The 244,340-nt window shown below is 41.2% G+C and overlaps 11 protein-coding genes and 1 non-coding gene across 30 annotated transcripts; 9 read left to right on the forward strand and 3 right to left on the reverse strand.

Annotated features, from left to right (window-relative positions):
- The first annotated feature begins 5,596 nt into the window (after positions 1 to 5,596).
- kcnn1a (potassium intermediate/small conductance calcium-activated channel, subfamily N, member 1a) lies at positions 5,597 to 55,386 on the forward strand. 4 transcript variants are annotated; one of them, XM_034138184.1, is made up of 10 exons: positions 5,597 to 6,889; positions 31,097 to 31,570; positions 35,015 to 35,110; positions 35,901 to 36,319; positions 46,321 to 46,462; positions 47,036 to 47,146; positions 47,897 to 48,024; positions 48,504 to 48,512; positions 50,799 to 50,868; positions 53,984 to 55,386. In XM_034138184.1, exons 1-10 carry the CDS (start codon positions 5,597 to 5,599, stop codon positions 54,287 to 54,289), a joined length of 3,048 nt encoding a protein of 1,015 aa, XP_033994075.1. In that variant the 3' UTR covers positions 54,290 to 55,386. The 4 variants fall into 4 exon arrangements, with proteins under 4 accessions (XP_033994075.1, XP_033994077.1, XP_033994076.1 ...); XM_034138186.1 differs by having other exon boundaries at positions 5,901 to 6,889; positions 50,808 to 50,868; XM_034138185.1 differs by lacking the exon at positions 48,504 to 48,512 and having other exon boundaries at positions 5,901 to 6,889.
- Positions 55,387 to 63,742: 8,356 nt separating this feature from the next.
- ocel1 (occludin/ELL domain containing 1) lies at positions 63,743 to 71,488 on the forward strand. The gene is made up of 6 exons (XM_034137760.1): positions 63,743 to 63,859; positions 64,850 to 66,061; positions 69,372 to 69,568; positions 69,699 to 69,870; positions 70,024 to 70,074; positions 70,392 to 71,488. Exons 2-6 carry the CDS (start codon positions 64,925 to 64,927, stop codon positions 70,506 to 70,508), a joined length of 1,674 nt encoding a protein of 557 aa, XP_033993651.1. The 5' UTR covers positions 63,743 to 63,859; positions 64,850 to 64,924; the 3' UTR covers positions 70,509 to 71,488.
- Positions 71,489 to 72,251: 763 nt separating this feature from the next.
- On the forward strand, positions 72,252 to 83,621 carry zgc:154006 (uncharacterized protein LOC563016 homolog). 2 transcript variants are annotated; one of them, XM_034137761.1, is made up of 9 exons: positions 72,252 to 72,371; positions 73,563 to 74,139; positions 74,911 to 75,114; positions 75,642 to 75,803; positions 79,041 to 79,195; positions 79,633 to 79,893; positions 80,557 to 80,728; positions 80,939 to 80,980; positions 83,173 to 83,621. In XM_034137761.1, the coding sequence occupies exons 2-9, from the start codon at positions 73,591 to 73,593 to the stop codon at positions 83,272 to 83,274; spliced, it is 1,647 nt and encodes a 548-aa protein (XP_033993652.1). In that variant the 5' UTR covers positions 72,252 to 72,371; positions 73,563 to 73,590; the 3' UTR covers positions 83,275 to 83,621. The 2 variants fall into 2 exon arrangements, with proteins under 2 accessions (XP_033993652.1, XP_033993653.1); XM_034137762.1 differs by lacking the exon at positions 72,252 to 72,371 and adding an exon at positions 73,273 to 73,362.
- A 257-nt stretch (positions 83,622 to 83,878) lies between these two features.
- nr2f6a (nuclear receptor subfamily 2, group F, member 6a) lies at positions 83,879 to 94,399 on the reverse strand. 5 transcript variants are annotated; one of them, XM_034137766.1, is made up of 6 exons: positions 94,135 to 94,399; positions 92,794 to 93,546; positions 90,977 to 91,071; positions 89,279 to 89,613; positions 88,846 to 89,092; positions 83,879 to 86,247 (listed from the first exon to the last, which is right to left on the reverse strand). In XM_034137766.1, exons 2-6 carry the CDS (start codon positions 93,060 to 93,062, stop codon positions 85,973 to 85,975), a joined length of 1,221 nt encoding a protein of 406 aa, XP_033993657.1. In that variant the 5' UTR covers positions 93,063 to 93,546; positions 94,135 to 94,399; the 3' UTR covers positions 83,879 to 85,972. The 5 variants fall into 5 exon arrangements, with proteins under 5 accessions (XP_033993657.1, XP_033993655.1, XP_033993659.1 ...); XM_034137764.1 differs by having other exon boundaries at positions 94,098 to 94,173; XM_034137768.1 differs by lacking the exon at positions 94,135 to 94,399 and adding an exon at positions 93,893 to 93,988 and having other exon boundaries at positions 89,279 to 89,610.
- Positions 94,400 to 106,345: 11,946 nt separating this feature from the next.
- Positions 106,346 to 111,649, forward strand: plvapa (plasmalemma vesicle associated protein a). 2 transcript variants are annotated; one of them, XM_034137986.1, is made up of 6 exons: positions 106,346 to 107,011; positions 108,083 to 108,134; positions 108,235 to 108,953; positions 109,857 to 110,733; positions 111,126 to 111,180; positions 111,325 to 111,649. In XM_034137986.1, exons 1-6 carry the CDS (start codon positions 106,616 to 106,618, stop codon positions 111,356 to 111,358), a joined length of 2,133 nt encoding a protein of 710 aa, XP_033993877.1. In that variant the 5' UTR covers positions 106,346 to 106,615; the 3' UTR covers positions 111,359 to 111,649. The 2 variants fall into 2 exon arrangements, with proteins under 2 accessions (XP_033993877.1, XP_033993878.1); XM_034137987.1 differs by having other exon boundaries at positions 108,238 to 108,953.
- An 8,521-nt stretch (positions 111,650 to 120,170) lies between these two features.
- ano8a (anoctamin 8a) lies at positions 120,171 to 141,711 on the forward strand. 2 transcript variants are annotated; one of them, XM_034137223.1, is made up of 18 exons: positions 120,171 to 120,484; positions 122,917 to 123,027; positions 124,317 to 124,449; positions 125,144 to 125,282; positions 125,888 to 125,984; positions 126,111 to 126,227; positions 126,401 to 126,528; positions 126,838 to 126,999; positions 129,648 to 129,800; positions 130,080 to 130,206; positions 130,412 to 130,467; positions 130,558 to 130,632; positions 132,779 to 133,276; positions 138,451 to 138,591; positions 138,696 to 138,887; positions 138,978 to 139,109; positions 139,879 to 139,989; positions 140,417 to 141,711. In XM_034137223.1, exons 1-18 carry the CDS (start codon positions 120,304 to 120,306, stop codon positions 141,059 to 141,061), a joined length of 3,198 nt encoding a protein of 1,065 aa, XP_033993114.1. In that variant the 5' UTR covers positions 120,171 to 120,303; the 3' UTR covers positions 141,062 to 141,711. The 2 variants fall into 2 exon arrangements, with proteins under 2 accessions (XP_033993114.1, XP_033993113.1); XM_034137222.1 differs by having other exon boundaries at positions 120,175 to 120,484; positions 140,414 to 141,711.
- On the forward strand, positions 128,943 to 129,015 carry trnak-cuu. Its single transcript has one exon. It is a non-coding gene; the product is annotated as a tRNA-Lys (tRNA).
- A 323-nt stretch (positions 141,712 to 142,034) lies between the features above and the next one.
- On the reverse strand, positions 142,035 to 145,225 carry LOC117488375 (DET1- and DDB1-associated protein 1-like). 2 transcript variants are annotated; one of them, XM_034137225.1, is made up of 5 exons: positions 144,913 to 145,225; positions 144,573 to 144,653; positions 144,377 to 144,428; positions 144,042 to 144,103; positions 142,035 to 143,907 (listed from the first exon to the last, which is right to left on the reverse strand). In XM_034137225.1, exons 1-5 carry the CDS (start codon positions 144,919 to 144,921, stop codon positions 143,803 to 143,805), a joined length of 309 nt encoding a protein of 102 aa, XP_033993116.1. In that variant the 5' UTR covers positions 144,922 to 145,225; the 3' UTR covers positions 142,035 to 143,802. The 2 variants fall into 2 exon arrangements, with proteins under 2 accessions (XP_033993116.1, XP_033993115.1); XM_034137224.1 differs by having other exon boundaries at positions 144,877 to 145,225.
- Positions 145,226 to 146,115: 890 nt separating this feature from the next.
- Positions 146,116 to 147,467, reverse strand: mrpl34 (mitochondrial ribosomal protein L34). The gene is made up of 2 exons (XM_034137226.1): positions 147,333 to 147,467; positions 146,116 to 146,811 (listed from the first exon to the last, which is right to left on the reverse strand). Exons 1-2 carry the CDS (start codon positions 147,386 to 147,388, stop codon positions 146,493 to 146,495), a joined length of 375 nt encoding a protein of 124 aa, XP_033993117.1. The 5' UTR covers positions 147,389 to 147,467; the 3' UTR covers positions 146,116 to 146,492.
- Positions 147,468 to 147,525: 58 nt separating this feature from the next.
- Positions 147,526 to 155,537, forward strand: abhd8a (abhydrolase domain containing 8a). Its single transcript, XM_034137227.1, has 6 exons — positions 147,526 to 147,683; positions 149,340 to 149,404; positions 151,859 to 152,688; positions 152,772 to 152,942; positions 153,057 to 153,273; positions 153,398 to 155,537. The coding sequence occupies exons 3-6, from the start codon at positions 151,868 to 151,870 to the stop codon at positions 153,596 to 153,598; spliced, it is 1,410 nt and encodes a 469-aa protein (XP_033993118.1). The 5' UTR covers positions 147,526 to 147,683; positions 149,340 to 149,404; positions 151,859 to 151,867; the 3' UTR covers positions 153,599 to 155,537.
- Positions 155,538 to 156,281: 744 nt separating this feature from the next.
- kdm4ab (lysine (K)-specific demethylase 4A, genome duplicate b) lies at positions 156,282 to 179,726 on the forward strand. 2 transcript variants are annotated; one of them, XM_034137737.1, is made up of 23 exons: positions 156,282 to 156,436; positions 158,114 to 158,275; positions 159,669 to 159,844; positions 160,008 to 160,122; positions 160,313 to 160,506; positions 163,278 to 163,327; positions 163,428 to 163,531; positions 163,633 to 163,770; positions 163,903 to 164,120; positions 165,768 to 165,934; positions 166,050 to 166,693; positions 167,177 to 167,284; positions 167,464 to 167,551; positions 167,747 to 167,922; positions 168,404 to 168,617; positions 169,056 to 169,135; positions 170,953 to 171,008; positions 172,799 to 172,907; positions 174,703 to 174,894; positions 176,373 to 176,543; positions 176,664 to 176,783; positions 177,967 to 178,059; positions 178,170 to 179,726. In XM_034137737.1, exons 2-23 carry the CDS (start codon positions 158,135 to 158,137, stop codon positions 178,305 to 178,307), a joined length of 3,492 nt encoding a protein of 1,163 aa, XP_033993628.1. In that variant the 5' UTR covers positions 156,282 to 156,436; positions 158,114 to 158,134; the 3' UTR covers positions 178,308 to 179,726. The 2 variants fall into 2 exon arrangements, with proteins under 2 accessions (XP_033993628.1, XP_033993629.1); XM_034137738.1 differs by having other exon boundaries at positions 167,467 to 167,551.
- Positions 179,727 to 183,627: 3,901 nt separating this feature from the next.
- st3gal3b (ST3 beta-galactoside alpha-2,3-sialyltransferase 3b) lies at positions 183,628 to 239,987 on the forward strand. 7 transcript variants are annotated; one of them, XM_034137246.1, is made up of 14 exons: positions 183,628 to 183,743; positions 187,197 to 187,330; positions 196,250 to 196,396; positions 204,389 to 204,451; positions 204,923 to 204,964; positions 206,298 to 206,340; positions 207,853 to 207,945; positions 214,474 to 214,568; positions 219,773 to 219,836; positions 219,934 to 220,029; positions 221,570 to 221,756; positions 231,857 to 232,003; positions 233,559 to 233,705; positions 236,661 to 239,987. In XM_034137246.1, exons 3-14 carry the CDS (start codon positions 196,279 to 196,281, stop codon positions 236,748 to 236,750), a joined length of 1,185 nt encoding a protein of 394 aa, XP_033993137.1. In that variant the 5' UTR covers positions 183,628 to 183,743; positions 187,197 to 187,330; positions 196,250 to 196,278; the 3' UTR covers positions 236,751 to 239,987. The 7 variants fall into 7 exon arrangements, with proteins under 7 accessions (XP_033993137.1, XP_033993134.1, XP_033993133.1 ...); XM_034137243.1 differs by lacking the exons at positions 183,628 to 183,743; positions 187,197 to 187,330 and adding exons at positions 193,207 to 193,380; positions 193,529 to 193,664; XM_034137242.1 differs by lacking the exons at positions 183,628 to 183,743; positions 187,197 to 187,330 and adding an exon at positions 193,207 to 193,664.
- The last annotated feature ends 4,353 nt before the right edge of the window (positions 239,988 to 244,340 follow it).

Genomic DNA, 244,340 nt, shown 5'->3' on the forward strand with positions numbered 1-244,340 from the left:
TAATTACGTTTCGCGACTGACCGTACGGTAAATCACCAGGAGTATACGGTCTATGACTATTTCGTGTGTGAATGCAGACATTGTCCAGCTATGAGGAACATGTATGTAAGGCGATCTGCTAATATTGGAGTTGATATATGGAAACGCTAGCAACTTAGTTAGCACAGTTAGCACTGGCTTAGCAGTCCGAAACATGTTTACACATTTAAACAGTCGTGGTAGATACCTTGTTTGATAAATACACAAATAACAATGCAAACTTACAGGTTGTGTACCCGAATCTTCCCCTGCTCCAAACGGTCCAAACAAGCTGTGCATATCCGGCCTCAAACTGGGCAATGTTTTGGAAGCTTTCGTCTGTGAAATGCCGGTTCTTCGAACCTCTGGAGGAACAGTGTTAAAAAGAAATTTCAACCACTGACTTCGTCGTGGTTCTACCGTCGGTAGGACAAACAGCTCAGATTTCTCCTCACATTTCAGGAAACAGGTCCTTGGCAGTGGCATGACTGGATCGATTGTGAACTGAACCAGAGCTTCCAACAGTAAATGTTAGGCTGGCAGAGGGTGCGGCCAGCGCCGCTGGGTGTGGCCATAGCTCTTCGGGATTGGTCCATTTCGTTCCGGGTACCGCATGACATCAGGCCGTACCCGGAACTAAATGGAAGACTCAAATGGGCAGTGACGTATCTCCAACGAGGCGTTTTGGGGAGAGTTTTACTCGCTACAGGGTGTACTTTGAGGGTTTTGACTCTGCAGACCGTTTACATGCATAAAAACCTTCATAACACACAAGGGGACGGGTAATAACCGGAAAAGCATGACATGGGAGCTTTAATGTTCCAAACTCATATTGGTTTCTCATACAGCATCTCTGTATGTGTATTCACACTCTGTCCTAAACGGCTTGTTGGAGCTCCTGCCCCCCCCCCCCCCCCCCCCCTCCCTATGAGCCCACTGTGCTCTGATTGGTCAGCTCGCCCACTCTGTTCTGAGTCCACCACCATTACAGCGGAACATCAGTGATTATGTGTTACAATGGCGTTTGTTAGCAACCAGAAAATGACACCAGTAATGACAAACAGATGAGAATGCTGCGTGGGGTCTGGGTGCCGTGTTGGCGGGACGTTGCGGGGATCGCTGCTCCGCACTTTGAGGCTCGAGGATCGGACAGTGTGAGCTGGATTACTGGTGTCGTTTCCTGGTTGCTGCGTTGGGTCTGCGAGACAGCGAGACACTGCGGAACTCAGCCTAAGCACACACATAAACTCACAGCCAGGCTGTTCGTCACACAGATCACCACACACTCACAGCCTGAGAAAAGATAAGGCTGAGTGCCGGCGAAACTCTGCGGAGTAGCGCGGCTGAGAAAAGATAAGGCTGAGTGAGTGTGTGTGAGGAGCTCCACCAATTGGTCCATTTGGTCGTCGTTACGTCACTGTGACCAGGAAGAAAACAATGGAAAAAGAAAAATCTCCAACGAGGCGTTGTGGGGCAGCATAAACAGGTCTTTTCTGTGTTAGAGTTTTACTCGCTACAGGGTGTACTTTGAGGGTTTGTGACTTTGCAGACCGTTTACATGCATAAAAAGCTACATAACGGGGACGGGTAATAACCGGAAAAGCATGACATGGGACCTTTAAAACCCAATATACAGTCTAGATGCCTAATACAATGACATTTCACTGAGGCAAACCCAAGTATCTGTATTAATAGTGATTATAAAAGCACATGTGACTTATCGTTGAGCGTACTGTAAGATAATGGGCTAATCTTTGTACCTGTGCGTGTAATTATTTTTGGTTCACTTCACAGTGCAAAACATTTTCTACCTGCCTCTTCTTTTCAATTGAACTCTTTTGATCTATTCTGTGTTGGCGCACCTGCTCTTTTTAGATATATCTCTCCCACTCGGTCCGGTTTCTTTCTCTTACACACACACACACACACACACACACACACACACACACACACACACACACACACACACACACACACACACATACACACACAGCACACACTATCAGTTTCTCTCTCTCCTACTCTCACGAACACACACATACTTACACATCTCTCTGCTTCGCTGTGGTTGGTTTTCTCTTTCTCTGTAATTACAGGCTTCTTATCTACTTCCTATGTTATGTGCTGCAGCCAGTGGCCTCCTCCATGTTTCCTCCTCTACCATTTTAGTGTCACAGATCTTCCGCTGCTTCTCCCTAAAGGAGCCAACAAGGCAGAGACGCCCGATATGCTTTGACATGGCCGAGTTTGACAGCTTCGTGGTACAAATCCAAGTGGCACTAAATCGTAATGGCAGCTTTTGCTAGAAAGAAGCTGTTGAAATGAAATATTGCAGCGTCGTTAGGGTTGTGAGGGGGGAAGCAGGCGCAAATAAATTGTGGGCACTGCTGTTCAAAGCCCGTTGGTGAATGAGTGTGTGTCCAGGAGTTGTAAAGTTTGATTTAATTATTCATGTGGAAGCAGTAACATTGCTTCCCAAACCAGCAAATGAAACTCCATCTTGCCAAGGAACTCACACAGGTCACAGCGACCAATTACTTAATGAAAATGATCAGGTTTCCAATGCAGCCCTGGGCAGAGCGCGCTCCAAATTCCCGCAGTACTTCACGCAGCTATAAAAACAGAGACGTACCTCAGCTTTCTTCCAGTGGTTATAGGCAAAGTGTGCCACCGCTGCAGTCTTGAGGCTCATCAAAACTCCAAATGGCTGAAACAGCTTTAAGGAAAGGATAATTACTTATTAAGAATGGCTAATGTATGATGTAAAAGTTGGCTCCCTCTTCTGTCTATTTGGCTCAACCTCAACTTCTCTCTCTTGCACTAAAATGGTCTGTTTCTGTTGTTTTAGCTCAAATGTTCAATTACTTATGCAATGGAGCGTGACAGAAACAAAGACATCAAAGTTTATCCTACTACAATAAACTAATGTCTAGGTGCACATTATTGTAATCATTATGTTTTATCCATACTGGCTGTAAAGGGACCAGCACTGTAAGACAATGTCTATAGAAACAAATGCTGACTAATCATGAACCTTAGAAGATTTTCGTTGAATGAATATAGATATCGTTTTGAAAGCTCCCACATTAGAAGTTGCACAGTCTAAGCTCAACACTATGGAGCAAACCCCCCTCAGTTCAGATCGGATCAGCTGAGTCTGCAATTCTGTGTTTTAAGGATGGTCAAAAAGTTCACTTACTGACAGAGAGATAGAAAACCACCATGACCTGACAGGTCTGATTTTTAAAGTTCAGCTGAAGCAACACAATTTGAGCAGCTTCAGCACTCCGAGTCTGACTAAATTATGAAGGTTTTTTCTACATTTTTACTTATAGCCTTTTTGTAGTAACTGTTTCTAGCACTTAACTGAATTCAAACTTCCAAACCAAAGGCGTGCTCAGACCTTTCTTGTAAATAACTAATGCATCTAGAAAAAGCAATACAAAAATAATCAACACTAGAAATCGTTGTTTTATGACCAAAACGACCAAATACTTGACTTGTCGACGAAGAGGGTCCTCATTTTTAATTATTTGTTTTTCGTATCAACAAGGAAACATTGTCGAGGGAAACCTAAAGGCAGGATGTGGATTTTCATCCTCCACATGGCCAGAATTGTTACTACGCAAGGAAAAGTACTTGAAGTGGTTACCGGTTATAAATACCTTGGTATCTGGCTTGATGATTGTGTCTCTTTTAAACCTCAGCTCAATAATCTGCTTAGAAAGCTAAGGGTGAAGCTAGGTTTCTTTTTCAGAAACAAGTCCTGTTTCTCGCTTGAGGCCAGGAAAAGGCTAGTCTCTGTGACCTTTTTATCTGTGCTGGACTATGGTGATTTGATATATATATGAATGCACCTGATCAAGTTAGATACCGCCTATCACAGTGCGCTGAGATTTGTTACAAACTGTAAAGCACTTACTCATCACTGTACCCTGTATAGGGCAAGTCTGCCTTCACTTGTTTGGAGACTCAGTCATTGGTACATGGCTGAGTACATGGTTCATATATAAAGCCATGTTGGGTAAACTACCACCTTATATCTGCTCACTGATATCACAGAGAGTCGCAAGTAGCTATTGCCTAAGATCCCAGGATGTGTTTTTATTACATGTATCAAGTGCTAGGACTGTTTTAGGCACTAAAGATTTTATGTGCGCAGCTCCTCTAGCTTGGAACACTCTGCAAAACATTTTTAAAATGAGCATTTTGGTTCCCCTGCATCATTTTAAAGCACAGCTGGATGAAATGATATGTGATACTCCTGGTACCTGTCATTGTGAATAAGTTTGTAAATTGTTCCCCTGTCATTATGTTGTATGTGTCCTTTTGTTTTCTGTTGTATTTCTGTTACATGTGCAACCAATGTGCGGCAGGTCTCCCTTGTAAAAGAGATCGTTGATCTCAATGGGATTTTTACCTGGATAAATAAAGGCTACAAACAAGTATCGACAGAAGGAATATAGCCACCAATTACTTGTTCAATTATGGGCATTTTTGTATTGTTTTGTTATAAAAAGAGACTTGAAAAAAACACTAGATGTATCCTTTAATCCAAATTCTATGTTATAACATTTCTAATTTCAGCTGAGATGAATTTCTGGCCGATGTGTGCTGGACATCTGTCCATCCTCTGGCTACTTGACTCAACGACAGAAGCTATTTTAGTGATGCTCGTCCTAAATCCTTCAGCACCACGGACAGCAGCGTCTGCGCCTCTCTCTCCCTCTCTCTCTCCCTGTCTCTCTCTCTGTCTCCATCTAGCCGGCTTCCTCTCCGCTGTGACAGTGAAGCCCTCACCATGTTATTCTGAGAGCATGCAACAGCAGCGGCTCGCACACAGCATGCTGCAGGCTCTGAATGCAGAATATATATTCATATTTCTGCCTGGTATTACAAAACCAGTCATATTTCGCTAAATTATAAAAAAGAAAACATACACACTGCAGTGCTCAGGCTGTAACATGAGGTAATCGTAACAGTTTGATGCGTGTCTGTGGGCCAACAAGTGGAAATGAGTTTCAGTTGGAGACACCAAGAGTGGGTTTATTGTCTCGCATGATTTTTGCAAAAACACTTAATGCACATTACACTACAAGGGAATCACTTGTGGAGCTAATCATAAAGCAAAGTGTTCAGGGTTTATCTAAGATGAGAAAAATGTTTGACAGGCCTGTGGATCTGCTTGGGTGACGTAGCAGCAAAAATAATTTCTTATAATGCAGGGTGGTTATGGCAACATTGACAAAGTCGATCTATTGGTTCCACAGGATTACAATGATCGAACATGTGAGTGAGATTTAAACACCTTTCTACATCTCAATAATCCCATTCTTGTAATATCCTTACAGCCTTAAGGAGTGATCGATCCGCTGCAACCTGTGCGCATAGCAAGCAATGGACCGATATTCAGGCGAAGGCGGTGTTTTGGCTGTACGGTGACGTTTTAAGGCAGGTCCTGGTCAAACCTACCAATGATACAAGTCTGTTCTATTCTGCTGGGACTGATCGCAATGAACTGGTGTCGGAGCTCTGCACGGCAAAGGAGCAACCACAGCGAGACGCGGCGATCAAGGGGATGCGGCATCGGTACGCGGGAGCTGTCCATCAGCACCAAATCCCCGACGAAAAGCAAGCAAGCAACAAGCCGAGCCCAGACCCACTCGCTCCTGTTTTCAACCTGCCGCCCCCGCCCTCTTCTCACCACCGAGATCGTACTTCGACCACCGCCGTTCATCGCCAGAGCCTCCAGGAGCTCCCCTGTCTGAGCCAGCCCTCCGGGAGACCTGTGCACAGCGGCGACCCTCTACCTCTGACGAGCTACGACACCGCCCAGCGACCTTCACACCGAACCATTGAACCCAGCACCGGGCAGCCGGCGCACCTGCAGCAGGATCCCTGGGCCCCGGCCGGCTCTGAGCAGCAGCAGCCGCCGCCGCAGTCGGAGAAGCAGCCTGTTTTTCCCAGCTGCCACTGCAGTTTTTCCGAGCAGGAGGCGAGCCTTTCACAAAATCATCACCATCCAGCCGATCCTCTCCCACCGCAGCCCTCCCCACCTTTTCCGCCGCCTAAACTACCACCGCCACCTAAACTACCACCGCCACCAACGTCGTCGTCCTCCTCCTTTTCCCGGGAATCTAAAAGGGGGGATCGTATCCAAAGGAGTGCCAATAATTACCAACAGGCAAGCATCGTGGAACGCTGCAGGGGAGGAGGAGGAGCAGGAGGGCACCGAGACCACAGGCAGTTGTTGCAGCAACAGCAGCAGCAGCAGCAACAGTATCAACAGCACAGTCATTTAAGACTCCAACAGAGGGACCCCTCCCCTGAAGGAAGCCGTGCAAACTCGCAGAAAGGGCGCTCTTTAAATGTATGTGAGTCAACCGAGGCTAACAAGAGAGCATTCGAGTCTCAGACTCCGGACCTGCAGCAGCAACAGATCCCACAATTACGAGCGCAGCAACAGCTACTGGTGGGGAGCAGCTTGCCTATCAACTACTGCGCCAGCGGCTCAGGAGAGCTATGTAGGACTCACCAGGCTCCACTGCTGCAACAGCAAGAGCAGCAAGAGCAGCAGCAGCAGCAGCAGCAGCGGCAGCAAGGCGCACTGGGGCTCTGTCCCCAGCGTCCGCAGCACTGTGAACAAGACCGCAATAAGTCTGGGAGGATCACCGCGCCAGGCGACCAGGCGCAGCTTCACAGCCGCGACTCCCGCGTCACCCCCCCGGTAACACAACAGGCGTACGCGGGGAACTCGTCTGCGACTGGCAGCAACAGCAGCAAAGACAGCCCCAACTACGGCTCGAGCTATCACCTGTGGCCCGAGAGTCCGCATAAAGGAGAGGAGCGGATCAGCATCGACCTCCATAAGGTAGGTTTTTTTCACATTAATCTCCATTCATATCGGAGCTTATTATCCTCTTATGACAAAAACAAACTGGCCTTAACGTGTTCACTCAATGACCACGCCTGTCATATGATTTTGTTACAGAACATTCGCCAATGTGTACGGTGTGCACGCGCATGTGTATGTATGTACGGGAGGGGGGGCTGGGGGGTGGAAGGCATTTGAATCGTCATTCAGTGTTAGGTAGCTTTTCCAAAACCCACCGATGTTAACTACCGCACATGTAACCTTATACGTGATGCATATCTTATCTAACCTGGTATTTGTTTCATTTGGTCACACAAGCACGCGCTTGCAAACGGCATCGCGAACGCACAAACACGCGCACACACACCTGTTCCATGTTGCAGTGTTGTTTTGGGTAACCCACTGTAAAATAATGATGCTCCCAAGCAGCTGAATTAGAAACAAAGCGTGTGTTGTTTCCACAGAACCGAGGGGTTTCTGAGCAGGGGCATTTCAGGATTCTGACTTCCAGACACAGCGTTAGCTTTATATCATGTAGGCCTGTATCTGTCAGCAGCTCCTAGCAAGGCAGTGTTTAACATACTAAAAAAAAACACTTTCAATAAAGGTGTATGAGATGTATGTAACAGGTCAACACTATAATATGTACAGTAAAATAAATAATTAAAGTTAAGGCATCAACCTTAAAGGATTTAGAGCATCAGGCTAAACAAATGACGGCAAGAAAATCAAGAGTAAAAACATGTCAAATAATAATAAAACAGACGATTATTGGAAGATAAAACCTGGTAAAAACAAGTTTAAATGTTCCTGCAGTAATAGGTTAGATGAAACTGCAGTAACAAGTGGGAATCTGGGGATCAGTCTGTATGATTGACAAAAAAAAGAATACTAAGAGTTTAAAGTATTATGATTCAATTTAAGTAAAATCTATGTCTAGTTATCATGTAGATTATCTGGCAGTACAAAGGTTGCTATCCATTAATCCTCACTGTGACATGCAGAAAACTCAAATGAAAAATCATTCTCATCTACATTTTTCAATATGTTGTCGATAAATACATGCGTTGAATGTCCTCTCTGGCTGCTACGTGTTTTGGCCCTTGCAGAGAGCAATATAAAAAAAGTCCAACTGGAAGACGTTGAAGTAAATTGTTTTTTATTCTAGCTGCTAAAAAATTTGCTACGTTGTTTTCTACATACGACCAAGTTGTCTTCCCTGAAAAATCTGGTTGACCAAACATGGTTAATAATTGATCAGACCAACAGACATATGGACATTTTAGCAGACTTGATTGTGAAAGATATCGTACGAGTGCCAGATTCGTCCCCACCGTTGTATAGTTTGTCCTCCCCCAGCATTTCCTCAAGGTGCAGGTGATGTGGAGTTTTTATATCGCAGGATAGGAAAGGGAAAGCAACGGGTGGCCCTGATGAGGGTGTATCATCTAAATAACAACACCACCCTCCTTCTTAAAATGCTGCTGTTGTTTTCAGGGGCTTAGCTGGCTCCAGTAGCAAAAGGTGGTACATTGAACCACCTTGACATGACTGTTCTTACCTCAATTTTGGAGCTTCAGCAGAATGCTGAAATGACTGAAGAGAAAGTAAACTTTTTTTCTTGAAGTTGCAACCAACCTTTTTCCAAGTGAAAATCACAGGGTGTTTTCCTGATAGGGAAGCAAAACCCAATAAATGAAATGGTGAATTATGAATAGTGCAACATGTTTTCCTAATGGTAAGAAAACGGGAACCAGTTTGTGTTTTAACATCATATAAGAACTATGCATGCCAAAGCTTCATTTTGATAATCTGCTCTGCACTGCATTGTTGAGGCCATCATTTGAATAATGTTTTGACATCATTATACCAAATACTGGCGTATAAAGCCCATATTGTACTAATTATAGAGTAAAACATCAGTAAAAAGAGTCTTTGGTAAGTGGTATAATAGACCCAGTGAAAACTCATTACTGTTTAAAACAGCTGGGATTTTAACAAGCTGCAGGGCCGTTATGTCTCTTAAATCCATTCTGATTATAATACTGGGAGATTTATTTTGTCTTTTCTAAACTGATCCTGTCTGTGTCTGATAGCCTTGGCCACAAAAAAGTAAAAACATGGTCAGTATGCAGCAGGATAGGATATCATGAGTTATAGCTAATAGATGATAAAAATCAAACTGCTGTTATAGCAAAAGTGTTTCAATTATCTTTTCTGTTTGCTGCTTTCCAGCACGTAATTCCCTCTGTAAACAAGACATTTATTTATTACACAACTATTACATAATCCAATTTCCACTGCAAATCAGAAAAATCTTAGAAGTACTCCCAGGACAGACTCTTAAGTATCAAACCTTTTTCCCTCGCTCAGATCTGACCATGCCAAGTATTTTGATATGGCCAGACACTCTTATCTATTCACGGATATTCGTGGGATCGTGGTTACATCTTATTGACTCGCCCACAATGAGACAGCCCGTGCCCCCGTCCCCATTTGAAATCCCTTAAACAAAACACTTGTGACCGAACAAGCCCGATAAAGTGTATACGATTACAGTATCCCGCAGCACACCCTGAAACTGGACACCCAGCCCACTGAACCGACGGCAGGTAGTACGATATTGTGTCCTGCCTCAATAACATCGTGCTTTGAAAGGTGCATTGCTGCTTCTTTTGTGATAGGCTGTGTAAGTACTCTAATGCCTTCCACTTACTGCTATGGTGATATCTCCTGCAGTGACAGTGTTGTACATAAACACAGGATGTGGATTTTCTTTCGTTTAACAAGGCGGAATTTAGAGGATAGGCGGATGTCTCCTCTAGCGGATGCTTGTGATTAACCACTTAACAGGTGGTCAGATTTAGTGCCGTTTAAGGCCCAAAATAAAGCGGTTTTCCTGAAAATAATTCAAATGCCTGCAAATATTGAAAGGACAGAAAATCCACTATTAAAAAGGAATTGCATGCCCTTCTGTTGCTTGCTTGTATTTTGTATCATGTGTTTATATTTATGTAGCTTATTCAACAATCAGAATAACGTTAATTTACCAAATAGGATTGTCCTTACAAATAATTCTGCCTTGGCGTTTGTTTGAATAAATAAACATATTAGAAGGACATAAAACATGCAAGGGAAGAACTAGGTCATATATAAAATAAAGGAAATATGTGCAGTAGGGGGTTTCAGGGGGGGCATTTGTTTGAGACTGGGCATGGGGAATCCTTCCTGGTACGTTTTCCGTGGCTTAATGGACCCATATTGTAGTGCTGCAGCTAACAACTCATATCATTATCAATTTTTCTGTTGATTATTTGTAACTACTAAAATAAATCTACCTTCAATATATGCTGGTTCATTTCTCTATCGATGGATTAATAATTTTGGTTTGTTCATTGTAAATAATATCTGTTAATTTTCCAAAGCCAAATTAGATTTTCCTCAAATAGCTATTTGTATTTCTTCAACAGTTAGAGAGCCAAAGATAATGGACAAATTGTACATGTACGACAAGTAAAAACAAGAAATTCTCACAAACTGTGTATCTCTGCTGCATGGTCACCATTTACTTATTGTCATGCAAGTCCCATCTATCGTTACATATCAAATGAAGAAAATCAGATCATGGGTCAAAAGAAGAAAAAACATTCATAGCCTGGCGCCGTCTCTCTCCTCTCCTGTCACATCACCCGTGTGTGTGTGTGTGTGTGTTGTGTGTGTGTGTGTGTTGTGTTGTGTTGTGTGTGTGTGTGTGTGTGTGTGTGTGTGTGTGTGTGTGTGTGTGTGTGTGTGTGTGTGTGTGTGTGTGTGTGTGTGTGTGTGTGTGTGTGTGTGTGGTGTGTGTGTGTGTGTGTGTGTGTGTGTGTGTGTGTGTGTGTGTGTGTGTGTGTGTGTGTGTGTGTGTGTGTGTGTGTGTGTGTGTGTGTGTGTGTGTGTGTGGCGAGGGCCAGCCAGCCAACCTTTCTGCAGAACATAAGGTTGTATGTCTCACTGCAGAATGGCTGCTCAAAAGAGGAGGAAAGCTTTTACTGTAAAGCTTTTTGTGTGGATCCTGCTAAACGTCAGTCCAACACGTGTATAATCAGGCTATATGATCTGGGAAAGGTCAACAGAGGGTGCATCAAAGTGGCACTTTCAGCCAACTTAGTGTCACTTTGACGCTGTCTGGAGGATTTACTGGGGTCATGTTTACTGGTGGTTGTGTGTAGAGCTTTGGAAAGTGGAAAGGGAATGGTTTGGTTGTTTGGCAAGTATTTTCTGTAAAGAAGGAAAACATGTTCTGTTTTTTCTCCATTAAAGTGTCAGTATTTCCAGTTTTTGCTTCTCACTGTTCAGATTTTCCAATAACTAAGACCATTTATTTCAAGTAAATACCAGAAGACTTATGTGTTTTTCCCTCTCGTCTAAATTAAGGAAAACGCTGAGGTAATTGTGCTGCCGGCCCTCTTTAAAAAAAGCAGTTAATCTTATCAGCGGTGTGTTTATGTTGGCTTCGCAATTACGCTGATGTAAAGCTGAACGCTCGGGCCTCTGAACAATTGATGTCGACAGATCTGCTTTCAGCCTTGTGATTTACCAGCGAGCTTATGCCAGAAGAACCATTATGTTGATTTAAACTTTCTATCGGTCATTTCTCCGCTGTTGTTACAGGGCCCTGAGTTTGTTTTTCTCTCATTAGTGTTCCATGTTTCCACTGCTTGTCTGTGTTCGAGTCTGAGAGGGCAGCCAACACCTTGAAAGTAAACACACCTCACTGAACAATTAAATGTCAAACAAGGGGCAGATCCTAGATCACATCCTCTGTATATGACGAAGGAGCGGCACTGCTGTAGATCCCTGATAACGCTCAGCATTGTGCGAGGAGAGGTAGGTGTGAGCCGTAGGAGCCTCTTAGTTTCGGCTGCAGCTGGCAACACACAGGCTGTAAGTATGAACATGAAGCTCTTTTAATAATTGATCGCTGTTTTCCCTATTTTTTTTGTCCGCTGCGTTTAAGTGCTACGCTGCGCTCCTGCTCTGAAATAGATTTGTGTTACCATGTGTGTTGCTATGGAGAGATCAGCCTGGTATTGTTGTAGCCGTCTCTCTCGCGGGGGTATTGAGTTTGGTCAAGGAATCATGTGCAGAACAAGATTCATCTTTTCGGATTCACGTTTCATTACACACTTGCTTTTAAGAACGCGCAAATAGAGACCTATGTCCACGACACACACACACACAGGACCCACATACACACAGATATTACTGTAAGTGGTGTTAAAAAAGTGCCCCACTTGCTCTAGTTCATTCGCTTTGAGTGAACCTGCACAAGAGGTGTATTGAATTGCTTGCAGTCCAGTGGAATACAAAGAGTGGAAAGAAAGCGTGTTGGGGGTTTCCTCGGTCGCCGTGAGCCTCGCTGCTTACTGACTCCGCGGGTAGAGTCGCAGCATGGCAGATGTTTGCGCTCTGCCAGCAGTCAATGCAATTTGTAACCTGACTGTTCAACCCCTCGTGATGTTTCCCTTTTCTAATGTGTGTTGTAACTCACAATTTCTTCTTTTTTTTTTTTGCTACTCCATAGCAAGCCAAGTCTCCAACACGATTCTTTGCTTAATAAATGACCGCAGTTCATTTATATGGTAATTCCTGTGAGACGCCAGCCAAGGGATGCCAGGCATATAATGTATCACCTCAATGCTATGCTTTATGGCTAATTAGGTTATTGATCTGAGGCTGTTCCTGCAGTTAGGGGCATGATCACAACACAAAAGACTATGAGAGTGTGAGTAATGCAGCTGTAAGCAGATATTTGTCATTAATTACAATGCTGGACCGACGTGTGCGTGTGTGTGTGTGTGTGTGTGTGTGTGTGTGTGTGTGTGTGTGTGTGTGTGTGTGTGTGTGTGTGTGTGTGTGTGTGTGTGTGTGTGTGTGTGTGTGTGTGTGTGTGTGTGTGTGTGTGTGTGTGTGTGTGTGTGTGTGTGTGTGTGTGTGTGTGTGTGTGTGTGTGTGTGTGTGTGTGTGTGTGTGTGTGTGTGTGTGTGTGTGTGTGTGTGTGTGTGTGTGTGTGGTGTGTGTGTGTGTGTGTGTGTGTGTGTGTGTGTGTGTGTGTCATCCATGCACATATCTTATGATATTGCCGACGTGCGAGCTCATTGAGTCATTTCAATATTGCCTGTTGGCTGTTTTCAAATGTTTGTTAAACACTGTGTTTGGTGGGAGTGCAGAGTGCAGAAACGAGATGTGAGAGATGTGTGATTTCATCATACTTTGCTCACACAATCCACTAACGCTCCGCTTGCAGCCTCCCCTTTAACAATGCATGTTCAGAACGCTGCTCCTGCCATTGTAAAGCACCATGTATACATAGTGTATGGTTTCCTTTGGCGGCAGGCGGGCCTACGAATACATGTGTGTGTATTTGTGTTGAGCTCCCTGCTGTGCCTGTGCGCTCTCAGTTTGTACTCCCCTCCTCCTTCTCATCAGGTCTTTATGCCCTCAGGTCAGAGTTTGACTGCTGATCCCCTGAGCTGCAGTACTACTTAATTTACAGCACATGATACACAACCGTTCCCCTGTAAAACTCAATCACAGCCTCCTCTGGCCACTGATAAATATTCATTGAGGAACAAAAAGCCTCAGCTGATCCGCATCTACTCAGACTTACTCTGCCTTTAGCTGTTTATAGAAAAAATGTGAACACAATTTGTTACCTTTATACAAACAAAACACACTGCTTAGGGAATTCAACCTCCAATCAGTGTGTGTGTACTACAAGTGTGTTTTAAATACTGTGTGCATATGTGTGTGCTTTGCTGTCAGCAGCCTTAGTGGCTCTTCTTCAGCACACGAGCTTCACAAATAGAAACAGAAGACAAGTTGAATGAAGCAGCTTTCCCTCAGCTTTCTCAATCCCCCTCCCCTCCTCCATCGTTACCTCAAATCACCTAGCTTGTGAATATAAAACAGCCATTATGGATGTACAGCAACTGTTGAGGGTTTTCTGAGGTTGACTACTAGATGTGGGCTGCAGTAAAACATCTGTTCCATGGGACATATTTCTGCTACTTGTATGTTTTGTGCCCGTGGTTGTTTGTAAAGGAGCGAATAAGTTAAAGGGTAGCTTTTAGTATATCAGTATCATGTGGATGCCACATTCTTCAGATGGTAAAGGTCACATTTACTCTATTGCAGCTTCTAGTCATGTGGAAGAGCTTCTCCTTCAGGAATCCTCCGCTGTATCTCTGCTGTTAGAGTCACACCGCCGGGGCTCCATGCTTCATTATGCATCTGCAGTCGTGTTGACAAAGCGGGTGAACGCACCATACTGTACAAAGAAAAAGGTGTGAACATGTGTTTGCAGTCCGTTAGAAAAACATTGATTTTTGCAACAATATTTGAATGGTTATTGTATTGTTGGTTTTCAGTGTTAACTGATGCTGAGAAATGTATCACCTCCCTGCCTCACTCTCCCTCTGTTTTCCTCCGGGTTGTTAGCTGTTTCTATGGTGTTGGCCTTCCTGCGTGCTGAAGTTCCTATACAGCTGCTCGAGCCTCCATTATCGGCCTCCCTTCGACTGTTAACCCCTTAATGGGCCATCGGTCTGCACACTTCCTGTTTTTGTCACTGCCATTTTCTCTTGAACCCTTTCACCAACAAAGCCGGCTTCCATCTATTGCCTTCTCTTTCTTTGAGAGTCCATTCTCGTTCCCCAGCCACCTCTTCTTCTTCTCTTTCTCTGTCAGACTGCAGAAGAAGAAAAAAGCCTTTTAAAAATAGAATCAATTTACACTAAAGGGCCCAACGGGCATTCGAAAAACTGCTGCACTTAATTTCATAACCAACAAAAAATCACAGCTGGAGGCTGTTAGCACATTCCCGGGGAACTTTTATCATGTGAGACGTTAGAGAGTAGCATGTGAGAAAGATAGCTTTGTCTGTAGTACAGTACCGGGTGGGGTCTGGTTATGATGTTCCTCTTTATAAAAACACAATTATCTGTGCTGCAGCATAATACAGTAAATAAATCTGTGTGTATGTGGTCTACATTTGCGTCTGAGGGTGAATACAAATGTGCCGCTTTTCCAACCGGCCTGTGTCTCGGTTCAGCGGAGAAAAGGGGGGTTCAGAGCCAGATAAGGATATTCAATTAGCCGCTTCTATGGAAGACGGCTGCACCAGTCAGAGCACGCTGCAGCCGGGTGACATACGGTAAGGGTTCTCTGTTGGTGTGGGGAAGCAATGAAACCTGATATCTTCTCATTTCATCTCGTCACTGTTTCAGTAATTTTCCCATTGGAATGTCAAACATATACCGTCTGCTTCGTGAGATATCGGTTTCTTCCTGTTTTCTCAACGGGAAAGTCTCATCTTTGAAATAAAAATGGGAGATAACTAGAATACGGGGAATAAAACAGAATGGTTTTTCAGATTAACACGGTTTTGAGATTTCTTCCATTGGCGTTTATTGTCACTGAATGCTGCACATTTGCAAGGAAAAACCTATTTATGTTATTCAATGGTATTTAACATTTATATATTCTCTCTGAGGATTCAATTTGAGGCATAAAGGCAAAAAAAAAGAGTAAGAATTCTCCATCACTCTCATGTCCTCTCGCTTCTCCTGTTGGCTCGTGTCCTCCTCACGTCATAAATCTCAAACAGGACGTTTCCAGGCAACTCTCCAGTCAATCTTTACCGAGTTTGTTGCGCTATTGATCTGTCCTGTGCTATAGGTTGGCCTGGCTTCTCTCTCCTCTATTGATGTTTTTGCCTCGGGGAAAGAAAGAAAGTGCCTCGGCCAGAATTTACAGAGGGCTCGTTTTCCAATGACTTACAATCACCTCACAATGGAAACACAACTTGTCAGGCTGTGGCATTGATACATTGATACTGTTATTGGATCCCACAATAGTGAGTGCCGTTTGATGAGAGGTTAAAATCGTGGGACAGTGGAGTTGGTTATGGGGCACTTAAGGGTGATAATCCCTGTGAGGAATATATGTCCCTGTGGTCCTGTTGGGATGTCAAATAGCCGCCAAGGGACCAGTCACCTAATGAAGATGGTTTAGTCCTCTGTGTCCACTGAGCTATATTTCGTGTGTGTGTGTGTGTGTGTGTGTGTGTGTGTGTGTGTGTGTGTGTGTGTGTGTGTGTGTGTGTGTGTGTGTGTGTGTGTGTGTGTGTGTGTGTGTGGTGTGTGTGTGTGTGTGTGTGTGTGTGTGTGTGTGTGTGTGTGTGTGTGTGTGTGTGTGTGTGTGTGTGTGTGTGTGTGTGTGTGTGTGTGTGTGTGTGTGTGTGTGTTTCCTAACCGCCTGCATTATTGGTCGTTTCGATAAGTGGGGAGAAGTAGTGAGAGGCCATTTAGGGCGTAAATCATAGTTCTTCTCCCACAAAATCATAATGTTACATAATGCTTGACTTTCCTTAACACCACTTTGCCCTTTTTCACTTGCAATCACTATGTTCTGTAATACACAACTACACTCACACTCGTTATAGACTTATACCATAATAGTATGAGAGGATAACTGCATAATGTGAATGACGATGGACGGCTTCAGTGACATTTATGTCTTTTACAGTCACCATTATTTCTCTCTCAATCTCTTAATAGCTTATCCTTCTCACACACAGTCATCATAATAGCCCATCCATACACTACTAAGTTCCATCCTCTGTCCATCTCATTAAACTGTTGCTACCTTTGTTAAAATGTGTAAAATGAACAAGCCGTGCTGAATGGAGATTAATTCATTTGGAATTTGACACTGTTTATGGAAAAGGTTTGAATGTAAGGCAGCCTGATAAAGATGCAACTATGTTAAATTAGGTGCAATAGATCAACCAATCTGAATTCACCCATTAATAACCATTCAAATAACACTGAACTGCCATTTCTTGTGACTAATGGCGCGTTTCCACTACAGCGCGGAGCACGGTTTAAGAGGGCTGTGACGTCAGCGGCCCGTCTTTGGTTGCGTTTCCACTTGGCCTAGTACCGGCCGGCGGGTCCTAATTCACAGTTTTTCTGGCCTCATAAAATCGCGGGTCTAGGGCCAGAGACAACGAGGCTGAGTCGGGCTGAGTATGCTAAACTAGAGAGAGCATCGCTGGCAAGGGGGCTACAACTACAACAAGATGGACATATTTGACCGTGATTTAATTGTAATACACGTTTCAAAATGATGCCGAACAACATACTGATACCGGTTAGTAAAAACCATGAATTAATGCTTTGTCAAGTCTGCAGACAGACGGCAGGCGAAAAACCTTTTAAAATGCGTGTGTTCTAAATGGAGATTGGCTAAGCTAACGCAGTATATGCCCCGACCGTCCACACTCACAACAACGGCCTATACAGACATAAATAAAGCAGCGACTGTATTCACCATGACACAGACAGTCTGTGGTTTGTACTTTTGTCTAGTTTCTGAACATATATGAGGAGCTGTGAGCTCTGAGTGCTAACAGCTAACGGCTGTGTTGTTTTTCTGGGGTTCTCTGAAGATCACGTCACGGCTCCGCCTACACTGCGTTACTATAGATACTACCCCAGTTCCTAAACTGTAATGGAAATGCGCCATAAAGTGAGCCAGTCCTAACGAGGCCCAGCCATACCGAGCGGGGCCGAGCGAGGCCGTGTAGTGGAAACGCGCCATTAATGACACAAGTATTAGCTCTTGTAATTTTAACTATACATTTTGAAATGGTGGAAGCTCGAATATGTTGAATATATGTTTGGGGCGCATTGCGGTCTGTTTGCTTTTTGATATTTCTTTAAGTCTTTGGAATAAAACAGATTCTAATTTCTTGATTTTTAATGTGTGCAAAACAAAAACAAATTTCATAAGCTTTTCACCCTATGCCGCCTTAAAAATAAGTATTCCCTACTTCCTCTTTTGCTAGCAGGTTGACAGTCTGCTCTAATTATGAAATATGTACCGATCTATGAATAAAATAATAAAGTTGAGTTGACATCATTTTTTTTTAAACGAGCCTGGTTATTCCTTGTTTCTGCAACTTCTGATTTAATTCAGTAAAGAAAATTACCAAATGTAATTCAGTCAACAAATTACCAAATTTGTAAACAGATCAATTACATTTCCACCAAATTGTATTCACTAGATAATTCTTGTAATTCTTGTCTTATAACCAACCATTAAGGATGCAATGACATATGTGAGAGAGAAAGATGAATTTTGCACTAAAATGGAATGTTAAAAACCCATTTCAGTGGTTGAAAGGGATTTATGGCCCCTTCTTACTCCGTTTTATGTGAGAATTTTTCAAGGACTGGGTCTGCGTCTTTTTGAGGGGGTTATCTGCACAAACTCGGCATCAAGCAATCATGCGTAATGGGAGCAATATAGGGCAATACTGTTGATTAGCTCAAATAAAGAGGACGCTTTGGAGAGCTGATTAGGGAAACGTTCCATTTCCATGGACAATGTCAAACCTTTATAGAAGCATTTACACATCAACATCAACACTGAGAACATGTGATGTGAGACTTTATATAGTGCTGTCACCCATCTATCTAAAAGTAAAGTGCATATACTCACCAGCCTTTTGTTCTTTAGATTTAAAAGAGTTGCCATTTTCTCATGTTTTTATCATATTCTGTAATCAAATATACATAAGAGCTATACAATCAAGCATAATACAAAATATAAATTCAGCATAGTAAAGCAAAGATTTCAGTAATCCAAAGGTAACTCATAATTGTGGGAATCCACTAAACAGACTGCAAAGAGTTTTTGATGAAACCAATTATAATACATTTAGATAAATTATAACATGAGTTGTTTTCCTAGTACTTAATTGTTTTGCTTAACATCTAGACACTGATCATGTTCACACACCTGAGTTGTGTCTGAAATGCTCTCTCATGCAAACAGGCTGCCGTCTCTTCAGCTGTTGTGCCATTTATGAGCGGTTTTTACCACTTATGAGTGCAAACAAACTTCCTGGGTCAAACGTCTTTCTGTAGGAAACCATCATTGCATCAGTGACATTTACTAGTTTCCAAGATATGCTGCATTAGTGAGAGCTGTGTCTGCCATATATTTGCTCATTTTATCACCACATTTTAATAATATTGTTGCAGCTTGGTGGTAACATATTAATGCCGGTCCATTTTTGTGAAGTTTGCCTTTGGTGGAGGAATTTATTAGTGTTCTTTCTGATTATAAGTCATTCAAAGTCAGATACTCTGAGCTGCCGTCCACAGTCCATGCCACATAAGGGTTATAAACTGGAGGTAAAATGTATTAAGTAAGTGAGTGAGTTGTAGGTTAGAACTTTTTTAGCACCATAGTTATTTTTTTTCACATTTGAAAAACTCTTACCATCTACCAAATGCAAAATGAGCTGTTAGCTGTTCATCTTTGCATTGTATCACTGGATTATTTTACAAATAAAAACCTTAATGACATGATGTGATTATGTTCTGGAGTAAACATCTGTGTCTTTTCTTAGCATAGCCATGTGCTGTGAACACTGGAAAAAAGGATATCCTTAAAGTGTTATTCAGGATAAATCTTTAAATATTTTTATAGTATTTGAGTGTGTTCAAATGCGGCTGAGGTATGACCTTGATAAAGAGGAGCTCTCAAAGCTGCCTCCCCTTAAACAGGACATCCTCAACTATATAATTGAGTATTTGTCAAATGGTTCAGTTATATTCGTGTATTTTAGATGGTTGGTTACCAGGATCAGTTCAACGATTGTGGCCCCGATCTACAAATCAGTCTTCTAACAACCTGCCTCCTTTTAATTTGCTGAAAATTAAAATCGTTGCTAATGAGGCAGTGGGTGTCCCACAGGGAAAGTAACCCCCCCATCAGTTCTAACCCCAATCTACCCAGGACCTAGTTTGAGACGCACACTCACACAGGTTCACATGGAGTAACCTTGTCGGGTCCTAATTATAAAAGCATTGTGTCTCTGTTGAACACAGCGCCTTATTAGTCCTAACAGTAACACATTCCCACAGGCATGTACCTATGTCCCTTTTCTCCATGGAGGCTTTTACTTGTTTTTGCCTAATTTTTGGTTGTTATTCTCCAAGCATAAAAGGGAGAAAGTGAGGGAGGCCAAGCTCTGCTAGAGGCTAATAAATACATCTGTTATCAAGCTACCATCATTGTGTGTGTGCAGTGAAATCAGCAGGCGGTGATGGTTACAAAGAATTAAAAAATGTCCTTTGATATTAAGAAGGCCTAAAGAAGCCACCCTGCATGCTTCATGCATTATTTTCTTATTTTCAAAGTAAATGTTCTTTCATAGTCTAATGTGAGTAATATTGTTCTCACTTTCTCTCATGCTTGTATATTCGTACCATTTCAAATTACACAAAAAAACAAGCTAATTATGGCCACATCATGTTTCCGATGACTCACAGTTGCCAAGGATGCTATCACTGAACTAACAGTAAAATAATCTCATCTTGTTTCTGTTGAGACTTAGTGTTATTGTTATATATTTTCTAGTCTAGTTATTTGCCTCAGTAAAGGTTATAGCATCCTTGAGGCGACTGCAGTTCTGAGCTTTTTTTAATGTTTATTGTATCGCCCGAATCTATTGTGTATAGATTTGTATTGTTGCCTTTTATCTCTTGCTGCGTTGGGTCTTCCCTCTGGGGATTCCACTATAGCCACTGATAGTAACGGACGCTACATTAAAGACCCTTCCTCTTGCAACAAATCCTCCTCACACTTCAATTCAAATTCTTTCTTGACCATCCTAATACAATGAATCATAAGTTCAATACACAATGTTACATGTGTTTTCAGGTTTATCCTATCAAAACACTTGGTTAAGCTTAGGGAAAGATGGATATTATTATTGGGCATCAAGTTAGTATTACAAAAAACGTCTGGAAACAAGTGCAGGCCAGATACCACATTATTAATACAATTACTGTTCCTTCAACCAAAGTTCAGTTGCAGCATCAATCCAGAAAATTATTTTATTTATTATAATACTGTCGCTCAAAGTACACCCTGGAGCGAGTAAAACTCTAACACAAAACGCCTCGTTGGAGATTTCTCATTTTCCATTATTTACTTCCTGGGTATCGTGACGTAGGGATGGCCAGTAGCCACGCCCAGAGCTATGACGCGATACGGTCATGCGGTACCCGGAACCAAATGGACCAATCCGTGGAGCCGGTACGTTACGTCCGCGGAGCCGTTACGTTAAGCCCCCGCTGATTGGTCCAAATTGACCAATCCACGGACTTCCTCACACACACACACTCAGTGCAGGCAGCTCTGCTGATTTCTCCTCCCTGGCTGCAGGCTGATAACAGACAGTTGGGATCGTGGCGAAATTCTCTCTGCAGACCCATTCTCACAGCGTTTATCAACCTTTTTCTTTCTCAATATCAAGCCACACTTATTGTTTTTACTTCGGCTGTGACTTTGTGTGTGCTCAGGATGAGTTTGGCTGTGTTTCGCTGTCGCTAAACAAGGAAACCACACCTCCACGGAGCTCAGCGCGATTCACAACGTCCCGACCAAGCGGCAAACTCTGGGGAAGAGCCGGGACGCCAATACGGAAGTGCCACAAACTGCAGTTCATATATTGGCCGATAGGCGATGACTGCAGAAAGGAGCAATTTCCATAGACCCCCATGTTAAAATGCCCAATTTTACAGCAGAAAAAAACATGTTTCTAGCCCTGGATGCAATAAATATTATTATGGATATAGTTAGATTCCACCTTCATGATTATGAATCTGTGAGTGAATTGTTTTCTAACGCGACCCTTTTATTTATATTAGGTCTTAACGTTTTTGCATAAATTAGGGCGTGGCCACTTTGATGGACAGGTACGTGCCTCACTGTCAGCTAACAGCAACTTGTCCACTCTGCTAGGCTACAACGTTAGTTAGTTGTAGTTACTGTACTTGACCCTTTAGCCGTGTTCGTGGTGATTGTGCCTTTTAGGGAATGTTGTTACAAATACCAGACAATTAAAATGTTGTGCTGTGCGGTTGAATGTACTAACAGAACTTCCAAGAAGTCTAAAATGATAATATTATACATGTTAACCCAGGTGTTTGTGTGCTTGTTAGCTTAGCTTGTTATGTAGCTTATTAGCCAGCTAAGGACGTAACCCTTTATACATGTATATATATATATATATATACAGTTTAGTTTATGATTCAGCCTTGGGTAAGAGTTTTATAGTATATGGCTATGACGCCCATAATGCTAAACGGGAGCAAATGTTAAAAGGGGACCCAATTATCCCAGTGGTGGCCGCCGGAGCTAACGGAGCCGCAGGGGGCTAGCTCCAGCCGGCGTCCAGCTCCAGCCGGCATCCCGGAGCCCCCTGCGGCTCCGTTAGCTCCGGGCGGTGGAGTCCGGCGTTATAACTGGAGATCAAGGAATGCAGCGAAACGCGGACTTGGTTCGCCTGCAGCCCGCTGTAGTATTAGCTAAATAAATCATGTTGAACAAGGCTTATTAAGCTGAACATCGCCACAATTGTTCTGCTATGTATCGGTACTTCTTTCATTTTATTAACGTGATGACAAGCATTAAGAATAACAAAAAATAGCTAATTATCTTGCAGATTGTCTCGTTTGATTATGAATGTAACGTTTATATAGGGGAACTACACTGTTTTATCAAAACAAGTGCCACGCAGTAACTTGGTATGCATGTATTTCATGTTAGCTTAGCTTCTTAGCCTGAGCTAGCTCTGTTTACTTCCAGTTCGGAGGCAGCAGGTCCCGCCTCGGCTTCGCCTCTTTGCCCTTATTTGGAGCAGGCTGGAGCAGGCGGGAGTTATGTCGCGTTTCCACTACACGGCCTCGCTCGGCCCCGCTCGGTATGGCTGGGCCTCGTTAGGACTGGCTCACTTTATGGCGCATTTCCATTACAGTTTAGGAACTGGGGCAGTATCTATAGTAACGCAGTGTAGGCGGAGCCGTGACGTGATCTTCAGAGGACCCCAGAAAAACAACACAGCCGTTAGCTGTTAGCACTCAGAGCTCACAGCTCCTCATATATGTTCAGAAACTAGACAAAAGTTAAACAAGTACAAACCACAGACTGCCTGTGTCATGGTGAATACAGTCGCTGCTTTATTTATGTCTGTATAGGCCGTTGTTGTGAGTGTGGACGGTTGGAGCATATACTGCGTTAGCTTAGCCAATCTCCATTTAGAAAACAAGCATTTTAAAAGGTTTTTCCCCTGCCGTCTGTCTGCAGACTTGACAAAGCATTAATTCATGGTTTTTACTAACCGGTATCAGTATGTTGTTACTTCGGCATCATTTTGAAACGTGTATTACAATTAAATCACGGTCAAATATGTCCATCTTGTTGTAGTTGTTGCCCCCTTGCCAGCGACGCTCTCTCTAGTTTAGCATACTCAGCCCGACTCAGCCTCGTTGTCTCTGGCCCTAGACCCACGATTTTATGAGGCCAGAAAAACTGTGAATTAGGACCCGCCGGCCGGTACTAGGCCAAGTGGAAACGCAACCAAAGACGGGCCGCTGACGTCACAGCCCTCTTAAACCGGGCTGCGGGCTGTAGTGGAAACGCGCCATTAGACTCTGACGTCACTGTCGAGCCGTTAGTGGCCGACTCCGCCTACTAAGGGCTTCTCGGCAACTCTGCAGAATCCTATGGGTGACGTCACGGACACTACGTCCATTTATATATACAGTCTATGGTCCCGACCAATCAGAGCACACTGTGCTCACAGGGAGGGTGGGGGCTGGAGCTATTGGAGCTACAACGAGCCGTTAAAGGCAGAGAGTGAAATTCAGTGAATACACGTCGTTTACAGAGATGCTGTATGAGAAACCAATGTGAGTTTGGAAAATTGCACAATATAAGTCTATTCTAGTAGACCTCAACAATGGAATTATGATCAGTGGAAATGGCCATGACATGGGACCTTTAAGTAAACAGCTTTGCCTTGCACAATTTTCCCATTGTATTGGATCTCAAATGTCTTCCATTCCTTCCCCTATAGTTTGTTGTCGTGATTATACGTTCAGCAGGGCTTGCCATGAGCAAAAAGAGCAACTAGCCTTGCGTACTGATAGAAACCGGGTGTACAATGTGTCTGAGGGACAGTAAATTCAGTGAAATTCCTGCTGGAGTCCAATACTTAGCTGGTTGGTCTTGTATATTGGGAATCTTGAATTTAAAGACATTGTCAAATATTTCGTTATGAGCAGTATTTTGAATGTCATATAGAATGTGAGAGCAATACTGTAACTCTCATCCCAAATTATAGACAAGAACAAACCTCATGTCATGCTATCAGTATTAAATTAACCTAAAGTTGAAGTATTGGGTGTTGGTGGCTGCTTTTAGATCTACAATATTCTTGTATACACTGAAAGTATTGATGTGACCTTATTGATTTGATAAGCCTTAAGTGATCGCATTGGTCTGTCGCTCTGATGTTACACACTGAACATGAACAATATGCATGATCATACATGAGTAGACGTGGGACTGGAAATGAATAAATGTATGAGTGAAAAACACACTTGGCAACGTGCTTTTCATTATGCTTAAACACACGTCCAGTCTCTCGGTGTACATCTAGCAGTTGTCCACACGCTTGTACCTTTCATGTGAAGTCAGCATGAGAATATTCTGTGAAAACTCTTTGAACGTCGGCCGCCTCTTCAATATCTGGGACTGTCGTGTCTTCCTGAAACACCTACAATAGCTCCGACTTATCCTGCCGAAGAGCAGGAGCAGCCATTATTTAACAACATACATCCCTACAGAGATATGAGGACATGAAGTATAGCGTGATAAGACCCTTTCTACTACTGCAAGGAAATAGCATTTCTACTTAGACACTGATAAAGATGACACGTTTTAATTCATTGCGTTATCCCCGAGACATATGTACGTATGCTTTTCACTTTTGAGCCTAAGTTTGCCCTCACAAGATCACATTAAATATATATTGTTTAGTTTCATCACCGCAGCACACAGAGAGCTGCGACGGAGGATTTTCCTGCGCTGAGTAATGATCCACATGCTGGTCAGGAAAGGACGGAGGAGCCCTGCTTCCTGCTGGCCTGTCAGAGAAATGTGACAGCGTCTAGTGTGCAGGGACAAACTGAAGCTCTCAATCACTCGGGGGGGCTGGCAGAGACACACACAGGGAGCTGTCTTCTCTCTTTCATTTATCTCTTTCTCCCTCACCCTCGCCATCTTTCATGTTTCCTCAATTTCTGCCTTATTTCGTCTCTTCCTCGTTCTCTTTCGTGTTCCTCCTTTCATGTCAGCCTTGTCAGGATCCATACGCCGTTCGCAGATTTTACACACTTGCATACACGTGGATCTTCTCAAATAATTCCTCCCTTCTGCTCCTTTCGTTGCTGCACACTGTCTGCGTCAATATCCGACCTAATCCGGTGCCTGGCTGAGGCTCGGATTGTTCAACTAGCACACATGTGCACACCCACCCACCCACGTACACATAATTAAACAGACTGTTACCCAAATCTAAAAAAAAACATGCGGAATTGAAGGGATTTTTTTACAATTTCAAAATGCAGTGCCATTTTTAGCGTATATATTCCTTAAACACTGCAGCAGAGATGCCCCACATGCCACTAAAGAATGAGGATTTTTCTATTAGATTTGAGCCGGCTGGAGAGAGGGACAGAGAGAGGGAGAGGAGCGAGGCAGAGAGTTGCCTTCATTTAAACTGTTCTGCACTGAGGCTTTTCAATTTGATTATGAGGCTCCATTTCATAGAGCCGGGATGCTGCGTGCCATTCAGAATGAAATTGAGCTGTCGGTCGGCTGGACAAGAAGCCTCCCCGCGTCTCCTCTGCGGGGACATCGGGGGACGACAAGGGCACCGCCGGCCCGCCGTGCCCTTTAGCCGCACAGTTTAGCTGGGTTGCAGGCGGAATGGGGGAAAAGTGACGGAGCTCGGATAGCTGGATAAGTGGGCGACGGTATGGAATTGATTGAGGGTGCTTTGAGGTTTTGGAACGTGATGTGACGACTCCTGCTGCAAAGTGTGTGAAGGACTCTTTAGTCTTACCGAGGAAGACGTCAGCCGTACATCTTACTCCCACAATGTGCCTGTGCAGATACTCTCTCTCATAGTTGCCTCATTTGAAGCTCCTAATATCTCCCTGATGTGAAGAAAAGCAGACTGAGTGTTCATACAGACAGACAGATGGGATGGCCGCCCATATTTGGGTCAGATCTGACCTGGTTCAGTGACTGATGATCACCAGAGACAGGTAACCAAAGCTGAGGATGTAACAGCAGCCCTGCTCTCTTGGTGTCCATCATCAATCCTGTTCATTTACGTTATTGAAGCAACACTTCCTGGGACGTTCTCCTTTTACGCCCCAGGCGCCTGACTGTCACCACATGGCCTTTTTACTCTGATCTATCGTCATGTAATTGGTCGGCAATGTGTTGAAAGGGAGATGAATTATCTTTGTGAAAAGGTCTCTGTTTAATTTTCAGAGGCTTTTCTGTGTCCCCAGGGTTTTATGTTCCCTAGCTCAATAACTTCTTTCCCCGTTTTTTAAGACTTGTTGCCATTGCCCTACTCTAACTTTTAAGCTGAGCTTCGAAAACCCAAAACTTTTCAGAATAACTTAACATGCTTTTTATACATTTTTGGGATGTATCAAGCACTTTAATCATGTGTGTTCAGTTCAGTGGCGTAACTATCTGCGGTGCAGCCGGTGCAACACACCGGGGCCCAGAGCCGGCCAGGGGCCCATGCTAAAAAAAAAAATATATATATATATATATATATATATATATATTAGGGCTGTCAGTCGATTAAAATAGTTAATCGCGATTAATCGCAAATTAATCGCATCTGTTCTAAATGTACCTTAGAGGGATATTTTTCCAGTTTTTAATACTCTTATCAACATATGAGTGGACAAATATGCTTTATATGTTTGTTTATTATCATTTGAACAATGACAAATATTCTCATGAATATTAAACACAACAACCTCTGAACATTACAAATATTCGCCTCAATTCAACCTGTGTGTGTGTGTGTGTGTGTGTGTGTGTGTGTGTGTGTGTGTGTGTGTGTGTGTGTGTGTGTGTGTGTGTGTGTGTGTGTGTGTGTGTGTGTGTGTGTGTGTGTGTGTGTGTGTGTGTGTGTGTGTGTGTGTGTGTGTGTGTGTGTGTGTGTGTGTGTGTGTGTGTGTGTGTGTGTGTGTGTGTGTGTGTGTGTGTGTGTGGTGTGTGTGTGTGTGTGTGTGTGTGTGTGTGTGTGTGTGTGTGTGTGTGTGTGTGTGTGTGTGTGTTGTGATGGATCGTTGGAGCTATGTGCAGCTCAAGGCATATATGCTCGAACGGGAGCTGCCTGGACGCTGCAATCATGTTGCGCGCACTATCCGTGGTGAGTGTGCTGACTTTTCGTACAATGTCCCACTGTCTGGCTACCTGCATAAAGTCAAGTGCTCGGCGCAGTTGTCGGCGAAATGTCGCTCCTCTGTTTTCATTGAAACAGCTCCTTATATCCGTTAGCGCAGCTAGCTAGCACCAGATGCTAACAACAACACGTAAGGTGTGCCTCGCTCGAGTCGCGCCACACATACACCCTCCCGGTCCTCCCGATGGCCAGTCCGGGCCTGCCGGTGAGCGTGGAAGTGTGGTCTGCCACAAGCGGGCGGCAGGAGCGGGGCTGTCAGCATCAGCTTGTAGATGGTATTTTAAACTCGATGCGCTCTGAAACTACGGGGCGGCCGAGGACAAAAAATACACATGCGTTAATCGCGTTAAAATAATTAGTGGCGTTAATTTTTTTTTGCGTTAACGCGTTATTAACGCAAAGTAATTTGTAATTTGTCTGTCCAATGGCCTTGCTCCCTTTCATGTCATGTGATACCTTGCGTGACGAGCGAAACCGTTTAATCAACCTGTACTGTACTGTAGCTAGCAGCAGCAAGTTCGGCAGCATTATAAAAAATGTAATAGCTTGCATTTATAATGTACAGCAAACCAAAGCACAAGAGCGGCGCTCAAAAGAGAAAGAACAAGGAGATGTAACAGCTAAACTGACTAAATTAGACCGTTTTCTTTGTCATACATCGTCCTCGAAATCGAGCGCTAACGTTAGCAATGTTGACGTGCAGCCAGAGCCGGAGGCTAACGATAGCTCACCTGCCTCACCACCATCATTGCCATCTAGCTCCACAAGTGAAGCTGTATCCGTTCTTCTCCAGCCAGCCAGGAGGAGAGGCTGGATTTGGCTGTGCCCGGTGGTGGTCCAACAGTTCCCCCAAGGGCCCCAACCGATAGGGGACTCTATGGTGCTATTGAGACACCCGACGCCAAGATCAAAAGCTATATTATAGCAACCGGTCCATGTAGGCCTACCGGCCCATTCCCCAGAGACAAACGTCAAGGAAACAGGTGTAATCCTCCTGGTTTGAGGCCAGGGCAGGCTGTATAGCCTATACATGTGGCGCTTCTGAGTGGTTGTGTATGTCCATGCGTGTGTGAGCGCATCAGCGTGCGCTTATGTTTGGGGCGATGGGGGGCCCCCAAAACAATATTTGCACCGGGGCCAATCACAACCTTGTTAGGCCACTGGTTCAGTTTGAAATTCCAAAGCAAAATCAATGACAGCCAATCCAGGGAATGGTGTGTTTGTCCATTCTAGGGAGGAAGGATACTCATCTAAGAGTTGATCATTTATTGTACAGTCATCCTTACTCACAGTTCAGCTTTGCTCTATAAATCCACACCTTGAACCAATATGAACAAACGATGCTCTTTGACTGGCTGGTGTCTCATAAACTGTGCTGGTACTTTTTAATCAAAGGGGTGGTGGTTGTAAGATACTGAATCATAATACTCCATTATTGTGTTAGGACAAGATAAACAGTCAAATAATAATAATGTCCTATAAATTCACAAAAGTAGTGTTTTCTACAAACACGAACAACCTTTGTTTGAAAGAGTTGTCTTGGATTGTTTTCTTAAATATCATAGTCCAGCATCCGAATTTCCATATCAAACATCTCAGAGCCACTCGGAAAGTTTGACTGAGTCTAAAAATACTCTGAGCTCAGAACAGGAGCTTCAGAGTGATCTACTTCCTACACAAAAGCAGGAAATTCTCTTTTGACAATGAATGACATTATGTTGTGACACTCAAAACCAAGAGAAAAATGATGTTTTGTACTTGCTCAGTTTAAGTAAGACTGGAGATGAAACGCATTCAAAAGACTGGCAGGCAGATCCTCTGTAGAGCTTGATGCAAGAAAAAAAGAAAGCTATTTATGAACTGGTGAGGACCTATAAATATTTAACAAAACGTATTAAAATAGCCTGTGAAAATGACCTCTACTGTTTGATGGCTTACACCAGTTAGGTTCAATCCACAAATGTTCCTATATTAGATTGAGTTGGCATAGTTTTGTGCTTTCCTGATTCTGATAAAAACCCAGGGTAGCTTTGTGTGTCAGTGACATTATTAAATAAGTAGGGATTTGTATCCTTGATGCTGCATTCAATTGCAAAATACAAGGCATCACATTTTACTAAATGAAAAAAATCAGACCTTTAATCCACTTTACGTCTTTAGGACCTTGCTTTTAATTCAATTTGATTTAATTTAATCGTGCGTCAAATTCAGCATTGCCTGCTCTATTTGTATCCTTAAATACACCACAGCTGCTCGACCACTATTGCCATATCAGCATCAATCTATTTCTACAGTATTTCCTGTCATTCAAACCTAAAGTTCACTTACTGCGCAGTCTTCAAAAGTGTAGAGGGGTCCTAATGGCAAAGATTAAAAAGCCATTTAATACAGAAAAGGGGATTAGGAACACTATGGGCTGCACTAATCCTTAACCTTTAGTCCTGTTCTCATGGAGCCACAATATGCGCAAGACAATAGCATCACAGGACTGGAGTTAGTACATTTCCATTAGGGCCGCCCTTCTTTATTCCCATCAGCACATTTAAAGGCATTAGGCATGCTTTGTCAAGGCTAATAGAAAGGGCCAGCAGTGCTATCACACACCCCCGACTTGTTTCGGAAAAAGCACTGTTCCATGTGAAGTTTTCATAACCCATTATGATAATCTGCCCGAGTCTCTGAAGGGCAGGGGATAGACAGGCGGATAGATGCTTCTGGGGTGACTGCTCTACAGCCTCTGCATGGATTGAACATTTTTAGCCTGCGTAACTGGGACAGAAACTCCCTCCTATCTCCCTGAAAGAACAGACACGATAGACGACTCAATGCAAGACGAGAGGAGTGTGGGCCGGGGAAACAGGAACATTTTGTGCAGGTGATAAAGAAGTTACATAGGTTTCTAAACAGTATTTCTCTCCTTTCTCGCTAAAGGAAGAATACATTTTATGCACAATATTCTATTTATTGGTTGAACAAATGTGCGAATATACGTGACTCTTATTCTTAACTTGCCCCTGAGTTAGCCTTAACCTCCGCACACACTTTGTACAGTACACTAAGTGAGTTTCAGAGGAAATGGGTTTCCTTGTTTGCCTTTTAAAAAAGTGGGAATGTCACACTTGGTCCCTTGTACGCCTGATTTGAGAAGGACCACATTTCTTCGTTCTCTTTTGGGCATCCCGCTTCTACTCTCTGCATCGAGCAGAGTCTTTCTCTGATAGGAAACAGGGTCACGCCGAGCATTAATCATTGATATCTAAATTTGTGCAGCGCAAAGATTCAATTTTCTGCACTTTGTAAGGTCCACTATTGGTTATATGGTTTTATTTATACATCATAGTCCATTCATTATTGATTTGTTTTTGAGACATCCAATTTTGATGCCATTTTCTTGAAGGAAAGGCCGGAACATAGTTTCAATCAAAGAGAGTTTTCAACTGTTATAGTTGAACTGTTAAGTGGGATTCTTGTTTTTTTCAAGACGGGCTTACTGTAAACTGTAAATGTTATCAGCTCTCAGTATATGTTTCTCAAGAAAGAAGAGTGGGTTATTTCAGTATATTTTGGTCCGTACTGTATGTTGTGGCCGCATGTCCTGCTGAGCACTAAATCTGTCTGCTTTTATAACCAAAATTGTTTTGCAAGATCCTTCCCTCAGTGTGCCCTCTCCATGATGTAACTCCCACATCAATGCTCTATTTAAAGTCTGAACCTGTGTGTCTCTTAAACCACCTTCAGTTTTTACACCTTTTCTGTTGTGATAGTATTGTATTTACCTCTCTTCTTCCTGTTCACAGGCCACTACTGAGCAGAAGAAGCTGAGCCATGCTGGATCCAAGCCCTCCCTCTCAGAGAGCAGCGGCCGACTCCCTCAGATAGCCATGAACACCTGCAAGTACAATGGCGGAGTGGTGAGACCACTAGTGGGCAGCCTGGCGTCCTCGTCGCGCCGCAACCTCGCGGAGCTCGACTCGGAGACGCAGCCCTTGCAGACACTGCACAGCTCTGGCCTGGAGGTGGTGGTGTCCAAGGGCAACGGCGGCGAAGACCCCAGCAAGGCGTCCAACGAGAGCCTGGTCAGGGAGGGCAGCGTGCGCGCCGGATGCAGGGCAACACAGAAGAAGAACAGGGACATCGGATACAGGCTCGGACACCGGAGGGCGCTGTTTGAGAAGCGGAAGCGGCTCAGCGACTACGCACTCATCTTCGGGATGTTTGGGATTGTCGTCATGGTGACGGAGACGGAGCTGTCATGGGGGGTTTACACTAAGGTAGGTCGTGCGTGCGTGTGATGAATGAGTGGGAGCTTTGTGTGGTGTCACTGCTATTGTTGATTTTGGATTTGTGTGGGGTTGGCAGCTGTCACATTCATGAAGAGTGATTATTAGCACAGACACTGACAAGCAATGTCTAACAAAGGTGATGGAGTATCTGTCAAATTCAAATCAAAAGGAGTGTCATGTGATCGATGACTAACAGCCTATTGATTGGATAGAATCTATTTTTTCTAAATCTAATTTTAAAGTAATTTCTCTGCTTTTTTCCAACTTTTTTTCTCATATATCCACTTTTTCATTATTGGTATCAGATCTCAGTCTAGCCAAAGGATTTGTTTCAATACTGGTGCCTTTGTGGCTCTCTGTGGTTCCCTGTGAAGGCAGCATCTGCAAATCATGAGCTCTCAGCAGGAGAGGGAGATGGAAAGGGGGATAGCTGAGGAAAGGGGATGAAGAGGAGATAGATGTATGGGGGTTTCTGCGCAGACATAAGAGATAAAGACAATTCAAGATAAAAAGAAAGGTCAATAGGGAAACAATGGGAAACAATTCCAACAGCATGTTTTTACTTTTATCAGATCAGAGTGTAGAGGACGCTGCACACGATAGTAACATGTGACTCTTGAAGAAGCAGGGCATTGTGGGGTCAGGGTCGCTGTGACCTGGTCACCACCACTTGACCTGCTGTTGTCCTTCTGTATCAGCCAATCACGTTGCTGCGTCAGGGTATTTTAGGAAGAATACCGTTCTCTCAGTGCACTCAGCTTCTACTACAATATTTACAAGGCTGTTTACTGACGAGCTGACTTATAGTGCAGAGCGATGCAGGTTAAGGTAGGTCACAGGACACAGGTCTTTGATCGCAGGGAAAAATAAAACCTTGGTAACATAACATCTGTATGCAAGTTAAAAAGGAACAGAACAACATCACTTCATAGGTGGTATTCCATGTTTTGAACCCATTTACTACAAATTGTGCATCTCTTAGACATTACTGATTACTTGGTGTCCAAATCCTACAAGAACAACATCACAACAGTCTTATAGTATGATAAAGTTGTTTATTTACACCTTCAAAGTTAGCATTTATTCTGAGACATTTTGTTGGTAACCTGACAAATATAAATCCAATACTTACCTCTGCCAAGAGGTTGTGTTTTCAGTTTAGTTTGTTTATCAGAAGAAATACAGGTCCTATTTTCTTGAATTTTGGTGGAAATGTTTAGCGCAGAGAATGAATTGGGCAAATATTATTATTCTTCACTTTCATTCACATTTTAAGGACATTTTAGGACTGTGTTGTCCCAGTTGTCTTGTTTTATCTCTGTTTCAGTCTTCACCAACTAGTGAGGAATATGTGTAGGTCTTTAGCTTGCTATATGCTATTCTATATTCAAACGTGAATGGCTAACCTTGTCTGTGCGCTGGCTGGATGCTAACTATGTTCTTTGTCTGATTGGTATTTGTATCTGTTTACCTTCTACTACTATTCATTAACTCGGTTCTAGATAGGTAACGTGTGTGGTGTGTGTGGTGTGTGTGTGTGTGTGTGTGTGTGTGTGTGTGTGTGTGTGTGTGTGTGTGTGTGTGTGTGTGTGTGTGTGTGTGTGTGTGTGTGTGTGTGTGTGTGTGTGTGTGTGTGTGTGTGTGTGTGTGTGTGTGTGTGTGTGTGTGTGTGTGTGTGTGTGTGTGTGTGTGTGTGTGTGTGTGTGTGTGTGTGTGTGTGTGTGTGTGTGTGTGTGTGTGTGTGTGTGTGTGCGTGCATATGTGTGTGTGTGCGTGTGTGTGTGTGTGTGTACGTGCATATGTGTGTGTGTCGGTAGGAACTAGTAAGAGACTGTGGTAATCTATAAGATGATTAATGGGGTCTTAAGGAAGTCAATGGGTCTGTCTATGACTATTACTGAGTGGGGTTCAGTCCATCCATCAAGATGAGCGCAGCTGAAATGGACGTGACCTCCCACCTCTGAGTGGTACAGTCGATGCCCCTCCAACACACACACACACACACACACACACACACACACACACACACACACATAAGACCGTTGGATGGTCCTTATTCCGTCTTACGCCACATCATGCAGACACCTGAGGCTCAGCTGAGGCTTTCTGGGACCAGAAGGAGGGTAAGAGGCAGGGAGCACTGGGACTGGAAAGTCCTTGAACCTCTGGCAGGTGGATTCATTGTTTTACTCAATGTTATTTCACCAGGGACCTCTCAAAACAACGTCTTGAGAACATGTCGGCCACCTGAGGGCCAAAGCAATCTAGTTGATAGCTAAAAATACATTCTGTAATATGGACCACCGAAGGATAGAGTAATGTTGAGCAGCTCTCACTTTCATCACACTGACGATTATGAAGGATATTTCCACTTGTTGTTCTTGTCATTTGTCGTCGCCGTTGTTATTATAATAACAGCCCTACAACCGTTAGCCTTCTGCAGGCCGCATTTTTATACCCTTGCTGTTAAATTGATTTATCAAATGGCATTTTACCAACATGGGGAGGACTTGAGTGGTGCAGGTTCTCATTTCCTAGATCTATGGCCCCTGTGTCCACACAAACACAACACAGCAGCGCTAGTCTCCAGCTGGCCTATTTATCACCAGCATCGCTCTCTGTGGTTCCCCCCCTGCTAATGCTAGCCTTGCCTTTTCTGCACCTACCATTTAGTGGAAAGTCCCCCTCTAAGTGCTGGGCTTTGATTAATTGGTAGTTTAGATGGTGGGGAACAGCATCCATAGATAATATCAGGCTGCACCTACACCTGCAGCTGCGTTGTTAAGCAACACCCTGTTTGTGTGTAAAACCCATTATCTGCTCTGTTACACGTCTGGGCTAATAAGCACTGTGTGTGTGTGTGTGTGTGTGTGTGTGTGTGTGTGTGTGTGTGTGTGTGTGTGTGTGTGTGTGTGTGTGTGTGTGTGTGTGTGGTGTGTGTGTGGTGTGTGTGTGTGTGTGTGTGTGGTGTGTGTGTGTGTGTGTGTGTGTGTGTGTGTGGTGTGTGTGTGTGTGTGTGTGTGTGTGTGTGTGTGTGTGTGTGTGTGTGGTGTGTGTGTGTGTGTGTGTGTGTGTGTGTGTGTGTGTGTGTGGTGTGTGTGTGTGTGGTGTGTGTGTGTGTGTGTGTGTGGTGTGTGTGTGTGTGTGTGTGTGTGTGTGTGTGCACTTTCATGGACTTACGTGCATGTGTTTATTTGGACATGTATGCTACTCATAAAAGCCAACATAAAAATTATGAATGATTAAATGCACTCTCTCTACTACTTCATTAGCTAAGTAGTATCATACAACATAATAGTCATTGGTTTATGAATTGATAATCTATTGATAATCTTGTTATGTATATCTTATGTAAGATCTGGTTGTATGTGTTTATTGTGTTCACTTAACAATGTCTGAAATCTTTTTTCTTTTCTTCTTCTCTCACCACAGGAATCTTCATACTCATTTGCACTGAAATGCCTTATCAGCCTTTCCACTGTTATATTGCTTGGTCTTATAATAATGTACCATGCCCGGGAAATCCAGGTGAGTCTAAATTAATAACAACGTTTTTGTTATTATTTGTATTCTTCTAATGATACCAGCAGCTTTTGGTATCAGTTTTGGGAAGATAATGTTCATGAAGCTTTCGTATTTGGCAATTGGGCCCTGGTAAAAATATTGAAATACAATTTTTACTATGCTTAAAATAAATTATATGAAATGGTATAATTTATGAGTTAGTTATTAAAATACAAAGAATGATACACAGAAGAAATGTACACACATGAAAGTATTTGGTTGAACAGAATAAGAATCACAACATTTGTGGTATTTTGTTCAACAATAAAAAAATAGATAAACTGTTATACATAGCTACTAAATAAATACATCTGTAGACCACTTTTAATTTGTACATGAAGTTCTCTTTTGCAGATTTCTATTGCATTTGTTTTATTATTATTGTGCTGCTTGATCTGAGCGGCATCAGTCTTCTGATCTGAGTTAAATAAGATATACAAATCTTGGTTGCCACTTTTTATGGCTATAGCAATACACTGAATGCTAAATGTCTACATGTCTTCTCCTTCATGTTATACATATTTTTACTCTAATTTAAGCATGACTTCTTCATATCTTGACTAGAATTTCAAATGAAATCTGTGGGTTTGATTTGAATAATGTGTCTCACAATCTAAGTTTGAAATGATAAACACTTTCAAGGTGTGGGGGTTGAAAGGGATGAAAAATGCTGAAAATGCCTCAAACACCCAACTGAGTATTGCAAGTAGAGATTTAAAACAAGTCTTTGATGTTTGTCTGTTTTTCTGTAAAGCTGTTTATGGTCGACAATGGTGCGGACGATTGGAGGATAGCCATGACGTATGAGCGGATATTCTTCATCGTGCTGGAGCTGCTGGTGTGTGCCATCCATCCCATCCCGGGCCATTACGTCTTCACCTGGAAGGCGCGGCTGGCCTTCACCTACACGCCGTCGGAGGCCGATGCTGACGTGGACATCATCCTCTCCATCCCCATGTTCCTGAGACTCTACCTGATAGGCAGGGTCATGTTGCTCCACAGCAAACTGTTCACGGACGCTTCGTCTCGCAGCATCGGCGCTCTCAACAAGATCAACTTCAACACACGCTTCGTCATGAAGACCCTCATGACCATCTGTCCGGGAACTGTTCTGCTGGTGTTCAGTATATCCTCCTGGATCATTGCGGCATGGACTGTGCGCGTCTGTGAGAGGTAAACACAGAGTTGTGAATAATGGATGTTGCTGGGGACAGATTGAAAAACAAAATGGCTGATGCTCATTCACGCGTGGTGGATTACTAGACCCCTTTCCTTCTTCACTTTCCTATCTGATCTTTCCTAGGTTTCTCAGTGTTGCGTTGTTTTCAGTCACTCAGCTGCACCGGTAGAAAGAATTAAGGGGAATAATCGGAATAATTGACATATAAATATTGTACTCATGAAGCCGTAATACATACTACTCCATTACTGTTTAAAAACACACAACATACGTTTTATTAGCTCAGCAATTGCTCCACGACTCCCCACGCTATAGCTATTTTAGATGGCTTGTCCATAATTCATGAGCGTCTAATTGTTTGTTTGCTGAATGGTTTGTTTTGGTAATGCAGAGCAGCCCCCAGGATCCCCCAACCCGTTTTTCTCCCCAAAACTGCGCATCGTGCTTCGTCTCCAGGGGACAGCAGCGATTCTCAGTGAAAGTGAAAGAGGCAGGGAGAACTGAAAGGCTTTTTTTGTTTTCTTTCTCATTTTGCATTTGCATAGGGAAATGAGACATTAATGCCAGCTTTGATGTTTCAAAGTCATTTGTGCGTAGTTGGAGTGGAAGGGGGACTTAAGTAGGGAGGGTGGAGCGTGGAAGATCTATAGCAACAGTTCCTGTCAGGCCTAATATGAAACTGCACATGTGCTGCAGTGTAAACATCAGGCATCCTCCTGCAGCCCTCCTCGTCTGCTCTTACTAAGTACCCCCTCCCCTTCCTCTACCTCTCCCTCTCCTTTTAACTCCCTGCCGTGTTAACACCTGTCACTAACCCCCCCCCCCCCTCGCACGCCAAACCCTGGATCCTCTCGGACCCTCAGCACCTCCGGCTGTTAGTCTGTGGGTTTAAAGCTTGCAGTGAAAAGAGCAGCTGACCTTTGACCCCTGCTCCTCTGGAACACAGTGAGGTGGAACTGGCATCACCTCAACATAATGTTGGCACACGTTCAAATATCACACTGTCCAGTTTTGTCCTATTAGCCATGTCTCTTTACAGTCCAGCTCAGCAGGCTACTCTACTCTTTGTTACCCAGCCTCGAAGATAAACAGAAGTTTGATATTTAAGGGGAAGATGCTTATTAGCATTCCTATAGAAAGTAACACAAGAAGATGGATGCCACTCTTATGTACCTATGGTTAATGTAGCTTGAAACAGCCGCTTAGCTTAGCACAGAGACGTGAAACCAGCCGAAACCTGAGAAAGTTACTGATCCCAGCCTTTAAATGGTTTGGTAAAAGCAAATAACGCTATAAATAAAGTGGAAATTGGTGAGTTTGAAAAATATTTTGTTAGCCAGACTTGCTGTTTCCATTCTTTAAGCTAAGCCAAAGTTAGCCCTACAACTGTTTCCCCAAATGTTTAACTATTCTAAAAATGTAATAGCAAAAGTCTTTGCTAAACATTGAGTATGTATCTAATTAAGACAGGTATTCCATATGAAATATTTGGTAAATAACAACAAGAAGTAATCCAGAGCCTTACATAAGGCATTTGGAAACCTGGACCTAACCTGTCTTTTAAATACAAAACGCATAATCTTTTTCTTCAGACGTGTTCTGTGACACATGAGCAGTGCATGCCGTCAACCCTTTGCTTTTTATTTCAGAATAACGTGTGGTCAGATGGGTGGATTTGTGTGTAACTGCGGATGGGTGCGAGCATGCATATGTAGGTGTGTGTGGTGCATGTGTGTGTGTTTGTATAATGTGTTGTTGTACTTTCTATTTCCCCACTATGCTGCTCCATAGGGATACCATGCGAGTCCTCGTTCTTTAGCCATGGAACAAAAACCACGAATCGTTTTGCACCGAGCTGGCGCCACTGCTGCCCTGAGTGGGGTTGGAGGGTGGGGGGGGGGGGTAGTGGGATGAAGGGGCAGCCCCTCTAAAACAATTAACCGATGATCCTTTCCAAACTCAGTATGGCAAAGGAGGATTAGGCAGACCCTCTAGTTGGCATGAAAGTGGCACCATCCTTCTGCTAAGGAAACAAGCTTTTAATGGAGTAGAGACCTACGGTGTGAGCAGCACTTTGAAACAAGTGTCTCTTTGCTAACGTGGGATAGGCCGGCAGGAGGAGGAGGAGGAGGAGGAGGAGGAGGAGGAAATTCGTGCTAAAATGGAGCAGCTCCTTCAAGTCACCTTCATGACTCTGCCAGAGGGCAATTTGTCTCTCACATTTATTCTCCTTATGCAATTGTTATAGATCCGTATTTCAAAAAAGTCTTTTTTAGCCGCGACTCCAAAGATTTGTCGAGGAGCAAAAGCCTTTCTGTTCTTTGTGTTCACACATTACCATCCCATTATGTGTCTCCCTTCACAAAGTAATTGAAGAGTGTTCTAATGGTTTTTCCACAGACTTCTGTTGCTTCTGCCCTAGAGATTTTGCTCTAACGGCGAGGACATCTGTCTCCTGTAGCCAAAGAGAATGGGAATATATAGGGAGAGGACAAATATCAAGTCATTTCGTATATTAGGTATTGTCATTTTTGGCTCTTACTATCTATAACAGCCTTATTCTCACCTGCAGCTATATTCCACTAGTGTTACACAGTTCAGAGCTAGGCTAGGCATTGGTTTCTATAGTAAATATAGACCTTGTAGGAGGGGTGTGTTCTGTGGTGAATGCAGTGACTCCAGATTTAGTTTACACCCGTTAAAACCAAATGTCCTCATCCCCCTTCGTCCCTTCCTCTGGTGAACATTGAAACAGCATGAACGTTTTTTAATGTTTACTTATCAATCCCATCATATCAACTAAAAAGTGGAGGGCAAAAAAAAAGAAGAGGCGCTTGTTTCCCAAAGTGCTGTGTGTGACTTTTGTATCTTCTGTTAAATGCGCAGTTACAGTGTCACACATTGACCACGCTCCTGAGCCAATCACAAGGCAGTACAGTGTGATATTGAACAAGCACGGAGTCTATCTGGAAAATGCCTGGATGGAGGGAATGAAAGACACACAAGCAGGGGCACAGAGAGGTGGAGGCAGGGTGGAGTTTGGAGGGATGCTAATGTTACAGTAGATGGATTTATCGCTGGTCACTGGCTCACTTTCCGTTCTTTTCTTGATACAGCCCATCTTCAGATCTAACCTACCTCAACTAAGCTCCTTAACTAAGCTCTTTTGGCTTCTCCCTTGCTACCATAAGGCTCCCTCCCTCTCTCTAACTCCTGACTGATCCTTTGCAGAACTCCTACTGTACCCATCTAACGTAGCATGCTTTGCAATTTTTGCTAATCTCTCCCTACTACTGATTCCCCCATCTCTTTGCCTTCCCTTATCCATAACAAGCGGGCCTAATCCAGCCAGAACTCAGTTACACACTTGCATGCCTGCCATGCCTGCCTCCCCGGTCTAATGCTCCTTTTTTTCTCTAATTCTCTTCCTCTCCTATTCTAACTCTGTTATCTGAAACAAAACTCCATTTGGAGGTCTTGTGAGACTGCTGTTTCTCACCTCACTTTCTCGGGTGAGGACCCCTAGGCAAGCTGTCTGAAAGTTTAGCTGACTTTCCCTCAGAGCGCAGCACTGGATTATCAGGCTTGAGTTACTGGTCAGCTACACCCCGGGTTTGACATCCTGAGTGTGTCATCGCTTAGCCACAAGATACAAACTCCGGCAGCCAAGAACACACAGTCCGAAATGTCTAACCAGAGAAACGCACACCGCTGCAACTTGAACTTTGTCACGCCAACCACAGCTTTACATAAAATATTCAGGCCGATTTTGCATCTTTACAGTTTCCAGGCTACAAGTGCAACCACACTGACCCACATTTTAGAATAACATGCTGTCCATTTTAGTGTGTGTATTAATTATTAAGAATGCATGGCAAAAACAATTCCTCATTATTCAAACTATATCAACCTTGTAATGTATATTTTATTTAAAGCATTTTGTCCACAAACGCTGGTATTGATCTGAGAGAGAGCAGAGAACAAACTGTCCAAAACGACTCTCAATACAGTGGACCCCAAGGATCACAGAGGGAACGCTCTGTACAGTTTGCCGTGAATTTTCAATCCCAAGTGTCTAAGTACCTCTCCTACACATTTTCTAGATTATGTTTAAAATGAAATCTCTTCCACAAAGTCGGATGGATTTTATGCAAATTGTTTGCAACCTCAAGGACAGGTGGATTCTCTATGGTTTGATGATTTGATCTGATAATTTGTTTTAAACTATGCACGCTCAGCAGGCATAGTATGGATTGCAGCCTATGGCAAAGTCATATACAAAGCCTGCAAAGCATGTCTGCATAACAGAGAATGTGGAAGTTATAATCACCTGAGATACGATCTGACCACGAACCGAGGCGGTGCTGTTCTTTGTTCAGAGACAGCTGGTAGTAGCTTAAAGTTAAAGGACCCTCAGAGTCAGATGTTGCTTATATATAATTTAAAAAATGCAGAAGTAGTCTTTTTGCTTAGTGTCAGTAATGCATAGTCTCAAGGTACCCCCTTACCTCAATTAAAATGTATTATCTGTTTATATTAATATATATAAGATTTATTAAGGGGTTTTAAAGAAAAATGATGGTCTAAGTGGACATAAAACCCTGATATTTAGAAAATTACTTTTGCCAAATATATGTATTTCGGGTAATGGTAGTTGAGCTATTTCAAGCAACTAGTTGTTACCTTTAAATTGTTGCTCTGACATTGTGAAACGTTGTGTCGTTTCCTGTATATCTTTCCAACAAAATTTGAGCATAAATATAAGATAACATCTTTAGATACAGTTCTAGTTATTATAAGGTACATAGCACTCATCAATACCTATTCTCTCATCTCTACTAGGACATGTTTTGTGAGTTATAGAACACGTTTCTCTTAGGGATAGGCAAACATCTAGAAATGAAACTACTATTTCATATACAAAAATAACAACTTTTTCTGTGGCGCCTGAATGCGTGCATAGTCAATCTCTTGCGATCAATGAGCAAGTGCTACCTTTATGCAAAACTGGGTGTTGTGGGCAGAAGCTCAGCAGATCAGGTATTTTGCTGAACGCATTGGGAGGACTGGAACATGAAAGAAAACGCTGAGCTGTATTTCAGTGGAGGTGGAGTGGTGGTTTCAAAGCTCACCGTGTCCCCTGAAGGTTGCATACACAGTTTGCAGCAAAGTCAACTTAAACACTAGGAGCAAAGTTCCTTTTTTATAAAGATTACAGGAGGACTGCTAAGAACTTATTTACATGGACTGGGATACCAGAACTCTGAGTTTTTTCAGATGTGTCTCCAGCCTAATGAAACATCTGTAATAGGACACTCCCTATCTTGTTACTTTAGAGACACACGCCACCTTCCAGCCCTGAAAACGTTGAGATTAAGGGATTGTGAACGGAGCTTCCCATCTAGTGGCCCTTAAGGTTAAGATGGACCGAAAAGGCCTGACTTGTGCTCAGCTTAGTAGAGAAAGTTTACAAGGTTAGTAACTCATGACTGTTTCAACGGGTTATGTTACCCGTCTTTTACTCTTCCAAGGTGTTTTTTGTGTTGGGTTTGTTTGTTTGTCATCAAGATAACGGAGAAACTACTGACCCGGTTTTCATGAAACTTTGGTGGAATGGGTGTAGCATGGGCCAAGAAAGACACATTTTTCCTTGATGGACTACATTGTTTTAGTTTATAAAAGGATGACTTGCAGGAAATCTCACTAGTTATATCGCTGTATCAGACTCTCACAATGTTATTATCCAGCATCTTTCAAATGGATGAGATTCACAAACTCATATACTTGATCATTTCTGGCAACGGACGCCTGAAGCCTGCAAGTCAGCTAATCCAAGCAGGTCTTTACTTTTGGGTTCACAATTTAATTGGTTGACAGCAATACATTATGTATAATTTATTATTAGAGTGCTATGGTATTGCTGTTGGTGCAACAAAATCATTTCATTCCCCGCGACTAATATACGGCACAAAGGCTAATCAAGTCTATCTTAATCATAAGCTATGTAACACTTGTGTTTCTATTGGCTAGCACTCCAAACCTTTGTATATGATAGGCTAAGGGGTGGGACATCTCTAAGTGGTTGACCAATCACAACAGAGCCGGCCAGCTAACCAATCAGAGCAGACTGGGCTCTGGTTTCAGACAGAGGGTGAAAAGAGGTGCTGCAGCACAGGCAGTATGAGAAAATAAATAACTTCTTGCACATTACGGCATGGAAACATGTCATAGTTCATGCACAAAATACAAATATGAAACCTGAAATTGAGCAGAATAGGACCACTTTCAGATTCTTTCACTGTACACTTTACAGCCAACACCGGAAGAGTTCAAATGTGTGTAAAACTTGGAGTACTTCGGCACAGTGGTGCTTTGAGCTAAATGCTAAAGACTGCATGCTAACAGTGACAATGTTAATGCTGATGTTTGGCAGGGTTAACGTTAACCATGTTGACCCTCTTAGTTTAGCATGCTGACATTTTCTAATGAGCAGTAAAGACAGCTGAGGCTGATTGGGACTGTCCTTGGTTTTGTGGATATTAAGTCGTAAACCCAAAGTGATTTGACTGGAAAAAAAGTTACCAAGTTATAACAATTCATTGTATGAAGGACATGAATTTCTGATCTGAATTTCATGGCAATCACTCCAACAGTTGCCCAAGCATTTTAATTAAAAGCATAGTGGCACTAAAGGAAAAGTTGGATGATCACCAAAGTTATTAAGATAAATTCTCTGGGGACCAGGAACGTCTGCACGTCTGTGAATCCCTCCAAGAAATTGTATTTTAGAAGATACACAGACAGACATTGCCATCAGAACTTATTGTGCTAAAATGCCAAACTTTTTGTATCTTAAGTGTTCTGCAGTTTACGCATTAACAACAATATATTTAGGTGAAACTTCTTTTGACTTAGCTTAGTTTTACTAAGTTGCGCTGCTACTTTCTTTTTACTTCGAAGCTTTAAAATGCACATATCATAAAATCACGAGTTTGATTTTGCTGCTGCTTGCTTGTTTTTTACTTGCTTTGCATATTGGCTGCGCTGTAAAAGCACTGTTAGGTTTGCAGTTTTTTTAATTAGATCATCATCACTTTAAGTATAATGTGTTCATGTTTACTGCAACTAACACGCTCCCCGAGGAGCATCCCAACACATTTGTCCCCGAATAATCTCAGCCAGTGTTCAAATTCATTTATTTCAACAAGACTTGCACTCATTGAAGTGCAAGTCTTGTTGCTGCAGCACCCCCATCTGCGAGGCTCCACCAGCACCCCCCAGCACGTCACAGTTTCGCAGCTGCAGAGTGTGTGTGTGTGTGAGGAGCTCCACGGATTGGTCCATTTGGGTATGGGCACGTCACTGTACCCAGGAAGAAAACTATGGAAAAAGAGAAATCTCCAACGAGGCGTTCTGGGGCAGCATAGACAGTCTTTTCTGTGTTAGAGTTTTATTCGCTACAGGGTGTACTTTGAGGGTTTGTGACTCTGCAGACCGTTTACATGCAGAAAAAGCTTCATAACACACAAGGGGACGGGTAATAACCGGAAAATCATGACATGGGACCTTTAATATATACTATATTTAGGGTCGATATGTGTTGACAATACTTTAAAATAGCAGATCACTGTGACCGGATATAGTTTTTCGTTTAGTGAACGTGTGTCTCTTCCTTGGAGGAGCAGCATCGCCCGGACTCCGCGGCTCCTCCGTGCAGAGAATCTGCAGCAGTGTGTGTCAGCGACGTGCAGTCAGGGGAGGGTCGGGACTTATCCCGGTGGGCTCACAGAACGGCCTGGTTCGCTGACGTCCGACACCCCCCCCCCCCCCCCTCCCGTCGCACCTTCAAACAGAGCCCCCCCCCACATATCAAATCCCAATTTAACCCCTCGTTGGTATTTCTCCTAACAGATGTGCCAGCTCTTCTCCATGCTATTCCAAAACTTGACACGGTATATTGAGAGCCTTAAAACGCTATCGATCAGCTCCCCATTCAGCCTCTGTCTCTATTCCCTTACGGCTGTTTCTGAGACGAGAATGATTGAGATATGCTCGTTGGAAACGTTTTTCCACCATTAGAAAAACAGATTATTAAACAGTCTAAATCTAAAATGTTTTATTATACAAAAAACAACCTTCTGCTTTTTTGCACTATAATGCATTGTTAACTACTACATGTATATTGCACATTCCTTGCTTGCCTCTAAGACATCACTCACTCTCGGCTCCCCTTGATGACAAGATGAATGAAATTAACATACTAGTCACTTGCAATTACAATATTTAGCTAGCTGATCAAGCTTAGCCCCCTGGCAGCTATCAAAGGGCAGCTGGCGAAGTGTTGGGATGCAGGTAAAAGAGACAGGGGTGTCAAATTCAATGAGCTTCTTCCCTTGTTACTCATCCGATCCTACCCCACTGTTTACAAATGAGCCCCCGTTCACAAAGCAGTACAACCCCCCTCCACCTGGTGATACTGCAGTATTTGTCAGAGGTTGTTTTTCCATCTCTAAATGGACCCTATGTTTTTCCCACTGCTCCCCTGCTCTCAATATACTGGTTTTGAAGCATGCAGGATGCAGACATCTTTTTTATTCCTGCATGGTTTTGCACAGACTGCTTCTCTGCATGTCATTTAGGGAGCTTGAATCCCACAGACCGCACACTTTTTGTCATTTTGAAGGGGGGGAAAGGTGCTCACAGCTTCTTCTTTTTCTCCTGACTTTGAGCATGAAGAGACACCTGTGATAGAGGGTGTTTAAAAACCTGCAGAAGGCATGATTAGTTTGATATGTGATAACAATAGGATGTCTTGGAGGAGAAAGAGGATCGGGCAGTTGCCTTCGTTTGGAAAAGAAAACTTAAGGGACTCATCGAAAAGTGCTCCAATCTCTAATTAGAGCGGATTGTTCTGGCCATTTTGAGTCCACATGCTGAGACACCGCTGGATAGTTCGATGTTAGCAATTCACGATTGGCTCGGTCAGAATACCCTTTAGAAAAGCTTCTACAAAAAAGGGGGGGGGGGGGGGGGGGGGGGGAGGGAATGAGGCAGATGGACTTTTGTCTTGTTGCAAAAGGTATGGGAATGTCATCATCAATCCGGCTTTGTACAGTGTGTGTTTTTTTACAGACATATCTTTGCTTATGCACTGTGGGCCTTTGGACTGACAATTCAAGCATCGCTGTCAGCTATTTTCAGCAAACAACATGTTTGAAGTGATGATTTGCGTTGCCAAACCTTTTTTTTCAGGCAGCGTAAACTCTACGGAGGAAGAGCTGCAGCAAACCGTGACCAATAAGCCAATTATTGGTTTGATTTAATGCAGCTGAATGTGCATTTTTGGTTGCTCTGACATTACATTTGTTGAGTTGTCTAATTCAAATCCAGTTTGACCTGCGGCGCTCTTTATCCAGTCACTCACAGCGACATGGCCCGTCTGTTTGTCATTTGAAACATGTTGTCTAAAATGGTCATTTCTATGCAAATGTACGACAAGAGTAAGTGATTTGGCCTCAAACTCATTATTGAATGCACCTTCATATCATTCCTCTCAGCAAATGGTTATTCTTTTCAAATTGACAGACACTGAACATGAAACATGCTCAGTGATGTTGCTCTCTCAAAAACATCGACAATTTTTCTTTTGTTTGCCCAAAATGTCAGTTAAAGTTTCTTACGCATCAAACATCTTTCTCTTTTTAAGTTTCTCAATTACTCAAAGAAGAATAGAAACATCCTGCAAATCCATTGGATCTCATTTCTTTTTTTTAAATCTCAGAATGGACTTTTCTTTTAGACTCTAGGCTTTACAAAACAGGTGTAACACCTTGCACCATGATTTTTTTCCTCTTCTTCCTCAATCTTCACCCCCTCCACCACCTGTTTGGTTCACACAGCACCACATTATTCTCCAGCATGCTCACGTTCAAGAAACTGTGTGCGGTTTTACTCACTTTTTGTATCCCGCTTCTGCTTATCTTCATCCCTTCAGGTATCATGACAAACAGGAAGTGACCAGTAACTTCCTGGGAGCCATGTGGCTCATCTCGATTACCTTCCTCTCCATCGGCTACGGTGACATGGTACCACACACGTACTGTGGGAAAGGCGTGTGTCTGCTTACAGGGATTATGGTGGGTTCCTCTCTTCTTCACACAGATACATATCTAACACTCTCACAGGAACATTTGAAAACTAACCGCAAGCTGCACTCTGAACATACTGCACAAGCAACCTAACTAAATAAGTTGACTTTTGTAGAAATTCAAATATTGAGTTGAGTGGATAAATATTTGAAGATCAAATATGATTGATGAGTTTGCAGTAGCTTGAGTCCTTTACAATCTATTAAATCACCTGCGTACTTGCCTTTATTACAAAGTCCAGTTCTTTTTCGTATATATATAGGTATATTTCGTCCTGCTGAATACCATACATTTCTGTCCAAAGAAAAAGTGCCCAAAAAGTTGTTTATATAAAAAAAAATCTCAGTTTCACTGTTCTTTAATCTAGTGTTTCAATAGAGTTTTAGGGGCATTACCAAATGTAACTTCATGGTTAAATACGTTTAATGACTTAAACTGTTTTGTAATGTTACTTTACTGGTCCTTTCTGTTCTTTATCAATGTAGTGAAGTTTCATTTTAAAAAGCTCACAAACAAAATGTTGTTGTTGCTGTGTTTGTTTGTCCGTGTGTTTGTGAACAGGGAGCTGGTTGCACTGCACTGGTGGTTGCCGTGGTAGCCAGGAAGCTGGAGCTGACCAAGGCTGAGAAACACGTCCACAACTTCATGATGGACACACAACTCTGCAAACGAGTGAGTCACTGCATGCCACCGCATTCTAGTTATTTTGATTAAATATCAAGGGTTTCTTCCCATTTCATTTAGGACTGTCATTTGAATGTTGACTACAGCGAGACTAAAATTAGATCTGCAGGCATGTATATTTAGATCCACACCCCAGACGCAGAGTTCTGCAGTAGTAACGTTTTCTAAACCCTATTCAGAAGTCAAATGATAAACACTGTCGAAATACAAAAGAAAATAACTGATTCTGAAGGTTAGAACAAGACAAGTAAGTAGCAAAAATAAAAAATGTTGTCTCTCTTATTCTGCTAATTATCCTATGACTTTTTATATTTATAGATCCCTTTAGGGTTCTGACTCCCAGTTGACACTTTGTCCTCATGATACTATCTGAACAATCTCCTGTGTTGATACTAATCTGAATGTTGTAAGTAGTCAAAAATGTAAAGTTCCTCTCAGTAACATCAACTGACTCTTTGTCACATTTTTAAACATCAAATCCCTCCTGAATAGTAGCATTTTAAAAAGCCTTTTGTTGTTATTTACCTTGTGGTTTTATGTTGATGTTTCTTCTCCTAGCTTTGTAATCCTTGTAACTCTGGTTGATTTGTTATAAATACATAGCTTGTAACTCAGGTTTTAGAAATAAAGTAAATGTAACTTCTTGCTACTATTTATCACGTATGCCTGAGTTTCAAATCTGAATTTGTAGACTTGAAGCTACTGTACATTGTATGTCTTTCTCACGTTGCTCCTCAGGTAAAGAACACAGCTGCCAATGTACTCAGGGAAACATGGCTCATCTACAAACACACTAAGTTGGTCAAGAAGATAGATCATGCCAAGGTGCGGAAACACCAGCGCAAGTTTCTCCAAGCCATTCACCAGTAAGTCCTGCTCTGAATTTGCTTTGTGTAATCTAATGTGTCGTAAAAATGTTTGACAGAAATATGATGATTTTTTTCCCCAAGAGCAACCGAGGGGAATCACTCAGCATGCCCAAAGGACGACAGTATTTCAGTGAAAATTGTTCTTAAGATGTGATTTGTGGAACATAACATTTACACTGTATTATTAATAGTTGTGTTGCTTATAAACTTGTGAGATTAGTCATAGCTGATAACATTTCTAGTGTACAATTCCCTTTGATTGTGTTGCTCACACACATGTTAACTCATACACACAAGTCCACACACTGCAATCTAGTGTAATGGTCCTTCCTATCCCCCTCCCTGTCTCCCTCTCCCTCCAACCCCCTTTTACCCTGTGCTTACAGTGAGAAGTGTAATGGTTTCACTCGTTTCGTGAATGTCGTGGGGTTAAACTCTGTACTGTGTTCTGTCTTTGTTTTGCTCTATCACTGCAGAGCTCAGAAGTAAGTTGAGTCTTCTATGTATCCTCCTCCTACTGTTTCCTCAACATCCTCCTCCTCTCTCCATGTTTGCGTTTGACATGCATGAAGAAAAGCATTTGCTACCAAAAAAAATAGAAAAATAGTTTTAGTTTTTTTCTTTACTTCAGTGTTCCATCTACTTCCCTCTCCCTCCCATCTTCCCTTTTGAATGGAATGTAAAAAAAAAAGCATCAACATTTTGCCACCGATGTCGATAGTGGAGGATTGTGTGGAGAGAACGTGTGAAAGAAAGAAACATCTTGCACAGAATGAGCTTGGAGCTTTGTTGGTCAGCGGTTCATAATCATCTACGGTGTACTGTACTATGTTGCCCATGATTAATATAGCTGCTCTGGAGGCTATATTAACCTGCATCAACAGAACTCATCCTACACAACTGATGTCTTTGTGATGAACACACACACTGACAAAATCACACCCTGTCATATAACATCCTTTTGATTAGGTTTTTATGTTTGCTGATTTAATAATATCAAAGAGGTTTGTGTGCATTTAAATGGTCTGCAAAGGCTAAAATCCCAAACTTCTCTGTAGAGGGAGTCTCCCACGCACACGCCCTGCCTGAAACGCCTTGATTGGATTCCTTTGTCTACTTCCTGGACATAGTGACATCACTACGTAACACTTGCACTCCTATTGGCTAGGGCTAAAGGGGTGGGACATCTCTAAGCTAGCCAGACTGGGCTCTAGTTTCAGACAGAGGGTGAAAATAGGCGCTGCAGCACAGGCAGTATGAGAAAAATAAAGACCTTTTTGAACATTTAAGCATGTAAACAAGTCGCAGTAGAGGCACTAAATACAAAAATGAGAATTAGCATAATAGGGCCCCTTTAACTTTGGCTTTCATTTCTTATTTGTCATAAAATGCCATGGCTCTTAAGACAGTGATGATACAGCACAAAAAGACAAGGCACATCACGTAGGTTGTGGTTTTCTGGAATCAAATTGTACTCTTTATGCATTACACGATGATAAGTAGTGCTTTTAGCTTGTAGCCCCTATTCTTCGACATCCATAAGGGAAAACAAAGCGGAGCAAACAGACTCACACCAGCTGAAACGGCTTCCCACAGAGATGGAGCCGCGAGCGAGCAGTCTCACTCTGCTCTGATATACTGATTTGCACATGAATAAATGCCCTTGAATGTCATCCTGTCTCGTAATTTGCCGAACAGGGAAATTCGTCCTCACTCACGTCCAAATGATGACTGTGTGATGCCACCGCTAACAATGACACATTATCCGCATCAGCGCTAACAGTTCTTACGGGGCCTTAATGTATTTGATTAGAGATAAAGAGGCACAATGTAGAAGGCATCGCAAAACATGTCCGATGTATCATTGCACAAGTTATTTGAAATGTCCATGTTGCGGTACGTTTGGCAGTGTCATTAGACAGTTTTATTTTTGGCAAGCTCCATCTTTTATGTGTGGCATCGACACAAATACACACATCAACCCATGAACACACACACACCGAAAGACTGGCATTTCATTGTGCACAAAGTCACTCACAGTCACTGCCTGCTTACTGAATGACCAGTGTGTATATATGAAGTCCTACCACCGAGCTGTGTGTAGCACTGACAAGGGGCATGTCATCTTTTTCCTTTTTCAATGTCTTACTTTTGGGTTGAAAAGATGAGAATGTTTTGATTTCAAACTGATTTGGGGATTTTCTTGTATGGAAGCATATTGCATTTTTGCAACAAAAAAAAAGAATAACAACCCATCATGTTCTGATTTTAAATTAATGGGTTTTTTCCCCTCTTATTGACAATAACAAGATCATCTCTCAATATTTCGATGTTTAAGATAAAAATGTGCGACTTGAAGCATTGTTAAACAGATGAACATGGTGGTCTTTATTTTTTTTAATCAAATCAGTGTAGTATGCTTCCGCAATTTTGCATGTTTTGGTTGGTATTGCATTGACCAAGACCAGGAATGCTTGTGTATACATATACATATCTTTATATATGTATGAATACAGTGAAGTACATATATTTAAGATGCATGCAGGCAGTCCTCTCTATTTTCAATGTCATCACCCAGAGAGCACACTGATAAAAACTGTGTTCCTCCTCCTCCTTCCTCTTTCCCTCATCCCCCCCAAACAATCTGTCTCTCTCTACTATCTATTCCCTTATTCCCCCACCACTCCTTTCTTTGCCTCCACCTCTTTCTCCTTTCTCCACCTCCTTCTTTCCCTCTTCCTCCTGTTCCCACCTCCCTTTGCCTTTACAAGACTGCGCAGTGTGAAGATGGAGCAACGGAAACTCAATGATCAGGCCAACACCTTGGTGGACCTCGCAAAGGTAAGTCTGCCTTCGGATGTAACTTTTTAAAGTGGCAAGAATCCATATTTTTACATAGACAAGTAATCACATGACTACTTTTATACAAAAAGAGTGTGTTTAACCAACTGTACAATCTTCCCTGCACTAAATGGCATGCCCCCAGTTTAGAGAAGTTATAGCATTGAAGCTCGGCAGTGTTCTGGAGCAGCAGCACCACATATGTTAGCCACCTAAAAGAAAGGCCCACCTTAAAATCAGTTTAAGTGTGCGCTTCATTTGATCTGTTTAGCTGTCTGACATGGAGCTCAGTGAATGGAGGTCGAGTCAGCAGTAAAACAGCAACTTGGGTGTACTGCAACTTTAAATAACTGTTTTCGTCAATGGAGTTTGGTGGCTTCAACTAAAGCAGGGGTGGGGAACCTCCCCCGGAAGACCATTTGGTACGGCCCTTGAGGTAATTTATAAACACACGCAAAAAATTAAAAATTAAAGAAATCTAGACCGCAAAAGATTTAGACAAGCGAGTGCCTGTTTTTCCTGGCCACAGTCAGTGTCCTTGAACACAACACGAGCCCAAACATGTCATCACGTGGTATATGTCTGGTCTGACAGGGGTGCAGTTCTGACGGAGAGCACCAGAACGCGGCTCCGGCACTTCAACAATTGCAGTACCCATAAGGAGCCGTACACATGCCGCAGTTTTTGCGTGGCAGTGTTGTTGTAAGCCCAGTGGCGATCTGTTCATCTGTCATACTGATCATACAGTCAATAACTTTGTTGTTATTAGCATCTGGTTAGCTAGCTATGCTAACGAATATAAGAAGCTTTTTCTACAACCAGTGAGGTAAAGGCACATCTTTATATGATCATTATAGTTCTAAAAAAATAAGAGAATAAAGTAAACGGGTATAAAATACTATATGACAGTAAAAAAAAGTTGTTATTAATAAAACAAGAATAAAGTTTGAAAGGGGAGTGATTTGTAAAATATCCATAAAGAAAAAGAAAATCTGTTTATAGTTCTGTTTCATATGGATGTTGAGAGATGTATCCATAGATCCCTGCCCGGACCCCCCTAGAGGAGGTTAGGTCCCCCCCCCACTTAAATCATGTCCACGTGGATAGGATACTAAATACATTTGCACACATCTTGTGTCCATATCTTTCTGATTTGGTGGTCATGCCACAACCGTGCACGTGCGAGTCATGGTAAGATATCTGGATTTAGAGGTTGCTTTTTCTTTGCACAGCATGAAAGAAAGGCAAAATGAATGGGCTGTGATTTTAGTATTTTTAAGCAGAGGTCAATAATTTGTACGGTCCTCGGAGGATGTTGAAAAAATTGAAATGGCCCTTGAGAGGAAAAAGGTTCCCCACCCCTGAACTAGAGCATAGCTTCATTTCCTGTGTTAAGTATTACTGTATACAACCCCAAACATCTGAACTATCCTTTTAATAATAAAGAGCTTTAAAATCACTGGAGACAATAATGAAAAGAAAATCCAGAAGTATAAAGAAAGGTTTCTCTCTTTTGACAAATATCCAAGTATTTGTCAGATAACTGAACACAAACTCAACACAGATAAGATTCCTGTTGCCGAAACATCTATCTTCTGGCTGTTTGAGGAGTTTGAGAATCCAGATCCTAGCCCAACACTGTGATCACTATGTGTCTGTCGGAGGGTGAATGCAGCGAGGTAGCTTCTGTTTTGCTGTAGAGGCGTCAGCTGACCCACCAGAGCAGAGAGGGGGTTCAAAGGGAGGTGCCTGACCGCAGCCTCATTTGATGTGGATGGCATTTGCAGTGTGTATTTTAAAAGGTTCTAAGGCCAACTCCTTTAATGTGTGTTGACTTGCCCTTACTCTGGTCGATGGTCAGATCCATCTCTGCTCACCCTACAGTAGTTTAACGGCTCAATGACTCTTTGTTAAGCTCTATGGTGAAGTAACCCTTTTATTTCTGGCTTAAACACAAGTCGGGAATCATTTACTAATGATTGTAAGAGGCCTTCACACTCTTAACTGGGGACCATTACATTGTATGACATATGGTAATTACTTTGTCATAAATAATACACATTTATAAGCTTTATATACATTTTATATCATACAATATTGGCATAGTCTGAGTAGAATAATAACATGCAGATAGCAAATACATTAACCGACGTGGGCCCTGATGCGTCCACTGTGGAACAATAAGTTCCTAAATAATAGAGACTCTTTTCATTATATGAATGATTTGTGTCAAGTGCATACATAAAGCATTTAAGACCTTCTCCGGTTATAAATGGATTGGAGAAGCTGGTAGGGAAACGGTGGGAAGATAAAATCAATGCTGACTTGCTGAAAGTATACAGCTACCCCTTCACCCTGCTTCCTGTCATTATTCCCTCCTCTTCAGACTGAGTAAGTCAGATTTAGACTGGCTACTTGGGTTATTTAAGACGTGAAGATTTTCCCCAGCCAATGTGCACATACTGCACATCCTGTTAAGCCCATTTTCCAATGGACAAAATACCCAGTATCACCCGCTAACATCTGGCTTTTGTCTACCGTGGGAAAGGTTACAATCAGCAATTATTACCGGCTCAGCAGTCGTCAAAGGTATTCGTCGGCTCCCCTTCCAGTTGCAGTGACGAAAACATTACAAACAAACAAGATTTATAGAATTATTATAATTTGTTGAACATACAATTAGTATAATTTCCTTAAAGCCACCAGACTCCATTGAGAAACAGTTGATTAATTTGCTGCATAATATTATAAACACCTCATACAAACCTGGCATAAAACAAAAAACTCTGGGTTAAGAGTTTAAAGAGACCCTAACCTAGAGCTATTTACTAACATGCTTCAAGTGGAGGCTGTCACATCCCTAATTCAGAACTTGACACGGCTGAACTTACAAAAGGAAGACCTACTTCTTTACTGGCAATGAGGCAAGAGTCCATGGATTCTTTTATCAGGTTTTTTGTGCTTAAAAAGGAAAAGGGGTATAAATAAAATTGGTTGCATCTTTACTTGTGTTTATTAAGTTATCCTCCTCTAACCCCCCCGGCCCTCCTCTTCTTCCCTCTGTCTTCCTGTTCCTGCACCTCCCCAAACACATTTACTCTCTCTCCTTCATTAGACCCAGAATGTGATGTATGACCTGGTGTCAGAGCTGCAGGAGCGCAGTGAGGAGCTGGACAAGCGCATCGGCACGTTGGAGGACAAGCTGGACTCGGTGACGGGCAGCCTGCAGGCTCTGCCCTGCCTCATCTCCCAAGCCATAACCCAGCAGCAGCAGGAATTCCTGGACGGCTTTGTTCACCGCTTTCGGCCCGCCTCACTAGCCTCTGAGCGCTCTGAACGCTCTGAGCGGTCGTGGACTTCCACCGCCCGCAGGCGGCGCTCTCCCTCCACAGCACCACACACATCCTCTGATAGCGGATAACCTTGACCAACCCGACGGGCCTCACCTTTCCCAAACCATCTCGCCACCTCACTCCTATCCAAAGCTGCCCATGTAACCGCTGGCGAGTCCACGTCTGGACTGATAATGAACCCATATCTTGACCTCTGACCTGATCCTTGCCCTTATTCTCTCCCTCCCATCCATCTTCTCTCCCCTTCCCCCCCACATCACATCCAAATACCAATTCCTCTGTGACTGGGCGACTCAGCACAGGACAGGATCAGAGCTACTCCAAAAGAATAAAGAAAAAGCAAACAAAGACTTCAATCGAGAAAAAACACAAATGCATAAAAAAAAAGAAAAAGAGAAAGGGAAAAAAATGAAAAATGACTGAAAAACCGAGATAAAGTAGAGATATGGTTTATGTTTTAGCCATTGTATGGCTGTTCAAGTTAGCTTTTTTGTAAAAGCCCTTGTATAGTTAAAAAATGAATGAGTTCAGGGTCGCTGGGGTGAGAGCTGGCTATCACACCGGAGAGTCCTTAACCACGAGGGGGGAAGTTGGTCTGTGGAGACGAGAGCCTCGGCTCACCTGCTGGCCCTCTGAGGCCATGGAGGACATCCGTCCACCCATCCGTCCGTCTATCTGTTTGTCCTGTGACAAACCATTGGATTTCCCTTTCAAAAGACTAGTGTCATGGATTCTTTCCCATATGTAGGGTGAAAGCTTTAGATAAGGCTTCGAAAGCTCTGGCTTCAGGTCAGTGTTTGAAAATGCACTTAAGGGGGAGGGGAAACTGTCACACAAACAAAGAGCAAAGGGGATGCATATGGCATTACTACTGGGTAGGAAAATGTACACAGTTGCCAACTTCAAGGTTTCAGCTTCCTTGTTCTTACCAAGGGAAAATGAGAGCGACTATCTTTTTTAGTTACATATTGACATGTGATTTTTCAGTGCCTGAATGTATAAATAGTAGAGGGTTATTTAATTACTAATTTCAGAGCTTTTTTACGATGTTAACAGTCTGAATACAGCATTGCATTCCTTTTTCAGATACATTCCTCCAAAAATTTAAAGAAAATGTCTTAATGTAATGCATAACATTGCCTCCATTACACAGCAACTCTAAATGTTTTGAATTTTTTTATTTCTATTTCTACTAACACCGTGGGTTAAGAAAAAGTTCAGAGACTAAAGCAAAAGGGAGACAGTCTGAGAGAATATTTGTGAGTCAGAGTTCACTTTTAGCTCAATGCTGCACACTAATACAACGATGAAATATGTAGTAGTCTACCTTTCTCACCACCCCTAATTAGAGCGTCCTGTGGTCTTCAGATGATGGCATGGCTTGAGGTCTGCCGGTATGTGCGGCCACACAGGCTCACATCACTGGTCTGCATGGGTATGTGCAACAATGGCAGTGGAGCACATTCTTCCTCGGATGGCTTGATGATTTTATTTAGACTTTTATTACGTTTAATTTAGTTTGGGTTGCCTTTCTTTCCTTTCTTTTACAAAACATGTTTTACTAGGATACCTAGGGTTTTTAGAGTTGCAGAACCTAGAGAGTTGCAGTAATGTGATTCTGTAATGCATTCCCTGTTGAAAATATGAGGTGAAGAATTCATCGCTATTATAAAAGGATACAAATAAAAGTGCTGAAGAAACTTGGATGAAAGGGTCCCTCTGCAAACTTAAAAGAATAGTTTTGGGAAATACATTTATTCATTTTCTAGCCAAGTGTTTGATGCAAAGATTGATACAACAGTGTAAATATGAAGCTACTGATAGAAGCTGGTTAGCTTAGCTTAGCTAAACTGAGCTTGTGGTCAAGACTAGAAACAAGGAGAACAGTATTCCTAGCTCTTTATAAATTAAAACAATGTTCATTGGTTGTTTAATCCCTACAGAAAACTGAAATGAAATGGTCACTTCCTGGAGTTTCTGCTGGTTGCCTTGGCTACTGCGTGTTCTCAACATGTTCGTACTTCGGTTTTTGTACGGATTAAACAAACATGAAATGTTAATAAGTGATTTTCAGGAGCTTGTAAGTTTATTGTAATACCCTTATACAGAAGCATCTGTTTTTATACTTTTGCCATTTTACTAAAATGAGCTAGCGACTTCTGTTGGTAGCTTCTTATTTACCGAAAGAGTGCTGTCAATCTTTTCATCTAACTCAATGAGCAATCAAGTGAATTAGCTTATTTTCCAACTATTCCTCTAACATTACAGTATTAGGCCACTGTGGTGTCTTTTTAAAAGACATTATTACACATTGACTAGGATAGAGGATACGATTAAAACATTTTAAATTTGAGAGGCATGGTGAATGATTAATCTTAGTTATACATTACTTTTTGATGATAAATATTTAGGATGTTTTAAGCAATTTTTTCCAGAGAACATATAAAAGGCAGATCAGGAAGTCAGCGGGTTAGTGGGCTAGCATGCTGTCCTAAAGTAGTTTGAATGGTAGATAACTTGCATACGTAAAAGGATGTTGGAGCTAAAACAGAGTCTTTATGACCCCTTAAAGGTAGGGTAGGTAAGTTTGAGAAACCGGCTCGAGATACACTTTTCGTTATATTCCACGGAATGCTCTTAACATCCCGATAGCAATGAATATCTTAAGTGCTTTGACAAAAAATCCATAAAAAAATGTCATCTGTGGAAGACGTAATACTGTAAAAAGTACGACCAATCATTTTAGCCGGCCCGGCTAAAATAACTGGATGGCCTACCTGCCTGTCAGCCTTCCATCTGTGCACACACTTATCTCGTGCCCTCATTGGTCATGTGCGCGTTCGTGTGTGTTGGAGGAGGGGCTCTATAAGGAAGTGGGAGATTTTCTCCGGTTGTGTATTTTCAAATTCTAGCGATCTCGAGCCGGTTTCTCAAACTTACCTACCCTACCTTTAAGCTAATAGACAAATAGGATCATATTTTTCGCTGGATCTTAACTATTTCCAAGATGCTACGATTTGAATTGGGGCAATGTCTAACCCGTGAGCGAGGTCATTCTCCCACAGGCTCTGGACAGGCCGAAGAGCACTTCATTTAAGAACACATTCAGGTTGCTACGAGTGGATCTTAATCAAGCATGACTATTAGCTTTTTTCCTTTCAACTTGAGTTGATGAAGCATGACTCTTTACTGCCCCCACCTCCAGCCACTTCTCTTACAGTGCTACACTCCATCCTCCCAATATAGAAGGATCTTTTATGCCATAGCAGTCTCTGTTTCGATCATGGACTGTTTCAGTCAGTGTCATCCATTGAGTCAGGACGGCTAACGTAAGACTGTCTGCTTGATTTTGACCTTACCTGCCTTTTATGTATCACAGGTCTCCACCTTATCATTGCATTGAATATTTAGCCTTGCGTTTGTCGTCTGTCATCATTAACAACTTCAGCCCCCCAAACACAAATAGGCTTCCCAAATGACCTTTTAGAGGTTTGAATGAAAAAAACAAAAACAGGAAGAAGCAGGGGAACCCTCAGGTCATGTTTCATGTTGCACTCAGTGTGTAATATTCAGTTACACCAGAAAGGATCGCAGATGCTGGAGTGTCATCCCCAGAGACGTAACAGTACTGGTGTTAAGGAGTTCATCCTTCATCAGCCGGGGCGAGAGTAGCTGGGGGAAAAAATGGGAAAGATGAGAACAGTAGCTCATTTACTGACAGACGTTCGTTTGGCCCGGGGGGGTTTGAGGGGGTTTGTGAAGAGCAAGAGTGGGTGTCCTGTAAATATGACCTCATTGTAGATGTCGAACAAACGGGCCGAATGGTGAGCCGCAGGGGTGAAGGTAGCCGGGAGCCCACACAGCAGGTTGCAAATATGCAGTAGAATAAACATCTAGAAAGGAAATGACATATTATAAAAATATTTTATTTTATTAATTTCACCTTTTTTTTCTGCTAATGGAGGTACAATCAGGTTCTGTTTTTTAACCCTGTTGTAGAAGTTGGTTTTCTTCTGCACTCCTTATCCTGTCACCAACTAAGTCCTGCCAAAACACCATTCCAATATCTAATAGTGACCCAATTTTTCTCCACTAGGAAATAAAAAATGCACAGTATTTTGTAGTAAAGTGAGGGACATTCATGATGTTATTCTGATGATGGTAGATGAGTCAAAGTGATAAACGCATCCCAGAGTCTTTTTAATTATCCTGAAAAGTAGGCTTTTCTCGTAGAGCAGGAATCAAAACACACTTCTACTGAACAAAAACCCCAAAAAGTGAAGAAATGTAACCCAATCATTGTTCTGTGTACACTGCCACATGATGCATAATGTACGTAGTAGCACTGGAATAAATCAACTTTTAATGGATGGCAAATGGGTTTAACATGTTCTCTGTATACTGTTCGCTGTTCCTTCATTTTGCAGGTGAACTTTTGTCCTAGCAAGGAGAGACACCAAGGTCAAATCATTAAAGACTTTCTTCAGCTATGACCTCACTCTCTTCTCCTTTTTGGCAGAGCTAGTATACTTGCATGACCTCCAATCTGAAACTTTTTATACAAAGAAAAGGGAAACAGCTAATCGTTACAGTGAAAGGTGAGTTGGCACATGTGTTGACAGATACAGACATCACATGTCTGTTCCTGGAAAACTGTGAGTCAGGGACATCCTAAAACATGATTACAGGAGGATGTATTGACATAAACATAAACATTGCTCCAGAGGACACACAGCTGCTGAGGCGCTGTTCCAAGGTGAACTATGAGCTGTACATAACACACACGCATGCACATACACACAAAGCCATTCATTTTCAAATAACAAGCTACTATTCATGTCCACATGCACAAACAAGGCTCAGCCTGGTTAATTACAGCCAAATCAGGAGGGACTTGGCAGCAGACCGATATCCCGCAAGAGTGGCAGAGTCAGTCACCCTGCAGTTGTTGCTATACAACCCCAAACACATGCAGCATTGGAAACACAGCTCCTCTGCTCCTCATCCCTCCCACATGAATACCACATCATTAAATATAGTGTTGTTATCCCTTTAATTTATGGTAATGTGTGATTTCAAACATGCACTCTTAGATCAGAATATAGTTTCACAGTGCAAAGTTATACATTGGTAAATTAAGGCCATTTTAGCCATAGATACCCAGCCTGGCCTAAGCAGGTGCTTTCCAGTATTTCCCTCAGTAATATTTCTGTATCTTAATTAGCCCAGTAAATCCATCCAGCTACTGCTCACTCTTGTGTAAAAGGCAAGAAAAGAGACATCAAATTACCACAGATCCACCCTAGAGGGTACTTACGATGGGTCAATGGTGAAGCAAGACGAGAAGGTTGACTGAAGATGACCCTCGGACCGGGAATGGGTGGAGGGGAGGGAATCGACTTGCAGGGTGTTTAGGATCATACCAGAGTGTGAAAAGATCCTTCGGGGATAGCTTGCGGCCGGCAGAGGAAGTAATAATGAATTGATTGCAGGCCCTATTGTTCTCCCCGTCTGCCCTGGAAGCTAATGGCTAGCAGCTGCATTATTCGTAATGCCCTCCCTATCACTTTCAGCTAACGTGGTTTGGCAAACACTTTGGTATTTCAGAGAGAATAGCAGTATTGATCTTGGTTTTTGGCACTTTTTAATGCACAATGCTGTAGTGGTTGAAAGTGGGTGTGAAGGGCTTTTTATTCCAATGAATGTTTTTTTGAGTGTTGTTTATTCAGCATCAATCATTTCTCTCTTTCTATCTGCTATCTTGTTGCTGGTTTCTCTCTAAAGGCAGAATGAACTGATACAAATGAGCTTGTCTGTCGGAGGCTGCCGGAGCTTCCCTGCCTCATTTACCTCTGAAGGAAGAAAAGAGCCTTTTTTCCTGAGCTCTCAAGCCATGTGTCAGGACTTCATGCATGAAAGTGCCAGTGGCGTTTTTATATGTACAAAAGTGGAGGGGCACGAACAACTTAGATGTGTATATATAAGCTTCTGGTGCTTTTTTAAACACGTAAACAAATAGCTGTAGGCTATCCATGGTTCCGATAGAGAGAGAGGGGGGATGGGGGGGGTATAAGGAAAACACAGACACTCATCACCGAGGTCACAATATCAATCTATCCAGCAGAGCAATAGCCTATAGGCAAAACACAGAAGATCAACAAAAGATATGACATAAAATGAACTTACCAAAGCTGAAGTAGATGGTCAACTTCATTCCTTTTCTTTCCGTTTTACTGATTTGAATCGCTATACGCTGCTCTCTCTCGTCTCCTCTTCACAAACAACTACTATTTTCGCGGCACACGTACTTACAGCCAATCAGCTCTCTGAATTATGAGATGACGTTTGGTAGGTATGTCAGCACAGTGCCCCTATGGTGATTAATTTTTTGCCGCACACATTGAATAGAAAAATACTCTGAGCATGCGCAGTGTAGTTTTTACAGCACCCATTCACTTAGACAGTGGGTGTTTCTCAATCGCGAGTAAAGCTGCTTCAGAGCCACTATTTCAAGCATACTACGTCATCGAGTGCCGCCAAAGTGCTGTTCCAATCTCCAGTATACTTGGAAATCTACCGAGCCCGGCGTACTCCGTTTGGAGAAATATCGAGTCTGCACATGAGTAGACTTCGCGGTCTTAAAATCCCCACAATGCTTTGCGCACGGACCAATTTCCCCAAGTCTGTGGCGGAAGATGTAAGAGGCGGAAAACGAAGTGTGGAACACGCTAGCAAGTGTGCAGGTGTGCGTCATATGAGAGGCCCCGCCTTACATCTTCCGCCACAGATTTGGGGAAATTGGTCCGTGCGCAAAGCATTGTGGGGATTTTAAGACCGCGGAGTCTACTCATGTGCAGCCTCGATATTTCTCCAAACGGAGTACGGCGGGCTCGGTAGATTTCCAAGTATGCTGGAGATTGGAACAGTACTTCGGCGGCACTCGATGACGTAGTATGCTTGAAATAGTGGCTCTGAAGCAGCTTTACTCACGATTGAGAAACACCCAGAGAGAGAGAGGGGCTAGATCGGGGCTTGACCCACGTCGCTCAAAACGGCTCAATAGGCACACTGTAGACACTAATTAGAAGAACACAGACTAAAACAGCAATGTACAGACAAATCAGATGATTAAACATGATCTTAAAATATATTTTAAGATGTATTTTTTTTGCATTTATTTGCATTTTTTTTAACTTATTATTTGAATTACTTTCTGCTGACACTAGGTGTCCCTAATGACCACATGCACATGTATGTTTCTACAGTGCGAGTGTGTGCACGTGTACACTGAGATACACACACATAATGTATACATGCAGCTTCCCATTTGTCCTCATCTTGACAGAATCATTTAAACCAAGGCTAGAAACTGAGATCCATGATCACATCACTCACAAGAACTGTTTTATCAGAGATAAAGATTAACTTTCTCCATATAGGCACCTATACTTACATCCATCACTACTGCCTCATGTGTAAATGCTTAATCACACAGTGGATCACCATTTAATGACGCACTAAAAGTCAGGCTATTGATCGATACCTTTGACCCTTTAAGCAATATAAGATTGCAAAATGCATGTAGGTCAAATGAAAATTATGTTTATTTTTATAGCACATTTCAAATACCAAAGCACTTCAATTGATTTACATAAGGCAATGAAAGGCCTGTAAAAAATACAGTCAGTTGCCCCACATGCAAACAAAGGAAATGTAGGACAAAGTGCTGTTAATAGATAATCAATCAAATCAGCGCGCTAGAAGCGCTTCACTGAATTATTCCTGTATTGTAAAACAATCTGAAAAGCAACATAAAATCCCCTCTTCAATTATTGATACTTGAGCTAGCTGTACCATTTAAGAGAAAATATACGTTATTGGATTTATTTTGCCTTTAAGCAGAGCCAGACTAGCTGTTTCCCTGTTTCCAGTCGCTAAACTAAGCTAAGCTAAAGTATCAGCAAGAAAATAAATAATCATATTTCCTGAAATCTCAAGCAATTCCTTTGACATTTGCATTACTCACTAAGTATTTCTATCACTAATGCTTTTGATAACAATTCTACAAATATCTGTTGAGGGGAAATAAGCGATAAGGGAGAGACATTCATTATTTTAGCTATTACACATATTATGCTTCACAGGACAGCACGACTGTGTCCTTTTAGTAACTATTTTACAAGTTAAGTTTGTGTGCTTTATATACATGAATGTGGCATTGTTCTGAATATTATTTGCAGCTGGATTGGCACCTGCCGGCAGTAGAGGACGAGCGCGGCAACAACAGATGAGGAAGCTCCAGGCCAAGGCACTCACTGGAGAAGTGGGTTGCATTAGCTGTATACTGTACTACTGGCTGTGAGTACTGCAGGGTGTGTGTGTGTGTGTGTGTGTGTGTGTGTGTGTGTGTGTGTGTGTGTGTGTGTGGGTGTGTGGGTGTGTGGGTGTGGGTGGGGGGTCACTACAGATGTCCTTGCCTTGAGCTTTCTCTACATGAAAATGTGCGCTGCTGGGGAGGAATTGCTACAGTAGCACCAAGTGATGTCACATTACACAGCGAGTCACACACAAAGGGTTAAATCTTAATGAGGAGAGGACATGTAGTCATTGCTAAAGGCGAGGTTCTTGTAATAATGAACACTGGTTATTTTTTAAATAACAACCTGCACTTTGCCACTTGCAACCATTAAAATAGCTCAATATCAGGGTGGATTTAATTAATTGAACCCTCTATTTATTGTAATCTTCAGAAGACACTAGAGAAACAAGGTCAAAAGGTACAGTATGGATTGTGATGTTTACAGGGGGCTAGGAAACATGCAGCAGAGCAAAGGTGGCTTAAGTGGGAAAGAGAGAATGAGAAAACTCAGTGAGGGAGAGAGAGGAAGCATCTAAGTGAGAAGCACAGGATCCTGCTGCCCTCTAGTGCCAAACCCTCCAGTTCCCTCTGTGGCAACAACGCAATATGATACAGTTGAGCAGAGAATTAAATATTCATTAAATGTGAGAATGATAAAGCAGTATTTCACAGATCTTATGAGATGTAATTGATATCACAGAGCTGACATCAAACTTGTCTCTAAAAATAAATGTAATCTTGTGGACAAGCCACAGTTTCTGATCATTTAAGTGATAATACTTTAGGGTTTAGCAGTATTAATGAGTGGACTATGAACTTTTCTAACATTTACTTATCAATGAAGAGCTTATTTTTTCATTTAGAGGCAGCCTTAATGGCTGTCCAGGCCTTTTTTAATGACCTGTTGTGGGTTTCATGCATAATAACTCACCTCCTCCTCTCCTCAGTTTTATTAATGTCAAAAAAACTCTCTCTGTTTCTCTCTCCCACATATTAACCCAGTGGTGCCAGTGAGCACCAGCACACGGGCAGTTCAGGGTTAATGTTTAAGCTTTTACTCCCCCTCAGTTCACAACACACACACATTGACCAATCAGCCTGCCTGTGTGTTACTGCACGTCCAACACCAGGAGTGAGTCACCTGAGAGTGAAGAGGGTGATCTGAGAGGGCCTGCTGGACACACCGGCCATTTTACAGAAGGTATCAGTTCCTGTTCCCTCACAAACAGAAGCTCAAAGTCCACCTGCATGATCAGAGAAACAAACTTGGGTCAAAACGGTAAGAGAACTATCTGCTTTTCAATCTTTCTTATTGTCTTAAAAACAAACATGCTCTGTTAGGAATGTGTTCCCACTTTGTGACAGTTTCATGACTATGGCTGTATTAAGACCTCCTGCAGCAGCACGCTGTGAGTCACAGCTCAGCTTAAACTCCTGTGTTATTAGCCGAGCCTGAGATGTACTGTAGTAAAGTTGCAGATTCTCTCTCAGTTGTTCTGGAGCAGAGCCAGGCATACCTTCATACCAACCCAAACTATTTGATCTCTGTGTTTAGAGGACTATGCCAGAGTTTTGGCAATGTTTTGGTGTGCCATAAATCACAAAACATATAAGGTAACCAGCATGTGATTAAGTCTTACTGACATCACACGTCTACTGACAAAGGAAAGCAAATAAACAAGGTTATCAACTTAAAAGCAGATTTATGAGGAAGGACCAAAGCTTTACTGTTTTTGTCTTGCTCTCAGCGATGTCATCAGCTTTGTATCCAAAAGCATCAGGCTGCTGTTTATAGTGAACACACTGTTAAAAACAACAAAGAATCATGGATTCTAGCTGCTAAGAAACAAAAGGCAGACACAGTTAGGAGTTGTATAAAACACAAACAAAAAAAGTGATAAAAGCAGGGTGAATGTTGGAATGTTATTATAATGGTGGAATGAACAAGAAACAAATGCTAACAATTGAAAACAATTAAACATTGTAAGGAAGGTCTTTTCCTATATCTTCTTAAATTAGGATTTAAAAAATCATCTCTTTATTTTATTAAACTGAAATTGATATAAAGTTGAAAGTTCATACATCCTCTTTCACATTCACAGTCATTTTGCTTTGTTTCCAATGATAGACAATGAAGTAGTTAAAATCATAACATGAGAGCTACTGAGGCTCTGATGTGTTAATAATACACCTTACAGCGTATAATTATATACGTATGCTTTCATGCCTATTATACACAACTAATAACTCATCTTTTTACCCCCCACAGTTTCTCCCTCTTCATGCCTGATAAGGATTTCGTGATTACTTCTTTCTCAATGAATCAACACAGTCAGCCTGCAGCATGAAGAACTGGAGCAGGAAATTCAAGAGACAGGAGCCTGACAGTGTGGTCGGCTCCTCCTCAAGCAAGAGGAACTCCATTAGTGATCCACCGGTGCCTGTGTGGGTGACTCACACACCCACACCAGATAATATCACAGAGGATGGCGACAATAACTCCACAGGCCGCACATCCAGCACTGCACCGTATGCAGAGAAGGGGGAAGCAAAAGGGAGCATGAAGGAAAGGCTGAGATCCCTCATCCCTCAGTCATGGGGGGGCATCATGCATACATGGGCAAAGGAAGGGGACAGTTTTAATGACTCTGAAGCCAGCAGCAACAGGATCCAGATCCTTCCTAATGGCACCAGAGTGAGCCCTCCTGTGAGTCCCCTGCTGGAGCACAGGAAGTGGGGTGATTCACTTCCCACCTCCAGCTGTAACTCCCAGAAGCCTTTGCTGAGGGAAAGCCCTTCTGATGATCTGTTCGATCTGAACCCACGAGAGGAATCCCTCCTCACGAGTATCCACCCTGCAGAGTACTACGCTGAGAAGCTGGAGGTCTACAACCAGAAGTACTCTTATTTGAAATCCTGGCCAGGGTTGCTCAGACTTCTTTCCGGAATTCAGCTCCTTTTTGGGGGCATGGTCTTGGCCTGCGTCATTGGTTACATCCAGAAAGACAGTGAGTGGTCCAACAGCTACGGACTCTATAACGGTGCTTATAACAACGGGCTAGGCATGTCTGGGTACAGCTACAGAGGCCCCATGACGCCCTTTATACTGGCAGTAGCTGGAATCTCCTGGATTATAACCTTCATTCTCTTAGTGATGGGAATGACGATGTATTACCGCACCATCCTCCTCGACGCCCCCTGGTGGCCTCTGACGGAGGGCCTAATTAACGTGGCACTGTTCCTGCTCTACATGGCGACGGGGATCGTCTACCTAAATGACTTGAACCGCGGAGGGCTATGCCACACGACGATAGGCGTTAACCCCATCATGGCCAGTCTGTGTCGGGTGGAAGGGGGCCAGATGGCGGGAACAGCTTTCATCTTCATCAACATGGCCTTGTATCTGGCTAGCTTCCTTGTGTGTCTGAAGATGTGGAGACATGAGGCCGCTCGTAGGGAGAGGGAATACTTTGAAAAAAAGGTACTTGTCATAAATTCTGAGAGTTTAGATTAAAGAAAAGATCATTGCATCTAAAGGCTGGGCATCACTCTCTTTTTTGTCATTTATTGCGCTTATTTAAAATAAAACATGACAAATACCCTGTTTATTGTTGACAACAGTAATGGATACTATTTACTCATGGCAAATGAGCCCACAACAGCCCTAAAACCACAGCGGCAAATCAAATCCAATAAAATATAAAGTCATTCAAGATAATCTACAGTGAGCCATGCCAATTTGTGGTTATTGATTTGTCAGCCTTTTCCAATGGCAGTCAGCCAGGATTTGTCTAAAAGCTGTAAACTGTGTTTTCCCTCAATTCATTGAACAAGCAGTTCTCTTTGTGTAAATGTGCCAGATATAGAAAATGTAACAGTGAAGTAGACATTCCTGTTCTACTTGTTCTCTCTCTGTTAATTTGTCTGATGTTTTTTGCGATGAATATAAAATGACAAGCAAACACAATTAAGAAGGATCAATGGCGGTATTGTATAGATATTGAATTATGAAAAACAAAGTTGCTTTGGCCTGTATTTTTGTAGAACCAACAGGAGAAGATTCTTTTTAAATAAACAGCACAAAATATACACATATATACTGCTCTGATAAAATAACTGAAGATAGAAAATAATATAGCAACAACAGCATTACTACGTGAAGCCCATGTTATGTAGCATGTTAGCAAGACCAGTCCATGGTCATCCTAGCAGCTCTGTGAGGCTGTATGCCAACCGTATGCACACTGTGGTTTGAGCTCAAAGCTAACATCATTATGCTAACGTGCTCACAAAGACAATGCTGACATGTAAAGTTTATAAGTTACAGTTTACCATGTTTACCATCTTTGCGTATTACGCTGTTGAGATTTTTCAGTCTGGTCCAACAGATTAACCGACTATGCTTTATTGGAGAAGCTAGAATCTTTTAGCACAAATAGCTAATGTTGAATGTGACTGGAAGCTGATCCTATTTAATTTGTACTAAATTCCCATTTACCATTTCCGTGCGCAAAAAATACAATATTTTTTTGCATTAGACTAGACCAGTGGTTCTCAAACTTTTTCTGTTGGAGAAAAAAAAAAGTCGGGCCCCCCCAACACAAATAGTCACGTAATGGGCCAAGTTAACATTAATAAAATACATCAATATGAACGTGAGCATTCCTTTCAAAAAAAATTAAAAATCACTTTGCTAGAACAGTGATAACTAGAGAATGCAATTCCTGAAGAAATTGCTAGTGGGAATGCTTTATGCTGAAAAGCTGACGCTAAACTGCTATGCTGAAATGTAATGTGTAAGAAGAAAGTGAAGAATTTAGATTGAAATGATACATGAACACTGGGGGCTTGAATGTGTGATGAGTGAAGAAAAGAAAGTAAAAAGGCTTGGAAAAGCAGCAGAATATTTGAACTGCAACCTTTTGAACTAACTTGATGGCGAATGATCTGTCGCCATGGCAACGGCATTTGATGACACCCCATAATACGCTTAGATGCGTTGATGGCTGCATCGTTACCAAACCTGTGAAGTTTTGGGCCGTTTGAAGCATTTTCACTGAAGTTATGAGAAAACCGTGTTTCATGGCGAGCATTGTGTTGCTATGGCAATGGCATTTGAAGAAATCTCAAAACTGTCTCGTAGATGTCTTCACGGCTGGACTGTTAGCACACATGTGAATTTTGAGCACTTTTTGAACATTTTCATAGGTGTTAAAGGGACATCGTGTTTCATGGCGAGGCATATGGTGAGATTTCAAATTTGGCGTAGAGCTGTTGAGGCATGGACCGGTGATATACAAGTGAAGATTGGGGGACGATTGGACCGTGTCCATTGGACTTACAGCGACATCGTGTTTCATGGCGAGTGGGCTGTCGCCATGGCAACGGCATTTGATGACACCCCATAATACGCTTAGATGCGTTGATGGCTGCATCGTTACCAAACCTGTGAAGTTTTGGGCCGTTTGAAGCATTTTCACTGAAGTTATGAGAAAACCGTGTTTCATGGCGAGCATTGTGTTGCCATGGCAACGGCATTTGAAGAAATCTCAAAACTGTCTCGTAGATGTCTTCACAGCTGAGATTTATTTTGGGGGTGCTGTGGGGTAGCTTGACGTTTCATAGAGGGTGCTCTGTGCCGGTCGCTACAGTGGAATTTTCTACTGCAACAATCCCCACGCAAATACACAATGTACCCGCGACTGTTACAATGAAGGCTCGATAATCAGCTCACGGCAGGTGTAAGCAGGGGTAAAGTGGTATTTTTTATAGGTGTGTGGATCTCACATTGGAGGGTCCGGGGGCATGCTCCCCCTGGAAGATTTGTGTTAAAAGCATCAATCTGGTGTACTTTGAGAGCAAAATGAAGAGATCTATGGATACATCTCTCAACACCCATTTGAAACAGAACTGTAAACAGATTTAGTTTTTCTTTATGGATATTTTACAAATCACTCCCCTTTATTCTTTTTTTAATGTCATATAGTATTTCATACCTGTTTTTCATTTATTCTCTTATTTTTTTAACTATAATGATCATATAAACGTGTGCCTCGGAAATAATTGTTTACATTAATCGTGACCAAACCGTTTGAGACCCACTGAGATAACTTAGACTAAAGTTAACTATCTAAACACTCAGAGAGTCCTTTAGCTCACTGAGCCTCTCAGTCTGACAGGAGAGGGCTCTCCTCCACCTTGTTGTTGAAAAAGCTCCTCATATCCATTAGCGTAGCTTGCTAGCACCAGAAGCTAACAACAACGATCTCCGGTACCGGTGCGCTCTCTCTCTCTCTCTCTCTCTCTCGCACACAAAATGGCTCGTTCCACACACAAACAGAGCCGAGCTTGAATGAAACACAGAGACCCAGACGTACTTGTACTGTACTGTATCATATTATTTTCGAGTCAATAATTTTCCAAATTATGATTTTTTCTTTCTTTTCTTTTTTTTTCATAACCATTTTTCCTCCTGGTCTCTCGCGCCCCCCCTGTCATGCCTCTGCGCCCCCCACTTTGAGAAACACTGGACTAGACTAGTCTTTTGTTTTGTTTATTAATATTCTTTTTAGTATGTCAATCAACACAGACTAGCTCGCTCGTTACTGTTTGCTAATAGACTCGAGTTTTCCAGCATTACAGCCACCACCTATTGGTGAGAAACGGCATGGTTAGCTACTATATTTGCATTTGCTCTGTGCATTACAGGCCTGCACAGAGTGGTTTATGACTTATTACATCCTTTATTTTGTATTTTTGTTTCAATTATCCTCTGTCTTTCTTACCTTTAGCCCAAGGAGGAGTTTCACCAGTCCATCCCACTAACACCTCAAAAAACAAAGCACATTTCATTCAAGGATGAAACGGATAAGTCTGTGAGTACAGGTTATACCAACCAAAAAGCGCTCCATAAGAACCCAGTCAGTGTGAACAGAGCCACAGCGTCTGAATACACTCCCAAAGTCCACATCATCGCAGACTATATCATGTGAGTGAACATTTAAGCTATGCATGTTATAGAGTTGTATAAATAATGTACTCAAGATTTCTTTCTATCTATTAGTCATTTATACTTCCTACTGTTCAATGTAATTGAATGTCTTTCTTCTTTCCTATAGAAAGTATCCAGAGATCAGCTGTGTGGAAGAAAGGGAAAAGTACAAAGCGGTTTTCAATGACCAGTATCAGGAATACAAGGACCTTCACAGAGACATCAGCACCACCGTCCAGAAGTTCAGAGAGCTGGACGCCACCATGGCACGACTTCCCAGAGAGGGAAAAAGCCAAGAGGTGAGCGACCTTTACTAAACCATTTCCATAAATAATATAAACCATTCCTTTAATTTAATTTGAGGTAAAAGTGTCCTAATAAGACCTCCTTATAGTACAGACATGTTTCCACATGGTTTGATGCAAACCATTTTTTTCAATTTTTTTTTATAGGATAAGCAGAGGATTCAAACTATTTTGAGGAAGTATCAGCAGAAAAAGAGCGTAAGTTAAATATTGATTTTCCCCTAATGTTCTTCCATCTGTTCACTCTAAAACATTTGAAAATGTATTTGGCAATCTCACATTTAACCCCAACATGTGTTCAAATTGTATCAATAGTGTAAACACCCAGCTATTATCTCCTTTTCTTCATTAAAGCTTTCAACTTATGGAAATAATATTGCTTGTACCGTAAAACTGAAAACGCTTCATTTAACGCAGCTTTTACAGAATAATTCAGGCAAGACTAAAGTTAGAAAAGAAAAAACTATGGCTCCAGCCATTAATCAATTAATTATTTGATGTGTGTGTTTTCACAGGACCCTGGCTTCCTGGAGAAAAAGGAACGCAGCGAATATTTAAAAGCTAAATTAAGTTACATTAAAAACAGAATCCGCACTTTTGATGAACAGGCCATGGAAAATGAATGGGACTGAAGAAGAACAGAGAGAAATGTCTTAAGCACCCAATGAGCAGACAAAACAAATAACCTTTTAGTCAGTGATTCATTGTCTCTTTTTTACGTTTTCTCATATGTTGATTGCATTGAATATATTTATTGCATTAACAAGAAGTTAGAGGTTAACATGAAACCTGTTTTTTTTTAACACCAGAGCTAATACACTATAAGGGCTGAATGGTACACTCCTTTTGTATTGTGTTCGTACATGTAAATTCAGTGTTTTAACCAGCACTAAATATCTTGTAAAGTTTGTATCATAAAGGTTGGATTTTTGTAATTTACATGTACTGTATGCTGTTTTTTATTTGCACAATCATTTTATATGTTGTGCCCTGTGTTGACAGTTGGTTTAACTTACGACCTATGTTGGCTTCTTTGTTTTGCTCCTTAGGTGTGTTAGGTAATACATGATTTGTATTGTCCTTCAGCTTTTTAATTTCTCTATGTTTATAAAACAAAAATAAATCTAGGTTCAGAATTAAGTTGGGAGCTCGGTAAACAGACTTTACAAATATTTGTTTAGCCTCTATTAGCCTGGTACCTTTCTAACTTGAAAACACCAAAAGGTAATTTTGGTAATATGAAACATCTAAGATGCATTTAAGTAATTTGAGTCAACCTCTGGATGTTAATTTTAGACAGATATTTAGCATCTGACTGGCTATATATCTAGTTTATATATTTAAAACAGATGTTTTAAACATACAAGGGACACATACCAGGACATTTTAAATTAATCTTCTATTTATGTGAAGATATAATAATCTACTCTTTTTTCAACTGCAATTACTGTAGGCCAGACTCCCACATTATATGACTATATTTCCTGTGTCCTTGTTGCTAATTTCTGCATTATCATTAATGCTGTGCACTGATTGTTTTCTAGTCATGAATACAGTGACAGTGACTGCAGTGTCTATCAATAAAACATTATCAAAGTGTTTTCTCCTCTTCTCTGCTGTATTGTGTGGACAGTGATATTCGGATGTTTTTTGAACGGCAGCATTAAGGTCAATAATGTTTGCTGCAGGCTGCTGTTGTTAAGCGGTTTGGACACAGGTAAAATGTTTAATCTCCCAGAAAACAAACAGCAAGTTCGTGACAGCGGTTAAATGGTTTAACCAAGCAACATATTGGACAGTGTATCTCCACAAAACTATACTTAAACTGTCTGAAACGGTCTGACCAAAAATATATCTTTTTATATATTTGTAATATATTTTGACTCAAAAAAATTAACTAGATATTTTTGTTTCTTGAACAATTATAAACGAATAACCATTATATTCAAATAGTAATGCAGTAATTTGCTGTTGATCCACAAATCAATTAGCTGCCTTTAATGTAGGTACAATGGACAAATGGCTACCTACAGAAGAACAATGCAACTTTAAAAATAATGAATGATACAGGCATTATTATTATTATTATTATTATTATTATTATTAATACAATGATGGAGCTAGAAGTCATATTTACTGTAATTAAAATATTCAAATTATTTTTTTACTTGACCAGGCCTCTGAGTGCTACTTCTCATGCAGTCTTTAATGTTTAATGTCAGGGAGCTGCAGCCTACAGGACCTGTGAGAGGACACGTGGCTCCGGCGGGACAGCAGTGGGGGATCTGTCCTACTGGTGAGACACAGCCGCTCCGCAGGTTTCGTTTACGGGCTATTTGTTAAGTGAAAGTATCCTTCAAGGGAAATGACTCGGTTTATGATCGTCGGTGAAGTATAAAGAGGACAGTGTGCGGTTCGAGAGGAGACTCATGAATGACGCGAGATCATAGGAGCAGGACCTGTGCGAAGTTGAGGAACGTTTCCATAGTGCCCGGGTAAGTGGTTTACTCTTTGTGACTGATCATTTCAGTGTTAAAGTTGCTACAAAGTCTATTTCCTTTCAAAGTGATCAATTTGTTGTCCTGCTGAATGTAAGAACATGTCTAGGCTTTGATAATGGACGTTTAAAGCCTTTGGATATTAAGCTAGACCTTACACTTGGAAGAAAGTGGACATCAGCTATATATTTCACCTCAGTTTATTTTAATGTATTTATCTAGTTCATATCATCACGAATTAAGAGCAGAGGGAGACAAATTAAAGAAATAAAGTTAGAAGTATTTTTTTAAAGCTTTTCTTACTATCTGAGGGCAAAATGGAAGTATGGTAATATTAATCATATAATGATTTACCCAAACACCCAAACACGTCTACCACAGTGGTTGGTCCTATTTTGTATCTCCCCTTGTCTCTCAGTAAGCAGGTGCACTCAGGTGACATGCCTCCTCTTATCTGCTGTCAGTCTGAATTATTGAAGCCTGTTGGGTTGAGTTCCTCTGGAGTGATGAAGCGTGGGTCAGCGTTATCCGAGAGGGGGTTCAGGGATGGGCTGAGGTGATTGAAGGGCAGAGAGGTGCATGCTGGGCCTTAAGAAGTGCTTTAAAAGCTTACTCACAACAAAAACGGCTGAAAGGATTGAGGAACAGGCATTTGAAATATTTAGTTTTATGCATTTACATTCTTTTTTAAAGGGATAGTTCACCCGTTTCTTTGTGAGAGTGTTACAAAATATTGGCCTTCTCTCTATTTAATTGATCAAACTATTATTTTTCTACTGAAACATTTATAATAGATGCTACATGGAAATCTTAACAACAACCATCATTTTAAGATGATAAATTCAAGTTGTTGGCGCTTTGAGCACCACAAGCCGACAACCATCTATCTTATTTATTCCAGAGAACTGGCAGACATCTCTACATCTGATATCTACAACACTTTGGCAAATCACACCAGAAAAGTATAGATTGATACATAGCGCTACAGGTAAGGGGGAACATTTTAGTTTTGGGGTGAACTGTCCCTTTAATAGTCAATTTTCTAATCAAGGCACACATGTTAGAATTCATGTTAAAACTACAAATCTTCTCTTAAATGCATTACTATGTCGTGCTAAAACACATTTAAGCAAGTAATGTGATAAAAAGAAATTGCCCTCATTATTACATATTTTTCCTCTCTTCCAGGTGAAATTGCAGTAATATCCTCGAAAGCATGTATGAGCCTCGGTACTACGATAGCCCCCCTGTGTACAGCCCGCCTTACAGCACTAACTCCCACAGCTTCTACCCCCCACGGAGCGTCCACTCCCCGCAGAGCCAGTATGTCCCCTACACCAACAACGTCCCCCCGGACTCCCACTACATGGAGGAGAAGCCTCAGCACTTCTATCGCTGGTTTTCTCCTCCTGGCTTCGTCAAATCCTTCCAAGGAGCAACGGTCCTCATGTGCTTCCTCATCTTCGCCTGCGTGGCCTCCACCTTAGTGTGGGACATGAATGGATTTGGGTACGGGGGCTACGGTGTCGGGGCTGCAGGGGGTGGTGCAGGGATGGAGTCTGGATATTATGGAGGCAGCTACGGCTACGGGGGCTCCTACATGACGCCACAGTCTGCCAAGGCGGCGATGATCTCCATGGCGGCCATTAACTTCCTGGTCTCACTGGGCTTCCTGGTGGCCAGTTTCTCACGGTCACAGATCATGAGGGGGTGCAGGTTCTACCTCACCATGTTCATCTGTGATATCATCTTAGCTGTCCTTCAAGTGAGTCTCACCAAATATGTAATGTGTCAATTACATTACTAGCAGTGAAGGAACAGCCACAGTTGTCTATTACACATCCAGCAGATACAAAGAAGCATTAGAGTTGAAGCTGAACATCTAATATTTCCTCTCCTTTTAGCTCTGTTTTGGTCTCCACCAGCCCCTGAGTAAAATATCTGTTTATATATATATACTTTAGCTGCCAAATACTCCACTCTGTTCATCAGCAAGTTGTTAAGTCAACTTTATTGCCAATCTTTCAGTTTGTGTGTACAGACAGAGAGATCGAAATACAGTTTCCCACAATCCTGAGGAATAAAAAATAAAAATATGCATACAAATATGTATATAGATATATATATACACAATCAACAGACACATTTATACATATGCACACATTAAAGACATAAATAAAAGCACAACAATTAATATATACAAAATAACAGTCACTATGTCTATCATCTGTTAAATACCGAGCAGAAAGTGTACAGTGTGTTTATTATAGGCAAACTGCAACTTGCTGTCTATAAAATAAATGTGATGAAAACGGTGAGAATGTACCAAAACAAGATTATTTGCAGGCCAGAAAATCTAAACAATAAACTTAAAGGTATCAAAAATCTCTCTGGAGCTGAGGAGGGTTACATTATAGGACTACAGGGAATACATCACATGAAGGAAGTCATAATAGCATGGGAGATCATTCAAATATAATATAGGATATATTTAAATGATTACTGTGAATAAACATGCCTTTCTTTTGTCTTTTAGGGCATCATTGACATCATCTTTGTGATCGGGGTGAACCCGATGTCTCAAAGCTCACAGAGCATGCTCTATAATCCCATGCTGATGATGTGCCAGAGCATCCAGGGCAGTCCCAGCCTCAGCGGCAGCATCGGGGCCGGGTTTCCAGGCGGTTTCCCCATGTACAACCAATACCTGTACCACTACTGCTTCATGGACCCCGAGGAGGTTGGTTAGTGTTAGAAAAATATCACTCGTTACCGGCTTGAGCTTCAATAATCAGGATCCTGTATTTATTATCCTTGCAAGAATGGAAGTAGTCATCACATACAGAGCTGCATGGGACAAATACTTCCCAGAACAGTGTCCTTCACATGCTTTATATACAAGACAGGGTGTTATTCAGTCACAAGATACATGTATACCGGTTCAAAGCAGTATTCTATGCTTAGTTCAGATTAGCTAAGGCCCACGTAAGCAATAAACATGACAGTCATATGTCTATCTCCATAGAGGCTGAATCAACATGTTAATCGTTGTCACAAAGCTATCATATGCCTAAAACAGTCCTGACGCTCTTCTAGGTAATCATACATCCGGTTACGTACACAGCTACGTAGGGCCTTTGTTATCATGTGCTACTCTGATATTGGAAGAGTACATTCAGTATTTTCTCAACAGTTAGATTATTATTTACTATTCTACTGACATCTATTGTATTGTATCCTGATCTATGATTTACTTTCTTTCCTCAGGCGGTGGCGTTTGTGCTGGGTCTGATGGTGGTGTTGGCCCTGTCCCTGTCGGCTTACTACGCCTACAAGACCCGCAGCAAGATCTGGCACCACGGCAAAGCTAACATCTACTGGGACGCGCCGAGGGTCAGGTCTTCAGAGGGCCAGGATGTACAGGACTGGGTGAGATGCTTTATGATTTATAGCTTCATGATACTTATACAGAGGATGAATGAGGATTGTGTTTGTGTAAATGAGCGAGTTAGAATGAAATGATCTACAAAAGACTTGTGGTTTGGGTTTATTTCAATGTTTTCCCCAGGCAAATCACATCAACAAATGCGCTTACAATCTCATGTTTGCTCTTCTCAAGTTTCCAGTACCAATATATACACATCGTCAAGTCTCTTGGTTTTTGTGGCAATTTAGTTTCACAAACTCACATTAACCTGCTGCTGTTGACTCAGAGACCGCTGCCCTTTATCTGCGGCACTCCCAGGTTTCACCCTGACTGATCATTAACCAGCCTAGTGATAACAGCAGCACAGGAATCATATAAACATGAGCATTAAGCAACATTATATGATTTTCTGTATAAGGAAATGCTGCCTACAGTATAGGTCCGAAGACTATTCCTAGCTGAAACCAGGTTTTAAGTTTCAGGTTGTTTGAGCTCGGTTTATCACATACTTTTATTGCACAAAGTCATGATCACACCTTTTCTTTATGGGTGGCCTTGAAACAAGTCAGAGAACATAAATAAATGACTCACTGTGTTCTTCAGTCAATCTATAAAATACTATGAAAGATTGAATGATGATCAAAGCAGCTAAAATACATTTAAGCTGGCAAATATTTGCTTATAAAAATCTATTTTCTTTAAAACATTGCCATGCAGACACGATTCTTTATATAATTAACCATTGGGAAAATACATTATTCACCTTACCCTTCCTTAATCATTGATAATTATTATGCAGTACACACAACACTTTCAAATAAATCTATGTTTTAGTGTATTCAACATTCAGACCAACCAAAGGACCCAAAAGACTTGCAGCGATTTGGCAGTTTACTTTTATTTTTGCCTGTGGTGATGATGTGGGTTAGTTAAGCTTTTTTGTATGCGCTATATACAGATTTTAAACCACAGTTTATGTCTTTATCATGTTGAAACAACATTAATGGGATTATGTTACATAAAAAAAATCATTCATGACTCACAAATCATTATGTAAAATAAGGCAACACAACATTTAAAAGTACAAACGCACACATTGAGTCAGAGCGTAGAGAAACAGAAGGACTCTTCTCACTATTACACTGACGTCACTAGTCAGTGTTCAAATATGTATATCGACCCATATATTTGACTTTTCTTCAGTTAAAAATAGCAGTTTGCAAAGTTTCTTTGAACTATACTTTCACAGACAGTGAAACCGTTGTGATGCTGTCCTTTTTCTCGATGTGTAAAGCAGAAATAACCGACTACCGCTCAGAGCCCCCCCGCTGGCTGAGAGCCGCTGTCCCAGTGCATCAGTGCATTCAGCAGGTTTTTACACTGCTGTGGAGCCCTGTCAATGCGGTGCTGTTTGTGATTCACAGTGGTAGCCTCATGTGGTGTTTAGCAGTAATTAATATACTACAGCCGCAGTGTTCTATGACTGTATCATGTCCTACTTGACTCATTATGGAAGAGAAGGAAAGCACTCAATCAGTTTAGCAGCGAGGCCCTGGCCTACATACTGCCTATCACTGCAAAGGATGGAGTGAGTCACTTCGTGGAGATGCACTCTTCTATTGCACTGAAGATGCTTGCCTTGCAGGGAGGCATATATAATGTATGTGACATGTATAATGTATAAAACGGGTTGTGTTGCCTCAGTGTTGCTGTGTGAATCCCTACAGTGTGTGGTGGCGCTAAATGATTCAGTATGAGATGGGACTGCTGCACTCCTGGCTAAGAAGTCATTTCCATGTGCTTACTGACACATTTCTATCGAGCATAGCTGGAAAAGAGTGGCAATTAAGTTAAAAGTTTGTAGGGTTACTTCATTAAAAGCGAACGACCCGCACTTAAGTTGAAAGGAGAAGAGAACTGTCATGATTAGATAATTATAGCATGATCAAATGTGTGTGGCTTAGCTGTCTTAAGTTAGTATTTGTACAAAAAGAAAAACATAAAAATAATGAAATTATCAAAAAGGTATTCTACATAAAAAAAATGTCAGAAACTCCATCAATCAGACTTCATTTGTATAGCACTCTGATAGAAAGTACTTAAAAAAATAAATAAAACCAACCCCTCAACACAAAGTCACAAATGACTTTGTTATAGTTGATAACTGATTCATCTTTGTTTATGTAAAAATACCATAGCGCAAACAATACGCTTTAAATGAGGAATTTTTGCTTTTTTAATGTAAATCTGAAACCTTTTGGATATTCAAAACAATTTTAAAACCTCAATTTGTGGTCTGGAGCTGAAACAATCAATCAATAATTGGTTGATTAACTAAAACTAAATTGTGATAGGCATTTTTCAAAATATATTAAGATTATATAGAAATGTAAAGAACTGTAAGTGATCAATCCAGAATGCGAACATCAGATTAATCTGTGCTGAAAATAATCATCAAATATATTTTGGAGACACAGAATATGTCCATATTTAGACTACCTGATTTCCTTGTTGCAGTTCTTTGGACTTCACCACATTAACTTTCTTCTGCATTATATCACATTCCCTGCAACTTTCTGGGACTTTCTTTCTACTTATGATCATCCTCTGACATTCATGAGATCTGTTTCACAGGCTGCTTTTTCAAGACATTCGCATCAGCTCACTGGAGCTGATCTAGGTCAAAGACTAGGAGTCATTAATGATGCATCATACAGTACAACAGTGGATTACAAGAGGAATAATGCAGTTGTTGTGTTTGGTATTCTCTGGTATTATATTCTTTGGTATTGTTTTAGGTAATGCTTTTCCTACCTACTACTGTGGCTGTAAAGGGTTTTACCATTGCTGTGTTTTTACCTGATGATTCAGAAAGATGGAGCAGCAGACATGTTTCTTCCACTGATTTAATTCCTGTCTCAACCTTTCTCAGAGTGACACTATGTGTGCTTCAAGGATGTGGGTGCGTGTCCTTGTATTTATCTGGCGACATGCTTGTATGTCTCGCAGCGACAGCCTCTCTCGTCAAGTTTTCTCTGCCTATGTGAAAGATTTAGAGCAGAAAAGGTTCTTATTTTCCAGCATAAAGAATGCATCTACCTCTTCCTGTGGACTTTCTCATTTGTATCATAATTCTAAATTTGGCATTTTGTGTCAAAATACAAAATAAAGTATATTCTGTCGTACAGAGTCAATCTGCACTGTAGCCAGACATTTAATGTTTCCTAATGTCATCCTAGGTGAACCATGTTGGAGAGGTACGCAGCACCCAGCAGGCACCAACTGTTGTTTTGTCAGAGAGAGCAGCACCTGACCTGAGGGCGGGGAACAGCGTGGTCTCCTATGGCAACGGGACAGTCAGCATCCACAGTGAGGGAAATTATAACCACAATAGGTGAGTGATGCCCGGACACCACAGTGTGATCTGTTTCAACCCTGAAGCTTCAAATGCACAGTTATAAGTGTTAAATATCTTTGTAGACAGTAATTTGGTCAAGTGAGAAACATCACAAACTGCATTATGCACAAACAGAGTAGCCATATTATGAGTTCTTTATTGTTCTATCCATGCACGTGAAATTAATAAATTATTATCATGGCTAACTGTTTGGCTAAATTCAAGATCAAGGTCAAATGTATTTATAGCGCAAATAAACAAAACAGGATTGTGCTGTCAGTGCTTTAGAAACAACCATAATTATACAAGAAAGATTATCACAAGACATACGTACTACTCAAATACATTCATTACACTGTGCACAAACACACATGTGACATTAGAGACAGAATACGCAATCAGTCATCTGATATCTGTGTCTTGCTTTTCTATAGTTACTCTGCTGACAACAGTAATGGTCGGGGTGTGGAGCCACTGTACCAGAACAGCAAGGTCACAGTCTGCTCCAGCAGCTCCTCAGAGGAGACGGACAGCCTCAGGAAACCTCCTCCTTATCACGTGGAGGAGAAGCAGAAGAAAGAACGGCAGCCCAGACCTGCTGCTCGGGAGACGGTGGAGTCCACGTATGAAACTGGTTACACAACCGGAGACACGGGCAATGAGCTGGACCGGCACCACACAGATTACCTCCACAGGTGGGCCACTGCAGCTGCCAGATAATAATGCTGTCCTTGGGTTTTTAATATTTAGGCAGAATTGTATAACAGATGCTATGCACTGAGGGCTCAACGTTTTTTTTTAAATCATTTAATTATGCAAAAACCAATTAATAAAGCATTGAAATATAAATATTGAAAACAAAGTAGAAGAGTTATATACTCTCTGCATGTTCATTCGGATGCTTTTTCTTAAATAATAAGTAACAATATTATATTTATAATGTATTTGTTGTCAGCCAGGACAGGCTGAATTTAAAGGTGTTGAGTATCAGCATAAATGTTGGCTGTTGGCATCTTGAAGCAAGAAAACTCAGTTTCAGATTTAGACACCTTTACCCAAATTAAAGTTTTTAAGATCAATCTGAGAAGAACCTTTACTTTCCTCTGGCTTTGCCTCTTTCTAATTAATACCACTATTAATGAATGGAGACAATTTGCACTGCCCTGAAATAGTATTCATTATTTCAGAAGAAAAGGCTGTGATACTATAAAAACTGGCCAGCATCTCTGTTGTCTACTGTTATTCTTATTCAAATACTGTACCAAAAAAACCCCACTGCATACTTGTGTTGCCACTGTCTCAATAATAGTTTTTATTTAATCATCTTGTCAAGACTTACTGTTAATTTCCCACTCCAGACTTTACCCAGAGATTACTTCAGATGAGCAGCGCAGGCAGTACAAGACGGAGTTTGAATCAGACCTGGCCCGCTATAAGAGCCTCTGTGCAGAAATGGATGACGTTAGTGACGAGATGCACAAGCTGAGCCGAGAGCTGGACATCCTGGAAGAGGACTCCATGAAGTACCAGGTACAGAAAATCAGGAGTGAGGAGTCAAACATTCAGGGCAGACTGCCAGGAGAATGTACAGTCATAGCCATCCTCTAACTGCTAAGATCATGCTCAGTAACGCAAAGCAGTGAAGCTGAAGCAAGATTTAGCTTTTGTGCTAACATTTTAAGATTCTCTTATATTGTTAATGTTATAGAGTCAACACAAAATGTGTTTTTCCATTTTCAGGGTGTGGCAGATGAGTATAACAGACTCAAAGACCTCAAAAAGGTGAGTGTAATTAAAACTGTCGTCATATCATGATGAGTCATTAGTTCAATAGTTTGGCATTTTGGAAATTGTTTATTTGTTTTACTGCAGAAAGTTAGATGAGAAGACAAATGCCTCTCGTAACAGTTTATATAAAGCATCAGCATCACGTTATCTTAGCTTAGCATAAAGACTGAATGCAGGGGGAAACAGCTAGCGTAACACACCTTTGAATCTCAGCTGTTACCAGGGGCGGATCTAGACAAATATTCATGGGGTGGCAAGAGGGTGGCAGGAGATTTTGAGGGGTGGCATCCCCTGGCAGAAGTATATGCTGATTTAATCGCAGTCATATCAATCAATGTTAACTTGGAAAGCCACAATATTTATATTTTAACTCAATAACATCAGGATACATTATTGTGGCACATCAGTAAAGCCTTACATATAAATATATAAGGTGGCAGACATAATTTAATGAATTTTAACTGAACAATAACTGAATGAGTTTGTTTCCCTCTTAGACCAGCAGGGGTACCAAATCTATGCAGACTGCTGCAATAAGTACATTAATTAACCGTCTCATCGGTGTTTGTCTGAATGAATATGATAATATTAACAATCATATCATTCCTATCAGCTGTCAATCACTCTTATGATTCACATATTCATTTATTATTGAATAAACTATATTTTTTGGAGGAGTTAATGATGAATGTTCCTCAAGATGCTTGCTCACCCTCCTTCAAATTTGAAAGACAAGTAATTATATCATGTATCAAAATTCAAAAGATTCAAAGGAACAGTTCAGCGCCCCACGACTTTACTGCAAACAGTTACAACCTTGACTTTACATCAGAAAGAACAAACATTAAAGAAGTGACTAACTGCATCAGTTAGAGTTAAAAAACGTGTATTCAGCTAAAACATATACATCGCTGAAGTTATTATCCAGTGGAAAGTCCTTACCTACTGGCCTAGTTAAATCAAAGTGGTTACTTTTTTTTGGCTGGGCAGTGTAGTTTTACACACCGTCTTATTTGACTTTCCCAGGACTTAAAACTGTTTTTTGGGGGCAGACCCCCACAAAGAAAAAGAAAAATACACACATACAAGGTCATCATCTTAACAGTTTTTTATGCTCATCGAGTCATCCAACAGAGCATCAAGTTGGCATGCCTATTACAGCTGAATGCGGCGATTACCATTTTGTTCAGCAAAACGCCTCACAAACTTATTAAGATCAACAGCTTTAGTGCGTTTTGATTCAATGCTGAGTACAGACAAACTTGACAGTCTCTTCTCTGTCATTGTAGACCGCAAATACCTCATTCCTTCTGTCTACTTGAGTCCGAATGCTTCTCGTTACTTTTGCGCCGTCCCGTTCAAATGAAATCGCCGCCAATCATATTTCCAAGCTCGCGCCAGGGCCGGGGGAGGGGTTACAAGACTCGCATCTTGTGCTGCATTCACTTGCACTCGGACATTAGAGATTTTCTCTCATAAAGGTCCGATGAGCCACAACTTTTCTTTCAAAACAAAGATGCCTACTGGGGTGGCAGCTGGGGTGGCAGTTGCCACCCCAGCTGCCACCCCAGTAGATCCGCCCCTGGCTGTTACCTTCAACCTCACCAAGTTTAAGAGCCAGCAAAATGACATGTACAAATCTTTCAAAGGAATAAGTCTAGTTTGGCGCATAACCAAATGTAGAACTTCAATTTCCTAGCCTATTTATTCTGTCTGCCCTACTGTTTCAACTAATTGTAATTTCTGGTACCTTGTCTATATCAATTGTCTGAATTAATGTTGAAAAATACTTCAAGTTAAGTTGACAAGCTGTCGGCTGTAGACTTATATTTAAAGTTACGATCTTTAACATTTACAATTTATTCTCTTGCGCACTAAAGGTTGATTGCAGATGTGTTTTTTTTTTATTTCACTTCCCAAATGTAGCCACTTGTTTTTCCTGGTAATGTCGCCACAAACTTATTTGGACCATTATATAGATCGGTGAAATATAGGCTTAATCATAACTTCTACCTAATTTGGCGATAGTGATAGACTCATTTAAATTACATTTATTTTCAGATAAGTACTTTATTACACACAAAGAAAGTGAATAAGGATATTTACCTTCTGCTGGTATTGCTACTAATACCAATGATTATGTTCATTGTTTAATATCCGCTTGCTTTTATTTCTCTATCTTTCAGACTTCAGACTATAAAGCGAAGAAGAGGCAGTGCAAAGAACTTCGGCAGAAACTTTTCCACATCAAACGTCTGGTGAAAGTCTTTGACCAAGGTCTGTGTTAGTGTGATGTAACATTCTGTCCGACAGCCGAGGATGAACACTGACACGCTGTGACCTGGCTGCAGAAACTAGGATTGTATCCTCCATTTTCCCTCCAGTTCTACTGCTTTGCTATTTGAATATCAACAGTTCAGCTCAACATGGCTGTGCTTGCAGCCACTGAACCTCAAGTGTTTTTGACCCCAATGTTTACAACTACTGTGTGGCTTTGGCAGCTGTCAGAGTGGATTACTGTCAGGGTAGAGCTACTGGTAGACTTTCCTCTGCATGGTTGTAACAACATGCTACTGTTAACATTTATATTTGTTGTACCTTGTGTAATATTTAACATTTAAATGGCAATTTTATTTCAACAATGTTTAATTGTTACAGAATGTTGCAGGATGGGAAGCAATGAGTGTCAGTTTTAATACAGAAATAATGTAATGATGAAAATGATAGCAACAGAAATTGAGTCAATTATTTAAACAAATCAACAACTTTCATAAATACACTTCTACATTTAAGGTTCATGTCGCAGTGTTTATTTGGCATTCTTCATACAGATGTAATTACAACATTTTTTCAAAGAGTTTGAAAAAAGAAACATAACAAAAGACACACCGCCATCTTTCGATTCTTTTAATAACGTTTCCACACACACACAATTTAAAAAAAACGTAAGAACTCAGTAACACAAAGATAAGAAAACATTAATAGCATATTTAGCTTTTTTTTTTCTATGACATGGTTGTGTGAGTTGTTGCGTAAAATAAAAAAGTCAAAATAACTTTCGAAAGGCCCGGCGGTAGATCAAGAAGCAGTGTTACATCCTTCTACTTCGTGTTTGAAAACGCTCAATAGGCGCTTTCACACCGCAGTACTTTTCCCACAAAGGTTCATCAGAACTTAGTTCATGAGAACTGGCTTCAGTAGAAGCTGCTGGGACTCCCAGCTGAAATGCCTTGTGTTTAGAGTTGGTATTGTTTTTTCCTTTCAAATATTTTACTCATGTAAACCCGCCTCTTTAAATACCAGCATGAGGTAAATCCCAGTGGACCAGCAGATCAGGACCCATCTTTTTTTAACTTAAGCATGATGTTTTGGCATTGAATATCCTCCAAGTGCAGTTTCTCCAACCCATTTCCACCTACAGTATTGTCTCACAGCATTCCCAACAGTATAGACCCACTCAGTTATATCAGCTGTAATGGCATGAAGATAAGCGTCTTTTTTGACATCTAAGCAGATGACAGAGGTATTTTCATGTAAATACATATAGAAAAAAAACAACATTTAGAAGTAAACAGTGAAAGCAATACTTAAATGTTTAAATGAAACTTGAATTACATTATGTAAAAGAATGAAACAAGTCTCCACTTAGCAGAGATCCAAAACAACATTTCAACATGCAAAAAAGACAAAGTTGGCTTCAATATATATATATATATACACATATCAACACATTTTGTCAGGGATCATTACCCCCAGAAACAGAATTGATCGACGTAAACTGGTGTTTTCATTAGTAGTGTTGGTTATAAACTCTCACCACCAACTATAACTAATTGATATATCTTCAGTTGTTTGTTTTAAAAGAACCCGAGTTGATGTCAGCCTGCTATTTCTCCAAAGAAACAAAACAAAAATCTTGATCCAAACATTGCTTGATAGCTGAATTCCCCATGATTCAATCGGTCAAATCATGTTTTGTTTTTTTAAAGATACAAGACAAATGTTGGTGATGCTCACCCCAAATTCAGAATGAAAAACAAGGCAGTTGTCAAAAAGAAGGCGGTTTCTGGTGAACAACATTTACAGAGGTTTGTGTTTAGGAAATATCAGACTGAAGCATTCTGATGTCTAGTGAGGTATAAGTCCGCTCTCCTGTAACTGCGGCTTTATGACAGAAACAGTGAGCCCTGTGAATGAGTTTAAATGCATTGTTCTGTTGATGGTCAGGCAGTCACAAGAGTCCGTTTATCTCTCTGCTTTGTGGACCAATTATTCTAATCAGAAGCCATCTCTGAGGATGAAATGATAGACTTTGGTGATTTTTCCTTGGTTTTGTTTTCTTTCTGGTTCCATATGATCCATTCCCTCCTCAGTGTTGAGCTAGAAGAGCTTTGCTTCAAAAACAAGCTCTTACTTTGTCCCATATTCAGTTCACCACAGTTAAATTAGATCCACTCTGATCATGTAATTGTAATGTTATCAGTGTGGATAAAAAGGTCAATGTATCACAAAGGGTGAGCTGTGGAAAATGAGCCCAGTGTGGGGAAAATTGTTCTGCTGACGTTCAGCGGCGGGACCGTTTTGTCCTCTAGATGTGTGTGTCGCGGGGTGCTGCTGCCCTCTACATGAAACTGGACCGTCTTTAGTCACTGTTGCATGTGGGTGGTGGCATGACTGGCCGTGGTGGCCATATCGGAGCCCAGCATGAAAAGCTGTTCGCTGCCCTGAGACCTGGCACCAGAGCGACTGGGCTGGCAACAAGACAGATCCTGGCTGGCACTGGCTCCTCTCTTTATTGGAGGCCGTGTGGAGACAGAGGGATCATTTCATGAGTAGAGTGAATAGAGTGGTTACAGTACAGGTCATATGACGGCCAGCTGGCACTGCAGTTTGATAACCACACAGATGGATAGTGATGAGTCAGGAGGTTTCCTGTGGGTCTTTGTCGTCACTAATCCCAGGACGGAGACCTCATCCGTAAGCGGGCTACTGTCCTGGGACATACGGCCAGCTGATGGAGCTTCCGGAGAGCTGCATGTCACGAATCAGCGTCTCGATGGGGGTCTTTCCTACCAGGCGCATGAAAAAGAGCTGCGAGATGAGGCTGGCTGGAACGGCGCGCAGGGCAGGGAGGCGCAGGAGCAGGCGTCCGAAGCGCTGAGGCTGACTCGGGTACTGCATCCTCTCGTACTCCGTCAGAGCTACCTGAGCCTTCTCCTGCAGAGACTCCACGTGGACCGGGTCTGTTAGACCACAGGCGTCTGAGGGGGAGGGAGAAGGAGGCCGTTATTTAATAGTGTGGGCAGGTTACATAAAGAGTCGTGATGAGAAATCCAGGCAGATAATAATAATAAAATGCCCCTGAGGTGAACACATAAAATATAGTGCCTCGGCATGTCTACCCTGTAAAAACAAGACATTAAAAACCTGTATCACAGCTTTAAAGGAATACAAGGATGGGGTCTTTTAAAAATATTTGAATGCTTTTGGATGAGGCAAACCCACAAGGCAAATTGTTTTAAAAGAAGGCCACTAAAACAAGTCTTAAAATTCAATGTGCTGCATAATGATCAGTGGTGGCACTGAATTATGCAGCACATAGTGCGTTTTCATTAATAAGCCAGGAGATGGTGCCATTGTAGGTGAATTCCCAGATGGAGGTTGCACATTTACCTGCAGCCCCACAGATATTTAGGTATGTGACATTTTCAATTTTAAAATATACAGTTTTCCAAGACGCTTACTTTGTGTGTTTAGTTCCTATCCATAGTTATAAAGAGAGGCGCGATAAATATTTTGAAAATTAAGACAGTAACATAAGACACCCTGTATTCATTGCTTGACAAACACAACATAATTCAGTTTGGCTGCAATCCACTCATTTTAGCAGCATATTAAAAAGAGGAAAAACATCAATCAATCTACATCTATCTTTATGTATATGTGTATATAGTCTAATAATGGTAAAGCATATACAATTAGATGGATGTATAGTTATGGCTGTCATGGAATTAAGATCAGTTTACTATTCATGTTTAGTAGTTGTTTAATTGATTAGCGTTTTCTTTGGCTCTGTGGGAGCTTTTTTTAAGTGTGAAAAAGGTAGTCCCGGTGATGTCATCAGCGTTATGTTGGTTGATGTCTGAATAAGGCCTCCTTCACACGGGAACGTTTGCGTTTATGCACAGTATGCGTATTCAAAAAAGTCTTCCGTTCACATGCATTCGTTTCATTTAACGTGTCTGTTCAAACGAGACCGCTGGAAACGCTGTAGTACATATGCCGGGCCTGTAAGTGGCGCTGTAACTTCCGCCAAAATACACCAAAAGCAGCGAAGAAGAGCAGCCCCGCAGCAATGTTGCCATGGCTACCCTTCTGTTTATGCCCCGCGGTGTATTTAGCAACATGTAGTTCATGTAATTCTCCATGTCCACTTGTTGCTGATGGTTGTGGTAGAGGAGCTGTAGATTTTGCACTAATATCTGTAGCATGGTCAGTAGCAGTAGCACTAGCAGTAGCTACTGACAGGAGGAAGTGTGTGTGGCGATTGCTGGTATTCAGCGGGATATAGTAATTTCCTCAGCATATGGATAAATGCAACGGGGAAGTTAACTGAAAGAAACCGAATCTGTGGATATTGCATCGACCGACCAAGAAGCACGTCTCCGTGGAGAGGACGCGCTCAGAAAGAGAGATATTCTCTACAAACACCGGGTGAGATCGCTCCTCTGGGACACGCCGGTCCTCTGCCTACAAACATTTCTCTTTTTGCCGCCGACGGGCGCAGGAGCAATGAACAATAATGGCCTGGATTAGGCAGTAAAGACAAGTTTGGTGTATCGCAGAGCGGACTTTTTAATTTTGTTTGTGTTGTTTGGCTGGAAAATTGTCAATATAATGGATCAATGCATGAAATCTGACTCTGTTTATTTTGTTTAAGGAGTATATTGGGCGTTAACAATTCTGGTTTGCCTTTTATAATATTATTTCATTCAAGAACCCCTTGTGCGTTTAATTAACACAGCTATTTTTGATAGTTGCTACAGCAGTGAGCAGGAGAGGTGGGGAGAGGCGGGGCTATCGTTATTTTTTCAGGAAATATTCGTATAGAGGTGATTACACGGACTCGGTTGACCCCCCAGAGCGTTTCGTTTGCAAATCTATCCACCTTGGGACCCGTTATCGTTTGTGGGGTCAGTTTCTATCGGCCTCGTGTAAATAATAGGGCTATACGCAGGGGTGCACATAACTGGTACGCAGGTACGCATGCGCGGCAACAATCTGAAATGCGTACCGTCACTTGTGTCACAAAGCGCATTTGCGTACCGACGTTCTTGTGAAGCTTTTCCAGAAGGCGGTTAGATCACCGGACGACAGAGTTGGTCTCCGTGTGCACAGACAGGGCTGCTGTAGACGTCGGTCTGTACAGCAGCCCTGCGCTAAAACAGCTGATGACAACGTTCACACGCCCCGCGGTCACGAAGCGCTGTACTCCACCCCCCCCCCGTCAACAATCGCGAAGCGCTGTACTCCACTGTCACACCCCCCCCCCCGTTGACAATCGCCAGAAGTTGGAGTACCAAACACTGACTCCAGGTACTCATCCGAGTACCTCACTGAGAAAGTTGTGTGCACCCCTGGCTATACGCACGCGAAACTATGCAGATACAAGCAGTTTTCGGCGCCTAAGACTCATTTTAAAGTTCAACACTGGATGTGCAGAGTTTAAAAGATGAATGAGAAACAACTTTATGGATAAGATTTAAACGCTGGAGTGCCACTTTAGAATGCCTGAGGTGGTTGGGCAGCACATTGTGTTACGATAACATCAGATGGAACAGAAGAGCAGCAACAATCACCTGGTGAAAACAGCGCGATGGCCTTGAGGCAGCTGTACTCAGCCGAGTCCACCTGCAGCCGGGTCAGCTTGTCCACCTGGTCCTGGAACACCCTCACCTGGTCCATGAAGGACACGACGCGCTCCGCGGACATGGGCGAGGAGTGGAAGCCGGCTGCGGCCAACAAGGGGGCCATGTGTAGCGGCAGGGCCGACTGGGCCGCATTGAGGATGAACAGCTCGCTCCAGCTCAGCCTCAGCAGAGCCACCTGTGGATTTGTGAGTGTGTTAATATGATTGACCTACACTGTCATCATCCATTTGTAATGTTCATTGTATATTTATGTTGCCATGTAGACAACCTTTTCTCATGGAAACATGCCAAAGAATAGCATCTGATAACCAGGGAATAACTGCAACATATCCAAACACAATTTAAAATCTAATCTGCTAACCTGATCTGACACAGGCAGCTCGGGAAAATAAGGGATGCTCCTGGCCCATTCCACGGTGCTGAAGAGTAGCCTTGCAGCCAGTTCACAGATGTTATCGATCCCCATGGCGTTATCCGGACCGGCCTGCTGGTTGTACTGGTGACCAAACCTACTGCTGGGGTACGGCTCGGCTCGCAGCAGCTGGGAAATGAGCTCCGACACCGGCTGACCTCCGCCACTCCCTCCGTTGTTGTTGTTGTTGTAGAAGTCGCCACCTCCAAGGCCGCTGGCTCCACCTAAGGGCGTGATGGAGGGGCTGAGGCTCGGCTGAGGTGGGATCCGACCGCGTTGAACTGCTGTAGTTTAGTTGGGGTACAAAGGGGAGGAGAGGAAGGGTGGGGAGGAAACAAAGAGAAGAGATGGAAGCAAAGGGAATGGGAAAAGGGCAGATAAAAAGAGACGGAAGATGAAGGTAAAGGGGAGGTATAGGAAGGGATTTGGAGAAGAAAACGGAGGGAAAGAAAACTTAAAACTGAGTTCAGCCAGCGGTGAATGTCAGATTATCAGAATACAGGCACAATCAAGTCTAGATTGATTCCTCAAGAAAAGCTTGAAAGTGAGGGGACACATTCTTGTGCTTGTCAGGTTTGATGAAGGTTATCTCCGAGTTATTAAGACTCCGAGACAAAAGATTACTCTCCATTCAAAATTCAAACCTCTGAAATATTTATTCTGGAGGGGAATTACAGCACACTATTTCATTAACCTTTAACCATACCATAATCTTAATCTTAATACACACAGATTTTATCCTGCGCTCCAAATCACCCTATGAGAAAGAACATCACTACAGACACATTGACTTCCAAAACAAAGCAGCAGGGCAGAATACTGGATAGAGTTAAATTAATTTGTGCGTATTCATGCTGTAAGCATCTGTTCTGTCTAGGTGTCCTTGAGCAACAGACTCCAGCCTGAGGAATGCTCTGTAGCTGACCCTGACCTCTCTGTGGAGATGGTCAAGCAGAGGCAATCTCTCTGCAGGGAGCAATAATGAGTCTCATTAGCAAGCTTTACGATCTGTGAGTATTAGAGGGGGAAAACAATTGTTCTAAAAATCGAACGAACCAGGTCAAAACAACGTGATTGTTTTTTGTGTAACCATTGGCATGACGTTGAACAATACTTCAATCTGGGCTCTGCCACTTAAATTGAAAACCCTGTATTGGATTTTGTCTGATTTAGCCAACAAGGCAGAGGGTTTGTGCAGCTTCACCCAGAGGCTTAAGGCTCTGGGAAGCAGGTGTCTTAGCACTGTATCCCTCTCAGTCACTCTTAAACAGGCACTAGATTAAGCCACTTAGCACATGGCATTGAGCTGACACGCATGGCTTCCTTTGCCATGATAGGGCCTAGACAGCCATGTGTGGCATTTTCCCTGCACTATGGAGCCCATGGAGCAGAAGAAACAAGATAACGTTGAAGGAAAATGTAACTATTATTTGTTATTGTCCTAAGAGCTGCTGATTGTAGTAATTGAATGTCTCTCTGACACTCTTCAGTAAAGGAAATATCAATTATTTTCATTTTTTACATTAATTCACTTTCAGTATTTGCCATATTGCTCATGCGCAGTGGCAGTGTGTCCCACAGTGTCTCAAATAATTTCTTAAGGGATCAAAATGGATTGCGGATTTACAGATCAGGGTAGGCAGATACCTTCTTTGCGCATGCCAACACGGAAACATTTCTTCAGTCGACAGTACTGGCACTGGTTCCTGTGGTGCTGGTCAATCTGACACTCTCTGTTTGACCTGAGGACATAAACACATGATATTGTTGATTATTGCTTACCAACATAATCATTTAGTCCGATGACATGCAGACTGTGTGATCTGCTTTCACCAAGTGGTTTTGTGATTTTACTGGTTTTCATGAAGATGATAAAAACTATCCAACCCTGATGGCAAAAGTGCAATCAATCCTTCCTTTACTGCTGCAAAGTGTATGTCAAACTTTTGAATGTACATCATATAAAAAGCTGTCATATTGATTATATAATTGTCTATGCGATAATACAAAGACTTCCTTTTTAAAGTGCTCTCAAACATTAATATTGCATCAGATTTACCACAAGGCCTCAGAGAATGTTACTATGCTTAGATAGCATGATGACTGTTTCTTTCAGTGTTACTTCTTCCACATACAGTATTGTTCTCATCTGTAGTGTGCAACATCCTCTTTCATATTTACTCAACTATAAAAGTAGAGCAGAGACAATTGGTTGTGAACTCAATAAACAACAGAAAACACTGTCTGCTACTTTTTTGAAAATCAGTTCATTGTTACAATAATTTTCAAGCGCAACATGCCAAATCTTCCGTGTAAAATCTTTCAAATTCTAGTTCTGATTGTTTTGTTCACACCAAACAAGTATCATGAAATCACCAGCATGGGCTCCTAGAAATTGTAAATGGTATATTTTTTATAGAACATACACCTATATCAATTCACTGAGAGAAATACTAAAAGACTGAGATATATTGGAAAAAGTCATTTGCAGCATTTAGTCAAGACAATATTGGCACTGAAATAGTTTGTCGACTTAAACATCTCACTGAGTCCGACCGCCTTTGCACAATCTGATTTTTACCTTGCGCCATAAAGCATTGGAACTTGCTTCCACTTGAGCTTAAAATGTGCAGACCTTTCAGACTATGTTATAGTTGTAGATAGATGTGTTGTAGAGATCATAGTAGTGGTGTTGCATATACATTAATGTTTTAATTGCCTATTTGTTGTTTTCTGTTTACCTGCCCATGGACTGGAGATGAACATTAGATATATCAGGCATAACATGTTATTCTTGTTCTGAATAATTATAGCAAACAGTCCCAGGCTGCAGTTTCTTTCTTGAATTTGGATATTATGCAGAAACTCTATATATGGTTTGATGTACGGCATGCTTCACAAGCATTATACTCTAGCAAACTAGGGATGCAATTACCAATAGTTCTGCCACAATTTACAAATGTATTGAGTAAATACAACTAGTTTTTAAATCAGACCATGAAAAATCACAAAGATATGTAGTTATTATCATAGGCCTACAGGACAAACAGCAGGCACATTTGTGATGATGGAACCAGACAATGTGTGGCATGTTTGATTGAAAACTTAAATCCTTAGCAGAACAGAAATAGATAATATATTGATAGTTTCAGTGCCATAGACACCTTTAAAAATGTAAATGCTAGGCTATATTTGTGGTTCCCTGTATATTCCTTTTATTTTTTACATTTGCTTTATGCATAATAAAAGCACATGGTTATCATTTTACACCTACAAAACACTCAATTACATTAGAAAGACAACAGCCACGTTGCTTATGGAAACCAAACAATGTATTGATTGTGTATAACAATGTATAGCTATAGCTTAGCAACATTGTTCCTTTTAGCAACTTGTATACAACAACAAAAAACACACGATACTATCAACAAAACCAAACAAAAACTACCCACAATGCCCCTCACCTGCATGTGTAGTTGAGATTCCTCCGCACGCTCCTCTTGAAGAAGCTCTTGCATCCCTCGCACGTGAACACGCCGTAGTGTTTCCCGCTGGACTTGTCCCCGCACACCACGCAGTCCACCACGCACGACTTGTCATCGTCCCCGGCCTCCATGTCGCTTCCTCCCGCCTGCGGAGAGCCGTCTTCGTCCTCCCCCCTCAGGTAACTCTTTTCCCCCAGCCCGTTCGTGCCCCCGTTGGGATCTCCCCAGCCCCCACTCACCATGGCCATCGCTTGGTTACCGAACCACGGAGGAAGAAAATGGGACAGGCCGCCAAGATGTCTGGCTGCTGTCAAGGTAACATAAATATAAGAAAGTCCAGTGTGTCTCCCTACACCTGAAATGGATCAGTGTTGCCTGCTTGTTTGTGCTCACCTTCGTTAATTAAGGTAATTAGAGCTTATTGCCAGAAAATAAAGAGTCCTCAGGCTTAACAAGCAGATGTCAATTAGAAAGAAAATAGGCTATAGCATTGAGAGGGAGGGTGTTTGGCAGAAAAAAGAGCGGTTCAATCTCCTCCCACTCCACTATGACCTGGAAACAGTCAGTGTGGCAACTTTTAGTTTTGCATGCCTGAGGATTTACATTCCCCCTATTCTTGTCTTCTTTCCTCCAGCTGTGTTGTTTTGGTCCTTTTCTTTACACCGATTCCTGAGATGGCTAAAAAGTAGCCTGCTCGATCGCTGCCTGGTCAGACGGTCTCATCCAGGGAACCTTTTCACAGGAAACAATGAGTCAAACATACAGTGCACATTCCACTAAAAGAGAGCAAAGGCTGAAAAGATATTCAAGCAAATGACATGGGGTGAAAATCTGCCCTAGCACACAGCTGCACTCTCACACATGCACTCCCAGCTCTGTCTCTGTAGCAACAGTAATGGCTGAAAAAGGACCTCGGTGTAGCTCGCCTTAGCACATGCCTGGAGAGGCTTTGACCACCCCTCTTAAAGCACCCCATACACCAAATGTTATCCCTGCTTGCGCCAGTTATTCCTCATATAAGGTTGCTGTCTACCAAAAGATTGCCTCTAAATCCTTCTAGAAATAATGTCAAGCTTACCTGGACGTATATGTGGCTTTCCTTCCTTCAAATTAAATCCTTTTTCTTGCCCTAGATCTTCCTCCCATTCAGCGAGCCTGAGAGCGCAGACACAGCTCTCCTATTCTGCTGTAATCCCCTCAGCGGCAGCAGCATTGTGACCCACAATGAAGTCATTCCTCATCAAGCAAAAACAAGTTGATGTCCTCACAACAACATCACTCACATGTGGCCGTGGGCCAGCTGCAGCAGACTGCGCTCACCTCCTAAATACACGAGTATAGATCCTCAACACAAGGAAGTGATCTGTCTCTTCCCTGCTTGTTGTAGCACGGCTGCTCGGTTGTGACAATGTCCTCCGTGCTGCTTCTTTCCCCAAAACAAAATAAAAAAGCAGCAGAACGTCCTTGTGCTCAGCCCTCCATAGTTCCTGTGGTCGCTCTCCAGGCACTCATGCGGACTTCTCTCTCACAGCCTTTTGTCAGTGCTTGCCCACCAGGAACTAATGACTTGCGGCCTAGCCCTCTGTGTGCTCCTCTTTCGTCCGTGTGTGTGTGTGTGAAGCCTTTGCCTATGGCTCAGGCAAAACAGGAGGTGGGGGTGGAAGGGGACGTGTGCTGCTCTTCCCCCCCCTCTTTCTCTCAGGCTTCAGAGTCCACAAATGAAATTATGATTGAAGAAAATGGCCACAGCCGGAGAAAGGCTGGATTTCTTTTTTTTCAGGGTTTTTTCTTCTTCTTCCTCGCCCCTCTTCCCCCTTCTCTATTTTCATCCAACCTATGTGTGTGTGTTGAGAGAGAGATCAAGCAAAGCAAGGGAGGGAGAGTGTGTGCAGAGGGGGAGGGGGCCGTCTCTGTGTGTGTGTGTGTGTGTGTGTGTATGTGTGTGTGCTCCCAGGGATTTGACACTGCTATTCAAGCCCTGCGGTTTCCATGGTGCTGGCTGCCTTATATGGCTATTGGAGTCAAAGAGCAAAGAGAGTGGGCTGTGTGGGGCAACACACACACACACACACACACACACACACACACACACACATGAAGGATGTGGAGGATCTCTCTCTCCTCAGAGATGCAGAGAGCATGACCCCTTGGCCTCAAAAAACACCCCGACAATACCAGATTACCCTAAAGCCTCGCTGCAAATACAAGCAAGCCGAGCTGCTGCCTGCCCTTTGTCTTTCAGAAAGCAATCAAATGTCAGGGTGAAAGTTTCCACATTGCCATACATGATTTAAGAAGCCGTGCAAAGAAACAGAGAGGTGAACTTTATTTCTCAAAGGGAGGATATATCTTTCCAACTCGAATAACACACTTTGATCTGGCGAATGTGTGAGCAGCCCGCTCGAGATCAGCTTATTGTCTTGGAAATAAAGGTCATCGTTTTGTGGTCATTGCTCATTTGCTCAAGGCCCTCTGTCTGTGGGCTTTGTGGAGCACGCAGTGATTTGTGTTCGAGGTTACCCGGAGAGGTCAAACAGACTTTCACACCCTGCCACGCTAAAAGCCCAGGGTCAAATGCAGATAAAGGGGAGGGGGTCGACGCACAGCAGCCCTGGATAAGAGCTTTAACAGATAAGTGATGAATCTGCTTGTAAATGTGCAGCTCTTCGGGGTTTGGGGGGGATGGCAGACGTAGATAGGGCGAGATGAAAGTCCTCTGAGACATTCACTATATGCAACTTGTTGTCTTATCTGCAGAGCGTTTACAGACATTTTAAAGGCATTATTTTCCCCCCTAAAACACTTTTACGGCATTCCTAAATCTAAACCCGGCTTTACCCCCTGGAGAACAGAAATGTGTGTGTGTGTGTGTGTGTGTGTGTGTGTGTGTGTGTGTGTGTGTGTGTGTGTGTGTGTGTGTGTGTGTGTGTGTGTGTGTGTGTGTGTGTGTGTGTGTGTGTGTGTGTGTGTGTGTGTGTGTGTGTGTGTGTGTGTGTGTGTGTGTGTGTGTGTGTGTGTGTGTGTGTGTGTGTGTGTGTGTGTGTGTGTGTGTGTGTGTGTGTGTGCCACTGTGCCTGCTTATTGTCACTTCTTGTATTGGGAAAGATTAGGCTTGTAAAGAACAGTGTCTGTGTGTGAGAAGATCAGATACCCACCGAGCTGTTAATCAATAGTTTTGTTCCATTAAAAAAAAACTCACATTTGAGTTGAATTGTACTGTTGTTTATTTAACTCTGTTTTGACGATTTTGATAAAATATTCAAAATGACAGATAGTGGATCTGCAATTTTGAATATTTTATCACATCTCTTTGTTTCATTTCAGTCACGTTTATCTGTAAAACAAATGGTCCTCATTGACATTTATTTAATAATAAAGCACGTTTTATACACCAAGTGCAGCTCAAAGTGCTTTAACAACAAGGCACACATCACAAATAAAAAAATAAAACAACTAGAAATTCACTTCAGGTCAAACGTTACAACCTTTTTGCACACGTGCAACATAAAAAACAAATACATTTAAGGGACACAAGGAGGTAAAAGGTATGATAATAAAATAAATAATGATCTCTGTAAAATAAGGAAGACGTAAGAGAAAACCAATTAATAAATCAAATTGAATATTAATATAATAATACAAATAAAGATTTTAAAAAGGGATGTTGCAAATAAAACTACAGCATAAATAAAACATCTATTAAACCTATACAATATATAAATAATAAAGATTAAAAAGGGATTTCTAATAAAAGCTAATCTAAAAAAAGGAGTCTCGTCCGGCAGTGGCTCAGTCAGTAGGGGCTTGGACTGGGAGCCGTAGGGTCGCTGGTTCAAGTCCCCGACCAGACCTAAATATGGAGTGTGGACTTCTACTTGGAGAGGTCCCAGTTCACCTCCTGCCCTGCCGTGGTGCCCTTGAGCAAGGCACCGGACACCCCCCCTTCCCCCCCCACTCCCATTGCTCCCCGGGCGCTGTACAATAGCTGCCCACTGCTCCTAGTACTAGACTCCTTGTACTAGGATGGGTTAAAAGCAGAGGCCAAATTTCACTGTGTGTGCTGTGTGCTCTGCATGTGTGACCATTAAAGAGGGTTTCATCCCTCCCTATTCTATTCTATCTCCATCTGTCGATTTCAGCTGCTTTTAGATCATTTGCTACCCAGCAACTAAAGGTTTGCCTAATCTTGTCTTAACTCTGCTTCAGTGCTCCTGTGGATTTCAGCCCCAGGATACTGCACTGCTTCTGTGTCGACATTAAGCTTCACCTTACCGAAATACAGAAGAATCAGAAATAATGTATTAGTCCAACATTGGGGAATTGTACATTGTAAAGGGACAGATAAAAGGCAAAAAAGTAGGTAGTTCAGTAAATGACATTAAAATAGCATTTGAAAAGAATATTTCACATATGAAGGAAAAGTGTGACCGATTTAAAAAGATGCTGCACATCATTTCCACTTCAGTGTGTGTCCGTCTGTCGGAGAGATATCACTTGGGGCAGGAGTGACGAGACCTTTGAACTGACAGTCAGGAATGTGGTTGCTGCCAGCGAGGCATCCAGAAATGCAAGAATGCAAAAAAAAGATGTCTACCAAGCTGGCAGCCTATCAGATAACGCACACAGACGTAGCTGACACTGAGCAGCACAGTGGTAAAATAGCTACTTGGATTTAATAAAAACTCTCAAACTTATTAAATGGTCAGGTATAACCTAAATCACAAAACTCTAATTGACATTGTGTGCAGTGCCCAATGTGGCCACTAGTACAACAAATTGGCTCAGTGGACGACACTGCCATAACAAGCTTAAATGACACATACACTATATAGACAAAAGTATTGGGCGACCTACACATTATGACATCCCATTCCAAATTCTTAGGCATTAATATGAAGTTGGTCCCCCCTTTGCTGCTTTCTCAACCTTCCACTCTTCTGGGAAGGCTTTCTACAAGATTTTGGAGTGTGTCTGTGGGAATCTTTGCCCATTCATCCAGAAGAGCATTTGTAAGGTCAGATACTGATGTTGGACGAGAAGGCCTGGCTTGCAATCTCCGTTCTAGTTCATCCCAAAGGTGTTTAATGGGGTTGAGGTCAGGGCTCTGTGCGGGCCAGTCAAGTTCTTCCACACCAAACTCACCCAACCATGCCTTTATGGACCTTGCTTTGTGCACTGGGGCTCAGTCATGCTGGAACAGAAAAGGGCCTTCCCCAAACTGTCTCCACAAAGTTGGAAGCCTAGAATTGTCCAAAATGACTTAGTTCCAGTGAAGGGGTTTCTTAATGCTTCATCTTACCAAGGGCACTAGGCCGACCCCAGCAAAACAACCCATAGCATTATCCCTCCTCCACCAAACTTTACAATGTAGTCAGGCAGGTAATGTTCTCCTGGCATTCGCCAAACCCAGACTGGTCCATCAGAGGACAGATGGAGAAGCGTGATTGGTCACTCCACAGAACACGTTTCCACTGCTCCAGAGTCGCTTTACACCACCCCATCCGACGCTTGGCATTGTGCTTGGTGATGTCAGGCTGCTCGGCCATGGAAACCCATGCCATGAAGCTCCCGGCGCACAGTTTTGGTGCTGATATTAATGCCATGCCATGGCTAGGTGCTTGATTTTATACACCTGTGGCAATGGGACTGAAACACCTGAAGTCAATGATTAAGATATTTGTCTATATAGTGTATATAAGTAGTATATCCTCGCTAAAATAAATAACTCATATCAGACATAAATAGTTGTTAAATTAAAAACTATATCCATTTATTTGACATCTGATTACGATATAAAACTACATTAAACGTAAGTAACCTCACAAGATTGTCCATGCAAACAGGTTTAGTTTGCATTGTATTATACCCACTGACCATCAAATGGTGTGAAAGACAAATAGTGTCTGCTTAAGGCTATTTATCTGAGGGTATCTCTTATCCGAAATAAACGTAGCTTGTCCAACCTGACCACAAAAATGCAACTTCAGTTCCTGCTACAATGACCTGATCTGTTGGGTCCTTGAATTTGAAGGAATTGGGCCTGCAGATTCCTTGAATTTTAATTGAAGAAATTGTGAGAACCCTGTATTCATACATTCTGTGCTTAAATTATAAAATATTTTTAACTGAATATCTTCTGATCACACAAAGGAAAACCCAAAATAAGTCAATCGGTTTTTAACCCTTAAAACTAATTTCAACAGAAAAGTCAAAGTCAAACACTATCATTCAGAATCACCTTTATATACACTACATCCTTTATAGTTTTAAAATGGTAGTTTCATACAAAAGCCCAACCCTGCTTTCATAAAGGTAATACTATTGAGCTTTGTTTTGAAGAGATGTTGATTAAAACGTTATTGACATTTGTTAGATTAAAGTTAATCTTTTTTACAGCTTTTACTGCTAGAATCTGAAGTTGAACAGGATATATTGCCTGACTCTTGTATAAGACTGCAATAGTTTTTGCTAGATGTACCCAACAAAAACTGTCAACTGCAGGCATGTAAAAGCCTTCAAACAACAAGGAAGCAGTCATACAGCACATGGTCGAACCCCTGATCAACCCACCATTAGTTCAAACGAAACTCTAAAAACGTATACTGTACTTTGACTCTAAAACTAAATAATTTAACTTGGTTTGGTTTCTGCTATTTTAATCTCAATCCACACACTTGCGTTAATTCTAAGTCAGGTTTTGTGCACTGCCCATGTTTTGTGTCCCTGCCAGAAAGTTTGAACATTCAGCGATGTGATGTGGTGTGAAATACTGTGGCGCATATATAATTTAAGCTTTCTTTTAAACCTCTGTCAAGCAGCTGTTTTTCAACGGATAACATTAAAGTCTTAAAAGGCCTTTTGGTCTTTTTGGCCTCTTATGGCGCGTTTCCACTACAGCCCGCAGCCCGGTTTAAGAGGGCTGTGACGTCAGCGGCCCGTCTTTGGTTGCGTTTCCACTTGGCCTAGTACCGGCCGGCGGGTCCTAATTCACAGTTTTTCTGGCCTCATAAAATCGTGGGTCCAGGGCCAGAGACAACGAGGCTGAGTCGGGCTGAGTATGCTAAACTAGAGAGAGCGTCGCTGGCAAGGGGGCAACAACTACAACAAGATGGACATATTTGACCGTGATTTAATTGTAATACACGTTTCAAAATGATGCCGAAGTAACAACATACTGATACCGGTTAGTAAAAACTATGAATTAATGCTTTGTCAAGTCTGCAGACAGACGGCAGGGGAAAAACCTTTTAAAATGCTTGTTTTCTAAATGGAGATTGGCTAAGCTAACGCAGTATATCCTCCGACCGTCCACACTCACAACAACGGCCTATACAGACATAAATAAAGCAGCGACTGTATTCACCATGACACAGGCAGTCTGTGGTTTGTACTTGTTTAACTTTTGTCTAGTTTCTGAACATATATGAGGAGCTGTGAGCTCTGAGTGCTAACAGCTAACGGCTGTGTTGTTTTTCTGGGGTCCTCTGAAGATCACGTCACGGCTCCGCCTACACTGCGTTACTATAGATACTGCCCCAGTTCCTAAACTGTAATGGAAATGCGCCATAAAGTAAGCCAGTCCTAACGAGGCCCAGCCATACCGAGCGGGGCCGAGCGAGGCCGTGTAGTGGAAACGCGGCATTAGATAATAACATCCATACCCTTTATTCTGAAATTGGCCAACCATTCATTTGACATTTCTAACTTCACAAGTCATACAAATGTATCACGGATAAGCAAATGTATAATCTAAGTGGATACACCTTTTTAGTATATTTAATCAAAATGTCTAAACAATTAGCAATACATATATATTTTGTATCGGTCAGTGGTCGAAAGTGAAGCAGGTTCTGAGTATTGTAGATAACTACAAACCATTAAACGGTTCTGTTCTGTTTCAATGTATGCCATGCAAACCTATTAACCTTGTAATAATGATTAGACATCCTATCAGTTGCATTTCCGGTCAAATGTAAAATGCACTTTAGTTAAGTTTGGCTTTAAATTCTCAGACTTCTTTTGAAGTTACGATTACAAGATGGGTAATTAAACCTCACCCTTTGGCATTCCTCTGCAAGCCCAAACATGACTTACACAGCTATTGATTCAGTTAACATTTCAACTATTCAAGTTAACCTTTAAGGTCTGTAACAGAGGACCATCCCATAACAAATACAACCCCCCACCCGACACCCCCCAAGTGTCTAAAGTCAGGCCAGCCCTCTCCCTGAGGCATCCCCAGCAACCACTGTAATTCGATCTCAGGGTGTCAGGGTGCTCTCAACCGCATCAGCATATGGAAAGTAGGTCTTGACTTAAAGTAATCATGAGGCTCCCTTCTCGCGGCGACTGCGTTTTTCACCACGCTCTGATGGCTGTCAAATGTTTAGACTTGCAGTGACAGCTTCACCCTGCGACCAGAGTGACCTGTGACCTCTGAGGAATGGACAAGCCTGGAAACAAAAACACAGGCCTTTTGTGCGGGTCAAGGGAAAACATCTGCTGGGCTGAGAACAAGGGGAGAAGAGGGGGATTAACTCTCGGAGATTCATCATTCTGTCTTTTCAGCCACCTCTGATGGTGACGGGAGCATGCAGAAAGCCACTGTACATCACATCATTACGACACAAATCCCCCTTACTTTACCCCTTAATGCCCCTGCTGCCTCTTGGCTGAGTAGAGAGTCTTTTTTTTTATTTTTAAAGCTGATGAATACAATATGAGGGAGAATGTCTTTGATGCGAATGCTGAAGTCTTTCTTATCACACCACCACAGGAGCCACTGGTCACAGCGAGCCTTTCTTTTTAAGATTTGAGCCTGAATAATGATCTGAGAGGATTGCACATCAGTGTCTGCTGAGAAGTTCATTTGAGCAATTCTGCCTTTGATATCCTCATGCATTGTCATGATAAATGAGCGTCTGCATTTTTTAACCCCACTGAAACCGTACAGCATCATTTTAATCCTCCAGCGGGTTGTAGTCCACAGACAACAAAAGACAGCATTTCCACGCTCTCTCTACTTAACACGAACTCTGCACATGCAGCTATTTAGCACCATATTGTTTATTTGTCTTTGTTCTGTCTGGTGGTGGACTCAGGTATTTACCACTTCCCCTCAGTGTCTCTAGACCTCTTTCTTCTTTCTTTCATCTGATATAGCACACGACTGTGATCCGGGTAACCAGATCCTTCACCAATTAGCCAAACATCTCTGGAGGGAAACCTCACAGTGTGATTCTACGTGTTATTCAGGCGTTATCATCAGGAGGCTTGATGTTCAGTGAGGGCAGGTGAAACAATATGGCAGGTGGGAGGAGTGAAAAATGCTGAAGTAAGAGGTAAACAGAGAAATTATGCTTCAATTAAACTGATAGTTAGACATTGTAGGAGAAACATACTGAGCAGTTGCCAGGCGACCAGCAGAGAGTTTAAAGGTTATTGCTCCCGGCTGACAAACAGCTAATGTAAAAACAGCCAATGAGTTGTACGCTTTTTATACAGTTTTTCAGATGAATAATGGTTCAGACACAACATGTTTAGTAGAGCTGTATTTGGCAGACTCTGTTCCTTGTTGAAATAGGCGTCTCGATAAACCATAATTACCATAACTATTGATCATGTTAATAACTCACATATGATAACATTGTCTAAATAATCCAGCGCAGCTTGAATTGTTTCTGTTTCTTTACATTCACACTTTGTCTTGCTTCCCCACATCCACAAATTAGTGTAATTCATCGCCAAAAACAGACAATCAAACAAAGCTACATTTGAAATCGTGTTTCTATTTCCTTCTTTTTCTATAGATATACCAATAATATTGTTATTATGAATTCTCTTGGGCAGGATTGTGTCGTGAAAATCTGAAATCATGACAGCGCTTCTGAGGACAGAGCCATGCTAGTTGTATCCCACTGTTTCTATTCTTTGTGCTAAGCTAACTGGCTACGGTGGTACCACATTCTTCATCTAGCTCTTGGTATGAAGAGTATTTCCCACAATGTAAAACACTTTATTATTAAAAAGGTTATATTCAGTCAGGTAAGACCTCTGTAAGATTACATTTTTTATACCTGGAGATTTGTTCTTGTTTTAACAATTCAGGAACATCGACTGTATGTTGGACTTGTCCCATCAACTATTGAACACAAATAATATGATCTAAATAGTCAAATGCATGAATAAGTAGCTTGATGTATACAGGACACGCTGTTTATATTATCCGCCATGTGCTACCATATTGATACTGCACTTATTTCTGGAATCTTTATTGACGTAGATTAATTTATTAATAAGTGGAACGTTATCAGTCTTTGGCTGCAGTTATATTTATCCCCACCAGGTGACAGTGTTTCATGACAATTAATGCGGTGTGTGTGTGTCTGTGTTTCTTGAGTATGGCATTCAGACTGTCCACTCAGTGCTCCAGTCCAAATGCTTCATGATTACTATCATTATTATCATGATTTAAATTACGCATGTTGTGTTCAAAATAGCAAAAATCTGATTACAGAGCATCTGCATGTAAACTGGAGTTTTACAGTTACCACGTCACAGCAGAAAATACGAATGATAATTATATTAAGAATAATCATATTTTTTTCAATTAACTTGTGCACTCTTAATTCCTGGTAAACAAATAACCAGTGCAGTTGTTCTCAGGTTTCTAACAGATCCCTTAAAAACATTCATCTACAAAGTTACTGGTTGCTTGTTCATCCTTTCTCTCCCTTTTTCAATTTTGGTTTTCTATTGAAACCTATTATTCTTTCTTTAGGTGCACACTTTGATGTTTGCTGAATATATATTGTTTACATGTTAAAAAGTGGTTGCCACTTAAAATAGGTACAAATTATAACGTTGCAACTGTTATAGTCAGTCTCTGTGATTTTTTTTAGGAATTTGGTGCATGACAAGCTGAAATATTAATGTGAGGAACATCTAGTTCTTACTAAACATAGAAAAGCCAAATCAGGCCAACACAATCTCAACAGAGATCTTCAGCTGACAGGAAAAAAATCCCTGTAAACACTTCAGTTTGCTTTGTGTCTAACAGAACACTCTAAACATCGCCAACACAATACCACATTTACTGTTCCAGTAAATGTGGTAATCTGTGACACCCAGAGGCCGCTGCACTTTCTGTGATAACTGTCGCTTCAGCCACAGCAGCAGATGCTACACCGTCAGTGGCTGGGTGGTGGGAGTGGTACAGCTTGGCTTGCCAAATTAAGCTGCTTCATACCCACATGGGCAGCTTTTGATAAGCATTTTTTGCAAAACAACAAACCGTATTAGTAATGTTTGGAAATAATTATTTGGTTCACAAAAAATAACAAAATGATGTATTTGCATGACGATGTTGAATATGTCCAGTACTGATCTTTTATTAACAATTCTAACACTAATAAGGACTTGTTGTATTCTCTCAGGGTTTCTGGGTAAATGTATGTTTGTTTTATTAAAAACATACAAAGGTGTCTTTTTACTATTATGGGGGTAAAAATGAATCAAAAAATATTACATTACTTACATTTAAGCAGACAAATTAAAACAAGCCTTTCCTTTATTTTTACCATTTTGTTTATTGTATACTGTTTGGTTTTACTATTTCAAATGTGGCTAAGTTACATACTACAAGTACATTTGTATCTTTATAATTTTAGTCAACTGAGCCTTTAACACAATTTTCACTCTTCAAAAGAGCTTTTTACTATTTCATCGGTGTCTTATGGTTGAGGGGCACACATTTCCAGCCTCTTCCACCTCAAAGTGCAGTGGAGCACAGTTGATGTGCACATTGGAATAACAGTGCTACCATCCTTTGCACAGGATACACTTTCTTTACTGGATATATCCGTTCCAGGACCAGACTTGTTTTTGGAAGTACCTCAAAGTGTTAGACAGGCAATGATAACATGTTGGGGTGGTGTATTATTTATTTTTCATAAATTAAATCAAATGATTCTTTATAATCTAACAATATAACATTTAGCTACTTTTTATATATATTTAGAGAATATTTGTATCTACTTTTTGGCAGACTGTTGGATGAGTAATTTGATACCACTCAGACATGTCTTGTAAACCACTGATACTGCGGTAGACTCTTCTTGCACTATTTCTATTTTATTTGTATTTACTTGCACATCTCAAAACATTCTCTTGCACTATTTTATCTGTTTTATTTGTTCTATGTCCTATATATATGTTGCACTGTTGGAGGAGCCTGTGACCTAAGTTTTTCATTGCCATATCTACACTTGAGCTAATGTGCAAATGACAATAAAGCCTTGAAACTATGAAACTAGCCAGTAGCTGGTTGGAAACAGTATACAGCTAGCCTCGGGTCCTGTTGTTAAGTTTAGCAGGATTCTTTTTTTTTTTGGTACAGAGTAAAGAAGCAATATGTTAAGTGAGCTTAAGAGCGGCTGGTTGGTAGATATTGCCACTTTTGGACAGAACCAGCTGTTTCCCCCCGTTTACAGTGTATGCTCAGCTAAGCTAAGTAGCCATAGCTTTGTGTTAGCAAACAGACATCAGTGGTGTTAATCTTCCACTCCTGACCAGCAAGAAGTCAACTGGGCGTTTTACTCATAACGTCAAAGTGTTTAATAACTTTCATTTTTGTATTACTTGATTTTTATATACTTTTTATTTTATGCTTGAAAAATAAAATATAAAAAGGACTAACTGATCAAATATGTTAGTGAGGTTTTATGAGTTATGCAATAAGCCTCTCTTACTAAATTAAGTGCGGAGAGCTGAGCCATTCAGGTTGGCAACATCCCATTACTACTTACAAAATGTAAATACCAAAAAAAGAATTCCATAGCTAGTGTTTACAAATGACGATAAAAACAACCCACTTCATCATCAATTAAATAAACAGAAGGAGTGTTTATTTCTTGTATTTGTGTCTGATATCCTGTGTTTCTTGGAGCCTTTTATCTAGGATCTCTCCAAAAAGTTGATGGATCTTTGACCATCCGCAGTTCCTCTTTCCAATGAATTACTGCTTCCTATCAAATAGGTGGCTGGCACGTCAACAATGCGGGGCAGGAAAAGTGGTGACTGTTAGTGTCAGGCTCTTGTAGTTCATTTTCAATTGGTTTGTGTCTCTTTGTGTGTGTGCGTGTGTGTGTCTCTGTCTGTCTGTCTGTCCTGTGAGACAGAGGGCAGCTTACCCACGTCATCATGTTGAACTGAGACTCGGGGCATCAAAGAGCCCCTGCCCTAGAACGTTATAAGAACAACATAAGCCATTGTCCTGCCGGCCTGCTTTGCAACGGAAAACAATGTTCGTGATCCCATAAAAAAGATCTGGGAACATTTTCAACTATGAAATGTATTCAACAAAAAAACATATGCTTGGCAGTCTGTGTGTACTGATAATCTCTGCACAGGGAGGGGCAGGGAGATGGAGGGAGGGAGGGGACAGAGGCCAGGTTCCCATCATGGGAAGTGTGTGGCCAGAGAAGTTTATAAATTCAGACCCATGTTTACACCTCACTCACAATCTGATAAATTCTCATGCGATCAACACTGCTGAAAGGAAACATCTGTAGTGCGTTTGGCTTTGTTAGAGGAAGGAGCGCAGAATTTAAGAGACTGTAAAATCCACAAGCTGGTCTGAAATAATTCAGCTTTTTATTATTAACTAATTTGGCTTGCTCTGAGTGCTTAGGAGGAACTAGTCTATCCTTTTGATTTAGAGATGACCCTTGTTTGAACTTGGCTGGACACTCATAGTAATCCTCAAGCTTTACCACTTTTTTGAGACCATTCTTTGGCCATCATGTACAGCATTGGCTACTCCCAGGTCTCCAGGGGCAGCCCGGCGAGCCAGAAGAAGATGCAGTACCGCTCAAAGGGCAAGAGCTGCGGCTACTACATGCGCATTGTCTTCTTCTTCTCTTCGCTCATTCAGTCTCTTATCATAGTCAGCCTTGTGCTCTTTCTGGTCTATGGTAAGACGGAGGACTCGCCATCCACGTCTCGCATCCAAGACCTGGAGGAGAGCTTTAGCCGACTCTCCATAGAGAACGTCGTCCTGAAGGGGCAGAGGAAGAACTTGACCAGTTGGCTCAACACCACCCTGATTGAGAAGGCTCGCAATGACTGGGACCTGGCTAAACACCGCTTAGTTGCCAACAGCTCATTGATTCTTATCCAAGCAATGGACAAGAACCAGGTGAGTAACCTATTAAGCTTTTTTTCTTTATCCAACATGTACATTCCTGTAGTATTACTTTTTGTATTTAAGTGACTACTTAAAGACCACTATCTTATATGGAATTAAACTCCTAGCCATAGATATTAAGTTGGTTATATATGTTTGTGGGTTTAATGCAGGGGTGTCAAACTCAATTTAATCGCGGGCCACATCAGCATTATGGCTGCACTCAAAGGGCCAGTTGTAACTTTAAGACTATATAAAAATACATATATAAATATATATATAAAATTATGTATTATATTACATTATTGCCTCTGCATTTAATTATTATCAGATAGGGTAATAACTTCATAATTAACTACGTCTGAAAGCAGAAGTCTGGGGCAAATAATTGCAAGTCTCTTCAGTGATAATGTCACAAAATGATTTAAAAAGAAAAGCCAAATTCTGGAAAAAAAGTCAAAATCAAAAAAGGAAGTGACATTTAAAAAAAAAAAAAGGAAGTGACATGCGGTGCGGTGCCCCCACAAATAGAATCAAATTCTGTGGGAAACACTGATCAAATTCTGAGAAAAGGGCACGTTCTAAGAAAAAAGGCATATTTAGAAGAAAAAAAGTCAAATTCTGAGAAAAAAGTCAAATTCTGAGAAGAAAGTCTAATTTGAGATGCATTGTGGGACATGTAGTTTATGGGCATCGTGCTTCTGTAAATCATCATGTAACCGTATAATAAACATATATTATTCTTTGCAACCTCTTGCCACAGAAAATCAAGTCACGGGCCGGATTTGGCCCCCGGGCCTTGAGTTTGACAACCCTGGTTTAATGCAATGCTTGAGTCAAGTTGAGCTTATTAGATACACAATTTATTTTTCAACAAATAGGATTGTAAAATATATATATTTATTAAAATGATAAGTTGAAAAATAAGCATTATACTTTTAAATGTCTGAGCATGTCTATGACATTGTTGAAGTTATAATTTTGATTCTTGTAAATGATCAATAGTTTTCCCTGTTTCTTTCCATTTCACAACTGTCAAAGCAAATCCCTAAAATACTGTCTTTTCAACATTCCTATAAACAGCAACAATGCCTTGCCGAGTTGTTCGCTTGCAATAGCAAAATCCCAACAACTAGTAAGTATGACATTTCTTTAGTGCGAACCAAAAAACAACCTAATAATTATTAACTGTTTCTATATATTTTCCCTTTTGCTCTTATTGTTTTGTTTCTGAGCAGTGAATCTTCTAGGTAACTGTAACTGTGGTCCGAGTGAACAGCTACATGCCAGGCTGCGACTTGTGGAGTCCAACTTCACACAAACAATCCAGAGAATGAGAAGGGAAATGGACCAGACTGTCAAAGAGAGGGACAACATTAACTTGGAAGCCATCCATCTGCGGAGGGAAAAATCCTCGCATGAAAAGGAAGTTAATTTCTTTAGACAAAAATGCAAAGATGACTTTTCCCAGTCCTTGAGCGGTATCTCCAATGTCTCCAAGTCTTTCCTGGAGAAGATTGACTCCCTTTTCCCTTCACACATCGCCTTCCAGCTCACCTGTCCGAACCAAAGGGAACACCTGGAGCAGATCCGCACCAATTGCACCAGCCTGTCGATGGAAGTGGAGGACAGGTTCCAGCGTTACCTGAATAATGTGGGAGAAAAGGTGTCAAACATCCAGGCTGAGAGTAGCCGCTTGAAGGCAGAGAACACACTACTGTCTGACGACTACCGCAGGTGCAGCACAAACCGCACAGGTCTGATCCGGGAGCACAAGCAGAACTTAGACAAGCTGCAGCAGAAACACGATGAGGACAAGGAGAAACTCCTGATGGACAAATTGAAGCTTCATGGAGATATAGAAGTCTTGAACAACCATGTGAAGTATACGAGTAGAGTGATTGATCACCTGACAGAGCAAAATAGGCAGCTCAATAAGTCATGCGTGTCTAAGGTAAGAAAAAGAAAGTGCCATCACTGATTACATAAACTGTTATGAGTTTTTCAGGAGTGTTAAAAGTAGCATGACCTCTCGGGGTCACAAGCTGGCCTTGCTTTTGCATTCTTCCTTCAGCACAAGTAGCTGTCATATTAATCAATATTTAAATAATCAAATGTTTTCCACATCACAAGAAACAATAGTAAAAACCCCCCTGTGAAAATGTGAGACAATCAGGAAGTTAACTGCCCGCTGTAATCAGCAGCGGATTAAATACACTTGGAATTCCATTGGATATTCATAAATGAATTGCACAATGTAGTATATACTATACAGGTTATAATCGCATTGCATAGTTGTTGACTTTAACTATAAAACCCTTATTATATGTAATGACCTGCATACGTTTCTGCAGCTATTAGGTCATTTTGTCCAAAACTCTCTATCTCTGCAGTATCTGAAGACATATTTCCTCATTCAAGTCCTTTAGAACTATACTAAATTGCTAACAAAGCTGAGTCTTTGAGTGCTTAACGTCTTGCATAAGATGCATTAGATAAACGCAGCCTGACTTGTTTTTGCGAATGAAGCAGCTTTGTATGAAGAGGAGGAAGTGTGGGAGGGAAATGGTCTGCCATTCAAGTAGAAAAGAGCATAAGGCTGAGATCTGGAACAGATATTTATTTGTTTGAGAAAAATTAAGAACCTGAAATATGAATCTCTATGACGTTCTTTAAACCAGAAGTTTGAGTCTTAAACTGAAAATGTAATTATAATCATGTGGTAAGTCAATTCAATGATTCAATAGTTTGTTTTCATTGCATGTTGTCAATACTTCTAAAACAAATACTTGAAAACCTAAAAAGCCATAACCTCAATAACACCTTATTAACATCAATTTTTCTTATTTTATTTCAGACAGGATTAAGTGGCTCATCCTATGGGACAGGGGCAGGTGTATTGGCTTCGAAGATTGCATCATATGGGCTGAATAAGCAAGGATCGACTGGGACAGGCTATTTAGGTTCATCATTAGGGTCAAGTAGCTCCATTGGGTCAGCATCCAATAAGCTGGCATCAACTGGTACCGGCTCTTCAAGTTCATCATCAGGGTCAAGTAGCTCCATTGGGTCAGCACACAATAAGCCGGCATCAACTGGTACCGGCTCTTCACGTTCATCATTAGGGTCAAGTAGCTCCATTGGGTCAGCATACAATAAGCCGGCATCAACTGGTACCGGCTCTTCAAGTTCATCATCAGGGTCAAGTAGCTCCATTGGGTCAGCATACAATAAGCCGGCATCAACTGGTACCGGCTCTTCACGTTCATCATTAGGGTCAAGTAGCTCCATTGGGTCAACATTCAATAAGCCGGCATCAACTGGTACCGGCTCTTCACGTTCATCATTAGGGTCAAGTAGCTCCATTGGGTCAACATTAAATAAGCCGGCATCAACTGGTACCGGCTCTTCAAGTTCATCATCAGGGTCAAGTAGCTCCATTGGGTCAACATTCAATAAGCCGGCATCAACTGGTACCGGCTCTTCAAGTTCATCATCAGGGTCAAGTAGCTCCATTGGGTCAACATTCAATAAGCCGGCATCAACTGGTACCGGCTCTTCTAGTTCGTCCTCTGGGTCGACTGGATCCACGAGCAAAGGTTTTGGATTAGGTTGGTTTGGGCAAAGTAAGACAGGAAGTGCAACAGGGAAAGGACCATCGACTGGGAATAGTAATACTGGACTTGGATCGTCCTCTGGTGCAGGAAGAACGAGTGGACTGGGAGGTGGCTCAAGTAAGAATATATGTTTGCAGTTTATTATTATTATTATTATTATTATTCTAAGAGAATTTTAAGTTCAGGTACAATTCACCCAGTTTAAAAAAAATTACATTCTGTCACAATGCATGCCCCTGCTAATCTGTAAATAGATGGATATTTTGGGTGAACTGGTCCTTTTTAAACAAACATCATGAGTATCATTTTGCAAGCATCCATTATAATTCAAAGTATCTATTTATCTATTTGAACAATCTCCATTATAACTCCTCATCAAACTTACAATGCATAGCTGGATCTTTGTAGCCTTTGTAGATCTCATTGCTAACTGTTAGCATTTGTGTAGTATTGTAAAGCTTGAGTTCAGCTCAATTGATGGCTAATGACACTTTATGTTTATCCAACAGTTGTTGCTCAGCACCTGAGGGATCTGCAGCGCATCATCAACCCCTCTGAATCAGAGTGAGTATAATACATGTCTTTAAGCTGTAGGATGTGATGGAAATCACGGCTACACAGTACAAAATAATAAAAGGAACCATCAGCTTCACATCTAAAATGCATGCTATAACTTTTTCTTTCTTTCCTTTTTCTTCCTTTTTCCAGTGAAAAACAAGCTCTCTCCAGAATAATGGGTTAGTCCATCTTAATGGGGAAAACAAAAAAAGAGATATATCTCCCAATGCATCTATTATTCTATTATACACAGCTAAATGCAAGCTTCTCATATTGAGTGCATATTTTATATCAATAAATGTACCATATATTATACAGTGTTTGTGACAATTTGTACTTCAATATGTATTTTGAATAACTTGCACTTTTGTATGTAAAATGTGAAGTGTGTGTGTGTGTATACCTCACAGAGAAAAAGCACATGTTATATTTCTAAAATGTAAATACATAAAATAAAGGATTTGTTTAACGGTAAGCTAATCAACTGTGCCCGCCTTGTCTTTATAAACAAGCTATTCAAATGCAGACCCGGAAACAATCACTTGTCCCTGTTTGTGCGTCACCTAGTCACCTATTGTGTTGCTAATTGTGTACAAAGCACTCCCCAACCACTCCTGGAATGTTTCATGCAACATTTACTGGCATAGTAATATTTAATCCTTGCAGCATGTTTATGTTTACCTGACAGGCTGTCAACAGGCCAGCTGAGAAGGATGGGAGGAACTTTTGGAAACACTTTTGTATACATGTTGCTGTTAAAAACAATGTGCCACAACTTAACAGTAGAGAACACGGATATCCATAGCCTAAATATAATCTTAATATATCTCTTATAAAAAAAGACATGGATGGAGCTTGTCATAGTGTCTGATGAGTGCTCTGGCCTTTTCCCAAAACAAGTCTTGAAACAGTGAAATGGACAAATTGTATTTTTTATATTTGCTTAGTTTCTGAGAAAAAGAGACAGATACCAATAAATACGAAAAAAGTGTTATTTTGTGAGATATAAATGGCCCTTTCCTTACATTTCTGTTATGGAGTTCTAATATGTTATTGACATGGATCATAACATTTGTTAAATTGAAGTTTACAAACCTTTGGACCTGTACAACATAACCATGGAGCATGGAAACAAACCATCATGAAGCCACACAAACATCCTGTTTGTTGGATTGTGAAAGGATCAGAGCGTACTTTAAATTCAAGAACCATGAGTGTATTGTGTTTGGCGCCAATTAATAAATACAGCACTTAGACTTGCGCAAAGGGAGAGCTCTTTCCCGTCTAAAGGATATCCTTTGTTTAACATAAAGTGTTTTTCCACATTTGTGTTGTGCGGTTTACTGCAGGGGTTGCTGTGAGGATATTAAAGGTCAACTGGTTAGATGCTTTTGGGAGTTGCTTTATTACACTCACTGAGACACAGGATGCGACTTCACTGGAAAATGATCATGATGATGCTGTGCAAACATGCTTCCTGTCATCTCAATGCATTTTTCTCTGGAAATCCTGGGATTTCTTTATTCCTTGTATTCCCATTGGGAATGCTATTGGCTATTGTTTTAAGTTACACCGAGGACAATGATTACAATAACATTATTTTTGTCAATTTGTTGTACTCAGCACATCTATATCCTGTATGATGGATTACAAATTCTGAACTTTTGAAACAAGTCATATACTTAAACAGAATTTGAACAGCAACATGAACTTTCCCACCTTTTTTCCCAGCTGTTTTGGAGATCTTACAACCCCCTGGAACCTATTTTATTGTTGTTTTGATTTACGACCTAGGGTGAAATGGGATGGGCTTTCTAACTACTTGTTTTGTTTAGCTGCTCCGGACAGCACCCAGAACCTCATTTATTTTAGAAGCCTAAGCGGTTTACTACAACAAAACCAAAGACAACATTAAAAATATATAAAACATTACAAAACAAACACACAAAAATACATCCAGTGGTAAATAAGATTGTTTTAATAAGTGCTAATAATTGTTATGGTTCTTAAAATGTAAAATGTATAAATCTCTTGAAGTTAAACCTTGGTCCGAATTATTTTAAGCTTGTACTGGGTTAACTACTGTATGAAATGACTCATGATTAAGCGTAACACAGATTAAACAACACAGATCAGACAGTGTAGAAGAGAGGCCCTTCACTTGTTTTAAAGCTGAAAAATAACCCCACAGTCAAATTACTAGTGTGATTAATAAAAAAAGATGCAGTGTGATTATTTTGTTTTGTTATCTGCATATAAACTGGACACTATCTAATAGCCTTTCTGGGTCTTCTCATACCTTCCGACTTTTTAAGTACGTCATTGAGGCCACACTCAGATCACGATCATCGAGGATCAGTTTGAGGCTAAATGACAAATTATTAATCTTAACACTGTTTTTTTCTTTCGGGGTTTTGACCCTCAATATGTGGACAGCACAGATCACCACCTAGACTAGGGGCCATTGTGTCGCAACATGCCCAGCCACCACCCTCCCCTCCTGATGCAGGAAAGGGAACGGGTGCTTATGATTACGACCTCCTTCCTCACCTGGGGTTGCAGGACTGTGACCTCTTTTGTCTGTTACTGCTAATGTTCCTTCTTTACTGTGAATTCTAATTGCATTTCCTATCTGCCTGGCCTCCCCAATTCCCATGGCTGCCCAAGCTGGTAAAGACATCACCGGGCAAAAACGTTTTATCTTGTGCAGATACTATTGTGTTAAGGGGGAGGGTGGCAAACGCTGGAAACAGCTGGGAGGGAAAAGAGACCCCAGCACTAATGTCCTTTTTGTGACAAAGACTTCAGCCGAACCATGACTTTCACCTTGACCTCTTTCTGTAGATGCGTTATGGATATGAAAACATATGTCTGTCTGATTGCTTAAACGATGTGTTTGACTTCTAGTAACCCCTGTTTGTGCAGCTAGAACAAATGTAGCCTCAGTTTAATGGGCACATCCTGCAGTACTACAGTTGCACATGTGATGTCGACATACCAAATTACTGACGCATACACTTTTTATTGGCTACTGCAGTTCCAAAAACGGCAATAGTGGTGTTAACCATTCATTTGTCCAATGACATTGTTATGTGACTTTGTGGCTCTTTCACAAATTGGGTTGGCATGGGACTCATCAGTCATAAATCATGTATGCACAGGGGAGAGACTTACTATGACTCTCAAGGTGCATTTTCCAATCAACTCAGCTTAAAAATACTGTTGTTCTGCAGACGCTAAATATTATGCTGTTGAGAAAATTATCAGCATGCCAAAATGACAGACATAATAAAACATGATTTGTCAGAGATTGAGCTAAAATATCTAAATAGTCTTACTAATGTAAAGCTATGTGAATGTATCCCACTTTGCAATTCTATTCAGCCATTTTTCTTTAATGATCCACAGCAGTAGTGTCATGCATTTTGTTGGCTGTGTGGAATCATTTATACTAAACAAACAATTCATTTAAAGAATAATAAAAGAGAAAAAGAGCGAAAAATATAAAATGAAGAAACAAACCAATTTTTTTTCTTATGTTAGACACACAAATACAACTTACAGAGAAGAAACAAATCCTGTTCACAATTATTTTAACATGTAGTAATTAGAATACAATTCAATATTATGTTGTTATACTTTGTTCTGTATGTGTGCCCAAACTGGGAACAAATAACATGTCTTCAAGTTTCATTGGTTGTATACATTGTGGATTTCATGAGCTGAGCTGATGTGAGCCCAGACCAGCTGCATCGTCCTATTTATCTTTGTCATTGATTATCCATCACATACTGAGATCCCTACGGCGCTACACCACAGGCAGGGATATTTAGAAGATTAAGGAGCATGTAGTCTGCTAAGAAAGAGCACCAGGGCTAAAGCCACTGCAGTTATTTGGTTTCAATTCCTCAGGCTGAGACATCAGTCAATGCACAAAGTGAATGTTAACACACGTGTTGGCAGCCCTCACGGGATGGGAGAAACCCGACTGAGCAGGAGGATGTACAATCTCTGACCTTTTGATGATAAATAATGGCTTATAATGAATACTGCATATCTTGCATGAAATCAAAAGTTATTCTGTTTCCTGGTTGTTGACAAATTGTTGAGGTTATCGTGTTTTCATTAAGAGTAAAACTGAATGATAAACCACAATAAGTGGAATGTCCCAAGTACAATTCAAAACGTCAAAACTAATATGGGAAATACCCATTAGACTAATTTGCAATTGTTCGTCTCAACAATTTATGACTTTACCACTTCCTGATAACACCCTTCTTAACAAAGTACACAGTAAATTTCTCTGAGTAAAATTGACTCAAATTGAAGAAAATTTTACTCTAAAAATATAACATTTGGTCCCAACCTATATAGAGTAAAATGTACTCTTTGTTCAGAGTTGTATTTTTAGAGTTCATTTTACTCTATTATGTGCTTAGATTTGACTCTGCTTAATGGTTATTTACTCTATGTAGTGTATATTAAAAACAACTCTACTGCCATTTTACTCATAATAGAAGGTAATTTTACTCCCAATCGAACGTAATTTCACTCCAACTAGAAGGTAATTTTACTCAGAATAGAATAAATGAACCATAATGATCTTTACAATAAAAAAGGTCAATAAACCAAAGTGCTTAAGGAACATGAGTGGGCGTGTGTGAAGCTGACCATTGAGCGGCCCGACCAAGCAAGGAGGCAGAGGCAGAGAGTTCAAATACAACCCGCTGTGGGCATTTATTCCTCTTTGTGGTACAGGATACACAGCCTCAATATGACTGTCTCACGTGAACACAGTCACCAGCCACCAGGACCTCTCACACACACACACACTAACAGGAAAACAGAACCTAAATACACACAGGACTAATCAAACCAACAAGACACAGGTGAGGAGGGAGGAGAAAACACAGGGCACCAGGTGAACGCAATCACCAGCAACAGACAAGACGGGAGGGGGAACACTTTTCAAACTAAAACAAGAAACAGAGACAGACAAACTAAAACATAGACAGATTGTGACAAATATATGCATAAATGACAAATGACATGCTTCCTGTGCAATGTTTTAGCGTGGAACAAATGAATATACTTCGCCAATAATGAAGCTATATAATCCGTAACGGAGACCGAGATCTATGGCCCCAGAGATCACCTCCGTTACAGCGTGGTCATGGTTTAACTCCAATAGAATTGACTCTGCATTTTTGATCGCACTCTAGAAGCTATGAGTAATAAATACACTCAAATGATTAAATATCACTATTTCAGAGCAAAATAGTAATTACTCTGGAAAAAATACTCACCAATATTTCCTGTGTAGGGGTTTTCTTGCCTGGGGTTTACATGATCTTAATCCTCATAATGAAATGATAGATTGTGGTAATCGCCTGAATCTTCCCCGCTGATTTTAAGAAATAATTTGTCAACTGCCTCCATCTTGTGTCCATAAAAGTGTACTGCCACTGGAATTGTTACTCTTCTTCTGTTTCTACATATTGTAGGTCAGGTCTCTAGGTTGGTAATCTGCAAAGCATGAGATCAAAGCCCTACCACTCTATATGTTGTTTTGAAAAGGTGATTATTCTGGATAATTATATTTTGTTAAGCTGCAAAAAATATCTAAATTCAGAGGAAGAGGAAGCTTTGGAATGTGGAGTGTATTGTCTTTCATCAACAGTCTATTTTTTAAGGATGTTATTGATTAATGTCAGCCCTCATTTTACATTACAATTCAGTCCACAGTCACAGTAATCTATTCTTCTGTCCATCTCAACTCCATACCTTTCTTAAAGCACAAAACACCTTCTACCATCAGGCAAAAACTGAAGGAGAACTTGTCCATGTCCGGACACAATGGTTAGAAACTGTGACAGGCAGACAGACAGACTTGCCTTTGGGTTATGTAAATAAATAATTAGGCTAATCACAATAAATTAGGGTCTATCTGACCCAAGTTACAAAATGAGACATGCACATTTAATCACAGAATCAAAGGCCTATTGGATTATACTATGCACTCTTTAACTCTACACGCTTTTTACCTTTAAAAGTGCTTTTAAAACTTTGTTGTGAAAAAGGTTATTGTTTGTAGGGTTGGTGATAAAGTCATTTATTAATACATATTTCTTCAAAACAGAAAATCTTTGTCTTCTGTGGAACAGAAAGGAGACAGTTAATAGAAGCAAGAAAAAACAGGTATAAAAGAAGAAAAAGCCCAAGTTCACTGCATGCTAGTTAGGAGTTAGGAGTTTAGTTATTGAACAGTTGTTGAAGAATGTGCACCATTGAGGCTATGGTTTCAACAGTTTTTTTATTTAACCAAAAAAGTCTAATTGAGATTAAAAATGTATTTAGCAAGAGAGTCCTGGCCAAGATAGGCAGCAACACATTACTCATATTAATAGTTTGACATTTTGGGAAAGGTGTATGTTTACTTAAGCTAAGGCTGACGTGCCAAATGATTCTCTGTCATGCGCAGCAACTTTTTTTTTTTTTTGGACAGAATTCACGTTAGTTATTTCAATTTTTTTTCTGCTAAGCTAATATTTCTTGGCTGTAGCTTCATATTGGTAGCATATACAACTGCGGTCAACTCAGCCGTCTCTCGCGTTTGCTTGGTCAAATCAGCAGCTCTTCATTTTTGAGTGCGCGATTAATGCGCCTTTACAGTAATCGCTGTACAAGAGTAAAACAATGCATGTTTTTTTCTGCTTTATTTGCAATACAAATAATTTGTACCATAAGTTCTTAATAAAACTGACACTGTTTGACTCAGTCCTAGTTTGACTGCTACCAACAATAAAATGAAGTACTTTTACTGTGTACTTTTGGGGTAATACTCTCTCAAAGTCCCCTCCTGAGAACAAAATCATGCCACGTATATATAAGCTTCTGGTGCTTTTTTAAACACGTAAACAAATAGCTGTAGGCTATCCATGGTTCCGATAGAGAGGGGGGGTGGTATAAGGAAAACACAGACACTCATCACCAAGGTCACAATATCAATCGATCCAGCAGAGCAATAGCCTATAGGCAAAACACAGAAGATCAGCTCTCTGAATTATGAGATGACGTTTGGTAGGTATGTCAGCACAGTGCCCCTATGGTGATTATTTTTTTGCCGCACACATTAAATAGAAAAATACTCTGAGCATGCGCAGTGTAGTTTTTACAGCACCCATTCAGTGAGAGAGAGGGGCTAGATCGGGGCTTGACCCACGTCGCTCAAAACGGCTCAATAGGCACACTGTAACTAATTAGAAGAACACAGACTAAAACAGCAATGTACAGACAAATCAGATGATTAAACATGATCTTAAAATATATTTTAAGATGTATTTTTTTGCATTTATTTGCATTCTTTTGGAATTATTATTTGAATTACTTTCTGCTGACACTAGGTGGGGCTGTCCCCACTAATGACCAGTCGCCACTGGTACTTTTTGAGTAATACTCGGTCAAACTCCCGTCCCGAGTACAATAATTCATGTATACTGCTATATTTGATGAGGGATAAAATGATTTTTTGCAATAAGTTCTACATGAAATTGATACTGTTGGAGTCAGTACAACTTGGACTACTCCCACAAGTACAATCAAGTATTTTTACTGTGTAATCTTTGAGTAATCCCCTGTCCACCTCCCCTCCTGAGTACAATAATGCATGTTTTCTGCTATATTTAATAAGCGTTAGAAAAATGTTCTTCACAATACTGATAATGTTAGACAGTGTATTTTAAGAGGATATGGTAGACAGATGACATCAACACTAGATCCACTAGATCAGTACTCCAGCAGCAGCATTGTTACCCCTTGGAAAGTCTTTAAAGACTGGCCTGGATAGCTGTTCAGAACTTTCCTTCAGGACAGTGACACACCCCTGTCACTCTTGTTGGCCTCTTATGATGCTGCTAAAGTCTTTCGACTGCACCTTTTTAAGACTCCAATACAGGCATTTGTACTGTATGTGTTTGGAGAAATGACACAATAAATGGCCCAGATTTGTACACATCGAAATCTTGTAGTGCAGGAAGAAATACACACTGGCTATGCCTGCAGGTGATATAGGCTTTGTTTTGCAATATTTATTCAAAGGTCACTTCTATATATATATAGTGATACTACATAAAACGCTATAGTATAACTATAGTAATTTCCTATAGTGGCCAAAAAACCATAGAAATACTACAGGAAACACTATAGTATAACTGTAACTTCACTATAAGATCACCATAGCCAACTCTATAGTATTACTAAAGTAATTCTCTATAGTGTGTCCCAAAACACCATATAAATACTATAGCAGTTTTTTGTGGTATTTCTATAGTAATTCTTAACTTAATACTATAGTGTTTTTTCGTAAGGGCTGTCAGCTCCGGACAGCGCAAAATGCGTACATGAAGCGCTACGTCATGAACGCAAGAAATCTACCCTCGTGGGGGCGCGCTCATGTGATTGGCTTAGAATTGAGGAGACATCTGATTGGCTATAGATAGAAAAAATTACAAGTACGAATCGGGTCACCGACAGGGGAGTCTCAAAAAACCCACACACGAATGCACAGCGATCCATGCACAGAAAGCGGTTTGTGTTTGTCGGTGCAGCGGTTTTAAACGGAAAACAAATATGTGAGGATCAAAGATACATATGTAAAACTTTTTTCTGTATTTGGATTTTATTTACATGTATATGAAACGGAACACATTTGTGTGTGCATTGACAAACACAAGTGTGGATCCGGAAATACAAGTGTGAATCCTTTTGCGGATCATGAAATACAAGTGTGAATCCTTCTGTGTGCATGTGTGTATTATGAGACTGTTCTGAGCCCATAGAAAAAGGGCAGGGGCTCAAGCCCACTTTGATGTCTATGTGTGCACGTGCCTGTGTCGGTGTTTGCAGACCTGTAGCCCGCGAGCAAGTGCGGTGTTCCCCTCAACTATGTCGTCACCACCCGGTCACGAGTCCGACTGGTGAGCGTGTGCCATCATGTTCCTCCTCCTCATCCTCCTCCTCATTTATCAGATACATTAAGGGTTCCCTTCACATGCAACGACCATGCAATAAAAAAACTCCGTGCTCCGTACAGTGCGGTTTTCCAGCACCTCAGTGTTTGTACACTATACCATGCAAGCGGTGGACGACGAAGCAGCTGATACCGACGCTACTGTAAACAGTAGCAGCACCGCAGACATCGACGACAGCGACGGAGCAAGAGAGAGGATGGAGAGGACGGTGCCAGCCGAGCAGCAGGACAGGACCAACAACCAGCAGCAGAGAACGGCCTTATCACCATCCGGGGTGCTCAGTGAGTGTCATTGGAAAAACAAGAAATAAATGTCCTGCAAGTATGCCGTGAAGATCTGAGGCAGATGGGTATTTGTGTTGATTTTGGGAAAAAAGATGGGGATAAAATAGATTATGCTGCTGTGTAGGGGCAATATGGTGCAGTCACTGATGCCTAATACACTTAACTGAATGACTCACATTAGACTAAACGTCAATCGTCAGTGATTGGGTTTTGATGTCGGTGCCTTTCCTTTTTCCGATACATAGTGCGCATTCCGATTGAGACAGGCCGGGGAATAGTCAGGCTTTAGTGGTCCACAGGTGCGGGAGTCATATGCAGAGGTGCATGTCCCGACGGGCAGTGCCACACTACTCTAAAGAGAGTAAATATTGTGTTGCAGGCTAAAATGTCTGTCAGCTGTGTGTGTTTTGGCTCAGGTGCTGAACACTTGAGCCATTCAAAGGAGAAACATTCAGTGGTGAGTAAGCAGATAACTGGTGTTATGGTTGTTTGTGGAATTGCATTTGGAGGTTTGGCAGCACTGCAATTTTAATTAAAAAAAACTTTACAAGGTTGGACAGGGATTTATGTTACTTAACTGGGACCTCTCAATTTACCAATGGCACTTTCCATGGGCCCCTGAAATTATGAATTGTATGCCCATCTACTTTTAATACAAAGAGGAGAAACTATACTGTATGACTAACCTTCATAATCTTTTCCTGGGCAATGTCATTGCGGGTACTGCTTTAATGGGCTTCTTGACTTCACGCCAACTATTTTAAACCTTTGGGCAACATCTCAAACATGTGTATCATCAACACATGGATCATGATTGGTGACACTGGCTTTAAAATATGATATAAACATTATGATTACACTTAAAAGTCATGTTTTACATCTGATTTAACAGTATTTGTTGGAACTTTATGCTTCGCCCTAGTGGTTTAGCAGTCATTTAGAGGTGTAAATGGAAGTGTTTAAAAACTGGCTATGAGAGTTTGCATGCTCCACTCCAGTTTATTCCCAAGACAGTGTAGCCTCCCCAGGTCTATATGTAATGGTCTGTCTGATATGGACCCTATCTAGGCCGCCTACCTGCTTTTTGTGTATTGCATGCTGGGATCGCCGTGGATTAAAAATGATACACCCCAAATCTGTGAGCCTGAAACATATTACGTAGGGAAAATATTATAAGAAAGATATTAAAATCGTTAAACAAAACCTTTTTTTCTGTGATAAACCTTGTGCTCTTCTGCCAACTGCAAGACATGAAGTTAAATGCACCAGGTGTGTTAATATGACCTTGTATCAAGCTTAAACTATTAGATTTTTAACATATTTGTTTGTATACATTAGTGCAGTCATTTGCATGCTAGCTCTCTGCTGATTGCAGAATGATGGGTAAGAGACAAATTAGTTTTTTCAGTTCATATTCATGTATTTAGAATTGTGATATATTGTGAATCACAATTAATGAGGATATTAAAAAAGAAAAAACATGATGCAATTTAAGGTGATAATCACCATAACTTAATAATATATTGCTCAGCCCAAGTAAGAAGCTTCAAAGATGTAAGCCCAGTCTATTGAGCTTACCACAACTGATTACACGAAGAAAGAAAAAACAAGATTGTAGTATATCTTCTGAAATGGATATTCAATCATCCATCATCTATGGTTATGTTGCTGTGAATGGATTCTGTGCTGCTGTCTGGCAGAGAAGTTTGCATGTCAGATATATCTACAAGAAGGAGGAGACGTGCTGAAAGTAGGTAATGCGATAATGTAGTTAGGCTGGAGAATGTGAAATCCCGATCGCAGACACGTTTTGAGAGAGTGTCGAGGCAAATCAGGGGACAATTAAGAGATTGGTCAGTTCCTGGGTCTATTCTGTCTGTGGGAGACAGAGAGTGCGACTCAAGAGCGAGAAATGTTGTGTAAAAGGAGAAGAAGCGGTAGAAATGATGACGTCAGAACTTGCATTGTTGGATAGCACTCCTGGGAAGGTCTGCCGCTTTGCTTTAAATGTAATAGTATTGGAGATAGACTTGAAAAGCCAGTTTGTTAATGGCTATTTACACAGCAGCCAGCTTACAGGTCCTCTTTTTTTAGCAGCGTTTGCTCAAAGTGTTATTACAAATGCAACACCCTTCACGCTGGCTAAACATTTATCGTGGACATGTTTGTACTTTCTTTCTTATCCCCTAAAGTTTCCATGACAGCAAATACAATAGGAAAACATGGTGAATACACAACATCAGGGATGAGAGGCGGAGAGATAATAATGACCAACCTGTCATCTGTGTCCTTGATCAAGCTACTGACAAAATATCACCATCTGTCTGTCCAATTTCTCTCCAACACACTCTGTCTAACCCTCTTTAATATGAATTCTCTGTTACCATTTTAAACTTTATTAACCCCTGATGCCCTTCTTTTCCTTTTAGATAAATTGTTTGGCAAGCATCTTCTGCAGGCCAGGCACTATATTATGTCCCGTAAGTCTTGGCTGAAGATGGTGCCCACCGAGAACTGTGATATCCTGATGACATTTCCAGGTAAGATCCAGCCTGACCTCCCTGTTTGTCCTGCGATGAATCACGCACTGATCAGGAGGACAGCGCATCCTTATTCAAACAAGTTTTTGGTAGTCAGCCAGCCACTCAGAGGCATGACTTTAAATGCTCTCTGGGGATAATTAGATTTTGATTACTGTAGCTGTTTCTTTAGAACCAGCCCCTTGCTGCAGTATCATTTAAGAAAGCTGCTTTTGTTGGCAGATACAATTGGAGGCATTTCATCAAACTAACTGCTGTTTGACTCAGACTGAAGAAATGCACACAATACGTTCTATGTTTTATGTTGCATCTGTCTGTCAAAACAAGGTGATTACCAATAGCTCTGATGTTTGCAGTAAATACTGGTGCAAGCGTAAAAAGAACACCATCCAGGCTTTAAAAAATCTGATTTCTCCAACAATCAAATGCAAAACTAGACCAAAAATCCAACAGCTCTTTTTGAGATGTTTATATTGACATGAATAGGCAACTAGAAACCCCATTTTATTCCAGAGTTATTATATTTGTCCGTACCAGCTGACCCTTTTTTTATACACACTATCACTTCAACTGCTTTCATTGCTTTCATACAAACTATGTCTTTATACTTACTACCTTAGAAATAATATTAAATGCTTTCATCTCTTGAAGCTTTAAGGTGCTTTTAACCTATTATGTTGCAGTCTAAAGCAAGTACTTAAATGTAGCCTTTTCTGGTTGTCTAATAATATAACAAGGTTAACACGTACACGTAGACTAAATTCCATTGTAGGTTTTTGTGATTATGAATAAGAAATAGTTACAAAGCTAAACATCAAGCAAAGTGCTGTTAGCTAACGTTCAGCCCATATCAAAATATAAATATCAGTCATTTTCCTTTTAATGACCAGTGTTTTCATTTTTAGGTATCAAATAGTTTCAGTGTGATGATACAAAAGGCACACAAAGTAGCTTAATTGAAACATAATATGCTGGCTACGGATGGCAGAAACGTCTGGAAGTAGTCTGGGTTATAGCCCGTCTTCTCAACCTATAGAAAATATGTTTGTGATATATCTAGTCGGAGTGACCTTTAACTAACACTACCAGCCCACTGCTTCTACGCCCTTCTGTCTGGGCGGTGAACGATTAGTCTGGTTCAGCCTTTCTACCTCATCCCCTTCCTGCCTTTGGCAAACATGTCTGAAAACATGTAAAAAACAAAACAACCCTGCTGTTTTAAAATATTTAAATTGATGCTCAGATCCACTATGAAACTTAAACTAAGACACTTGATCCTCTCTCTCCAGATACAATAGATGACCACACTCTGCTGTGGCTCCTGAATCAGATCCGTTTAGGAATCCCACAAGTCAGCATTCAGGTCCGGCAGCACAAACACACCCAGGCAAACGCCTTCTTCATCACGACAACGTTTGAGAAGTAAGACTCCAAAACTCACACTCTGACTGTGTGAGCGTGTGTGTGAGTGCATGCATGTGTGGGCACTTGTACTCCTGTCTTTTGTTTGTTCGGTTATCCTAAAACTTTTCACTTAGTATTTAACTGCATATTCAAGGTAATAATTCATTATGTTAATTAGGATCAGTCGGCTGATGTGTTTGCATTTATGTATGTTTTGAACAAAGGTAATACAGAATGTGATCATATTTGTTTTTTTAGTTTTGGTTTTAAATGCCTCTGTTAACGGAAAAGGAATAGTTCAACATATTGAATAAAGCTCATTAATCTGTTGCCTGTTATTATCCTTATTAAACCGCCATTGTTATTTTTTGGACATGGACGTTTCACTCTGTTTCCAGTTTTTATGCTAAACTAAGCTAATTGACTTACATACCTAGCTTCATATTTAGTGCACACACCTGAAAATGGGTTATCAACTGTTTTATCTACCTAAATGGCTTCTTTGAGCAGGCTTCAGAAAATGAACAAAAAAACACACTGATAATTATCACTCAGTCACAGTTGTGAGTGTGTGTTTGTGTGATTGTGTGTGTTACAGTCTGTTGTTTGCATACCCTTAATCCGTCAAACATCTGGAGTCCAGCTCCACATAGTGTGAGTGCTCCATCAGGTTTAATCCTGCTGATCATTACCCCTCTCTCCTCACCCTCAGCTTACTGCGGGGAGCCGAGCAGATGGGCATGTACAAGGCCGTCAAACCGCAGTTTGGTGGCGGGATGCGGCGCTTTTCCTGTGAGGAAGACAATATCTATGAGAACATAGAGAGTGAGCTCTGCTTTTTCACCTCACAGGTGAGAGGTTAAAAACACTGTGGGCAATGTGAGCTTAATGTTCAGTTTGTAAACTTATTGTTACTGTAGCAGCGAAATAAAGAAATACAACTGAAAATGTATCTCAAAATTAAGATGCCGCTTGTGCACCACCAAGCAAATATTGCACAGGAAATATTTGAAGACCAGGGAAGAATATGATTTTCGTGCATTTATTATGTAGTATTCCAATAATCCAAGATATATAGAACAATGGTTTCACCTGTAGCTTTCCTTTGTTTTAACCTTGTAAAAAAACATGTGTTCATTCTGATGCGCCAATCCCACCACCACTTGTCTCCTATAAATACATTATCACTAGGTGCCCAAAACCGCCTTCAAAATAAAGGCATAAAGTATTACCTTAATTAACAAAAATAATTCAAATATAATGCTTAATTTAACCACAAAAACAGCTAGAATATAAATGTTTAATTACTAAATAACATAGATCAAAGTATTGCTCATACATTTACTATGGGTGCTTCTTTTTTTCTGTCCTGCTGTTATCTTCAGGAACAATCTATGTGTCTAAATAGTATGCCTTATTTTTTCTTAAACCCAATAACTCTAATGTTTTTCTGCAGGAGCGTCAGGGCATCATAAAGTATTGGCTGGACAATCTGCGAGCCAAACAGGGGGAGTTGCTCCACAACATTCACTTCCTGGAGGGACAGCCTATCAGTAAGATTAACTTATGTGTCTTTTCTGTATCTGAATAGCATCCGTCATTTGTTATCTATATTTATATGCAAAGTAAAATGTGTCCATATGTTCTGAATTCAATGTTTCATGATGTGTCCTCTTTAGTTCCAGAGCTGGTGGCTCGGGGGGTGATCCATCAAATGTTTCCTCTCCATGAGCAGAGGATCCTCAACCAGCTGATGACGTCTTGGGTCCAGGCTGTGTGTGAAAGGCAGCCTCTGGGTATGAAATATTAACATTTTATTGTGAAAACACCTTTGTACCAGCAGGCCTGACTGTTAATAAATAGTCAAATCTAATACAGTAATACTTTGGTATGAGCTCGTTCCTATTGTATTTGTTTGAGACCTAATGATTCTCAATAATAGCTGTTTACATCTTCGTCTGCTTTGTAGATGATATCTGTGACTACTTTGGAGTGAAGATCGGCATGTATTTTGCCTGGCTGGGTTTCTACACTAACTCCATGCTTTACCCTGCCGTCATCGGCTTTCTGCTCTGGATACTTGCGGAGGCCGACCAGGTACTCAAAACCTATTCTATAATAAGATTTGTTATACAAGACTTGAAACAACATGACTGAAAATCACTCTTGTGTACTGATGCTTTAGATTTTTATGCTAGGCATATCACTATCTACTGAGTCTATTTGGTTTGTCCCCACACATTTTATAGTTTACCTCTGCCTGCTTTGTCGAGAAAATAAGCACATTTTACGTTGAAACAGCACACAGTACCTGCACCAACAAAACAAAGTACTGACACTACTTGTTGTAATCACACTCTGAAAGGTAATATAAGTGTCTTTTGATTCCCTCATGCTCACTCACAGACCAGTCAGGATATCTGCTGTGTGGTTTTTGCCCTATTCAATGTTGTGTGGGCGACGTTGTTCCTGGAGCGCTGGAAGAGGAGAGAGGCGGAGCTGGCCTACAGGTGGGGCACCCTGGACACCCCCGCCGAGTCTCTGGAGGAGCCCAGGCCGCAGTTCAGGGTGAGGACTGTTATTGAAGTTTGAGCAGGCAGTGTGTTTTGTTGTGGTTTACTAAAACATTTGATTCCTTCCTGCTGTATTTGCCCAAATGTACTCTCAAGCGTTCTTCCTCATTCTTTGAGAAAGAGATATTATCTCACTATCCTAAGGTAATCTTGCAAACAGGCCCGGCTAGCTCAGTCGGTAGAGCATGAGTGTGTTTTGTTGTGGTTTACTAAAACATTTGATTCCTTCCTGCTGTATTTGCCCAAATGTACTCTCAAGCGTTCTTCCTCATTCTTTGAGAAAGAGATATTATCTCACTATCCTAAGGTAACCTTGCAAACAGTCCCGGCTAGCTCAGTCGGTAGAGCATGAGTGTTTTTTGTTGTGGTTTACTAAAACATTTTATTCCTTCCTGCTGTATTTGCCCAAATGTACTCCCAAGCGTTCTTCCTCATTCTTTGAGAAAGAGATATTATCTCACTATCCTAACCTCTTCAGTCCTAAGGCCCCCTCACAGGGGGGCCCCCCAACGTTTTTTTTTCGAGACTGTGTCTCAGGGCTTCTTAACATTTATGAAACTATTAATGTGTAGCACCAGATTAATGGGAAGAATCTCAGCTAACTGAAGATACGAACCATTTTTACCAAAACAAAACACAAGTCTCATAAGAAGCGTCTAAATGACCCCTGAGCGAAAATATTCTAACGCACTGCGGCACAGAACTCAAGATAAAGATACCCTTATTACTTATCGTAACTGCACATACAATATATCCGATTAAAGCTGAGACTCCACAGATTATAAAGGGTATAGTATCATCACTGAGCGATCCGAACTCGCGACAGGGGAAGCAAACACAGACATCACAACACGTACCTTTACGGAGCTTTTACGGCAGATCGTCTCACCGTAGCTGTCAATTAGATCAAAAGACGTGTTCAATGGCATTAAAACGAGAAAAAACGAGGCTGTATAGGTTGATCCATGGGTTGATAATGTGACTGTAGGTTTGAAAAAATTATTTATAATCCATAATTTCCATTTTTATGTCAAATTCGGAGCAAATAAGTTAGCTGCTAATGGTAGCCACCAGAGTGTATGCAGCTTCCGGTTTTGGCCACGCGTCACTCTCGCTCCTTATTTGTTAACGTGTTGATGTGTGTAGAACTTCCCCTCGATTCCATTGGCTCTAGCGGTTATAAAGAGATTTCATTCATAAAAATCGACCAAGGGGGGCCAGAGATATGGAAAATCCACCCAAATGACCCCAGAAGTGGGTTTTTTTGGCTAAATCACCTGAAAAACAGGCTCAGGTCTTAAGAGGCTAAGGTAACCTTGCAATGTGTCAGTCTGATTGGTTGACAGCACTTGCACAACTTTTCAGTCGCAGACAATACCAGGAAATGTGAGCCTCATGTTTACAAGTAGAGTGTCTTCATTCAGCCACACTTTCCCGCCTTACCCCACCTCCTGTTATGTGAATGAATAGAGATACCGGGGGAGGGGGACTGTGGGACCCCTACAAAAAGACATGTGAGTGAAGGGTTAAACAGGCCCGGCTAGCTCAGTCGGTAGAGCATGAGTGTGTTTTGTTGTGGTTTACTAAAACATTTGATTCCTTCCTGCTGTATTTGCCCAAAAGTACTCCCAAGTGTTCTTCCTCATTCTTTGATAAAGAGATATTATCTCACTATCCTAAGGTAACCTTGCAATGTGTCAGTCTGATTGGTTGACAGCACTTGCACAACTTTTCAGTCGCAGACAATACCAGGAAATGTGATCCTCATGTTTACAAGTAGAGTGTCTTCATTCCCCACGTGCTCTCAGAGGAGAGGGGGGGGGGCAGCCCTACTTTCCCGCCTTACCCCACCTCCTGTTGTGTGGTATGAATACAGATACCGGGGGAGGGGAACTTTTGGACCCCTACAAAAAGACATGTGAGTGAAGAGTTAAACAGGCCTGGCTAGCTCAGTCGGTAGAGCATGAGACTCTTAATCTCAGGGTCGTGGGTTCGAGCCCCACGTTGGGCTCAAAACTTTTTAGGGAGACACTTCTGGCAACAGCAGCATGTTGATTCAGAACGATGTGACGTAATGATAGGAAAAAAAACAACGTGGATAGGATAGACAGCAATCGCTCATGTGTGATTGGGGTTTTTTGTACAACTACTTTGTGGTATTTTGACTATGGCAAAGCTGCTACTTTATACTCCACTATATCCAAGAGCAAATATTGTATTTTTTAAAACTTTTTACAGCTCAAAGATAATCTTCTTATGCAAAATAGGGGACATTTGGATGTATGTATGCACTCCCTCCTCTTTACAAAGGGATAACCTTACTTAACACCTCTTACACACACTCACACAGGCACACACGCTTCCACCATCCACCAGCTCCATGAACACATTTCTAATGATAATTCAATAATATAACATATATTATTCTGAAATGGGTCGTTTGCATGTGAGGGAGTATTTCTTTAACCTGACACGCGACAGCATAAATATAAATGCAATCGCACAAGCAAGCCGTTATTATGCTGTACATTTTGCACAGTCATTTCAAATCCATTTTTCCTGGAGAGGAATGCAGTCACACACAAAAAAGAGTCTGATACCTTTCCTGCTTTCTTGTTTTCTCCTCCTCTGCTGTATATGCAGGGCGTGAAGCGCTGCAGTCCAGTAACGGGCTGCGAGGAGTTCTACTACCCGCCCTGGAAAAGAACGATGTTCAGATGGCTGGTCAGCCTGCCCATCTGCATCCTTTGTCTCTGCTTCGTCTTCCTCGCCATGCTCCTCTGCCTGGAACTGCAGGTTGGAACAGATAACACAGCAATATCAAGAAATGACAAGAATTGGAGTAGATCTGGGGCTGATATATATATATATATATATATATATATATATATATATATATATATATATATATATACTAAAACAACATCACATCATTTTACAAACAGGTTAAACAAAGCACATTCAAAGGGGCCTCTTGCCAGTTTGTATTCATAGCCTTTTAAAAATAGCTGTGGGAGTAGATATGGATGAATAGCACTTATTAAATATGTATCATGTTTCTAATGCGCTGCACAGGAAGTGGTGATGGAGATTCAGGAACTACCCAGTATCACAAGATTTATTCCCAAGATACTGCTGGCCATTACTGTGACCATTTGTGATGAAGTGTACAAGAAGATTGCCAAATGGCTCAATGACATGGGTAAGAGACACAAAGTGACAGTCTGGGCATAACAGTAGAAATGTTATCTCTGTGATATATTTAAAAGGAAATATTTTATAAGAAAATACATTGAAATTGATTTGCCCATGAGTCTTTTAGCTATGAAGTTCCTGTGTATGCATATCCAAATGATATCCAAAGCTTATTTGCTGTACAAATGTTTCACGTTGTGTTTTTCACACAGAGAACTACAGACTACAGAGCGCCTATGAGAATAATCTCATCATCAAGATGGTCTTTGTAAGCCATGCATCCTCCTCTGTTTGTGGCACAATTAGAACTTATCTCGATTCAGTGGGTGTTTAACTTCCTCTTTCTTTTTTTTAACAGTTTGAATTCATCAATTCCTATCTCAGCCTTTTCTACATCGGATTCTACCTCAAAGACATGGAGCGACTTAAGGAGGTAATAACAACAGTTGGAAATATCGCAGACAATAAGATAACATATTTGTTTTAAAGTGCCAATATGTATGGAGCTATTTCAGGGTCATAAGTTTTGATCATTCAAAAAAATACAATTTATTTGAAAGTTTTTATCCTGAACTTTGAAAAATACAATGATGTATTCAAAATAAAAATAAGTATTTGAAATCATTTTTCAGGTTGAATATTATTTTGATTCAGTTCAGCAATTTTTTTGAATAAAATATATATTTTCAGATTTCACTTTTATACATATTTTGGTATTTGAATCCTTATTTTTTTCAGTTGCAGATTTTTCGTTTTCAGATTCAAAACAATTATTTTTTCAGTTTCAAATCTTGTTTTTTCAGGTTTCACATTGCTTTTCACCTTCAGATCGTTTTTCACTTTCAGATCTTTTTTTTTCGCTTTCAGATCTTTTTTTTTCGCTTTCAAACTTGTGGCCCTGATGTTGCTTGGGGGGCGGGGCTTACCAAAGAGTAGTTTGGCATCCTGAGTGACAGGCCTCCCTCTGTCATGTTGCCTTCATGGATGTTAGGTAGCGTGAGAAATATAACTCAATACTTTCTATACACAATACTCCCGTGATTGGTGGTAAACAAAACTGATACCAGTGTCAAAGTTCCGTTAAGCGAGCTGTTGAGCATCGTAGTTGGCAACAATCAAGGTATAAGCGTAATAAACTGTGCTAGAATGTGAAATTACGTATCCGCAACGAGCCAGCAGGTTGTTCTGGTGGACCTGACGCACATCCCCCGCTGTCTCACGGAGAGATACCGCAGGTCCTTCCTTCCTGCAGCGGTCAGACTATACAACCAGCACAGCCCTAGTAGACCCCGCACAAAACAACACAGACTATAACACCTCTTGTTGATAAATACCAACTATGTGCAATATTTGCAATATGTGCAATATATATATGCCGTTAAAAACTGTGCAATATATACCTGGCTGCTAAATCCGCAGAACTGTTACAGGGTGTGTATTATGTAAAATGTGTAACTTTAAAAAAATATATAATTTCTTTTTTTAATCTTTAATACTTTTTTTATGCATGCTTTAGGTAACATTAAGCTGTATTTGGCTCTTGTCTGCTGTAACAATGTAAATGTATCCCCTGTGGGACTAATAAAGGTATTCTGATTCTGATCGCAAAAACCAAGCCAATACTATGCTGCGTTCATGGAGCTACGTGGAAGTGGGGAAGGACAACACTTAATTGCGGATACGTAATTTCACATTCTAGCACAGTTTATTGCTCTTATACCTTGATTGTTGCCAACTACGATGCTCAACAGCTCGCTTAACGGAACTTTGACGCTGGTATCAGTTTTGTTTACCACCAATCACGGGAGTATTGTGTATAGAAAGGGTTGAGTTATATTTCTCGCGCTACCTAACATCCATGAAGGCAACATGACAGAGGGAGGCCTGCCACTCAGGATGCCAAACTACTCTTTGGTAAGCTCCGCCCCCCAAGCAACATCAGGGCCAAAAGTTTGAAAGCGAAAAAAAAAGATCTGAAAGCGAAAAAAAAAGATCTGAAAGTGAAAAACGATCTGAAGGTGAAAAGCAATGTGAAACCTGAAAAAACAAGATTTGAAACTGAAAAAATAATTGTTTTGAATCTGAAAACGTAAAATCTCCAACTGAAAAAAATAAGGATTCAAATATCAAAATATGTATAAAAGTGAAATATGAAAATAAATAATTTATTTAAAAAAATTGCTGAACTGAATCAAAATAATATTCAACCTGAAAAATGATTTCAAATACTTATTTTTGGTTTGAATACATCATTGTATTTTTCAAAGTTCAGGATAAAAACTTGAACTTTCAAATAAATTGTATTTTTTTGAAAGATCAAAACTTATGACCCTGAAATAGCTCCATAAATATGTCCCTAAACTGGAGCTACTGGGGCCCAAAGTCTAATATTTCAGCCCACCTTAAAGCAATGATTGGACAGCTATGTATCCTCTTGTGTGTCTGAAGTACATTTTGAGTTGATTCATCAAGTCATGTCCCGGGATCAGTGACCTGCGTTTGTACCTTCAGTCAGACTGAAAATCTTCATGTGTTTGCTAAACAACTTTGGAATGGTTTGGTTGTCCTTCTCCTCACAGATGCTAGCCACTCTACTGATCTTCCGCCAGTTCCTACAGAATATCAAAGAGGTCCTCCAGCCTTATCTCTACGAGCAAAACAAGCTGGGCGTTTTCACCCCCAAGGTGTTGTGGGAGCTCCTTCAAACCATCGTACTGAAGTACGGCCGCATGGCTCTGGGAAAGGTCCAGGCCTCGATGACAGCCTATTCCTTCCTGGGCTCCAGAGGGATCCCTGTCAGTCACACGGCCAACGGAAACCCAGAGCAAAAGAGAAGAGGGGATCTGAAAGCCGGATTCAGGCTGTCAGAAGAAGAGTGGGACATGAATGACGGCAATCTGAAGAATCGTAAAGTCAGCTTCACCGAGAAGGTCGACTACCAGGACGTCACGACAGAAGCGCTGCCGGTGGATCGCAGCTTCCTGGAGGACAGTCCCACGATGGTGGAGGAAGGGATGGATCCGCCCAGTATGTTTGACAGCTGTGATGAGGACAGCGATTGGGAATTGCCGGCACAGGTATGTGGTCTATTTTTATTATTACAAATGATTGGCCTCTTTGTTTTCAGTTTGCTGGTAAAGAATTCATTGTCCATTTCTTTGTAATTTATCTAAATTGCCAGGCCACCTTCACTATTTTAAATAAACGAAAATGATAGATGATCCAAACTCTTGTTTCATGTAGTTTAACTAGTGAAAGGGGCATTGTAGGAGCCATATGTTAAAATGTATAGTTTGATATATTTGTATATTATAATCCTTTGTTGATAGTGTTATTATATCATTTATTTGAACCAGCCGTGTGGAATTGACGTCATAGACGACCGCAGCTGTTTTGTGATTATACGAGACGTTATAGCCGACGGCAGCTGCTGGTGATTGTATGTTGAGAAGGAGAAAGAAGCACAGAGCAACATAGTTTTTTGACCTGTGAAAATATGTGTTTGTATTTGATACCTTTTGTTTTAAGTAAAGAGTCAAACAAACTTTCCTGAGACATATTTTGTCAGAGTCAAGCTTACTGCTACCTGTGAATCGAATTTTGGATTTGACAGAACTACATTTGTCAAAAAACTACGCTCTGGAGAAGCCGAGCTATGAAGGAGAGATTGCAGTGACGGCGTTGCATGAAAGGTGAAGAGACTGCTTTTCCACACACGGAGATCGGCGCATTAAGTGGGACATCCGAAGAACAAAAGACGGTGAAGTGGCCTGTTATGTTGATGTTTGAAGACGGATGGGAGATCGCTACTCTCCGACATACAAGGGAGTCTGAATGGATCAGCTGATTCCAACTACCAGCTGATCACCTTTGCTTTTCGTTTGTAAAAGACATTTAACTACGTTGTTCTTTAAGAAAGACTAAGCGTTTATTGTTGGACACCTTTAGTTGAGTTTAAGCACTGTATTAAGTTTAATTTGAAAGAGCCATGGATGAACTAACCAAAAGGAGCCACAAGAGGGAGCCAAAGCCCACGGAAAAGGCCAAAGAGGAGAGGCTCCACAGATTAAATGGATTAAGGAGAGCGAAGCTGGGCCAGCTCACCAAGAAGGTTAATGAGCTGAAACGTCTTAAAGAAAATGTTAGCAATGTGGATAAAGTAGAAGAAGAAATTCTGAATGACTTTGCTAAATTATATGGAGAGTTTGATGACATTAACAAGGAGTTTGTAACTCTCTTACCTGAAGACGAGCAACACTGGTTTAATCCCAAATCAGCAAGCGTTGAACAGTTTGTACGCATAACTGAAAAATAGATTACAGGGGTGCTCGAAGGCACACAAAGGGACCATGAAGAGGAAACCTGCTTGTCTGAAGTGGATGATATCAGGCCTGTAGACAGCGCCTCCAGAGCCAGTAACCGCACAGTGGCTTCCTCTACTGTTTCTTCTGCTCGCAGGAGGGCGGAGGCTGAAAAGGCAGCACAGCTAGCTCGAGCAGCATCTTTAAAGAAGAAGCAGGCTCTTGAGGTAGAAGAAGCCTCTCTAATACAGCAGCAAGCAAAGCAGCTCCAGCAGCTCAAGGCTCAAAGAGAACAGTTAGACATGGATGCAGCTGTAGCTGAATGTGATGCAAAGTTAAAGGTGCTTGAAGAGTATAAAGTAGCCCATGATGGTATGAGCAGCTACCTCAAACGCAGCCAACGTCATGTCAAGTCAGAGACACCTGGCACCGGATCCAGAACTGCTTCAAAACCAGCTAAATATGGTGAGAAACTTGCCTCAGCACACCTGCTAAAAAGAACTGTCATGCCACGCCCAACACAGTCAAGCATGTGGATGGACGCGCAGGATGGAGCTTCTGATGCAGCACACGGACCGGGCCCCGGGGAAGGTCACCGTAGAGGAGAAGAGAGGGACAGCCATGATGTGATGCAGCGTCAAGGCTAGATTACAGAGATGCTGGTAAAGCAGCATAACCTGTCTTATCTTCCTAAGAGAGACTTGCCTGTGTTCAAGGGAGACCCGCTCACCTACAAGTCCTTTATAAGAGCCTTCAACCATGTCATCGACAGCAAGGCAGAGAGCAGCAGCGACAAATTGTACTACTTGGAACAGTTCACCGGAGGGGAACCTCAAGAGCTCGTCCGCAGTTGTGAGCACATGGCAACACAGATGCCCCTTTCACACCGGCGCTTTTCCAGCTCCTGCTCGGAGCTGGAGCTGGAAAAGCGCCGGTTTTTCCTGTTCACACCGCAGCGGCGGCGCGTCATAGCTCCGGAATGCGGTTCACTTCCAGCTCCAAAAGATTGTCGGTCCAGAGGCAAGAGCTTCGGAGCTATGACGCGGCGTCTCTTACGTCGAGGCGTGCAGGAAACCTTACTTTGACCATCCGTTCGCTGTTATTGATCATTGTGGAGAGCAGGCAGACGTTTTGTTTGTTATTATAGCAGCTATCGGATGGAATTAATACATGGGCTGTACAGGTTGTCATGTCCGACTATCACAAGTAGAATCATAATGAAAAATACGCCGGTAAAATGTGCCTGTAGAAAACGGCTTAGCAAGTAGTCAGTTTAGCTTCGGTTGCTATGCTAACATCACACATGTTATACCAGAGAAACTTTCATAACAGCGTTGTGATGCCAAACAGCGTCAATTCAGACTGACACACATTCACTTAAGGGGAACTGGGGATATGTATCAGCTGCTTGTGTGACAGTCAGACAGTGAATACTTTAGAGCCGTGTGAGCTAACCCGGAGCTAACGGGAGAATACACTCCCGTGGAAGAGCAGCCAGCACTGCAGCGGTCGGTAAATGCCGCTGAAACACATTAATAAACAATGAACCACGGCACTCTGGAGAAAAGTATAAGGTTGGAGAAGTCGTTATTTAATTTAATCTGGCTTCGTATGATTAAAAGCAACACGATCATCGACCCGACGCAGTCCCCGGCCCGTTGTTGTTGTGGGAGAAAATCAGCGACGTAAACTGTGACGTCATGACGCAGCAGCGGCAGCTCTGGGCAGTGTGAACAGAGCGGGAGCTGAAAAGGGAAACCGGAGCTGAACCAGAAAAGCTCTCGCTAGGAGCTAGAAAGGGAAAAGCGCTGGTGTGAAAGCCGCAAGAGAGGCTACAAAGAAGCCAGGGCTTTACTCCAGAAACATTATGGTGATGAACTTAAAATTGCTACCGCCTATATGGATAAAGCTCTAAAGTGGCCACAGATCAGATCTGAAGACGGAAAAGCTCTGAACGCCTATGCCCTTTTCCTGATTACGTGCCATAATGCCATGGAGGACATAGAATATATGGACGAAATGAACAATCCAACTAACATGAGAGTGCTGCTTTCGAGGTTCAAGAGAAAAAGGGACGAAGAGCAAGGTTTACAGACCTAGTGACATATATATATACAGCAGTGGCAAACCGTCAGGGCCTTCAAGGTATTCGGAGAATACCCTGGAACACTCAGATAAAACAAACAAAAAAATCGACTTAATTATATAAATAAAATGTAATAAAATGTATGTAAAATGAATAAATGAGAATCGTATCTGTGTTGTTGATCTGTAATATTACAGTGTTACGTTGATTTGTTTGTCCTTCTCGGTCCATGCACTACGCATTTCAGTGGTTTTGTGTTAGAAAAAAAAAGCAACCAATCAGATCTTGTTCTGGGTCTCTGGGTAGAATATCCTTCAACCAAGGTATTCTATATCCTTGATAGAATTCCCTGGCCGTTGCACTGAATGAGAGCGTACCTTTGGATTGACAGTTTGATCAACCAATCATATATATTGATTTGTAGCCAATGGGCGTATTCTTTCAGAGTTTCCCTCGGTTCCAGGGTACTCTAGAGAAGGCCCGGTAGTTTACTGGCTCAAGACAGAGGATCTAGATAAATGCCACGAAGCAATTCATATGCCGTTTTATTGTTTTTAACGTTGAAATGGCAAGTGCAACAGGTGAAGATGATGTTGTTGCGGAATTGTTGTGAGTACCCTTTTCAAGACGACAATTCAGTGAAAAGACGGACATTATAACGGCGGGCGGGGGGGGGGGGGTGTGTGTGTGTGTGTCTACAGAAGGTCCAGTTGTGATAGATACGGTTCGCCACTGATATACAGACAATCACAAATGGCTAACGACCCCCTTTTTGGAAACATGCATGATACCAGGACAACTACGGAGGGAAGAGTCAAAGCTACATCCACAGACTCTAAAGCTTGGAAGGATCTGATAAAAACGGATCTGATAAAAACTGATCCAGATTTGAACACGTTACTGACGTCAGGACGGTGGCGCTACGGCTATTGGGCCAACTCTCCACCTATCAGGGGAATGTGGGGTTGGGCCACGGCCGGCCATTGCCGCTCGAAAGCGCTGGAGACGCTGTAGTACATATGCCAGGCCTGTAAGTGGCGCTGTAGTCTGCCACAAAAGCAGCGAAGAAGACTTCCCGCGCATGGTTGCCATGGTTGCCCCTCTGTTTATTCTCCGCTGTGGCTTTTTTTCTCCCTCCCGAGGCAAGCGTTTGCTCCTGCTGCTGTAATTCAATGCAATCCCTCCCCGTCGAGGCAAGCACTGTAATTCTCTCCGGTTAGTCCACCAGCAGATGACAAACACCCACCTCTCCGCCTCATCCAAGGAACGAGGGGACCGTGCGGCAGAGTTTCAGTTAGGTTTTTTTTCGCCGGTCAAGATGTCCATTAAAGTTTAAATCTTCCGGACAAAATTAGAAAAGTGCCGGTCAAAGGTCTTCTTTGTTATTTATTGAGCTTTAAAACAAATGAATAACGGCTCTATATAATAATATAATAAAACACGGAGGACGTTGATCTCCCCCCTCTACTGACAGCCCAGCAGCTGATCAGAGCACGCTCCCCTCTCCTGCAGGGGGGCGTGGTCAGCTGCAGCTCACAGAATCAGCCCCCTGCAAAAACAGTGCTGGAAAGAGCAAATGGAGCGAAATGAGGCATGGCTAAAATGCAGGATCTGTTTGGTATTTTGAAAAAAAAACTATATTTATATACTTTATATAGGTATGGCCCTACAATATATTGTTCAAATATAGCATGATAGGTCCACTTTAAGTTATATCAGATCTCGAGACATAGATGTCATTCATCTTTGTAGACTGATGAAAATGAAACTATCCATTCCAAAGCTGCAGAAATGTAATTGTCATTATTGTCACTTGCTAGAAATATTGTAGACCAAGGATTATGCTACTATGTCCTCTCCAAAGGAATCGCAGTCTTTCTGTCAGAGAAGAAAGAACGCGAGTGAGACGAAAGAGAATAAGAAGTCATGGATCGATCCACCAGAGGAACCCAAAACTGCCACTCTCACTCAGGCTGAGATTGAGAGCTGTATGCAGACATATGAGGTAGATCTTTTGATGTTCATTTTTTCTTCTATCATACAAAAACAACTATTTTGAATTTGCCGGTGAAAACAATACCATTGTTTTATGATGTTTGACCCAACAAGGACACGCTTCTGGACTACCAAGAAATGTTCATCCAGTTTGGCTACGTGGTGCTCTTCTCCTCTGCGTTTCCACTGGCGGCCATGTGTGCTCTTATCAACAACATCATCGAGATCCGCAGCGACGCCCTGAAGCTCTGCACCGGCCTGCAGAGGCCCTTTGGACAGCGGGTGGAGAACATCGGACAGTGGCAGGTCAGTGTGCTTCGCTCTGGGTAAATGTCACAAACGCCCTCCAGGCTGCATCTGATAGCCTGTGCACATTTCTCTTTCTCTCAACATCAGACTGCAATGGAGGCCATGGGCTTGATAGCTATTATAGTGAACTGTTACCTGATTGGTCAGTGTGGGCAGCTGCAGCGTCTGTTCCCCTGGTTGAGTCCTGAGATGACCATCATCTCCATCGTATTACTGGAGGTACGCACTCTACTTGTCTATACTAAGTTTGTAGTTTTAAGAGAATGTACTTTTATTCCCCAGTAGCAAACTTTGTATTACTACACAATAAATACAAATGTGCATGGCCTGCTGTTTTTTGTTGTGGTTTTGTAAAACCGTCAAAATATTTTATATATCTGACCTCACAAGAGGTTTTGTTATGTGTATGAGATGTGCTGTGTGGTATGTAAGAAAATAAAACAAACAGAATAAAGCCCTATTCACACCAGACTACTATTATCGGGGGACCGCTTAAATAATTTTGGAGGTAGTCTTTCATTTCAATCCCTTGGTATCGCTGGACCTTGGTTTCTGGTCAATAATTTAATATTATTAAATACAATATTATAAAATTACAAATTAAGTTTTGACAGCATTTTTGGTGCGTCATCAAGAGGACACATCTAGCATAGAGAATAGCACCGGTGCAAGAGGTATGTGGTAATTATTATAAAAACTTAAATAGGCCTTTAATATAATACTTAGAATATAAATATTAAAATAATATTGTTATTTCTATTATAAGCAGGTGTTACACAGAGCCTTGATATTGTGTCCTTGGTATAATGTCAGTAAATCCAAGTACTATTCTGACTTAGTACATCCCGCGTGAATGTGTTGCACCCGAACACAGACGTCCCCTGGTAGAACTGCACCTGTGCGAATAGGGCTTGAGAAACATAATGTGAATGTTCCTTGATGTACCTGTGTGTTGAGCCTGTCCCTTTGTGGTCTCGGTGGTTTACAGCACTTTGCAATCCTCCTAAAGTACATCATCCATGTTGCCATCCCTGATATCCCTGGCTGGGTAGCAGAAGAGATGGCCAAGCTAGAGTACCGACGAAGGGAAGCTTTCAAGGTATGGTTGTGTCATAGCTTGAAAGACCTTCGGCCAAACTAAGGCTTGCTGGAATCGTATTTCTATAAACGTACCCCTTTGTGTTCCTTGGTCTGACTGTTGCAGCTCTTTCTGACTTCCCAGGAGAAATAACTGTATGTGTTTGTCTGTATTAAGTATCACATAAGTAGCATGTGTCCTGATGGTGTCTCAGATAAGTCTTGTCAAGCTAGAAATACACATTTATTGTAAACAGGCTTGTTTATTTGAGCCTTCTACTGGATAGGATGACAACTTCTTCAACAGTGAAGATGCAAAATGAGAAAGGGCAGTTTACTCTCAGCATCACTCATGCAGTGTTATCGTCTCTATCACCGTGTCTTCCTTGTCCTACCTGTGACTCCCTCTCCTATTGTGTCTTCATTTTAACACACCTCTCCATCAGAAGCATGAACAGCAGGCCCAGCAGCACTTCCAACATCAGCTGAGACGCCGGCGGGAGGAGGAGCTCCAGCGCCAGGCGGAGCAGCAGGCGGAGGCCCGGCAGGAGAGCGAGCACAGGGCCGACGCCCAGCACCAGCACCACCACGACAAGGCATCGGGGGGCAAGGCAGGGGACAAGCCCAAGAGACCCAGCTCTCTCCTGGGGAACAACAACGTGATGAAGCTGAAGCAGATCATCCCTCTCCAGGGGAAGTTCTCCTCCGGTACCTCACGCTCCCCAGCCCAGTCCCCAACGGGAGGAGAGGCCAAGCTCCCAGGGTTTCTGAAGTTCTTGAAATCGCCTGAGGTGAAAAAAGAGCCAGCAGTGGCCGCCGGGGCGCAGGGCTCCACGGGGACCTCGGCCTCGCCCTCCACTGGCCCCGAGAGGTCACAGTCCCCCAATAGGACATTCAGTCCTGGGAAGCTGTTCAGTTTCAGCAAATCAGAGGGGACTGTGGTGTGTGTGAACGGGACACAAGCACCGCCCCAACCTGCTAACGCTCAGCCCAGCAGGGGCGACTTAAACTCAAGCCTGGAGGAACTCTCCTCCAATGAGTCCGATAAAGGAGACTCAAGACAATTGACTGATTCAGATAACTCAAAGAGCTAATAGATGTTCACTGTACCAGTGTAATGTTATGAAAGGAGAGCAGTGTACAAATGCAACATTCAAGGACACACCTGCACCGTAGGAGAACACATTACTCAAAAGGACCACATGTAAGGTCAGCCAACTTCACTCTTGATGCAACTTATTTTGCACAAAGTATTATACTGTATTTATTACCACTTTATTAACTAGCTTCCATGTAAGATATGTACAGTAAGTGTAACCCTCTGAACAGAGATGTGGAGACCTTAACTGAAAGGTAAAATAATGCATGACTGCCTGGTTTTCAACAGCACCAGAACCGATAATGTTAATGATCTTTTTTATGAATCAGGACCTGATCATGAATGAGCCATTTGTCAAAGGACAATAACAGCAGCTTCCCATCCCAGGTGTGTTCCTCATCCTGATGCCTGTACTGAATGCATGTTCTGCATGCGTTACACCTCTATCATGTCTTTTCAGTTGTGAAGCACTTTCCAAGCCATCAGATTCTTCCGCAATAGGTCAGATTATATTCACTGTGACCATGAAAAATATATTCTATTTTTCTTAACTTTGATTTTCTATGAATTATTTTACTACATGAATTAGCGAATGTACTTCTTTGATGCAAATAAATGTCACTTTAATAAACATCCATCAAGAGATATAGCATTGGCTGATTTTGTTAACAGTGAAATATAATCACTGGGTGGTAGGTGTTTCCTGGAGGGACATTTATGTAAACTAAATTGTTGGGGGAAATGATAAAACTGAAATCAGAACATACACACTCTTGTATTGACACACACTTAAGAAAGATATATTTTCCAGGGATTTCAATGGAATTTCTACTACAGTTTTTCCACCTACAAATAAATGCTGAAAGGTGATTTTCCTCTGTTACACCGAAAAAATAAAAAGTTGCTGTTTACTAAGAGCTTAAGGACTGTATGTCATACTGTGATCTTTAAAAAAATGAAACCTGAGATAGACAGCAATACATTTATACAGTTAACTCAAAGCAAACCATTTAACATTAAACACATTCCGAACTTAATCAGGCGATGGAAAACAAACCGTTTCACAAAAGTAGAATTAGCACACTCCTAAGAAGAGCCAGGACAATAAAACTGTCTCCTGTTTGAAGTCATACTTGCAGTGTGTATTCTCCTATATAAGCAGCCAGAACGCACATATATACTATGTCATGTTTGAACAGCAAAATGTAACCAGAGAAAACATTTACATTTATGGGCTAAACTGTAAGTTGTTCCAAACGCTATCGTACATGTCAAACAATTTGCAGCAGTGATATTAATAGTGAGCTCTTTAAAGGTGCAAATCAAATTTAGTAAAATGCTTTTGTTTGTATTGATTCAAATCTGGCTTGTATTCCTCCAATGTACAAGAACAAATTAGCTAGATATAATGAAATAACAGTATGGCTAACCTGGGGAAGACTAAATCAGAATGAGTCGTCTTGTTACCTGATAAAAGGGTTGAAGGGTCACAATATACATACTGTACAAATATACACGACGAATACAATGTTTACCAAAGACCGATTATAATGAGCTTCACTGGATTCATGGACAGCAAACAAAACACTGATTATTTAGCCCTGCGGTCAAAATCTTTAAGATCCAACACACTTTTCCTTAATATCACTCAAACCTACTTAGCAAATGAGAATGGAACATTTACAACAAGGATCGACAGCTGTCCTTACAAGAAGCCTTAAAGCAGTGCAGCTCATTTATAAGTTGAAGCATACCTGTAGTCATCAGCTAATCCATCAAATACTTTGCTACCCTCGCAATTTCAAGCACTGCTAACAAAGTAGTATCTCAAGCTACTGAGCATCAAACTTAGAATATGGCTAGAAAATTCTCCAGGTCACACTGTACAAAAATGCATCCTCTAGTGAGATATGATTGGCTTTACTCGCTATCCTTTCAACTCAACAGTGGTTCATTTCTTTACCTGAAACAACGTAAACCATGGGGAAGTGAAAAAACATTCACTTTCAATTAAGGCAAGAAATCATTATCCAATGGGAGAAAACGCAAGAACATCTCTTTCAGCACTCTTCTTATTCTGCAACCGACCATAACAAACCCTGAATTGATTATTATTAAATCTAATCAACAAACACAATGCAGTTTTATTTTCAGTTATTCTAGTGACAGTAATCACATGGATGAGCTAACATAGCATTATGGACCACTGCCATTATGTTATTAAGAACAAAAATGTCCTTATGGAGTAGGAGCCAAAGAACATGGCATGCAATTGAACCACTTATTTAAGTAAAATGTACATGTATCAGAGATGGTATAAATAACTACAACTGTAAACCCCTTAAGAGCAGCAGAGGCGCTCCATATTGATAAGAAAACTGTGAGCTTTGGGTGAAGGAAAGACAGAGGGGCTAAAGAAGGAGGTAGATGTATGTTCATTTTAAACTCTTTAAACAAAGAGTGAAATCTGAGGCAGAGGTGTGTTGGAAAAAAGAACATACTGTGTCTAAATAAAGGAGGGAAAGGGTTTTTGGTTAAAGAGGAAACTTGAAGTCATATGCAAACATTAGGAACAATGTTACTTTGGGATTCTTGTTATGCCGGCTGTGTTCTGCAATGTATGAATTCTCGCGTGCTTCACTTTCAGCGCCTTGGTTTGCAAACATGTATTCTGCATCTGTGTGTGCATTTTGTTTAGATCAGTCTCTGCTGCGCGTGCATCATCAGCGAAGCAATTCACGAATCCTCATTCAGCTCCCGACTGTCTGTTCTGGCTATTTTCCGTGGAGGCGCCATGTTCTCCCCCTCTCCTTGTTCCTGCTCTCGCTTTTTTCCTGAATTCTGATAAAGTAAGGAGGAAAACCAAATTCAATAAACCAGAAGTAGCAAAATACATGATCACTTCTGTCATAAAACAATACAATTAGCATCAACTCTCTCCTAGATTCATTCTACTCTCTTTGATAACTGTTTACCTTTTTGTCCCACTGTTGATGAAGATATCGCAATAGGATGTTTGTCTTCTCTGTGACGATGACTGAGGAGTAAACAAACACTGATTAAATCATTCAAAGGTTAAAAGGGTCTAGAAAAGTAATAGAGCTGTTGAAATCAGCTGTTCCCATACAGAGTGTTTACTGTAGGCGATTTCTTCCTCTAATGGAAACAGAAAATGAGAACATTGCTAAGCAAAAGAAAAGTTGTGATGTGTTCTTAGAGTATAATATTGGTTATACAGATGTAACCGACATATTTGATCAAATGTGATAGAAAGTGGGCTGTAGTTCTGACTGCTCTTTAAAACACTTACTCTGCTCTGATGGGTACTCCCGGGTTGGAAGATACACAGAAGGTCGTCGGTTCTAAAACAAAAATGATATCCATGTCAGGTTAGAATTACCTAAAACAAAAAGAAGTACTACTACCATGTCACACTATTTCTTTAAACACCCTAATAACACTGCCAACGTGATTTAATCATTTTGAGAACAAAGGAGATCACTTACTGATGCTTTACATACTGAGTCTGCATGGAACCTACTGAAGTTGCTTTTGTTGTAGACCGGTAGTCCTTTCAGGAAATCAGACTGTGAGTAGAGGAGACAAATATGAACAATAACCCTTGCCAGACAACTACCATATCCACAACTGGTTAGTAGAAAAGTACTTCTGACATTTGACTCAATAAATGGGCAGTGATATGGTACACAGTGACATAGAATGCATTTACACTACGGTCTGTTTACTACCTCATAGCGTTACGCACTAGTCTATCTAAGTCGATAACAACCAATTATGTTATACATTTACCTCAATAATTAGACAAAGAACATGCTGTGAATCTACCTTCTCCATTTTTGTCCGAGTCACGCTCCTTGCTTGAAGAGAAAACGATCAGATGCTACTGTTTTAGCTAGCTAGCTACTAAGCCTTGTTGCCTTTGTCGTGGCCAAGATCCCGGTTTGTTTACCCGTCGGACAGCTTCCTACGACTGCTGGAAAACATAAACTACGTATGACTACGATGTGATAGCATCATGCCACCTTATTCATCCGGAAACTTCCACTCATGTAAATGTAATTACATCAAAACTGAAACCGTACGTCCTTTGAGTGCTAACTTGCTACTTGTTCACAACTCCATTTTTGTTGTCCGTCTGTTCGGGGCGGTTACCTTCTGAAAATCAACGCACTGCATTGGTTGAGGCGTGAAGACGGAAAAGGCAACGCGCTGATTGGCTAGACAGTGATTATGTAACAGCCCAATCTCCCAATGCGAAGGGGCCTGTGCCCTGAAACTCAGATGAAAACAACACAAGCACTTTTTAAAGCATGTCCTCCCGATGGTCCTCCCTTATTCACATTATGTATTTATGCATCTCTCTGCTTATTGCTGCTTGCGTTTAGGGGTTGAGTTATGATAGGTGACCGTAGGTAGGTAAAAATACTGAATTGATGTATAAGGCTTAACAGCACAGCAACCCCACTGTTAAACTCTAAATTATTGATATTAAACTTCACTATCTAGTCTAGTCATCATGGTGCATTACTAATCAGTTTCGTCATTAAATTACACCTTATGTCAATATCTGCTTATTTTAGTTATGAGTGTTCATATACAATGCAGTAATTAGTAAACTAATATTAGTACTTTAAATCTATTCATGCCATTAGTTGTCAAATGAATGTGCTAAAATTATTAATAGCAACTTTCCCAAAATTGGAAATAATTTTTGAATGAGAATGCAAGAGATACATATATGTCAAATATTTCTGGCATATTGCATTATTAATTAATGCCTCCATGTTCTCTACTTGTCTGACTTTCAACTATTTTGCCTCGAAAATGAAACACCACTAATGGTATTCTGGGTCACACTGCCTGATGAGCGAAAAGGACACTTTTTCTAAAAATTAAAAGCACTTAGCTTGATTTTTATAGTTAATTAACCTACAATGTTTATACAAACAATTGATGGCAGCAAACGTGGAAGTTTAAAAAAAACAATCTTTGTGAAGTATTTATTTTTCAATAACAAATACAAATTCATTTAAATTCTTCAGGGGTGGTTTTTATTTCATATTAAACAAGAATTTGGTTTTCATTTGTGGAAAAATGATGACAGTGATCATTTTGTCATCCATTAACTTCACACAAGCAAAAAAACAAACATTAATTTAATGGTAACAAACACAACTTTATGGATAAAAAAGACTGGGTGAAACTACCAGTCTTCTTTTTACCAAATGCAAATTATTTGTCAAAGGCCAGCTTTTGCTCCCCACCCATGAGTAATGGAAAGCAAAACCCAACCCACACCCAGTATCACCGTTACACAGGGTCTTTGCTCAGCACCCTGAGCAATGGCAACTTTTCTGAGCCAATGTCTTTTTCTCAAAGACTGGCAGGTTTTCCGACAAGGTCCTTCAGTGTGTGAGTGAATGCCGCCCCTTCAACATGCGCCTCAGAATCACCTCGATGCCGCTTTGTGTGCTGATCCTCTTGATCCAGCCGTGGGTCCTCTTGCGTTTGATGTTCTTGGGCTGATACTCTGTACCTCTCTTCTTTGTCCGAATCTGCTGGTATTGCCATGGAAGCTGTTGGAACACTCCTGAACCCTCAGCTTGTGAAGAAAGCAGCCCACATCTGGAAATAGTAGGTCTCACAGCTGCTGTGGGCACCATCCAGCTGCTGAATAGTCTAAGGTGAGAGTTGCCAGGTATTGCAAAGTTTCCTGCAGGGATGCTGTGGACAAATGTTTACAAATGTTATAAACAAATCATTTTGTATTCTTCTTCCTGTGTCTCTGCATGCACCACTTATACCAAAGCAAATTCCTCGTATGTGTATATATAAAACTGATTCTCATTCTGATTCTTTATTACCAAGTTCGTTGTATAATCTAGAGTGCTGCTTTTTATATTTGTTCTCATGCACGAATCCAAAGCATTCGTGTCAACTGTTTACACAATAATTAAATATATGTACAGATTGAAAACACATCAGAACTGTAACTGTTACTGCTACTGGAATAATACGAGTAAACACTGCATACAGATGTAAATCAAAAGTCATTAATGATAAGTTAATTAGCTATAATTGAGCTATAATTGAAATAGCCTTCACCTTACTAAATATATTCTTCAATCAGTAGCTAGCTGCATCCTTAACTAGCCACGCTGCTAAGCTAGCTAGACAATATTAGCACTGTAAACAAACACTGGTTTTGCCGTTTGTCTAACATGGACATACGTAGACTTTGTTACCTGGTGAAATTGTTTATCCCACGCAGTCGGGAAATAGATGACCGTATAATGTTCATTTTTAGATAGCTATACAGTTGACACAGACATAAGAACAGTGAATGTCACAGGTCTGCCTGCGTATATAAAGCAACACGATTGGTTAAGATGTTTCAGCCAATGAGAAGGCTTGTTGCTGAAGATATTGTATTGGTGCCCCGAGTAATGTTTGTCACGTCAAACTCACAAGAAGTTTACTGGCCAACGCCACGGTGTTTCAGTGCCAGAAAAAGGTGTATTGGAACAATTAATTAATCTAAGACTGACAGGTATGATTTGAGCTTAGCATCTGCCAAATGAGGGACACGAAACAAGGTAAGCAATGGCATTTGTATACAGACTGAGATGACTCGATGCCTGAGAAGTTTTACCTCGGGGTAACATACACATCATTGTACGATTCACAACCATGGTTCACAGTACACTACTGCACAACCCTGTGGAGAGAACTAAAATAACCCTCTCTTCACATCATTTGTAAGTGCAGTCTTCACAAATCAGTGCACTGCTGCCCAACACTTTACTTAACCTGCTCACTCAAGTAATGTAAACATTACATTATTAATCTACTTTTAACTTTTGTTCATCCAAAAGTAGGCTACATTTTCAACGTTATTTCGCACTAATTACATATCAAGCATGTACACTTTAGTGTAACGGTAGTCCAGTGCCAAATTAAAGCTTTGACAGTCTGGCAGCTAATATCATAAAACCACAAATTAAAGTAATTTAGGAATAATGTAGAATTTGAATTATAAAACAATATGTCACCAATTTCCACCAAATTAGGGGTCATTCAAACACATATTACAATGTATTCTATATAACAATGATGAGGTTGTCTACATGAGGAGATATATATATATATCCCCTCATGTAGACATACATGTAAATACATATATATGATGTTGTCAAAACCACAGAAAATACTTTAAGTTATTGTTTTTATTGTGTGCATTATTTGACAACAGATGTCATTTGAGTGCCATTTGGTGTCAATAAGGAACATTCCCTTCCTTACAATGTTGTTTGTGAGCTGATGTGTTAAAACACAATTCCCTATTGGCTATCATGGCATATTTATTGACCTCATTGATTTCTGAACCATTTTATTAAAACATCAATGTGCGGTGTCTATAAACATAAAGCACTTTGTTATTTACATCGGCTGCCAAACAATGACAGAAAGCAGTTGTGGGCCCATATACGTCACTGCTGGCCATTCCGTGACAGGCACCGCACTGTCCACTCCGGGCACTGTAGCACCGACGTGTTGATGTGAGTCCAAGGGTAACAGCAACACAGCTCATCATAATGTTATTGGTTAAAACCATAGACTGGTTCAAACTAAAGGTAATTTCTCCCTTCAGTGACGCAGCACCTGGTAAAAACATATTTCAGGTGTAGGTTTAGGAAAATGCAGTGGAGATGATTTATACCCTGGTGAAGAATTTGAAATTGTAGGATCACACGTGCAGGCCTGATCATGACCATGTGCTGGCCCATTACGACAGCTGGACAATCATTTTTGATCATTCCTGTCACTCTCCCTGACTGCAAGCACGCGCGCACACGCACGCATTTTGCTACTCTCTCAGCCTTGGCAACAAGGAAACAAGCCTTTCCCATTGGCCTCCTCTCTGTGATCAGCTGTCTTCTATTCGCCCTGCTCCCTGCCACTCAGGAGCGAAAATGCCCGAACACTGCTGTTGCTGCTGCGGATACAGGGCAGCAGGGCTGGGTAGGGTCTGAATGCGCAGTGGATGCTGAGGGAGAGGAAACAAAACATTGGTTGTTATCGTTATGGATGTCGTATTGACATGCAATTGCCACACTCTTATGGATGCATGCTCAATCCCCTCCGTGTTCAGTGACAGCAGTCCAATGAAGCCAATAACAAGCGATTACTGTTTTGCAGCATCTTTAGTGTAGACAAATTGTTACACCAAATGCAACGTTTTCCCTCTTCAGCTTCGTCGGCCCTTCATCTGTTGGTGCAGATTTATATTCACCCTTAATCATCTATAATTCTGCAGGTAAGGAATTTATTTTTTATTGCATTATGTATTTAATGAGCGAATGTTTATTGTGCATCGTTCAGCATTCATAAACATCCGCACAATGTCTGCATGCATTTGTTCCTTGACTGAGCAAAAATAACAGATCTATATAATATGCAATTATGGCACTCCACACCAGACTGCCACGGATTTCTAATAATTGTTTTAATTTGTGATGTGATGATTTTAATTGGGCCTATACATAACACTCAAAATGCCCTTCACTGGGCATTTTCATTCTATTCAGACATACATAGACCACTAACAATACTGCTGTTTATGGCTACATTTTTGGGGAGTCAAATGCTTGTAGAATATTATCTTGCATTTGGCATTATTAACTGAAAATAGGTGACAATGCATTATTATTTTCTGATATAAGCATTTCCAGTGGAAACAACAACACTGCGGCTATGTGTGTTAGAAATATAGAGCAGCTCACTGTGTTACTCTACTTAGCAGACATGTCAACCTTAATATTCTGCACTGCAGGCAAAAATGCATGAGTAACCTTCAGCCTGTTTGACTTTAAGGTTTGTGGATCTAAAATAATTTCTCTCACACAGATTCAAATCCAGGTTGACCGCATGTTCATACATTAGTAGGTGAAGAGGAGAATCCCTGATTTAAATAACAGGGTAGTTAATCATGTTAATTTTGTGGTAATGGGGTAGTGTGGCATTGCATCAGGGTCATTCAAAGTGGTAAACATGGTTATGTAATATCCTGCTATGTTGTCAATAAATACACCTTTCCCTCATTACCACTTGTAGCTGCTGCACAACTGATTTGTTCATGATCAAATGACAGAATGGCTTAAAAATGTAAGGTCCATCATGTGTAAATCTATAGAAATAGATGGCTGTATGTATGGAGGACAAGCAGAACACACTGCAGTGTTGACATTGATGATCCATTTGGATTTTTGTGGAGAGATGGGCCTCTGTCTCAGTCTACATTCACTTGGCTCCAGGGTGTAACTGGATAGCACTTTATCCACTGACCTTCAGACCATTCTGCCACCAACAACAACACCACGCACCGACACACGCACATGTCTACCCTCCTGTGCGTGGTTTTTTTATTTCACTGTAGAGCCAGCCCTCTGAAGCACCATGTATGTTTAATTCATTTACCGTAATCTAGAGGTTGGTAAAGCTTTAACCAATAAACGTTAACAGATGTACGACGTATGGTGAACTATTACAGTGATGTTCTTTAAATACAGGATATGCAGAATCTAAACGGGATAAGCAGTATGAGATACAATTGTGTCAATGTTTACAGTTTATATGACTTTAATCAGGAGAAAATCTTTACCAAAAAAACAACAAATTGAATTTCAATGTGGAACAGTTCTGACTATATGTTAAAGAGAATTTATAGTCATCCGTTTGTTTAATTTTTATCTCAAGATGTGCTTTCTTATTGATAAGCCAATATTACTTAGGCAGATTGAAGCCATAATCTAAATTAAATCACATTATGTCATGTGATAGTATACTGTATGCAGGGAAATCCGCCCTACGTATAAGCAGTAATAATGCACTCTGTGTCTGTAAACAGGAAACAATAAAGCCTTGTCATTCTGTGTCCTAGAGATAACCAGCCTGCGTGTACATAACAAGTTAGGACTAATGATGCTTAATTTACACAACTGCCAAAATAACTGCGACTGGACCTGTGCGCAATGATGTTCTTCCCTTTTTTAAATGTTCCCTATCTCCATTGGTATCAGTATAGCTTGGAATACAGCAATCATACTGTTATGAGACATACCATTCATGTACACAGACATGCCATATGACTGTCATTTTCTATTTATACTATGGACCATGCAAAAAGGAAGGGTTATTTATAGCAAACGTCTAGGTCAGCATGTCAATTGCCGGTTGTCACTGACATTGAAACTGTAGTACAGCCCAGCACAAGCATGTTTTTTTTTCTTCCCTGTTTATGAACTTGGAGATCCTAAATGTTAAGCTGCTTTGCCACCAAGGTGAGTCGAACTTAACAACGCTGCTTTAGCTACACTTATACACAAACTATGGTATTTTCAATTTGCAAAGCAGTTTGGAGCCTGTTGAAACTGGTGCCTTCTCTCTTCACTGTGTGTGGTTTGATAAAAGGAGTTAGCAGACTGTTCTATGGAAACTGCGTTGCTAGGCAACAGCTTGGGTCCAATTTGATTCACATCAAGCTTGGACCCAATTTCTTTGCGTTGAGCTGTTGACATTTGCTAATACTGCAACAGGAAATAAACCTGAAACCATGTTTATGTTTGAATCGATTACCTTTTTTTTTTAAACTGGAGAAGGGTAAAACGTTTCACAAATATTGTCTTTCATGTTGTACTACATTATCTACATATTCACATGTTTTTGTTATGCATCTGAGTGCTGAGCTGCTTTGTTATGTGTGTTTCTGCAGGAAAGCACTATGCTGACCACTATCACTGAAGGGATTCTCTGCTGTCTGACTGGGAAGGCTGCCAGTCTGGTCTTGCCTCTGGAGTCGTCTGAACCCTCTGATGGGTTTGAGTTTGTGGAGGTGAAACCTGGGAGAGTTCTGCGAGTGAGGCACATCATCCCAGAGCGTCCCGTGGTAACAGAGGATCAAGTTGCAGGCAAAGGAAATACAGACGGAACTGATGATGATGTTGAAGGCTCTCTTGAGGAAGATAACGAAAGCAATACCGGCAGCAGTGTCCACTGCAAGAGGAAGATCACAGTCTACCGCAATGGGCAGCTGGTGATTGAGAATCTCGGCGATGTTCTGCACTCTGAGATCCTGCAGTGTCAGGATGGGGATCTGGAGCCTTGCAGCACCGTAGAGGTGGAGTTGGCAGACTACAAAGAAATGCCCTCTTCTCCAGACCCCAACTCTGCTCCTCCTCCGGTTCCCTCACCCCTTGGGGAACATAAACCTGCTCCACCGCCTCGCCGCCGGCGCCGCAAGCCCAAGCGCACCGTGCAAATCGACTCAAAGAGAGTCATCTCCAGCTGCAAAGGAACACACTCGGACGTAGCGTTGTTCTTCGTGCACGGCGTGGGAGGTTCTCTGGACATTTGGGGCAGCCAACTGGACTTCTTCTCTCGGCTTGGCTACGAGGTCATTGCTCCTGACCTGGCGGGGCATGGAGCCAGCACTGCCCCGCATATTGCAGCGGCTTATACTTTTTACGCCCTTGCAGAGGACCTTCGTGCCATCTTTAAGAGATATGCTCGTAAACGCAACATTCTCATTGGCCACTCATATGGGTGAGGATGTGTAAAATGCTTTATTATGAACCTTATTTAACCATTTACTTATGTAGTAGTGATTATACACTTATCTCTTCCAGAGTGTCATTTTGCACCTTCCTGGCCCACGAATACCCTGATCTGGTCCATAAGGTGGTGATGATCAATGGAGGCGGCCCCACAGCTCTGGAGCCCAGCCTTTGCTCCATCTTCCAGCTGCCATCTTGTGTCCTGCACTGTCTGACACCCTGTCTGGCCTGGAGCTTCCTCAAGTAAGATATGCATTTGCATGCCAACATTTACTCTAGTACAGACAGTGACAGATACAGAAAAATTACATTGGAAAACCTGAAATATAACTTCCCTGTCTTTTTTCTAACCTTTAGAGCTGGGTTTGCCCGCCAAGGTGCCAAAGAAAAGCAGCTGTTGAAGCAGGGCAACGCCTTCAATGTGTCTCCGTTTGTGCTGCGGGCCATGATGAGTGGTCAGTACTGGCCTGAAGGGGATGAGGTCTACCATGCTGAGCTCACTGTGCCCATCCTTCTGGTTCATGGCATGTGTGACAAGTTTGTGCCAATGGATGAGGACCAGCGCATGGCAGAGGTAAAACACGTTTTCATATATGAATATTTGCTATTTTATCTTGTGATATGTAATGTAAATGGTATGTGCACTGTAGTGTTATACTGTTTGTAATGTTCTGTAATCATCTTGGCTGCCTTTCCAGATCCTTCTGTTTGCATTCCTGAAAGTCATCGAGGAAGGAAGTCACATGGTCATGATGGAGTGCCCTGACACCGTCAACACCCTCCTCCACGAGTTCTTTCTATGGGAGCCTGACATGTCCAGGAAAGACAGCAGCAAAACAGACACGGCTCTCACTGACTCTCTCCACACACTGAAAATCAATAAGCCTGTGGACAAATAACCAACCGGGAGACTAGTTTTGTTATGGAACCAAGCAGAAGGCCTTTTATGGCATGTGTTCTTAAGGCTGCTCCCAGAGCTGTTATAAACAGGGCCTCATCTTCAGGATGTGGACGGCCACTGGTGCTCCAAGATTAAGCAGGACTTTGGCATGTTGCCGACCAGGGAACGATGGAACAAACATAAAGATAAGGGGAATGGATGGAAACACAGTCAGTTTTTGCTTCGCTTTAATTGCAATTTGTGCTTCATTGCGTCATGTTTGCAAAACGACCCAATACTTGGACGACTGTGTCCATTCGTGATTTGAGTATGAAATATATCTGGTGAAAAACGGACTCCTACCACATGCAAGAGGCATACAATTCATGAAATGTTGATGTGGTGATTTTCATCTCCTTAAATATTCTGTATAGTACTGCAGAACTTCTGATGTACCTTTACAAAATGGTTATTAACTAATCATTGGATCAAACTTATATCTGCTTTCATTGGGAAACTGTGGTGAGTTGAGGAATTACAGATCTGATGTGCCAGTATGACAGTGAAGGACAGCTTATAACAAAAACAATAATAGTTTATTACAGAATAATAAAAACATTGAATATGTACTGTCATTCATACATAAGTTACATATTGCCAGAAAGAGGAACACAAAATCCATCGTCCACCTGCATTTCTACCACCTAATAACCCCATCCACACCATGTGCAGTGTTCACAGTCTCAAACATTAAGACTCACAATCACGGTTATTGTCAATAAAAATGCTTCATCTATTTTCAAATTACAGCAATATATTTTCCATATATTGAACTCTTATCTAACTCAAAAAGCTATGTGCGTCTATGTTAAGCACAATGTAACCAACTCATGAGTTCATAGTTGCATGGAAATCAAGTAATGCAATGAGAGATTTATCTGAGCTGGTTACAAAGAAGATAAACAAAAATGGATGCCCTAAAGTTCTCCTTTATTCAAGCAGCTATGGCTGCAATAGTATATCATATCCTAAGGATAATAAAAAAGTACAGAGGCCCTGCATGAGTTCAGAATATGAAAAAGTATCAGGATTGTGTCAAACAGTTGCAATATATTCTTATATTGAAAAGTTCCCTGTGCACTTCTCTCTAATCACTTGAGTGTTCTTTCAATGTGTAAGTATTTTTTTGCCTTTTTTTGAAATAACTGCCATAACAAATTGTGGTTGTATTGACCGCTTTAAGCTGCTGAGTGTGTTGCTCTAAAACTCTGGAGTCCATCATATGTATCGAAATGTGTCAAACAGAAAGAAAAATATCACATTATGCTCGTAGAAAGACATTCATTCATGGGGGCTACTTTGTCTCACAGTAAGGTGCAAGTAAAAGAAAATGTGTAAACCTGTGTAGTGTCCAAAGCTTGAAATCAAATGTGAGTCAGCCAAAGGTGAAACTCCCTTAGAAAGAGGGACAATTGTACGGACTATGCTGGTCTGTTGAATATGCATTTTGACAGAGTGCTGATGCAACATGACTGGTCTTATGCAACAGGAACAAAATAGATAGAATTAGAGTGGACATAAACTGACTTGACACTGACATCTCAAATAAACATCATTTATTCTCTATGAACTTTCCAAAAACCAACAAGTGCTGCTGATGCAATGTACTGTATGTCTCCTTTTGGTGTTAAAGGTCAGTAAAACTGTATGGACGACAGGGTGCACATGTATTTCCTTTTATGCTGAAAGTATGCATATACAAATTGTCAGTGCTCAAATGTGCTATATCTTTTTGTGGTTAACAAAGTTGTGTTAATGTTATTGTTGCATTTATTCATGGGAATCATAATATATGCACTGCCTGAATGTAGATGCATATAACAGTATATACCCTATCAAAACTGTTGGATTCAGTGTATGAATGTGCCTTTCCTGGCATGAAATAAAAACTATGTTCACAGCTGATTTTGTTTGTTTGTTCTTTTGCGATTATAGTCTGGTGTACCTCGGTTAGTGATATTGCAATTTACACATTAATTATGTAGACATTTTGGTGGACAACATATATTCTTCAATTCGATCATATAAATATACAGTATATTCATATGAGGACTGAAATTGTTTACATAGGCTTGATACAGGACAAAACCACATAAGTACTTTCAGATTATATATAGGCCTACTAATATATTTCAAATGCAATTCATTTGCATATCCTCATAACAGTATATGTGAACGTTTGAAGCACAATTGGACAACATTTTTGATTTATTTGAAACCTTTACTATATCTTAAATAAGTATTAAAGTCTATTACTATTTTTTAGAAGGTTATTCTTTTACTGCCAATGTCGGAGATAGTAAATTAAATGTCAAACTGATTACATTTGATCAGTAAGAATAGATGACTGAGTTCAAAGATGAATATAATAAGTATAAATAATAAAACAATCAAAGATCAATTCTGAAGTTCCTGGACATCCTGTGTTTAATTTTCTTAATGTTAACAAAATCGCTTTTCAAATACAATTAACATGCATCCAGCAACATCTAGACAATATGTCTGTTAATATAATTATTTACAGTCATTACAGAAAGAGGAGATTTAAACATCTCATCATATGACGAGTCATAGGAGCCGCCCTCTGATTGGCTGAACGTGTCCCATGCGTGTTGTGGTAAACAAAATCCGAGATGCGTGAACATGCGTAAAAGTGGTAATGGAGGATAGTGGTCTATTCACAGGGGGTTTAGTTAGCAAGCTCTCTTATTTCTCCTATCTTCAGAACTGCCGGTTTTGTTTATTACGAGTTGTTTACAACAGAAGGGAACTCGTCTGAATCAACCCAGAGCAGGCTGTAAGTACTTGTCTGTCGAGTTATCCTACAGCCGTCCCAGAAAGCTAGCTTTTTAACTCACAATGCTAATCTGATGGCTAACTAGCCGGAACTGCTAGTGTCGATGCTAGGGGGCGGGTGTCGTCTATTTCCTGGAATAGATATCACTGACTTGGCAGATGATAGTTCACTTTATGTACTGTCTGTGAGGCAAAAATGTGTTTAACGTTGAGTATAGGAAAACGCTAACTCTATTTGTACAACATACCAAGTATTAAGTTAGGGTTAAAGCTAGCTCTGCCCAAGTTTGCCAACGAAAGTGCTTTGTAGGATGTAACGCAGCTTCGTTTTTATCTGTAATACAGGAAATAGTCAGTTCCCATTAGTATTAACGTGAATAAGCTAGCTAGCTGTGTTGTGATTATTACTTTCTCCTTCGAGACACTATGCAAACAAGATAACATGTACATTTGCACTGTCATGTAACTTTACGTGGCCACATTGAAAACCTTCACGCTATCCGACTAGCTAATGCTATGTGTCGGTGCATAACGATATTCGTTATACAAATTAGGTCATGTTTTGGAGCAAGTTAGCAAACACGCTAATGTTAGCCGGCCTGCCACAGTGGGGCTGAATTAAAGAGACGCGGGTTTAGCCAATCAGCGGCGGTTTTAGCTTTTCCCTGTCAACGGTATCCCGGGCCACGGTGAGGAAACGTATACAAACCATACACTGTATGATACAAACACGTACTATTCAACAGCAGTGTTGAAAAGTAACTAGGTACTTTTACTCAAGTACTGTACTTATACACTTTTCGGAGACTTGTACTTTACTTGAGTATTTCAATGTTTTGCTACTTTGTGTTTCTACTCCACTACAATTCAGACGTAAATGGTCTACTTCTACTCCTCTACATGTATTCAATACCTTTAGTTACTTTGCAGATTTTGAATAATATTCAACACTTAGGTCTTGAGTAACACCTAGAGTAAAATTCACAAACTACTCGGCAGCATTCAAATGAATTAAAACTAGCTACACCTTTACCAGCTTCAAACACATTAATGCATCAATAATTATAATCAAAAAATATAATATATTATTCTGAAATGGGCCAATTTGCATAACGAGTACTTTTACTTTTGATGCCAATACTTTTGTTCTTTTATTTGAGTGACATTTTGAATGCAGGACTTTTACTTGTAACGGAATATTCCTTCACTCTGGTACTTTTACTTTTACTTAAGTACAAGATCTGAGTACTTCTCCCACCTCTGTTCAACAGTGACATTAAAGCTTAATGGCTCTCTATACTATTCAAAAGCACTTTTATTATGAATATAACAATTCCAAAAATGTAAACCTATAATCCCTCTTGAGGATTTTTTGAGCAGAAATGAAATGCAAACACTGTTAGCAACCAGTTTGAGAAACCCTGAGAAGTAAATGTGTTGAAATATAAAATGTTTTATATTGTTATAGATACTTACCATTACATTCTGTTATAATAATTGAAAAGTAGATGGTAGTTGTTTTCAGTCATTCAATTTAGCTCTAGAGGTGCAGGCCAGAAAGGCAGGACCCAGTTAAAGATTCCTTGTTGTGGGTACTTATAAATCATGGCAAAGCTGACTTAAAAATATACTTAATCGACTCATCATAAAATCCTAATTTCCTATTTGCAATCTGCAGGAGCTGCCATTCAGTTTTGGGATGGCGTCGGACGGGGTTTCCCAAAACCATGGTTCCAAAGGGATCATGACTTTTTACCCCACTGCTGAGGAATTTAAGGACTTCACCCGCTATGTTGCATATGTGGAGTCCCAGGGAGCACATAAAGCAGGCCTGGCCAGAGTGAGTACAGACACACTGCATTTGTTCAAACATGCCACGACTGACTGCTATCGGACAGTTTTGATGGCTTTGTTTGCTATGAAATGATTCAGTAAAGGGTATCTGTTAAATCTTGTACATATTAAGTAGGGGTGTTGAAAATAATCGTTTCTACGATGCATTGCGATGCGGACGTGGACGATTCGGTATCGATGCAGTGACGGAAGATAATCGATTATAGCGTAGTAACGTTGCTTCCTGATTTTCCGGCCGCGGCTTTACTATAATGTTTTTTTTTTCTGTCACTTTAATATAAAATCGGTCGGTGACGCAGAGATCAGGGAACAGACGTGACAGCGGCACAGCAACACCAAACACGGAGCAGTCTGCTTTATCCACCAACACAAGAACACCAGTCCAGAACCAACAGCAGAAGGACCCGCTCTGAATCACTCCGTGTCGCTGCGGCTCAGAGACACAAGGATTTATGTTTTTCAAAAATAATCGCGTTAAAATCATGTCAGGTTTTTGGTGGATTTAATTAAGTCTTGGATTGCAGAGTATGAATGTCCTCTAGCAATTTTCAGACGATATATACGTGTGTAAAGTTTGTGAAGGCAGGAGGAAAAAAGCTTCCGCGATCACCGTCTCCTCTCCGTTCCTCCAAACCCCGCCCCCTCCCTGAAAATAATGAGTGACAGGCTGATAGTGACCCGATAGAAACTTTATTATTCACTTAATCACTGATTGAGATATAATGAAGCTAACTTAATCTCATACATTCATGGGATTTATGTAACAGTAAGACAGAGAATGTAAGTGTGCACCCACATGCAGTATTTTTGTTTGTATATGCTATTGTAAATACTCCTGTTGTCTGCTGTGTTCAGACTCAAGTCCTGTGTGTGATGCCACATTCAGGACATTCAGTGTCCTTTCTTTAACAGAAGACCGTTGCTAGAAGCTGCAGCTAGACTGCAGAAGCATTAGTTTTTTGTTTTTGAGGATGGAACAACTTCACACAGATATAGGGAGGCTAGACCTATACAATTGATTTATTTTGGTTTATAAATTAATGTCAAGACATTTATGTTATTGATTTCTGAAGCACTTTCTAAATAATAAAAGAGAGTTCATATGTATTTACTGCATGTATGCATTGATGAAAAATAAGCCATGTGCAGTAATATAGAAAATTGAGGATGCAACGCATTGGTATGAATCGGGATATTGAATCTAATCGTTGACAGGATAATCGTAATCGAATCGTGAGACCAGTGAAGATGCACAGCCCTAATATTAAGTGATGAAAAACAAATATTGCCCAGCTTGTTAGAAAAATAAATGCATTCATACCTCTAAGCTTCGCTGGTGAATCATTGTGATGACTCACTGTCCGCTTTCCTCCTCCAAGATTGTCCCACCAAAGGAATGGAAGCCCAGAGGCTCTTATGACGACATAGACGATTTGGTGATCCCTGCACCCATTCAGCAGGTGGTGACAGGCCAGTCGGGCCTTTTCACACAATACAACATTCAGAAGAAGCCCATGACTGTCGGAGAGTTCCGCAAGATTGCCAACAGTGACAAGTGAGAAGTGCAGAAATAAAATACATTTATGTCATTTTTTCTTCGGTTAACAGAAAGTCTGTTGCATCTGCAAAAGTGCTGCTAACTGTATCTTTAACCATATGATGGTGAAAGTAAACCTATGGTGTTTGTACTAATGATCTATTTTGTATGCAATTTTTAGGTTCTGTAGTCCACATTATGATGACTTTGAGGAGCTGGAAAGGAAGTACTGGAAGAATGTGACGTTTAACCCTCCCATATACGGGGCAGATGTTAATGGATCTCTATACGGCCGAGTGAGTGGACATTTCTGGGATTTGTGGCTCTATCAAATGTAAAAGAACATTGATAGGTTTTGTTATTGCTGTCTGTGCACTTCTTGACCTGTAACACAAGCGTTGCTGATAACATTACTGATTATAGCGATGCTTATTACTGTATCCAGTCTCACTTGTTGATCTTGTATTATTTGCTCTACCCTTACAGGATGTCAAAGAGTGGAACATTTGCCACCTGGACACCATTTTGGATACTGTTGAACATGAAAGCGGCATCACCATTGAGGGTGTTAACACACCCTACTTGTATTTTGGCATGTGGAAGACCACTTTTGCATGGCACACTGAGGACATGGACCTCTACAGTATCAACTACTTGCACTTCGGAGAGCCCAAATCATGGTATGGAGGAAATAAACTTCCTTTCTTTTAAGTCATTCATATTAATACTAAGACCCTTTTGCAGGATTCTCATTCATAGCATTCGTTTCGATGTCTCACTATGGGATGCGCCTCCTTGCATATGCCTCAGAAGCATAAATCTCATTACGCCAATCCTGATTGGCTGGTGATCTTGACGACTACGTCACGCTTCACCGTCCAGAGCCTCCACGACGGCTAGCACGCCAAGCTAGCCTGTCGGGACGAGCTCTGGCTTTGATGCAGCAGCGGTGTGAGGCCAAAAAGAGAGAAGACGAGGCGCTCCAGCTCTGTCTTCCCCGGAAGGTCCAGCCGCCGCCTCCGACGGCCCCGCGACAGACCTTCGCTCAGGCTGCCTCGCGACCCTCCCAATTTAAGATCCCGAAACGGCCAAAGCCACATCCCGCCATGAGGCGAGGACGAACTGGCCAAGGAAGTCCCCAGCCCCGACAGCAGGTGCACCGGCACAGCCGGCCCAGACTTTCGGTCATCAAGCGAGGAGGAAGAAGAAGAAGAGAGCGGCTTGACAGCCTTCCCTCCTCTCCTCGGTGGAAGAGCTGGAAGTTCCCCGTTCTCCAGCCCCACCTGTTCTGCGCTGGAATGTGCTTCTGGAGGCCCCCCATGCCCCTGACTCCCCGTCGCTTGGTGTGATGTCCAAACGACATCCCCAGGTTCGCGCCATGAGGAAGGTGGACTCGCTCGCGCATGTTTGGCCGCCGGTCCTTCTGTACGCGTTCCCGCCCCTGGCTCTAATACCTCCGACTCTGTCCAGAGTGAGAGAGCATCGCCACACGCTGATCCTGATAGCTCTGCACTGGCCTGCAATGTATTGGCTGGCGGAGATACGAGGCTGCTGTGCGGGTAGCCGTGGCAGCTCCCGTTACGCAGGGACATACTGTCTCAGGCAGGGTGGACTATTTTTCACCCACACCCGGAACGCTTGGCACTATGGGCCTGGCCCGTGAGTGGTATAATTTGCGTACAGTGGGGCTTCCTCAGAAGGTGATAAACACTATTCAGAGTGCAAGGGCTTCCTCCACCATGTCTCTTTATGACTGTAAGTGGAGAGTGTTTGAGGAGTGGTGCCTCCAAGAGGGACACGTCTCTTTTCAATGTCCTGTCGGTGTGATTTTGTCATTCCTGCAGGACTTGATTGATAAACACAGAGCTTTCTCTACGATTAAAGTGTACCTGGCTGCTATTGCTGCATGCCATGTGGGTTTTGAGGGAAAAACGGCTAGCCAACATCCCTTGGTCTGCCGTTTTATGAAAGGGGCTCGCAGGCTCCTCCCTGTTTCCAGGTCACTGGTGCCCCTATGGGACTTGGCAGTGGTTTTAGATGGGCTCACTCGACCTCCATTTGAACCCCTGGAAGAAGTTGACATGAAACACCTGTCACTGAAGACAGTGTTGTTGCTGGCTCTGGCATCCGCCAAGCGAGTCAGTGACATTCATGCGCTCTCTGTACATCCTTCATGCACTCAGTTTGCCCTGGGGCAAGCAAGAGTGTTGCTGAAGCCTAACCCTGCTTTTGTGCCCAAGGTGGTTGGCTCATGCACCCCCATTGACCTTGCGGCATTTTCTTCACAGTTATGTTCTTCTGAAGAACAGCGGTCGAATTTGCTATGTCCAGTTCGTGCCCTGCGCATCTATATGGACAGGTCTAAAGAGTTTCGATGCAGTGACCAACTCTTTGTATCCTGGGCTAACCCTCATAAGGGCAAGCCCGTTACCAGGCAGCAACTCTCCCACTGGATTGTGGGAGCGATAGCTCTGGCTTATACGAGTCAGGGTTTGCAGGCACCAACGGGCCTGCGTGCTCATTCTACTCATGGCCTGGCTACGTCCTGGGCTTTGTTTAAGGGTGTTTCCATCCAGGACATTTGTGCAGCAGCAAGCTGGTCTTCACCGCTCACTTTTGTCCGTTTTTACAGATTGGATGTCTCTGCTCCAAGCGTGGCCGTGCTGGGCTCAGGGTCCGCGTTGGGACAGAGTTCTACCTGTTGAGTACTGGTGATTTTCGAGATAAGCATGTCTAGCAATACGGGAGTCTCAATATCCCATAGTGAGACATCGAAACGAATGTTATGAATGAGAACTATAGGTTACTAGTGTAACCCCGGTTCTCAGAGTAACACGAGTGAGATGTCTCACCAGACAGCCCTTCTTCAATCTCAATCTTTATTTATTTATATAGCACATTTAAAACAACCTTCAGTTGACCAAAGTGCTGTACAGGCAATAAATATTAAATAACACAATGGGAGTACAATAATAAAACAATAATTAAAAACATGATAAAAAGCACAATAACTAGAAAAATATTTTAAAAAACACATACAAATGTAAAAATGTAATGTTCAACTAGTATTAAAAGCCAGTGCAAAGCCTTCTTGCTGAGGCGAAGCGAGAAGAGGTGCTTATTTTGAATGATGCTGCGTCGTAGCGCAAGCTACTTAAAGGGTGGGTGGATTCCCTGACGTAGTCGTCAAGATCACCAGCCAATCAGGATTGGCGTAATGAGATTGATGCTTCTGAGGCATACGCGGGGAGGCGCATCCCATAGTGAGACATCTCACTCATGTTACTCTGAGAACTGGGGTTACGCTAGTAACCTATAGTTCTTATTTCAACTTAGTTTTGAGTATTATTATTTTCATATAATTGACACTACTGAAAACACACTTCTAACTTTATAAATACTTGTATAATCAGTGTACGGTAATTAAGAAGACTTATCTGATTATGTGCAGGTACTGTGTTCCTCCAGAGCATGGGAAGAGATTGGAGCGTTTGGCTAAAGGTAAGAGACAAACGCAGTATTTTCTGTTTATGCATATAGTATATAGACCATTCTTTATTAACCCGGCCTTTTAACACCCGTCTGCCCTCTATTCTTCAAGGTTTCTTTCCTGGTAGTTCCCAAAATTGTGAGGCCTTTTTGAGGCACAAGATGACTCTCCTCTCTCCCTCTATTCTGAAGAAGTATGGCATTCCTTTTGAAAAGGTGGGAGGAATATTATTTGTTTTTGCCCTTTTATACATACTGAACAAGCCAAATGTATAACCTGCAGTCTCTAATATACATATTTGTTACCTTTCCTGAAGATTACTCAGAGGGCTGGTGAGTTCATGATAACATTTCCCTATGCCTATCACGCTGGCTTCAACCACGGCTTCAACTGTGCAGAATCCACTAACTTTGCAACAGAGAGATGGATCGAGTACGGCAAGCAAGCAGTTTTGGTGAGGACCGCTCAAGGACAGCATAGAAAACCCACTTCGAATAAGACGTTATTAGTTAGAAAATAATGTATGTATAGTAATGTAAACATCATAATTTGAATCGCAACCTTTTTGTGCTCTACTTCTCTTTAGTGCTCGTGCCGCAAAGACATGGTGAAGATTTCCATGGATGTATTTGTAAAGAAATACCAGCCGGAACGCTATGAACAGTGGCTGGCAGGAAGAGATGTGGCCCCCATCGACCACACACGGCCCACCCCAGAGGCCAAGGAGTTCCTAGGGGACCTTACTGACATCACCTGCAACAGTAACTCCATGGAGAGCTGTGGGGAGGACGGAGAGCGGAAGAGGTGGGTTTATTCTATAGAAGAGAATGTCCTTGTGTATATGTGTATGTGTTTAAATGGTTTATGGTGTAAGTTAGGGGTGTAACGGTATACGTATTCGTACCGAAATTATTCGGTATGGGCCCTTCGGTTCGGTACCGAAGTGTACCGAATGAATATAACGTTAGACGTAAAAAATTGAGAACGTAAACAACTTTTTGGAAGTAATCGCAGGTGCTGCGTCGCAGCATTCAGTGTCATTTGCTCACATTGGGTTCAACGCGTCATAGAGCAACCAAGTCATTTCATTGGACGAGAGGCATACTATGAGAGCTGGTCAAAGGGATGCGTTCAAATTTAGTCAGTAATTTGAGGAACTGGCGAAATGGCGAACGCAGATAAAGTTGAGCTCGAAAATCCTCCAGCATCATTGAAGTCTCCGGTTTGGGAACATTTTGGTTTCGCAGTTACGTACAAGGATGACCAAAGCTGTTTGTCGGCATTGTTCAACAAAAATTGTTTACGCGGCTGGCAATACGTCAAACTTGCACACATATTTGAAAAGGCATCACCCGAACGTGAATATCACCGATACCAAAAGAAAAATGACTGAAGTGCAAACCCAACTCCCACTAGCATTTAAGCCTCCACCACTCGCAACAAGTTCAGACCGAGCCAAAGCTATTACAAATGCCAAATATCCTTATGTTGCCATGTTAGCAAAGCGCTACCTGGCTGTATCTGCTACCTCTGTCCCTAGCGAGAGGGTGTTCTCCACAGCAGGAGACATTGTTAGTGCCAGCAGATCTGCCCTTTCGGCAAGCGATGCTGACAAGTTCATCTTTCTTTAAAAAAACATGAAAATACAATAACAAGCCTAATGTCAAGCTGGCTGCTTAGGTACTAGTACAGTACAGTACAGTTCAAGTACAGATTATTTCAGATCATTGAAATGCTGCACCTTAATGTTTATTTTATTATATTTTTTATTTATTTGAGTGAATACATTATTCACAGTTTAATAATAATAATAAAAAAAATATATATATACGTTATGTTTTGTGATCATTTTTTCTGCTGTACCGAAAACGTACCGAACCGTGACCTAAAAACCGAGGTACGTACCGAACCGAAATGTTTGTGAACCGGTACACCCCTAGTGTAAGTGTTAAAGGTCCCATGTCATCTCATCTGCGAGGCTAGTGGAGCCTCGCAGATGGCTATTCTAGTATACCTCAACAATGGAATTATGATCAGTAGAAATGGCCATGACATTGGACCTTTAAAGTACAAAACTAGGGTGATTTAGTAATCGCGGTTAATTTGCACTCTCTGTTGGGAAAACCCATGAACATCTCAGTATTATTGCATAATGGTGTATGGTTATTACAAAATACTAAACACACCTGAACTTAAGAACGGCTTTTAAACACAAAAAAATACAATATAAAATGCTGAATTCCAGTTACTCTTAGATTATGGACCAAATTACAGCAGAGCAAATCGGTACTAATTACTCTAGACAAATAATAAACTTCTAATAATTAATATGTGTTTAATTTTAGAAATAACATTTTTGTTGTAGGAGGTATTTGTCAAAGTTTCAGTTACTGTAAACAGATAAATAAATGGTGTTTCTAACACTATCCTGTGCCTCTGTTTGGTCCTCAGCGCTACACACAGGATAGAGACAAAGAGACACAGAGTTTGTCTGGAGGTGCCTGAGGAGGTTGTTCCTAAGGATGAAGATGAGGAAGATGTGGAGCAGTATGGGAAGCGTCCCAGACTAAGCCTTATACCGCCACGTACTATGTCACAAGATGGCAAGAAAATTAAAGGTATTGTCACTTAAAAACTTGTTTCCTGTATGTCTAGACCTCCTAAAAGTTGTTTTATTAGTATAGTTTTTTTCTCTTCCACTTCCTAAACAATGATCTCTTATTTACTTTGCAGGCCCATCCAAGCTGGTTGTCACACCAACCAAGCTCACATTATTGGATCCATTTCACAGAAGTGACGTCGTGCGCGCCCCACACTATTCAAAGACTCGTGCTCCTGCTATCTCGTCGCAGTCCCAGCCCAGAAACGGACATCTGTCAGTTTCAGCTTCACCTTCGTGGACAGAAGCCACCGCTCAGCCTTCACGCAAAATGGGAGTAGCCAGCCTGCTCTTCCACAGGACTCTGGATCCTAAAGACACTCTCCAAGTAAAGAGCTACACTCTGGTGAAGCAGCAGCCTCACACACAGCTGCAGGTGCACAGCTACGCCCGAGAGCATCAGTCCCGTCACCTCCAGCACAAAACCTGTACACCATCAGTCGCTCAGGGCCAGCCCTCGCCTCAGGCACCGGGCTGCGAAAGAATAGAGCCACAGCCAGAATCCAAGATGATTCTTCTTACCAAAGCAGCAGTGAATGAATCAGAAGCACTGGGTCTTGTGGAGCTGGACCAGAAGGAAGAAAAACCTGAGGTATCAATCACTGCTGAGCCTCTGGCTGAACTGAAGCCCACTATCAAGACTGTTTCCTCTCTGCCTCTAACACAACTTAAAGAGTTGAGCAAAAAAGAGATAGAGGCCCCTAAGAACAAGCGAAAGGTATGTTTGTTTGTCATTTCACTTTGGTATTCTTTAGAGCATGCATTTAACAGAAAACAACAAGCTTTTCATTCTTGGCTCTCTGTGCGCACGTATGTTTGAGCACAAGTTGTGTTTTAGGTTGCATGCACTAACACCTAATGATCTAAACTAACTCATTTCTAGTTCTCATAAAGGTGTGTCTTTTCTTAATAATACAATTGTTCATGTAGATACTAAAAATGGAAGGGGGAAAAAAAGGGACAAGACTTTTTGGTGGCTCTGTACTGGTGCATTTTCCTTGCATGTTTCTTGCATACTCCACTCTGTGACCTCAGCATTACTACTAATTCTATTAACACTTTACACATTTTATTAACACCTTACTAATCTAGCACAACAATTCTTAGTGAGCTTTCTGTTGGCAGGCTACACGTTAACAGGCATTATTGATAAAAAGGTCTGCCCTGAATGTTCAATGTTATTCATGCTGTTCATATACAGAGTAAGCAATCCCCCCTTGAAGATATTGGCATTATCATCCTGAATGACACCATTCCTGTCAGCAAACCAGTCCAAGCTGAGGTGAAGGTGATCCCTCGGATTCAGCACGTAAGTTATTACAAGCTGCCACCAAATCTTAAAAAGACCCAGTATTTATCTGGAGATGTATGCATACGAGTACAGAGCTCCCAATATGTCTGCAAATGGGCTTACAGCTGATCCAGTGCTACAGATGCAGCATAATCCTTGTTTTGAAGTTTTGCCTTGCTATACACTTGTTGCTCCAGCAGGTGTCAGAAGAGCAGTCATACTGCAAGTCAGTTGTGAAGAAGCTGCAGCAGCAGCAGGCGCAGCAGGAGGAGCACAGTGACAATGGTACGCACTTGTTTCGTTCATAATTTAGTAGTAATATGTTCTGTGGTTACAGGTTACCTAGTAATCATGATATTTTGTCTTTTTCTGATTACTTATATTTTCAATTTTTTGATCATGGTCTACATTTGTTTCTAATGCTTCCACAATCTTTATTCACACTCATGTCTTACCTTCTTTTTATCGTCCTATCTGTAGATGATTATATAAAGGAGGAGTTTGAGCAGGAGGAGACCGAGGAGTGGGCGAAGCCGCTCACCCAGCTGTGGCAGTGTCGGCCGCACAACCCTCAGGCAGAGAGAGAGTTCAACAAGAGCATGGGCAAGAAGGCGCCCTACTGCTCCATCTGCCTGCTCTTCCACACCTACCATCAGGTCACTACTACAAGCATGTTGTGCTTTTAGGAAGTTAACTGTCAGTTTCAGTTCTTATTAATGGATATCCATAGTCAGCATTTCATGAATAATTGTCATTTATGACAAACCGCCTCTGGAAAGACACAAATGTAGGTGTGAAAATGGTGCGATAGAATAATTCGAGTTGAACATAGATGTCTTTATTTACTACTTTACCTAAATTGTTGTTATATCTGTCGTAGAAAGTTATGATTTGTTGCTTATTTGCAAACAACTTGTATATGATATATATATATATATATATATATATTACTTAAAAACTAACTCTTATAGTTTCTTAGTGAAACAAATGTCTCATTGTAATATATAATTTTTGTTAACACAATTGTGCATTGTTTAATCACTAAACGGGTTTGAATGTGTGTTGGACAGTTCTAACTGAGGAAAGCATCCATCTGATATTCCCAAAACAAGCCTCCTTTTTCCCCCTACCCTGTAGTCTGAGTCCAGCAGTGGGGGTTCCAGCGGGGCGTTGGTGAATCGTCCAGGGGGCCGTCAGTTTTCCAAGCCACTCATCCCTGAAATGTGCTTCAACACACAATCTAGCAAGACGAATGATAACGGGGAGGGCCAGCTGTCCAACCCTCATATAGCCGAGGACGGGACCAGCCGGCTGGTCACCTGTGCTCAGTGCTGCGTCCGCGTACATACCAGTAAGCATCTGTTAGGAACACTTCAGGGGATGTTAAGTCAAATATATCTTACATTTAGTCATTTTGGTTTTCCTTAGGAAATACAAATCTCAATTGGTTATTCTTAAAAATACTGCTTGGCACCAAAAATGTATTCTGGATAAATATGCAAACACAATAAATGAATCTGCTGGAAACTCTAACACAGCATAGAGCCTTACCTACAATTAATTATTTGGTTAAATGAAGTGCCATTAGTTGAGTAAAAGTTAGTTTTTTTTGCAATTTTTTTATTATAATTACTCCGGTATTTTCCAACAGTGTTTTTTTTGGTTTAGCCTAGTTTGGTTGTTCTATAGCCTAATGACTTTTTTTTTTTTTTTCCTGTAACCAAATATGAACAAAACCGTGGAGGGAAATGCATAATGTGAATTTGTGACACTTTCTGTTCCTGTTCAGGTTGCTATGGCGTGTCGGGGGATGGAGCAGAGCTAGACGACTGGCTGTGTGCCCGCTGTGATGCGGGAGCCACCACTGAGGTTAGTTTCTTTTGGCTGCCTATAGTAGATAGTTGTTATTTAGATTCTAATAATTTGAATACTCAAAACAGTCAACCCATACAAATACAGCTGCAGAGTTGTTGTTTCCCTGTGCGAGGTGGCCTTGTGTCATAAACATGTGCTGTTTGTTTAACATCAACAGAGTGTTACTGTCAGGAAGTCTAGCCTTATGGATTATAATTTAATTGAAGTACAGTGAGAAAATTGGTTGGAATAGTGTAGTGAAATGTGACTAAAATATAGGTAAAACATTTGTGCATTAGTCAAAAATAAGAATGAATAATTTACTTGGATATGTATTTAAAAGCATTGGCCTTTGCAGATGTTTGTTTTTCTAATGTCAAATAGTGAAACCACATGGTGGCACTGGAGGGGCTTTTTTTAATTAGGAAGAAACGGCTGTTTCTCTTCCTCAGATCAGAGAGCAGTGCGAACAGTTTACAGTGATCAGTATGGAATAACACAGGAACACTTCAATATTCCCATGCAGGGAAATGAAATGAATGGCAGCTGAGAGGATGATGGCAACTTTGTTTTACTGCAGATGTTTGGTTTGCTTTTTAAATCCATCAAACAGATGTTTGGGCATGTGCACCCTGTTTCTAAGGCTCATCCAGTCTCTTTAAGTCAGTCGTCATTTTAGTCAAAGCAAAGTAAAACACATGATGACCCTTTACTGACCTTATGTGGATTAATAGTTACAGTTCCCTACCACAGCAGCGTTTGGCACACTCGTACACGCTTGGCTCTCTGTGCTCTGCAGCCTCCTTTGTTCTGAGCCGGTGACAGTGTGTTCTTCCTTTCTGTGTTATTGTTTGGGGAATTGTTTTTTTCAAAACTTTGTATGTAAAATGTATCTTTAAATTTCCTTTGCTTACAGCATTACTGTCTGCTGAGAACAATAGGTTGTTGTGAAGCATGCTGGGAATGTGGCTGAACTTTGGCTCACACACACGTTTGACCACCAGTGGGCAGAGCTTCCCTTTTACATCTCATTCATCATCTTATTTTCATTTATTCCAGTTTGATATCAGAACATTGAATGCACTTTATATTCGCTTAGAGGATCTAGCCATCCCTGATGTTAACTTGGCAAAGAACTACATCCGGGCTCTCAATGCTCAAAGTATTTCTTTCTCACCATACAACTATACAGAGCCAACAGATTTTCCCATAACGCTCTCATGTAATATTTTGCATATTTAAGCATATCTTTGTGTGATATCTGTGAGGAAAGACTAGAACGGTTATAACAGGATTTAGATAGGTGACTTGTTGAATTAGACGATTGTCAGCAGGACTTTGAGGGAAAGTTTGAAATAAAGGCAATGTGAGTGTTTTTAGTCCCGAACCGGTCTGTTCACTTCATACCTTGACACAGCTGTCTTCTGGTTATTAATAACTGCCACCCTGCAGTCAGACTGTTTTACGATTATACAACTGCCATATCAGCTACACAGTGGTTTTGTGATAAGGATTAGACTGAGCTTTACACAGCTGATACCATTCATTCAACAGAGGGAGGGGTCTTTGTTATCTCCAGTTTAAGCTATTGATAATACAGAGCATTATATATCCAAAAGTCAAGATTATATTGGATGTGATATAAATCAGGGGTTCCCAAAGTGTGGGTCGCGAGATGGTTACAAAATAAAAAAAATTGTTGACAGGGGTCGCTAGTCTCTGGCACTGTTATTTTGGGGGTCGTGGGCTGAAAAGTTTGGGAACCCCTGATATAGATAAACACCTCAGTTGCGTGATAAATAATATATCATGGTTTGTGTTTCTTCCCCTAGGACTGCTGCCTTTGTTCCCTGAGAGGCGGCGCTCTGCAGAGAGCCAACAATGACAAGTACGTGATTGCAGCAGACAAAAGAGCTTACGTAGTATAAAGCTGTATTTGTGGACCAGAAGCTGCATTACAGAAACTACACAACTTTACAAGTTAACTTAATATTGATGTTAATATGAGCTGGGTACTAGTTTAAAACAGTGAAAAAATAAATACGTTTGACAATATTGACCTTAATGTGCACAAGTGTACAAAACGGGGGTCAGTCTTTTGTGGTAACAAGCTAATCATTTTAGGGATAAAGGGAGTTTGGTTTTATGGAACTTTTTTTCAACCCTGGTGAAGCATGAGTGGAAGTGTGTGTTGAAGTGCCTTTGCTTCTCCTTAAAGATTAAGGATCTTAAAGAAATGTAATGTAGAAAAACATTTTTCGCTAACGATGTCTCACATTTCCTTTTTTCTAAGAAATGTCCAGTTCCTTTTTCATTAGAATGTCTTCATGTTCACAGTCGTAAACGTGTCAAAGCAAAGGCAAGAAGAAAAAGCAATCACAGGATTTATGATGTTCACAAAACAGCGCAGACGTGCTCGGATTGGTTGGTACACAACAGATTGTCAACCGTGTTTACCAGTTTCTCTCCTTTGACCTCATTAAGTTTGTTTGTTCAGTCTGTAACTGCTGGAAATCCATCTGATGGATCAAGCCCCTCAAGCTAAATACACGTTTTAATTGCAAACACACAAGAGTAGAAGTGTGTGTGGAGGTGTTACACTCTCTCAGCCTGCGGTTACACTTGGCAGAGTAAGTGAACATCAGTTTAAATGTCAGGAAACACGTTGACACAGAAGCGAGACGTTTTCCTGTACAAACCGTTTCTTATACCAATATGGGACTTCCTATTTTTTGTGCAGACTAATCCGCTTTATCACTCTTTAATCGATTAGCATCCCCTGTTATGAATGGGCTCTTACAGACCAGACCATAATACAATTATTTTGTATAAGCTGGATTTTAAATTGTTGTTATTTATCTAAGCACTTCAAGTTACAACATGAAATGCCATGGAAAATAAAAATGTTTTTTTCTTTTTTTAATCTCCAGTGACTGATTACTTTCAAACACACTAGGAGAGAACAATGTTTTCTTTACGTTTTAGTCGAGTTCAAACGAGTTAAGCGAATGGTTTTTGCTCAAATATAATTGAGGAGGTTATCTCCAAAGTGTTGAACCGTAATGCCAATCCATCACGCTGATGGTCATCTCCATGACAACTGTGAGAATAAAACCTGCTGAGGCGGAGGGCCTGAGAGATGATGCTGAAAGCTCTAGCAACAAGTCAGAAAATGGACATTGACAAGCTTATTTCTGTTGTCTAAATACTGTTTTCAAAAGTAAATGATTATCTTTCATGACTGTTTGTTCAAATACAAAAAAAATATATTGGAATATTGATTTATACACATTTATAAATATATTTTTTTAGCTCCAGACAATCTTAATTAAAAGAACAACAATTGATTATACCAGATTGTTAATAATAATGCATTTTATTTATTAAGGCGCCTTTCAAGGCTCTCAAGGTCGCCGTACAAGATGCAAAACACCAGCAGAAAAAAACAAGACAATGCAGTAATCAATAAAAACAGAGGTGGTGTGACGAATAATGATCAGGGTGGAAATGCCAATGTGAAGAGATATGTTTGGTAGTTTTTCTTTTAATCCCAGTCCAATTCCTACTCTAAACCTATTATTTAATTTGGTAACCACGTTGTTGAATGTGTGCTCTTCCAGGAAGATTGCACCCTGGACATTGAATTGTTTGTTCTGAAACCTCTTATTTGTCTTTCAGGTGGGTTCATGTGCTGTGTGCCATCACTGTGCTGGAAGCTCAGTTTGTCAACGTCACTGAGCGAGGACCCATCGACCTCTCCACTATCCCCGTGACACGCTTCAAACTGGTAAGCCTCCGTCAGTCACAGTGACAGCGGCCTGACTGCCTCTACAGGGCGTGAAGGTCATACCTGATAATCGTTGACCTAAGTTTCTGTTTTAAAGTACTTCCATAGATTTATTTAATGACAAAGGCCAAGTTATTGACTGTGTGAAACATGCGTCATGGAGCACGTAGTAATGCCAGCTCCTGGTAAAGGCAGAGACATCACTGAGGTGATCTTTAACGTGAAGCTGTGCACATTAGAAATGACATATTTTGAGGCGTGTGGCGCAGTGGATAGAGCCTTGGTGTTGGGATCAGGGGGTCACAGGTTCAAACCCCACTGCAGTCAGCATGTCGTTGTGTCCCTGGGCAACACAATTCACCCCAAATTGCTCCTGTGGGGATTGTCCACAGTATTGAGTATGTAAGTCGCTTTGGATAAAAGCGTCTAGTAACAAGTAACATGTAACATATAAACGCATCCGGGTCTGGAGGTTTATGTCAATATGGAAGCAGCGGGAAGACGGCACTATTTTGTCTACCCTCTGTCCGCCCCCAGCAAGATATATTATGAAGATTAACAACAGGGGGAACGTGTTTCTATATCCACTCGATTTTCTGAATATCTCCTCATCACCCGCAATGTCCTTTCTGTATCATAACATTACGGTGCACCATGCGTCATCTAACGCTGTTCTTCAGCCGTATTCTGTTCCATTTAACGTCCATATATGATTGAGAAAATGACTTTAATTAACTTTACCCACCTTTATCCCCTACTATTCCTCGAGTGACTTAATAATTAAACGTCTGGAGTTAAGTACTTGTTCGCAAAAGTTAGTAAATCTCTAGATCAGGACAAGATTTTCCATGATGTACAGTCATTACATCTATCAATGAACCACAGCAATGTTTTTGAATTCAAGGGCCAGAATTTATCCAACAAACTGGGCTCATAATTGTTATTATTAATCTCATAATACACCTATGAGGTCAAATTAAGACCAATTATAAAATATGCCACTATTATACTTAATTTAATGTGCTTTATGTGTTGAATCAAATGCTTTAGATGTGACAATAATTATTAATTAATTATTGTTTTATTAGGGCAATATACAAATATCTTAATAATCAAATTGATTGCATTAACTATTTTCTTTCTCACTTTTATCATAATGCCTAATTATACTTCATGGTTTTTACTACTAAACCCAAACACAGATCGGGTCGTGGAGTTTTGTTCTCATGGCATGTGTTGGTGGTTCTCACCATGGAGACACAGTCCAGCCGAGTGAAACTGCCATGGCGCCGGGCGGCGGTCCTGACTGAGTTTCACTTCTCTATCTTGCCATTCATGTTTCTAAAAACTGTTGTGTAATGAAGCTGTGTCATTCCGACCACGTGATTACAAATGATTGGTCATAGTACACAGGATTTGAACTTGATGTGAAAGGAAGACAGTATGCTTCTTGTGAATGAGTCGCATGCAAACACATTGATATAAATGTGGGCCTTTCTTCACAATGGTGGCCTTGTCTGCATTGTTATAGGTTTTAGATATACTTCTAAATAAGCACATATGATGTCAGAACCCATTGAAATATCCAAAGGAAGTTGTGTAATTTCCCTCCTTACATATCTGTGTTCCAGTTGGTGTCTGGGTCTGCCTTACCCTCACTTTGATTTCTTTCTCCCTCTCATTCTCCCCTTGTTTCCTCTCTCTTCATTTCCTTCCCCTGTACTTCCTTTGCTTTAACTCGTCCATTAATCTGTTCCCTCGCCACACTTTTTTTCTTTCTTTGTCGCTCCTGTAGAAGTGTGCATATTGCAGGAAGCGGATGAAGAGGGAGGTGACGGGCTGCTGCGTGCAGTGCTCCCACGGGCGCTGCTCCACGGCGTTCCACCCCACCTGCGCTCAGGCCGCCGGCAACCTCATGCACCCGGAGGACTGGCCCTTCACCGTCTTCATCACCTGCCAAAGACACAAAACGCCTGCCATACCCGAGGTAACCAGCAGAAACACAGTTACACTCGTAGTAAAGAATAGGGTTCGAAAGCTCACATCATTTCTACTTCTGTTAACTTGTGAAGCTTTTTGTTTAAATATGTATTTGTGTGTTTGAGGACAAAGGGTTAATTGGTTGGTAACCCTATGAGACACTTTCACTTTTTGCTCTGTGTCTGGTCTCACTGCTTAGCTTGGATAAGGTTGTTTGGATAAGTAATAAGTAAGAAAGCCAAAAAAAGGAACTGCAAATATTATCCCCCCCAAAAAATGATAATGATTGATAGTGTTTTAGATGTTCCCATTCCAAGAAGAGCTCTACGCTTGAACTGAAAAGAAAGGTCAGGTTTGTGTTTTTCTCAGTTCTGCTGGTGAACAAGGTTCCATGTAACGATGATTTCTACAGCAGGAAGGCGGCTAAGTCAGCAGGCCCAAACCATGAACTTAATATAATATGGTGTCTGATTTAATTTGAGTATGCAAGCCTCGACATATGCTGTATGATTTTAGGTATTTTTTACACCGTCTTAATAAATCCTCTGCGATGTAAAGCCAGAGCTAAAGATTTACGAGCTGACACTGTATGGTAAGATCGTCAAGCCTCGACATGAGTCCTCACAGTACACCTGAAAAATGCAAAAATGAACCAGACTGTCTGCACCTGACGATCATTCTGGCACCAATTCTAGCCCCCCCCCCCCCCCCCCCCCCCCGTACAATGCACAGGAAGTGACTCCCTAAATCCAGTCTGACCCTTAAATGAGTCGTGCTGCCCACAAATCAGACATAAATGGGCTCAGATCAACAGGATATTCACCAGCTCTACATGCTTTAAGGTTTCAAACACTTTCATTAGCTGTGATATAATGTTGATCAGGCAACTATTAAGGAAATGGATTACCTGCTGTTCCTGTCATTTCTTTTTGTGGTTTCGATATGTGGCAAATGGTGTTTATCACACTTTAAATTGATTATTAAAATGTTTTCCCGCTTCCTAATCTGGGGTAAATGCACACATTTTCAGTTTTATTGTCTATCTTTGGCAAAGAAGATCATTGTAAAGACAGCCTTGCATCTAAACTGGCACAGTAATAGTTCAAAGATTGTTTTTCTGGATTCTCGACCCACCACAGGAAGTCTTTCTCTTGTTCATGCTGCTTTAATTCACTAAAGGACCCAGACCCTTTCACGAGATATGCAGCCACAACATTAATGTTCATTGGATGCAGATACACTTGCTTCATGGTTTCTATGCTGTTGTCTTTGTGGACTATGTTACTATAACTCTGGGCTTTGTGTAAATCCTTAAGATGTAATGGGTAAACATTACTAACCTATAATCTTCCGAGTGTAGACGGTAGTCTAATCATTGCGGAGATATCTTTTTACACTCATGCTGTTTATTTTACACCACTTATATTTTAATGAGGCCGTGTAGTGATAAGCTTTAAAGAGTAACCGCTCTGTTTCTGTCCCCAGCGCAACAGGGCGTCCATGCGGGAGCTGGCCGTCGGGCAGAGGGTGATCTGCAAATACAGAAACGGCCGGTACTACCACAGCGAGGTGGTGGAGCTGACCACAGCCACCTTCTACGAGGTGGTGTTCGACGACGGCTCCTACAGCGACAACCTCTTCCCAGAGGACATTGAGGTTAGTACAAATGCTGTTAATCAAAGTATAGTTAGAGGCAGATAAGCTGATATAATTCCATATTTAGTTAAACTCCTCTCGTAATACACAGCCCGAGTTCACCATTCACTCTCTTTTCAGAGCCGTGACTGCGCGCGCCACGGCCCCCCCACCCAAGGTGAAGCAGTTCAGGTGCGATGGACAGACGGGTTGATATATGGAGCCAAGTTCATGGCGTCGCACTCCATCCCCATGTACCTGGTAAAGCCCCCGTTTAGATCTGGCTGTCTCTTTCTATCTCACTGACTGCTTCTAAAAGGCTTCATCAGTTATGTTTCTGAACCTCCACATATGGGGGGTTTGTGTGGTCAAAAGTATAAATGTTAAGACTCAAAAGAAATACACCTACTACTTGTCCATGCGATATTTTATAGTAAAATGCTTTTATGTGGTTGACATGATTATGCTGTTTGTCCTGTGGTTATGTTTGGTGGTCTATTAGAGAGAATGTATGATGTGACACAGCAGCCTGCTTTTATTTGTGGATTACTGGTTAACACTTAAAGTTAAATAGAAAGTGTGTACACTTTACATATGAAAGATTGTTTATCTAGTTCCTTTTTTTACTAAGTATACGTTGCACATTTCATGTCATGGTTCCCCCTGATCCCTGAAATAATGGAATATAAAATTGAGTGTCCTTTGAAAGATGTCTTAAATAGACACAAGTCACTGAACGTGTTTACATTTCATTTTTCTAATACTAAGACCTTTTTTTTGTAAAGCCTGTTTTTTTTTCTCGCTTTTTAAAAATACTCAGTGTTGTGACTGTTAACCTTTACCAGTATCTCAAACCATGCAATGCTGGCTCCTTACACTTTACAGAAGGTGTAGGATAACTGATATGTTCATTGGGGATTTAATGTAGTGTGTGTGTGTGTGTGTGTGTGTGTGTGTGTGTGTGTGTGTGTGTGTGTGTGTGTGTGTGTGGTGTGTGTGTGTGTGTGTGTGTGTGTGTGTGTGTGTGTGTGGTGTGTGTGTGTGTGTGTGTGTGTGTGTGTGTGTGGTGTGTGTGTGTGTGTGTGTGTGTGTGTGTGATGTGTGTGTGGTGTGTGTTGTGTGTAGTGTGTGTGTGTGTGTGTGTGTGTGGTGTGTGTGTGTGTGTGTGTGTGTGTGTGTGTGTGTGTGTGTGTGTGTGTGTGTGTGTGTGTGTGTGTGTGGTGTGTGTGTGTGTGTGTGTGTGTGATGTGTGTGTGTGTGTGGTGTGTGTGTGTGTGTGTGTGTGTGTGTGTGTGGTGTGTGTGTGATGTGTGTGTGTGTGTGTGTGGTGTGTGTGTGTGTGTGTGGTGTGTGTGTGTGTGTGTGTGTGTGTGTGTGTGTGTGTGTGTGTGTGTGTGTGTGTGTGTGTGTGTGTGTGTGTGTGTGTGTGTGTGTGTGTGTGCAGGTGGAGTTTGAGGATGCCTCACAAATCTCTGTGAAGCGAGAAGACATCTATACTTTAGAAGAGAATCTGCCCAAACGAGTGAAGTCCCGACTGGTAATTTGACATTTTATCATCAGAAGGTCTCTTTTATGATAAGACAGCGTTATATGAAATGTGTGAGCACTGCCAGGCACTAATGTCTCTTCCTGATGTTTGCTCCTCAGTCGGTGGCGTCAGACATGCGCTTCGAGCTCTTTTCTCAGAGCAACGTCAAGCAGAACACCAAAAGGCAACGAGTCATCAACTCGCGGTACAGAGAGGACTACATCGAGCCCGTCATTTACCGAGCCATCATGGAGTGATCCCTCTTCCTCCTCCTCCTCTTCCTGCTCCTCCTCATCAACTCCCCACAGAGATGCAGCTCCAGGTTTCTGGTTCTCAGTTTCTGGCTACTGCTCATAGGAAACGCCCCCCCACTCCTCTTCCTCCCACTTCTCCTTCTTCCGTGGCTTGTCAGGCTACATATTTATGAACTACGGCTGGGACTTAAAAAGACTTTTGTCTGCATCAAATACTATTCTTTGACCTGCGTTTCCCATCACACATCCCATGTAAATCATCAATTTCATTGTTTTTTTTTCTTTTTCTCAGGAAGAAGCCATCAATCGATTATTAAATATAGGAACGTTTGAATCAGGGGCTAGATATATTGTTTCCTCTACCACCCCATTTAGGACAGTTTTCTACTTGTGACAATTCTTCTACAATGATCACTTCGCTCTTGATTTACAGCCCCAGGTTGTTATCATAATCATTTATCATAATTTGTGTTGAGGTTTTAAAGGATTATTCTGTTTTCTACTCATGAGGTTTATCAAAGCCAATCACCTGTTGACTAGGAAAAAAAAACTAATAAATTCATCAAGAACTGTTTTAGTTGCGTCCCCAAAGAAATGAAATAATATCTCAAGGTCATCTTTTGACACATCTCCAGATTGTTGAAGTGATGCCATGCATGGAGTGATAATTTATTATGCTCATAGGTGTCAATGTGCGTCTACTGTGAAAATAGAAAAAAAAACTAGACATGTTTGGAAGGCCCAAGCCTTAGATTTCCAAGGGCCAGGCATACTTTGTTTTTTCAAAAAGCTTAAGGTTTATTAAAACTATTGTAATTAATGTTATTATTACACTTTATTTATGCATTAAATTTGAAAACAAAGCTATTTTTGTCATGTCCTTTTCACGATCTGTAGAAAACCTAAGATGTATTTATATTTATTATATTGATGGGTTTTCAGACAGCCTGATTTACAGATCGCCCTCCTGTTCTGAGATCAGAGGGTGAGAACGCCAATCTGGCTCAAGTCCCTCTCCAAGCGAAAAGCACTTATTTGTACCTCCTGCCTGCCACAGGAGATGTACCATTTTGTCCACACATGGCCTCCACCTAAATTAGATTTTTTTGTGTTTCTGATAAAGGTTAGCTCAAGATGTACATTGTTCTAGGTTGATCCCAAATAAATGAAAAGATGAAAGGATCCCATTCAAGTTTTCTTTTTGTTGATTCCTGAAAATGTTGTGTTCTCAGGAGGAAGTGTTCGTAGCACACCGTTTCAGTTATATGTTTCATGGCTACTGTTGTCTTATTTGCTTTCATTTTGTTCAAAGCAGCATCAAATCTGTAAACATTGACACTTTTGAGTAAAGTTGGAGTAAGAATTGACTTTCTCTACATGTACCACACTTGGAAACGAGCAGATAAAAGTGCTGATATGCAGGCAGGTCTCTGCGTTTTCTTCCTTTTTCTTATGTTTTTGAAACAGCGGTGTATTCTGCCTCAGCCGGAGGGCCTGCAGCTGTCGGAGCACGACGAGTCTTGACTGCTGCTGGAATTTGATTTGACGGATGGCTCCTGGCTCTCCGTTACACTGCACTCTTCACAATCTCTATAAACTATGGGTTTTTCGAAGAGTCAGATTCATTATAGCTCTACCAGTGTCTTGCTGAAATATGTAAACTTTGCTGAGACGGTAATTATCCGGCATGTTCTGGCATATAACCTTTACACACAAATACTTGGGGGGCGTGATGCTCAAAAACAGGTGAGAAAGTTAAGCATGTCGGAGAGTGCATCTAAACCAGTTCAGAAATATGTTGTCACATAATTTGGTACGTTAGATATTTACCCCTGAGGTGCATGCTCCTCTTCACATTACACGTCGTAATGCTGCCTATGAGCCTTAAATCTATCATGAATGGCAACAGTATTGAACGTTATTTGGAGGAGAGCCACATACTTCTTTTTCACACACAGAATCAAGCTGCTTTTAAAGAAGCTATATTAATGTTGTCTGACTTAGAAAGGTAAATTCCATGTGATTCAACCTATAACATAAGAAGCTAATAAAATATTTACATCAGGTCGACTTCAAAAGGTGAATATATCGGAATTTTTGAAAGTCGCCCAGCCTGCAACTCTTAAAAATGTCTTATCTGAGTGTTTATATGCATTTTAAATAGTGAAGTAATTAAAAACATATATATATTGCTTTGTGAATATATATAGATAGTTGGACAGTGGATTTGGTTAAAAAAAAAAGGAAGATTTGCTCTAATCCTTTACTAGATCATACTTTCTGCTTACATATCAATGTGTACTATAACTAGCCTGAAAGAGTGGGTAGTACTTCAAACAAGTTTCTGACTGAGTTTAACCATGGGCACAGAGTTGTGAGTTTTGGTATATTGATTATTTGTGTGCCCTGAAGAGATAAACATAGTTCTTTGAAAAATGTGCAAAGGGAATCAAGCTTGTGTATTTAACAATCTGAAGTTTTACTGAAATGTCTCTGGGGAATTTTTGCCGAACTTCATTTTAAAGCAAATCCCCCCCCATGATGCCATTTCAGTAAACTTCCTTGGTGTAACCTTAAAATTCTGCTGAAGGTTCGACATAAAAGTGCGCAGTGAGGTTTGAAGTGGTCATTGACTTGTGGGCTGGCAGTGAGAAATAAGTACCGACTTCTTGCTTTCCTCACTTTCATACAATACCTCTGCCCTCACTGTTACTTCCTCTAAATCTCTTATGATGAGAAAGAAAAGCCACTGTGACGCATCGAGGCAGGTATTCCCCTGTTTTGGTTTTCAAGCCTCTGTTGGTTGGCATTTGGTTTTGTTATTATGCGTGTCTTGGTCTTGTTATCTGATGGTGTGATAATCTACGCTAGTCCTTGGTTTCACACAATTAGCTGATACTTGCCCTCATATTCTTTGGCAGGGTTTGACACCAAGTTCAGATTATAAAATGTTAACTGCATAGTTACCTACGCTAGTGGCATGGCCTTATACATGTCAATGGCGGCGTTGTGTCTAGATGGTAATCCTCCATTTGAAAAACGATCCTAACCTTTCTCCATAGGGTTACCATACATACAGTGCATCCGGAAAGTATTCATACCCCTTAACTTTTTTCTAAATGGATTAAATTCATTTTTGTTCTCAATATCCCACACACAATACCCCATAATGACAAAGCGAAAACGTTTTTAAAGAATTTTTTGCAAACATATTAAAAATAATTTCATTAAATATCACATGTACATAAGTATTCACACCCTTTGATTTGACACTGAAAATTGAGCTCAAGTGCATCCCGTTTCCACTGATCATCCTTGAAATGTTTCTATTACCTGATTGGAGTCCACTTGTGGTAAATTCAATTGATTGGACATGACTTAGAAAAGAACACACCGGTCTATATGAGGTCCCACAGTTGACAGTGCACATCAGAGCACAAACCAAGTCATGAGGTCCAAGGAATTGACTGTAGACCTCAGAGACAGGATTGTATCAAGGCACAGTTCTGGGGAAGGGTACAGAAAAATGTCTGCAGCATTGAAGGTCCCAACGAGCACAGTAGTCTCCATTATTTGCAAATGGAAGATGTTTGAAACCACCAGGGCTCTTCCTAGAGCTTGCTGCCCAAACCAAACTGAGCATCGGGGGAGAAGGGCCTTGGTCAGAGAGGTGACAAAGAACCTGATGATAGAGCTCCAGTGTTCCTCTGTGGAGATGGGAGAACCTTCCAGAAGGACAACCATCTGTGCAGCACTCCACCAATCAGGCCTGTATGGTAGAGTGGCCAGAAGGAAGCCACTCCTCAGTAAAAGGCACATGAAAGCCCACATGGAGCACCTAGAGGACTCTCAGACCATGAGAAACCAAATTGTCTGGTCTGATGAAACCAAAATGGATCTCTTTGGCCTGAATGCCAAGCATCATGTCTGGAGGAAACCAGGCACCGCTCATCACCTGGCCAATACCATCCCTACAGTGAAACTTGGTGGTGGCAGCTTCATGCTGTGAGGATGTTTTTCAGCAGCAGGAACTGGGAGACTAGTCAGAATCAAGGGAACGATGAATGCAGCAATGTACAGGGAGATCCTTGATGAAAACCTGCTCCAGAGTGCTCTGAACCTCAGACTGGGGCAAAGGTTCACCTTTCAACAGGACAACGACCCTAAGCACACAGCCACGATAACAAAGGAGTGGCTTCAGGACAAGTCTGTGAATGTCCTTGAGTGGCCCAGCCAGAGCTCTGAGAGATCTGAAAATGGCTGTGCACCGACGCTTCCCATCCAACCTGATGGAGCTTGAGACAATCTGCAAAGAAGAATGTGAGAAACTGCCCAAAGATAGGTGTGCCAAGCTTGTAGCATCATACTCAAGAAGACTTGAGGCTGTAATTGCTGCCAAAGGTGCTTCAACAAAGTATTGAGTAAAGGGTGTGAATACTTATGTTTATGTGATATTTGAGTGTTTTATTTTTAATTCATTTACAACAAATATTTAAAAACTTTTTCCACTTGGTCATTATGGGGTATTGTGTCTCGAATGTTGAGAAAAAAAATGAATTTAATCCATTTTGAAATATGGCTGTAACATAACAAAATGTGGAAAGAGTGAAGGGGTATGAATACTTTCCGGATGCACTGTATAAGACAAGGTTGTTTGGTCTTATTTAGGGATTTTTACAACATTTTACAAATACTGCTATCTGTGGACACCAGTAACTCTTCCTCAGTGCCAGTTTGAGGTCTAATTTTGTGATTAAGATTGAAAGCATCTACTGAATGGACTGTAAATGTACGTGTATTTTGGGTATAATTGTCACGGTGATACTTTGCATAAAGCGACAGTGTCACGTCAAAAGTGATACTGTCGCTTATCCTCTAATACCAAATACATGTAAAGCTGATTTTCAGCACGCTAACATTGTCATTGTGATAATGTTAAGATGCTCAGTCAAGCATGTACTCTATGTGTATTTTATCTCATGAAACAACCAGTGCTGTTCAATGGTAAATGGATATGGTATCAGTCAGTAAACCACCTGCAGCCAGACGCCTCTGCTGAGTGTCTCTACTGGCTCTATGCCCATCTTCCACATCTATCATGTACTGGCGATGAAACACATACACCTCTTTGGAGGTTGGAGGACTATACCATCTGTTGGGAGTGGCAATGGAAAGAACGAGCTACTGTGTGGTTAAGGTCAACAAATATGATGCATGCGCTACAATGGAACATCCCTAACAACAAAGGGAGTTGTATGTGGAGTAATAGAGAAGGGTGTATGTATCTTGTCTGAATAGACCAGTGTCACGTTAACTCGTCGTACCAGTTTCTCTACAGCCCGTCCAAATGGCCTGAAGGGAAGCTCCGATCAGATGACAGCGCTCTTATTTACTGTAAATAAAACCATACTTCTGCCAACTGAAAACAGCATCTGAACTGTAAGTATCCAGAAAGATTGTACTGACCTTTGTTGTAATTAATATGAGGTACGAGAACTGCAAGTTATTATTACTTATTGCAGAGGTGGAATAAGTACTCAGATATTTTACTTAAGCAAAAGTAGAAATACTACAGGTAAAAGTCCTGCATACAAAATCTTACTTAAGTAGAAGTACAAAACAGTTGGCAACACAATATAATTATAGTACCAAAAGTGAAAGTACGTATTGTGTGTGATGTCACATTTTAGAATCATATCTAATAAATGACTGGATTATTATAATTTATCCATAATGTGTTCATCACTGCTGATAAATGAATAGCTAATTTAATTAGTTTATATACTGCTGGATATCTCAACCTATAATCATATATCAGAGTTTATTTATATTTAGTATTAGCCAATAATCTGATGTAAAGTAAATAGTAACTCATTTTGTTAAACAATTACAGTATTTATCATTTTAGAATTAGCTGCGGGTCAATTAAAAATGGACCATGGGCAGCAGTTGGCCCCCGGGCCGTAGTTTGGACACCACTGACCTAGATGCTCAAAAACAAATGCCTCCGGTGTTGGACTGAGGCAGTTTTTTTTTAATAAACCTTCATTTTTTATCTCAAGTACACCTCTGTAGAGATTAGTGACTGTTACTTACACCTTTGCAACGCTAAAGCTTGGACAGACGCACAGAGGGACAACCAGACGGGTGGAGAGACACACACACACACACACACACACACACACACACACACACACACACACACACACACACACACACACACACACACACACACACAGTGAAGACCCTGGCTTTTTGTTTTCATACCAGCGCTCTATCTCTCCGCAGGCGTCCATAACTAAAGTATGGCAGCATCTTCTTCCCCCCCCCCCCCCCCCTGTGCTCTGTGACCCCGCAGCTGTGGCTCCCTCAGGTCCCTCTGTTAGTGGGTATTATTGTGTGCACCCGCCTCAGACCAGTCACATGGTAGTCAAGTGACAGGGCTCAGGTTTCTTTGTGCTATTGATGTCTGATTTTCAGACACTAGTGTTAACCATTAGTTTTAATGAGCTGGTTTTCTCAAAACAGCTTATTATAAAAAATGGGTGTCTTAGCATTTGTCACAGACATCTTGGGGAGTTATTAGCATGTGCTTATCAGGCAAATAACCATAGTTTTGACTCAAATTAGATAAAGTAACACTTCATTTTATAATTAATGAGCTGTATATAAACACCTAAAAATGATTTATAAGACATCTTAACATTAGTTTCAAGCATATGTAAGGCTATAATAATGATCAACTAACAATATTAATGTATCCTGTAAATATCCCCATTTGGGATCAATAAATCCATCTAAATGATGTATAAACTGTTTAAAATAATTACAGAAATTATTTTAAATGTTTACAATAAAAGCGTTCACTTGTTATGCTATAATATAAATAATATATATAATATAATAGATAAATGAACTCAGACGATTGCTAACAAACATCAGGTAGGATTGTCTGTGAAATGGCAAGATGGGTGGGAAGGGGGAGGGACGGGGTGGCATGGGAAAGGGATTCCCTATATTTTTCTTTTTCTTTTTGTATTATTGTCTATATAATTTGTATCTGTGTATGTAAGTCCCTCTGTGAGGGCAACAACAACAAAAAACAATAAAAAGTTGGTCACAAAAAAAATAAAAGCGTTCACTGACAGGCAGGTTAACAACAGATTTTTAAATCTGTTTGAAAAAATCCCCCATTAAGCCATTTAGGAATATGCGTCATGACATTTTATATAATTTTATGTGGTATTTGCCAGCAGTGTGACTTTCTCAATCAACACTGTTTACAAAAGTACACTGAACAGTTCGGGGCAAATGGCTTGAAATGAGTAGATGCATGCGTCCTTCTGCAGTAGTTGCTTTATACAAAAACATTTTGTATTAACTGATTAAATTAAAGGGTAACAATAACACATGTTCTTTTGTATTCAGTGTAAATCTTCATTTCCATGTACACTCTAGTTTATAAATGAACTAACTGTATAATTTATTGATGTCATTTTGACTAGGTGGATAACCTTTTAAAGCCTCCCCCTGAGGAGTGTGGTTTAGAAAGCCTACATTTGTATTTGACTGTAGGCAACTGATGATATTTATCTGTATTACATGAAATGTGTTTGGACAGGAAAGCTTAGGGGTTATGGTTTATTATTATTTAAATGTCAAGCTATTTTGGTGAGATTAAGCAATCTTGACTTCACAAATGGTACCTTAAGGGTTTAAGACATGTTTTAAGACATGTTTGTTTCCTGGTTTTGCAAGAAAAACATACAATGACAGCGTTTCAGGGTCAGCACACACTGTATTTACTGTTTGTGGCAAGAGGTCTTATTTGGTTGAGTTTAATGTACCTTCACTGCATGTTACCACATCATTTACAGTAAATAAAGAGAGTGTTTGAGCTGATCATTCAGCACTGTCATCGTATGTGTTTCTTGCAAAACTATAGAAACATTAAACTTCCTCAATGAAAGCAGTAAAAAGGAGAGAAGCCTTTTAGCTAGATACACATCCACTTTTATCAAACAATGTGATAACTGAGGAATAGTAAACCGACTGTAAAGTATTTTAAATCGGGGTTGCTTTAACTGAAAGCTGATATATGAGAGGCAACTGTTTAGCTCAGAACTGTTTATTATATTGGGAACTATACTTAACATGAAAATTAAGCTAGTTTCCCGTATCATTTGCTTTGCTTTGCAAAGTAGTTAAAGAGTTTCTCACATCAGTCATTACCACATCAGAGACAGTGGAAATCTCCCACCTGAAGACCCTCAGGAGGTCAAAGTCATAAGGCATTTGTCCATTAACAGAACACACAGGGTTTCACGCCTCACGAAACATAAGGCTGTCGACAGCTTAGCTGGATTCAGAGCTTCAAGACCATCGTCAGGGTTACGTAGCCCCGCAGTCTGAACACAGGTGGGCTGCAGGTCAGAGCAAACCCGGATTACTGTCAACCGCAGTGAGTAGACCAATGGCTCAATGTCTTCATTCCTCCCCAGGCTGATAATAGTTGCTTTTTGTCTGGTTCAAATTGTATTAAGCCTTCATAAATAATAATCATAACAATAACTTGGATTTATAAAGGGCCTTTAAGAAACCCAAGGATGCTTTACAATAGGACGAGGGGCAGATGGGGGGACAAAAAGGAAAACAAATAAGAAGATTAAGAACAGAAATAAACAAATGGCAGAGTCTGATCAAAAATCAACAAAGCAAATGGTAAAAAGTCAGTGAACTAGAGAACCTAAGTTCCTGCACTTCTCATTCTTGAAATGTCCACAGCAATAAACAAATGTTCAACTACAGCCAGGGGGCCAAGAAGATCATAAATCTGTTTGAATAGAGTCTATAACCTGACCTTATGCTTATTATTTGTCTCTGTATTCGCAGAGTGCATGCAGTACTTGTGACCTGCCTGCTGCTGTTTCACATCATCATGCTTGCAAGCACATAAAAGAGCTTTGCAGCATTTCTGAACCGGCTTTGCTGACCTCCTTCGATCCCACAGAGACCTCACACATCAAGTACGTGCATGAACACACACACACACACACACACACACACACACACACACACACACACACACACACACACACACACACACACACACACACACACACACACACACACACACGCACACATATGAGGATGTGAAAGAAAGTGTGTGACAGAGACAGGAAGTCTAGATGAGTGTGAGGGTGTGAAAACGGGGGTTGACTTCTATCTCCCGTTTCTTTTAACTCAGCTTTTTATGGTATAACATATACGATGTACCTCCTGCTGTGTTACTTATTCTTCTGCTTTATTATAGCCCTCCCCCCTACATTTCTCACTGCTTACAAAGCTGATATCAAGTTTAATGAAGGAATCATCATCCTGTCTTTTGAAAAAGATATGGTGTTGTTTTTATGCCCCATTTTCCACACAAACTATATTGACATTTATTGTGCTGCTAATGAAATATTGTAAAGCACTAACTGTCTAATTTCAATGGGACTTCCTGTTGTTGCCACCTCATTTAGCAGCAGGCTGCAGCCATCTAAGCCTATATGTTCCCTCCCCAGGCTCTACTTTGTCTCCACTTTATCACATGATGGATCGAGCCCATAATCGTCTGAGCAATCTTGTGTCTGCAAACACACAAAGCTCTGCTCTGGCATGGCTACAAATATATAGTATGACACTTATGATCACATAAAAAACACAAAAATGAGCCTTTTTCTAAGAGCTTGGTGGATTGAGAAAGAGAGGCAGTTACAGAGTTTTTATTCAGCATTTCTAAATTGATGTAGAATCCCATTCTGTTTAATTCAGTCTGCATGAGCCTGATCTTAATCCTTATGCTCATTGTTGTGCTTTGTTGGTTATGAATTACATTTCACGAAAGAAGGATACTTGCTTTTGAAAATGCACATTTAGACAGTCTGTTGAGCAAACATTCAATACATTGCATAAAAAAAACATTAGGAAAACAACATTTTGATTTCACACAATAGGTGTAAAATGAAAATGTATATATTTTTAATACATTTACATTTTTCTCCTCGAGATTGTGAGAAACAGCATTTCGACCTCCCTGTATATCCCACAAACAGAAGAATGACAATAAAGTTGACTTTGATTTTGTTTTATACAAATAGAAATGCTCAAATTCTACAACATTAAGCAGATTTAAACAAACGTGCAGTTTTATCTCATGTATTCCCCACATGTTATGAAATGACAAAAATAAAATGTCTGTGATTTGTCAGAGGAGTTAACCATACATTTTAAGAGACCAACAGGCCAACTGTATTTCCTACTTATCTTGTAATTGGTTAACAAATGTTTCTGGACAGACTGTGCTGCTTGTGTTGAATCGGTTTCATCTGTGACTCCTTTTCTCTGTTTTGCAAATAGTCCCTGTTATTGGTTAACTAATGTTTGCAGAAAGAGTAGGAAGGACAGTGATGACATTAAAAGTTGTTTTTAGAGAGACTGCTCCACAGTATGTTGGTGTTTGATCATTTATTCTGTCATCCAGTGGCACTTGGCTGTTTGAGACTCTGGATTAAGGATTTGACAGACACAACTAAAGAGGGTAATGTGTGTTTCTACCTTTGGGGAATTTTAGGGTCATTAACCAGAGACATATTTAAAGAATGAAACTTTAAACCATGGCAATATCAGGCAGACATTTAGAAGGGTGAAAACAAGTTCAAGGCCAAAAATAATGCATATCATATCATACTAAAATTATGGAGTCCTAGTGTTTGTTTTTCTGTTTGCGTGGGAATTTGTTTCCCATGCAATCTGTTCAAGATACAGTATCTACACAAGGATAACCGCCTAAAACAAAAATAGGAATTATTTTTGGGCCAAGAATAACCTTGGCCGAGTGTGGCTTAACACAAAGAAGAGAGACTCTGAAAGCAGTACAGCTCACAAGAGAGCCACATGTAGTCTATTTCCCAGTGATTTTTTATTTTCAAATGTCAACAATTCTCACATTTTGGATGATAGTCAAACATTCTTTTAAATAAAACGTACAGATATCTTTGCAGGGGTTTTTAGGAAGGGATGGCCTTTTTATAGAATGTTATTAATGCTAAACTTCGGATGAAAATTAACTGCATTATCAGTATTTAAACAAAAAATATCTGTTGATATATTAGTGGATAACCTATACGTGTATAACCAAGACCCTTGATTTCTTGTGTTTACTTTAGGCGGATCCTTAATAGATAGGACACATCACTTTTGTTTAATGAAGTCATGCATGGGAGAGAGATTGGGTGAAATAGTTGGAATGGGAGATAACAAGATACACTTTGAAGGAGATAAACAGAGTAGGGAGTAGAGAATGTGAATCTCCCCGGTTTTGCCTTTTTAAAACTCTTAACGTAACTTGATTTGTGAGATTCCTGACTTAAAAGGTAATTTATATTAAAGTCCATTAAAACAGTATCTGGACATGTTGATCCCTGAGTATGTAATACGTGACTGTGTTTCCATAAAATGCCTGACCTAAATTCTTGCAACTCTAAAAGGGACTTTTGTTCATATCAATTGAGAGAAAAAAGTAAATTATTTTTACAGGATTTTGTCTTGTGTGTCTAGTAAGATAACTTTATAAATCCTAAAGAAATGTGCAAGCACTAAATAAGTAGGTGTAGTCCAGACGGCGTGTAGCACAGTAAATATATAGAATAAATGAGAAGTGTTCATGCAGTCAATATTTTGCCCTTGTAGGATCTAAGTATCCCATTAGCACTTGTTAATTTCCTGCTTCCTGCTTCACAGAGAAAAAGCCACACTATTGAGCAGATACTTCATCTATGATTCAGGATGACAATAATACATTATTTATATTTGCCACAGTTAAGTTTGGCTCTACTTTCACTCAGAGTTTCAATCAGGCAGATAACACGATCAAACGTTAAAAGTCGGTTTAAAGATGTGGATATTCTGTTGAGCAGCAAATATCAAGTTACTTAGAATAAGAGTACACATGTTAATGGTATAGTTCACCAGCATTTCTCTGTATGCTCAATGAGATGAATCCATAATTCAATTGCAGAGGGATTAATGACTTTGATGATACAGGGGTCAGAGGTGACTGTGGGTGAAGATATTATCAAGGTGTTTACGATCTGAGTTATCTGCAATATAGCTTTTGCTCAGGTGTTATCTTCCAGTGTTATCACTTTCTTGTACACTTTATGGTATACCATGAAAGCCTTAAGGAAACTAAAAATCCCTAAATGAAATACACAAAGGTGTTTTAATTCTCCTAAGCATGATCTCATTTGTTTCCATTCCCCATTCATCTATTGAACCTTCCATCTTTTGGTGCAAACCACAATTTTAATTGGTGTTCTCATGTGTAAATGTAATTGTTCATCATTTAAGCATGGGTGTGAATGGGGTGTGACGAAGGAAGAGCTGGAAATCAACAATTGTAAATGATTGAGTCAGGTTTCACATCCAGATGGATCAAACTGGTTTGTGTGTGGTTTCAGCAAATGCATTACAACCCGAGGACATGTAAGAAAACAGTCCTTTCCCCTTCAGATACCTGGTGCTTTACATGTAGACAGACAAATAACAGTGCGCTTCCCACAACGGTACGAGAATGGAACATTTCAGCTCCTTGCATTGTTGTTCTGTGGCCAACTGGCCATTGATCCTCCCCTCGTGTAAGTGCGATGTAAATGAATGATCTGCTAGCCAAATGGAGCAAAGTTACCAGGAGTCCCACAGAGCTTTGAAAAAAAAGTCCTATGATCCTGGAAAACTTTAATAGGCTTGTGTATTATATGTGTGTGTGTGTGTGTGTGTGTGTGTGTGTGTGGGTGTGTGTGTGTGTGTGTGTGTGTGTGTGTGTGTGTGTGTGTGTGTGTGTGTGTGGTGTGTGTGTGTGTGTTGGTGTTTTATTGTGTTTATTCTCCTGGCTCCTGCTAATCTCCTGACCCCAGATGGAGAGCAGTGGGTGAGCAGATTGTATTTCCTGCTGGATTACATATTAATAGATCGGTGTGCTTCTCTGCCACACTCTTTGCAGGGCAAAAATGAAGGACGGTACACCCCTCACCCCCACCCCCCCATCCTACCTTGGCTCTCTGCCCAACAACTGCTAATGTAGAATACGAGGCCTTGTGTCAGGGCACACATAAGGTGTAAGATCCGGGAGGAAAACTGAATTAGCAGAGTAACCTGAGCAGGTGGGAAGGAAGGGACTATGGATCTGCAGCCGTACAACAATCAGCCACATGATAGGTGCCCGATGGGATTGAGGATTACACACAAGGCCTGCAGGCTCCATGTTTATTAAGAGCAGAGCAGATATTATTTACATATAGCACTATTCTTAGAAGCTTAACAAACATAGCCTCTTGTTTTCAGTGCTTACAGTTTCGAATGGAATTGACAGCTTTGAGTGAGGATTGCTTTCAACTTCAGAAAAGTGGCCTGAACTTGCCTGTACATGTGACACAGGAACCTGTCCTGAACATCTGAATTCTACACTTACAGAATGTCCCTATACAATAATATAAGTGATGGCAGAATGTGGTTTAACTTTTTCTGGCAAGATTTTTATAAAATAATAAAAGGACATTTGAGGTATATTTGTATTTTATCCCAAAAGAATATTGGTTAAAGATTCTTAAACTGTTTTCTCAGTGGAAATCATGTTTTAATCATCTATCATCTGGCATTTAAAGAGCTATATTTGAATAAGATAATCTTCACTAATCCCCAGAGATTCAGGTGTTTGAGCAGCACAAAGACAGAAGGCAAATATTTTGCTATAGTTAACCCTGACAGCGTTGAGTGATCCCTGTTACTTGTTACCTATGAATTAAAGTGTTAATTGTTTTCTGTATGGCTGTGTGTATGTATGCAAGCATGCATAGGCGTGCTGATAAGTGGTTTATATTATGAAAGATGGGCTATCCGACCATGGCTGTAGGTGTGGTGCTTTTTCATCATCTTATATCAGTCTTACTTAATACCAAGCCCGCTGTCAAAATATTGCCAAGGAGATTCTTTCTGACACTGCAGTCAGTGTTCAGTTGTGATTCAGTTTGAACACCTGGGTTCTCTGACTTTATGATGACCAAAACCATAGAAGCCCATCCTTTAATACCAGTAAAATATATCAACACGAGCCAAAATAACAGGTAATGACACAGCGCGTAAGGCTTCTGGACAGGAACACTATCATCCTGAAAGATATCCGAATGAGTCATAGATCAAAGGGGCTTCTGTAGACTTAAGGCAAGGCAAGGCATATTTATATATATATAGCCCCTTTCCACACAGGTTCCACAACCTTGTACCCAAAGTGCTTTACAAAAAATGAAAGACATTAAGAAAATGGCATTTGAAATCAGTCATTAAAAAGCAAAGATAATAAAATAAACATTAAAAGAAAAAATACATGGATAAAAGTTACAGTGCAGTTTAAGATGTGAATAGTTCAATTAAAATTAGGTGTAAGTAATGATTGTGTGTAGTCCTCTGAGGGATAATTAGAGCTTAACATGTCAGGAATCCAAACTAGTGCACAGTCACCAATGACAGTCACTGGTTGACGGTGTTTTCTATATTAAGACTGTCAATGCTTTTAAAGGTCTGTTCGATATTGATTTACAGTATTTAACACGACAAATAACCTGTGATAGATAGGCCTACCTCTGGATTTTTTAGCAAATTCAACCATCACTGTAGGATAAATGACCCTTGTACTGTCAATAAAAAAAAGTGCTCTAATTTACAGTGAGGGGCAGGCAGTTCAATCATCTATAAAACATTACATCCCTTTTATTGCTTCTGAGCAAGCAATGTTACATTTGGATGGTGGGTGGGGGGCGGGTGGTTTTTACTGTCTGCTATAAATGCAAAAGCAAACACCGCTACAATGCAATGTGTGACATCTGACATGCTGAGAGAGAGCACCACGTGAAGAACCAGATGAAAAGGTGCATTCATGTTCCTCTGTTAAAATCAGGAGGGGGCATAAGAATTCACAGAGAAATACCTATACCTCATGTGACTCTGACCAACTGTGTTGCTCTGGTTGATCAGTAAGGTAAGCTGCTGCTCCTGCCGCTGCTGAGGAATATGTTGATGGAGGGGGTTGCTTGTTCGTCTTCTTCTGCCCGTCTTGATGTGAACTAGAGCTTGTGGTGAGACCGGAGGGGAAACACGCAGTCAGAGTGGTCGTCTTGTGCTTTCAGAGCCAGGGCACTTTCACGGATTTCATCACGATGGCTTGGAGAGGAGGGAGAACACGTCCGTTTTATCGACAAATTCCTTATTTAAACTAAAGACGGGTGTTGTTTCAGACCCGAGGACTGAGAAGAAAAAGAAAAGGTAATGTCTATAATCAACTGGAAATGACCATAACATGTTGCTACGCCGTGTTTTATTCGACAATGGTGGTGGTGGTTCCTATAGGGAAACCGGTGCTTCTCCTAACCTCCGCCGGGATCACCACAGCATTGTTCTCTTGTTGACTTATCAACAGTTTTTTTGAATTTTATGGATCCTACATGTGTGCGCTGTTTCGGTCAATGACTGATTTTGCTGTGTCTAGCCACACATTTCCATAATCAAAGGTGTTGTTACGCTGCGGGCCTGCCGACTGTATGGAGGCAAATTCCCCCTCTATGCCAACGTAGCGTTGTTAGCATAGCGACAGGCTAAGCTAACCTTAGCCGCTTGATAGTCGTTGGCGGTGCTTACCGTTACTTCAGCCCTTTGTAAATAAGTGGTAACCGTTAGTCATGCTAAAAATGTACCATGGCAACTCCAGCGCAATCGTAGCCTTTAAACTAATATAAGGTAAATATTTAATATTGTATCTTGAGAGACTGAGGTTAGCTTTGAGTTATGGGACATGAAAGTTCCGTTATGTTTGTCTTGCTAACTTGGCTGCTGCATTTCTTTACCTAGCTAGCATAGTGAACTTTTTTTTCCTTCAGCTTAAGTTTACACGACTAGCTTGATAACAACATAAAGTAACGCCAGAGACATAACCCTCGACATGGCCTGAAATACAATGCTTTTGCAACTGCACAACAAACAAATGTGATTGAAGTGGACAGCCACTGAGACCCTGACAGTGTTGTGGTGGAGGTAAAAATCAACCGTCTTGGTCTTTCTCTCCTGTTTGATATTTCCCTGTCGAAAACAGAGGTGGAAGAAGTACTTCGATTGTGTACTTAAGTAAAAGCAGAACTACCAGATTGCAGGAATATTCAGTAACAAGTAAGAGTTCTGCATTAAAGTTTTATTACGTGAAAGTACAAAAAAACCTCAATGTGCAGAAAGTACAAGTACTCATTATGCATATTGGCACATTTAACAATGATATATATTATATGTTTTGATTATAATTATTGATGCAATAATGTGTTTATCACAGCTGCTAAAGGTGGAGCTAATTGTAATTCCTGTGTATAGTGCAAAGTAGCTTGTAGATATACTCCAAAGTCTTGAGTACATTTCGTATCCAAATCTGCTAAGTATCCAAAGCTTTAAAGTAAAAGTACACGAGTTACCTCTGAATTGTAGTGGGGTAGAAGTACTAAGTAGCAACAAATGTAAAGTACAGGTCTGTCAGAATTGTACTCAAGTACATTGTACAATTGAATACATGTACTTAGCTACTCAACATCACTGGTTCGAGAATATAACCGTTTGTAAAATCCATTGAGTTGTGTAACGTTAATGTGAACAACATATTCTGTTGCAAGAGGTTTATCTAGAAGGGCAATATCTGTAGGCGTAAATTAAACCTGTGATTGTACTTGACTCCCTAGAGTTGCACCAGTATAAGCTGTTTGCTTGTGGGTACTTTTTAATATGCAATGGATGCTGTCTGTCAGTTAACTCTTAACATTGTGTGTGCAGTTTAACTAGTTAACCTAGAGAATTACTGGTTGAAAAGTGGAACTTTCTGTAAGCGATAGTATCAACAGGTTGTATTTTATAAGAGTGTAGGCAGAGTATTTAAAAGTTTTTTTTATTTATTTTTTATCTTGTGACTCTATTGCCTCATGTGGCACTGCCCTTTTTCAAATGGGTGTTCTTTCAGATATATCACATCTGAGCTGAACTCTGGTCTGACATCCCCTGTGCTAAGCTTCATAATTCCTCATGTATACTTGCCTCCAGATGGAATTTGATATAGGGTTTATTTTAATTTTTAAAAACCTGTCACATCTGATCAATTCTTTGCAGCATGCTGTTTCAATGGGGGCTGTTTTTATTTGTATTAAAGCTTTAGCTAAGGACAAAAACATCTGTGTTGAAAGCAGTCGCAATGCTGCTGGTTTACTTTTGATAAAACAGTAAACAACCCAAGCTAACTATCCCCACAGATGACATATGTGTTATCTTCTCTGCACTCAGGCGACTCTCACTGCACAGGATTCACTGCCTGTATTGCGCCATGTTTTTGCTCGTTCAATATCTGTATAACCTAGATGTTCCATATCTAGATCTTACATGCCACAGGCAGGGTAACTGAAATGCAAAATTATTGGATAAATGGAGATGTAATTTTATATGCATGTTTATGAATCAACCAACAACAATAACAGGGGGACATGGATCTTCTTTTAAGCATTATGCTTTCTGCAGCAGTGAGGGTGTGGTTTCCTGTTAACTACTAATAACATTACTGTATTGGAGATGGGCGTTTTTAACGGATGCTTGGCGAACTGATGTGTCAACTGTCAAGACTGTTTCACTAAGACAATATGAACACAAGAGCTGACTTTCTGAGTCTCCTTTTGTTGAAACAGGTTTATCATTCCACTCTTATCTGTCTTCAGTTTTGACTCCACCCTTTCCCTCTCCACATCGTCCCTCCCTGTATGTGTGTGTGTGTTTGATAGGTTACTCTTGTGGGATGTATCAATACTATGTCCCTGCACTCTCTTGTCCTTCAGGTGATGAGCTGGATAGTGCCATGTGAATAATGAAGACCATGAAGCCCACACACAAGGCGCTGTTCATCCTGTGCCCCACGCTGGTCCTGGGCTTTATTTACTACTCCTCCGGGAAGCTGCATCTACACGTATGGGGCCCGAAGCCTCGTAAGTGACATCTCCAGTATGACTGTTTGTAATGTGACTCATCTCCTGATAACCCATCTGGACTCGTTTAAAAAAAAAAAACTATTAAGCAAATGTGTTTGACACCTGTCTCTGTTTTGCTTCTCTCTGCTGACTGCCTGTTAACCGTCTGCCTATTTCCACCTGTTTCTTTGGTTTTATTCTACAGTCTTTCTGCTGAACCGTATGTCATGCTGTGTTTCTCAAAACCTGTCTCTGATATTGATCATTCACATCACCAGAGAACCGGAAGTGGTGGGGAGCGTTAATCAGGTTTTCTTGCCGGTTGGGTTGCTCTATCTCTACTGAAAATCATCCTGTGCAGGTCGTCTTACTGATGGAAATCTACTGTCAGCCCTGTCACTCGGCTTAGTAAGAAAACCTATGAGTTAACCAAAGAGATGGAAACCTTCGCTGACTGTCTTAGAGACAGCATAGCATACTACAGGAGTAGGCAATGGCATCTTGATATTTCCACGCTTAGATGGTGAAGATTCTGTTTTGCAGTTCCCTTTATTACATACTAAAAAGGCACGCCCTCTGGCATTGCATTTAAAAATAACCATGACCTGTTAGTGGTGTTGGTTATGAGTCAGTTGGATTTCCTTGTAATGTTGGATATCTGGAGCGTTTGAGTTCATATTTAGAACTGTTTGCGGATGATAGACCTGGCCGTTACTTTTTCTATTTGACTAAGAAGTGATAACCGACACGACAGGGGTTTGGTTTACATCACACTGTGTGGGCACCCTGAAACAGCTGGTAAACTCCACCAGAGGGGGCTAGAATATTTCTAACACCTCTTTGCCAGTGCCATATATTTTCTATGAAAACATTCTCAGGGAGAGCTTTTGGCACAGAAAACACAAATATTAGTGTTGATGGCATAGCTAAAGGGACAGTGTTCTGTCAAAAGTTTCATGCTTTTTCTTCCTGGTATTACATCACTTATATCCTCACAATTTCAGTATGCTTTTCTTTTGTAATCATTGTAATCCTAACCAGCATGCTCTGCGGTCTGTATCTTTCCCAACTGCTGCATGTGTCATGCAAATATACAGTATTGTTTGAATGTGTGATGCTAATATGCAGTATTGTGCAGAACCAGTTATCAGTGGCCTATTGTCTTTGGTATTATATCATGAGCTCCATTCAGACATGTGTATTACTCCTTACATGTTCCTAAACTCTTACATGACAATGTTTCATGTTTTTGACCAGTTTCTCTGACAATCTACCTAGTAGGACCTTGTAACCAAACCCATGTGAGGGTCAAATGTGTTAAAATCGTCTAAGCATACACTGTAGATCATGGAAGTTAGGAAAAAATGTATTGATGCTTAAACAACCGATTTCTGAAGCAGTCAAGCCAAGGAGAGAACATTTTGTCACTTGACGTGAAGACAGCTTCCGAAGTTATTCAACAGTTTCTTTATTGATGCCTATCATTGTTCACTACACACTTCATGTGCCAAATTGCAACCAGTATGTAAATGTTTCAAATATTTGTATTGAGAAGAAGCACTTAGTGTAAGCAATAGTACAGACTTCTTTGGGGTGGAAATCATGCTTCCCTTTTTCAACATAGAAGACAAACAGAACAGCCAACAAGAAATAATAGAGAAAAAACATAGCATGACAGGAATACCATACATAATGACATACATAGTCCTAGTGGGAAAGAACATACAAAATAGTATATATAATACAAATAAATAAATAAACTTAAAGGGGACCTATCATGCAAAATGCACTTTTGTACGTCTTTTATACATGAATATGTGTCCCCGGTGTTCCAGGGAACTCACCAAGTGTCAGAAAACACAACCCTCTCTATTTTCCTCCATACCCAAATCTCTAAAAAAGGGGCTGCAACGGATCTGATAAAAACTGATCCAGATTTGAACACTGTCCTGACGTCAGGACGGTGGCGCTACGGCTATTGGGCCAACTCCACCAATCAGGAGGAGACAGCCACGGCCATTGCCGTTCGAAAGCGCTGGAGACGCTGTCGTACATATGCCAGGCCTGTAGATGGTGCTGTTCTCACTGAATCTGCCCTTGCTAAAACAGATCTAAAAAATGTCAAATTGAGCAAAATGAGGCATGGCTAAAATGCATGATCTGTTTGGTATTTTGAAGAAAAAAAAGTATAAATATTATTCAAATATAGCATGATAGGTCCACTTTAAGGGTTGCAAATAAGCCCAGACTACCCCCCCACCCTTAACCAGTATGTACATGTAACAATTTCTACACATTACACTGCAAAATAACTTCCAGAGAAAGCTCTTCTTCATCGATGTCATTACTTTCCTTTCAGCTCATCACTTTTCTCCATCATTGCTCCCACTGTGGTCGAAATAGAGCTTCAAATTTCTCCTCATATTATATGCCAGGAATGCAAACATGGATTTTCTCTGTGTGTAGAAGTATTCTGTTATATTCGAACATGGAGCTCCACCATAACAGACCTGTGTGAAAGTCCAAAAAAACAATCAGAATCAGATGTGCTATGTTGCCGTCTGAAATTGCTATTTAACCAGCACTGAATATGTTTTAAATAATGAGTCAGTGCTTAACATGTTTGCCTATTTCAAGTAAGAAGCCTTTCTTTAATTGCAAACTGTTGGTAGAGGAGGAGGGATGAATCATGTCACAATGTGTGGGCGCCCTGAAACAGCTGTTTAAATCTCGTTTTCCATACACAACAAAATCATTTCTTTCTGTGCCCCCTGTTTTTTTTTAACTGACCCATGCCTGTTCCAGCATGTGATGAACTTTGTCCACATTGGGATGGCTTTTGAAAACTGCCTTACATAAATTTGTCTGAATATCACTTAATTATTTTATAACTTTTTTTATATACTTCTACTTTTTTTTGAATAGTTGCTTCTTTCTAACATAGCATTTGTCTTTATCACTTAAACGCCTCCTCTTTTTGTATAGGGCACCACTGAAAGTACGTTCATATGGCTCACTTCTGAGTGGTTGAACATTGCTAATGGTGTTCCCCAAGGTTCTGTTTTAGGTCCACTTTTATTCTCCATCTACATCAACAGTTTAGGTGAAAATGTGGATGAAGCTACTTTACATTTTTATGCGGACGATACCGTTATGTACTGTGCAGGTCCCTCCATTAAGGAGGCTGTTGTTAAATTACAGGCTGTTTTTAACATTATTCAGACTCAGCTCTCTGAACTAAAGCTTCTTTTAAATGTTGATAAAACCAAGGTAATGCTCTTTTCAAAAGCTAAAAAGACACCAGAGACTGCTTTGGATATTGTAACTGCGCAAGGAATAATACTTGAAGTGGTTGCCTGTTACAAATACCTTGGTATCTGGCTTGATGATTGTCTCACTTTTAAACTTCAGGTCAATAACCTGCTTAAAAAGCTGAGGGTTAGACTAGGTTTCTTCTTCAGAAACAAGTCCTGTTTCTCATTTGAAGCCAGGAAAAGGCTAGTCACTGTGACCTTTTTACCTGCCCATTGCCTGAACAAGTTAGATGCCGCCTATCACAGTGCACTGAGATTTGTCACAAATTGTAAAGCACTCACACATCACTGTACACTGTATACCAAGGCAGGTTTGCCATCACTTATTGTACGGAGGCTCAGTCATTGGTACACGTTTATTTATAAAGCCATGTTGGGTAAACTCCCATATTACATCTGTTCACTGATAACACAGAGAGTTGCAAGCAGCTATTGTCTGAGATCGCATGATGTAGTCTTGTTACATGTGCCAAGAGCAAGGACTGTCTTAGGTAAGACAGCTTTTATGTGCGCAGCTCCACTTGTTTGGAACAGTCTACAGCTAAAATTGAAACTGAACAATTTTATTCCTCTGAATGTTTTTAAAGCTAGTCTAAATGAAATGCTCATTGAAACTATGGGTTTTTGTAAATGTTGATAAGTATGTAAATGTAGCTTGTAAATATGTTGTATGATATCCTCTATTGTTTTATGTTGTTTCATGTGGAACCTAATTGCTGCAGGTCTCCCTTGAAAAAGAGATCTATGATCTCAAGGGACAATCTGGTTAAATAAAGGTTTGAAATGAAAAATCAGATTTCTCAAGCTGTGACCAAGGTCTCTGTAACTAGGCTCTTGTTTTATGTTGCGAGTGCGACACTTTCAATTTTTTTCTTAATGCATGATCAACATGCATAACTCCCTAGCAGTGAAGTGATATGCTTTCAACCTTGTATGGTCACCTGCATGGGACTGAAATGAGAAGCAGTACGTTTATTTTAATAACAGCTTGACTCACCTTTTGATGTGAAAAGAATGGGGCTTATTTCTTTCTGACTTGCGCTTCAATAGCACAAAGCAAAAGGAGAGGAGCTTTGATTGCAGTGGGAAATATTGGCTTTCTCCCTTACTGTGGTGCCAGATGTTCGGCTTAAAAAAGGTCAAAGGAGAAAGAGGAGAATGTGGATGCTCTCTCGCACCCTCTGCCATGGTCAGCTAAGCTACGCTGTAGCGCTGAGAGGATCAAATCTGGATGATCTCTTTTCCTCGTTCTTGAATTGTAATGGTAGAGACTCAGTCACCGCTCCACAGACAAATGGAACATATAGAGGATTATCTCCTGTTCGTCATATCTGCTTATTCATCGGGCTCTTAGTTTCTGTCTTCTTTGCAGCAGAAAACAAAGGATTGTGATGCACTATAGTATGACATCCAGGTGAAATATCTGGGTATTGAAATTGGGGTAAAAAGGAAAGTGATGGCCATATTTCATCAGGGCCTCTAACTATAGATCAGATCAGTGCTGAATTCTGTTCCCTTTTACTATATCTTTGTTCAACCAAAGATCAGATTCAGTGTTCCCTGGGTCTGTTTGTTTTACGCTATCTTTTGACTCTGCTCTAGAGTGTCAATATCAGAGCAGGTTCATGTGACCATGGTCATTCCTCTATCAGCTGCAGTGTTTGGCTCTCGTAAGCTTGGAGTGTTGATGTCAACTGTCCACTTTACCTTTGTCTCTTCAACAATGGTCCTCTTCTCTTCCCCAACAAATATATTTATCTACTAGTTGTACTTATTTGTAGCTGCTAGGAGGGCTCTTAGTGAACAATTTCAACATTTTCTGTTGAGCCTCTTATCTGCCTTGTTCTCTGGCTTTTTTTCTGTCTCATTCAACTCAAATGATAATTAAAGCCCTAAGATGAAATGCATTAATACAGCCTGCTCAATTGCTGTGTGTGCATTTAAAATGTAGATGTAGAAGCAGTTCGATGATGTCGGTCCGCACAGACATGAACGTTGTTATTATTGAAGCAAACATTCATTTGCCGCCAGATTATTTTTATGGTCAATGAAGGCAATTACAATACAACTGTTGTCATCGATCCGCTTTCATGTTGCGAGTATTACACAGAGATTTGATCGAGTTCTCCAGTTCAGCAGGGGATGGATTATTGTTGACCTTGTTAGAGATATGTTAGTGGACACTAAATAGAGTATTGAACTGTAGGGATGCTCCGATCGATCGGTCACCGATCGAGATCTGCCGATACTCACTCTCTACCGATCGATCGGTGCTCTCTAAACATGCCGATCGCGAGGGCGGATCGCATGACGTAAAATACATGACATTTTTCTCTGTACGCGGCAAAATAAGCTCGCCAAAATGGCTTCACCGGTCTGGCATTATTTTAAGGTGTCCGAAAAAGACAGTAAAATAGCGGTATGCAACGTGTGTGTGAAGCAGAAATCCTGCAGCTCCACCCGCTGTGACGGACCGGTGAGCGGAGCGAAACACACAAGAGTTAGACCTAACACACTTAGCTATTTTATCTACCTCTGGAACAAGCTAAACTAGTTATAAATATGTTTATTCTTCACTGTCGGCCTCACACATTACTGGATCAGCGAGCTGCATGAGACGATACTGACGGGCTGTCAGGAGAGGGAGAGAGAGAGGGAGAGAGAGGAAAAGAGAGCGCTTGCTAATTTCTCCCGTGGTATTATCCAAAGTGAATGTAAACTTGAATAATATACATAATTTGAATGTAATAATTAAGTTGATTGTTGTTTGTGGAAGCTCCAGTGAATGAGCCCCATTAACTGAGTTTTAAACATCACTTTAAATGGAAGATTTAAAGTGATGTTTAAATCTTCCATTTAGGCCCCGCCCACTCGATCGGATCGGATCGGCGATCGGTATCGGCAGATACTGATTCCGGCGATCGACGATCGGCCCCAAAATTGGCGATCGGAGCATCCCTATTGAACTGTATTGATACATACTGTAAGGGATGGAGGCTACAGAGATAGGTTTAAAATAGCTGAGATAAAGTCATCATGTTAACCAGATAAATGCTGATATGAAAATGTTTGCTGTTGTTCTACTTCCAGGCAATTTGCCAGAATTGTCCGCCACATCTCATGGCTTTTATGGAGCAGATGGAGTTTCAAGCCTCTGTATTTAAAAACGATGTACTTGTTACAACATACGAAGCATTGTATTTTGGTCATGTGATAACAGGTTTTTGTGTTTTGGAAATATGGACGGTGTAGGGGCAACATAATGTAGTATACTCACCTTGTGTTGGGTCCATCTTTTATTTCTTAGGGCAATCATTGTTACCGTCCTATTATTGTGTTAATGTTTCAAGTGTGGGTGAAAAGCATTAGTTTAAAGAGTTAGTTGAAAAGTTGTTCACACATGTAAATGTTGTTTTCAGACTGTCCCCCGTTGTTGCACAGATGTTCCAAACAGATTGGCCAACACTTGTATTTGACTTGTCATCTTCAACCTTTGACAGAAGCGTTGTTGTGCAATGCAGTTGCACCACACTTCCGTTTGAGTTCAGAGCCTCCCAATAGTCGCTTGAAATTGCTTTGAGGTTAGTAACAGTAACAGTACCTCAGGTTGGGGTTTGCACTTGAAATGAACACCTGCAGGGTGAGAACTACATTTCTTCAACCAGCCAAGCTGCATGTCACAACGCTCAACCCTTCACTTAAGCCTTAAAACACTTGACTAAAGTAAAACAATGAATTTGCTCATAGAGATGTTATGACAAAGAAACCAGTTGTTGGTTATAACAAATCTCTAGTATTTTCCTTTATGTCATTTTCAGGGCTTTATTAGTGGTGATGTCTGAATTTGCTTAGGGAGCAGTCTCTAATTATTTCCGACCCCAGCTTGGTTTTCAACATCAGGGATTGCCTTCTCTTGTGGTCAGCATACGCCTATACAGTTTCAGCTGGAACGGAGTTTGACGCTTCCTAATTGGGGAACTCGATCTGCCAAAAGCCCTCACACGGAGAGGGTGTGTGCTTACTGCCTTTAATAAAAGAATGCTGTCATATTTGTTCTTGCTCTGTTTTCTGACTGGGCTTTGTAGTTTTGCAATATGTAATCCTGGATAAACAACGTGGTCGCTGTCCTCTGATTGTCTTGATTGAAGCGAGAGACATTTTTGTTTTTTTTCCCCTCTAATACCTGTGTGGGGTTTTGTTTGAATCTAACGCTCTTGTTTGTATCTATTCGATAAAGGAAACTAAAATGATTCATCTAAAAGGGGATGTAGAGTAAAAATATGCAGCACTTTCAAAACAATCTTAATTCACCATAATAATCATGGCTTTTAGGATGTTCAGAGTAAGTCACAGTCATTCGCTGTGGGTCTGACAGTGCGGTTCCCACAGCTTCTTTCCAAATAAAGTGAGAAACTCGTTGTTCTGAGATACTTTTAGATTCTTAAAGCTCTGTATTGTTAGTTCTCCATGAATGTCTCTACTGTGATGGCAGACATTGGAGGATCAGCATTAATCCTTTGAAGTTTTGTTTCCTTCGTCTCTGTCTGCCTTTTGTGTGCATTTGTTTTTGTGCGATGCCACAGTCTGTGTTTTGCTGACGATGTTGTTGCTTTTTTTATAATATTCTCAGTTCTTTGGTCTTGGTTAATGGTTGCTTCCACATCTCCACAGTGACTTAACCCCCTTTTGTTTTCAGAGAGTGATGCAGAAGAGACAACTGTAGTCCTGACTAAAGGGGCAGAAGTGAAAAGAATTCCAGGTAGAGGCACTGAGACCCTGCCCGTTTATGACTGGGTGACTGTCAAACAATTGATTCGGGTGACTTTACACTGGGCTGTTTTATTATTTAATTGTTTTTCTTGGAATAAACATCTCTGCTAACTCAACCATGCAGGCTATAATTGCTCACCACTTTCATCTTCCTATAATATATTTCTTTAATTCAAAAATATTTTAGTGCTCAATCACTCATTGGAATCTTTCAATATACGTTTGCCATGATAATTTCAAAAACACAATGAGTTTAATTTTCCCCTTCATTGGGCTTTCCACCTTTGAATTAAGATTGACAATTGGTAGCTTTAATCCTACTGGGCTGCCTTTTTTAATTCTACCTTCTCCTCCTCTTTATCTGTAATGTCGGACATTTGCAGTTGGCTTTAATTTCAAGTCCATTGCTGCCATGACAGGCTGAGCTCAAACGGTGCTAACTGACCATTTTGTGTTTCAGAGTTGGAAACGGAAATCACCGGGGGACGAATAGTAGGCTCAGGTACATCTGCAGGCCCACCAACCGAACCCCCACTCATCTAATTCTCCCGCAACCTTTTTAAAAGAAAATAACAGAACCTCTTTTAAAACCCTGCGATACTTCAGCAGCCACATTTGGCTTGAAAAGCTAGTCATTTGCATCCAACAGTTACTATCAGGGGAAATAATTTGGGTTTCAAATTCAAAGTCAATTCTGACTACTAGTGAGGAACTCAACATCTGCTCAGCTCTTTCTCCACATGAAGTGTGATACAACACTGCCCTCTGTTGTCCTGGCTCAGTAACAAAATGGTTGGCAAGTGAAGCAGTCTGCAGGCGTTTTGATGCATAATACTGTTTCCACACAACAACATTTGTGTTACTGGTTAGGACCCTGCCGCTTTGATTTCTCCCAAGCTGCTGCCTCGGCTTGGCCCTCTGGCTGCTTTATGCTTCTCAACAGAAACATAGTGCACACACACACACACACACACACACACACACACACACACACACACACACACACACACACACACACACACACACACACACACACACACACACACACACACACACACACACACACACACACACACACACACACACACACACACACACACACTCTTCTTGGCTGCTATGGCTAAGTCCCAATCCTCCAGGGCAGTGCTTGGATCCTTCCCTAACCAGCCGTCACGCATTCCCATTGTCTTTTTCTTTATCTTTCTCCTCCAGCTTCTCTGTGAAGACAAGATCCGCAACCACAGGAGTAATACCACGCTCTTCCTACTTTCAACTAATGCCCATCTTAAACGTAGCCTTCGTCATGCTAATCACAGCATTTTACTGACAGAAATTCATATAACTTGTTAACACTTTTCTGATCTATAAGTATCATTATAGAATACACGACATAGATACTCAATCGATAACATTGAGAATAACGTTCTAATCTCCCCATACATATTTACCTCTGTGCTTCTCTGTCTTCTACCTTAACGTTTCACCAGGCACCTATTGGCCGCCCCTTTGGTTGTCTATAGGTGATCTCTAACTTCTTTTTTTCTAACTTTATTTTCAACAGATTGTTTTGGCTGGCTTCTCCCTAATCGCGCTTGTTTTTCTTTCCTCACAAATCCTTAATTCTAATGCTTTATTTTCTTTTACATTCGCCATTTTGTTTTCCCCTGTGAGCGATGCACAGGTTGTTTACAACTACAGCCAATGAGCTGATAGTTGAAAACGATGTACATTGGATGAGCAGTACTAATGATCCGACCATATACAGTTTTCAGATGCCGTGCTTTCTATCTTTGTAGATCTGTGCGATAATTTCTATCTCTGTCTGTCTTTTCCAGTGTATGATAAGCAGGGCTTTCTGCTGCAGCTGGACACAAAACTGTGAGTACATGTCTTTCTAGAAAACATTTCTGCCATTTCAAATATGGTATATTTATCACCTAATATATTTAGAGCAGTTGAATCCCCAGTTGCACTTTGACTCCATTACTTTGGATTTGTTTAACAGCTTGCTCCACTGAATACTTATTCATGCCACTTCTAGTTGATCGATTGGAAACATGAAAACGTAAACCTTCAACCAATGAATCTTTAGTTTTTTTTAAATAAACATACATCAGTTCATTGGTGTTCTAACCAAAACCTGGTGACAAATGCACACGCTTAATTTGTGCTCTGAGTAATACATAGGAAGATTTGTGGGAATTGAGATGTGGTTGGTCTTTTTCCCCTTTTTATTCCAAACCGGCTGTGGTTTGTCAGGCTGAGAACATGCTACGTTGAGTCATTACCCAGCTGTCATTGTGTCAGCGTGTCTGTTGATATGTGTATAATTCCATGAATTGGTTTGACACTCTGGCTCTAAACTGCCACGATAAGGCCCTCTCTCCAGCCCTTCCATTAGCATGCAGGCAACAATCGTAATGCTCCCCTCACCACCCCGACTCTCACAGGGCACATCTGTCCACACTCTGCACATCCACTGTAAGCACTGTGTCAGCACACACGTTAGGGTGGTTTTCACATGGCTTCAGTTTATCTAATACTGCTCCTTACATTATATCTACAGTCTCATTCATTACTCCGTTAGAGCACATGTGTAAAATGGGGCAATCCATCTTAAAACTCTTTATTCGTTTTTGTGAGTTGTAATTCCTGCTGATAGCCTTCATTCCTAACAAACCACATACCAACTTAAGGCCAAGCTTTATTGTAGCATACTTACAAATATTAATTTAGTGCAGAAGAGTTTCAAATGTGTGCACAAGCCCTCTGCCAACTCTGATTGCAAGGCAATTTATTTATATAGCAACTTCAACAAAAGGCAATTCAAAGTGCTTTACTAAATTGAAAAACATTAAGAGCAAGAGCTTTAACAAAAAGTGTAGCGAAATCACTACAAAATGGCTTTTAAAAACAGTCATTAAAAAGCAAATAAAATAAACATAAACAAGCTAATATAGAATAATACAGCTATAAAATACATGAATGAAAGTTACAGTGCATAAATATTCAATTAAAAGCGGCAAAAAGACAATTCAATTTAAAAGCGGGAAGGCCTCACACAGTGCCCTGACTTGGGACTCTCCCCCTTCTCCCTGTTTATTTGAACTAGATTCATGGCCTTCACCAGGTTATTAATGATCATGCTAGTAATCGGGAGGTTCTAGCTTTAGCACCGCCTGTGTGATTATTTGAACAAGGCCCCTCTGCTTTGTCCTGCCACACACAGGTGATGCTGAGCCCTCCAACTTCCTAAACCACCCGTTTTTCTCTTGAGCACGTTGTTTGACAAGCTCCGTTTTTTGGGGCTTAGATATACGTCAGTGTAATTGATAATCAGTTATCACGATGTGTCTGATTAATCGCTCCCTCTGTTCTTTTAATGTGCAGGCCACAGGAGTTGGCGTACAAGTATGGCAACCTCAGCGAAGGAGCGTGCAAGCCGGGATACGCAGCAGCCAAGATGACCACCATCTATCCTAAGTGAGAAGGATTTTTGCTTGCATAACAGTGTGGAGATAGATTTGGATCCTTTCTTTAAACTTGCTCTAAGAACTTCACATACAATCACAAGCTTCACACAGTAATCATTCTAATTGGTTGAAAGCGTAGAAAAAGCTAAAACTGTCGGACATACCAAGAAGCATGATGTCACTCCTCAAGCCAACTTGGCCTTAAGGGTTTTGAGTCAGACACAGAGAAACCCACACATTCCTCTCCAATCTTCCCCAGTTTTTATCATGTTTCTATCATCTTCTCCCCCGCGACAAAACCCTGACTGTGTTCTTGTGACCCCGTTGTTAAACAAAAGCACTTTTGTCACACGAGGACAAGATCTCCCATCCTTCTCATATCGCAGCGGACAGCCTTCGAGGCTTTCTTCATGAACGGCACCGACCAACTTCCTGTCCTGACTCATCACCAGCTTCCTGCTACACAAACCACACAGTCCACGCAACCCTCATCGACCCTTTTCTGATGTCATTGGCTTTTTTGAGTTTTCTATTTTCCACTACTTGCCACCAAACAGCTCAATCTATAGAGCATTGTCCCAGCAGGGGCTAAGCTAGTAGAGGGGCGATTTACAGCATTGCTGAACAATAGTATGTCAAAGCCAGTACAGAATTAGTTATAGGATTTGACTAATTTCTTAGAATTAGTATTGAACGGATTTATCTATTGATTGAGGATGAAAAATTACGCTCATAGCTATACAAAATAAAGTAAAGAATATTTTCCTTTTCACTTTTCTTTACATATGGCTTTGTCTCCCTGCCTGTTTGATATTCTGGCCTAATATTCTCTTAAAATAAGTTGATCTCAAAGTCTTAAGTTAGTCTATTCAAACCGTATGGCATTATATATTCAGTATATATCAAATTCATTGACAAACCAACTTAAAAACATCACCCTCAGCCGTGCACTGTCAGCTATAATGTGCTGCTCAACAAGACTGAAAGCAGTGGAAATGCGCCAGGGCCTCGCACGGCTTAGTACGGTATAGTTAGGCCCATGGATGTATAATAAGAACTGGATACAGCGTCGGAGGCGGGGTCTCGTTCTTTCCTATGAGAGCTGCTCATTGGCGCAGGAAGACAAAATGGCCCAACTTTTGAGAGGGCGAAATGTCACAGATTACCCATCATGCCTAGCTTTCAGAGCTGAAGAACCCGTATGTGCGCTCACAGAGCATGCGCCCCTTAAGCCCCGGCGCCCCCCGAGCTCCCACTCTCGGCTCAGTAGAATGAATGGAGACAGAAATTAAATCTAGATTCGGCTTTTAGTGCATTTTACAACTTTAAGGACCTAATGATTATAATAAGGGCTATAAAATAGTTCATACTGGGTAGTTTATTTAGTTTAAAAAATATTATCCGCTGATTTACAGACGTTTCTTTCCCAATGTTAGTCAATGGGGAAAAGTCTTTCTGGGTCCAGTGACGTCACGGACTGATACGGAAATTGTAGTACCGCCGTTTGGACACAACGAATATTTTCATCAGAGTCCGGTGCACTTCCTGGGGGCTTGCTTGGTAGGCCAGGCTCACTTTATGCTGCGTTTCCATTACAGTTTAGTAGCTGGGGCAGTAACTATAGTAACGCAGTGTAGGCGGAGCCGTGACGTCATCTTCAATGCGAACCACAGAAAACCAACATCAGCCGTTAGCTGTTAGCACTCAAGCTCACAGCTCCTCATATCTGTTCAGAAACTAGACAAAAGTTAAACAAGTACAAACCACAGAGTGTCTGTGTCATGGCGAATACAGTCGCTGGTTTATTTATGTCTGTATAGGCCGTTGTTGTGAGTGTGGACGGTCGGAGCATATACTGCGTTAGCTTAGCCGATCTCCATTCAGAAAACACGCATTTTAAAAGGTTTTTCGCCTGCCGTCTTGTCCATGGGAGCCTGCCTGCAGGCGCCAGTCTCAGGACACCTCCACTCTCAGGACACCTCCACTCTCAGGATACCTCCACTCTCAGGACAAGAAGTGCATGCACGCTAAGAATTACAAAATAAAATCGCCATTATCAGTACAGCGCCACTTTCCGAACAGAAAATGCACGCAAATACAAAATAAAATCGTACTGACACTTATTATATACATATGTGTGTATATATATATATATATATAAATAGGGACACCTTGTATTGTTTACTCTCAGGACAGCACCACTTTCCGAACAGGAAATGCACGCTAATACAAAATAAAATCGCACCGACTTGATTGATTGAATTGATTGAAAAGTTTATTAACAGCTTGTATATTGGGTACAGTACAGTACAACTCAAAACATACAATTGTTAAGGGGATGCAGACCAGAGAAAGACTTTCGTCTTGTTTACATCAGGGTCCCCCATTTCCAATTCATCATATCATTTAAGACATATAAGACATATTTGACATACAGATGGCTTATTTACAATTTACATACAGGTGGTTTTTTACATACAGATGGCTTATTTACAATTTTCATTTTAGATTTCGTTCTAATACATCCTAACCGGACATTTAAGACATACCAAGTCTACAGATATACAGTTAGTAACAGAGTCTAAAATGCGAGTATATACATAGATGGGGGGGGGAAGCTGTCCATTGTACGACAGGTTGAGATTTGTACCATTACCGGGGCCAGTTTATTATACTTATAAACACTTATTATATCTATATATATATATATATATATATATATAGATATATATATATATATATATATATATATATATATATATATATATATATATATATATATATATATAGATATATCTATATATATATAGATATATATATTTATATATAAATAACGACATCTTGTATTTTAGTTACACCCGCTCAGGCCCTTGTGGACCCACGCAAAGTTATATGATGAGGCCCTCTGTGTCGCGAGCGTCGCCGGGGGGTGGTGCTAGTGGAGCCTCGCAGCGGCCAAACTGTGGCGCGCGTACACTGTAGGTGCGCCGCATTTGCGCTTCAGATGAGGCTCCCTCCGCAAAGACACGCTAGACAACATTGGAGGGTTCGAGAAACAACCTTTTTTGCCGGGTGCACCGCTGCGGGACCCGTGGTGGGACCCTTGAGTCAGACGGTGCATCTTGGTCACGCTTCATATCGGCCGGCCCGGGAAGGAAGAGACACTCAGAGTGGGGGGAGTCCCCCACCCCAACGCAGCACACCCTCCCGGCCATCAGAGTCGAACCCGCAGTTCGGAGGAACCGACCGCCAGAGCACCGGCACTAGGCCGGGCCGGTGGAGGCCCTCCGATGGTGGGTCGCGTTTGCCATTCGATCAGTGAGAGGAGAGGAGAAAAATGCAACCAAAATTGTCAAAATCCGTTAATATATGGATGAGTGGGGGTGGAAACGGCTGGACACAGGCCGTGGGGGGACACCCGAGACCGTGCAGTGTCCCCGGAAGAAGGAACCGGGTGAAATAGCCAAAAAAAGAAAAATTAATAAAACCGGGGAAAAGTGAAAAAAAGTGTCCGAAAATAGGCACTTGTGAGGCGGGCAGAGTCCCCTGTCAACCCCCGTTACATTCCTCCATGGTGTCATTTGAGCGAAAAATGGCTAAGTCAACTTTTACGAGAACCAGGCTGGGGGGGACAAAAGGGCTTGACCAAGGCCGACCCAAAGTGCATGGTGAGCAGACTCATCACCTCCGTGATGAGTCTCCATTGTGATTTGAAAACTTCCATCAGACGAGTCCTTCGGGGGGCGGGGAAAAAAACGCGTTCGTCAGAATCGTCACTTCCTGTACTGAGAGTGGAGGTGTCCTGAGAGTGGAGCCTGCACCGGAACTGTCCTGAGAGTGGAGGCCTGCAGGCAGACCCCTCTCCTCTGGTCTGCAGACTTGTCAAAGCATTAATTCATGGTTTTTACTAACCGGTATCAGTATGTTGTTACTTCGGCATCATTTTGAAACGTGTATTACAATTAAATCACGGTAAAATATGTTCATTTTGTTGTAGTTGTAGCCCCCTTGCCAGCGATTCTCTCTCTAGTTTAGCATACTTAGCCCGGTTGTTAGCCCGGAAAGAACCTGGATTTTGGAGAGCCAGAAAAACTGTGAAACAGTACCCGTTAGCCGGAACTACCCCTAGTGGAAACGCAACAAAAAACGGGCCGGGTTTGGCACGGCACGCTTAAACCGTGCTACGCACTGCAGTGGAAATGCGCCATTAGTGGACTGCCCTCTACCTATACGAGAGGCTACATGTTAACAATGTCCTCCCTCTTAATGACTTCCTCTAATCAGCCGCACGTGTCGGATCAAAGTTCTGCACAACAACGAGCCTCCACTGGGAGCCCGCTGATTACCACCACCTTCAACCCAGTCACACATAGGTCAATGAGCACAATTAATGCAGCGCTTGGTGTGTATGTATGTGTTTGTACGAACGAGTGTTAGTGTATGGTAGAACCTACACAACCCGAGCAGTTTGTGATTAATCACGTCCTGTGTGAAAAGGAGTCAACCAATTAACATCTTGTTTGTTCACTCCGTCTGCATTGTATGTTTACATGGCCAAAACAATTTAAAAGTCCTTGTTAGCATTTTGTTTAAATAGGTGTGGCCCAGAGTTCAGCCGTTAGAAAAAACCTACTTAACCTCTCGCAGTGAGGTCCGCTTATGGCCCTCCCTCTAATCATCTCCTGCTTCCTCCATGTTTGTCTTCTCTGAAGCCCTCTGCCCTGCAGAATCCAATTTATTTTCCACACCTCCCCTCCCCTCTGCTTTACCCAAAACTGTTTGTATTGAAGCCCTAAATCAAGTGTTGGCAGTGAACTGGAAGAGGCACGGTTATGAAAATATTGCCCGTGAGAGATAGACCTAGCAAAGGAAATGAGCACAATGTGTCCGTGCCTGTTGGCTGTTTTGGGAGCCCTCTCTTTTGATCCAACAACAGGCAGCCCCCTGTCTCTCTGCTCTGTCAGGATGTCAGTGACTGACTGTCAGTCAGGGCTCAGTGACTTGCAGCGGTCCTGTGTTATTTATAGCCACTTCTGGCCTCAAAAGTCTTGGGTTAAATGAATCTCCATTTGTTTTGGCAGGACAGACGTCTCTGAGCGGTTGTGCCCCTGTTGGGTGATGTGAGGAGGAGATAACGCCCTCTCCCCTTGTCATCTCTCTACTTTGATACTTTAAACCTGGAGGATGATGAGGGTATCAAGGACCGATTAGGGTGCTCGGAAGAGCTTTAAGCTAACCAGAAGGCTTCCCAATAATGTCGACCGTGTTTGGTCATTCACAGCTCCATGTATTTCTTGTAAACCCATGGAGGTATTATGGGAACGAGCTATCCATGATTCCTGCTGAGAAACAAGGGAGTGTGACCCGTCCTGATTCCAGTTAGAAATGCCATCGCATTGTTATTGCATAAGAAGTCTTAATTTATGGTTGGTGTTAGAAAGAACCGCCATGCGAGTATGTTCGCGTGTGTGCAATTATTATGTCTCTGCTGGTCTGGGTTCAGCTAATCTCTGTGCAACTGTCTTCTATTATAAACAAAATAATGAAAACCAGCTCAATAGATGTCTCTGAGGCGCCTAGCATTGTCTTTTCTGTGTGTCTCCTGATTGATTATTTAGGTCTGACAAGGAAAGGCAAAGAGCTTTATGCATGTTAACGTTAGAAAAGAGACAACGGAAGAGGCTGTCTCCCCCCCCCCCCACCCCCCCCCCCCCCCCCCCCCCTCCAGCTTTACAGCAGGTCATAAAAACACACATTCATCCTGGAGCCACACTTGCAGAAGTGGCACGTAGCCCAGTATTCGGGTCGCAGGCGTGACTAAGAGGAAATTGATTATTTTGATTTTGAACTGAAATGAATCAAAGAGGGACACACACGCACTTATACAGACACACAGGATGAGGAAGAGGCATTGCTGGAAGTAGCCTTTCATGGGGCGTTAAGAACACAGTTACAGACGTGTTTTTGAATATAAAACTCAATTAGTTTTTTAATGTGGCAGCAGTTTAACTTGCCTGTTCTTTGTCATGAGTGAAAACAAACCTCACTTCGAACACTCACATTCAGTTTGTATAAACAGTCTCGGCTCAAATCATTTGAGGAAAAGCATTCTGGCAGGAGTATGTTGTCCCAGCAGATTTATTGAAACCAAGTGTCAGCTGTGATTAAGGCCTGGGTGGAGAGGTTATGTTGATGGGTGATGCACTGCAGCAACTCTCTGTCACTCCTCCGCTCAGTTCTTGAGCTTTTTTTTACTCATGTGCGCACACACACACACACACACACACACACACACACACACACACACAGTTGTTTTTATGACTTTAGCAGGAAAGGTGGGGATGCCATTCGATCAATGACAGTGGAACAAGGGATTTAATGTATCATTTTATGGCTTAAACTTTGCCACAGTCAATATAGCTACTGTTCAAGGTGGAGCTGGTTTCATAAAGAGGAGCAAAGGTATGCGAGGGAACGCACAACAAAAAATAATAACTTCCCTTTCTCCTTCTCCTTCCTTTCCTGCGTCTCTTTGCAGGTTCATGAAACCAGCACCCATGTTTCTTGATCGAAACTTCAAACTTCTTGCAAAAGTCAGCAATTACTTACCTCCGTTTGGATTCAAAACACAAGGTAAGAATGGTTCTTGCTATCTGTTACCTTCTGTTTGTGATATCTACTGTACTATCTACTGTATTTTTTTAACAATGCCTCAAAGGATGTTGCCTATACAATAAAATTACTAGTATTAGATTTGATCCAGTGTGCATGCTTAAAAGCTCAGAAGTTTTGATACAGGAGTTTGACATCGGCTGCGTGTTACAGTATGTTGTGCCTGCGATGCCTGGCATCTCAGAGTAATAAAACATCTGATTGAGTTGGCACCAAGCCCAGATTTGTGTGTTTTTAATATTGCCCAGATGATTTACAGTTTTATCAAACAAGTCCAATATTTGTATTTAAGTAAGGGCTGCTAACCTTGTTCCCGTATCCTTATTCATCAGCTGGCTTCCCCTACTCTATCTACTTGTCGTCATTGTAAATTCTGAGACTCTTAAACAAACTGTGAACGTCTCTTATGAGGCAGGTTTTCTATAGTCTAATGTTCCCACTGAAATTCATTTTGTTGCTTCTTTGAAAAGATTGTGAGTAGCTATTCAGAAGTATGAAATCAAGCTGGTTATTTTGTCCAAATACCTGCTCTTTTTAAACTCTCCCCGAGGTTTCACGCTGATGGTTCAGCTGCTTGGAATGCTAGTGTCACCACCTAGCAATTTTCATTATTTGTCATCGTTGCAGGGCTGATGCTTTTGGCAGAATATAATCTGCCTAAGGTTTCAGTTTGTTACTCTGCCTTATCATAAATTAAGAGTAAGTGAGACATGTCATCCATTACAGTGTAATTTAACTCACATGCAGTATTTGCCAAATGTATGCCATCACGAAAAAGAAATGGGACAGGGTTTGTTTTTGAAAGCTGAGATTTCAGATGAAATGGCTAAACAGTGCAAGGAATTTTCTAATATTTGCAGTATCCATGTGTTATTGTATTGAATTTTGGATCCAATTCCTGGTTGGCTAAGTACTCAGAATTGTAAAAACCTGATGCTAGCCTTTCTCATGTCAAGCCTTTTAGCTGTCCTCACGCTTTTTTATTAGCGAAGAGCAATGGAAAACAGATAGGCAGCAGGCACATTCATTTCGTAATGTTCTTTAGTTAATGTCATTTCTGCAGCTGGTGTCTGTCTTGATCAAACATCACTTTTGAGTGATAAGAAACATGTCTCTGTAACACCTCTTGGTCTGAGTGGACTGCGTTTTTTTTTATTCAGTAATGAAGTGACAGTGGAGACTCTTCTTTAAACTAGACAAACAATCTGATCGACTCTTCAGCTAAATAATCTCAATCAGGACCTTCAGTTTTTTGAGTTAGTAGCAGAGTTAGTGCAATAGTCTATAGCTGTTTATTGAAGATGTCAGATACATTTCACTAACCTTTCAAATGTTGCTCACCTTTAAACTAACTTGCTATATATTATATTAAATGGATGTTTTACTTTGGACAGTTATAAGCCTCAAACTCTGGCTCTGCTGGTTCTATAACCTTCTGACGTAAATCTTAAGTTCTCTTAATAAAGTGTAAAATATATGGCCCTTAGTGATATTCATTTGTTTCTTAGATGAATTCTATCTTTGGACCAGGGAACACGTACGTCTCCCAACACTCCAGCTTTAATGTTTCCACACACACTGCATGTACTTGTTCCCTGACCTTAACACACTCCAGCACTTCAGATATCAAACCAGCACACAATGCCATGGGAACTGAAGAGATAACATTAAACGGACTTCAGTGACATGCTCCGTCACATATTTTCCAATACTTAGAAGGTACAGTGAATGTTACCTTTGTGCTCTGTGCAAGTTCTCCGCTGTCACATGAACACACACAGACACACACACAGTTTGAGTTGCTATCAAAAGAGCACACCCTGTGTGAGTGTTACACCTGGTTTCTGTTTTCTCCACGGACTGCCATGGCACTGGGGTTTCCCTTTTAGCGGTACTCATGTGGAGAGAGGATACGTGTGGATCCTGAATAGAACGCCACAAAGGATTCCAAATTGGGAACATGGAGTGGCGGAGGTGGACGGGAGGTTTATTTTTACTTTTTATTTTGCCATGAGGTATCTTTGGCTTGCATCAACCACATCATCAACATTAAAGCTGTTTTGATTCGGTCTCAGAGAAAGAAAATAACGTCAGCTCTGCAGGATGCCAGTCAGCCACTGAACAGTCAGTTTGAGTAATAGGCTATATTTTGCACCAACTGTTATTTTGGTTTTGTTACTTTGTGTAAAATGAAACCAAATGATATCTCTTTCCGAATTTCATCCAAAGAGAACTTTAGTAAATAAAAAAATAATAATCAGCACCCAAAGGATTATACAGATAAAGGAATTGACTCAATATATTTGGAGAAAATCAACATTTGGCTAAAGAGATTTAGCTAACGGAAATAAGCCTTTATGCATTATTTCCTTCTAGCAGTTGTTGAGTGCAATGTTTTATTTATTTTGATTAATAATTATAGGAGTTTGATGTTATTGCACTGCTTTTTCTTTTTTGTAACATGAGACAAGAGCAGGTGCACAAGTCTATGAGTACATTCATAAAACCACTGTTAAATATATGAAATAGTCACCACAAAAAACAACACATTTGCTTAATTTCAGCAGGGCCCTGAGCCTTGAGTATTGAACCTAAATGTCTTTTCAATAACAGTTTCTCTTAAATTATTCAGCAGATTGATGAATCATATTTCTGGGCAATTGGGTTTTCACTGTGGACGCGATTGTTTCAGTCTCAATTTCCCCCAAACTGAAGTCCCAAACAACATTAGTAAGGATGCAACATGTTGCCAGAAAGATGTTGAAAAGTGCTACCATATTTTATTTAACGTTTTTCGACGTACAAAGTTCAAATAAAGACTGTACCACTTTGGTCCCTACAGATATGTTTCAAGATTTAGTTATCATTATCTTTGATAAACGAGTCAACGCACCACAGTCAAATTATAGATGTTTCCCATTTTTAACCATGGCAGTTGATGCTGAGTAAAAAGTCTACCAAAGAGCAGCTCTGACAAATATCTCTCGCTATCATCACAATATTCTTTTCTATTGTTTAGACTACGCTCTTCCCAACAATGTGTCTGTGTTTATGTGTCACAAGATGCTTCCTACCTTCCACTGTTACCACTAAAGATTTTTGCCATTTCAAGAGTTCCTTGTTGGACCAAAGTCTGAACCTACAGCCATTCGTCTTCGGCTCTACCAGGAGACATACTTCGCTGAAATGTTTACCCCGGGTACTTATAACAATTAGCTTCCATGTCGTCCTCTGGAAGAGAGTCCTGCCCATTGTGATTTTTCACTTTTCACCCGCTTGGATCCAGGTGTGGTCCTCGGCGTGTGTTTATGCTGTTCGGGGTGATGCTTGATGCCAGACATCGACACCACATCCAAACAATGGGCTGTTGCTCTGCTCTCCTCTCCTCGGCAGGTTAATCATTAGGATCGTTAGCCCGGGTGAATGGGGCTGCAATATGTCTCACAAACTGCTCTGAGGCCTCAGTCCAAACTCTCTCGTTCTCACTCTGCCTTGACTCTCACTTTTTCTGTTTCTCTTGGCCCCCTTTGCAGACTATGTGCTATATGGTGATTATATTAAGTGAAGTAGAGAGAGCCATAAAAATGCCTTTTAACTTTTATTAAATGTGACACAGGTAGATTTCTTTTCATGCAATAAATAGAATAGAATTGATTGGAATAGAAAACCTTTATTGTCATTGTACTTAAATATACAACGAAAAATAAAGGACGGATGATTAACTGCTATAATTAAATCAAAAGACAACCCAGGGGGTCCGCGGGGTCTTAAAAAGTATTAAAAGTTGAAAAATAAATTTAGCGAAAATTAAGGCTATTAAAAAGTATTAAACGGCATTTTCCAAGGTATTACATGTTGTAGCTTGTTTTCAATAAGTATATAAATTGTCCAAAGAGGTTGTATTCTACAGTTTGCCTGTATGTCATCATTGCGTAGGTGTGTAGTGTGATTCTGTGTAGTTTATTTATGGCATCCCGTTGGATTTGACGTCATCTGAACAGGACATCGCACGCTCACTGCTTGATAGCGCGCGAAGCTCCGTTTACGCCGGTTGTTGAACAACATCGTTATGGGGAAATGCAAGTTTGCGTCCAAATGGTTGGAAGATAAAGAGGAAGGACAATCAATACTGTATATAGTAAATGTGAGGTAAAGTGTGTCGCCAATGTAACCGGTTAAAACTCGAAGTGGCGATGAGGTCTTAAAATGTATTGAAAGGGTCTTAAAAATTGTCTTAAAAGGTATTACATTTGACTTCAGGATTCCTGCATATACCCTGCAACCCTTCTTTGGTGCTTCCGCATAACTGCAAACGTAACTTGGAACAAAGATAGTAACAACTGTAATGGATTCTGCACATTTTGGACGTCGCGATGATGAAAGTACGGGAGCCCAGAGACTTGGCTCGGCCTAAAAATGGTCAGGAGGGGGGGAGAAATAAATATAATATCTAATACAGGAAGCATGAGTCGAGCAGCATGCCCTGTAGAACATGGCAGGAATTCGCGCTATGGCTAAACATCCGCGATTCTCACCCTGCGATCAGAGGGGTGCTGGCCGCGCAGGGAGACGAGCTCCACATCGCCCACTTAACCAGGAGAATGTGCTTGTTTGAAAACAGCATTCCTCCCTGAGTGCTTTTATGGGAGAGTTTCTACACACACACGCATACCATCCCAAACCCTGTATGTCTGTTTCTACCAGATCCACTCCCCTCAAGAACACAACAGCTTTCTTCTCTCCATCATCCCATCATCACTACTTCTGTGGTGCTGATGGGTCGCTCCTTATCTGTGACTGAATAAACGGAGAGAGGTGTTCTCTCCTCCAAAGGTCTTCAGACCACCTAGATTGCTTTATTTCTAGTGGTATGTCAAAGTCCTTGGCAAGGAGACATTCCCTCACTTGTCTTCTTCTCATTTCATTATTAAAGTCCATAAGGAGTGCTTAAGGTAACACCTGAATTTGGCATTAGTTGTACCAAGTCTCCAATTCATTGCCAAGAAAGCAATTATCCACCGATATAAAAATACACAGACTGCTGCGGAGAAAGAAATGACCTGTTTAAGTATTTATATTTGGCACGCTCATGTAAGAACTGAAGGTGACATGTTATCTGAATTGTCCTCTCACCATGGATGCTCCTTTTTTCCTATCCTCTGCAGAGAGAGTCATAGACAGCATTCTCACTGCCACAAAATATTACGGACTCGGGGAGTATCTGGACAGGTAATTTTTGCTGCTCACCCAACATCAGCAGAACAGTCCTGTTTTGTCTATCCATCACTTATTTATGTTACTAACGTCTGACCTTGCTTCCCTGCAGTCTCAGCTGTAAAAGATGCATCATTGTGGGCAACGGGGGAATCCTGTTCAACAAGTCTCTGGGCTCCCGTATAGATGAATACGATGTCGTAGTGAGGTGAGAATATATATTATATATACTGTATTTATTATTATTATGATATATCTTGTTTATTTTGATACTGTCAGTCATGCACAACCCTCAGAATATTTTGCACATTTGCACATAAAGCTACCCAGCTTTCCACATTTCGTTACAATACTGCACATTTTATTATATTTTTCCGAGTCATATCATACTGTACGTAATTTTTGTAATATTTCTCTATATTCTAGTGTTATCATTTAAAAAAAAATATATATTTTGTATAATTGTTTTACTTTTGTGTCGTTTTTCTTACACTTGATCTTTAACTGTGTTTATGTTTGCACCATATACATCGAAGCTAATTCCTTTACACAGCTTTCCGCTTTTCGTTTAATATTCCACATTTTATTTTATTATCCCGAGTATGTTGTCATATTATGTTGTACGTAGTTTTTAGGTATAACTATATTTTATGTAAATATTTCTCTATATTTGAATGTTATAATTGTTTTTTTTTAATATTTTCGTATAATTGATTCATATTTTGGTCGTTTTCTTACAATTGATCTAGTTTAACTGTGTTTATGTATGCACCATATACATCAAGGGAAATTCCTTGTACGTATTAACCTACTTGGCTTACTTTCTATAGCAGAATGGTCAAAAAAATGCAATTTGTCGCCATACACATTGTGGAAACACTATACAATAGGGATGCTCCGATTGATCGGCCGCCGATCGATATCGGCCGATACTCACTCTCTGCCGATCGATCGGTGCTCTCTAAACATGCCGACCGCATGACGTAAAATCATGACGTAAAATACATGACACTTTTCTCTGTGCGCGGCAAAACAAGCTCGCCAAAATGGCTTCACTAGTCTGGCAGTATTTTAAGGTGTCCGAAAAAGACTATAAAATAGCGGTATGCAACGTGTGTGTGAAGCAGAAATCCTGCAGCTCCGCCCGCTGTGACGGACCGGTGAGCGGAGCAGAACACACAAGAGTTAGACCTAACACACTTAGCTATTTTATCTACCTCTGGAACAAGCTAAACTAGTTATAAATATATTTATTACTCACTGTCGGGTCGCTCATTACTGGATCAGTGAGCTGCATGAGATACTGACGGGCTGTCAGGAGAGAGAGAGAGAGGGGGAGAGAGGAAAAGAGAGCGCTTCCGCTCATTTCTCCCGTGTTATTATCCAAAGTTAATGTAAACTTGAATAATGTACTTCATTTGAATGTAATAATTATGTTGATTGTTTGTGGAAGCGCCAGTGAATGAGCCCCATTAACTGAGTTTTAAACATCACTTTAAATGGAAGATCCCCATAGGCCCCGCCCACTCGATCGGATCGGCGATCGGCCGATACTGATTCCGGCGATCGGCCCCAAAATTGGCGATCGGAGCATCCCTACTATACAACAAGGCAACACTTTACCAATATGTGAATGAACAACAGTTGATAAATAAAAAGAGAAAACATCGCAGGTGCTTAACTTCTGTGTCATGGGCTTTTTTAACCCAAATCCCAGTCACTAAGACATTGTTTTGTTGTGCTGGCAGGTTGAATGAAGCCCCGGTAAAAGGTTACAGCAAAGACGTGGGGACCAAAACCACCATTAGGATTACCTATCCAGAGGGAGCGATCCAGAAGAGCGACAACTATGAAAAAGACTCCCTTTTTGTTTTTTCCGCTTTCAAACCACTGGATTTCAAGTGGCTCAGACAGATGGTCTTCAAGGAGAAACTGGTAAGGATTTTTCTTTTTAAATCATTAAAGGATAAAGAGAAAATCGTGAACACATTAAACATGCATGAACACGACCCTGAAATATCTAATAGGAATGATGACTCACAGCACTGCGTCTCATCAGGCTGTCTTCCTCATTTAGCATTCTTCCACATTATGTCTGTGTTGGACCTGCGCTCACTGAATTACACTTTAGAGAATTTCTATTTCTGAATTTTTGAGTTATGTGTTTTGTTTTAGCAGATCATTTCGTTCCAACCCCAGATCACATTCTGTACATTCCTTCTTGTGGAAATGTAAGCCGTTTCGTAAATAATTTGAGAAGACGACTTGAATCTAAACTAGATAATGCAGTGTTTTAGATGGTTTGCTTTTCTGTGGAAAGGACAGTTGTATACAAGATATGTTGTCTTCTTTCTCCGGCACCCGAGTGGATTTTCTTCATTATCCTTTGTCGTTTTCTCATCAATAATAATAATACTGATTATTTCTTAACCTGTTCTCTCACATTTCTTGATTAATTTACCTCAAAAATACATGACCATGACTCAAAAATACAAAATATTCTCAGTGAACTGGCCTCTTAATCTCGAGGGTCAGACTGAATGACAGAGCTGGCTTGTTTTTTTTTAAGTACAAAAGGCTTGTCTGGCCTTTTTATATCCATTGTCACAAAAAAGCTCCTATAAGCACTTTCATTTGTTCTTGTTGAACAGTCTCTAGTATCACTAGTGAGTTTATTTTGGGTCCATTCAACTCCAGGATGGCAGGAGTACTCAGTTAAAGCTCTTTATGAAATAAAAAAAGCATTTTAATAAAATGTTTTATACATGGAAGGACCATACTAGTGTCTTGCTTTAGTCCATTTACTAGAACTGACTGTTTTCAAAAGAGTGTTTAATATCTTTAACGTTTTATTTCAAACCATACCTCTTCCAATTTATCTTAATGACATATTGGTTTCCCAGTCAATTTTAAATATGAAATGTAGTATAAAATAACCTTACGGTTTTTGAATTGTCGGCAATTACATCACAGGTGCTTATGTTGTAGCAAATGGGCTGAGCCATTTAAAAACACATTCCTAAAGGTCCATACAGGCAGAATAGCTAAACTAATTTACCCCTTTCTTCGTGAGGGATGCCTCCGTCTAATATGGCAAACGAGAATGAAAGAAAAATGCTTTATTTTCCAGCACAGCTGTGTGACTTTAGGGAAGCAGCTGCCAGCTAGGGATTTCACAAGGTGACATTTGTCATAATCGTTTGAGTGAGGGAACGGGGAGAAAGGAAATATAGTGGAAAGCACAATACTGTTATAATAGGCGATGGAAAGGGCATACAATGATAAGCTCAACCAAGAAATGGTGTGAAGCTGGATTAAAGGTTGAAAGAATGGAAGGAAGCTAGATGGAAAGGATCATGTGAAATGGGGTAAAGGGATAATAGCTGGGGAAAAGAAAATGAGCAGTGGAAGGTAAAGTAAAACGGAGGAAAATAGCTTGGCTGGCTGATGGCCCCTTCGGCCTTTGATAGGGCCCAGATTTGTCTGGTGTGTCAGAAAGAGAGGACAGTGGAAATGCCTGCCCGGGATAATTGATCCGGCCCCCGGCGCCTGACTCAGCCCTCTTTGATCTGCGGAGGAAGGAAGAATGTTTCTCATGGGTTAAAAATCAGGGAACAAAAAAAAAAGTCAGTGTTGTTTGGTCAGAGCCTTGATGATAACATGGAAGAAGAGAACTGACAGATGTGCAAGGACCCAAGCGGACCTATTGATAGTTTTCCACAATAGGTGGACATTATGAACATTATCATGTCGTACATACACATAGAAACGTCACACACATATCACACAACAGTTTTTACCCCACATACTAAGACTCTAATGGCAATGTTGGTCAGTTGCTTAAATGTTCTGTATTGCCTTTTCTACCCTGCGTTACTTTTTCCATTAGATATTCTGTTAAAGTATAGGTGTGATTTGTTGTATCAGATGGTTTGTGGACTACTGTATGTCCAAGTATTTATTTTATAACGGTAATAAATGCATTTTGTTGTAGGGCTGCAGCTAATGTTCTTTTACATATCGATTCATCTGCAGCTTGTTTTAATAATTAATTGTTTAGTCTATACATTGTAAACATGTGTGAAACATTTCCATTTCAGTTTCTGAAAGTCAAAGTTCAATACAATGTTTCCTCAGTAAAGAAATATAAATATATTCAGTTTATTATAATGAAAAACAGTGAAAAGTGGGACCTTTTCTAATTTTAGGAGGGGGTACAGCCGTTTCTGACATTTTTGTATGAAATACGAATTGAGCAATTTCATTAATTGATTAGTTATAAACTCAATGCCAGTGTTAATGAGTTAATTCATATAATGGATCATTTAGACAAACTCATTTAAAGCACGTGCTGATTTAATGACTTAAACACATCTTGAACACATTACTGTTTCATTCGTTCTGATTCAAATTGATCACTTCAGGAGAACGCACAAAGAAACAAGCACTGTGTTAATGTTTACTTTAAAGCAGCATGAAGGCTGACAAAAATGTTGAAATTATAATCTTTCTTAAAAACCACATGTTACCGGGGCAACGGTATGTGATTTTCAGTCTCATCACAACATGAAGGGAACTAAAGTCCTTAAGTTAAAAGATTGTTATCCTAGCTTCATTGTGTCAGACTTACACCTAGCCCAGACTAATGCAGTGGAAACATACACATGAAGAGGTGTTTATGTGTGTATGTACATTTCTTATTTTATTTTTAACTCGAGGGACACTTTTCCAAAAAACAGCGACTCATACATGTTTTATTTTATTACCAGACAATAGTTATCCTAATCAATAAAAGCAAATTAGTTTATCAAAAAGATATTTCATTCATTAGGATATGCAGCATGACATTGTCACCATGTAGCAGCAAGCATCTCTTCCTTTAGCCTCACATCCATTCAGTCCATCCCAGACAGAGACATCATGTAACTCAGGACATTTGTCCTTCGGGAGCTTTTACTTCTCTCGGTCCAGCCGAGGGATTTCTTTGTGTACGACGCACACTTGCAGCTGCGAGGGATGCTTTTCACTCTCCTTCTGCGGTTATGAAAGCAAGTGTATGTCCTTCCTCTTTTTAAAAGGTTGGTGGGTGGTACACGGTTGTTTTGAAGCCGCAAGTGACTCACCCAGCCAGTTGTGAGAGTGCTCGACTTTCCTGCGCTATTGTGCCTTTTTTCAAATGCCTACAGCGCGTTCTTGGATGGCTGAACTGAATACAAATTAGCGAGGCAGTTTCCCAATCTGTTATTTACTGTTTTTGTACACTCTCAAAAAGACAAACTCAAAAACTCCCATTCACTCACACGCACAAGTCCGAGATTTGCAAACTTGACCTTGATCAGATCTCTGAGCAGCTGTCTCTCTGTCTCTGAACGTGTCTCACATTTTAGATGAGTGAAGCTCTTTGCTACATATACAATTACATAGCTGCAGCATCAGAAGGCATCCGACTTCCCTAATCCCTCATTACTGCAGGTAAACCTGATTACCACTCAGCTTTGTCACCCCGCTTTAAAGTCGGACCCCACAGACGCAGCCGCCTGGTTGATTGCGCAGCTACGCGCTGTTTACAAACGCACTCAAACACGATTTCCACAATTGTCGATATTGTCTTTATTCCTATATGTCTAGTTTTCGATTTTGCACTCATGCACAGCAGACCCTCGTGGTTCATGCACACACAGACACAGTTGTTTGTATATGCGGGGATATTTTCAAACAGAGCCAGCGAAGGATATACAGCCGGTGGTAAACACGGGGTTCCAAGGTGGAGTGCCGGTGTTTTCGCTCTGCTGTTTGTTTACAGGAGCTCTCGCTGCTAAATGATGGATGGAGACAATTTTAAGGAAGAGAGTACTTCAACTTTAATAGAAAAACAGCCACGGGTTATTAGTCATAGGTTTGAAAATATTGTAGTTAAGCCAATATTTAATACACATTGCATGTCTCTTCGGAAGAAATTGAGCAAGGAATTACCAAAATAGCCAGTTGCTCCACATCACTGATAATTCCCAATTTACTCCTTTCCCACAAGAATATTGTTATGAATCGTATCCTTTTGTTAATCTCAATATAAAAGCCATGCTTCTCATTTTTAAAGATAGCGTTTTAGAAAAAAAATGTGTATTCTAACTCTCTCTAAGGATGCACCGTGGGACAGAAATAACCGCTATAAGGCTCGTTTTCTTTTTAAGCCCAGACATCTGTGCAGAAGCCCAAAGTAGCATGCATACATGCATTCATAAACATTTACATACTTGTAAACATGGATTTTGAACATGATCCAAGTGACTAACATAGGGTCCGGATGTCACTGATTAGCGAGTGTTGTGTTTCAAAAATGAGTCACCTACCTACCCTTCAGTGATCAACGCTCCCGTACTCCGTGTTCCTTTTTGAGTCATATGTTCTGATGCAACGAGTGGGTAATTAGTATTTAAGATTTTTTTTAAATAACTTTATCAACTCGGAATAGGTCACAAGAGGGACTTCTCTAGTTGTTGGCTCCGCAGGCCCTGCTAGTGAAACCATGTTGCTCTTACAAGTCTTCAGGGTCACTGTGCTGTCAGGTTTGGGCCCTGTTTGACGTTTGTCGTCATGGGAGTGTGGAGACAAGGGTTTCACACACTGGGTATCCTGCGAGAGGCCAAGAGTGGAGAAACCACCATGACCTCGATGGGTGCAGAGGTCTTGGTATGTGTCAAGAAAAGCAAAGGCAAATTGGTGAATGCTTCAGATTCCTGTGTAACAAACTGCAATAAAATAACCACAGCTTTACAGAATTCCACCTCTAGGATTTTAGAGACTTTTAATCCCAGGCTGCTAAACCCCTCTCCTTTTCAAACATTCTTTGTGAAATGGTTCTCCTCCAGTGGAGCACTTATGTGGTGAGACACTGTAACTTGTAAACTGAAAGGTCTAACATGTATACAGTGCTAATCACCTCCAGAACAACCTTAATTGTAATCCTTAAAAGTTCAGCGCTGCCGTTTTTGTTTCCAAAACTGCTTTAAGTCTACCTTCCGGGATTCAGTCTTCCTCTCCTGAGTCTTCCTCTCCTGAGTCTTCCTCTCCACAAACACATCCTCAGACAGCTAAATTGTATGATAGCTGCCTGTCAAGGAAAGACGGGCTTCTGTGTCATTGCAGCCATATTATGAGATTATCCTGGTCACACATAGGAATAGGTTGAGACTTTGAAAATAGACATACACTGTATCTGGTGACAAGATGGTCTGGCTTTACTACTTGTGGCTAACAGAAAGCTGGGGTTTGTCTGTATTTGTTTACACGTAAGGGCTTTGAAACCACCTGTAGTAACCGGGCAGATGTGAAACTCTTTCCTCTCGTATTACAGTGCGCCACTTTTCTACATTTTCACTCACTCTCTCGGGAACTACAAACTAGGCCATCTGCTTCATTCAATGCATAGAAAGACTTCTGTTTAAAAGGTGAGTTACATTTTATTGGCAACACTGAAACAACCACGCTGAAAACCATAAACGCATGTTGGAGAACTCCAGGCTCTAAATCAAGCTGTTTCTTATTTAGGCAACTTCCATTTGTGGAGTGAAGTGCAACTGTGTATTTTCTTTTTTAAGTTGTCTGCAACTGGAGAGGGATGCATGTCATCACTTTTATGCCAAGCCTAATTTAAGTCTTTCACCATCACAAAACCATACTTATTTTCTTTTCTTATTTTTGCATATTCAGGAAGCTGTACATTTTGAATTCAGTATAAGTATTGATTACTTCTGTATCTCTCACATAGGGCTACACTAGAGATTATCAACGTAATGATAATCTCTAGATATCATCTTATATTTGGGTATCATCATAGTGTTGGGGTTGTCTTTTCCTGGGTTTAAAGAATACAGTAAAAAGAGGTCATTTTCTGAACCCACTAGACTCTTTTTAGCTTTGCTATTATTTGCCTTTCCTCACTTTTTCATTTACACAGTACTGATGGTTACTTATCAAAATGCTCACTGTGCAAATATTTAGTGAGAGAACCAATAGTCCACCCTATCATATTGTCTCCATCAAACAAGAATGTTGTGATATTTGATTTGCTTCCATATCGCCCAGCCTTTCTTAGTCTGCATCACTTTTTCCATGTGTTTGATCCCTCACTTGTCTTGGCTCACAGTAGGTCTTCTCCTCACCCTCTGACATTGTCTTGCTCTAATCCTGCGCTTTAAGCTCCTTTGGTAAGGGTTTGAATAGCTGTGATGTTCCTCCTGCTGTGAAATGACAAGACAAATACACTCAGCCTTTGCAAAAGCTTCTGTTGTAACTGACAACACTGACAAAGAGAAACTCAGCGCTCCTATGGTCTAGCCGACTCTTAAGTGATGCATGAACGGTTTGTATCAATAACACTTAGAAAGCAGAGGAACTAAAGGGATGTCGTCATAAGAACGATAATGTCATTACTCGAGGAAATATTTAACTGGCTAAGAAGTTTACCTCTTAGTGTTTGTTCAAGGCTCCTTAATACTTAAAACAACAAATATGGCCATTAAGTGTTAAAAGGTCAACCCCGGATGTGTTTCCATCCACTTGTTCTCATTTCAAAATGTGAGTGGATATGCTGCTTGGAGAACATTTTTTAAATAAAACGATTTTGAAAAAAGCTTTGGCAATCCACTGAGGTGAATAAGTTGATGTCGAGTTAAAAGCAACATGTGACACAGTGCAAATGAAACAGACTTAGGGTAAGTAACTTAAATCTCCACTGAAGCTTGCGTTCCAAGAAGAAACTAAAATGTGTGAAAACCAAGACCATTGTTTGACTGGAGTCTTTTGAATTACTTTGACTCGTTGCACCCTTTTTCTTGGTTTCTGTGCAGTAGTTGAATGGCACCTGACAGGAGGATTACTACCACCATGTTAGTGATGAACCTCCTAATAGTCACATCACAGTAGTGGCTGGAAATGCACGTTAATTGAAAACTTCTTTTGCGCTATATTTCGATGGAAACTTGGCTAATGTCAACACAAGGGAAATTGTAACGTCTCCGTTTACTTTCTTCTGACTGAGTGATGTCGACCTCTCTCCAGTGTATCCCCTTCCATTTCAAACAATTAACTCTCCCAGTTCAAGATTGTTTTAACAGGTGCCTTATTGGAACACACAGCCTTGCGCACACACTTAAATCTAATAATCCAGACCAATTTAACCATAAAGCTGTCGCAGGAGAGGGGAAACAGCCATTTCCTCTCTGACCAAAGCTGGGCGGCAGCGCCAACACCAAAGCCGCACACTTCAGTTCACCTTTTGAGCTGTGTATTTGTGTGTCAGGGCTTAGGGAGTATGTGGTGCAAGAGCACTCTGCCGCTTCCTGCTCTGTAATGGTCAAATGCCACTGGCTCAACAGTGTTTCTCTTGACAAACTAATACACACTTGTGGAGAGGTCAGTCCGCAGTGGAAGCCACATCCTGTTCACTGGAATTGCTTTGAGTACTTCAGTGCCGTGTAACATTTTAACGAAACATTTCCAACATTGCTCATGAATAAAAAGTTAGTATTAACCTTTTTGTATTCAGTTAAGGCTCGTTTTCTCTATTAAAGCTCACATATTATACTTGCAGTCACTCTACAGCTCCCTTGGAGTAGTTTGAGGGTTAAACGAGGGTGGAGTGTTAACTTTCCCTCTCTTGTCCATCCTAACTGGTGGAGGTTTGAGTTGGTGACCTTTCAATGTAAGCAACTTCCCACATTCCTAAACTCCTAACAGCACCCACAACGCCCTCCCTCCTCACAGGCCTGAATCCTTACATACTAATTGCTCATCCATTACTCAAAACCACCTGTACTCTGCCAGTTGTCTGAATATGTTCAAAGAGATCCCCACCCTGTGACATTTGCGTCTACGCACACACCGGGTCATTGCAGTGTAAAGCGGAGGGGCGTGTGTTGTGTTGTCATTAGCTTCTCCCCTTCCTAGAATAAAGAAAGAAAAATGCATCACTCTCTTTTATTCGGAGTACACAGCCGCGCACACATCCAAACAGCGCTGCTAAATAGATTCCTGGCAAACACAAGCTGTGTTGACAGGAGAGATGAGCTGCTGTTCCTGTCGCAGCTTGCCTAAGGCACAGAGCCGGGCCCTCGTTCAAAAAGAGCCGCCACTGTTAAAGCCACAAAGCCAGCAGACTTGTTGCTACTGCCTCTGCCAACACACACAAATACACACAAATACAAACACACACACACACACACACACACACACACACACACACACACACACACACACACACACACACACACACACACACACACAGTCGTGCATAGCTGCATCAAAGGCGGTCGGGCGGGTGTTTGACTATTTGAACAGGTGATTCCCATTTACATCTGCTGACTGTATTGGCTTCATGCCTTTTAGGAAGTCACACTGTCAGGCGAGTCAATCATGCACTCCTAGTTGCACGATCATTTAGCTTATCATTGGAAGTGATGTAGTAAAGGGGACTGATTTGTTGGAGGTGTAATCTTCTCAACTAAATTGAGTTAAGAAATCTGAATTTGAGTTTTCATTTGCAAGGGCTATAGATCCTTTACAGTTTTTGTAAGTTACTCTCTTGTCTGATCAGTGGCTGTTCTTCTAGTATGACTGAGTTGAAGAATTGCATTTCCCCAGAGCTTCATCATTTTATTGAGATGGATTCGTCGGCCTATCTGACAGATGCCCTAGTGACTCATGCCCTAGTGACTCATGATGATTACCAAGTTGTAATTTGAACCATTTCCATTCAATTGCCATATTTAACAAAGCATGTTTAATTGGGACATGGTTTTTGAGGTTTTGGATTTCCCAACCACACACCACAACATCAGATACTTAATGTAGGCCACGCAACATAAACCTACACTCTACTGAAGTTTATGAATGTGCATCCTGTCTGACGGGTGCACAATTAATATGTAAACCTTAAAGGGGACCTATCATGCAAAATGCACTTTTGTACGTCTTTTATACATGAATATGTGTCCCCGGTGTTCCAGGGAACTCACCAAGTGTCAGAAAACACAACCCTCTCTATTTTCCTCTATACCCAAATCTCTAAAAAAGGGGCTGCAACGGATCTGATAAAAACTGATCCAGATTTGAACACTGTCCTGACGTCAGGACAGTGGCGCTACGGCTATTGGGCCAACTCCACCAATCAGGAGGAGACAGCCACAGCCATTGCCGTTCGAAAGCGCTGGAGACGCTGTAGTACATATGCCAGGCCTGTAGGTGGTGCTGTTCTCACAGAATCTGCCCTTGCTAAAAAAATGTCAAATTGAGCAAAATGATGCATGGCTAAAATGCATGATCTGTTTGGTATTTTGAAAAAGTATAAATATGCCTTATATAGGTATGGTCCTACACTATATTATTCAAATATAGCATGATAGGTCCACTTTAAGTAATTTTTCTCTCTGGTGACTGGCTTCAAAACCGATGGAAACAACTTGATGAATATGCATAGTAATTTCATTTATTTTTAATTAATGAAATACGTTTGTATCTGCTGTTACTTGAAAGATACTTCACTACATTTGCAAAAATGTTTTTTGAATAATCGTTTTTCCCTAAAACGAGACAAATAATCGTAAAAACAACAGTTTGCTTAAATAATAAGCTCCTACATATTAATCAGTCTGCGACCCTTTCCCCTACAACTAATGAAACCTTTAAAAGGTAGACTGTAAAGCACTCCGGGGCAGCTGCACCCCTCACCCACTGCTTGATTCCCCTCCTACCTCAGTAATTACCAATGTCCTGCGAGCCCCTCACCCTGACTTCATCCATTAAAGGCCCAAAAGCCATTTCCCTAATCAGTGCTGGTAGGGGTCTGGCTCCTGGTTGGCTTCTGTGTTTTATGTCAGTGTTACAGAGGATAATCTCACTTTGATGTTGGGTTGGTAAATTGCAGTTGACCGTCCACCGTGGACGTGCCATTTATGTATTTATGTTGAAAACCACTAATTCACAATGTCCTCTTTTTTTTTCCCATGTTCCTGTCCACTTCCTTGCCCATAATTCAGAGGGGGACAGAGGGTTTCTGGAAGTCGGTGGCTCAGTATGTGCCTCGGGAGCCCACAGAGATGAGAATCCTTAACCCCTACTTCATCCAGGAGGCTGCCTTCCAGTTCATTGGCCTGCCCTTAAACAACGGCCTCATGGGCAAAGGGGTAAGACACATGCAGGCATCAGTGTGACAATATCATTTAGAAAAATCAACAAATTACAGTGATGGTGTTCAAACTTAACTATTGAACTGAGAAATGTGGATGCTGGTCTGCTGTTTCTTGGTGCATATGTCCTTTATTTTATCAGGTATGTTTATCACCCATGTACGAGGGAAACAGTAGTACCAAAGCTATATCATTGGGATGTCGTTTTTCTCAAGTTTCACCATTTTTCTTAAGTTGTAAAGGATCTGCTCGCCAGTATTTTACTTAGTATGTTTGTCCTTTAGTTTTTGTTTCTGGAGGACTCACTTTACCTCTGAGTGGCAGTATTTCTTTCAGCGTTATCAAAATAAAAGGAGAATGAAAGTAGATTAAGAGGAAATACCAAACAATTTCTGATTGTTGACATTACTCCAATATAGAAAAACCTGCTTCAACCCTGGTTTGAATTGTACAATACTCCATTGTTTTATTTAATGTTAGAAGTTAAGGTATGTGCTTTGTTAATGAAACATGTTTGTCTGGACTTGAGATTGCTGACTCAGGTCTTGACCAGAGAACATTTTGTTAAATAAAGTTTCTTAACTGGTGCCAACAACCAGGCTGTAGGAAAATACAATGATTATGAAGATGTAATGCTAAAGGGTAATATTAGAGGACTAACTCAGAGAATTGGAGAGATGTGAGGAGTGTATCACCGTACCTTTGCCCTCTGGGGCCACCAGAACACCCCTGCATGAACTCCGCTCTGCAACATGTGTTCAACATGTGGGCATCTGGCCTAAGAGTGTGTGTGTCGGAGAGAGAGTGAGAGGGTCATTTGTGTGTGCACGTTTGTGTCTGGGTGTTTGCAGCGCTGTCTCATACAATACAGGCTGCAGAGTTGTATGATTTGGCACATTCTCTCCCCAGCACACTCTCCTGTCCGTCTTCTGACCACCGTAGTTTATGTTTATGTATGTGGAAATTAATGAGCAGGCCTATTTGTTATCCCAGTGTTTATGTTGAGTGTGTGTGCGAGTGTGTGTGTGTGTGTGTGTAAATTAATCTGTATTAGAACACGCAGTAGGAGGTTGGCCAGCTGCTGGTTCAGCTCCACCTACCCCGAGGGCTGCAAATCAGGGTAATGATTTAAATGGGGCCTCCCTCCGCTCTTTCTTCTGCACCCACTTTTTTTTTCCAACATCCACACACACGGCCCCCTGTACCCCCCAGATCTGTGGCAGCCCGAGGCGGTTAGGAAGCACAGTTCAACCCTGTAGATCAGTGTGTCGTAGCAGGGGTCGCGTCTTAAAGGTAATAGTTAATCACCAAGTGCTCAAAGTCAGTTAGCCGTAGTGGAGCAGAACAAAGACAGAGGTACACGGGAGGGGGGGGGGGGCAGATACATGAGAGGGGTCGGACATCTGTCTCTGTGTCAGAAACCATGATCAGTTTCAAAACGGTCCTGTAAATGATCATACTGCACATGTTTTTGTCATCATTAATCATATAATAAATCATATAAATGCTCCTGGCGTATGACAGACTGCATCTCTGCTTTATTTTATTCCAGAACATTCCAACTTTGGGAACAGTTGCTATAACGATGGCGCTGCATAACTGCGACGAGGTTGCGGTGGCTGGTTTCGGCTACGATATGAACACGCCCCACGCGCCTCTGCACTATTACGAGACCGTCAAGATGTCTGCCATTAAAGAGGTGAGTTCTGAGCACCGCACTTACTTTTGATGTGTTTCGGTGAGAGCCATTGAAAATGTACAAATCTGTTCTACAAGAATGGCACATTTGTACGTTATCACGGCACTTGGCTGTAACATTCTCTCCATGCTAATGAGAACAATATTTTCTGGCTTCTCCCTGGCCACTGTAGAATAACTGAAGAAACAAATGACTGTAATCTTTGATGAGGCGGGACCACCACTCCTGTGGAGGAGAGGTGAACTGGCCTACAGCCAAAATACATTCACTACAAAGCCCTCACTGTTTAGGCTGATGGTGATATTAGTGTAAGAATTATGCATGAATTGAACTTCTCTCAGCTCTTGTATTTGCATCCAGAGATATGACCGTTTAAACGTTTTCAGCATGAACATTGTAGCACAATGTGTGGAGTCGCACTAATAGCATCTGTCTCAGGCTGATCAGATGCTCGTTCTGACAGATGAAGTCATTCATACATACACAATATAACTGCTAAGGTGGGAGGAAAAATATCTGCGGTGTGTTGCAGTTTCGCCTGTAGTGCTTTTTCTATATATAATAATTGTTTTATAATTTAAAGTATGCATGTTTGGCTTGGGTTTCAATTTAAAACAAACAAACTGTGGGGTAAACTAAAACTTAAAGAACAGTTACACAACGTGCAAAAGCTGTACCTGGTACATTGAACTGTTTAAGTATCACGGCCAAGTTATAGTATCAACATATCAGAAGCCTTTTTGGCAAGCTGACATTTGAATGAAACATCTATTATGGTAAACATGCAGGAAAATGCCTGAGTGAGTGGTTAATCAATAAGAATTCATCTTTACGAAAACAAATTAAAGGGGCCCTAATATCGTTTTGGGGTTTTCCTGTAGTGTGTCATATAGGTATTTGTGCAATGGTCTGCAAAAGTTAAAATCCCAAACTTCCCTCGAAGAACCGCCTCGATTGGACCCCTTTGTTTACTTCTGTTAGATTGTGACATCACTATATATGACTCGCGTTTCTATTGGCAAGCGCTCCAACACATTGTACATCACGTACAGGTTAAGGGCGGGATATTTCTAAGCAGTTGACCAATCACCACAGAGCCGGCCAGCTAACCAATCAGAGCAGACTGGGCTCTGGTTTCAGACAGAGGGTGAAAAGAGGAGCTGCAGCACAGGCAGTATGAGAAAAATAAAGAGCTTTTTGAACATTAAAGCATGGAGACATGTCACAGTAGAGACACAAAATACAAATATTAAAATATAAGAAAATGAGCATAATAAGGCCCCTTTAAAATGTTGACTAAATATATAATTGTATAATGCAAAAGTGTAGTTTTCTAAGGTGTAAGGTACATAAATCCTGCTGTTTTTTATGTCTGTGGTTGTTAATGTGTTTTAATGTAGCACAGGTTTGTTCAATGCTATATGTGCATTTTTAAAACTCTTTTTGTATTCTCTTACATTAGGGGTACTGAGGACACAAAACTATATTACACTAAAACTGAATTTAGTAACTCTAATAAATAAAACCTAACTATAAGAAAAAGGTCAAATCTGTATTTCCCCCACGCTGAAGCGACACTGGTCTTTCATCAGTCGCTGCATCAACACGCTAACTGTTAGTGTGTCGCTTTGAATCGTACTCTAAACGGGCTCATGACGGATCTCTCTCCTCTCCATCAGTCAAGTCTTCCTCTCGGTGTTTACACTGAAACCCAGTGGAATCAAAGATGTCACCCGTGTGCTGACGTGTGTAAACCATGAGCTCAGTATGATGATAACCTTTGTCTAAACTCCCAGTGAACCTTTGGCATTTATTATCATCATCAACATGGCTATCATCAGACACACGTGGTTAATTAATGGGAATACTTTTTTGTTTGGAAAACTTTAAACCACCGCCACTCCCTGGGGCTGTTTAATTCTCTGGAAGCACGTGAAACGTTCCACTTATTGTTCCACTTCTCTGGAGATTTCCTATCTGGACGGATGCTTTAAATTCTCCACGGAAATTGTGTAATTATCCGAGATACACAGAGATTGATGATTAAATACTACATAAATCACCTTAGACAGCGCGATGCTACTAAGGTCATCTCTTGTGGTGTATAAGGCACTCTATTATAGTTTGTCAGAGTATCTTGTGCCTCTACTGTGACATGTTTACACGCTTTAATGTTCAAAAAGCTCTTCTCATACTGCCTGTGCTGCAGCACCTCTTTAAACGTCTCATATCTGTTATTAATAATGATATGTCAGTCTTGTATAAACAGCTTGTTTCTGACTTTCAGACCTACCTCAAATTAAATAGCATTTCTTTCTGCTACAGCATAAGGATCTGCTCTGTACAAACTTTAAGTACCAAATTGGAGAGATTAACATTTAGGATTTCCACAGTGCCTCCTGTGTGTGGTTACCAGTCCAAATAATGTCTTTCCTGTATCTTATGTCGATCATGTCCAATAAAACTGTAGCTTATTGTTCCTTGTGGTCCTGCTGCGACCCATCAGGCAGTGGTAGGAGGTCCGACCCAGACAGGCTCAGTAGGAGAGGACAGAGCCGAGGCAGCTGCAGGGCCCAACCTCTCGAAGCTCTCCACTTTCTTTCCCTCTTCCTATTCCCTCCTGTATGTTTCTTCCTCCACCTTTGTGTCCTTCATTTGCTCTCTGGCTGTTCTCGGCATCCCAACGCACCACACAGGAACCACCGGCTCTGATTACATGTCGGCCCACCGGACTGGATCCTCATAGCACAGCAGGGAGGGAAGCTGACCCAGTGTGGCCTTTCATATATATATGCACATATGAACGCCCACACGTATAGACACTGGGAATAGGAAAAATCCAATTCTAACCTACAGATTTGAGTGCATATAGCTGTAACGTTGTGTCCTGACATGGATCACAGGTTATTTTCTCTATCACTCTTGACTTGTTTTTTCTTTCTGTTTGTCCTGCAGTCATGGACACACAACATATCCAAGGAGAAGGAGTTCCTGCGCAAGCTGGTGAAGGCCAACATCATCACAGACATGACCAACGGTATCTGAGTTTACAGTCTCCCCTCGCCTTCCCCAAAGGACTACGAAACAGGAAACTGAGCAATGGATCGACTCTGGGAAAAAGAACCCTTTAGAATCCGGGTGGCCTGTCGTTTTCATATCAAAGGAGATTATTTAACAGGAAAAAAGAAAAAAAAAATACAGATACAGGAGGTTTTCTGTGGAGAGATGTGCCTTCTGAACCAAAGACTCCTGCTGATTGAAGCAGGGAGCGGGGGGGTGGACACGGAGGACTGGTCCTGCCTGTCTTATCGAAGGACAGCGGCAGCGAGGCTCTGTGGCCCCGCGCTCTAAACGTTTACCACTTCATCCCCTGGAGTATCACATGGGTGAATAATAAAGAGAAGTTTGACAGATGTCGGGATCCAGCTCACTGGCTGACATGTTGAAGGGACAGAAGAGAAAGGAAAGAGGAGAGCGTTGGGGGGGTGGGTCGATTATTAGCAGTGCCAAACGTACCTCGTTCAGGGGAGAGGCCATCCTCCTCCTTTTGCTGCCTGAATGTATTCACTTTCCTCAGTGTAAATATCAAAGATTTTTACTGTGCTTTTTAACAAGCTGGAGCAGCATCCCCCCCCCCCCCCCCCCCCAATCGCCATTTGTCCATTCATTCACTTTTTTACTGCCTGTCTAGGGTCCAAAATGAACACTTGCCAAACCAGTTGACAGTAGATAAATCAGCGGGGGTCACCTGCCACACAGACTGCTGTCACTTCGAGTCGCTAACAGTCGAGTGGGTTACATTTTTTCTCAGTTTTCTCTGTAAAGTCTTTGTAAGGGAATAATATCAGGCTGTGTAAATGAGTTCTTTCTGCGACACAGAGCGGCTGTGTGAGTTATCCCCATGTGGCTCTCACATTAGGTCCCCAGAAATATGAAGCTGTATGAGATTCTCTACACAGGGGAAATGTATATGAACTAAATTATTTTAATTTTGGGATTTTTAATTTTGGGATATTTAATTTAGACGCTCCGCCAAAGTTAAATTCAGACATCTTCCTCTCTCAAGTCTCTTTGTAAATCCCTCATCCTCTCGCCCCGGCCATGTCACGGTACTGCCTTCATCTCTTCATCAGCTGCAGAGCCTCCGGGCCGCAGCGCAGCCGCACAGCAGCGTGTCCCGCCGCGGTCAGGGAGAACACGTCCTGTATCCCTCCTCCAACCTCCAACCTCCCACATTTTCTTGTTCTTGGGTTAATGGTGAAATCTCAGATTGTAGAATGTAAATATATATTTTTGTTTTTCGGTCAATATTAATTATTTATTTTGTATTGTTGCGAAGTCTCAACTTCTTTCGGTCACAGGTAGGCCTGCTTTCTGTTGTTGTTGTTGTTGTTGGAAGAAAAACAACAACATTTAGAATTTTCTTTTCACCACCGTGTTTCCACAGAGACGGCATCATCTTTTAAGTTTGTGGCAGAAGCAGTGTTGTGCTCTAGCCAAATAGTTTCAGTAATAAATGTTAGACGGCTAACCTTTATGACCGTGTTCTAGTTAACTGTGGAAACATAGAAGCACATTTCTTTAAATCGAGGGGATCTGGGTTGATCATCTCCACGCTCAATCTCCAATGAGCACGATAGACGTGCTGAAGGTCTTTGCACTTCGCAGATGAAGGTACCACACTCATTTTAGTATTTCAACTCTGCATGAACATAGAACATGTTCAGTATTACACAATCAACCCCTTTGCCTCTCCTTCTGCTTCCTCATGCACAAGATGTGAGAATATCAAAAAGGCACATCTGTTTTTTTTGTCATTGTATCAAATCAATGTGGTAATCATCTTTATATAGTGATGGTTCATTTGAATACTGCTTTATCAAAGCAGGGATTTGTTTTAAAGTTTTTTGTTGAATGACATTTAAATGAGGTTTTCTCTTTCTACTTCTTGCATATTGACTACACACAGATTCTCTTCCATTCCTGTCAATCTGCTGCAGTCTGTTTCATTCTTCCATACGTTCCTGTTCCCTTACACTCTCTCTCCGCTGGGCTGTGCAGCAGTGTGTGTGTGTGTGTGTGTGTGTGTGTGTGTGTCCCGGTCCCTGTTGAGAGCGAAGGCTCAGGGAACAGCTGACCATTGCACTATCACAAGGCGCTCTCAGTGCCTTACACCTCATCTCCTGGAAACTGTAGCGAGGAGAGCCGCCACAGCTGATCCAGTGTCTGAGATCAGCTCCGGGTCAGGACTGGTCAGTCTTCATTTCTGTGATTTGGGACCAGTCCATTTCATATCTGTGCTGTATGTACATTATATACAGTGTGGGAAGACCTGAAGCTCCGTACTTGTTGTTTAGTGTGTTTTAGCCCAACTAAATATTCCAGTTTCTGATTATGGCAGCTTTCATGATGCGAGAAATGACTAAACCAGCTTCCTCTGTGGTTCCTTATTCCTGATTTTAGGCAGCATACATTATAGGGGCACTACACCAATTGACCAGCCTGTAGGAATCTGTATAATGTCTGTAATATCTTTGTAAGGTCTGAGGAAATGTAGCATCTTTTTTTAGTTTGGAGCTTAACTCATATTGGGGATTTAAAGTCTGGATATTTTGCTCTCTGCTGCTACGATTTTGATTCAATTCATTTTTTAAATCGGTCTCTTGTGAGAGTGCAATGCCAGATCACGGGAGAACCTCTTGCATTCTTGAACGTGAAAACATCGAGTTTGAAACTGGTCTCTGCTGACTGCCCCAGGACCGTATCACTATAATGTGACTTGACAAAGAAAAAAGGAGACTGTCATAGAATATGTCCAGTAAACAGGTCAGATGTATAGTGTACTGAAATGATTTGAAACAAGTGGCTCCTTTGAAGGCAGAGAAATCCATCTGAAATATCATCGTGTTTTTTGGAAAAGGTCATTAATAAAGCATGTGAAGTCAGTGGGCTAAAACACACCAAACCACCAGTACGGTCTTTAAAGCTCTGAGACTAAGCAGACCCTCAGTTGGAGTTTCTTCTTCTGTTTTTTTTGTTCTTCTTCTAGGTTATGAATTTGTACGCATGCTGGAGGAGTTCAAATGAGTTGGACCCAAATCGCCTCATCTTCATAACCTGTTCATGTTAAAGCAGAATGTATTCGCTTTGATCATCGATCATATTTCAAAAGATTTTCTTTTTTTCATTCCTCCATGATCAGAAGGAAGTCAAAGTGTTACCGTTTTTTTATATACAGTTATAAATGGCTTTCTGCAACTCAATAAATACGTTTGTAATGGATATTTGCCTGTGCATGTTTGCATCTTTTGATCTGTGTTTTTTGTATGTGTCTTTGTATGTACATATTTCTGTACAATGTGAATTTTCAGTATATATAGTAAATATTTTTGATGTATTTAGTCTCTGTTTTATCTCCAAAGACATTTCCTTTATTTAGTCTCCTCAGAAGTCTTCTCAAAGCACATTGTGGCCTTAGGTGCCATGTATAGTTGAGTTATGCGGCATACATCAGGTGTTATTCTGTCTGTGTGTCACTTAGTCTTTCAGAGGTTACAAACGGCAGGAAGCGCACAGTAAAGATGGAGCAGCGTGACGGAGGGGATTTCCTCTCCTGCTCTGTATCTCCTACCTGCAGAGCCAGAGGAAATCATTTTTCAGTCCTCTATCAACCGGACTTCCTCCCTAATGTATCTCCTTTTTTCTCTAGTGTTTATATCTGTCCCTCCTGGACTCTCACTCCACTCCTCTTCACTCATTCCATTCTGCTGTCTGTTCCCATCCCGGTGCCGTGTATTTCTTTCCCTTCACCTGCTGCACTCTGAGGCAGATCTGGTTTCATTGCTGCAGCCATGAGGGGCCTATTGGGGACACACACACACACACAGTTAACACACAGGCCATGAATCTCTCACTCACTTTCACACACCACAACTTCACCATAAACCAGAGGAGCTTTACAGAAAATGAGTGAGAGCTGGCCGTCCAGCTGTGGCTGCTGCAAGTCAGTTTTTGATGTGAGGGAGAAGACGCTGAGGGCCCTTAAAGTGCCGCTGGACCGTCCCATCCTGCTGTTAATGGGCTGCCAGAAACTCTCAGTCATGCCTCGCCGCTCACCAAAAGCACCCGGCTACTCTTGACTCGACAGATTTCATCCACAGGGCTGGATCGAATGCTCGCTGCAGGAGGATATTTGCCACCTGGGATCTCCCCGAGGCAGCTGTCCCGGCTGGAGGCGGTCGTTCCCGTTTGTCCGACATTCAGGGGTATGAGCACGCCTGCACCTCTTCAGCCGACGGGCCTTTTATTCCCTGCGACAGGTTCCCCGCCCCACCTCCTCTCAGTAGGATTGGAACGGAGGGGCCACGACCTCCGGGGCCTGAAACTTGAACTCCTCGTAAAAAAGAGTTGGAATGAGGAGAGAAAACACCCTTTTCAGGCACCCGTTTCTTCCCCTCTGTTTACTTAATGTCGGGTCAGCTGAGATGAGGGAAAACAACATTCCCTTCTTTACACAATGTCCCACATTCATCTACCTTTGTCTGCGGACGGGACACACCTACAGGCCTGTCCTGCACCTGTATCACTCAAGGGCTTGTTCGCCTGTCAGCGGGCTCAACTTGCACTTCTAGACGATATATTTTGATGTATAGATTCAGAATTACACAGAAGATTGAAAAGATAAGAGGACTGTTAAAATATGTCAGTGTTCCTGATCGTGAGTCTGCCTGATTGGAACACAAACAAGGGCTCAGAGGCAACCCATACGTCAGAAACATCTGTAAATTAGGAAACACTTCTCAGTCAGCTACGTGGCCTTTAGGATCAAGTATGAGGAGAAAGTACAACTACATTTTTTGTACAACTTTGACAGTAATACAGTGAGTAGCCTACTTTTTGCCACACCTTGCTCAAAATACAGCAATCAAATAAACACGTCGTTGAAGTTTTAATCTGCCGTTCAGAAGCTTCAGCAGACATGAGTCACATGCCTTACATATACGTCATTGTTTATCTATTAAATCTGACAGTTTTTGCTTTTATTGATGCACTATTTATGCCACCTGAACCAATCTTGATTTTTTTTTGTGCAATATTTCAACATTTACAGGATTTCCTGTACTTTCATTCAGGTTTTTTAACGCACAAATTGAAACTGTGAAGCTCTAGAAACTTGTCTTTTGTTGGCATGTCAGTAGGCCGAAGAACATTTTTACAAACTCAGTATTGTTTCTTTGAATATACCCAAACGTTTATTTTATTCAAATTATCATTATTGCTGTCCATGTTTGAAATAGGACTGAAGCCAGAGAGACATCTGAAGTGTTACCAGTACACACTGTTGTACTCTCTGTTGTGTACTCTGCTCATTCTCCATCCGTCTGCATAATAACGCCTCTAATCAGGCCATGTGCCGACACTTTGCTTTATGGTTTGTTTGTATGAACAGGGATACAACAAATCTGCAAGAACGCGCCTTTGAAATGCTTGGATGAAAATATAAATCACAGCAGATTTATCCGTGCTGTATTCACTCGTTTGAGCTAATGTGGAAACACGTTATGGAGTACACATTTGTGCAGCTCCAGTCTGACTTTGACCCACAGATTTGGCTTTTGTTTTACAGATATTGGCCTGAGGGTTTTGGACAGTGTGCTGGATAAGGGGAGTTCCTACTTGAAAAGTGAAAACAAACTTTGAGATCTGGATCAGGCCCAAGAAAAGGAAGGCACTTTAAGATGGAGAGGCCCAGAAGAGACTGAGACCTGTGACCCGAAAGAAACACGAGGAACCTCAGAGGGAATTTTAAATACAGTTAACTGTCCATCACATCTTTCCTTAGAATCACCAGCCAAAATTCAAATCACTCACCCTGTCCCCCATCAGGTCCTCAACTTGTAGGGACTAAGCAGCTCCATACCAGCACCTTGTATCCATGGAAACAGCTGTGTATATCCCTAACAGTCAACCTTTACCGACAATAAATCAAAATTCTAGCGTCTTCAATTCAATCCAGTTTATATGCTTACAAGGAATTGAAAAATGCCACAGCTGCCATCATGTTCCTGCAGCTCCCAGGAGGCCAAACCTGTAAATGTGCGTGTGTGTTTGTGTGTGTGCGCATGCTGGAGATGCATGTGTGTTGTGCTTGCATGGGGTGTACAAACAGTGTCATGCTGCAAATCCCTCTCACAATGCCGTACAAGTTCATCGGCATTGCTCACCGTGATGGATGATGTAGACACACTTCTGAAGTTGTGGCCCTGGTTGCAGTGCCGTGCCGTCTGCTGGAACACAGTTTACACAGTGACTCATTTTATTGAGGACATTTTGCACTCTGGAGGTTATTATCTGATCTTTTCAAGAGGAGGACTGGTATTTTTTGGCAGCCAACTCGGCTTGATGTGTGTGGTATTGTGTGTTTAAGCAATAAAAGGGGCTTGTTCTGGGTTATATTAGGTGTACAAAGCCATCTTCTACTACTCAACAAGTCCCAAGTCATGACCCTAGCAGGTCTTTCGTCCCTCCTGTTGCTCTTGGGCTTATTCTTATTATGTGACGGTACATTCCTGCATGTCATGCACCTCAGCTGTGTGCATTGTTGCCTTGTTGCTTGCTACTATTTATAGCATCGGTGCAGAGCTCAGGGATCCTCCCTGCATTTGTCTCTGCCTCGGTGCGGAGAGTGGGCCTGCAGAGGAGAGCGAGGAGCTGTTTACCCAGCCTTTGTGCTCCGCGGGCCTCAGTGTTTGCCCTGCAGGGAGTGCCTCAGCCGGAGGGCCTTTCCGGGCTTTGCAGGGTGGGTGGGTACAGAGGGGTGGCAGGACGAACCAACCTGCAGGGTGGAGGGGTGGAGAGGGGCCGGGAGCTCAGCTGGTGGGAGGTGTGTGGCTGCGGGTGCAGTGAGCAGAGGGTCCGGGGTCCGTCTTTACTTCACTCATCCTTCAGGCCTGACAGCCTGGTAAAAAAGGCAGGGCAGGACTCACTGAGCAAATACATGAAGCAGAGTGACAAACATGCATTAGTGTGTGTGAGTGTGTGTAGGCCTACAGGTGCGTGCAATCAATCACACAAGTTCACATGGGAGGATTAAGGTTCTACTGGGAAGGGTCTCAAGGGGTCAATGGGCCCTCATGCCAGAGCCTCTGTAGAACAGACTCACAAAGAGACACTGGCAACTACAAAGACACACAAAACAACTGCAAAGAGATACAAATTGACCACAAAGAGACTTGGCTGCATCTTTTGTAGTCGATCCGTGTCTCTTTCAGTCAGTCCTGTGTAGGAAAGGTGGGGGCCTTTCACATGTCTGTGCCCAGGGGCCCATTGTATCATTACCCGCCCATTCATGTCTACCCATGCTCCATGCACATGTCTGTAGTGTGCCTAAAAGTGGAATATAGTGAAACTCTCTAAATGTGTGAGTCAGAAAGTGTAAGTCTGAAGGACAGATGTCACTTTCTTCCACTGGAAGTCTTTTCCAGAAACGCTCCATGACCGTCCTCCTGTGTGACAATCAATCCCCTCCCTCCTCCCAGCGCAGGAACAAAAAGACATCTGAGCTATGTGTTTGGATGGGGAAGAGAAATCGCAGCACTTTGTACAGCGGCCACCGCACTCCGGTTTCACAGAGCC

The sequence above is a fragment of the Trematomus bernacchii genome, unplaced genomic scaffold (genome assembly GCF_902827165.1).
Source record: "Trematomus bernacchii unplaced genomic scaffold, fTreBer1.1, whole genome shotgun sequence".
NCBI lineage: Eukaryota > Metazoa > Chordata > Actinopteri > Perciformes > Nototheniidae > Trematomus > Trematomus bernacchii.

Bases quoted from the DNA above. Each gene is read 5' to 3' on its own strand.
- abhd8a (XM_034137227.1), top strand. From the start codon at position 151,868: ATGCTGACCACTATCACTGAAGGGATTCTCTGCTGTCTGACTGGGAAG. The intron at 152,689-152,771 runs GTGAGGATGTGT...TATCTCTTCCAG, and splicing joins CTCATTGGCCACTCATATGG to AGTGTCATTTTGCACCTTCC. The intron at 153,274-153,397 runs GTAAAACACGTT...CTGCCTTTCCAG, and splicing joins AGGACCAGCGCATGGCAGAG to ATCCTTCTGTTTGCATTCCT.
- kdm4ab (XM_034137737.1), top strand. From the start codon at position 158,135: ATGGCGTCGGACGGGGTTTCCCAAAACCATGGTTCCAAAGGGATCATG. The intron at 163,532-163,632 runs GTGGGAGGAATA...CCTTTCCTGAAG, and splicing joins ATGGCATTCCTTTTGAAAAG to ATTACTCAGAGGGCTGGTGA. The intron at 167,285-167,463 runs GTAAGTTATTAC...TTGTTGCTCCAG, and splicing joins TGATCCCTCGGATTCAGCAC to CAGGTGTCAGAAGAGCAGTC.
- plvapa (XM_034137986.1), top strand. From the start codon at position 106,616: ATGTACAGCATTGGCTACTCCCAGGTCTCCAGGGGCAGCCCGGCGAGC. The intron at 107,012-108,082 runs GTGAGTAACCTA...TCCTATAAACAG, and splicing joins AAGCAATGGACAAGAACCAG to CAACAATGCCTTGCCGAGTT. The intron at 108,135-108,234 runs GTAAGTATGACA...TTTGTTTCTGAG, and splicing joins TAGCAAAATCCCAACAACTA to CAGTGAATCTTCTAGGTAAC.
- zgc:154006 (XM_034137761.1), top strand. From the start codon at position 73,591: ATGTATGAGCCTCGGTACTACGATAGCCCCCCTGTGTACAGCCCGCCT. The intron at 74,140-74,910 runs GTGAGTCTCACC...TTTGTCTTTTAG, and splicing joins TCATCTTAGCTGTCCTTCAA to GGCATCATTGACATCATCTT. The intron at 75,115-75,641 runs GTTGGTTAGTGT...TTCTTTCCTCAG, and splicing joins GCTTCATGGACCCCGAGGAG to GCGGTGGCGTTTGTGCTGGG.
- nr2f6a (XM_034137766.1), bottom strand. From the start codon at position 93,062: ATGGCCATGGTGAGTGGGGGCTGGGGAGATCCCAACGGGGGCACGAAC. The intron at 91,072-92,793 runs GTGAGGGGCATT...TTATGTCCTCAG, and splicing joins AATCTCAACTACACATGCAG to GTCAAACAGAGAGTGTCAGA. The intron at 89,614-90,976 runs GTATCTGCCTAC...ACTAAACTACAG, and splicing joins TGTTGGCATGCGCAAAGAAG to CAGTTCAACGCGGTCGGATC.
- st3gal3b (XM_034137246.1), top strand. From the start codon at position 196,279: ATGAAGACCATGAAGCCCACACACAAGGCGCTGTTCATCCTGTGCCCC. The intron at 196,397-204,388 runs GTAAGTGACATC...TTTTGTTTTCAG, and splicing joins CGTATGGGGCCCGAAGCCTC to AGAGTGATGCAGAAGAGACA. The intron at 204,965-206,297 runs GTACATCTGCAG...TGTCTTTTCCAG, and splicing joins GGGACGAATAGTAGGCTCAG to TGTATGATAAGCAGGGCTTT.
- ano8a (XM_034137222.1), top strand. From the start codon at position 120,304: ATGCAAGCGGTGGACGACGAAGCAGCTGATACCGACGCTACTGTAAAC. The intron at 127,000-129,647 runs GTGAGGACTGTT...CTGTATATGCAG, and splicing joins AGCCCAGGCCGCAGTTCAGG to GGCGTGAAGCGCTGCAGTCC. The intron at 139,110-139,878 runs GTACGCACTCTA...GGTGGTTTACAG, and splicing joins TCTCCATCGTATTACTGGAG to CACTTTGCAATCCTCCTAAA.
- ocel1 (XM_034137760.1), top strand. From the start codon at position 64,925: ATGAAGAACTGGAGCAGGAAATTCAAGAGACAGGAGCCTGACAGTGTG. The intron at 69,871-70,023 runs GTGAGCGACCTT...TTTTTTTTATAG, and splicing joins GAGAGGGAAAAAGCCAAGAG to GATAAGCAGAGGATTCAAAC. The intron at 70,075-70,391 runs GTAAGTTAAATA...GTGTTTTCACAG, and splicing joins AGTATCAGCAGAAAAAGAGC to GACCCTGGCTTCCTGGAGAA.
- kcnn1a (XM_034138184.1), top strand. From the start codon at position 5,597: ATGCGGCATCGGTACGCGGGAGCTGTCCATCAGCACCAAATCCCCGAC. The intron at 36,320-46,320 runs GTAAACACAGAG...TCATCCCTTCAG, and splicing joins ACTGTGCGCGTCTGTGAGAG to GTATCATGACAAACAGGAAG. The intron at 50,869-53,983 runs GTAAGTCTGCCT...CTCCTTCATTAG, and splicing joins CCTTGGTGGACCTCGCAAAG to ACCCAGAATGTGATGTATGA.
- LOC117488375 (XM_034137224.1), bottom strand. From the start codon at position 144,921: ATGGAGAAGGTAGATTCACAGCATGTTCTTTGTCTAATTATTGAG. The intron at 144,654-144,876 runs GTAAATGTATAA...CTCTACTCACAG, and splicing joins TTCTTTGTCTAATTATTGAG to TCTGATTTCCTGAAAGGACT. The intron at 144,429-144,572 runs GTAAGTGATCTC...TTTTTGTTTTAG, and splicing joins ACTCAGTATGTAAAGCATCA to AACCGACGACCTTCTGTGTA.
- mrpl34 (XM_034137226.1), bottom strand. From the start codon at position 147,388: ATGAACATTATACGGTCATCTATTTCCCGACTGCGTGGGATAAACAAT. The intron at 146,812-147,332 runs GTAACAAAGTCT...ATTTGTCCACAG, and splicing joins GGGATAAACAATTTCACCAG to CATCCCTGCAGGAAACTTTG.